This window comes from Gorilla gorilla, chromosome 2 (genome assembly GCF_029281585.2).
Source record: "Gorilla gorilla gorilla isolate KB3781 chromosome 2, NHGRI_mGorGor1-v2.1_pri, whole genome shotgun sequence".
NCBI classification, from domain to species: Eukaryota; Metazoa; Chordata; class Mammalia; order Primates; family Hominidae; genus Gorilla; species Gorilla gorilla.
In genome coordinates, this window is record NC_086017.1 from 48,229,303 (window position 1) to 48,447,656 (window position 218,354).

The 218,354-nt window shown below is 44.6% G+C and overlaps 3 protein-coding genes, 1 long non-coding RNA gene and 1 pseudogene across 10 annotated transcripts; 3 read left to right on the top strand and 2 right to left on the bottom strand.

Moving 5' to 3' along the window:
• The first annotated feature begins 17,362 nt into the window (after nucleotides 1-17,362).
• On the top strand, nucleotides 17,363-100,206 carry XYLB (xylulokinase). 5 transcript variants are annotated; one of them, XM_063703703.1, is made up of 20 exons: nucleotides 17,499-17,776; nucleotides 19,407-19,489; nucleotides 31,192-31,261; nucleotides 33,797-33,877; nucleotides 36,065-36,151; nucleotides 36,474-36,602; nucleotides 37,678-37,743; nucleotides 39,054-39,126; nucleotides 40,921-41,039; nucleotides 43,530-43,611; nucleotides 45,264-45,304; nucleotides 45,946-46,061; nucleotides 46,918-47,033; nucleotides 47,719-47,792; nucleotides 50,044-50,140; nucleotides 67,248-67,306; nucleotides 68,812-68,899; nucleotides 72,633-72,727; nucleotides 92,979-93,133; nucleotides 93,870-95,407. In XM_063703703.1, the coding sequence occupies exons 1-20, from the start codon at nucleotides 17,720-17,722 to the stop codon at nucleotides 94,651-94,653; spliced, it is 2,472 nt and encodes an 823-aa protein (XP_063559773.1). In that variant the 5' UTR covers nucleotides 17,499-17,719; the 3' UTR covers nucleotides 94,654-95,407. The 5 variants fall into 5 exon arrangements, with proteins under 5 accessions (XP_018880256.3, XP_063559773.1, XP_055237266.2 ...); XM_019024710.3 differs by lacking the exon at nucleotides 93,870-95,407 and adding an exon at nucleotides 97,458-100,206 and having other exon boundaries at nucleotides 17,622-17,776; XM_019024711.3 differs by lacking the exons at nucleotides 92,979-93,133; nucleotides 93,870-95,407 and adding an exon at nucleotides 84,680-86,324 and having other exon boundaries at nucleotides 17,363-17,776.
• A 20,653-nt stretch (nucleotides 100,207-120,859) lies between these two features.
• On the bottom strand, nucleotides 120,860-126,372 carry LOC134758041 (uncharacterized). Its single transcript, XR_010132788.1, has 2 exons — nucleotides 126,266-126,372; nucleotides 120,860-124,989 (listed from the first exon to the last, which is right to left on the bottom strand). It is a non-coding gene; the product is annotated as an uncharacterized lncRNA (long non-coding RNA).
• ACVR2B (activin A receptor type 2B) lies at nucleotides 125,771-164,849 on the top strand. 2 transcript variants are annotated; one of them, XM_031009875.3, is made up of 11 exons: nucleotides 125,771-126,137; nucleotides 149,031-149,238; nucleotides 149,605-149,714; nucleotides 149,886-150,037; nucleotides 150,120-150,263; nucleotides 150,873-151,016; nucleotides 151,423-151,571; nucleotides 153,096-153,210; nucleotides 153,943-154,081; nucleotides 154,175-154,305; nucleotides 154,883-164,849. In XM_031009875.3, the coding sequence occupies exons 1-11, from the start codon at nucleotides 126,086-126,088 to the stop codon at nucleotides 155,075-155,077; spliced, it is 1,539 nt and encodes a 512-aa protein (XP_030865735.1). In that variant the 5' UTR covers nucleotides 125,771-126,085; the 3' UTR covers nucleotides 155,078-164,849. The 2 variants fall into 2 exon arrangements, with proteins under 2 accessions (XP_030865735.1, XP_055237268.1); XM_055381293.2 differs by lacking the exon at nucleotides 125,771-126,137 and adding an exon at nucleotides 126,377-126,446.
• A 3,126-nt stretch (nucleotides 164,850-167,975) lies between these two features.
• Nucleotides 167,976-197,952, top strand: EXOG (exo/endonuclease G). Of its 2 annotated transcripts, XM_031009724.3 has the most exons (6): nucleotides 167,976-168,219; nucleotides 169,314-169,463; nucleotides 173,037-173,176; nucleotides 175,295-175,371; nucleotides 178,502-178,616; nucleotides 195,546-197,952. In XM_031009724.3, exons 1-6 carry the CDS (start codon nucleotides 168,057-168,059, stop codon nucleotides 196,005-196,007), a joined length of 1,107 nt encoding a protein of 368 aa, XP_030865584.1. In that variant the 5' UTR covers nucleotides 167,976-168,056; the 3' UTR covers nucleotides 196,008-197,952. The 2 variants fall into 2 exon arrangements, with proteins under 2 accessions (XP_030865584.1, XP_004033911.1); XM_004033863.5 differs by lacking the exon at nucleotides 169,314-169,463 and having other exon boundaries at nucleotides 168,029-168,219.
• Nucleotides 197,953-198,444: 492 nt separating this feature from the next.
• Nucleotides 198,445-199,001, bottom strand: LOC101149572 (large ribosomal subunit protein eL20-like; annotated as a pseudogene).
• Between the last annotated feature and the right edge of the window lie 19,353 nt (nucleotides 199,002-218,354).

Below are 218,354 nucleotides of genomic sequence, written 5' to 3' on the forward strand. Positions count from 1 at the left end.
ATGTCCACCCCAGGCAGCATCTGGTTGGCTGGGAGCTTCTGATAGGAGAGCAGCTCCAGGGAGAGCGAGAAGGATACGTTCACCTGAGCAGATGTGGACATGGTGTCAACTCTGGCTGCAGAGGGCAGGTGGTCGCTTCCTTACCTGGAGCTCCATCCTCCTTCCCTCCCAAGCTCAGCCTTGCCCAGCCAACAGCCCAGCAGCTCCCCAACCTGGTGCTTTCATTCCACAAGTGATGCTCGGCACCTACTCTGCCCAGCGCCCTGCTAGTGCCAGGGATGAGCAGCACATGCCCTCAGGGATCACAAACTAGAGGAGAAGGGACATGAACAAACCACACTACCATCTCGAATGCCCAGGGCTCTGGGTGGGCTCAGAGGTCCCCATGCTGAGGACAGCGAGGAGCCTCTGACTGGTTTTAAGTAGGTGCACATCCAAGTCAGCTTTGCCTTGTACTGTGGTCCCTGGCTCTGTGGAGAGGGGGGCTACAGAAGCACACATAGGTATGAGGTTGCCAGAATGGAGGCTAAGATTGTGATTGAGGCTGGACAGGATGGAGCTTGGACTCCTGGCTCCCAGACACAGGCCTGCAGATCTGGCTCAACAGTTTTACCCAAGGCACGTGTTGGAAATACAGGGTTAAGGGCAAGTCAGTTAAACCCTGTATTAAGACCTTAGATTTGACTGTGCCTCCAGGGCCCTTTCAACTAAACTGTGATAGTTTAATAGAAGCTTCTGTGGTATTGTTCTATATCAATGTTGTTTAATATGGTAGCCACTAGCCACATGTGGCTATTGAACACTTAAAATGTGGATAATATGACTGAGGAGTTGAATTTTAAAATTTATTTAGATTAAGTTTAATTTAAATGGCCACATGTGGCTAGTGGCTACTGTAATGCAGGGTCCCACCCGGACATAGTGAATCAGAAACTCTAGAGTGGGGCCTGGAAATCTGTGTTTTAACAAGGTGATCCTTATAAGGCCCAAGTTTGAGACTCACTAAGTTAGAGTTTAATAACAAGGAGATAAACGTAACACCTCCACAAGATTTGGAGATTTTGAAATATTTCTAAGCAATGCTGGGTCTAAGAGGAAATCGCTATAGAAATTAGAAAATAATTAGAACTGAATGATAACAAAATGATTGTGTACCAAATTTGTGGATTACAGCTAAAACAATACTAAGAAGGCAAACTTAGTCTTAATGATTATATTAACAAAGAAAAAAGCTGAAAATTAATGAGCTAGGTATTTTAGTTTAAGAAGTTAGAATAGCTAAATATGCTCATCAAACATGTAAAAAATGAAATGATAAAGATAAGTGCAGAGATCAGTGAAATAGAAAACAAAAATGTAATACAGGAGATAAAGAAGGCCAAAAGTTAATTACTTGAGAAGATTAATTATATGCACCTGCCAATATTAATTCTTTTTAAAAAGTGAGAAGGTACAAATGAATAATATTAGCAATTAAAAGGGAAAGTGGTTCCTCAAAATGTCAAACATAATTACTGTATGGTCCAGCAATTCCACTCCTAGGTATATACCCAAGAGAAATAAAAACCGATGTCCACACAAAAACTTGTACATGAATGTTCATAGCAGCATTATTCACAATAGCAAAAAATTAAAACATCTCAAATGTTCATCAACTGATGAATAGATAAATAAAATGTGCTATATCCATACAATAGAATATTTTTGGCAAAGAAAAGGAAACACATACTAACACATTCTGTAATATGGATGAATCTTGAAAGCATTATGTTAAGTTAAATGTACCAACCACAAAAGACCACATATTGTATGATTCCATTTATTTGAAATGCCCAGAATAGGCAAATCCATAGAGATAGAAAGTAGATTAATGGTTCCCAGGTACTGGGGTTTGGTAATAATAAGAATGACGCTATGGGGTATGGAGATTCTTTTGGGGGTGATGAATATGTTCTAAAATTGGTTGTGATGATAGTTGCACAATTCTGTGAATACACCAAAAATAATTGAATTGTATATGCTATAAATAGGTTAATTATGCGGCATGTGACATATGTCAATAAGGATATTAGTTTTGTTGTTTTGTTTTGTTTGTGAGACAGGGTCTTGCCCTAAAGTGCACTGGCATGATCACAGCTCACTGTAGCCTCAACCTCCTGGGTTCAGGCGAAGTCCTGTCTCCTCGGCCTCCCAAAGCTGGGACTACAGGCACACACCATCAGACCTAGTTAATTTAACATTTTTTTTTTCGGTAGAGACAGGGTTTCCCTATGGTGCCCAGGCTGGTCTCTAACTCCTGGACTCAAGTGGTTCTCCTGTTTTGGCCTCCTGAAGTGCTGGGATTATAGTCTTGAGCCACCACACCTGGCCTGGACGTTAGTTTTAAATAAAGAGTAGGAGTCAGAGGGTGGAGAAGCGGAGAGTAAGGTATTCTCTCTGCAATAGTGTAGGAGTGCAAATTGTGCAACATTTCTAGATAGGACTTTGGAAATATGTTTGAATAGTTAAGATTTGTTTACCCTTTGACCCATAATCCTCTTTTGACTATTTACCTGAATAATTACCCAAATATAAAAATATGCATGTACAAGGGTGTTCATTATTGCTTTGTTACAGTAAAAATAAAGAAAAATTGAAAGTAACTCTGTCATTGCTAGGAGGCACTATTGTTTAGATGATATAATCAGTATGATTTATGAGAAAGCTCCATATTTACTGACATGAAAAGATGTCCATGGCTGAGCACAGTGGCTCATGCCTGTAATCCCAGCACTTTGGGGGCTAAGGTGGAAGGATCGCTTGAACTTAGAAGTTCAAGGCTGCAGTGAGCTACGATTGCACCACTGCACTCTGGCCTGGGCAACAGAGTGAGACCCTATCTGTAAAAAAAGGAAAAAAAAAAAACAGAAAAAGAAAAAAGAAAAAAAAAAGGTGTCCATGACATAATGGAAGAAAGCAGTTTAGCTGAACCTCACATGTGATGTATGTATACCATTTATGTAAAATTCAGACATTTATTTTTACATAGAGGGATGTTCAGAATTATGTTCATCAAAATGTTGACTGATTTCTACCAGATAGTTTCATGAAAATATTTAAATGTGTTCTTACTTGTATTTTAAGGTAGCGTTGGGATTTTAAAAAATATGTATGCATCATGTTTACAAACACATTAAAGCTATTCCCAAAGAGGGGAAATAAAAAAAAAAATGAAAGAGGACAAGTCCCATCTACCTGAGAGACTGAGGCAGGAAGATCACTTGAGCCCACAAGTTCGAGGTTACAGTGAGCTATGATGGTGCCACTACACTCCAGCTTGGGTGACAGAACAAGACCGAAAAAAAAAAAAAGGGCAAAAGGGCAAGTTCTATATAATCCAACTTTACAGAGATTTTTCTGGAGCAAGACTCCATCTCCGAAAAAAAAAAAAGAGGAAGTACTTCTAATTTATAAGGCTTGCAAAGCCTTGAATAAAAGACACACACAGATTAGGTCAGTTTAATAAAGGAAAAATAGATGTTAATCTCACTCAAGAACATAATTATAAAAATCCTAAGCAACATATTATAAATCAAATCCAGAAAAATATTTAAAAATAAAAATACATTTTGACAGCCTGGCCAACATAGCAAAACTCTGTCTCTAGTAAAAGTACAAGGCTGGGCATGGTGGCTCATGCCTATAATCTCAGCACTTTGGGAGGCTGAGGCGGGTGGATCACTTGAGGCCAGGAGTTCCAGACCAGCCTGGCTAACATGGTGAAACACCATCTCTACTAAAAATACAAAAATTAGCCAGGTGTGGTGTCACAAGCCTGTAATCCCAGCTACTCGGGAGGCTGAGGCAGGAGAATAGCCTGAACCCAGGAGGCGGAGGTTGCAGTGAGCAGAGATCATGCCACTACACTCCAGCTTGGGCGACAGAGCGAGACTCTTTCTCAAACAACAACAACAACAACAACAACAAAATAGTGGACAGGCACGGTGGCTCACACCTGTAATCCCAGCACTTTGGGAGGCCAAGGCGGGTGGATCACCTAAGGTCAGGAGTTTGAGACCAGCCTGGCCAATATGGCGAAACCCCATCTCTACTAAAAATACAAAAAATTAGCCAGGCGTGGTGGTGGGTGCCTGTAATCCCAGCTACTCGGGAGGCTGAGGCAGGAGAATCACTTGAACCTGGGAGGTGGAGGTTGCAGCTAGTGTCACTGCCCTCCACCTGGGTGACACAGTGAGACCCGGTCTCAAAATAAATAAATAAATAAATAAATAAATAAATAAAAGTTATTCCTAAGCACTGGTAATGTGCAAAATATTTATTAAAAAAAATACATTTTGAAAGAAAAACACGTGTGACCAGATTGAGTTTCTTCTTGTAATACAAGGTTAGTTTAATGTTATAAAATAGATTAATATATTTAATCATATTAATACCTTTAAATTTATCATTTAAAATTCAACATACATTAATTTTTTCATGTCTTGGCAAAAACTCAAGATGGGAAAGAATTTCCTTAACCTAATAAAGGGCATCTATATAAAAATGATTACACTTAAAACAGCAAAGATTATACTTCATGTTAAGATGTTGAAAGCATTTCCTTTGAGATCAGGTACTGTTCCCTCACTACTTCTGTTCTGCAAGTAGTAGACATCGAAGCTGGTGGAGTAACACAAGAAAAAGAAATAAGAGAAATAGAGTATAAGGGTCAGGCAGGAAGTTAAAGTATAATTATAATTGCAGAAAACGTGATGGTCTCTGCAGAAAATATGTAAAACTCTATGCATAAATAAAATAAACGATAGACTTAGCTAGTCTCCAGGAAGGTTTTCAGTCTGAATTCACACACCACTTGTGAAGTTCGTTGGAGCATGTTAGCCAAGGCGGCAACACTCCTTTTTCATGTCCAGGCCTAACTGATGCCCAGACTAAGGAGCTGGTCTTTCACCCGGGGATAATACCAAGCAGTGTTCTTATTAGGAAATCTCCAGGAGAGCATGGAATGTAACAAGAGGTCCCCATATTTCAAGGCACAAAGTGAAGATCTTGTAAGGGTTACAAAACTTCACTGAGATGTTAAGAGCTCAACTTAAATAAAGCTGTTAAAGAGACATAAAAGGTCTTCAGTGAAGAAAGGTGGTCAGAGATGACTCCTGTGAAACACAGAACCCGGAGGACCCCTTGACCCCTGCAACTGGGAGGGTAGATGGGTGATGCCCAGTTTCGCATCTTCCTCTCCTTCATGTTTCCACATTCAGTCTCCAAGACCTGTCAAGTCTTCCTCCCAATATATCTGTTGGTTCTGATCTCTTCTTCTGTCACTGAACTCCCTGGTTCAGACCACTATCACCTCCCACCCACAACAGTTTCACAACTCCTGTCACTGCCTTGTTTCTGCCCCTTCTTCCCCCATTCAGAGTGATCTTCCAAAAACAAATCTGAACACTATAAACCATGAAGTGGCCTCGGGGAAAAAAAGCCAAAAAATGTTTTTTAATAAATAAGTTCCCAGTTACAAACAAACAAACATGACCTGACTGGTCACTCCCTAGCTCAAGTCTCTCAATAGCATCCTATTGTCCTCAGCTGCTGACACCCCATCTGAGGAAGGGGCGATGACTCTGCCATTCATCTCTCTAGCCCAGCCCTAGCACAGAAATTGGCACATAATTGGTTGCTGCATAATGTTTGTTGCATGCATAAATGTGGGTGAGTATTGATGCCCATAGGTTTGTTGTGAGGATGTGGGGAATTTGATGCCTTCCACATTTTTCTGAGAAGGAGGAGGCAATTCTGCTGAGTATGACCAGCAAGCATGTTGGACAGGAGCCTGAGGACTGTGGTGAAGGCTGGACAGAGCCGCAGTGGAGGAAGGGAGAAGCAGCTGAGCAGGGTGCACTAGCCCTAAGCCCTGGGTAGGACTGGAGGCCAGGAGTGTGTGCAATTTTCTTTAGCATTATCCACTAGTGTGGGCTACAAAAGGGAAACCTGGCTGAATTGATGCCAAGTTAGGGTTTTTCCACTGCCTGTAAAGCACCAGGAGTTGAGTGTGATGTTAAGAGGTGGTTAAAGTGACGGGCTGGTTAGAAAAGGAAGTAGCGCCAAAAGGAGTGAGGTGAGAAAACACAAAACAGGTCTTGATCGGGTCTCAGAGCTCATGCAGTAGGGTAGGGAGGTGGAAGGGTAGGCGCAGCATGGGGCAAAGGACGCTATGCTTCAGAGGTAGGGCAGTGATGGTAAGATCCAGGAGCGAAGGGCTAAAGTAGGGACAAGACAAAGGCAAATGAGCTGCTGACATCAAGGCGCTATATTTCCATGGATGGGATTATGAAGTTCCACATCTTGATGCTTCAGAACATATTCCAGATGAAGAGCTGAAGGAAGCATCCTCATGTCACATTGGATGCAGGGCCGTGTGGAGTGGATGGGAAGTGTGGAGCTGCCAGACTTCCCAGAGCCTTGGCAGGGCCTGGTGACCTGTGTCCTGGACACCTGAGGCCAGTGTCACTTTAGACTGGATTCTGCAACCCTGCAGGAGCCCGGCAGCTGTTTTTGCCTCCTCTAGAGACCTACATGGTAAAAGGGCCTAAGTGCCGTTAGGTCAGGGCTTGGGTTCAACATTGTGCATTACAGGTTTATTTTTATTAGTTTTTTTGTTATAGTTTTTGTTTTTGTTTCCTTCTAGAGGCTTGTATTTTTCTCTGGTTTCAAAGATCAGCTCTTGTAGTTATTTACTATTATTTCATTTTGGTGCTTTTACTGTTTTCTCATTGTTTCGCGTTTCTTGTCTTCTTCTTCTTTCTGCTTTCCTGCTTTTGTTTTTATTCCTCCTCCTCCTCCTCCTATTTCTCCTCCTCCTCCTCCTCCTTCTCCTCCTCTTCTTCTTCTTCGCTTTTTGATACAGGGTCTCAGGCTGGAGTGCAGTGGTGCAATCATAGCTCACTGCAGCTTCAACTTCCTGGACTCAAGCAATCCTCCTGCCTCAACCTCCCAAGTAGCTAGGACTACTGGCACATACTGCCACACCTAGTCAATTTTTGATTTTGGGTAGAGACAGGGTCTCATTGTGTTGCCCAGGTTGGTCTCAAACTCCTGGGTTCAAGAAATCCTCCCACCTTGGCCTCCCAAAGTGCTGGGATTACAAGCATGAGCCATCATGCTCAGTCTTGGTTTTGTTTTTTCTAACCTCCTGAATTATGGAGTGTATTAATTTCCTAGGTCTTCCATTTGAAAAGTACCACCAATTAGGTGGTTTAAAAAGGAAGTTGATTCTCTCATAGTTCTGGAGGTTAGAAGTCCCAAATCAGGCATCAGCAGGGCCATGCGCTCTCTGGAGGATCCTGGGGAAAGTCCTTCCTTGCCTCTTCCTGCTTCTGGTGGTTGCCAGCAATCCTTGGGGTTCCTTAGTTTGCAGATGCAAAACTCTAGTCTCTGCTTCCATCTTCACATGGCCTTCCCCCATGTGTCTGTGTCCAAATTTTCCTTTTCTTCTTTTTTTTTTTTTTTTTGTTTGAGACAGAGTTTCACTCTTGTTGCCCAGGCTGGAGTGCAATGGCAGGATCTCGGCTCACTGCAACCTCTGCCTCCCAGGTTCAAGCAATTCTCCTGTCTCAGCCTCCCGAGTAGCTGGGATTACAGGCGTGTGCCACCATGCTAATTTTGTATTTTTAGTAGAGGTGGGGTTTGTCCACGTTGGTGAGGCTGGTCTCAAACTCCCAACCTCAGGTGATCCACCCACCTCGGCCTCCCAAAGTGCTAGGGTTACAGGCGTGAGCCACCATGCCCAGCCAATTTTCCTCTTCTTATAAGGACACTGGTCATTGGATTGGAGCCCCCCAATCCAGTACGACATCATGTTAACTTGATTACATTTGCAAAGACCCTATTTCCAAGGAAGTCACACTCCCAGATACTGGGAGTTAGGACTTGAGCACATCTTTTTGGGATACACAGTTCTACTCACTACATGGGGTTAATTTACTTTCACTCTTTAATGAAAGCATTCAAGAATATATATTTACCTTTGAGGATATCTTAAAGGTTCTGATAAGGATGTTTTCATTTTCCTGCTTTCTAAGTAGTGTGTTGTATTATTATTGCCTCTTTGAGCCATTAATTATTTACGAGAATGATTTAAAGGCTCTAAGTAGCTTGAGATTCCTTCTATTATTATTATTTTGTTATTTTCTTTTTCTTTATTCTTTTAGTTCACAAAAATTCAATAATATAGAATACATTAAAATGCAAAAGTCATCCCCTAACCAATAGTTTCTAAATAGTGGATTTAGAAACTATTGGTTTCTAAATTTCTATTGTTATTGATAACTTGGAGTCTATCTTTGCAAACCATTCTTTCATGTATACAGAAGTACTTGGCTTAGGGACAGTGGGAGGGGGGTGAGGGATGAGGAATTACATAATGATAATGTACACTCTTCAGGTGATGATTACACTAAGAGCCCAGACTTGATCACCACTCAATACATTCATGTCACAAAACTGCACTTGTACACCTTCAATTTATTTTAAAAAACAAAACAAAACAAAAGAAGTGCTTGGCTGAATTATGTGCTTCAAATACTCATGGAGTGGGAGAAGAGCAGATCCCAAGAAGTGAATGCAGTAAAACCAGGAAAAAATGGAAGATAGTCACATCTAATTTTCCTAAACCAAATTTGCTCCTAAAATGAGTACAAATTAACAGCAGATATATTCACACTTTGGTGAAAATAAAAACTTTTCTCCTCAAAGCTCTTTGGAATCTGTTTGCTTAAATATCAAAGTCCATCAAACTTTTCTACAGATACAAATCCAAACTCAGCTTTTAAAAATTTTAACCTCAGCTGCATGAGTTACTTATTTAACTGGAGGTAGACCTACCCCCACCCTCAAACATTTGTCCTGCTATGGGTTGTATTTCGAAACATTTATTTTCACTTGTAAGAGCGTCCCACTGATCTTACAAAGAATTTTACTGACTCTGGTATAGAAAGGACAGAAGAAATATTCATTTCCAACATATCACAAAATGAAATCTTCTACATGTGTACATGTTATAGAATTTCAGATATATACAATCCATTAGTGAATCTGAATTATAATTGATTTGTCTAATTCATTCCCTAATTTCAGATTTTTTTATGATTTATTTTTATTTCATTTTTTAGAGGTGGGGTCTCACTATATTGTCCAGAGTGGCCTTGAACTCCTGGGTTCAAGCAATCCTCCCACATCTACCTCCCAAAGTACTGGGATTACAGGTATGAGCCACCATGCCTGCCCTCTGATTATTTTTAATTCAGTAATTTTATCTTTGTCTTGGAAGTAGAAGGGATAAAATTTAAGCTACTAATATACTGCCAACTTTTTACTTTTAAAATTACTCATTCTGGCCCGTCGTGGTGGCCCACGCCTGTTAACCCAGCACTTTGGGAGGCTGAAGTGGGTGGATCATTTGAGGTCAGGAGTTTGAGACCAGCCTGCCCAACATGGTGAAACTGCATCTCTACTAAAAATACAAAAATTAGCCGGGTGGTAGTGGTGTGCGCCTGTAATCCCAGCTACTCAGGAGGCTGAGGCAGGAGAATCACTTGAGCCTGGGAGGCGGAGGTTGCGGTGAGCCAAGATCATGCCACTGCACTCCAGTCTGGGCAATAGAGTGATGTCCTGTCTCAAAAAAATAAGTAAAAACAAATAAGATAAAATTACTCATTCTGAAAAATATATACAAGCCTGAGTGGTTTCAATAGTTATCAATATTAATGAATGCAGATTTAGGAATGTGTGAGCTAAAAACAACTAGCCTGCAATTAATAGAATAAAGCATAATAAAGAATTAACAGAATAAAGCATACTGGAATTTAAAAATAATGCATCTTTATGAAGAAAGCACATTTTCTTAAGGACCTTTGCCAATATAAAGTTCTTTGAGAAAAATTCATGTTTCACATGGCTACAAACCTCAAAGAAATGTTCTGATGTTGTTTCACTGGAGACCAGTGTATAAGAATTGGATTGATGTTTGTCCCTTTTTTCTTATTTTGCAATACGTTTTCATTATTATATTTACTAAATGAAAAGTTTTTTCTTTCTCTGAAAAGCTTACACCTAGTGCTTATCCTTGAATTCATTTTCACTGATTTCTGTTATGATGGTAATTTATTCAGCTGAAAAATGCCTAGATTCAAAGAAAATTCAATAATGCAAAATTCAAAGATCTTGCTAATAGAAAAAAATGTGGGCTAATGTCTTTGTAGAAAATATAGGATTATATATTTGTGGACTGAGGGTGGGGAAGCACTTCTTAAGATCAAATAACTTGGACAATAAGGCAAAAAATTGATGGATTTTATTATATTCAAATTAAAGATTTCCAGTCAACAAAAGGTTAGTTGGATCAAGTTAACAGATAAATGACATATTGGGAGAAGATAGTTGCAACATCTAAAATGAACAGGGGGTTTATATCTTGAAACATCCAGAAATTCCTACAAATCCACAAGAAAGAGACAAAAATATTCAACTGAGAAATGAGCAAAGGATAAGTATGGAATTTACTGAATGAGAAATCCTGAGTGGCCAATGAGTATATATGAAGAAATGCTCCAATTCATCAATAATGAGAAAAAACACAAATTACAACAGTAAGGGAAATCACTTCTCATCTATTAAACCGGCAAAAAATTAGAAGGATGGAAATGCCAAGTGCTAAATATAGGGGGTAGGGATGGGGTAGCCTCGTGCATTCCAGGCGGGAGCGTTGACTGGCACAGCCATTCTCAGGAGTACTCCAGCATTCTCTGGTCCAATCAGTCATGCACACATCATATAAATCCTACTCTCAGACATAAAGCCCAGAAACATTCTCTCACACAGGTCCATACGGCCATGGAGGAGGGGGATCCATGCAATGCTGTTTGCACTGAACTGGACTCCACCCAGGTGTCACTCACTGGGGGCCTGGATAATAAAATGTGGTGTTGGCTCACTAACGAATATGATCGAATATGATCAACTAGACCAGGGGTTCCCAAACACTCTCACTTCATGCACCAATGTCTTCACGGTGTTCCTAGGCCAAAAGAAATGGCTAACAGCTCTGGCTAGCCATTCTGTTCTGTTATTAAGTAGATGGTCCAAACAGCTTAATAGGTATTTATGTCCCAACACACTAGTACCTGTTTGAAGAAATTTATACACATACATTGGAGGAAAAAATAATATTTCATTCTTAACCAGAATTATTTACTGAGGGGATGTGATGTGTGTGCCTGTTGGGCACCGTGTGGCTTCTCAAATGTTGGGGTCAGATTGGACATGTGCCCTTATTTTGTTTCCCCTTGATTTTCATGCAGTATCTGCTTGTCACTATAACTGCTAAAAATACAGCTTCGCAAAAATAAGATGTCATGGAAAGGAATGTAGCAGTCTAATGCTGGAACTGTGAACTACCTCAAGTTAGTGGTTCACATGATGCCTGACAGATGTTTTGCATCACTGTGTTTCCCACCAAAATGGAAAGTATCCCAAAGCACCTCTATGGGTTCCCTGAAGCTACCCAGAGCACGTTGGTGCAGTTTGGGAACCACAGGATTAGATATATACGTGAATATTAACAAATCTTCAAAACGGTGCTGAATTTTAAAAGTACTTAAACTGTTAGGGGCTGAATGTTTGTGTCTCTCCAAAATTCACTGAAGTCCTAACCCCCAATGCGATGGTATTAGGAGATGGGGTCTTTGGGAGGTAATTAGATCTAGATTAGGTCAGGAGGGTGGGGACCTCATGATGAGATTATTAAATTTTAAGAAGAGGAAAAGATGAGAGAGCTTTCCCTCTCCCCACATGCATACTTGGAGATAAGGCTGTATGTGAGCATACATTAGGAAGGCTGCTGTCTACAAGCCAAGAAAAGAGCCCTCACCAGGAACTGAATTTGCTAGCCCCTTGATGTTAGAATTCCCAGCCTCCAGAACTGTGGGAAATAAATACCTGTCATTTAAGCCATCAATCTGTGGCAATTTGTGAAAGCAGCTCAGGCTAAAAAGCACAAAGTAAGGTCTATGGGCTTGCTCTTGCTGTTTCGATGACCTGCCCTCTTTACTGCTAAGCCTGAGGGAGAGGCTCCTAGGCAGCACTTCACCCTGTCAAAAGCCCTACCTCCCAGGAAGGTTCTAGTGCAGGAGTGTCCAATCTTTTCACTTCCCTGGGCCACACTGGGCCACACATAAAATACACCAATGATAGCTGATGAGCTAAAATAAAAATCCCCCCCAAAATCTTATTATTATTATTATTATTATACTTTAAGTTTTAGGGTACATGTGCACAATGTGCAGGTTAGTTACATATGTATACATGTGCCATGCTGGTGCGCTGACCCCACTAACTCGTCATCTAGCATTAGGTATATCTCCCAATGCTATCCCTCCCCCTTACCCCCACCCCACAACAGTCCCCAGAGTGTGATGTTCCCCTTCCTGTGTCCATGTGTTCTCATTGTTCAGTTCCCACCTATGAGTGAGAATATGCGGTGTTTGGTTTTTTGTTCTTGCCATAGTTTACTGAGAATGATGATTTCCAATTTCATCCATGTCCCTACAAAGGACATGAACTCATCATTTTTTATGGCTGCATAGTATTCCATGGTGTATATGTGCCACATTTTCTTAATCCAGTCTATCATTGTTGGACATTTGGGTTGGTTCCAAGTCTTTGCTATTGTGAATAATGCCGCAATAAACATACGTGTGCATGTGTCTTTATAGCAGCATGATTTATAGTCCTTTGGGTATATACCCAGTAATGGGATGGCTGGGTCAAATGGTATTTCTAGTTCTAGATCCCTGAGGAATCGCCACACTGACTTCCACAATGGTTGAACTAGTTTACAGTCCCACCAACAGTGTAAAAGTGTTCCTATTTCTCCACATCCTCTCCAGCACCTGTTGTTTCCTGACTTTTTAATGATTGCCATTCTAACTGGTGTGAGATGATATCTCATTGTGGTTTTGATTTGCATTTCTCTGATGACCAGTGATGGTAAGCATTTTTACATGTGTCTTTTGGCTGCATAAATGTCTTCTTTTGAGAAGTGTCTGTTCATGTCCTTTGCCCACTTTTTGATGGGGTTGTTTTTTTCTTGTAAATTTGTTTGAGTTCATTGTAGATTCTGGATATTAGCCCTTTGTCAGATGAGTAGGTTGCGAAAATTTTCTCCCATTTTGTAGGTTGCCCGTTCACTCTGATGGCAGTTTCTTTTGCTGTGCAGAAGCTCTTTAGTTTAATTAGATCCCATTTGTCAATTTTGGCTTTTGTTGCCATTGCTTTTGGTGTTTTAGACATGAAGTCCTTGCCCATGCCTATGTCCTGAATGGTAATGCCTAGGTTTTCTCCTAGGGTTTTTATGGTTTTAGGTCTAACGTTTAAGTCTTTAATCCATCTTGAATTAATTTTTGTATAAGGTATAAGGAAAGGATCCAGTTTCAGCTTTCTACATATGGCTAGCCAGTTTTCCCAGCACCATTTATTAAATAGGGAATCCTTTCCCCATTGCTTGTTTTTCTCAGGTTTGTCAAAGATCAGATAGTTGTAGATATGTGGCGTTATTTCTGAGCACTCTGTTCTGTTCCATTGATCTATATCTCTGTTTTGGTACCAGTACCATGCTGTTTTGGTTACTGTAGCCTTGTAGTATAGTTTGAAGTCAGGTAGTGTGATGCCTGCAGCTTTGTTCTTTTGGCTTAGGATTGACTTGGCGATGTGGGCTCTTTTTTGGTTCCATATGAACTTTAAAGTAGTATTTTCCAATTCTGTGAAGAAAGTCATTGGTAGCTTGATGGGGATGGCATTGAATCTATAAATTACCTTGGGTAGTATGGCCATTTTCACGATATTGATTCTTCCTACCCATGAGCATGGAATGTTCTTCCATTTGTTTGTATCCTCTTTTATTTCCTTGAGCAGTGGTTTGTAGTTCTCCTTGCAGAGGTCCTTCACGTCCCTTGTAAGTTGAATTCCTAGGTATTTTATTCTCTTTGAAGCAATTGTGAATGGGAGTTCACTCATGATTTGGCTCTCTGTCTGTTGTTGGTGTATAAGAATGCTTGTGATTTTTGTACATTGATTTTGTATCCTGAGACTTTGCCAAAGTTGCTTATCAGCTTAAGGAGATTTTGGGCTGAGACAATACTGGCAAACCGAATCCAGCAGCACATCAAAAAGCTTATCCACCATGATCAAGTGGGCTTCATCCCTGGGATGCAAGGCTGGTTCAATATACGCAAATCAATAAATGTAATCCAGCATATAAACAGAAGCAAAGACAAAAACCACGTGATTATCTCAATAGATGCAGAAAAGGCCTTTGACAAAATTCAACAACCCTTCATGCTAAAAACTCTCAATAAATTAGGTATTGATGGGACGTATTTCAAAATAATAAGAGCTATCTATGACAGACCCACAGCCAATATCATACTGAATGGGCAAATACTGGAAGCACTCCCTTTGAACACTGGCAGAAGACAGGGATGCCCTCTCTCACCACTCCTATTCAACATAGTGTTGGAAGTTCTGGCCAGGGCAATTAGGCAGGAGAAGGGTATTCAATTAGGAAAAGAGGAGGTCAAATTTTCCCTGTTTGCAGACGACATGATTGTATATCTAGAAAACCCCAAAATCTTATAATATTTTAAGAAAGTTTACTGATTTGTGTTGAGCTGTATTCAAAGCCATCCTGGGCCACATGCAGCCCATGGGCTGCAGGTTGGACAAGCTCGGTCTAGTGAATTCCACCATTACAGCTCTCTCATGATCTCTTTCTGTGTCTTTGATAGCCTTCACAGGTCCCTATGTGGGTTCATCTGTCCACTCTGAGCCCTTTCTGTGCAATCTAACCCACTCTTGTTGGGAGCTGACATCTGCTGTCAAAAGACAAAATTACAACAGATTTAGTTTAAAGATCCTAAATGGATTTTATCTGTGATTCTAGAATTGGGCAACACCTCATTCTGTACAAAAGAAGGAGTGTTCCAATGATCTGAGCAAAGGATGTATAACCGCCCGACAGGTTCACCTTGCCCACTGCCTAGACAGAGCCAATTTATCAAGACAGGGGGACTGCAATAGAGAATGAGTAATTCACACAGAGCCAGCTGTGTAGGAGACCAGAGTTTTATTATTACTCAAATCAGTCTCCCAGAGCATTTGGGAATCAGAGTTTTTAAGAATAATTTGGTGGGTGGGTGGAGGCCCGTGAGTTGGGAGTGCTGATTGGTTGGGTCAGAAATGAACTCATAGGAATTTGAAGCTATCTTCTTGTGCTGAGTCAGTTCCTGGGTGGGGGCCACAAAATCAGATGAGCCAGTTTATGGAGCTGGGTGGTACCAGCTGATCCATCAAGTGCAGGGTCTCTAAAATATCTCAAGCACTGATCTTAGGTTTTACAATAGTGATGTTATCCCCAGGAGCAATTTGGTGATGGTCAGAATCTTGTAGTCTCCAGCTGCATGACTCCTAAACCTTAACTTCTAATCTTGTGGCTAATTTGTTAGTCCTACAAAGGCAGTCTAGTCACAGGCAAGAAGGAGATTTGTTTTGGGAAAGGGCTGTTATCATCTTTGTTTTAAACTATAAAGTAAGTTCCTCCCAAAGTTAGTTCTGCCTACGCCCAGGAATAGGCAATGACAGCTTGGAGGCTAGAAGCAAGATGGAATTGGTTAAGTCAGATCTCTTTCGCTGTCTCAGTTATAATTTTGCAATGGCAGTTTCATTAGGCCACGTTAATTAACTTCTCTACACCTCAGTTTCTCACTCTGTAAAATGAAGATGGTAAGTTATACAAAGTTCAAAGTGAGTTTATACTGGTAGACATCAGAATAGTGATTGCCTTGGGAGTTTAGGAAGGGGTATATACATACATTTTTAAAAAGTCATTGGCCAGGCACGGTGACTCACGCCTGTAATCCCAGCACTTTGGGAGGCTGAGGCAGGTGGATCACATGAGGTCGGAGTTCAAGACCAGCCTGACCAACATGGTGAAACCCCATCTCTACTAAAAATACAAAATTAGAGCCGTACGCAGTGGCTCACGCTTGTAATCCCAGCACTTTGGGAGGACGAGGCAGGCGGAACACCTGAGGTTGGGAGTTCAAGAACAGCCTAACAAACATGGAGAAACCTCGTCTCTACTAAAAATACAAAATTAGCTGGGCGTGGTGGCGGATGCCTGTAATCTCAGCTACTCGGGAGGCTGAGGCAGGAGAATCACTTGAACCCAGAAGGCAGAGGTTTCGATGAGCCGAGATCACGCCATTGCACTCCAGACTGGGCAACAAGAGTGAAACTCCGTTTCAAAAAGAAAAAAAAATTAGCTGGGTGTGGTGGTGTGCGCCTGTAATCCCAGCTACATGGGAGGCTGAGGCAGAAGAATCAGTTGAACCAGGGAGGTGGAGGTTGCAGTGAGCGGAGATCACGCCACTGCACTCCAGCCTGGGTGACAGGAGTGAAACTCAAAAAAAAAAAAAAAAAAGTCATCAAGCAGTTAAGATTAGATTAAAATGCAGTAATCCAATCTTAATTAGATTAGATACTTAGATACCTTTATTTAAAATTTTTTAAAAGTGGAGATAATAGTACCTACTTCCCAGCATCATTGTGAGGATTAAATGTGCTCAGCAGGTCGCATAATTGTTTCTGATCTAGCTAGTATCCAGTATTTGTCTATTGTCACAGGTGGTGACTGCTGGAGGGGCTGAGTCCCCAATAAGCTGTGAATGTCTTGGAGGACAAGTATGTTGGCCCCTTCTTGTTCCAGCAGTGAAGAGGATCCCATGTAGACTCCAAGCAGCTCAAGTTCAGCAAGGAGACAGACCATTGCAAGTGCATGAAAAGGGCACTGGTGGGCTGGGAAGTTCGTAGGAGGAGCCTCTCACATGCTGGGTTTGGGGAGGAATTTTGGAAAGCAGTCAGTCTTAGGGACGGGAAGGATGTAGCTGGTGGGACAGGCGCCCTCAGCTCCATGAATAAAGGGAGTGGGTCTGACTCTGGTTCTCATTCCCCTTTACCATGCCTGGCACACATTAGACCATCAATACCAATTGACTCCAGGAATGAGTGTCTCCCCGTGGGGGCATCAGGAGCGCTGAGTTTAAATACACAGGTGGGATGTGACACACTGGGAACCATTCAGATTTGCTGGATCTGGACAGGGCTTGTCAGGACTCAGTGCTTCCAACCCCAGGGCCCATTTCCCTGTGGCCCCTGAGTCACCACCATGGGTGGACAGCTGCTCCAGTGCCAAGATACAGCCACAGAGGACTGCAGGCCCAGGGCCTCCAGAAGGACAGGCAGGCTCCCTCTGAAAGACAAGCCGGCTTATAGCTGAAACCTCTGGTCCAGGCGTCCTCTAAGGGAAGCCAGGCTGTGTCAGGGCACGGCCCATGAAGACATAAGATGAAGATGGGGAGGACCAGAGGGGGTGCGCTTCGAAGGAAAGCGGGCTGCGTGGGGGCACCGTCGATTGCACAGGACGCGGTCCCGGCTCGCGTAGCCCCGCAGGCGGCGCCAGAGCGCAAGCCCGCCTCGTGACTCCGGTCCACAGTCCGGGCGGGCGGAGCTAGGGGCGGGCCCCTGCGTCTCTGGGCGCCGGAGCGCGGCGACTATCACGCCGCGTGGCGGACGGACGGACTGACGGACGCGCAGCCTTACCCGAAGGGCCATGGCGGAGCACGCCCCTCGCCGCTGCTGCCTGGGCTGGGACTTCAGCACGCAGCAGGTACAGTCGCCTGGCCGCAGGGCCACGGGGCCGCCTCCTCCGCTTCGGTGGGGGTAGGGGGCGGGCTGTCACGCGGACGCGGGAAAACATGGGCCCGGCCGCGGGCGCGCCTACCTCTCGGGCTTCCCGGGGCCCCCGCGCCCCTGCCCTGCGCGCGGCCGTGGGGCGCCGGTGCCCTCGCCCGGAGATGCCCTGCCAATGCCACCCGCTCGCAAGATGCGGCCTCGACCCCGCCTGGACCCAGCTACCCCAGGAAACTGCAGGCGCTCCTCGGCAGGACCCCCGGTGCCCAGAGGGGCCGGAGGACTCGGCGGGTTCCTGCGCTGTTCTGGGCACCCAGTGACGGGGATCCGAAGGAAGTCAGCTACTGTAAGGCAGGGGAACAGACAGGCGGGTAGCCCTGCGCACATGCACAACCAGTGACCTGGAAGCAGATTATAGCCCAAAACCTTTTTTTAAAAATTGAAATGGGCCAGGCCTGGTGGCTCTTGCCTGTAATCCCAGCACTTTGGGAAGCCGAGGCGGGTGGATCGCTTGAGCCCAGGAGTTCGAGACCAGCCTGGGCAATATGGAGAAACCCCGGTCTCTACCAGAAAATACAAAAATTAGCCGAGCATGGTGGCGCACACCTGTAGTCCCAGTTTCTCTGGAGGCTGAAGCGGATCGCTTGAGCCCAGGAGGTGGAGATTGCAGTGAGCTAAGATGGCGTCACCGCTCTCCAGCCTGGGCGACAGAACGGGACTCTGTCTCAAAAAAAAAAAAAAAAAAAAAAAAAGTGAAATGCATAGTGTACAAATGGACTTTACCCTGTGACCGCCCTTCGTTGACACCAGCTTGCCTGGTCTGCGCACCCACGACTGCTGGCCAGAGGAGCAGTGTGCTGCTGCCAACGCCCCGCAGACAGGCAAGCAAATCAAAATTTGCCTTCAAAGAGGGCATGGGGTGACCGGGGGCACCTTTTCCTTTAAAGTACTTGGGAAATATACACAGTTGCAGTCAAACCCCTCTTCTCGAATGGGTCAAGGGAGGCAGGCCTCTGGCCAGTCCTTGGGGGGAAAGTCCTGTGGGACTCTGGATGACTCGAGTTGCCTTGCTGGACCTCAGTTTTCCCATCTGTCCAGGAAAGGAGTTATACTCCCAAGCTTGGAGATTGCTTCAGTGGGACATTAATGTCTCTGGACCACAATCATGGCCTGTGAGAATAGCCCATGGCCTTGCCTGGTCTCAGGCCTCTGCAGACATGGATCCCCAGAGATGCCTCCAAACCTTGCTTCCCATTCCTTCCTCTCTGGCACTTTCTCCCGCCTCCTTGTCAGGTGCACGAACCAACTCATCTGTGAACATCTTCCTCTAGAGGGTCTTGGCTTTGGCTATTTGGGGAACAAAGATTCCTTGAGACATGTGGGTGTTCCTACTTAGCCTCAGTTTCTTCATTTTACTAAATCTTTGAGTGTCACCCCAGATGAGTCCTCTGTTACCACGATTACGGTGAGGCAGCCCTGCCTTCAAGGAGGTCTCTCGGTTGAACTGCTCCTAGGGTGTGGGGCCTCATCTGGTGATGTTAGTACCCCCTGGACCAGTGTAGAAGCTGAGGAAAATTCTTCACTTCATTTTTTAAAATGCCTTTCAGGTAAAGGTTGTTGCTGTTGATGCAGAGTTGAATGTCTTCTATGAGGAAAGTGTGCATTTTGACAGAGATCTTCCAGAATTTGGGTATGTACTTGATGTGCATGTGTGTGTGATGGGGGTGTTGGTTTTGGGGTCCTCCCGCAAACTTTTGTATTCGCAGACCGCACTGTTCAGGCTTTGCCAAATACAGGAGTGGTGGTCTCGGCAGACCTTTGAAGCATCTTTTTTCCCTATACCTAGAGTGCCATCTCCCCCATTTCTCCCTAATTCCATTCATCCATTCATGAAGTAAGCATCAGTTGAGACCTACTTTGTGCCAGGTGCTAGGACTTGATGGCGAAACAAAAAGAGAAAGCTCTCCCAGAGCTTCCCACTGAGTAGTGGAGACTGGTATCAAACAAAGAATCTCACAAAAGAGTGTTTCATTATAAACTCTGAGAAGGCCTCTGAAAGAAAGGAACTCACTTCTCCAAGTGCTTATTGTAAAGGAATGTGACTCAGACTTGGGAGGGGAAGTCCCAGAGCGTCTCTAGGGAAGTGGTGCTTAAGCTAGAGATCAGAGTGAGTGAAGTTAGCCAAGCGATGGAAGGGAAGTTGGCCAGGTGATGGAAGAGCATTCCAGGCAGAAGGAACAACATGTGGGAGGGCCCTGTGGAAAGAAAGAGCATGGTTCATTCCTTCATGCAATTGAAGAAAGCCAATGATGCTGGGGAGCAGAGAGAGGCGGAGGCTGGTCAGAGCTCCATGGGCCATGGTATAGAGTTTGTCTTTATTCTAAAAGCTATGGTCAGCCACTAAGGGCCATAAGGGGTAGGGGTATGGGTGAGGTATGAATGACAGGTTGTATTTTTGTTTTGAAAAGATCTCCCTGGGGGCATTGGGAGAACAGATTCGGAGCATTGCTGGAATGGATGTGGGGAACTATTAAAGAGGTTTTTGCTGGTCATTCGGGTATGAAATGATGGATAGGAGAGAGCTGAGTAGTAAAATGGACAAGTCCTGTTACAAAATTGAATGTGAGATGTAAGGGTGGGATTTCTGGCTGTCCTTCAGAATGGATGTTGGACTGTGGGAAAGAATGAGTTTTGGAGAGAAAGATCATGAGTTCAGCTTGGGCTGCCATAACAAGGTACCATAGACTGGGTGGGTTAAAGAGCGGAAATTTATATTCTCACACATCTGGCCGTTAGGAGTCTAAAATCAAAGTGCTGGGAAGATTGGTCTCCTCTGGGACCTCTCTCCTTGGCTTGCAGGTGACCACTCTCTTGCTGTGTCTTCACATGGTGGTCACTCGGTGCAGGAGTGCTTGGTGTCTGTGTCATCTGTATCCTAATCTTCTTATAAGGACATGAGTCATACTGGATTAAGGCCCATTCTAATGACTTCATTTTAACTTAATTGCCTTTTTAAAGGCCCTGTCTCCAAATAATCACAATCCAAGGCCTCGGGGTTAGGATTTCAGCATATGAGTTTTGGGGGCAGAGGGGGCACAATTCAGTCCGTAACACTGTGGACTTGCTGGTTTTGAGGCACCCTCGTGAGGGCCTGGTAAAAGTGTCCTTCCCTGTCTGTTTTAGACACACTTCCTCTTTGAAGCCTTCCCAGCTGGCCCTTTGTGCACCTCTCATTACCCATCACATTGTGTTGCCAACTCTTTGCCCCCAGCTAATGCGGCCCCTTGGAGCCGAGGTTAGAAGCCATCTTGCTTTCTCACATTTTTTATTATTGCAGGCCTTGCATGTTTGCCTTTGGGTAGTTGGTATGTTTCAAGGAATTGGTCTTTTTAACTAAGCCATCAGATGTGTGGCCATAGTGTTGTTCATAATATTCCTTTATCCTCCTTATGACATCTGTGGGACCAGTAATGATGATCTCTTGCTGTTGGTCATTTCTGATATTGGTAATTTGTCTTCTCTCTTTTTTTCTTTGGTTATCCTGGCTAGAGGTTTATCAATTGTATTGATCTTTTCAAAGTTCAACTTTTGGTTTTGTTGATTTTCCCCTGTTGTTTTCTTCAAGCTGTGCTCTAATTTTTATTACTTAGTTTCTTCTGCTTGCTTTAGGTTTAAATTGCTCTTTTTCCCCTAGTTTCCTGAAGTGGAAACTTAGAGGATTGATTTAAGACCTTCTTTTCTAATATATGCATTTCATGCTATAAATTTCTCTGTAAGCACAAATGCTCTTTATGGGATGCCTTAGCAGCATCCCATACATTTTGATAAGTTATAGTTTCATTTTTTTCATTCAAAATATTTTTTAGTTCTCTTGAGACTTCTTTGACTCATAGGTTATTTAGAAGAATGTTTTTAGGCTGGGTACAGTGGCTCACACCTGTAATCCCAGCACTTTGGGAGGCTGAAGCAGGCAGAACACTTAAGGTCCCGAGTTTGAGACCAGCCCGGCCAACATGGTGAAACCCTGTTTCTACTAAAAATACAAAAAAATTAGCTGGACGTGGTGGCAGGCATGGTGACAGGCACCGTGTATGCTGCACGCCTGTAATCCTAGCTACCTGGGAGGCTGAGGCAGGAGAATTGCTTGAACTGTGGAGAGGGAGGTTTCGGTGAGCCAAGATCGCACCACTGCACTCCAGCCTGGACAACAGAGGGAGACCCTGTCTCAAAAAAAAAAAAAAAAAAAAAAGGAAGTATGGAAGTGTGTTGTTTAATCTCCAGATTTTCCAGTTTTCTGTTATTGATTTCTAGTTTAATTTCATTGTGGTCTGAGAACATACCCTATATGACTTCTAGTCTTTCAAAATTTTAAAATTTCCTCTCCCTCACTCTCTCTTCCATTTAATAAGTCAGTCCTCTCCACTGGACATTTAAAAAAAGGTGTCCATAACCAAAATATGGTATTGCTTTTTTCCATTATATTTTCAAGATATTTTAAACCAGATGCCTATAGATTTAGTTCATTCCTTCCCCATCACCTCAATTGCATTGTGGGTTTTCTTTTTACAACTTTATTAAGGTATAACTGATGTACAATACTGTGCATATTTGGAGTATACAGTTAAAAGCTTTAATATCTGTATTCTTTCATGAAACTATCACCAAAATAAGACAATGAGTATTTCCATGTCCTAAAAATTTCCTCCTGCCTCTTCGCAAGCCATGCCTCCTTCCCCATACCCCTACCCACTGGCAACCACTGGTGTGTTTTCTATCACTAGTTTGTGTTTTCTAGAATTTTGTATAGATGGAATCATAATTATGTATGCTTTTTTAAAACCTTTAAAATTTCACATCACAGTTTTGAGATTCATCCATGTTGCTACATGTGGCAATAGTTGGTTCCTATTATTGCCGAGTAGTATTTCATTGTATGATGTTGTATGGATGGACTACAATTGGTTTCACCTGATGAGGGATATTGGGGTTGTTTCTCTTTTCTGTTGTTATAAGCAAAGGGCTATGAGAGTCACATACAAGTCTTTTCGTGGACATATGATTTCATTTCTCTTGGAAATGACATACCAGGAGTACAGTGGCTGAGTTATATGGCAGGTATATGTTTAACTTCTTAAGGAATTCTCTTCCAAAGTGGTGATTTTAAGAAAAAATATTTTATATTGTTAACAGGCATTACATTGCACTTAATATGTAACTCAAATGAAAAGTATACAGTGAAAAGTCTTTTTTTTTCTTTTTTTCTTTCTTTTTTTGAGACAGAGTCTGGCTCTGTTGCCCAGGCTGGAGTGCAGTGGCGCGATCTCGGCTCACTGCAAGCTCTGCCTCCCAGGTTGTCCTCCATTAGGAAATGGTACATCTACACAATGGAATACTACACATCTGTAAAAAAGAACACAGAAGTTTTTATGTATTGACATGTAAACACAGCCACATTACTGTGGAGTAAAGCAAAGTACAGATCAGTGAGTATAGTATGCTTTCTCTTGTATGAAAGGAGGAAAATCAGAATATTCATACCTTCCTATATTTCCATGTAAAAACACTGGAAGGAGCCTGGCACAGTGGCTCAAGCCTGTAATCCTAGCACTTTGGGAGGCTGAAGCAGGTGGATTGCTTGAGTCCAGGAGTTCAAGACCAGCCTAGGCAATATGGTGATACCCTGTCTCTACCACAGAAGTGCAAAAATTAGCCATGTGTGGTGGCGTGCGCCTCTAGTCCCAGCTACACAGGAGGCTGAGGTGGGAGGATTGCTTGAGTCCAGAAGGTGGAGGATACAATGAGCCAAGATCATACCACTGTACTCCAGTTTGAGGGACAGAGCCATACCTTGTCTAAAAAGTAAAAAAAAAAAAACTAGAAGGATACACAACAAATTAAAGTCATCTGTAGAGAAGGGACGGAGAGGAGAGATGAGCTCACAGGTGGGATTAAGACTTTTCACTGTTATATGGGGTTTCACCATGTTAGCCAGGATGGTCTCGATCTCCCAACCTCGTGATCTGCCTGCCTTAGCCTCCCAAAGTGCTGAGATTACAGGCGTGAGCCACCACACCTGGCCAAGTTGTCGCTATTATTGCCACACACAGATATTTATGTCATTGAATTTCCCAGTCTCTTTTATTGCTTCGAGATTTTGAGTCATAGTTCAAAAGGCCTTCCTCACTCCAAAATTATGAAGGAACTCACCTATGTTTTTATCTAGTTCTTGTAAGATTTCAGCTTTCTTACCTAAAAATATTTGGAGTTTATCCAGGTACGTAGTATGACATTTGTATCCAACTTTAATTTTTCCCAGATGATTCTTCAGTTGTTGTAACACCAACCATGTTTTTATTTAATTTAATTTTTTTATTTGAGACAGGAGCTGGCTGTCACCCAAGCTGGAGTGCAGTGGTGTGATTCAGCTCACTGCGATCTATGCCTCCCGGGCTCAAGCAATCCTCCCTCCTTAGCCTCCCAAGTAGCTGGAACCACAGGTGCGCCCCTACCATGACCAGCTAATTTTTTTGTATTTTTTTTGTAGAGATGGGGTCTCACTCTGTTGCCCAGGCTGGTCTCGAACTCCTGGGCTCAAGCAGTCCACCCACCTCTGCCTCCTAAAGTGCTGAGATTACAGGCGTGAACCACCACACTCAGCCTCAACCGGGTTTTTAGAAGTCCATCTTTACCTTTAAGAGGCTGAGGTGGGCGGATTACCTGAGGTCAGGAGTTCAAGACCAGCCTGGCTAACATGGTGAAACCCTGTCTGTACTGAAAATACAAAAATTAGCTGAGCATGATGGTGGGTGCCTGTAGTCTCAGCTACTTGGGAGGCTGAGGCAGGAGAATCACTTGAACCTGGGAGGCAGAGGTTGCAGTGAGCTGAGATTGTGCCACTGCATTCCAGCCTGGGTGACAAAGCGAGACTCCATATCAAAAATAAAAAAGAAGTCCATCTTTACCTCCATGATTTGAGATGTGAGCCTTATCATGTGCTACTTTCTGTGTTCACTTAGGTCCATTTTTGGGCTTTTGTTTTTGTTCCATGGTTTGGTAGATCTGTTCATAAGCCAGTAACACATTGTTTCGATTATCCCAGCTCTGTAATATGTTTGTTTGTTTGTTTATTTACTTTTGAGTTGGAGTCTCGCTCTGTCGCCCAGGCTGGAGTGCAGTGGCATGATCTCGGCTCACTGCAACCTCTGCCTCCTGGGTTCAAGTGATTCTTCTGCCTCAGCCTCCTGAGTAATTGGGATTACAGGCGCCCGCCACTGGCTAATTTTTGTATTTTTAGTAGAGACAGGTTTTTGCCATGTTGGCCAGGTTGGTCTCTAACTCCTGACCTCAGGTGATCCGCCTGCCTTGGCCTCCTGAAGTGCTGGGATTACAGGTGTGAGCCATTGCACCTGGCCTGTAATACGTTTTAATGTCTAGAATTGTTGGTCCCCTCTGTTTGTTTTTTTTTCCAGAGTTTCCATGGCTATTCTTGTTCTTTTTCAATATGTACTTCAGATTCAGCTTTTCAGGTTCCAGAAAGCCAAATTGTTAATTTTTTTTTTTTTTTTTTTGGACATGGAGTCTAGCTCTGGAGCCCAGGTTGAAGTGCAGTGGTGTGTTCTCTGCTCACTGCAACCTCCACCTCCCGGGTTCAAGCAATTCTCCTGTCTCAGCCTCCCAAGTAGCTGGGACTACAGGCACATACCACTACACTTGGCTAATTTTTGTGTTTTTAGTGGAGACAGGGTTTCACCATAATTGGTCAGGCTGGTCTGGAACTTCTGACCTCAGGTGATCCACCCACCTCGGCCTCCCAAGGTGCTGGGATTACAGGCGTGAGCCACCGCACCCAGCCTGTTGTTAATATTTTTATTGAGATCATATTATCTTTATAAATTAACTTGGCAGAATTGACAACTTTATGAGATTAAGTCTTCCTGTCTAAGCACACGTTATGACTTTCCATTTGTTCAAGTCTTTTGAATACTTCACATGTGTTTTAATATGTTTAACATACGGCTTTTGCTCACTTTGGTAGATTGCAAAAATGACCACAATACTCCACCCATCCCTGTACCCACACCCTTTGCAATGTGACTGCAATTCCGCCCATCAAGGAGTCGTTTCCCTACCTGTTGATTTGCTTTATCCAATAGAACAGGGGAAGTGGCATTGTGCCAGTTCTAAGCCTAAGCCTCAAGCAGCCTTACGTGCTTCTGCTGTCATTCTTGGAACTCTGCCTAGCCACCAAATGAACAAGCTCAGGCTATACTGCTGGAGAGTTGGACATATGTGGCCTAGTTGCCCCAACTTCTTCACCTAAGAGCCAGCCAGCCCCTAGCTACTGTTAGCTACCTATGAAGCAGAGCCTTCTAGCTACCATTAACTGACTGCAGATGTATGAGTGAGCCCAGCTGAGCCCCATCCAATGATAGCAAGTAGAATTGTGAGCTTAATGGTTTTGAGCCACTAAGTTTTGAAGTGGTTTGTGACAATGCAGAAATTACCCAATGTAGATAATTATTTTTAAGTTTATTTCTAACTTTTTTATCCTTTTACTACTGTAAGTGGGGAAGGGAGGTTTCTAGCAGAAACTTACCAGCTGTCTTCCAAACTCATTTCCCTTTCTTCCTAGGCACTCTCCTGCCTTCCTTGTAGTTATGTTCAACCATGTGACTGAGTTCTAGCCAGTGGAATATAAGAAAATGTGATCAGGCCTCTAAAAGACCTTGTCCATCAAAACCTCCTTCTCTGACTTTTCTCCCATTTTCTGGCTGATGTGGGTGTCCAGAGCAACCTTGGAAGCACATGTGGAACATGATAGAGCCACCATCAACCTGGTTCCTGAATGACTGCGTGGAGCAGAACTCCCCACTCCCCACTCATGTTCCTAACCACCTACTGATTGTGCTTTACATGAGGAGAAAGAAACTTCAGCTATATCAAGCCATAGAAATGTGTTTTTCCTTAACTAATATAATTTTTTCCCTCATCTCCTTTTTTTAAAGAAAATACTGGGGCCAGGTGTGGTCGCTCACACCTGTAATCCCAGCACTTTGGGATTACAGAGGCGGGCACATCACGAGGTCAGGAGATCGAGACCATCCTGGCTAATGCAGTGAAACCCCGTCTCTACTAAAAATACAAAAATTTAGCCAGGCTTGGTGCTGGGTGCCTGTAGTCCCAGCTACTCGGGAGGCTGAGGCAGGAGAATGGCGTGAACCTGGGAGGCAGAGTTTGCAGTGAGCCGAGATAATGCCGCTGCACTCCAGCCTGGGTGACAGAGCAAGACTCTGTCTCAAAAAAAAAAAAAAAAAAAAGAAAGAGAAAATACTGTTTCTATTGAAATGTAATTCACATACCATAAAATTCACCTTTTAATAAATGTACAATTTGATGGTTTTAGTATATTCAAAGAACAATATCACTATCACCACTATGTAATCTTAGAACATTTTCACCACCTGGAAAGGAAACCCTGTATTAATTAGCATCCACTGTATAGTCCCCCTCCTGCCGGTAGTGGCAAACACAATCAACTCTCTATCTCTGGATTTGCTGATTCTGGACATTTCGTAGACATGAATATATATAATATGTGACAGCCTTCTTTTACTTAGCATAATGTTTTCTTTTTAAAAAATTTTCATAGCTTTTTGTTTATTTCAAATACCAACTTGAACCAGATACTTGGCATAATGTTTTCAAAGTTCATCCATGTCATAGCGTGTGTCAGTACTTCATTCCTTTTTGTGGTTCAGTAATATTCCATTGCATTGATATATCAGAGTTTGTTTTTCCATTCAACTTTTAGACATTTGAGTTGTTCTGCTTTTTTGCTATTGTGAGTTATTCTGCTATGAACATCCACATATGTTACGGATTGAATTGTGGCCCCCCAGAATTCATATATTGGAAGCCTACCCTCATCATGACAGTGTATTTGGAGGTGAGGCCTTTAGGTAGATAATTAAGATTAAATGAGGTTGTAAGGGTGGGGCTCTAATTTGATAGGACCGGTTTCCTTATAAGAAGGAGAGACACCAGTGCTATCCCACTTCATGCGCAGATGTACACAGGAAAGGCCTTGTGAGAAGGTGGCTGTCTGCAAGCTGGAAAGAGAGCCCTAACCAGAAACTGAATTTGCTGGCACCTTAATTGTGGACTTCTAGCCTCCAGAACTGTGAGAAAATAAATGCCTGTTGTTTAAACCATCTAGTTTATGGTATTTTGTTATAGCAACCTGAGCAAACTAATACAATGTATACATTTTTGTGTGGACATATATTTTCATTTCTATTGGGTATATTACCTAAAAGTGGAATTGCGGGGTCACATGGTAACTCTATGTTCAACATTTTGAAGAATTGCCAAACTGTTTTCCAAAGTGGCTGTACCATTTTCCATTCCCACCAGTGGTAGATGGTGCCTCTAGTTTCTCTACATCCTTTTTTTTTTTTTGAGATGGAGTCTCGCTCTGTCACCCAGGCTGGAGTGCAGTGGCGTGATCTCGGCTCACTGCAAGCTCCACCTCCCGGGTTCGTGTCATTCTCCTGTCTCAGCCTACCTAGTAGCTGGAACTACAGGCGCCCGCCACCACACCTGGCTAATTTTTTGTATTTTTAGTAGAGACGGGGTTTCACCGTGTTAGCCAGGATGGTCTCGATCTCCTGACCTTGTGATCCGCCTGCCTCGGCCTCCCAAAGTGCTGGGATTACAGGCGTGAGCCACCGCACCCGGCCTACATCCTTGCTTAACATTTATTATTGACTGTCTTTTTAATTACAGATGGCAGCCATCCTAGTGGATGTGAAATGCAATCTCACTGTGCTTTTGATTTGCATTTATCTAATGATAATGATGTTGAGTATCTTTGCCATTTGTGTATCTTCTTTAGAGAAATGTCTATTAAGATCTTTTGCTCTTTTTTAAAAAAAACTGTGTTATTTCTCTTTTATTATTGAGTTGTAAAAGTTTTTTTTAATATATATTCTGGATACAAGTCCCTTGTTAGATATGTGATCTCAAAATTTTTGTCCCATTCTGTGGGTTGTCTTTTCACTTTCTTGATGATCCTTTGAAGCAATGTTTTTAATTTTGATAAAGTCTAATTTTCCTACTTTTTTCCTTTTGCTATTTGTGCTTTGGTGCAGTATTTGTTAGGTTTTGGTATCAATTTTATATTTACTTCACTAAAATAATTGGAAAAATTTTCCTTCTTTTCAGGTGCTCTAGAACAATTTAAATAGTATTAGAAATATTTGCTATTTAAAGGTTTGGTATAATTTTTCTGTCAAACCATTTGGGCCTGGTGCTTTTGGGGCATGGGGTGGCTCTGGTCTTCCTTCTTAGCTGGAAATGCCAGTTTTGTTTTGTGTGTGTGTGTGTGTGTGTGTGTGTGTGTGTGTGTGTTTTTGAGACAGAGCCTTGCTCTGTTGCGCCCAGGCTGGAGTGCAGTGGCAAGATCTCAGCTCATTGCATCCTCTGCCTCCTGGGTTCAAGCAATTCTCCCACCTTAGTCTCCCAAGTAGCTGGGATTACAGGTGCCCTCCACCATGCCTGGCTAATTTTTGTATTTTTGTAGAGATGGGGTTTCACCATATTGGCCAGGTTGGTCTTGAACTCCCGACTTCAGGTGATCTGCCTGCCTTGGCCTCCCAAAGCACTGGGATTATAGGTGTGAGCCACCGTGCCCAGCCGAAATGCCAGTTTTAAGTTGTTAAATACACGGCAGAATGTCTGGTTACAGTTTTTATCTGTTTTGTGAAGGCAACATTTTTTGGTGAGCTTTTATTGTCTGTAGTAAAATTTTGTTGCTCTCTTCCTCTTTTTCCCTAGTAGTATCTTTTTTAAAAATCCATATTATTGAGTATAATTTATGTACAAAAAATGCCATCCATTAAAAATGTATAATTAAATGTACTTTGGCAGATATAGACCTATAGCTGTGAAACTACCACCACAATCAAGATACAGAATGTTTATATCACCCCCCCAAAAGATCGCTTTTTTCCCCGCTTACCGAGACAAGCTCAGTTGTGGAGACTCCAACGCACCGGCACTAGAGGAATGAAGACAAAGACCCAGAAATAAAGTGCAGTGTGGGAATCGGCTAAAAGCCTTTAGAGCTGAGAGCCACAAACAGAGTTTTGCCCACATATTTATTGACAGTAAGCCTGTGATAAACATTGTTTCTAAAGATTATAGATTAGCTGAAAGCATTCCTTATGGGAAACAAAGCATTCTTTTCAAGAAGCAGAGAAACAGGCTGTGGCTGATTATCTGCAGCAGGAACATGTCCGTAAGGTACAGATCGCTTATGCCATTGTTTGTGGTTTAGGAATGCCTTGAGTGGTTTTCCGCCCTGGGTGGGCCAGGTGTTCCTTGCCCTCATTCCGGTAAACCAGCAACCTCCAGTGTGAGTGTCATAGCCATCAGGAACATGTCACATTGCTGCAGAAATCCTGTTTATGGCCAGTTTCTTTAAGGCCTGTTTGTGACAGGCTTAGGGCCTGTTCCCAGCACCCACTAGACTTAGACAACCACTGATCTCCTTTTCTCAGTATAGATGAATTTGCATCTTCTAGTCTGTTCCTATATAAGTTATAATTGTGTACATATGAATAGTTCATATTTTTTCTTGCTCTGTAGTATGATATCACAAATATACACCACGATTTATCTGTTCACTTGTTTAGGGACACTGGGTTGACTCCAGTTAATTATTACAAATAAGTCTGCTATGAATATTTGTGTACAAATCTTTCTATGGGCTTAGACTTTCATTTCTCTTGGCTGGATACTTAGGAATTGAATGGCTAGATCACATGGTTATCTAATAGCATCTTGGTGTGGATTCTGAGCCTGGTTTTCTCTTTCCTAACACATAGTTAAAAGGGTTGGATTTTATCAGATCAGCTCTTTGCACTAGAGTCTTCTAGGGGTGAGGAGGGTGGGGAGAGGGTTCCAGTCAAACTTCCAAAGCCTGTAGTCCAAGGACTTGTTGGTCTGTTGTGATAGTAGAGACACTCTTCCCTCTGACGCAGCATCTCTGTGTGGCTGCCCCTCCTCTACCTCTCCAAACCTATGGAGCTTGAGAGGGATTTTATAATCCAACACTGCACTCCCCTAGGGTGAGCCTTTCTTATCTAGAAGGCTTCTTTAGAAGATGCTTCTGAGAATTGCCACATCTGGGCCACTCTGGGCAATTTGCCTGTCTTCTCTTTCCACCTTTGCAGCCCTCATGCCTGTTCAATCAACAGTTCCCACTTGGGGTTGGGGAAGGTTCTCCTTCATCTGGACATTTCCAGAGTCATCCACCATAGGGTTTCTCCTGGCTTTGCAATGGTCTGCCTGCCCTGAGGCTCTGGTCTACATTCTCTGTTGTTCTTGCAGGACTCAGGGCGGTGTTCATGTGCACAAGGATGGGCTGACGGTCACTTCTCCAGTACTAATGTGGGTCCAGGTAAGCGCAGGGATTCCTGTTCTCCTTCTATCCCCAGGCTGTCTCACTGGCAGACTCGGTGATTTGCTAGGAAGTCTAAAGGTGGCAGCCAATGAGAGCATCTGTTGACACCAGGTCCTCTTGGGAAAGTGGAGTTGGCATGACTCCTGGGATCAGGCTCAGCCTCAGCTGGTGTCAACACTCCCAGGCTCAGAGGACTTACAAAAAACTTCCAGGTACTGGAGCTACAGCAGATGGCAAGTCCTGCCATTAACCACCTTTAAAATACCACAGAGCAAATCTTTTCCAAACATCTGCAGTCAGGCCCTGTGGCCTCCCTTGTACCATGAAATATACAAACATAGACTGGGCATGGTGGCTCATGCCTGTAATCCCAGCACTTTGGGAGACTGAGGCAGGTGGATCACCTGAGGTCAGGAGTTCAAGACCAGCCTGGCCAACATGGTGAAACCTTGTCTCTACTAAAAATACAAAAAATTAGCTGGGCGTGGTGGCCCATGCCTGTAATCCCAGCTACTCAGGAGGCTGAGGTAGGAGAATCACTTGAACCTGGGAGGTGGAGGTTGCAGTGAGCTGAGACCGCACCATTGCACTCCAGCCTGGATAACAAGAGTGAAACTCCATCTCAAAAAAAAAAAGAAAAAAAAGAAATACAAACATAGCCCTTAGGGTCTTAGTGCTCAGCCTCTAAGATCCCTTAGCTCCCTAATCACCTAGAATGGCAAGTTATGGCCTGGCCAGTCAGACTCATATCAATGCCAAGCCAGGCCTGCCTGCTGAGGATCAACAGGAAAGGAGAATGCCTGTAGCAGGATCTGGTGACCTAGGGGGCCACAGGAGCAGGGATGTGGACAGCATAGACAGGCGTGGTAGCTCCAGGGGCTACCTCATCATATGCTGCAGGGTCCCCGAGTCCCTGAAACTGGAGGCCAGCTAAGTGTGTGTCTTCCAAAAGGTTTTTTCAGTCCTCCAATACCTATCTAACCAATTCCCTATATTAAATTATTTTTGTTAAAAATAACTGGTATGATTTATTTTTTATTGGTGTAACCCTGATTCATACACTGGAGAATTGGGGTAAAGGATGGATTTTATCCAGACAAACTGGCTAGAATGTACTTCAGAGGGGGCTGAGCCAGACCAAGGGGCAGAGTGGGAGGGTCGGGGGTTAGAGACATGGTCAGTGTCAGGAGGTCCCAGTGATGATGTCGAGGGCATCTCATAGGCCAAGGCCTTCACCTGGGGAGGTGAGCAGTGGGTGAGAGCCAGGCTTGGGGGCGGGGCCAGGGTGATTTCTGATCTGACGCAGCTTCCAGGACCAAACTTGATCCTAGCTCTGCCAGCCCCTGCTCCGGCTGCGCCCCGCTGCCTGCCCAAGGCTTGATGGGCACCCATAGAGATGGCAGCCACAGCCAGGGCTGAAAGAAGCCCTCCCAGCAAAGGCTGGGGGTGGTGGAGTCAGGCAAAAGTGAGAGAGTCTTCTCTGCCCTCAGGAAAACACAGGTCAGAGTGAATCTCTAATTCCTGCCCTGAGATCTTAGGAGGGCGGTGCCAAGCTCTGCTGGGCACCACCATCCATCCCACTCACTGGGTTTTGCTAGAAAGGAGGGTCCAACCAGACAGTGGAGGCTGGAATAGGGGCCTGGAACAGGTGGCCATCATCTCTATCCACTCCCTCCAGCCTCCGGCTCCTGGACACAGGGAGTCTGGGCCTGATGCTTTGCTCTCACGGGAGCTCTCTCCTTTGCTCTTCACTTCCCTGTTGCAGTGAAGTCAGATCACTAATATAGAGGGTTGAAAATGCGAATAAAAGAAGGCAAAAGTTGGCTGCCTTACTTTGTTAGTTTGTTTTTGAGACAAGGTCTCACTGTGTTGCCCAGGCTGGAGTGCAGTGGTGTGATCATAGCTCACTATAGCCTCAATCTCCTGGGCTCAGGTATCCTCCCTCCTCAGCCTCCTGAGTAGCTGGGATTACAGGCTCATGCCACCACACCCAGCTAAATTTTTCATTTTTTGTAGAGATGGGATCTCATTATGTTGCCCACACTTGTCTTGAACTCCTGAGCTCAAGTGATCCTCCTGCCTTGGCCTCCAAAAGTGCTGGGATTACAGGTGTGAGGTGATGGCATGCACCCGTAGTTCCAGCCACTCGGGAGGCTGAGATGGAAGGATCACTTGGGCCTGGGAGGTTGAGGCTGCAGTGAGCTGAGATTGCGCCACTGCATTTCAGTCTGGGAACCAGAGCGAGACCCTGTCTCGAAGAAAAAAAAAAATGGAGAAGTAAAATTTGAGGATTGGTGGTTTATGATTCCATTTATTTAAAATATTTTTAGCATAGTTGACCTTTTTATTTGATTGATGCCTACTTGTTTAATTAATGTACTCTAGTGCTTACAAATCCCAAGTCATGAGTTTCTTCATCATCTGCCCAGAGTACTCTGCTGTAATGGCAGGCACTTGCGTTTCAATTCTGAGGCTTGCGTGTCTGATTCAGTGGTTCTGTACAGTCATGGTGGGTTCTGTTTTTCTTCTTAGGCACTGGATATCATCTTGGAGAAGATGAAGGCTTCGGGCTTCGACTTCTCTCAAGTCCTAGCCTTGTCCGGGGCAGGCCAGGTTCGTTTGCAGCAGACTTTGTCTGCCATGTGAGGGTGACTGTCCTGGGCAATGGTGTGGGTGTTGAAGAGATGGCAACCCTTGGATGGGGAGCGGCTCATTCTTGACAGCCACTGCACAAATTTCACTGTGAATAAAAATCCCTACAACTATTTTACTTTGGAGACTGTATAACTTGTCTCGTTGCAAAAGGATCTGAGACAGTTCTTAGGAGTAAGTATTATATAAAATAGGACGCTTGGTGAGAGAACTGAGTTCCTCTGAAGGGGATGGAGGAAGCAATTGACATGAATTTATTATGACCGCTTGGGGGCACCACAATTGCTTTTCTATTTCCTGAAAGTAAAAACAAAGTCAAAAATGATCCTAATAATGATAGTAGTTTCAGTAGAAGGAAGAGTATTAATAATGATATCAGAGGACATTGACTGAGCACTTAGTGCATGCCAGATACAACTCTGAGGCCTTTCCAGATGTCATCCAACTTAATCCTTATGATTCTACAGGGTGGTGCTGTGAAGTGCTTGGTACACACTCAGGGCATACTGTCTGGGTTTGATCCCTGGCTCTGCCATTTACAGGCAGTGACCTGGGATACGTCATCTGGCTTTCTGGTGCCCCCGTATTCTCATCTGTCATAGGGTCATTGTGAGTGTAAGTACATAGCACAGTGCCTCCTATTAATACGCAGTAAACATTATTAAAGCTTGGGCTTCTGTTATTATCGTTGATATTTACATGAGGCACGGAGAGGTGATGTCACTTACCCAAGATTACACAGTGCTGGGAGTGGGAGTCAGGACCTGAGTCTATCTCATCCAGTCACTTGGCTATGCTGGGATCACTTTTCTCCATGCTGGATTACCGTATTTTCAAATCCTCACTAGGATGTAACTAATTTTTCTGAAGATGCTTCTTCCTCCATGACCTAACAGGAATTTATTGTTTTGGTTCTTGTTAAACACAACAGAGATTCCCTGGGTGATCTTGTCCACTTCTCTCTCCTGAATCCCAGGCCTGGACACCCATCTCCCTCCTAGCTAATCCCCGACCCCCATGGCTGGATATCCCACAGATGCCTCAGACTTAGCATGTCCCAGCATGAGTTCTGTCTCCCTTCAGACCTCCTCCTTTCTGGGTTCTCTTTCTCAGGGAATTCTCCCCATCCACCCAGGGCACAACTCAAGTGTCATCCCTGCCTCCTCCACCTTCCCACCCCACATCTAAGGGTCCTCACGTCCCACTGATTTGTCTGTGACTCTTGACTCTACCATCTCTTCTCCAGTGCTATCTGCTTGTCATTCTTCTCCAGGTCTCTACCGCAGCCTCCTTGCCTCCAGCCTACCTTCCCCGTGACTCCCACAAGCCCTTCATACATTCAGCTCTGTGCACGCCGCTCCCCCTGGTAATCCAGGGTTCCTACCACCTCCAAGATAAACCCCAGCCTCCTGAGCATAGTTTCAGGCTCTCAGTGCTCAGGCTGTCCCCTCTCTCTTCAGCCCATCACCCACCCCCGACCCAGCCTCAGGCCCACTGCTTAGAATGCCACTCATCCCGGGACTTGCCTGGCGCCCCTCACCTGCAGATTCTCTGCATGCAACACACACTAGGACCATTTCCTGATACTCATGACCACTTCCACTCATCTGTACCCGAGTTGGTTAGGTGCCTCTGTTCCCACGACCCCGTCACTGCAGCTCTATAGGGTTTTGTAGTTGTACATTTGTGTCCTTTTCCCTGACTCAACTCCAGTAGCCTGAAGAATAGGGACGAAAGTATCCTATTCATCTGTCGCAAGCCTGGCATGATCTATGTGCTTAATAAATGTTCATTGAATGAATGAATTGAATGAATGAATGAATGGGGTGAGTGAATAAATAAATGAATTTCAGGTAATATTACAAGCAATGTCTTTAAATGCAGTTTTGCAAAAGGCATCAAAATCCAGACCAATAATTAGTTCTTGGACCTTTTCTATAAGTTGTAGGGTAGACAGGGCAGAGTTCCTCCCCATTTTCTTGAAGTGGAAACCAAGTCCCAGGAGGGTGATGAGCTCTGTGACTAAGAAGTGGCGGGGCAGGTGTGGAGCCCAGTTCTTTGGCATGTGGTCTGGGGTCTTTCTGTGTCTTCAGGAGGCTGTGACACCGGTGTGTGGTCATGTGACCATGTGCTTGGGTTTCCCAACAGCAACACGGAAGTATATACTGGAAGGCTGGAGCCCAGCAGGCACTGACAAGCCTATCACCAGACCTCCGGCTACACCAGCAGCTGCAGGTAACTGTGGCTACGTTGTGTGAGTGTGAGAAACTTCTGCAGAGTCCCAAGTCCTGTGGGTCCTGAAGCCTGCTCATCTCAGTGTTGCAGCTGTGCTCACGCACCCTCACCAGAAGAGCTTTCAACCTCAGGCTTTTGGGGAGAGACCCCACTGGGCCAGTTCTAAGTTACAGCACAAAGGGCTGGCCCATGTGTCTCCAACCAAGGTCACCTGGGAAGAAGCGTCATGACTGCCGTGATGGGCAGTGTGACCGCCAGCCCTGGGGCAGATCTCCAAGTCAGCGCATGGAGTTTAAGCCTGTGCCTTTGCCCTCCTTCCCAGGACTGTTTCTCCATCAGCGACTGCCCGGTGTGGATGGACTCCAGCACCACAGCCCAGTGCCGCCAGCTGGAGGCTGCCGTGGGTGGTGCTCAGGCTCTCAGCTGCCTCACGGGGTCCCGTGCCTATGAGGTAGGCTGAGGATGCAGGGGGGTGCAGGGGGTGGTCTGGTTGCAAGCTCCGGAGGCATAGTGGGTGACCTGCCCCTGGGGGGATCACATGAGGTCATGGAGGTGTTGGCCCTGTGGAGCCAGCAACAGGCACTCTGGCCCCTGGGTCCTGATCCAGGCCACCTGCTGCCCTGTGTGTTCCCAGGCCAGGCTGGGTGTGCACATGGCTGTGCTCCTGACATGGAGGTGCTGTGCATGGGGGTGAGGGTACCCCCTCGATGAGAAGGCACCTCCTGTCATTGTTTGTAACCCGGGGATTACAACAGGACTTACGTTTTGGGTAGGTTTGAAGCTGAAAGAAGTCAGTGCATGTAAGGCACTTAGTGTAGTGCCTGGCAATGTTAAAAAAAAAAAAAAAAAAAGGAAAAAAAAAATAATGTCTCTGTTCCACTGGTTCAACCATGTCCCCAGGGGTGATTGTGATTAGGCCAGCTTGGGTCACATGACCTCGCTGGAGTAGAAGTTTTGGGGATAGGGCCAACTCTACTTGGGCCACCTGAAATAACAATATGTGGATGGGGAAAATACCCCGATCCCTCATCTGGTGCCTTGGTCAGAACAGTCACCGTGCTGTGTGAAGAGCAAGGGTTATTCACTCAGGGTTGTCCAGTCCTGTTGTGGGAGACGCCCTCCAGGAAGGCCCAGAAGTTACTCACTTCTCTATCCTGTGGGTGCAGAGCCATTGTTTACTGCCTGAGTATTTGATTACTAAGGACATTTTAAGGATTCAAAGGCCAAGATCACATTGTTCAGTAGATATCAAACAGATTTAATGCTTATTTTTAAAATATTTAATTATTAGAAATGAGATCTCACTGTGTTGCCCAGGCTGGACTCCTGGGCTCCAGAGCTCCTCCTGCTTCAGCCTCTTGAGTAGCTGGGATTACAAGCGCACACTACTGTGCCTGGTTGGGGCTTACTTTTAAAAGCTTTTATGGTACCTACTCCTATCCAGAGCATGCTACATTAAACTCACTGAGGTAATTATTCATTCTGTGTAGGATTTGGGTTCCTAAGAATTTATATTCCTTTTCCAGCGTTTTACAGGAAACCAAATTGCAAAAATTTACCAGCAGAACCCCGAGGCCTACTCACATACGGAGGTTGGTTAAATGTTCCTGTTTGATTGAAAGTCACAGTTGAATTCTTTTCATAATATGTTAGAATAGATACATCTTACGTGCAGTGACTGAAAACATTGATAAGCAGACATTAACAAATGATATATTTGATTTGCTTTTTTCTCATTGTCAGGACATTTCCAAAGAGGAGGGGAAGAATGGAATGTGGGAAAGAGAAGTCAGGGGTTCTCCTGACCAGAAGGGTGAGGGTGAGGGTCCAGGTGGGAGCACTGGGGACTGACGTGTTCCTGAGACCACCTGAATGGAAGATCTGGGTGTCTGAGCAGGCTGTGTCTGCTCACTTTCCTATGTGGTTAACGCAGGAGGGCTACCAGGCACATGATTGGCATAGAGTCAGTGTTTTCTTTGGAAATGTATAGGACTGGGCATTTGTGTCCCCAGCTGTGGCCCTTCAGCCAGAGCCTCTGTCACAGGAACCCAGGTTCATTCCTGGCTCCACAGTTGCTGAAGCCAGCACTTGTTGCTGCTTGAGAAACAGCCCCACGCCCTGGCTAGTGATTTTCATCTTGTGATAAGGAAACGATCAGCTCACATTAAACCAAAGCACCTTTTTAATCTTAGAAATTAACCTGTGGTTTATTATTTAATGATTTGAGGTTCCAGATTATTCTGCAGCATTAGCCATTAATGTAGGCTTTGGGTGGAGGGGTGAAAACCCTCCCTAAATTCTGTGTGTGGAACGAAGTTTGCCTGACAGAGGACAGGAGGTGATAACATTCTCTCCACAGTTCCAAAGGCCCATGATTCTCATGTGGAAGTACAGACCCTCAGGGTGGCATTGGAAATCCATCATCTGTTTCTCTGGCTAGTGCTCAGGGTCTGTGGCTTCTGAGGAGCCAGCTTTCCTGAAGCCCTGAGAGTGTCCTGGTTAGTTCTGAGGCCACACATCCACTTACCTTGTAACCAGAAGGAAATGCCAAGGAAATAGAGGAAGGAAATCAGGGCACACATTCCCCAGCATGTGGATTCCGGATGGAAACGCAGCTTCCCTAAGCCCTTTCTCACAGGGCTTTTGGTTTTTGTCTCTTTTGAACTTGGCAGTATTATGGCCCATCAGAAACTGTAGAGAATGAATGCTCCCCGAGGAGTCCGCTCATGGTATTCCAGCTGCTCCTATCTGAGATGCACAGTCTCCACCATTACTTGGGCCTTTTGTTCAAAGTTTCCACTTCCCTCTCCAGTTTTTTTTCATGCTGTGTGTGTGTCAGAAGCATTCAGTAGCGTAGGGTATGTGGAAGTGAGGCACCTCTCACTGTTTCTTTCCTTTACAGAGAATTTCTTTGGTCAGTAGCTTTGCTGCTTCCCTGTTCCTTGGCTCTTACTCCCCTATTGACTACAGCGATGGTGAGCCTCGGGGTATGGGGTGGGTGCCTGGGCAGTGTGCATGTGGCATGTGGGTGTGCAAGCGGTGGGAGCCCCACCTACCCTGAGTGGGTGCCAATCTTGTAGCCCTGTCATCTGTTGCCAGGAAGGAAGTGTATTCATTATCTTTTACCACATAACAAATGACCCCAACACTTAGCAGCTGAAGACCACCATGTTTATTTTCTCACCTAGTGTCTGAGAGTCAGGAATGTGGGGGCAGCTTAGCTGGGAGGTACTGGTTCAGGATCTCCCACAAGGTGGCAGTCAAGCTGGCAGCCGGGGCTGCAGTCATCTGAAGGGTTGACTGGGGCTGGAGGATCCATTTCCAGCATCATGCACATGACTACGGGCAAGAGGCTTCAGTTCCTCACATGTGGCTGTTAGTGACACTGCAGAGAGGGAGGGAGGAGACAGAGGCCAAGCAGAAGCTGAGGAGTCTTTTATACCCTAATCTTGAGGTGATGTGCCATCACTTTTGTCTCATCTTACTGGTCACACACTAGGTACGGTTGACCCAGTATAATGTTGGGGAGAACCTCACAAGGGGTGAACACCAGGAGGTGGGGATCAGTAGGGGCGATCATGGAGCCTGGCTCCTGCAAGGAGCTATTAAAGTTTTTGTTTCACATTTGGTGAACTCATGAGATTTGTGAGCTTCTAGAATCAAAACCCTGAAAAAAATGAATTGCAGTTGATGCCAGTGAGGAGGGAAAGCTGGGAGGAAGTTGCTGCAGGAACTCTTGGATGAGCCTAAGTGTGAGAAGAGTGTGGACAGAATGGGGGTAGAGAATGCAGGGCAGGAGCCCAGAGCCGTGGATATGGCTTCAGAATGGAGCCTGGGATGCTCTGAGCCTCGTGGGAGTTCATGGGAAGTTTTCAAGGGCTGTTGTATGCCAGGCTTTATTCTGGTTTCAGGAGAGAGAGTGACTAAGGAGTGCTGTTAAGCTTCCCTCACAATCTGGAGGAGGAAACAGGGTTCCCTACAGCTAGTTCTGTAGAACTCAGACAGGCAGAACAGTCAACTTGGAGTAGCCTGCATGTCCACCCGTTCTGCACATCTGCCACAGAGCTGATAACCGCAGCAGCTGTTCCGGGGGGCATTCCAGAGATTTACGTTCCTTAGCCACAGCTGGGCCCTCCACTTTGCCCCCCTTCACTCACCTGAGATGTCACCTCCTCATTTCACCTGGGCAGGTGACACCATCAGCATCCCAGCCCACCTCTGTCTGCCTCCACCTTGGCCCAGTGGAGGAGGAGGTCTCTCCACCCATGCTCTGGGTTCCCTGTCCTTTCCCATCCTCAGGGAAGCCTTGGGAGAAGGAGGATGTTTTAGGAAAGAGCTAGTAGGTTGATCTCAGTGACCAGAAGGAAGTTTAGAGGACTCTGAGACCTTTCCTTGAAAAGTTAGATGAGATTGAGAAATCCCTGGGGGCTGACCTGGAAACCTAAGGGACATGGAGAGTGGTTCCTGGTCAGTGTGTTGCTGCTAGTTCCAGGCCCCCTGGGAGGTCTTTGAGCAGCAGATTTCCAAGCTAACTGTAGTGTTTGAGTAGATGAGGAATATTTGGAGGAGGTGTGGTGCCGTGTGTTTCCAAGGGCCCCTCTTGTCTCTGGTTCTCTGGTTCTAGAACAACACAAGCATATATACCTTCCATGAAGAAAGAGCTCCAGGTACAAGTTGCGGCAAGAGAATTATCTCTGTGCCAGATTTGTGCATTTTCACAAAAGGTCCATTTTCAAGATTGTCTGTTGTTTGTTTCCTTCCTTCCTCAGGTTCTGGAATGAATTTGTTGGAGATACAGGATAAAGTCTGGTCCCAGGCTTGCCTTGGTGCCTGTGCACCTCATTTAGAGGAGAAGCTTGGCCCACCAGTGCCATCATGCTCAGTTGTGGTAGGTCTCCTTTCTGGTGATGTGGCTCATTTAAGAGCTGGCAGCTACCAGGGAAGCACTGTAGCACACACACACGCACGCACACACACACACACACACACACTGCACACACCCTTATTTGTTCACTCACCCACAGGCATACACATGCAGGGTCTTCAGTTTAGCCTAAGATGTAAGTCAGTGTCTGGATCAGTGCCTTGCACACAGTAGGTGCTCAGGTACATGCCTTATGGTCAGCGGGACTTTGGAAAATTCCACTAGAAATTTATTAGAATAGGGATAAAAATGGCAGGTGATTGCATAGCTAAAGAAAAAGTGCACAGAGTGCTGAAATTCTAGGGACTACTGATGAAGCTTGAAGGAGGCAGCCTTGGGGAAAATAGAAAGAAATACCAGCGGGGCTGGCACAGCACAGGCCCTGGCACTGGACAGCATGGGACTGAATTCTGGTTCTATCACCTTTGTGACTTTGTGTCTCGGTTTCCTCATCTGGAACAAGGGGAATGATGCTATTCATCTTACAGGGCTGTTGTGCAAATTAGATGAGTTAATACTTTTAAAGCACTTAAAAAATAGTGCCTGGTCCCACAGGTAATGGGAAAAACATTTACCCATCACAGCGGCCCCACACATTTGCAGTGGACACTGGCTGTGAATGCCCTGGGGTGTTCTACTTGGCCAGCCCTGTTCTCCATTGTCCTGTGGGGACAGTGGAGTAGAGAGAGAGAGAAAAAGATCTGGGTCCTGCCCCTGGGGCCCTTTGGTGGGAAATGCTTACCACAGAGCCAGAACAACCAGAAGGAACTCTGGGTGGGACAGAGTGCTGGTGTGAAGAAGGGACAAGGGCACCCTGAGGCCTGGAGGGAGTCGTGTAACTGGGAATCTTGGGCCATGTGGAGGAGGGGCTGCTGTGAGGACTTTGCGTTGGGAGTCTCAGCCACAGAAGCACTTTTGTTTTCTTTTCAGAGACAGAGTCTCACCTTGTCACCCAAGTTGGAGTGCAGTGGCATGATCATAGCTACTGCAGCCACCAACTCCTGGGCTCAAGTGATCCTCCTGCCTCAGCTTCCTGAGTAGCTGGGACCACAGGCTTGCTCCACCATGCACAGCTAATTTTTTTTTTTTTGAGACAGAGTCTCGCTTTTGTCACCCAGGCTGGAGTGCAGTGGTGCAATCTTGGCTCACTGCAAGCTCCGCCTCCTGGGTTCACGCCATTCTCCTGCCTCAGCCTCCCGAGTAGCTGGGACTACAGGTGCCCGCCACCACGCCTGGCTAATTTTTTTGTATTTTTAGTAGAGACGGGGTTTCACCGTGTTAGCCAGGATGGTCTCGATCTCCTGACCTCGTGATCTGCCCGCCTCGGCCTTCCAAAGTGCTGGGATTACAGGCGTGAGCCACCGCACCCGCCTAATTTTTTTTTATTTTGGTAGTGACAGGGTCTCACTATGTTGCTTAGATTGGGCAATTCTGCCTCAGTCTCCCAAAGTGCTGGAATTACAGGTGTGAACCACCATGCTCGGCCGTTTTTCTTGTATGATTCACACTGACATGCTGAAAACAGCCTCTGCCACCATGAGGCAGAATGTCAAAGCCAAACCATCAGCATCCAAAGTATGCCATGAGGCCAGTGCATGGAGCTGAAGGAAGAGCCATGTGGCCCTGTGGAAGCTGACAGCACAGCTTTCTGACCCGCTTTCTGACGCGGGTCAGAAAGGCAGAGAAAGGGCAGACAGAAAACAGCCAAGCCACCGGGACTGGTAATCCACACATGGCTTTTAGTTGGATGTGAAATTCAGAGCAGGCTTTGTTTGCCTTATGCGAGAACACATGCCTCCAAGAAGGAGCCTGTGCAGACAAGCAGCTTGAGGATCGGGAAAGAACTGACTCTGAAAAGGCATTTTCATTTGCCACATAGGTGTCACATGTGGGGGAACCACGCAAGACCCATGTTTTTCGTCATCCCTCTTTTTGCAGGTAGTGCTCAGATAGCCCTCCCTGCACTCTGTCTTTTTTGGATTACTTTCCTTAGAACATTGCTCTCTGCACGTTCACGTCCAATTATTGTTAATCCAGTCACTGGGGTGATAGAGCGAGTGTGTGAGGCGTTATCTGCTCCCATGAGTTTGCTTACTGGTGTCCTGTTACCTTTTTTTTTTTTAATGTTATATCCAGAATTTGGAGCTTATAAAGCAAGCACAAGTTAGGGGTTGGTTTGTTCTCTCTACCTTAAATCTCAAGATCAGCAGTTTTCGAAATGACCTCATGCTCGTGGTTTCCAAACCTGCACTGGACTTCTCTGGTGATTTGTGAACAGGAGGGACATGCCCAGTTTGTGACAGGAAGTGATGTGACTCCAGGCTCTGCAAAAGATTCCTTCAGCTCTGGTGACCTGGAGACTGTAGCATTTTCGTGGCCTGAAGGGTGGGTGGCTGTGCTGGGCAGGCGGGATTTACCTCAACAGAGCACCTTTGCTTTATCCCCGTCCCTCAGGGAGCCATTTCTTCCTACTACGTCCAGCGCTACGGATTTCCTCCAGGATGCAAAGTGGTGGCCTTCACTGGGGACAACCCAGGTGAGTATCTCAGGGAGTTTCACTCTCCAGTGAGCCTGACTGGGTCCATGCTGGATGTTTGAGAATTCCAGTCCAGCCTCTTGGTGAAGCCTTCTGTGGTCATTCCTCATCACTCCCACCCTGCGATCTGACTCCTTGTACCTGCCCCATCTTAGCTCCGACTCTGCCCTCAGGAGCTGATCAGTCTGCTCTCTCTGGATGAAAACTGCCCAGTGATTATGGAAGGCAGTCGTGCCCACCCCATCCCTAACCTGTCTTTTCTGTTTCAAGATGAATGGCTCAATTCCTCCAACCCTTCCTCTAGGACATGGTTTTAAGTCTCTGCCCTGTCATCTGATCTGCAGCAATGACTTGTTTCTCGTCCAGACACCTCATCTCCTTCCCTAGCCTCTTCTCTTCCTCCTCCTCTCCTCTGGGTAGCCCTGAAGCCACTCCTGGAGGGGCCCTCGGATCTCTGAAGGAAGGCCAGGTGGGCTACACTGAATAACACCCTAACTACTACCCCTCAACCCCACCCCAACCCCAGGAAAAGTAAGTCTTTTTCTAACGATCCACCAGATTAGGGTTACATTTAACAGTAACTAGAAAGGTTAATTTTAACCTTAATCAGAAAGATTAATTTCTGTCCTTTCAGTCTTCTTTCTGTGCTCATAAATAAGCATTGTTTCTTTTAATCAACCTGGGCAGTATCTTTCTCATTTTAACAGTTGTCTAGAGCTCAATTGTCCCAGCATTTATTTCACTGGTCCCTGATGGATGGAGGGTGGTGTTGCTTCAGTGTCTGGGCAGTGCAAACGATGTTGAGATGCACATTCGGTCTCATCTCTTTGTTGTTATAGGATAAGTTCTCAAAGGTGGGATTCCTAGATCCAAGGCTTCTGACACACACACTGCTGATTGAACCTCAGTGGCAGTGTTTGAGTGCACCTGTTCCTCACTCCCATTTTACCTTTATTCACATGTTGATTCACTCAGCATTTAGTGAGTGCCTATTATGTGCCAGGCCTTCCTTCAGCGCTGGGGCCCTTCAGCAATCAAGGCAGATAAAGATTGCTGTTGTGAGCCAGGTGTGGTAGTGTGCACCTGTAGTCTTAGCTACTTGGGAGGCTGAGGTGGGAGGATTGCTTGATCCCGGAGTTCTAGGCTGCCGTGAGCTATGATCATGCCACTGCACTCCAGCCTGGGTGACAGAGTGAGACCCCACCTATATATCTCTTAAAAAAAAAAAAAGATTGCTGTTGTGGGCTTTGTGTCTAAGGCAGGGCACAGAGAGTGAACATAACCTCACCCCCTTCTTTTCCATTACTGCCTTTGTCTTTCTTTGCTGTATATCCTTGGTGTCTTATCTTGGCCTCCTTGATTCTCTGCACTCTTGGAAGTGCCTGACAGTGGAGGGATGTTTGGACCCCTTCAGGGAAGAGACTTCACAGCTCAAATCAGCGGCCCTGCTAACAGAGACTTAACCCCGTGACCCCTATGACCTTCTCCTCTTAGGGCCTCCTGAGCGCTCAGCTCCCCTGCTCCTGCCTCCACCCTAGGGTGTGGGTGGGGGTTGGAGGTGGGGGCTCTGCCCCTGCCTGGAGAACCCTGTGGTTTGCTTTGTGGTTCCTACGTGGCCGCCAGCTAACCAGAAGCTCCCCTCCCATTCTCAGCGTCGCTGGCGGGCATGAGACTGGAGGAAGGTGACATTGCGGTAAGGCGACTTCCCACACCCATAGGCTGTTTCTGTTTCCACACTCACACCCACACTCTGATAAGTAGCAGAGATGCTGCTGGGACCCAGATCCCAGGGTCCCAGGGTCTGGGTCCCAGCAGGATCTCTGCTACTTATCAGAGTGTCTGCCAGTTCCAAAAGACAGTGGAGGGAGGGGATGGGGGCGCACATCTTTCTCAGAAAGTCATTGTTCTTTGCTAGATGGGCAGGACCCCTGCCTGCTTCACAGTGGCCAGTCTTAGTGCATGCAGTGGCAGAGGGTCAGATGTGGGGCCAAAGGGCTGTGAGCAGCGCAGATGAATAAGGAAGACATAACCCAGGCATTCCTACTTCTAGTGGGAAAGTCATGTGGGGAACCAGCCATCACCCAAACCATTATTTAGATGCAGTTGTGGGAAATCAGCACAGAAGATCCATGAGATCTGCATCTGGGGAGCTAACTCCTGGCTCATCTGGTATGGGAGGGTCAGAAGTGGCTCTTAGAAACTGGCCTTGCATCTGAGGTCTGCAGCATGAGTGAAGTGACAGGGTTAAGGTGGGTGGAGTACAGCGCGTCGCTGGCAGAGGGCAGCGTGTGTGGGCAAAGCCCAAGGTGCCCACCTCTGCCTATCTCTCCTCAGGTCAGCCTGGGCACCAGTGACACCCTATTTCTCTGGCTTCAAGAGCCCATGCCTGCCCTGGAAGGCCACATCTTCTGCAACCCGGTTGACTCCCAGCACTACATGGCACTCCTGTGGTGAGCTTGGGTGTTGGTTGGCACCATTCCCTGGGTGAGAAGGTGTGGGCAGGTCTGGCACCATCTTGAGGACCCCAAGTCATTCCACTAAGCTCTGGAATGACTCCCTCCACTTTCCCAGGCTCTGCTGGGCAACTGTGACCCCCAAGGACTCACCAGCTCTTGCTGACAGCAGAGCTGGGTGGGGAATAACCCAAGACCCTGTGTCCTTCAAGCCCAGGTTCAAATTCTGTCCTCACCAGCTATATCCTGTGTGACCTTGGGCAAACTCTGTAGTGTGGCATGTCTGAGCCACACTTTCCTCATGAGATGGGGAGGGTAAGAGCATTTACCTCACATTGTTACTGTGACCTGTCTGGCATGTGGTGGACCCTCAGCAAATGGCGGGAAGGACATCCTGCCTCCCGACGGCTCTTGTGGAAGGGACATGCTCTGTGCTCTGACCACAGGCCTTTGGAGACCTGTCCAAATCTCCTGAGGGAAATGGTTTCTGAGCTCCTAAGCCCTAAGAACCACTGGAGAATGTGGCTAGTTAATCTAGCCCTCCCTGCCTCATTGTGCCCATGGTAGAATGTGCAGAAACCCAAGCTCTCTGTCTCTACCTGGGGTCCTCTGTGTCAGCCTCCTGTGTAAACAGCCCAAGACAAGGGCGTTTCCGGCACCTCCCAGGGACATTCAGGGGCCTGAATCTGAGGAAGAGCCTCCGATACCTAAGTTTCAAAGCCTGCTTTTCACTGACTAGAGGTCGTGGTCCAGCCTGACCTGCAGTTCCTCTGCCTGAGTCTCTTCACTGAAACTCACGGGTCCAGTCAGCAAGCACCGGCTCCCTCCCTCAGAGCTATGCCCTCTTCTGCAGCTTTAAAAATGGCTCCCTCATGAGAGAGAAGATCCGCGACGAGTCTGTGTCCCATTCCTGGAGCGATTTCTCTAAGGCACTGCAGTCCACAGAGATGGGCAACGGTGGAAACCTGGGTAGGCCAGTTGGTGATGCCCAGGCCTGTGAAGGGTCAGCAGCTGCTGGCTGGAGGGGCAGGGCCTGGGGCCCCATGAGCTGGGGGAGAGGAGGGCCGTGGAGAAGTCCAGGGGAGTCCTGTCTGTCTGCACTTCTATTCCACATATCCTACAAGCTGGTGTGGAACCCTGTGTTCTGAGCGAGGGTGGGACTGTAAGGCTGTCCTTGGCTTCTGCTCTGAGCAGAACATCAGGCCATAGCTATGTCTTCTGTCCCCACCAAGCCCCTGGTGACAGCATCAGAGAGGGCAGCCTCTACCCTGGTGCATCCCCGTTCACAGCCTCTGCCGCAGGCACAAGGAAAAGTGCCCAGTGTCTGGGCAGGCCTGAGCAGGGAGGGTCTGTGCCTCCCTTGGTCAAACCTGTGTTGGTATTTTAGGATTGGCTGGGCAGCTGCTTCCTATTCCAGGCTGCCAAGTGAGAGCAGGAAGAGTTGTCTTTGAGAAAAGCTAGCTCAGGGCTCCCTGGTTCCCTTCTATCCTGTTGGAGAGAAGGAACTGAGAATATTCACAGGTCTCATCTGGGGGATGAAAGAGCCAGGGGACCCAGGGATATGGGGTCATTTTGTCCTGTTCTAAGTCTGTTAAGAAGCTGATCTTTTGTTTTTTGACTAATGACGGCTGATCTCTTCCTGGTTTTATTTCAGGTTTTTATTTTGATGTAATGGAGATCACCCCTGAAATTATTGGACGTCATAGGTTTAACACAGAAAACCACAAGGTACATGTGCTGTTGGTGTTGGAGTTACATTGGCTCCATTTGTGAGTGTAAAATTTAACAATTGCCTATCAAATTATGTTACTTTTAGGGACTTCATTCATTCACTCATCCATTAATATCATACAAACTTGTGGTGTGCCAGGGTGCATTCTAGATCCTGGGGAATCTGCAGGACCTAAGACAGACACGGTCCTTTCCCTCAGGGAGGAATGCAGAAAACCTGAGAGTTCTCTTCCTATTTAACAAATGCTAACACTATCATTGTGTATCACAGAACTTATTTCCTTGGCGAGTTTTATCCTATACCCATCAGGAACGCATGGATCTTGAGATCATGAATTTCCTCCTGGTTGAAAGAGCTGCTGAGCCCAGGAGGTACTAACGTTTATTGAGCCCATTTGGTGCCAGGCATTGTGCTCATGGTTTTCTATACCTTCCTCATTTACTTTTCTTTTTTTTTTTTTTTTAATTTTTTGAGATGGAGTCTCACTCTGTTGCCCAGGCTTGAGTGCAGCGGGACGATCTCAGCTCACTGCAACCCCCACCTTGCGGGTTCAAACGATCCTCCTGCCTCAGCCTCCTGAGTAGCTGGGATTACAGATGCAAGCCACCACGCCTGGCTAATTTTTGTATTTTTAGTAGACAGGGGTTTCTCCATGTTGGCCAGGCTGGTCTCGAATTCCTAACCTCAAGTGATACGCCCCCTCCCAAAATGCTGGGATTACAGGTTTGAGCCACCATGTCCGGCTATCATTTACTTTTCAAAGCAATAGGCACTATTGTTCCTCTTTCTAGATGGAGAGGCTGAGACTCAGAGGCTCAGGCTAAATAATCTGCCCAGAGTCGCAAGGTCAGATGGTGGAGGGGGCTCAAACCCATTCCTCTCTGGCTCTGAAGCTGCTGTTTTCTTTCTCCTCCAAAATGTGACCTTTCTCAGGAAGGATTTAGTTGGTTCTTGCTCCTCGAAATTGACATTGCTGCTAGAGAGTCACTGGAGAGTCATCACCACATTTTGGGTTGTACCTGAGAGATGTTTCTGACCCCAGTAAATGGGGGGTTTATGTAAGACACTCTGTCTGGAAACTGTAACTGTCAGAGTTGGCGTTGGATTCAGTGGCAGATGATGGCACTACATGTTGGATTATGAGTGGAAAGCTTTGTATAAAGTAGGAAGTTCATCTCAATCTTCTGATGGAGGATCAGTTTGGTTTCTTTTGTTAGAGTGAGAAGCTATGCCTGTTCTCTTTCATGCATATCAATCCTAGATTTGTCAAGGAGAAAGTAGTGTTCTTCATTCATTCATTCAACCAGCAGATATGTATGATTGGTGCCAGGCACCGGGGACACAAAGGAGAACAAAACATTGGTGGCCCTTGTTCTCCAGAGCCTGCTGTCTAGGAGGGAGAGGGACAGTAGACGACTGAATGAGCACGTACATGAATGCAGCAGGTGCTAAGGCTAGGTGGCAGAAGAACAGAGTGCCACAAAGGAAAGCAGCTGGTGGGCGGGTTGTAGACTTACCCTGGGTGGGGTGATCAGGCCTGGGCCTTGCTGAGAAGGTGGCCTTTAGGTTGAGACCTGAAAGTACTCAGGATCTCACCATGGAAAGAGTAGGATAGACTTTCAGGCAGAGGGAGCAGCTTGGGAACTAGAAGAAGGTCAGTAAGGTTAGAGTGTAGCTGTTTATGAGGGGGATGGCGGCAGGTTCTAGCATTGGTCTCAGGTGCCAGAGAAGCAGGAGTGAGCCTGGGGTTGATGCCCATCAGTGCTAGCTTGAAGGACATGCCACAGGGGTGGGATCTCAGTGTAAGCTCGTGGCTCTCACTTATCTAGTATGTACTGCATTTTCCAGGCTCTGTTGTCTAATCTGATCATTGCAACAACCCTAAAAAACAGGCGCCACTATTACCTCCGTTTTGTTAAGAAAAAGAATGATAGCAAGACTAATGTAACTTATTGAAGATTGCAGAGCTGAATGGTAGACAGAACTTGAACTCTCAGCTGCCTGAGACTAAGTTCTGTAATGTCTCTTGACTCTTCAAAGTGACATGCATGTGAGGCTGTGAGCTTGCGTGCTTGAGTAGTATGTTTGTGTGAGTGTGTGTGACAGGCAAAGATAGTGGTTAAAGAGCCCAGCTATGAGTTTCAAATCTGGGCTGTTGTTTAAAAAGATCACACACAGACACACACATACACACATGAATGGACAATGAGAGTTCCTTACTCTGTGCCCACCTTTTCCCGGAGACAGGTTGCAGCATTCCCTGGGGATGTGGAGGTTCGAGCACTAATTGAAGGACAATTCATGGCCAAGAGGATTCATGCAGAAGGCCTGGGCTATCGAGTCAGTAAGTGAGCCACTGGCAGCATGTGTCCCGGGGTGGGGGCTCAGGGCCAGCTCACTCCCGGGGGCCAGGGCTAGTGGGGCAATATCTACTAAAGTTTTCTTACAGGGGGACTTGTGCAGGGGGAGGTGGAGCCTGACCTCGGGGATGGGGTGAGAAAGTGTCAATTGGCACTTGTAGGCAAGCATAGAATAGCAGACAGGTTGTTCCCGCTTCTCAGCTGTGTCCACAATAGCCTGACCTTTTGGCCAGGACCTGTAAGACTTGGGAATGGTCTTTCTGAAACCCTAAGCTCCAAGCTGCAGATGAGCTGTCCTGAGCTCTGGACTGCAAAGACATAGGCAGTGCGAGGTCTGGGGACATGAATGGATCTTGGCCTTCTAGCCTGGCCAGGTCCCATTGCCTGTGGGACACAGTCTGGGTCTTTCAGCTTGGACAGGGAAGAGGGGGATGTAGTACCACTGTCAAAACTCGGAAGACTGATGTCTTAGTTCATTTTATGTTGCCTATAACAGAATACCTGTTCCTGGGTAATTTATAAGGAAAAGAAATTTATTTCTTATAATTATGGAGGCTGAGAAGTCCAAGGTTGAGGGGCCATATCTGATGAGGGCCTGCTTGCTAGTAGGGCTCTCTGCAGAGTCCTGAGGAGGTAGAGGGCATCACATGGTGAGGGAGCTGAGTGTGCTGGCTCAGGTCTCCCTTCCTCTTCTCAGAAAGGCACCAGTCCTGGTCCCACGATAACCCGTTAATCCATTAACCTGTTAATTTGTTAACCCATGAATGGATTAATCCACTCATAAAGCCCTCATGACCCAATCTCCTTAAAGGTCCCATCTTTCAATATGTCATGTTGGAGATAAAGCTTCAACATGAGTTTTGGAGGGGACACATATTCAAACCATAGCAACTGGCATGGAGAGGGCAGACCCAGGGCCGGGGGAGGCAAAAGGAGGAGAAAGGGATTTCTGAGAACTTGAGCTGTAGAATAATCAGCATTAGGATGTCAGTGAGTTCCCCTTACAGGTGGCGTTGGAATGGTCTAAGGGTCTGTAAGGAGGTTGGACTGGCCGCCTATAGAGTCCAGGTTTCTAAGATGTATTTGTCTCTCTGGGCTATAGCTGTTGTCACTAGAGAAGGTAGTGAAGCTGCTTTGCTTGAGGGCCTTCCTATGATACTTTATGGACAATCCAAGTTCTATGTAATATATATTTTATACCTTTGAATCAACTGAGTAAAAGGATACTATAAAAATACCCATTAGAGAAACCTCTTAGAAAACCTGTTAGACAGCATCTGCTAAAGCTGAATATACACCTACCCAGCAATCTCATTTCTAAGTAAAGGCACAACAGGAATTTGTGCATGTGTTTACTAAAGATGTACAGGAGAACATTCATTGCAGTACTATGCTGAATAGCCCCACAGTGGAAGTGGCCCAGTGCCCATTAATAGTAGACAGAAAAAATGCATTGTGGTGCATTTGTACAACAGGATACTACACACAAATGAAAATGAACCAGCCTCAGTGATACACAATGAAATGGGTGAATCTCACCAAATGTAACACTGAGCAAAAGAGGCCAAACACGGACATACATATGGCAGGGGTCTCTGTACATCAAATTCAAAAGCAGATGGCACTACAGGCCAGGCACAGTGGCTCACACCTGTAATCTCTGCATTTTGGGAGGCCGAGGCAGGTGGATTGCTTGAGTCCAGGAGTTTGAGACCAGACTGGGCAACATGGTGTGTTGCGGGAAGTCAGGGACCCCAAAGGGAGGGACTGGCTGAAGCCATGGCAGAAGAATGTGGATTGCGAAGATTTCATGGACATTTATTAGTTCCCCAAATTAATACTTTTATAATTTCTTACGCCTGTCTTTACTGCAGTCTCTAAACATAAATTGTAAAGATTTCATGGACACTTATCACTTCCCCAATCAATACCCTTGTGATTTCCTATGCCTGTCTTTACTTTAATCTCTTGATCCTGTCAGCTGAGGAGGATATATCGCCTCAGGACCCTGTAATAATTGCATTAACTGCACAAATTGTACAGCATGTGTGTTTGAGCAATGTGAAGTGTGGGCACCTTGAAAAAAGAACAGGATAACAGCAATTTTTCAGGGAATAAGAGAGATAACCTTAAACTCTGACTGCTGGTGAGCTGGGCAGAACAGAACCATATTTCTCTTCCTTCAAAAGCAAATGGGAGAAATATCGCTGAATTCTTTTTCTCAGCATGGAACATCCCTGAAAAAGAGAATGTGCACCTGCGGGTAGGTCTCTGAACTGGCCCCCCTGGGTGTAGCCTGTCTCTTATGGTCGAGGCTGCAGAGATGAAATAAACTCCAGTCTCCCATAGTGCTCCCAGGCTTATTAGGAAGAGGAAATTCCCACCTAATAAATTTTGGTCAGACTGGTTGATCTCAAAACCCTGTCTCCTGATAAGATGTTATCAATGGCAATGGTGCCCGAAACTTCATTAGCAATTTTAATTTCGCCTCGGTCCTGTGGTCCTGTGAACTCACCCTGCCTCCACTTGCCTTGTGATATTCTATTATCTTGTTAAGTACTTGATGTCTGTCACCCACAGCTATTCGCACACTCCCTCCCCTTTTGAAAATCCCTAATAAAAACTTGCTGGTTTTTGTGGCTTGTGGGGCATCACGGATCCTACCAACGTGGGATGTCTCCCCCAGACACCCAGCTTTAAAATTTCTCTCTTTTGTACTCTGTCCCTTTATTTCTCAAGCCAGCCGATGCTTAGGAAAAATGGAAAAGAACCTACGTGATTATCGGGGCAGGTTCCCTGATAATGGTGAAACCCCTTCTCTACAAAAAATACGAAAATTAGCCAGGCGTGGTGGCACATGCCTGTAGTCCCAGCTACTCAGGAGACTGAGGTGGGAGGATTGCTTAAGCCTAGGAGGTTGAGGCTGCAGTGAGCCATGAGACCCTGTCTCAAAAAAAAAATTAAAAAAGCAGACAAAACTATTTACTATTGTTGGAAGTCGGGATAATTAGTAGCTACCTTTCAGAAGGGGCCTGTGGGGTGCTGTCAATGTTCTGTTTCATGTTCCATGGGTGTGTTTAGTTTGTAAAAATTTATGAAGATTATAGGCTTATGATGTGTGCATTTTTCAGGATGTGTGTTCTAGGTCAATACAAGATTTTAACATGTGTAAAATGACCACCATGAGCATTCCAATTGCCCTCATCCCACCACCCTAAGTGTAAAAAGACGTTTCCCAAAGGTCTGCAAAGACTTCCAAGTTCCCTGAAAATGAGACTGGGTGAGCAGGGCAGGGTTGGTGCTGGAGTTGGTGGAGTGCCTGGCAGGGGTCCTCTGGCTGTCAGAAGAGAACCCCAGGGAACGGAACAGCCCAGCATACAGGGAGAAGCAGTTAGGGCAGAAGGCCCCCATGGGCTCAGGAGGAGCTGATGGGATTGTGGCATTATTCCCAGCCTCTAAGGCATTTCTTGTGCAAAACAGCATAGAGTTACTTATCCTCTTAGCAAGCTTAAATGCAGAATCAGACCTGTCTTGCCGCTCTGCTGAGTGATCACTTAAATAGACATACTTGGAACCAACAGAGGTTGCATGCACGTGAGGACTCATTCTCCAGGCTGCTGTGAGGACTCATTCTCCAGGCTGCTGTGTGGACTGGCCAGCTCTTTCGTTCTTGCCCAGACATCATCTCATTTGGCTTTAATAGTGTCTAAGGGCAATAAAGAGGCACTTTGAATAAAAATGATTATTGTGATACTAACAGCTGCCAGCATTTGTTGGGCACTGAGTGTGTGCCCGGCCCAGTTCCTTAGCAATTAATCTTTATTAACAACAGTACCTCTGAAGTAGGTACTGATATGATTCCCACTTCACAACCGAGGAAACCAAATCTTGCAGTGGTTAAATAACTTGGTCAGGGCTGGCAGAGCTGGGATCTAAACCAAGCCAGTCTGGCGCCAGACGCTGGATTCTCAATCACTGGCTGAACCTGCTTTTTTTAAGGCACAATCGCCCTCTTGATGTTTATAGACACCATCAGACATGATAGAAACCAGCTGGGCAGGGCTAATAAGCCATAGTTTTCAGTTTATATTTCAGTGTGTTTCATGTTGTTTAGGTTGATTGTAAAAACAGTCAAACCTTGTAATAGCAAGTTTGAAAAATAAAGAAAATGGGCCTGGTGCTCACGGTGGAGGCGGGAGGATCACTTGAGCCCAGGAGTTTGAGACTGGTAACAGAGAGACCATATCTTTACAAATAATAATAATTATAAATATCCCGGTATAGTGGCATGTGCTTATGGTCCCAGCTACTGGGGGTGGGGTGGCAGGGGTGGCAGGAGGCCGGGGGGATCGCTGGAGTCTGGGAGGTCAAGGCTGCAATGAGCTGTGATTGCACCACTTCACTCTAGCCTGGGCGACAAAGCGAGACCATGTCTCAAAAAAATAAAGGAAAATGACTCATAATCCCATCCCCTCTCTCCAACCACTGGTATCATTTAGGGGCATTTTCTCCCAGTCTCCTTTATGAGCTTATTTCCATACAGCCATAGTTTTGTTCCTTTGTACCTTATGTGCAAAGGGTGTATACAAGAACCAAAGTTTGTCAGAAGTCATCTTTGTGGTGCTGCGTATGATGGCCAGGTTACTTTTCCTGCATTTGGGTACTGAGGGTGTTCTTGTTTTTTCTGTTTGTTTGTTTTCTTTGTTTTGTTTTGTTTTGTTTTTTTGGAGACAGGGTTTCACTCCTGTTGCCCAGACTGGAGTGCAGTGGTGCGATCTCGGCTCACTACAACCTCCACCTCCCGGGTTCAAGTGATCCTCCTGCCTCAGTCTCCTGAGTAACTGGGACTACAGGTGCACACCACCACGCCCAGCTAGTTTTGTATTTTTAGTAGAGACGGGGTTTCACCGTGTTGGCCAGGCTGGTCTCGAACTTCTGACCTCAAATGATCCACCTGCCTCGGCCTCCCAAAGTGCTGGGATTGCAAGTGTGAGCCACCGTGCCTGGCCATTGTTCTTGGTTTTCCAACGTGGAATCACACTAGAGCATCTTCCATAGCTTGAATTATTTCCCCAGGAGGATGGCAGTCCTTCTCTCTTCCCAGACACTGTCTTCACGGCCAGCGATGAAGATGGGAGAAGCTGAGAGGTGGGGGCTGAATGTCTTCTCCTGGACAGAGCCAAGGGGCTGGATGGAAAGCAGCAGGTCTTAAAAACAACTGTTTGTTTTAAAATACATAACGAATGGATGTCTTTTTATCATAAAAGATTCATGCAAAACAGAAATATGGAATAAGAAGCAAATGCCCCCTTCATATGCCTCCCAGACTCCTTTCCTTCCTTCCAGACTGTGACTTCCTTCCTGTGAGTTTCTGTGTTAGACTGAATCATACGGAATTGCCAATATTGAAGAAGTTTTGATTTACAAAAATGGCAATTTCATATGGTTCGACCTGATATGTGTGTGTGTGTATATATTTAACAGAAATGCTATTACATTCTATGTGTTATTCTGAGACTTGCTTTCCATAACAGTATCTACAGGTCTACCTTTTTGTTTTCTAATGACTGGCATGAGGTCTGATAAATTATTTTATAGCCCTAGTTGAAGGACATTAAGATTATTTCTTGTTTTGTTTTGTTTTTGTTTTTGTTCTTGTTTTGAGACAGAGTCTCACTCTGTCACCCAGGCTGGAGTGCAGTGGTACAATCTCAGCTCACTGCAACCTTCGCCTCCCGGGTTCAAACGATTCTTGCACCTCAGCCACCTGAGTAGCTGGGATTACAGGTGCGCGCCATACCACCTGGCTAATTTTTGTATTTTTGTAGAGATGGGGTTTTGCCATGTTGCCTAGGCTGGTCTCAAACTCTTGACCTCAAGTGATCCACTCATCTTGGCCTCCAAAGTGCTGGGATTGTAATCTCCACTTTCACCATCTCATTCTATGCCCTATACCCTTGTCCCTAGTTCATTCTTGTTTGTGTATTTTTTTTCCCTTGAGCACGTTAGCTAAAGGTTGGTATATTTTATTAAGCAATGTTAATATTTTGTTTTGTGCTCCCTTTTATTAATTTCTAATTTTATCTTTTTAAATGCCTTCCTTCTACTTCATGAATTTTTTCTTTTTCTGTATTTTTAAGTTGAAATTTTAGCTCATTTATTCCCATCCTGTATTAACTTCTAATTTATGCATTTCAGAATGCTACATGTTAACTTTATTTACATAACATATCTTTCATTTCTAAAAAGATAGTAATTTTCATCTTTTTCTGCATCAATGGGTGGTCCTTCAAACTGGCCCCTCGTCCTTTTGACATATCTTCCATCATTCCTTGAGCATTTCCATAGCTTCTAGTATAAAAAAAGTTTCAGGCTCATCTTGTTTTTTCCTTGGATCAGCCCTGTAATCTTCCATTTATCCAAGGGGCCCTGACTTCTCTGAGTGGGAGAGATGTTTGGATGCTCTCTCTGGATGCTCATTTTTACTGGGATGATGCTGTTCCCAGCCCCTTTCAGTGGGCTGAGCTGGGAATATGTTAGGATATATAACAACCCCTTTCAGTGGGCTGAGCTGGGAAATATTAGGATATATATATATATCCAAATATATATATAAGTCTGTATCAATGCACACGTTACCTTTCTATTTTTCTGTCTGTCTACTTCTCCATGTGTTGAAAAACATGAGTTCAACCCTATGCACTCCACTTCCAGTCCAACACCATGGGGTTCATTCTGGCTTTCTTCCTTCCCATATTTGTATCTTATCCTAACAGTGACAAAGTTGATTCTTCTGACCCCTCCAGATTGCTGCCTCCTTGACATGCAAGCCCCATTTTGGCTTCTCTGCTTACCCTTACCTGTGTTGTCTCTGTGTCCTCTTTCCAGCAGCCTCTTGAATCTGCCCCACTCTGGTTATGTACTTACATGTGGCCCTTGAGCCACTTCTGTTTGCCTATTTAATGGCTTTTTAGAGAAGGAAGAAGAAAAAAGAAAGGTAGGAAGGTAGGCAGGCAATAAATATTTTTAAAGGGAAGGGTCCATTTACATTTAATGTAATTATTGAAATGATTGGATTTAATTGAATCTATCCATTTATTTTTTATTTTTTAATCCATCCATTTACAAAATGGATTACATATCAATTTTGCTTTTTCTTTTCTTTTGTTCTATATGTTCTTTTTTCTTTCTTATTCTTTTCCTGTCTTATTTTTGGATTAACTGAGCAATGTCTAGTATTCCATTTTATCTCCTCTGTTGGCTTTTTAAGGTATACACTTTTTAATTGATTTTTAAATTGAAATCCTTAATTTGAAAAGTCTGGTTTGCACTAATATTATACACTTGAATTTTTTACGAACATGCTTGCACTACAAGAATGACTAAAAGATGTCTTCCGGGCTAAAGGGAAAATCATACCAGATGGAAAGTCAGAGCTTCAGGAAGGAATGTAGAACATCTATAAAAAGTGGATTCTCTTAAGTTTTACTTTGTCTGAAAATGTATTTATTTTACTTCATATTAAAATAATGTTTTCTGTTGTGGAATTCTAGGTTGGCACTTTTTACTTTCAGCACTTTGAAAATGTCATTTCATTGTTTTCTTGACTTCTAATGTTTCAGATAAGAAATTAACTGTCATTCTTAATGTTATTCTCCTGAATGTAATGGGGTTTTCTTCTCTGGCTGATTTAAGATTTTTCTATTAATCTTTGATTTTCAGCAGTTTGATTATGATACACCTAAGTAAGGGTTTTTTAATTATTATTTTGTATGTATCCCCTTTGTGATTCACTGAGCTTCTTGGATCTGTGGGTTAATGTCTTCCATCAATTTTGGAAAATTCTTAGCCATTATTTCTTCAAATATTTATTTTTCCCTATTCCCTCTTTCCTTTCCTCTGGACTTCAGTTACACATCTGCTGTTGTCCCATAGGACTTTGATTTTCTATTCTTTTTTTTTTTTCTCTCTCCCTGCTTCAGTTGGACAAGTTCATTTTTTGTTTTGTTTTGTTATGTTTTGTTTTTTTGAGACAGAGTCTTGCTCTGTTGCCCAGGCTGGAGTGCAGTGGCATGATCTCGGCTCACTCCAACCTCCACCTGCTGGGCTCAAGTGCTTCTCCTGCCTCAGCCTCCTGAGTTGCTGGGACTACAGGCAAGCGCCACCACATCTGGCTAATTTTTTGTATTTTTAGTAGAGATGGGGTTTCACCATGTTAGGCAGGCTGGTCTTGAACTCCTGACCTCAGGTGATCCGCCTGCCTCAGCCTCCCAAAATGCTGGGATTACAGGCATGAGCCACTGCGCCCGGACTTCAGATGGACAATTTCTATCACACCTCTTTTTATTCATGTTTCTGCTGTAGACAGTCTGCTATTAAGTCCATCTAACAAATTCATTTTGGATATTATATTTTTTCTATTTCTAGAATTTCCATTTCATTCTCTTATACTTTCTTATGTCTCTGCTGAAATTTTTCATATTTTAACCATTTTGTCCATCTCTTCCTCTGACTTTATATCATCTTTATAATTATTATAAAGCTCCTATCTGCTAATTCATCTCAGAGTCTGCTTTTATTTACTATTTTACTGCCATTTCCTGCTTCTTAAAATGCTATTTAATTTTGTTTGAATGCTGTACGTTGTGTTTAAAAGTACAGTGTTGACTAAAGTGGCTAATTTTTAAACCTTTTACTTTTGAGATAATTGTAGATTCACATGCAGTTGTTAAATAAATAGCTAATGTTTACCTGCAGAAAAGGCTTGCCCTTCTATCAGGAAGTGCAGGTGAGGTGGTGGTTTTTTTTTGTTTAATCAGGGGTTGGATCAGTACTAGTTAGTTTTAGTTCACCAGTAGTTGCAGTGTCTTGGGATCAGGATCAGCAGGATCAGGCCCCTCCCTCCATCAAGTCTTTGGGACCTAACCACTGAGATTACAGAGCTCTTTCTCTGTTTACCAGCTCTTCCCCCACTTCCACATCACTGCTTCCATAGTAGTTCATTGGAGACATTTGGTGGGTAGGGAGGACTAGCTCTATATTGGAGACTCTTCCAGATTTCAGTCCTCCATACCAGCCCAAATGTAGTTGCTTTTCTTTTCTAGCAAAGTTTATCTGCCTGTAGAGTCTTACTTCTTCATGTCTCCCATGCTGCAGGTATGAATCAGCACTTAAGGGCTCATCTCATTCTGGAATTTATTTTATTTAGACTTCTTGAATTTACAATTTTTTGATAGCTTCAAACAAAAATATGATGCTGTGGTTGTTGTTGTTTATTCCATTCTGTCGCTGTTACAGCACAAATGTGTTCTTTCTTGACCATCATCATCTTAGCTGGAAGTGGAACTATATGTCTTTTATTAGATTAAGGTTTATTATTATTTTACTATTTATTTTTATTTATTTATTCTAAAATGGAGTTTCACTTGCTCTGTGGCCCAGGCTGGAGTGCAATGGTGCATTCTCGGCTCACTGCAACCTCTGCCTCCTGGGTTTAAGCAATTCTCCTACCTCAGCCTCCTGAGTAGCTGGGATTACAGGTGCCCACCACCACACCTGGCTAATTTTTGTATTTTTAGTAGAGATGGGGTTTCACCATATTGGCCAGGCTGGTCTCGAACTCCTGACCTCAGGTGGTCTTCCTGCCTCGGCCTCCCAAACTGTTGGCATTACAGGTATGAGCCACTGTGCCCAGCCTATTATATTTTTTTGGAGACAAAGTCTGGCTTTGTCAGGCAGGAATACACCCAGGCTGGAGTACAGTGGTGTGATCATGGCTCATTGCAGCCTTGAATTCCTGGGCTCAAGCAATCCTCCCACTTCAACCTCCCGAGTAGCTGGGACCACAGGCATGCATCACCATTCCCAGCTAATTTTTGTATTTTTTGTAGGGACAGGATCTTACTTTGTTGTCCAGGTTGGTCTCAAATTCCTGAGCTCAAGCAATCCTCCTCCTGCCTTGGCCTACTGAAGTGCTAGGATTAGTAGGCATAAGCCACTATGCTCAATCAGTTTATTGTGAAAAATATCATGTATACAGTAGAGTATATGTATCTTACAGAAAGTTATAAAACATATTAATCAAACATCTGATGATCAGCACTCGGGTTAAGAAATAGAACATCAGCCAGGCACAGACACTTACACCTGTAATCCCAGCACTTTGGGAGGCCGATACAGGCGGATCGCTTGAGGTCAGGATTTCAAGACCAGCTTGGCCAACATGGTGAAACCCCGTCTCTACTGAAAACAAAAAATTAGCCAGGCATGGTGGCAGACGCTTATAGCCTACTCGGGAGGCTGAGGCGGGAGAATCACTTGAACCCAGGAGGCGGAGGTTGCAGTGAGCCAAGATCACCCCATTGCACTCCAGCCTGGGAGACAGAGCGAGACTTCATCTCAAAAACAACAACAACAACAACAACAACAAAAGAAGAAATAGAACACTAGAACCTTAGAATCTTGCTGTGCTCCTCTTCCACTGTATCCTCATCTTCCCCTCATCCCTGCAGAGATCATTTCTATCCAGATTTTTGTATTATCATTTCCCTGGAATTCTTTATGGTTTTGCCAGCTGTGTATGCATTCCTTTAAATACATTGTGGCTTTTTGCCCTTTCTGAACTTCATGATACATGGAATTATACTACATGTGGTGTGATTTGCTGCTTTAGATCAACGTCATGTTTATGAATTCATCCATGTTAATGTGCATAGATAGCTATTAGCTGTTAATTTTCATTGTACTGTGATATTCCATCACATGATTATACAACCATTTATCCATTTGCTATGGCCTGACTGTGTCTCCCCAAATTCACATGTTAAAAACTTAATCCCCAATGTGACAGTGTTGGGAGATGGGCCTGATGGAAGGTGTTTAGGTCATGAGGGCTCTTGTGTATTAATGCCACTATAAAAGTGCTTTCAGGAGTGAGTTCACCATTTTCTGCTTTTCAGCCATGTGAGGACATAGCATTCTGGGGATTCTGCTAAACATTCTACAATATATGGGACGATCCCTCACAAAAAGAATTATCCAACCCAAAATAAGCAGGGTTTTATTCTGGTTGGAAGAGGAATCAAGCTTTTTTCTGTGATGAGTAGAGCTACTTTCCATGTTTGTCTCCATGCCTGCTGTGGGAGCTCAGTGTCATTTCAAGTTCCTCTTCACTCAGTCCCCCCATGCACCCTCCCCAGCTAGTAGCCCACTTTCACTAATGAGCACTTCTTTACTTTAGCTTGGGGACAAACACTGCTGCTGCTTCTGCTGCTGAGTGTAAGGGAGTGGAGGGAAGGGGCTTGAGACCCCTGCTGTCATGAGATCAGTTGTGTACTCTCAGCAGCAGTTTATGAGGGTTCTTATTTTCTCATATCCCCACCAACACTTAACAGCAACAACCTTTAAATCTGTTGCCAGTCTGATGGGTGCAAACTGGTATCTCAGTGTCAGTTCAATTTGTGTTTTCTTTTTTGCAATTTTTTTTTTTTCTTTATTGATCATTCTTGGGTGTTTCTCACAGAGGGGGATTTGGCAGGGTCATAGGACAATAGTGGAGGGAAGGTCAGCAGATAAACAAGTGAACAAAGGTCTCTGGTTTTCCTAGGCAGAGGGCCCTGCGGGCTTCCACAGTGTTTGTGTCCCTGGGTACTTGAGATTAGGGAGTGGTGATGACTCTTAACGAGCATGCTGCCTTCAAGCATCTGTTTAACAAAGCACATCTTGCACCGCCCTTAATCCATTCAACCCTGAGTGGATACAGCACATGTTTCAGAGAGCACAGGGTTGGGGGTAAGGTCACAGATCAACAGGATCCCAAGGCAGAAGAATTTTTCTTAGTACAGAACAAAATGAAAAGTCTCCCATGTCTACCTCTTTCTACACAGACACGGCAACCATCCGATTTCTCAATCTTTTCCCCACCTTTCCCCCCTTTCTATTCCACAAAACCGCCATTGTCATCATGGCCTGTTCTCAATGAGCTGTTGGGTACACCTCCCAGACGGGGTGGTGGCCGGGCAGAGGGGCTCCTCACTTCCCAGTAGGGGCAGCCGGGCAGAGGCGCCCCTCACCTCCCGGACGGGGCGGCTGGCCGGGCAGGGGGCTGACCCCGCCCCCACCTCCCTCCTGGACGGGGCGGCTGGCCGGGCAGAGGGGCTCCTCACTTCCCAGTAGGGGCGGCCGGGCAGAGGCGCCCCTCACCTCCCGGACGGGGCGGCTGGCCAGGCGGGGGGCTGACCCCCCACCTCCCTCCCGGACGGGGCAGCTGGCCGGGCGGGGGGCTGACCCCCCACCTCCCTCCCGGACGGGGCGGCTGGCCGGGCGGGGGGGCTCCTCACTTCCCAGTAGGGGCGGCCGGGCAGAGGCGCCCCTCACCTCCCGGACAGGGCGGCTGGCCGGATGGGGGGCTGACCCCCCCACCTCCCTTCCGGACGGGGCGGCTGGCCGGGCGGGGGGCTGACTCCCCCACCTCCCTCCGGGACGGAGCGGCTGGCCGGGCAGAGGGGCTCCTCACTTCCCAGTAGGGGCGGCCGGGCAGAGGCGCCCCTCACCTCCCGGATGGGGCGGCTGGCCAGGCGGGGGGCTAACCCCCCCACCTCCCTCCTGGACGGGGCGGCTGGCCGGGCGGGGGGCTGAACCCCCCACCTCCCTTCCGGACGGGGCGGCTAGCTGGGCGGGGGGCTGACCCCCCCACCTCCCTCCCGGACGGAGCGGCTGGCCGGGCAGAGGGGCTCCTCACTTCCCAGTAGGGGCGGCCGGGCAGAGGCGCCCCTCACCTCCCGGACGGGGCGGCTGGCCAGGCGGGGGGCTAACCCCCCCACCTCCCTCCTGGACGGGGCGGCTGGCCGGGCGGGGGGCTGATCCCCCCACCTCCCTCCCGGACGGGGCGGCTGGCCGGGCGGGGGGCTGACCCCCCCACCTCCCTCCCGGACGGGGCGGCTGGCCGGGCGGGGGGCTGACCCCCCCACCTCCCTCCCGGACGAGGTGGCTGCCGGGCGGAGACGCTCCTCACTTCCCAGACGGGGTGGCAGCCGGGCGGAGGGGCTCCTCACTTCTCAGACGGGGCGGCTGCCGGGTGGAGACGCTCCTCACTTCCCAGACGGGGCGGCTGCTGGGCGGAGGGGCTCCTCACTTCTCAGACGGGGCGGTTGCCAGGCAGAGGGTCTCCTCACTTCTCAGACGGGGCGGCTGGGCAGAGACGCTCCTCACATCCCGGACGGGGCGGCAGGGCAGAGGTGCTCCCCACATCTCAGACGATGGGCGGCCGGGCAGAGATGCTCCTCACTTCCAGGATGTGATGGTGGCCAGGAAGAGGCGCTCCTCACTTCCCAGGTGGGATGGCGGCCGGGCAGAGAGGCTCCTCACTTTCCAGACTGGGCAGCCAGGCAGAGACGCTCCTCACTTCCCAGACGGGGTGGCGGCCGGGCAGAGGCTGCAATCTCGGCACTTTGGGAGGCCAAGGCAGGCGGCTGGGAGGTGGTTGTAGCGAGCCGAGATCACGCCACTGCACTCCAGCCTGGGCGCCATTGAGCACTGAGTTAACGAGACTCTGTCTGCAATCCCGGCACCTCGGGAGGCCGAGGCTGGCAGATCACTCACGGTTAGGAGCTGGAGACCAGCCCCGCCGACACAGCGAAACCCCGTCTCCACCAAAAAAATACGAAAACCAGACAGGCGTGGCGGCGCGCGCCTGCAATCGCAGGCACTCGGCAGGCTGAGGCAGGAGAATCAGGCAGGGAGGTTGCAGTGAGCTGAGATGGCAGCAGTACCGTCCAGCTTCGGGTCGGCATCAGAGGGAGACGGTGGAAAGAGAGGGAGAGGGAGACCGTGGGGAGAGGGAGAGGGAGAGGGAGAGCGTGTTTTCTTAATTAACGATGATTTTGTTTTGTTTTGTTTTGTTTTGAGATGGAGTTTCCTTCTTTTTGCCCAGGCTGGAGTGCAATGGCACGATCTCGGCTCACTGCAACCTCCACGTCCCGGTTCAAGTGATTCTCCTGCCTCAGCCTCCCGAATAACTGGGATTACAGGTGCACACCACCATGCCCAGCTAATTTTGTATTTTTATTAGAGATGGGATTTCACCATGTTGGCCAGGCTGATCTCAAACTCCTGACCTCAGGTGATACACCTGCCTCGGTCTCCCAAAGTGCTGGGATTACAGGCGTGAGCCACCGTGCCTGGCCAATTAATAATGATTTTGAACAGCTGTTTGTAACTCTGGTTTCTTTCTCTGAATTGGCTATGTACATCCTTTCCCATTTTTCTATTTGATTTCCTATCTTTCTCTTATTGATTTGTAGGATTTTATTGTATACTTTGAATATTAGGTTTTTGACAGTTTTTTGTGTTGCAGATATCTCTCATCTGTTGCTTATTTATAGTGTCAGCAATTTAACAGAATTTTGATGAAATTCATCAATTTTTCATCTTCCATTTTATGCTTTTGAGGTATTTATTGATTAAGAGATTTTCCCCCTACTCCAGTATCACAGAAGTACTGTTTTATGTTTCTCCTGTTGATGTTACAATTTCACCTTCCACATTTAGGACTTTGATCCATCTGGAGTCTTTGCGAATGATGTAACTTGGGATCCAATTTGATTTTTTCCACATGTTGATCCAGTTTTCCAAACACTGTTTACTAAGTGGTCTGTTTTACCCCATTACTTGTAGTGCCCCCTTTATCATTTATCCAGTCCCTATATATACATGGGTCTTTCTCTTTACTCCCTTTCATTTTTTTTTTCCTTTTTTTGGAGACAGGGTCTCACTTTGCCGCACAGGCTGGAGTGCAGCGGCGCGATCTCAGCTGACTGCAACCTCCACCTCCTGGGTTCCTCCCACCTCAGCATCCCGAGTAGCTAGGACTACAGACACGTGCTACCATGCCTGGCTAATTTTTAAATATTTTTTATAGAGACAGGGTCTTGCCATGTTGCCCAGGCTGGTCTCAAAGTCCTGGGCTCAAACGATCTACCTGCCTTGGCCTCCCAAAGTGTTGGGATTACAGGCATGAACCATGGCACCTGACCTGCGCTCCTGTTTCTACTTCATGGGTTTATTGGTCTTGTTCTTGGGGCAGAAAAACTGTTGTATTATTGTGGCTTTGTAGTATGTCAGTATTAGTTGGCTAGGGCTGCCATAAGAATGTGCCACAGAATGGGTGGCTTAAGCAACAGAAATTTATTTTCTCACAGTTCTGGAGGCTAAAAGTCTGCGATCAAGGTGTCGGCAGGGTTAATTTCTTCTTAGGCCTCTTTCCTTAGCTTGTAGATGGTCACCTTCTTCGTGTGTCTCCACATGGTCTCCTCCTGTGTGTCCCTGTGTCTTCATTTTCTCTTCTCATAAGGACATCAGTCATACTGGATTAGGGCCCACCCCTAATGACTTCATTTTTAACTTAATTACCTCTTTAAAGAGGTAATATCTGTCTTTATCTTCAAATACACTCACATTCTGAGATACTGGGGTTTAGGACTTCCACATATAAATTTAGGGTAGACACACTTCAGCCCATAATAATGTTTTAATATGTAGTATAGCAATTATCCCCTCCTTGCTTTTCTTTTTAAAATATTGTCTGAGCTGTTTATAGGTCTTCATTTTTCCATAAATATTTTATAAGAAATTGGTCTAGTTCCTTAAAAGAGTCCAGTTGGAATTGTTATTTAGGTTGAATAGGATGTATACATTAATTGGAAAAGATTGACATATTTATAATGTTAATTTATATTCATTCAAGACCATGGAATATCTTTTAATTTATTTAGATATTCTTTTTTGTACTTTAACAACAATTTCAACTTTTTCTTAATAGAGACTTTTGAATTCTTTGTTAAGGTATTCCCTTACATGTAAGTCTACCTTACGTTTCTGGTTGCTGTTGTGAAAGTTAATTTATATATTTTCTATCGTATTTGATAGTTGATTATTATTAGAAATGCCATTGATTATTATAAGTTGATTTTGTATCTGGCAAACTTATTAAACTCTTGTTAGTTTTATTAGTTTGTTTATTCTTTATTTTTTCCAAGTAGATGGACTACTGTCTGCAAATGACAGTTTTCTTTTCCTTTATTTCAATACTTATACATTTTAGTTGTTTCTGTTATCTTATGGCATTGACTGGTAGATCTAATACTGTGTTAAACAGTGGACTGGATACTGTGAATCTTTGTTTTGTTTGTAGTTGTATTAGTTATCTATTGCCATGTAACAAATTATCTCAAAATTTAGCAGCTTAAAACAGTAATAAATGTTTATTCTCTTATACAGTTTCTTTGGGTCAAGAATTTGGTTTCAGCATGGTTGGGTGATTCTGATTGAGAATATCTCCTGAGGTTGCAGTCACAATGTCATCTGGGGCTGCAGTCATCTGAAGGCTTGACTGAGGCTGGAGGATCTGCCTCCAGGCTGGCTCACTCATGTGGCTGTTGGCAAGAGGCCTCAGTCCCCTGCCATGTAGACCTCTCTGTAGGGCTGCTTGAGTGTCTTCAGGATGTGGCACTTAGCTTTCCCCAAAGTGAGTGATCCAAGAGAGCATGATCTGTGTCAGAGTGAGATGGAAGCCTCAATGTCTTTTATCATCTAGTCTTGGACTTCATACTTCATCATTTACACAAGGTTCTATTGGGTATACAAGTCGGCCCTATTGAATGTGAGGGGGGACTACTTGAAGGTGTGAATATCAGGAGGGAGGGATTATGTGGAGGCCATTTTGGAATCTGGCTGACACACCAGTCTGAAAGAAAGTGCTTCTAAATCTCTGTTAAGAATGACATTTGTTATAAGTTGTGGATATATGACTTTTATCATTTAAGGAAGTTCCCTTCTCCTGTTTTGTTGAGATATTTAAAACAAAAAAAGTATTAAAGACAGTTAAGGTGGGTGGGGCAGCAACCTTACAAGCAAATGAATGTGACAGGCCTGCACACACAGAGCCAGCTTTGGATCTCTCCTGTAGTCCTGTGTGATAAGTGGGAGGCATTGGCCCATCATGAGCCCTCTGTAGCTGAAGAACTCTGCAAAAACAGCCCTTTCTGCCTTGGGAGAACTGGCATAGCTATTTTACTTTTTTCTTTTCCCTTGCAGTGTCCAAGACAAAGATTTTGGCCACAGGAGGAGCATCTCACAATAGAGACATCTTACAGGTAAGCATTAGTAGTGGGCCTTACACCATGGCCTTTCCCATATCTGTTATGTCTAAGAGCCAGAGACTCGATAGGAAGGACAGCCTCCATTCCCACTCCTGCAGGAATGGGGAGCTCTTAGCTCACACTCCAGGAAGCAGCTCTGTTGCCTTACAGTTCACACTGTGAGTGGGATCTGTCTCACATGCAGGTGAATTCTATGGCTGTGTACAATCCACTCTCTGATACCAGCACTGTCCTCTGGAGTCACATGGAAAGTGCCTGTTCTTCCACATGGCAAACCTTCTCACATCTAGTGCCAGTGTTCTTGTCTTCCTCAAGGCCTCTGCCTTCCAATGTAACCATCGCTGATTCTCCAACCAGTCCTCTTATAACACAGTTGCCAGACTGTTACTGTCCTTCTGGTCCTTCATTATGCCAGGAACATATGACCAAAAGTAGAATCAACCTGCAGATGTCTGACACTCAGACTGTCACCTGTGGGGCTGTCAAAGCCTGTTATGGAGACATTGTGCATTTTTGGGTGTAGCCTGGGGCTGCCTTAACTGTTAGAGTAACTGTACTAGCTGTTTGCTTGTGACTACCTATCTTAGGTAACATTTTTCTAGAAACAGAGCCTGAAATGGGAATTCTTCTATAAGCAGTTTGTTGAGAGAGTACTCCCAGGAAGAAGGAAGTGAGGGACTCAGGGCAGTGCAGAAGAAGGATAAGTGAGGATATGGTCTTATCTGGAGTCTACTTCAGCTCCATCCTGGTGGGGAGGTGGGGCTCTGGAACATGAATTATACCACAGAGCTGATTTTACCTTGGGACAAGGGGGCCAACAGGCCACCCTGGGGAGGTTAAATTTCCTGTGAGCGGTGGCCTATGCTCAGCCAAGGTCAGCTTTCTTGAGGAAGTAGTGCTGCAAGCCATTAGTAGCCAGTACTCACAGCAGCTGGGGCAGGATGCACAATGGTCCAGTGAGGGGGATCTGGGTAGGCATCAGTGGCATCTACTACAATATCTCTGGTCAACAAAGACCTCCCCCAAGTTCTTTCCATGTGAACTCCTCTTAGTACAGGTCCTCCATTTGAAATGTATGCAATTTATTTTTGAACCTAAATGGGAAACTTCACCATTATCCCCATGAAACATGCTCCTGTTAGCTTGGGTTTGTTTGGGCTTGTTAATGTTAGTCTAATACCCAGCTGTCTCCAGCCCTAGGTCAGCGCCATTTGCTAAACATACTTCCTAAATCTTCTGCCTTGTCTTTGGTGAAGTGGCTAAAAAGTACAGGGACAGCCTGGGGAGCTGTGGCTCTCCACTACGGACTTCCCCCAGCTCATCCTGACTCTGTTATCACCAGGGTAGCATGACCAAGCATACTCCTCTTAAGGCAGTCGAGGTGGAATGGAAGGGGTCAGAAGACATATGAGGGAGAGAGCCTGGAAAGTGCATCCCACAACGTCTGTGTTCCCTCTGAGGAATGGCTCACCACAGTAGAACCTCTGTGTCCTTTTCAGGTGCTTGCAGATGTGTTTGGTGCCCCGGTGTATGTTATAGACACTGCCAACTCGGCCTGTGTGGGTTCTGCATACCGAGCTTTTCATGGTAGGTTGATGGAGGGAGACAGCTATCTCTGGAAGTGGCCAGGACATGGGGTGGGCTGAGGAGGGTGGAAAGGGGAGAGTGAGGTGTACCCAGTCTTTGGGGACATTGGAGTCTTGGGGACTTCAGCTTCATTTTTCTAGCTCCCAGCAGGTGAGAACCAACCCATACTCTCTGTTCCTTTATTCTTTGCTTAAAGTGGAGAAAAAGAGGCTGGGTCCTAACTGAATGAGGTCTGGTCAGAGTTAAGGTCAGCACAGGGACACGGGAAAAGAACACAGGCATGGTTGAGAGCACGTGGGCATGAGTCTGGACAGCTAGAGGGCAGGAGAGGTGGACAAAGTCCAGAGCCGTCTTTTCAGCAAGAACAGAGTTGAAACAAAGGGGAAGGCTTCAGGCCCAAGCAGTCCAGGACCCTGGACAGCACCATGGAGCCCTGTTGCCCTGTTGGAGGCCTCGCTAAAACTCTGGGTATTAAGGGAAGCTCCACGATCTAGGCGAGTTCTGGCGGGAGCAGCACCTACCTGCAAGGGCAGTCCTTCAAGTTGGATCAATTTGCTCTGTCTCCTGCTTGCTCAGGGAGCTCCTGTAGCAGCCCAGGTGGTTCTATTCTTTTCATATTCTTAACATTTAACATACCTATTTCAGCTTATATTTTTCTTTTCTTTTTTTTTTTTTTTGAGACGGAGTCTTGCTCTGTCACCAGGCTGGAGTGCAGTGGTGCAATCTTGGTTCACTGCAAGCTCTGCCTCCCGGGTTCACACCATTCTCCTGCCTCAGCCTCCTGAGTAGGTGGGGCTACAGGTGCCTGCCACCATGCCCAGCTAATTTTTTGTATTTTTAGTAGAGGAGGGGTTTCACTGTGTTAGCTGGGATGGTCTCGATCTCCTGAGTTTGTGATGTGCCCACCTTGGCCTCCCAAAGTACTGGGATTACAGGCGTGAGCCACCGCACCCGGCCTAAGCTTATGTTTTTCTATCAACGTTGAGAATTAATCAGGCAACATATCCTTCTCTTAATAATTAACCTTGGCCGGGTGTGGTGGCTCATGCCTGTAATTCCAGCATTTTGGGAGGCCGAGGCGGGTGGATCACAAGGTCAGGAGTTCGAGACCAGCCTGGCCAATATGGTGAAACCCCATCTCTACTAAAAATACAAAAATTAGCTGGGCATAGTGGCACACACCTATAGTCCCAGCTACTTGGGAGGCTGAGGCAGGAGAATCGCTTGAACCTGGGAGGCAGAGGTTGCAGTGAGCCGAGATTGCGCCATTGTGCTCCAGCCTGGGTGACAAAGTGAGACTCCATCTCAAAAAACAAAAAAATAATAATTAACCTCTTATTCATTTATTCTCTCCCCACCCCATCTACCTCATCCTGCCTCATGCCATATCCTATATCAAGATCACTTGGGAATTTATTTCCAGATTCTTATATTAAGTACATTTAATATTATATTGGCTTTTATTCACACTTACCTATGAGTCTGCCTGCCTGCCTGCCTGCCTGCCTTCCTTCCTCTGTTTGTTACTTTGTCATTTTTTTTTTTTTTAACTTCCTGACATTTCGGTTGGGTGCAGTAGCTCACGCCTGTAATCCCAGCACTTTGGGAGGCCAAGGTAGGCGGATTATGAGGTCAGGAGATCGAGATCATCCTGGCCTAGAGGGTGAAACCCTGTCTCTACTAAAATACAAAAAAAAAAAAAAAAAAATAGCTGGGCATGGTGGCGTGCGCCTGTAGTCCCAGCTACTCGGGAGGCTGAGGCAGGGGAATAGCTTGAACTTGGGAGGCGGAGGTTGCAGTGAGCTGTTGCAGTGAGCCGAGATCGCACCACTGCACTCCAGCCTGGCAACAGAGCAAGACTCCATCTCAAAACAAAAAACAAAAAACAAAAAAACACAAACTTCTTCTTCTTTCTCCTTTATTTCTATGCTGAGGTTTTGTTTTGTTTTGTTTGAGACAAGGTCTCTGTTGTCCAGCCTGGAGTGCAGTGGCGTAGTCATGGCTCACTGCAGCCTCGACCTCCTAGACTCAGGTGATCTTCCCACCCCCACCTCAGCCTCCCGGATAGCTGGGACTACAGGCACACACCACCACACCTGGCTAATTTTTGTAGATATAGGGTTTCGCCATGTTGCCCAGGCTGAACTCGAACTCCTGGGCTCAAGTGATCCACCCACTTCACCCTCCCAAAGTGCTAGGATTACAGGCATGAATCCTAGTGCTAGGATTACCGCACCCAGGCTGTATGGTAGTTTTGTTGGAATATACAACCTAAATAAATATTTTAAGAGAGAATTCAATAGGTGATGGTTTTGAGGCCTGACATGTCCAACAAGGCCTTTGTTTCATCCTCCCAAATACTGGCTGGGTAAAAGACTCTATGTTCAAAATACTTTTCCTGAGAACTGTGAAGATACTCTTCCATAATCTTCTGGCCTTCAGGGTTGCTGATGAGAAGTATGGGGTCTGCTTCATAATTCTTTTGTGGAAGTGGGAAAGGAGTTTCCCTTTAGGGACTTCACTGCCATCCTGCACTGTGTTTTGTTTTATTCTTTTTCCCTTTCTGTGCTTGCCAAAGGGTACCTGGGCCACTGCCCTGCTCTGCCCTCCAAAACCAAAGCCTGAGCCAAATCTTAGCTCACCAGTCCCTACCCAGAGGGATACTAACCACTTCATTTGGAGATATCTTCTCCCCATCTGGGTCTGGGGATGACTGTCTTGTGTAGCCAGTCTGCGAGTATGAGTGGAGATGGAACCAGAGTCTTTTGATTAGTTTCTCTGCTGTCCACCCCACCACCATTCCAGTCCCTCATCCATTCTGCTCTGAGCTGGGATTTTCTAGCATTTGGTTAGGAAAACTGGTCCTCACATCTTCAGAGGGCCCTTCTTCACTCCTGGTGGTGGTGGTGTTTCTCTGTATATCTGACGCTGCTACCTACCTTCCCTAGAAATTGCTCATTGTTTCTTGCCCACCAATGGCAACCTTCCCCCTGCTACTCATTTGCTTGGTGAGTAATTATTGAGTGCCCCCTGTATGCCAGATGGTGTGCTAGGCACCACGGTTATAGTGGTGACCCGGAGAGACAGTGTCTGGCCTCGTGGACTTTACAGCTCAGCAAAAGAGGGATCTTAAACCAATAATCACTGAAATATATGGGCACAAGTTGGGAAAAGTGCTCTGAGGAAAAGCAGATGGTGCTGAGCGCTAAGGAGGGCCTCCTGAACAAGTGATGGTCTTAGGTGCATCTTAGCTGAGGAGAAGGGAACGGGCATGTGAAGAGTGGAAAGAACATTCCATACAGTGAAAAGGCTCTGAGGCAGAATGAGTGGAGAGAAGACCAGGCTGTCCAGAATGTGGTGAACGAGGGGAGAGAGGAGGGGCAGGCAGACCCTTCCCCATCATATGTCGAGGTTACCCGACCTATTCCATGAAAGGCACAACCACAAAGAGCAAGACAAGCTGGGTCCTGCTGGAGACAAGCCTGCACTTGGCATTTTTTTGTTTTGTTTTGTTTTGTTTTGTAATTTTATTGAGGTACAATCTATATGACATAAAAATCATCCATTTTAAGTGTCCAATTCATTGATTTTTCATAAATGTACTGAATTGTGCAACCATCACTATAATCCAGTTTTAGAACAGTTTGCCACCCCAGTGAGATCCTTTGTGGTGTTTTTGGTTAACGTCTTCACTTGCAACATGCACTAATGTGAAGTGACCTTTCCCTTCTAGGTCTTGCAGGTGGAACAGATGTGCCCTTTTCAGAGGTTGTGAAGTTAGCTCCAAATCCCAGACTAGCTGCTACCCCAAGCCCGGGAGCTTCTCAGGTGAGAGACCATCAGAATTTGTTTGTAGCATTTGCATTATGAAAGCCCGCTAGGGTTTTTTCCCCCACCAAAAGGTCACCTACATTGAACGTGATGTGCTCAACTAAAGGAGAAATTCTGCTTTATTGAAATTATCAAGAAAATGGAGCTAAAGAGCCAGGTTGTCAGCTGCAAGTCACAGATACTGCTGATTTTACAGCCAGGGTCAGATGGATTGCTGGGCATATTTGTATTGCTTCTTATGCCTCACGGTGGGCCCTTCCATGTCACTGGGCTATAAAAGCTACTGAAAGGATCCATCACTGAAATTCAAGACATGCTGGGTTTCTAGCACTGAAATCTCAAGTCTAGACCCAAGATAGCTGTGCAGTCACCCAGGCCAGGAAATCCCTGTGAAGGCAGACCTCACTTGTTGCAGGTTGGGTCCCTCAGAAAGCAGAGTCTGAGATGTCAACTAGGATATATGAGGTTTATGGGAGTCGGGGGAGTTGCTCTTGGAATCCACAACTGCAGAAAGGAAAGGGAGTAGACAGGATTGGACAGAGGGAGAAGGTGAGCAGCAATGCAATTTCTGGAGCCTAAGCTATTCGTACAGAAAGCTCCGAAGCTGAGATGACCTTTAGAGTTTTACCCAGTTGGTCTAAGGGGCTGGGCCTTTATACCCCATGTCAATCAGTCATCACATGTGGGCCACCCCAGGATGGGGTGAGGCAGCTCTTTATAGCTAAAGCAATCTCCAAAGTGGGCTGTCAGCTGAGGGCTCTCTGCCAACAGCACTCCCCTCAGTTGGGAGAATAAGTTCTTCATTCCCGAGGTGAATCTGGATGGCCCACCACAGCATCCGCCACACCACTGCACCTATTTGCAGAAGGGTCTGGCAGCCCAGCAGCAGGGGTGGGTGCATCTTGTAAGGAACTGTGAAGGGTCTGAGATTTACCTGACTTGCAAGCTAACAAGTGAGCCTGCCACCATTTTGTAGCGGCAGGCAGAAGACACGGGACTCCTGGATCAGAGACAAAGGGCTTTATTATGATGAACCATGATGAACTCATGGTTCATCAGGAAGCATGAGCTTCATGCTTGCCTCATTTTCCCTTGGCCCCCAAATTCCACAGGGTGATGCAAAGTGGGCCCAGGTGGATACTGGCACATAATAGTCTGTGATACAACTAAATGATCCCGAGCATAGAAAACTCCCAACCTTGTAAAGAAACTGCGAGCAAACCTGTCTAAACTTTGCCACCAAAGGAGACATTATCCTTTTTATTCTTGTCAGCAAACAGATAAATATTCTCTCCAGTGTCTCTGCCCTGGAGAGACACACTATCTGTATGTCTCTATACTTTACAAACATCCTTGAAAAGATGGCCTGAAACGAAAGCTGTCATAAGATATGTAGAAACACTATGGAGAATTGTCTCCTAGCATATCTTGGAAGCAGGAGCTCATGCTGTCTAGGAGACCAGACAAACCGCACACATAGGTGTGCCCAAGCATCTGTAATTTTTCTGTTGTGTGTGAGAGGCTATTTTTCTCTCATGTTCGAGAGGCCACTCGATACACTGGAAAGATTCAATGTCGAGATAAAGGACATTTAAGTTCTGATTCTTATTCTGCTTCTCCTTCACCATGAGACCTTAAGCAGCACTCCTTGTCTCCAGACCTCTGTTTGTTTATCTGTGAAGTGGGTACACCATCTGTCCTGCCTCCCTTTAACTTGCTAATTGTGTGGCTTAAAAAGAATCCTTGACCAAAATGGCTTTATAATCTAATAGGAAATCTGGAGGTAGAATTGGTTCAGTGGTTCAACCTGAGAACTCTGGTCATGTTCCCTGCAATTACTTAGGTCAGCAGTGGACAATGGGAACATAATGTGAGCCACATATGTCATTTAAAATATTCCGTTGCCTCATTTTTTAAAGTAAAAGTAAAAATAAAAATAAATGATTAAAATTCATTTTAATACATTTTATTTAATCCACTATATCTGAAATATTGTCATGTCAACATGTAATAAATTAGAAGTTATTAATGTGGGGCCGGATGCAGTGGCTCACACCTGTAATCCCAGCACTTTGGGAAGCCAAGGTGGGCAGATTGCTTGAGCCCAGGAGTTTGAGACCAGCCTGGGCAGCATGGCAAAAACCCTGTCTCTACAAAAAATTAAAAAATTAGCTGGGTGTGGTGGTATGTGCCTGTAATCCCAGCTACTCGGGAGGCTGAGGTGGGAGGATCACTTGAGCCCAGAAGGTGGAGGTTGCAGTAAGCCAAGATCACACCACTGCACTCCAGCCTGGGCGACAGAGACCCTGTCTCAAAAAAAAAAAAAAAAAAACAGTTACTAATATGATATTTTACATTTCCTTTTTTGCATGAAGCTTTTGAAATTTGGTGTGCATTTAACACTTATAGTTCTGGGCATGCTTCAAGTATGCAGAGGTATACATGGCTTGCAATTACTGTATTGGATAATGCAGCTCTGGATATACTCCACATGGTGACAGGACAGCTGTAGCTGCCCCAAACATCATGTCTTCACAGCTGTATTCGAAGGCAGGGATCAGAAGGTGACATTGGGCAGAGAGTCTCTCCTCACACACTTCTTGCTCATCAGGGAGAAAAATACTGGCCTATCCCTCCCCTATCCCACACACGCCCAACAGGCTACCACTTGGTCATATGGTCAATTCTAGTTGTAGGAAAGGCTAGGGTAGGGTCTGGCTCTTTCATTCTATCTAGAAGGAGGCCAGCAAGGAGGAAGATAATTGGGGAAAGTTTTAGGGCAGCACAGCAGCGTCTGCCTCATGTAGAGTACGGAGTGGCCAATCCTCTGAGCTGTATGTGCGTCATCACTCTCCCTGGCCTGCCCATGGCCGAAATCACTGACAGCTCATGGAACCCTTTACCATTGGATCCAAATGTAACCTCAAAAGCCCACCCAACAGCAGGTTGCAAGCAGTGACAGTCTATATGATTGTCAGCATATGTGACTTATATGCAGACTGAATTTGTGGACTAGAGTTAAACTTCTTGAGAGCAGGGCCACGTCCTTCATTCTCTCTGTGGCACCTACAGCACTGCTTGTGCTCAAGGGGAAACTTAAAGCAGTAAGAATGTTTTCTCCCTTAGCTCAGCTGAACGTTGCAGTTTCTCCATGAGGAGAAATCAAAGCCCCTTAGCTTTGTTCTCTGACTCCTTAATGTCCAATACAGGCTAGGACAACCTTAGGCCCCTCGCCTGTGGGCCTCTTTATAAAGGGTCACCTGTTATCTTTTGCTTTATTTTACTCATGGGGTCTATTCCCAAGTACTTCACAAACACATAATTCACAGGGTAGAACCAGAACATCAGCTGTGTCACCCTCATTTGGAAGAGCAAAGGAATTTATCTCCCTAAGCCCTTCTAGGCAGCACAGACTTATCATGGACTCAGAAGCCAGCAGGCTCCTTCTCTCTGGCTCTGACACCCTGTGTAACTGTCCCTGAGCCTTCTCAGACAGAGCTGCTCCAGCTGCACCAAGAGTAGGCCCCAGTTGCATAATCAGTTGTTAAAATACTTGGCTTCCAGCCGGGCGTGGTGACTCACGCCTGTAATCCCAGCACTTTCGGAGGCCGAGGCGGATGGATCACATGAGGTCAGGAGTTAGAGACCAGCCTGGCCAATATGGCGAAACCCCATCTCTACTAAAACAGAAAAAAACACAAAAATTAGCTGGGTGTGGTGGTGCACACCTGTAGTCCCAGCTACTCAAGAGGTTCAGGCATGAGAATCACTTGAACCCAGGAGGTGGAAGCTTCAGTTAATCAAGATTGCACCACTGCACCTCCAGCCTGGGTAACAGAGTGAGACCCTGTCTCAAAAAATAAAAAAACAAAACTTAACTTTGGAGCAAATTAAACCAAATTAAGAAGGAATGGGGTTGGCATGAGCTCCTACTTGTGTTTACTTGCGAGTCCCAGGAAAATCCGGGTCCTTGGTCTTGTTGTTTGTCTGTAAGACAGCGTGTGCTTGCCTGAAGTGCATCTGCATTTCTCAGATAAGATGGACAGCCACAGGGAAAACTGCTTAGGGGGATAAAAGAAGAGTAAGAATGTGGGGTTGTGTTTCTTTTTGGTCTTTTTTCTCTGTTGGGCTTTTTGTTTATTTATTTTGGCTTATAATGCAGCACATTGTATATATAATTTTGTAGCTTCTTTAAAATTTCTACATTACAAAATAAATATTTCATTCTTAAAAATGTATGTGCATACCATTTTTAATGACTGTATAATATTCTATCTGGGTAGACCAGGCACGGTGGCTCATACCTATAATCCCAGCACTTTGGGAGGCTGAGGCGGGAGGATCACTTGAGGCCAGGAGCTGGAGACCAGCCTGGGCAAACATGAGACCTCATCTCTTTAAAAAAAAAAAAAAAAAAAAAAAAGCTGGCAGCCAAGGTGGCCAAATAGGAACAGCTCCGGTCTACAGCTCCCAACGTGAGCAACGCAGAAGACGGGTGATTTCTGCATTTTCCATCTGAGGTACCGGGTTCATCTCACTAGGGAGTGCCAGACAGTGCGCACAGGACAGTGGGTGCAGCGCACCGTGCGCAAGCCAAAGCAGGGCGAGGCATTGCCTCACTCGAGAAGTGCAAGGGGTCAGGGAGTTCCCTTTCCTAGTCAAAGAAAGGGGTGACAGACGGCACCTGGAAAATCGGGTCACTCCCACCCTAATACTGTGCTTTTCCGACAGGCTTAAAAAACGGTGCACCAGGAGATTATATCCCGCACATGGCTCAGAGGGTCCTACGCCCACGGAGTCTTCCTGATTGCTAGCACAGCAGTCTGATATCAAACTGCAAGGCGGCAGCCAGGCTGGGGGAGGGGCGCCTGCCATTGCCCAGGCTTGCTTAGGTAAACAAAGCAGCCGGGAGGCTCGAACTGGGTGGAGCCCACCACAGCTCAAGGAGGCCTGCCTACCTCTGTAGGCTCCACCTCTGGGGGCAGGGCACAGACAAACAAAAAGACAGCAGTAACCTCTGCAGTCTTAAATGTCCCTGTCTGACAGCTTTGAAGAGAGCAGTGGTTCTCCCAGCACACAGCTGGAGATCTGAGAACGGGCAGACTGCCTCCTCAAGTGGGTCCCTGACCCCTGACCCCCGAGCAGCCTACCTCGGAGGCACCCCCCAGTAGGGGCAGATTGACAGCTCACACGGCCAGGTACTCCTCTGAGACAAAACTTCCAGAGAAATGATCAGACAGCAGCATTCGTGGTTCACGAAAATCTGCTGTTCTGCAGCCACCACCGCTGATACCCAGGCAAACAGGGTCTGGAGTGGACCGCTAGCAAACTCTAACAGACCTGCAGCTGAGGGTCCTGTCTGTTAGAAGGAAAACTAACAAACAGAAAGACATCCGCACCAAAAACCCATCTGTACGTCACCATCATCAGAGACCAAAAGTAGATAAAACCACAAAGATGGGGAAAAAACAGAGCAGAAAAACTGGAAACTCTAAAAAGCAGAGCACCTCTCCTCCTCCAAAGGAACGCAGTTCCTCACCAGCAACGGAACAAAGCTGGATGGAGAATGACTTTGACGAGTTGAGAGAAGGCTTCAGATGATCAAACTACTCTGAGCTACAGGAGGAAATTCAAACCAAAGGCAAAGAAGTTAAAAACTTTGAAAAAAATTTAGATGAATGTATAACTAGAATAACCAATACAGATAAGTGCTTAAAGGAGCTGATGGAGCTGAAAGCCAAGGCTCGAGAGCTACGTGAAGAATGCAGAAGCCTCAGGAGCCGATGCGATCAACTGGAAGAAAGGGTATCAGTGATGGAAGATGAAATGAATGAAATGAAGCGAGAAGGGAAGTTTAGAGAAAAAAGAATAAAAAGAAATGAACAAAGCCTCCCAGAAATATGGGACTATGTGAAAAGACCAAATCTACGTCTGATTGGTGTACCTGAAAGTGACGGGGAGAATGGAACCAAGTTGGAAAACACTCTGCAGGATATTATCCAGGAGAACTTCCCCAATCTAGCAAGGCAGGCCAACATTCAGATTCAGGAAATACAGAGAACGCCACAAAGATACTCCTCGAGAAGAGCAACTCCAAGACACATAATTGTCAGATTCACCAAAGTTGAAATGAAGGAAAAAATATTAAGGGCAGCCAGAGAGAAAGGTCGAGTTACCCACAAAGGGAAGCCCATCAGACTAACAGCGGACCTCTCGGCAGAAACTCTACAAGCCAGAAGAGAGTGGGGGCCAATATTCAACATTCTTAAAGAAAAGAATTTTCAACCCAGAATTTCATATCCAGCCAAACTAAGCTTCATAAGTGAAGGAGAAATAAAATACTTTACAGACAAGCAAATGCTGAGAGATTTTGTCACCACCAGGCCTGCCCTAAAAGAGCTCCTGAAGGAAGCACTAAACATGGAAAGGAACAACCAGTACCAGCCACTGCAAAATCATGCCAAATTGTAAAGACCATCGAGGCTAGGAAGAAACTGCATCAACTAACGAGCAAAATCACCAGCTAACATCATAATGACAGGATCAAATTCACACATAACAATATTAGCTTTAAATGTAAATGGACTAAATGCTCCAATTAAAAGACACAGACTGGCAAATTGGATAAAGAGTCAAGACTCATCAGTGTGCTGTATTCAGGAAACCCATCTCACGTGCACAGACACACATAGGCTCAAAATAAAAGGATGGAGGAAGATCTACCAAGCAAATGGAAAACAAAAAAAGGCAGGGGTTGCAATCCTAGTCTCTGATAAAACAGACTTTAAACCAACAAAGATCAAAAGAGACAAAGAAGGCCATTACATAATGGTAAAGGGATCAGTTCAACAAGAAGAGCTAACTATCCTAAATATATATGCACCCAATACAGGAGCACCCAGATTCATAAAGCAAGTCCTGAGTGACCTACAAAGACACTTAGACTCCCGCACAATAATAATGGGAGACTTTTAACACCCCACTGTCAACATTAGACAGATCAATGAGACAGAAAGTTAACAAGGATACCCAGAAATTGAACTCAGCTCTGCACCAAGCGGACCTAATAGACATCTACAGAACTCTCCACCCCAAATCAACAGAATATACATTTTTTTCAGCACCACACCACACGTATTCCAAAATTGACCACATACTTGGAAGTAAAGCTCTCCTCAGCAAATGTAAAAGAACAGAAATTATAACAAACTGTCTCTCAGACCACAGTGCAATCAAACTAGAACTCAGGATTAAGAAACTCACTCAAAACCACTCAACTACATGGAAACTGAACAGCCTGCTCCTGAATGACTACTGGGTACATAACGAAATGAAGGCAGAAATAAAGATGGTCTTTGAAACCAACAAGATCAAAGACACAACATACCAGAATCTCTGGGACACATTCAAAGCAGTGTGTAGAAGGAAATTTATAGCACTAAATGCCCACAAGAGAAAGCAGGAAAGATCCAAAATTGACACCCTAACATCACAATTAAAAGAACTAGAAAAGCAAGAGCAAACACATTCAAAAGCTAGCAGAAGGCAAGAAATAACTAAAATCAGAGCAGAACTGAAGGAAATAGAGACACAAAAAACCCTTCAAAAAATTAATCCAGGAGCTGGCTTTTTGAAAGGATCAACAAAATTGATAGACCACTAGCAAGACTAATAAAAAAAGAGAGAAGAATCAAATAGACGCAATAAAAAATGATAAAGGGGATATCACCACCGATCCCACAGAAATACAAACTGCCATCAGAGAATACTACAAACACCTCTACGCAAATAAACTAGAAAATCTAGAAGAAATGGATAAATTCCTTGACACATACACCCTCCCAAGACTAAGCCAGGAAGAAGTTGACTCTCTGAATAGACCAATAACAGGCTCTGAAATTGTGGCAATAACCAATAGCTTACCAACCAAAAAGAGTCCAGGACCAGATGGATTCACAGCCGAATTCTACCAGAGGTACAAGGAGGAACTGGTACCATTCCTTCTGAAACTATTCCAATCAATAGAAAAAGAGGGAATCCTCCCTAACTCATTTTATGAGGCCAGCAGCATCCTGATACCAAAGCCAGGCAGAGACACAAACAAAAAAGAGAATTTTAGACCAATATCCTTGATGAACATTGATGCAAAAACCCTCAATAAAATACTGGCAAACCAAATCCAGCAGCACATCCAAAAGCTTATCCACCATGATCAAGTGGGCCTCATCCCTGGGATGCAAGGCTGGTTCCGTATACGCAAATCAATAAATGTAATCCAGCATATAAACAGAACCAAAGACAAAAACCACATGATTATCTCAATAGATGCAGAAAAGGCCTTTGACAAAATTCAACAATGCTTCATGCTAAAAACTCTCAATAAATTAGGTATTGATGGGACGTATCTCAAAATAATAAGAGCTATCTATGACAAACCCACAGCCAATATCATACTGAATGGGCAAAAACTGGAACCATTCCCTTTGAAAACTGGCACAAGACAAGGATGCCCTCTCTCACCACTCCTATTCAACATAGTGTTGGGAGTTCTGGCCAGGGCAATTAGGCAGGAGAAGGAAATAAAGGGTATTCAATTAGGAAAAGAGGAAGTCAGATTGTCCCTGTTTACAGATGACATGATTGTATATCTAGAAAACCCCATTTTCTCAGCCCCAAATCTCCTAAAGCTGATAAGCAACTTCAGCAAAGTCTCAGGATACAAAATCAATGTACAAAAATCACAAGCATTCTTATACACCAAGAACAGAGAGCCAAATCATGAGTGAACTCCCATTCACAATTGCTTCAAAGAGAATAAAATACCTAGGAATCCAACTTACAAGGGACGTGAAGGACCTCTTCAAGGAGAACTACAAACCACTGCTCTATGAAATAAAAGAGGATACAAACAAATGGAAGAACATTCCATGCTCATGGATAGGAAGAATCAATATCATGAAAATGGCCATACTGTCCAAGGTAATTTATAGATTCAATGCCATCCCCATCAAGCTACCAATGACTTTCTTCACAGAATTGGAAAATACTACTTTAAAGTTCATATGGAACCAAAAAAGAGTCCGCATCGCCAAGTCAATCCTAAGCCAAAAGAACAAAGCTGGAGGCATCACGCTACCTGACTTCAAACTATACTACAAGGCTACAGTAATCAAAACAGCATGGTACTGGTACCAAAACAGAGATATAGATCAATGGAACAGAACAGAGCTCTCAGAAATAATGCCGCATATCTACAACTATCTGATCTTTGACAAACCTGAGAAAAACAAGAAATGGGGAAAGGATTCCCTATTTAATAAATGGTGCTGAGAAAACTGGCTAGCCATGTGTAGAAAGCTGAAACTGGATCCCTTCCTTACACCTTATACAAAAATCAATTCAAGATGGATTAAAGACTTAAACGTTAGACCTAAAACCATAAAAACCCTAGAAGAAAACCTAGGCATTACCATTCAGGACATAGGCATGGGCAAGGACTTCATGTCTAAAACACCAAAAGCAATGGCAACAGAAGCCAAAATTGACAAATGGGATCTAATTAAACTAAAGAGCTTCTGCACAGCAAAAGAAACTACCATCAGAGCGAACAGGTAACCTACAAAATGGGAGAAAATTTTCACAACCTACTCATCTGACAAAGGGCTAATATCCAGAATCTACAATGAACTCAAACAAATTTACAAGAAAAAAACAAACAACCCCATCAAAAAGTGGGCAAAGGACATGAACAGACACTTCTCAGAAGAAGACATTTATGCAGCCAAAAGACACATGAAAAAATCCTCACCATCACTGGCCATCAGAGAAATGCAAATCAAAACCAAAATGAGATACCATCTCACACCAGTTAGAATGGCAGTCATTAAAAAGTCAGGAAACAACAGGTGCTGGAGAGGGTGTGGAGAAATAGGAATGCTTTTACATTGTTGGTGGGACTGTAAACTAGTTCAACCATTGTGGAAGTCAGTGTGACGATTCCTCAAGGATCTAGAACTAGAAATACCATTTGACCCAGCCATCCCATTACTAGGTATATACCCAAAGGACTATAAATCATGCTGCTATAAAGACACATGCAGACATATGTTTATTGCGGCACTATTCACAATAGCAAAGACTTGGGACCAACCCAAATGTCTAACAATGATAGACTGGATTAAGCAAATGTGGCACGTATACACCATGGAATACTATGCAGCCATAAAAAATGATGAGTTCATGTCGTTTGTAGGGACATGGATGAAATTGGAAATCATTCTCTGTAAACTATCGCAAGGAGAAAAAACCAAATACCGCATGTTCTCACTCATAGGTGGGAATTGAACAATGAGAACACATGGACACAGGAAGGGGAACATCACACTCTGGGGACTGTTGTGGGGTGGGGGGAGAGGGGAGGGATAGCATTAGGAGATATACCTGATGCTAAATGACAAGTTAATGGGTGCAGCACACCAGCATGGCACATGTATACATATGTAACTAACCTGCACATTGTGCACATGTACCCTAAAACTTAAAGTTTAAAAAAAAAAATCTGGCAAATTTTTTGCCAGAACCGCAATTTCCTCGAGCATTTTCCTTGCCTTAGTACAGTCGCTTTTAGTTTTTCAATTATAATTAAGTCTTCTTAGATAAAGGATTTAAAAAAAAAAACCCTTTCCTATTCTACATGAGAATTTGACCTTTGGTTAACTTTCTAGCTCTGTTTTCCTTGAGATCTCATAAAAGTGGACTATCAACAGTTTTACTAGGCAACATTGCTTATGTAAAAATGGCCTTTGCTTGGGAAACTGCATGTGAACTAAGAAAACCATAACTACCTGGTGAGAAGTCTTCCTCAGGGCCTCCTTGAGGGCAGTGACTCCTGCTGGTCATGCCTCCTACCTACTAAGTTGTTACAGGAGATACTTTTGTAGGGCATATGAGGTTTTGAAGCCAGGGTCATTCTTTTGTCTGTATGATGTGGATCTCAACTCTTTTTTTTTTTTTCTTTTTTTTGAGACAGAGTCTTGCTCTGTCACCCAGGCTGGAGTGCAGTGGTGCAATCTTGGCTCACTGCAACCCCCGCCTCCCAGGTTCAAGTGATTCTCCTACCTCAGCCTCTCGAGTAGTTGGGATTACAGGCACCTGCCACCACACCCAGCTAATTTTTGTATTTTTAGTAGAGACGGGGTTTCACCAGGTTGGTCAGGCTGGTCTCGAACTCCTGGCCTCAGGTGATCCACCCGCCTTGGCCTCCCAAAGTGCTGGGATTACAGGCATGAGCTACCATGCCCGGCCAGATCTCAACTCTTTGTGCCTGGGCTGTAACCTGGTTGGGAGGCAAAGAGACCCTCTCCTGGACAGCTGTGTGAACTGCTGTATGGACTGCCACATGGTCTTCCATTGAGAGGAGCACCTCCTGCCACTGTGTTTCTCCAGGTTGTCTTCCCTTGGCTCATGGTGGTCTTATAAGTCTGAATGTTTAGTGGTATCAAAGAAGACCCTTGGTGGACTTGGCATCCTACATTTAGGATTATTTCGTTAGGAGAGCTTCACCAAAGTAGAATAACTGGGTCCCATACTATGGGCTCCTTAATACAGATATAAAGTCAAGTCTATTTCCCAAAGAGTTGTATCACCAGCTTTCACCAGCTGTGCAATGAGGCAGCCATTTCTAGGTACTCTCAGCAGAATTTTTTTTAAATTTTGTAGATTTGATCATAAAAATTGGTTTCGTCATAATTTACAGTTTTAAAAAATCTTAAACTGTAGGTTTGAGAACTGCTAGCATTTCCTCTTTTGTGAATTGATGCTTTCTTTTGCCCAGCAAAAAAGTTAAATTGCAAGTAAACGGGATTTAAAAATTTTAAATTGCAAAGTGCAACCAGATGTGAGAGGCATTTCCCCCCTCTCTGTTCTAAACTGCTTTTTCTGCCCTTCTAGGTCTACGAGGCCCTTCTCCCCCAGTACGCCAAACTCGAGCAGAGAATCTTGTCTCAGACCCGGGGGCCTCCGGAGTGAACAGGCATCCCTGTTGCCCCTGCCTGCCCAGATTTACTGACCCCACTTGTCGACATGGCCCCAGACAGCAGGGATCCACTTCTCTGTTCTGAACAGCTCTTCCTGCCCCTACTGACTCCTTGGAGTGTCCAGGACCATCTTAAAGCTGCCCTCAGCACATCTGCATGAAGATAGATAGGCACTCCTGTCCCTGTGCCCGTGTGCCCCAGGGCAGGAAAGCATCTCTCTTTTCCTGTCTTTTATCCCAGGAGGCAGGACAACACTGAGACTGGGATATGTCCAATAAAAACTATGACTTTTACCCTTGCAGAGGCAGAATTAAAGCTAATCTAGGGACTCAAATCAGCAGAATAGGGGAGACAAAGCCCTGTCTCACCCCCTAACCTCATCCTATCTCTTTCTCCAACCCTGACTGCCCACTCCTCCGCAAACCGTGACCCATAGCCGCCCCCACCCCATACCTTGATCTACCATCCATCCTCTTCCCCAATCCAAACCCCACAGTCTCTTGTCTCCCACACCCTGCCTTCCTTGTTTCAGCTGTCTGAGGTGCCTCGCAGGGCCTCTCTTACTTGCCCCATGCTCACCCTCTCCATGCTGTCCCCATTCTCTCCTTTCACCATCTCTCCTCTCCCCCTCCTTCATCTCTCCTCCCTCCCCAAACTCACTTGGCATAATTCACAACCTCCCACCCAAACAATGGGCCTGGTGGACGTGCTTCCTGTGCCCTCCTTTTAGCTATGCCCACAGATCACTGAGAGGGACCATCTCCCAAGTGGCGCAGTTTAGAACTTCTCTCCCTTTTTCTCCCTCATTCCCTCTCTCTTCTTGCAGTCCACTTGCTGAAGAACTTGTGTCATTTCTCTGGAAGAATTTCCAAAATTCTGGATTTCTTTTTTATTTTGGAGTATTTCATCAGCTGAAAAGTTGTGATTCTCACTTTGAGTTTTCTTCCTATATTTGTATAGTGAGTTCCTTTTTCCTTCCTCTTTATCCCTCCTGTTTTACTTTATACCTCTCTATTCCTTGCTCAAATTATTGCAAAAGCCTCTATAGAAAGTCCTCTGCGATCTGACTCCTGCAGACTCTTCCAGATTTTTCTTCTGCCCAAGGCCTTTACTGAGCTCAGGACTCCAGCTAAATCAAAATACTCATGTTCTCACCCAGAGTGACAAAATCCTGCAGATAGGTTTGAGACCTAGTGGATCAGAGCAGTAGCTACTGGGAAGTTAAAAGGAAGGGGCTTAGAAAATGAATGGGACCAAAGGCATCACTTCTGATGGAGATGAAGCCATCTTGAAAGTGAGTGGTGTCCTTTGGAGGCATGGTGGATGAAAGGGTGCAAAGGAAGCAAGAGGTTAAAGATAACGGCCCATTAGATACAACAGCAAGCCCAAGATTCCGAAGAAGACAGACAACTCCCCCTAGTACCACCTAGACATTACTTTTTAAAGACATTTTACATTATTGTCCAGCAGAAAAAGGCTGTCTTGGACCATGAAACAGTAAACTGTAACTAAACACTTCAACATGAATTTGAAAATAAATAATTGTGGATATAAAAGAACACCAGAGATCAGAAATTCAAAAACTCAGAATAAAAATGAAAAAGCTACAAGCATATATGAGAAGAGAACTGACTGAACTTGGGAAATAATTTGAACAAAAAGATAAATCTTCACAGATATGAATACTAAATTTTATCTTAATGAAAATAGATATGGTCACAAGTACATTAAGGCACGTAGAAGGTAGGAGTAAGAAAAGCTAAGAGAAGCAAAACAAACAAAGCAATATTAAAGGAAGAGCCAAAAAGACCCAGAAATAAAATGATAGATAAAGAAGATTGGCAAAGAAAAGATGATACAGGTAAGATTGGAACTTATGAAAACAAAAGATAAGACAGTGGCATAGAGTTAATATTTAAAATTCAAATATTAAAACTCAAATAAACCCCAAAGAACTTTTGGAAAACAAAAGAAAACCTGAAACTTTATCTTGAAAGGGTCTATCTTGTTACTTAGAATATTGACCCAGAATTATTAGCTCTGAGACATAGCCTACCAACTATACTTTGAAGCCAAAGAAAAAGAACTATGTAAGCCTCTAGGCCAAAAGACCTAGTCTCTTACAAAGGAAAGACCTGGTTGGCCTCAAATTTCTCAACAAAGCAAGATAGCAATGGGGTAACCTTTTCAAGAAACTCAAAGTATGAACTGAGGATTTCATATTTCACCAAGCTGTCCTTTAAGTATCAAGGATATAGGAAGAAATTTTAATTACACAAGAGCCCAGGGACTATTATACTCACAACTTCTTCCTTAAAATTCTACTAAAAGACAAGCTTCATCCAACTAGATGATTGGGGAAACTTGAGCAAAAGGACTGGACATGACTATTGAATATCTTTGATTGTAGATCTGAGGCCAAATGGAAGTGGGGATAAGGGTGGAAGAACAGTATTAGTCCCTTCTCACACTGCTATAAAGATAGTACCCGGCTGGGAATGGTGGCTCATGTCTGTAATCCCAGCACTTTGGGAGGCTGAGGCAGGAAGATCACCTGAGGTCAGGAGCTCGAGACCAGACTGGCTAACATGGTGAAACCCCATCTTTACTAAAAATACAAAAATTAGCTGGGTGTGGTGGTTCACGCCTGTAATCCCAGCTACTTGGGAGGCTGAGGCACGAGAATTGCTTGAACCCGGGGGCAGAGATTGCAGTGAGCCGAGATTGTGCCACTTCACTCCAGCCTGGGCAACAGTGAGACTCTGTCTCAAAAAAATTATAAAGATAGTACCCAAGACTGGGTAATTTATAAAGAAAAGAGGTTTAATTGACTCACAGTTCCACATGGCTGGGGAGGCCTCAGGAAACCTACAATCGTGGCAGAAGGTGAAGGTGAAGGGGAAGAAAGGACCTTCTTCACATGGTGGCAAGAAAGAGCATGGACGCACAAGAGAGCAAGCAGGGAAAACTGTCTTATAAAACCATCAGATCTCGTGAGAACTCTCTATCATGAGAACGGCTTGGGGGAAACCGCCCCCATGATCCAGTCACCTCCCACCAGGTCTCGCCCTCAACACCTGGGGATTACAATTCAAGATGAGATTTGGGTGGGGACAGAAAGCCTAATCACATGAAATAGTATCAAACTATATATGCTTTGACAAGACAGAAGTAACAAAACAAAAAAGAAGGGAGAGAGGAAGAGGAAAATACAAAGAACTCCTTGTTGCTTAGGCAATATGTAGATGTCAAATAGTATTATTTAAAGTTGACAAACCAAGTATATGAAGTGTAAGTAAGGAAAAAAGGGAGATTTAGAGCATTAAAGGTGTACTATACTATTAATAGTATAGAATACATAGTATAATTACTAGAATAAAAATGTAAATCATCAATGCTCAAAGAAGCAATAATAAAGATTACAGTGAAAAACATGCAGTAAATGTACCATCATACAGTAAATATATTAAGTCCAAGCATATAAGTTAAATCAGTACATGTGAAAGGACTTACCTATTAAAAGGAATATCAGATTGGCTTACAAACCAATGTCTTATTGTCTGTTATTTATAAGAGACACATCTAAAGTAAGTGATTCAGGAGAGGCTAAAAAAAAAAGAGATGGGCAAAAATAGACCAGACAAGTAGGACCACAAAAGGCAAAGATTACAGTATCCATATCTGAAAAGGCAGAATTCAGGAAAAAATAGACAAGACAATGAAGGATACATTAAAATGCTAAAAGCCACAATTCACAATGAGGATATACTATTTATGAGTGTTAGAGCTTCAGTTATCTGGTTTGTCAACTTTAAGTGATATTCTTTGGCTCCTGCCTATCCCCTGTACAACAAAGAGCTCTTTCTACTTTCCTCTTTCTCTCTCCCTCCTTTTTCATTGTTTCCGTTGTGTTACTTCTGCCTTGTCAAAGCACATAACATTTGCATGACAAATTATGCAAGGAAAAATGAATAGAAACCTAGAAATAGCAGAGAAATTTAAAACACCTCTCTCTCATCCAAGACTGAAGTTAAGGAGACAAAAAATACATATAACGATATAAGTGATCTAAGTAACAGTATCTATAAAGTAGATTTAATGAATATATGTTGAACTTTCTACCTTGATAATAGAGAATATTACTGTAGGGCAAGCGTGATGGCCCACACCTGTAATCCCAGCACTTTGGGAGGCTGAGGCAGGTGGATCGCTTGAGCTCAGGAGTTCGAGACCAGCTTGGGCAACGTGGTGAAACCCCATCTGTACAAAAAAAAAAAAATACAAAAATTAGCCAGGCATGGTGGCAGGAGCCTGTAGTCCCTAGGAATTTATGACTCTTCTAGGAATCAAGATTGTTGTCCCACAGCAGCCTCACACACCTGGCATAGCAGTGATTAAACTCATTGGGAGCTATCTCAAAAATAATTGTGAGTGAGGCTTTTGGTACATAGAGTAGACTCCAATCAGACACATAAAACCCACAGTACATTTTAGGAAGCTATACTAATGGCATTAACCTGGATTAAAAGGGACTAAATGTTAAAAGACCCTGGACCCCCAACTTTCTATGGGCAACAAGCAGGCATAGTTGCTCAAAAGACAGTTTCTAGGCCAGGCATAGTAGCTCATGCCTGTAATCGCAGCACTTTGAGAGGCCAAGGTGGGCAGATCATGAAGTCGGGAGTTCAAGACCAGCCCGGTCAAAATAGTGAAACCCCATCTCTACTAAAAATACAAAAATTAGCTGGGCATGGTGGTGCATGCCTGTAGTCCCAGCTACTTGGGAGGCTGAGGCAGGAGAATCGCTTGAACCCGGGACGTGGAGGTTGCAGCGAACTGAGATCTCGCCACTGCACTCCAGCTTGGGCAACAGAGTGAGACTTCATCTCAAAAAAAAAAAAAAAAGTATATGTATCAGGCCGGGCGTGGTGTCTCATGTCTGTAATCCTAGAACTTTGGGAAACCGAGGTGGGTGGATCACCTGAGGTCAGGAGTTCAAGATCAGCCTGGCCAACATGGTGAAACCCCGTCTCTACTAATAATACAAAAAAAATTAGGTGGGCGTGGTAGCAGATGCCTGTAATCCCAGCTACTCAGGAGGCTGACAGGAGAATCACTTGAACCTGCGAGGTGGAAGTTGCAGTAAGCTGAGATGGCAGCACTGTACTCCAGCCTGGGTGACAGAGCAAGACTCTGTCTCAAAAAAAAAAAAAATATATATATGTGTGTGTGTGTGTGTGTGTGTGTATGTATGTATGTATCAGAAAAAACGCAAGTACACTTTAAGCATATTTTAAAATGCTTACTGACAAAAATCAAAGAGTTTGATAAAATTCTGTGTTACCATGGCTGTGGAGAAACAGGCATTTGTATACATTTCTGGTAGGAGTGCAATTTTGTCAAACTCCTAAGGCGGGAAATTGGGCAACATCAACAAAACTAAATATGAGTATGATTTAACCATTCCGATAGGAATCTGCACAAAGACACAATTCCAACATACAAGACAACATATGTATAAGGTTATTGTGAAATTATTGATAACAGCAAAGTACTTGGGAAAAGGCACATATACATTAATATAGGACAGATTGAATAGATTATAATGCATCCACACAATAAAAAAGAATGAGGAAGATCTCTATGTACCAATGATGGGTAAATTCCATAAACAAAGGACAGTTCTCTACTTAGTTCTTTTTATTCCCCTTAAAGTTTTATAGTTTTTAGTGTATGTCTTACACATATTTTGTTAAATTATTTGATATTTCAAAAATGTTTTGTGATAAAATGTGTGACATTTATCACTTTAACCATGTTTTGTGATAAAATGTATGACATCATTTTAACCATGGAAAAGTGTTCATTTTTTCAACTGTTTTTACTAGCATTTAGGAATATTCCATGGTATGTTGAATTATTCATTGTGAACATATAAAGATCAAATTCAGTAGCATTAGGTATATTCACAATATTATGCAACCATCACCACCACACATTTCCAAAACCTTTTTATCATTCTAGACTGAAACTCTACTCACTAAACAATAACTCCTATTTTTCTCTCCCCAGCCCTTGATAACCGCTATCCTTTCTGTCTCTATGGATTTGCCTATTCTAGGTTTTTCATATAAGTGGTATCATACATGTTTCCTCTTGTTTCTGGCTTATTCCACTTTGTGTAATATTTTATTAAATTTTACATATGTAAAATAGTTAATATTTTAATGTTTTAAATTTAAAGGTTCATCACATTGTAGCAAGGCTGAATAATATTCCACTGTGTTTATATACCACATCCTGTTTATCCATTCATCCATCAGTGGACATTTAAGTTGTTTTCACCTGTTGGTGATTGTAAATAATGCTGCTATGAACATTGATGTACAAACATCTGAGTCCGTGCTTTCAGTTTTTTGGGTATATACCTAGAAGTGGAATTGCTGAATCATATAGTAATTCTGTTTAACTTTTTGAGGACCCACCACAGTTTTCCACAGTAGCTGCACCATTTTACATTCCCCAGCAGTAATGCACAGGGATCTAGTTTCTCTACATCCTTGTCAACACTTGTTATTTTTCTTTATATGTATATATAAAATAGCCATCGTTATGGATGTGAAGTGAAATTTCATTGTGGTTTTTATTTGTGTTTTCCTAATGACTAGTGATGTTAAGCACTTTTCATGTTCTTATTTGCTGTTTGTACACATTTAATTGTTTTGATGCTGTTGGAAGAGTGTTTCATTTTTTCAATTGTTTTTGCTAGCATGTAGAGATAGTCTATGGTATATGGAATTATTTGTTGCTAACATATAAAAATCATTTTTTTTTTAGATGGAGTCTTGCTCTGTCACCAGGCTGGAATGCAGTGGCACCATCTCGGCTCACTGTAATCTCTGCCTCCTGGGTTCAAGCGATTCTCCTGCCTTAGCCTCCCTAGTAACTGGGATTACTCGGGACCCCCCCACCATGCCCAGCTAATTTTTGTATTTTTAGTAGAGACGGGATTTCACCATGTTGGCCAGGATGGTCTCAATCCCCCAACCTTGTGATCCAACCGCCTCAGCCTCCCAAAGTGCTGGAATTAACAGGCGTGAGCCACCATGCCCAGCCATAAGAATCAATTTTTGTTTGATTTTGTGTCTTGCAACTTTATTAAATTCACTTACTAGTTATGGTAGTATTTTGTATTAGTAGGATATGTAGGGTTTCTATCCATCATGTCATGTCATCTATAAAAACAAAGACAGTTTTCTTCTCTTCAATCTGTAAGCATTTTATTTCATTTTCTTGCCTTTCTGCAATGGCTAGAATGTCTAGTATAGTGTTGAATAGAAGCAGGGAGAGCAATAATCCTTGCCTTGTTCCTGATCTTAGGGGACAGCATTTTATCACTAAGAGTGTGTGTGTGAATACGCCCTCCATCGGGCTAAGAAATTTCCCTTTCGTTTCTTGCTGGAGGTGGGGAGGAATATTTAAAAAGAATGTGTAGGTTTGTCTTGAGTTTTGTTAAATGTTTTGCATGTATGTGTTATGGTTTTGGTATTATGTGTTCCTTAAATATTTGATTGAATTCACCAGTGAAACCATCTTAGTTAGATGTTTTCTTTGTGGAACTTTTAAGTTAAAACTGAATTTACATAAAAATATATGGCCCTTCAGATTTTGTACTTCTTTTTGTGTCAATGTTAATAATACGTATCTTTCAAAGAATCTCCCCTTTTTTTTTTGGTAGAGATAGGGTTTTGCCATGTTGTTGGTAGCAAGCCCTAACCCTGTCATAGACAGGCCTTAAAGAAACTGGCCATAAACAGGATTTCTGCAGCAATGGGACATGCTCATGATGGCTGTCATGCACACTGCCAAAAGTTGTTGGTTTACTGGAGCAGGGCAAGGAACACCTGGCCCCGCCCGGAGCAAAAAACTGCTCAAACCACAAACGATAACAGGAAAGGCCTGTGCCTTGGCAGCATGTTTTTGCTGCAGATAATCAGCCAGAGCCTGTTTCTCTGCTCCTCGCTGAGATTGCTTTGTTTTCCATAAAGAATGCTTTTAGCTAATCTACAATCTATCGAAGCCATGCTTATATCACTGGCTTTCTGTCAATAAATGTGTGGGTCAAGCTCTGTTTGTGGCTCTCAGCTCTGAACGCTGTCAGCCCCCGATCCCCACTTTATACTGTATTCCTGTGTCTGTCTTAATTACTCTAGCGCCGCTGGGTTGGAGTCTCCACGACCGAGCTGGTCTCGGCAAGTGGTGCCCAACACGGGGGCTCGAACCTGGGTCGAAGAGTCGCCAGAACGATGGTTAGAAAATGTGGAACTACGCTGGAGGACACCCGAGTACTGTTAAAGCAATCCTCATGGTGAGTAAGAAGGGGAGCTCAGAAGCATCAGGGTAACAATGGGACAAGGGCTGAGCAGGCATGAGGCTTATTTGAGTCTGCTTCGCCATCTCCTCAGAAAAGGAGGAGTGAACGTTAGCACTGGCTGACTTACGCAGCTTTTTAGTGCAGTAGAGAAATATTGCCGCTGGTTTCCGGACCGAGGAACTATGAATGTAGAGGTCTGGGAAAAGGTAGGCAGCACACTGAAAAAGGCATATAAGGATGGTGCTGGGGATATTCCTATCACTGGACAGTGTGGGCTCTGGTTCATTCCACCTTGGAGCCTTTCCACACAGATGACGAGGAGGAGGAATCAGAGGAAGAAGGAGAGTCTAACGAAGTAACAGAAGAGGTGACAGAGCAAGTTTGCTTGCCAGCTAAAGCAGCAGAGTAGGGAGAGGTTTGTCCCTACCCCTCTACACCCCCTCATTATTCTGAAGAAAAGGAGTGGCCTGAGCCTCCAAATCTTTCTTTTCCAGAGGACACTGGGCGAAAAGTAGTTGCCCCAGTGACTGAGCAGCGCCTCGAGCAACCGCTCTCAGTTCTATTCAGGCAGGAATCCAGCAAGCTAGACAAGAGGGTGATATGGATGCTTGGCAGTTTCCTGTTAGAATACACCCACCTGATCAACAGGGAAATATTATGGCTACATTTGAGTCTTTTCCTTTTAAAATACTTAAAGAATTTAAACAATCTATTAATCAACATGGACCAGGTTTTCCTTTTGTAATGGGACTGTTAAAGAATGTTGCTGTCTCCAGTCAGATGATGCCAGCGGTATGGCAGGATCACTTCTAGGTAGGTCTAATTTACATTTAAAAGGAGTACAAGTACAAACAGGAGTCATTGATTCAGATTACAATGGGGAAATTCAAATTGTTATATCTACTTCTGTTCCCTGGAAAGCAGAGCCAGGAGAGTGTATAGCACAACTCCTGATTGTGCCATATGTGGAATTGGGGAGAAGTGAAACTAAACAGACAGGAGGATCTGGAAGTACAAATAAGCAAGGGAGAGCAGCTTACTGGGTAAATCAAATTACTGATAAACATCCTACCTGTGAAATAACTATTCAGGGAAAGAAATTCAAAGGGTTGGGAGATACAGGAGCAGACGTTTCAATCATTTCTCTACAGCACTGGCTGTCTGTGTGGCCAATTCAATCCGCTCAATTTAACATAGTTGGAGTTGGTAAAGCCCCTGAAGTATATCAAAGTATTTATATTTTGCATTGTGAAGGACCCCATGAACAATCTGGGACTATTCAGCCAATTGTAACTTCTGTACCTATAAATTTATGGGGGAGAGATTTATTACAGCAATGGGGAGCACAAGTTCCCCATTACATAGAACAATTATATAGCCCTCGAAGTCAGCATGTGATACAAGAGATGGGGTATGTGCCTGGCATGGGATTAGAAAAAAATTTACAAGGCTTAAAAAAACCACTTCAAGCGGAAGGAAAAAATTCTTGTCAGGGTTTAGGGTATCATTTTTGATGGTGGCCATTGTTAAGCCTTCGGAACCTATACCTTTAAAATGGTTAACAAGTAAGCCAATTTGGATAGAATAATGGTTGCTGAGTAAAGAAGAACTGGAGGCTTTAGAGGTCTTAGTTACTGAACAATTAGAAAAAGGACATATAGCTCTAACGTTTTCCCTCTGGAATTCTCCAGTCTTTGTTATTATTATTATTATTATTATTTTAAGATGGAGTCTCGCTCTGTTGCCCAGGCTGGAGTGCAGTGGTGCGATCTTGGCTTACTGCAAGCTCCGCCTCCTGGGTTCATGCCATTCTCCTGCCTCAGCCTCCCGAGTAGCTGGGACTATAGGCGCCCACCACCACGCCCGGCTAATTTTTTGTATTTTTAGTGGAGACGGGGTTTCACTGCGTTAGCCAGGATGGTCTTGATCTCCTGACCTTGTGATCCACCCACCTTGGCCTCCCAAAGTGCTGGGATTACAGGTGTGAGCCACCATGCCCAGCCCTCCAGTCTTTGTTATTAAGAAAAAATGTGATAAATGGAGAATGTTGACAGATCTTAGAGCCATTAATTCGGTTAGACAACCTATGGGAGCATTGCAGCCTGGACTGCCTTCTGCTGCTATGATTCCAAAAAATTGGCCTTTAATAGTCATAGATTTAAAAGACTGTTTCTTTATTATCCCCTTAGCTGAGCAAGACTGTGAATGGTTTGCATTTACAATTCCTGTGGTAAACAACCTGCAGCCTGCTTAGCGTTTTCATTGGAAAGTGTTGCCACAAGGCATGTTAAACAATCCAACGATTTGTGAGACTTATGTAGGACAAGCAATTGAACCTACTCGTAAAAAATTTTCACAGTGTTACATTATTCATTATATGGATGATATACTTTGTGCTGTCCCCACTCAGGAAATATTACTCCAATGTTATAATCACTTGCAAAACTCGATTTCTCGTGCTGATTTAATTATAGCTCCTGACAAAATTCAGACTACTACTCCTTACTCCTACTTGGGGACCTTAGTAAATGACACTACCATTGTGCCACAGAAAGTAACCATACATAGGGATCAATTGAAAACATTGAATGACTTTCAGAAATTACTGGGAAACATTAATTGGATATGACCTGCTCTAGGCATTCCTACCTCTGCCATGAGTAATCTCTTTTCTATCCTTAGAGGAGATCCCAGTCTCACAAACCCTTGGCAATTAACAAAGGAGGCTGAGGCAGAGTTACAGCTGATTGAAAAGCAAGTGCATAAAGCTCAAATAAATAGAATAGATCCAGAAAAGATCCAGAAAAGATTGATTTTTCCAACTCAGCATTCACCTAGTGGTGTTGTTGTTCAAGAGCAAGATCTTGTAGAATGGCTTTTTATTCCACATACTAATTCATGGACTCTTAACTCCTTGTTTGGATCAAATTGCTACTCTGATAGGAAATGGAAGAACTCAAATTGTTAAATTACAAGGATATGATCCTGGAAAAATTTTTGTTCCCCTTACAAAGGCACAAATACAAAAAGCCTTTATAAATAGTCTTAATTGCAAACCCATTTAGCTGATTTTGTAGGTGTTCTTGATAATCTCTTTCCAAAGACAAAATTATTTCAATTTTTGAAATTAACTAATTGGATTCTCCCTAGAATAACTAAATTTAAACGAATTGAAGGTGCTGAAAATGTTTTTACAGATGGGTGTAGTAATGGTGAAGCTTCTAACTCTGGATCAAAAAGTAAAGTTTTCCAGACACCCTATACTTCAGCTCAAAAAGCAGAGCTTGTAGTTGTAATTGAGGTGTTGATGGCTTTTGAGATGCCTGTCAATGTAATTTCTGATTCTTCATACGTGGTTCATTCCACACAATTAATTGAAAATGTTCAGTTACAATTTCATGCAGATAAACAACTGATGACTTTATTTACCCAATTGCAAACAGCAGTTAAGAGTAGAATGCAACCTTTTTACATAACTCGTATTAGAGCTCATACACCTCTTCCAGGACCTTTGACTGCAGGAAATCAAATTGCTGATTGCCTAGTTGCTATGGCATTATCTAATGCTAGACACTTTCATAATTTAACCCGTGTTAATGCCTCTGGTCTCAAACGCAGATACAGCATTACCTGGAAAGAAGCTAAAGCTATTACCCAGCAATGCCCAACTTGCCAAATGGTGCATTCCTCATCTTTTACAGGAGTAGTTAATACTTGAGGATTGGAACCTAATTCTCTTTGGCAAATGGATGTCACACATGTTCCCTCGTTTGGGAGACTAGCTTATGTACATGTATGTGTAGATACATTTTCTCACTTTGGGCTACATGCTAAACAGGGGAATCTTCTGCCTGTATTAAATGGCATCTTCTGCAGTGCTTCACAGTCATGGGCATTCCAGCTTCAGTTAAAACAGACAATGCTCCAGGCTATACTAGCCAAGCTCTAGCTATATTTTTCTCTATATGGAATATTAAACACATTACTGGCATCCCATATAATTCACAAGGACAAGCCATTGTGGAAAGAATGAGTCACTCCCTAAAACAACAATTACAAAAGCAGAAGAGGGGGATCAATGATTACAGGAATGGTGATTATAGGACTCTGCACATACAACTAAATCTAGCATTATTAACTTTAAATTTTTTGAGCCTGCCTAAATGCCGGATGCTACCAGCAGCTGAACAGCATCTACAGAAACCAGCTTCAAAGACAGAAGCAGAACAACTGGTTTTGTGCAGAGATCCAATAACAAAAAGTTGGGAAATAGGTAAAATAATAACATGGGGTAGAGGTTATGCTTGTGTTTCTCCAGGCCAAAACCAGCAGCCAATTTGGATATCATCAAGACACCTGAAACTTTATCATGAGCCAGATGCTGAGGAAGAGATTTTGGGAGGAACCCAAGGACCCCCCACTTGCAGCCATGTTGAGACTGACAATAAGTCCACCTTTCCTGCTTGTAGTGGGTGATTTAAAACTTGATCTCCCTAATCATCATGGGACTTGTCAAGAATGTAGATTGTTTTCTTGTGTGAATTCTTCCTTGTATAATACTGATCATTCTATTTTAGTGGTAAGAACCCAAGAAGGAGTATGGATACCTGTAAAGCTTTCCGGTCCTTGGGAAGCCTCTCCTTCTGTGCATATTATTACTGAAATTCTTCAAAACATTCTGAGATGCTCTCAGTGTTTCATTGCTACTTTAATTTTAATCATTATGGGATTGATTGCTGTCACAGCTACTGCCGCGGCAGCTGGAGTTGCTTTGCATTTCACAGTACAAACAGCAGACTATGTAAATAATTGGCAGAAAAATTCTACTTTGCTGTGGAATTCCCAAACTAATATAGACCAGAAACTAGCTAATCAAATCAATTATCTCCAACAAACTGTAATGTGGCTAGGAGATTGAGTAGTTAGTCTAGAATATAGAATGCAGTTACAATGTGATTGGAATACTTCTGATTTTTGCATTACTCCTCATCTGTATAATGAAAGACAGCATGAGTGGGAAAGAGTTAAGAAACATTTGAAAGGTCATACTGGAAATTTACTTTAGATATTACACAACTGAAGGAACAAATATTTCAATCTTCTCAGGCACATCTGACACTAATGCCAGGAACTGAAGTGCTTGAAGGCGCTTCAGATGGATTAGCAGCTATTAACCCATTAAAATGGATCAAGACACTTGGAGGCTCTGTAATTTGAATGATGACTGTGCTTTTAATTGGTGTTGTTTCTCTTTGTATATCAAATTGAAATACAAATGAAATTGGTCATTTGTACATCTGCAAATATAGACCCCGAATTCTGCGAGAAGTAGCCTACTGTGACAAAGCTGCCTATGCCTTTATCACTTTGCAAAAACAGAAAGGCGGGACATGTTGGTAGCAATCCCTAACCCTGTCATAAACAGACCTTAAAGAAACTGGCCATAAACAGGATTTCTGCAGCAATGGGACATGCTCATGATGGCTGTCATGCACACTGCTAAAAGTTGTTGGTTTACTGGAGCAGGGCAAGGAACACCTGGCCCCGCCCGGAGCAAAAAACTGCTCAAACCACAAACGATAGCAGGAAAGGCCTGTGCCTTGACAGCATGTTTTTTGCTACAGATAATCAGCCAGAGCCTGTTTCTCTGCTCCTCGCTGAGATTGCTTTGTTTCCCATAAAGAATGCTTTTAGCTAATCTACAATCTATAGAATCAATGCTTATCACTGGCTTTCTGTCAATAAATGTGTGGGTCAAGCTCTGTTTGTGGCTTTCAGCTCTGAAGGCTGTCAGCCCCCTAATCCCCACTTTGTACTGTATTCCTGTGTCTTTGTCTTAATTCCTCTAGTACCGCTTCGTTAGGTCTCCATGACTGAGCTGGTCTTGGCACCATGTTGTTCAGACTAGTCTTTAACTCCTGCAATCCTCCCACAAAGTGCTGGGATTACAGGCGTGAGCCACCGCACCTGGCCACAATCTTCCATTTTAACTTGTCAAATTTATTAGCATAAACTTGTTTAAATATTCCTTTATTATCCTTGCATGTCTGTAGTACTTGTAGTGAAAGAATTCCCTTTCATTTCTGAAACTGGTCATTTGTCTTTTTTCTGAATCAGACTAGCTAGAAGTTTATCAATTTTATTGATCATACTTTTTTCTATTTTATTGATTTCCATTCTTTATTGTTTACTTCAGGTTTAATTTGTTCTGCTTTTCCTAGCTTTTCTTTTCTTTTTTTTTTTGAGACAGAATCTCGTTCTGTAGTCCAGGTTGGAGTGCAGTGGCATGGTCTTGGCTTACTGCAACCTCCGCCTCCCAGTTCAAGCAATTCTTCTGCCTCAGCCTCCTGAGTAGCTGGGACTACAGGCGCCCACCACCACACCTGGCTAATTTTTGTATTTTTAGTAGAGACAGGTTTCATCATGTTGGGCAGGCTGGTCTAGAACTCCTGACTTCAAGTGATTCGTCCACCTTGGCCTCCCAAAGTTCTGGGATTACAGGTGTGAGCCACCATGCCTGGTCAATGTTTTTTAGCTTTTCAAGGTGGAAATCTACATAACTGATTTAAGACATTTCCTCTTTCCTAACATAAGCACTTAACATTATCAGCTTCATTGTATGCACTGCTTTAACTGCATCCCGTAAATTTTCATATGTTCTGTTTCCATTGTCATTCTGCTCAAAATGTTTTCTGATTTCCTTTGCTATTTTTCGTTAATTCTTAGGTTAATTCCAAAATATTAGGGGATTTTCCAGATAACTTTTTGCTAGAATTTGGTTTTGTTATTTAATGTCATCTGTGTGGTCTAAGAATATGCTCTGCATAAATTCAAGTTTTTAAAACTTACTGACATTTATTTTTTGGCCCAGCATATAGTTTAATTTTGGGGGATGTTACATGTGCATTTGAAAAAAATGTGTTTTCTCTCTTGTTGAGTGTTCTGTAAATGACAATAAGGTCGAATTAGATTGATGGTGTTGTTCAAGTCTTTTATGTCTTAACCGATTTTCTATATACTTGTTATACCAATTACTGAGAGAGCACTAGTAAAATCTCCAACCATAATTGTGTATTTCTTTATTTTTCCTTTTAGTTTTTTCCATTTTTCTTCATATACTTTGAGGTTCTATTACTTGGACATACATATTTGGGACTGTTATATCTTCATGATGATTTGACCCACTTATCATGAAATGTTCCTCTTTTTCCTTGTTAATATTCACTGTTCTGAATACCGTTTCCTGATATTACTATAGCCACTCCATCATTTGTTAGATTAGTATTTGCATGTTATATGTTTCTTTAAATCATTTAAATTTTAATCTTCTTGAACTGTAAACACTGTCTTTTGGTTGGAGTGTTTAGAGTCCATTTACATAATGTAATTATTGATGTGGTTTCTTTAAATCCCACATCTTACTATTTGTTTTCTATTTGTTCCAGCTGTTCATTGTCCTCTCCCCTTTAACTGCCTTCTTTTGAGTTATTTGAGTATTTTTTGTTATCTCATTTTATCTCCACTCCATATATTGGTTAGATCTCTGTGATGAATAATGTTAATTGCTGCTCAGGTTCCTCTTCAAGAAGTCATTATTGTTTCCCCTGCTGGGAGACCTGTTGACAGATAGCTTTCTGCTGACAGACCCTTCAGGGATTGCCACGATTGCAGAGAGCTACCTTGCTCAAGGTCATTCGCCTTCCCAAGATGGCTAACATCCAGTGCTGAATGCAAGAATATTAAGGTCTGACCATCTCAATCCAACTCAGCACAATTCTGAAGAGTCATTCTAGTTCTGTAGCTTCATGTGGGCTTGGCCAAGGCTATTATTGGACTAGCATAACAACCTGACTTCTCATCCTGCCCACCCCTGCTTGTGTCACCTTCCTTCTACAGGTATTTATCCCAAGAGCACTCCTTAATAAACATCCTTCACACTGAACTCCATCTCTGCTCATAGGAATCAACCTGCAACAGCTTCTTTGTTTTAGTTTTTAGTGGTTGCTGTAGGCATTGCCAATATGCATATTTTAAGCTATTACAGTTGTGTTAGTTTGCTAGGGCTGCCATAACAAAATACTACAGACTGGGTGGCTTAAACAACATTTATTTCCTCTTAGTTCTGGAGGCCAGAAGTCCAAGATCAAGGTGTTCACAGATTTGGCTTCTCCTGAGGCCTCTCTCTTTTTTGAATTTTTTATTATTATACTTTAAGTTCTAGGGTACATGTGCACAACGTGCAGGTTTGTTACATAAGTATACATGTATTTGGTTTGCTGCACCCATTAACTCATCATTTACATTGGGTATTTCTCCTAATGCTATCTCTCCCCCAGGCGCCCACCCCATGACAGGCCCTGGTGTGTGATGTTCCCCTCCCTGTGTCCAAGTGTTCCCATTGTTCAATTCCCACCTATGAGTGAGAACATGTGATGTTTGGTTTTCTGTCCTTGAGATAGTTTGCTCAGAATGATGGTTTCCAGCTTCATCCATGTCCCTGCAAAGGACATGAACTCATCCATTTTTATGGCTGCATAGTATTTCATGGTGTATATGTGCCACATTTTCTTAATCCAGTCTATCATTGATGGACATTTGGGTTGGTTCCAAGTCTTTGCTATTGTGAGTAGTGCTGCAGTAAACATGTGTTTGTGTGTCTTTATAGTAGCATGATTTATAATCCTTTGGGTATATACCCAGTAATAGGATCCCTGGGTCAAACAGTATTCCTAGCTCTAGATCTTTGAGGAATCACCACACTGTCTTCCACAATGGCTGAACTAATTTACACTCCCACCAACAATGTAAAAGCATTCCTATTTCTCTACATCCTCTCCAGCATCTGTTGTTTCCTGACTTTTTAATGATTGCCATTCTAACTGGCGTGAGACAGTATCTCACTGTGGTTTGATTTGCATTTATCTGATGACCAGTGATGATGAGCATTTTTTCATGGGTCTGTTGGCTGCATAAATGTCTTCTTTTGAGAAGTGTCTGTTCATATCCTTTGCCCACCTTTTGATAGGGTTGTTTGTTTTTTTCTTGTAAATTTGTTTAAGTTCTTTGTAGATTCTCGATATTAGCCCTTTGTCAGATGAGTAGATTGCAAAAATTTTCTCCCATTCTGTAGGTTGCCCTTCACTCTGTTGGTAGTTTCTTTTGCTGTGCAGAAGCTCTTCAGTTTAATTAGATCCCAAATCTCTATTTTGGCTTTTGTTGCCATTGCTTTTGGTGTTTTAGTCATGAAGTCCTTGCCCATGGCTATGTCCTGAATGGTATTGCCTAGGTTTTATTCTAGGGTTTTTATGGTTTTAGGTATAACATTTAAGTCTTTAATCCATCTTGAATTAATTTTTGTATGAGGTGTAAGGAAGGGATCCAGTTTCAGCTTTCTACATATGGCTAGCCAGTTTTCCCAGCACCATTTATTAAATAGGGAATCCTTTCCCCATTTCTTGTTTTTCTCAGGTTTGTCAAAGATCAGATAGTTGTAGATATGTGGTGCTATTTCTGAGGCCTCTGTTCTGTTCCATTGGTCTATATATCTGTTTTGGTACCAGTACCATCCTGTTTTGGCTACTGTAGCCTTGTAGTATAGTTTGAAGTCAGGTAGCGTGATGCCTCCAGCTTTGTTCTTTTGGCTTAGGATTGTCTTGGCAATGTGGGCTCCTTTTTGGTTCCATATGAACTTTAAAGTAGTTTTTTCCAATTCTGTGAAGAAAGTCATTGGTAGCTTGATGGGGATGGCATTGAATCTACAAATTACCTTGGGCAGTATGGCCATTTTCCAATATTGATTCTTCCTATCCATGAGCATGGAATGTTCTTCCATTTGTTTGTATCCTCTTTTATTTCATAGAGCAGTGGTTTGTAGTTCTCCTTGAAGAGGTCCTTCACGTCCCTTGTAAGGTGGATTCCTAGGTATTTTATTCTCTTTGAAGCAATTGTGAATGGGAGTTCACTCATGATTTGGCTCTCTGTTTGTCTGTTCTTGGTGTATAGGAATGCTTGTGATTTTTGCACATTGATTTTGCATCCTGAGACTTTGCTGAAGTTGCTTATCAGCTTAAGGAGATTTGGGGCTGAGAAAATGGGGTTTTCTAAACATACAGTCATGTCGCCTGCAAAGAGGGACAATTTGACTTCCTCTTTTCCTAATTGAATACCCTTTATTTCTTTCTCTTGCCTGATTGCCCTGGCCAGAACTGGCAACACTTTGTTGAATAGGAGTGGTGAGAGAGGGCATCCCTGTCTTGTGCCAGTTTTCAAAGGGTATGCTTCCAGTTTTTGCACATTCAGTATGATATTGGCTGTGGGTTTGTCATAAAGAAAAGAGGTTTAATTGACTCATGTTTCCCCTAAGGCTGGGGAGGCCTTAGGAAACTTAGAATCATGACAGAAGACACCTCTTCACTGGGCAGCAGGAGAGAGAATCAGCACTGAGTGAAGGGGAAGCCTCCTATAATACCATCAGACCTCATGAGAACTCACTGTCATTAGAACAGCATGGGGAAACTGCCCCCATGATTTAATTATCTCCACCTGGTCTTGCCCTTGACACATGAGGATTGTTATAACTCAAGATTGAAAAAAAAGATAGTTACTTCCTAGACACAATGGAGGTGCAGGCATTGGGTAAATATAACTGTTCCAAAGGGGAGACATTGGCCAAAACAAAGGGGCCACAGTCCCTGTGCAAGATTTGGGTGGCGACACAGCCAAGCCACATCATTCCACCCTGGCACCTCCCAAATCTCTTGTCCTCACATTTCAAAACACAATCATTCTCTTCCAGCAGTCCCCAAAAGTCTAAACTTAATTTCAGCATTAACCCAGAAGTCCAGGTCCAAAGTCTCATCTGAGACAAGGCAAGTCCCTTCCACCTAGCCTGTAAAATCAAAAGCAAGATAGTTACTTCTGGCCAGATGCAGTGGCTCACGCCAGTAATTCCAAGACTTTTGGAGGCCAAGGTGGGTGGATCTCGAGGTCAGGAGATCGAGACCATCCTGGTCACCATAGTGAAATCCCATCTCTACTAAAAATACAAAAATTAGCTGGGCATGGTGGTGTGTGCCTGTAATCCCAGCTACTCGGGAGGCTGAGGCAGGAGAATCGCTTGAACCCAGGAGGCAGAGGTTGCAGTGAGCTGAGATTGTGACTCTGCACTCCTGCCTGGTGACAGAGCTAGACTCCGTCAAAAAAAAAATTTACTTCCTAGATACAATAGAGGTACAGGCATTGGGTAAATATACCTGTTCTAAAGGGGAGACATTGGCCAAAACAAAGGCGCTACAGGCCTCATGCAAGTCCGAAATCCAACAAGGCAGCAATTAAATCTTAAAGCTCTGAAATAATCTCCTTTGACTCTATTTCTCACATCCAGGTCATGCTGATGCAAGAGTTGGGCCCCCATGGCTTTGGCCAGCTCCACCTCTGTGGCTTTGCAGGATACAGCCCCACTCTTGGCTTTCACAGGCTGGTGTTGAGTGTCTGCATTTTTTCCAGGCACATGGTGCAAGCTGTCAGTGAATCTACCACTCTGGGGTCTGGAGGATGGTGGCCCTCTTCTCACAGCTCCAGTAGACAGTGCCCCAGTGGGAACTCTCTGTGGGGGCTCCAACCCCACGTTTCCCTTCTGCACTGCCCTAGCAGAGTTTCATCCATGAGGGCTCCGTCCCCCAGCAAACTTCTGCCTGGACATCCATGCATTTCCTCTGAAACCTAGCCGGAGATTCCCAAACCTCAATTCTTGACTTCTCTGCACCTGCAGGCCCAACACCATGTGGAAGCTGCCAAGGCTCAGGGCTTGCACCCTCTGAAGCCACAGCCCAAGCTGTACCATGGCTGAAGCAGCTGGGATGTTAGGCACCAAGTGTCTAGGCTGCACACAACAGAGAGGGCCTGGGCCTGGCCCACAGAACCATTTTTTCCTCCTAGGCCTCCAGGCCTGTGATGGGGAAGTCTGCCCCGAAGTTCTCTGACATGCCCTGGAAACATTTTCCCCATTGTCTTGGTGATTAACATTTGGCTCCTCATTACTTATGTAAATTTCTGCAGCAGGCTTGAATTTCTCCTCAGAAAATGGGTTTTTCTTTCCTATTGCATCATCAGGCTGCAAATTTTCCAAACTTTTATGCTCTGCTTCCTTTGAACGCTTTGTCAATTAGAAATTTCTTCCACCAGATACCTTAAATTATCTCTCTCAAGTTCAAAGTTCCACAGATCTCTAGGGCAAGGGCAAAATGCTGCCAGTCTGTTTGCTAAAGCATAACAAGAGTCAACTTTATTCCAATCCCCAAAAAGTTCTTCATCTCCATCTGAAACAACCTCAGCCTGGACTCCATTGTCCATATCACTGTCAGCATTTTGGTCAAAGCCATTCAACAAGTCTCTAGGAAGTTCCAAACTTTCCCACATTTTCATGTCTGCAAACCATTCCGACCTCTGCCTCTTACCCAGTTCCAAAGTCGCTTCCACATTTTTAAGTATTCTTATAGCAGCACCCCCTTCCTGGTACCAATTTACTCTATTAGTCTGTTCTCAAGCTCCTATGAATAAATACCCGAGACTAGGTAATTTATAAAGAAAAGAATTTTAATTGACTCACAGTTCCACATGGCTGGAGAGGCCTCAGGAAACTTACAATCATGATAGAAGACACCTCTTTACAGGGCAGCAGGAGAGAGCCTGAGCACTGAGTGAAGGTGGGGAAGCCCCTTATAAGAACATCAGATCTTGTGAGAGCTCACTATCATGAGAACAGCATGGGGAAAACCATCTCCATGTTTCAATAATCTCCACCTGGTCCTGCCTTTGACATTTGGGGATTATTACAATTTAAGATGAGATTTGGGTGGGGACACAGCCAAACCATATCAGGTCTCTTTCACAGTACATTATAGTCTGATTTTCTAAAGTCCAAGATAATGAGTGATTCCTTAAAAATAGCAGGAGAAAAGCATCTATTACCTATAAAGGAAAGCCTATGAGACTAACAGTGGATTTCTCAGCAGAAACCTTACAGGTCAGAAGATAATTGGATGATATATTCAAAGTGCTGGAAGAAAAATATCAACAGCCAAAAATATTTTATTCAACAAAGTTACCCTTCATAAATGAAGGAGAAATGTCTTTCCCAAATAAGCAAATGCTGAGGGAATTTGTTACCACTAGACTGGTCCTACAAGAAATGCTCAAGGGAGCCCTAAACTCAGAAACAAAAGGACAACATTTACCATCATGAAAACACATGAAACAAAATTCATTGGTAAAGCAATCACACAAAGGAGGAAGAGAAAGAACTCAAATAGTACCACTACAGAAATCCACCAAGCCACAATGACAATAAGAGAAAAAGAAACAAAGAATATGCATAACAACCAGGAAACAACAATATGATAGGAACAAAGCCTCATATATCAATAATAACCTTGAATGAAAATGGTTTAAATTCTTCACTAAAAAGATATAGACTGATTGGAGCTAGGTGTGGTGGCTCATGCCTATAATTCCAACACTTTGGGAGGCAGAGGCAGGTGGATTGCTTGAGGCCAGGAGTTCAAGACCAGCCTGGCTAACATAGCAAAACCCCATCGCCATATCATAGCGAAACAAAAATTAGCTACGTGTGGTGGTACGTGCCTGTAATCCCAGCTACTCGGGTGGCTGAGGCTGAGAATCACTTGAATCCAGGAGGCAGAGATTGCAGTGAGCCGAGATCACACCACTTCACTCCAGCCTGGGTGACAGAGTGAGACAGACTGATCAAATAGATTTTTTTAAAAAGATGATCAAACTGTATGTTGCTTACAGGAAATTCATCTTATCAGTAAAGGCACACATAGACTGAAAGTAAAGAAATGGAAAAAGATATTCCATACAAACAGAAACCAAAAGTGAGCAGGAGTATCTATGCTTATTGTATTACATGAAACAGACTTTAAGTCAAGACCAGTAACACACACACACACACACACACACACACACACACACACACACACACACAGTCATTTTATAATGATAAAGGAATCAATCTAGCAAGAGGATATAACAGTTATAAACATATATGCACCCAATATTGGAGCACCCATATTCATAAAGCAAATATTATTAGATCTAAATAGAGAGATAGCCTGCAATACAATCATAGTGGGGGACTTCAACACCCCCCTTTCAGCATTAGACAGATCATCTAGACAGAAAATCAACAAATAAACATTGGACTTAAGCTGGACTTCAGACCAAATGAACCTTACAGGGATTTACAGAACTTTCTATCCAACGACTGCAGAATATAGATTCTTTTCATCAGCATACAACACATTCTCCAGGATAGACAATATGTTAGGCCACAAAACAAGCCTCAACAATTTTTTAGAAATCAAATTCATATCCAGTATCTCCTCTGACCACAATGGAATAAAACTAGAAATCAATACCAAGAGGAACTTTGGAAACTATACAAATATATGGAAATTAAACAACATGCTCCTGAACGACAGTTGAGTCAATGAAGAAATTGAGATGGAAATAAAAAAAATTCTTCAAGGAAATGAAATATACCAAAATCTGTGGGAGACAGCAAAAGTCGTGCAAAAAGGGAAGTTATAGCAGTAACTGCCTACATCAAAAAATAGAAAGATCACAAGTTAACAAGCTAACAATGTACCTCAAAGGACTGAAAAAGTAAGAACAAACCAAACCCCAAATTAGCAGAAAAAAGGAATAAAGATCAGAGCAGAACTAAATGAAAAACAGACCAAGGAAATACAAAGGATAAACAAAACAAAAAGTTTGCTCTTGAAACAGATAAACAACATTGATAAATCACTAGCCAGACTAACCAAGAAAAAAAGAGAGAAGACCCAAATAAAATCAGAAATGAAAAAGGAGACATTACAACTGGTAACACGAAAATACAAGAGATCATCAGGGACTACTATGAACAATTATACATAGACAAACTGGAAAAAACAGAAGAAATGGAAAAATTTCTGGACACATACAACCTACCAAGTTGGAACCAAGAAGAAATAGAAAACGCAAACAGACCAATAACAAGTAACAAGATTGAAACAGTAATAAAAATCTTCTTAACAAAGAAAAACGCTTTACTGGATAGAGTTACAGCTGAATTCTACCAAATGTAAAAGAACTAATACCAACCCTCCTAAAAACTATTCTGAAAAATCAAAGAAGAGAGAATTCTTCCTAACTCATTCTATGAGGCCAGCATCACCCTGATACCAAAACCAGAAAAGGCCACAGCAAAAAAGAAAACTACAGGGCAGTATATCTGATGAACATTAATACAACATTCCTCAACAAAATACTAGCAAACCAAATCCAACAGCACATCAAAAAGATAACACACCTGGGCTGGGTGTGGTGGCTCACACCTGTAATCCCAGCACTTTGGGAGGCCAAGGCGGGCAGATCACCTGAGGTCAGGAGTTCAAGACCAGCCTGGCCAACATGGTGAAAACCTATCTCTACTAAAAATACAAAAATTAGCCAGGTGTGATGGTGGGCGCCTGTAATCCCAGCTACTCGGGAGGCTGAGGCAGAAGAATTGCATGAAATCAGGAGATGGAGGTTGCAGTGAGCTGAGATCACACCACTGCACTCCAGCCTGGGCGACAGAGTGAGACTCCTTCTAAAAATAATAATAATAATAATAATAATAATAATAATAATAATAATAACAAAAACCAAAAAAACCCCACCATAATCAAGTGGGATTTATAAAAGGGGTGCAAGGATGGTTCAATATATGTAAATCAGTAAACATGATACACCATATCAACAGAATGAAGGACAAAAACTGTATGATGAATTCAATAGAAGTAGAAAAAGCATTTGATAAAATTCAACATCCCTTCATGATAGTCTCAAGAAATTAGGCAATGAAGGAACATACCTCAAATTAACAAAGGGCATATACAACAAATCCACAGCTAACATCATACTGCATGGAGAAAAATGGAAAGCCTTTCCTCTAAGAACTGGAACAAGACAAGTCACTTTTACCACTCCTATTCAACATAGTACTGGAAGTCCTAGCCAGAGCAATCAGGCAACAGAAAGAAAGAAAAGGCATCCGTATTGCAAAAGAGAAACTCAAATTATCGCTGTTTGTTGATGATATGATATATGATCCTATATCCAGAAAAACCTAAAGACTCTACTAAAAAACTCTTAGATTTGATGAATGAATTCACTAAAGTTACAGGATATAAAAAAATTGATGTACAAAAACCAGTCGTGTTGCTATACATGAATAATGATCTAGCTGAGAAATAAATCAAGAAGGCAATCCCAGCCAGGTGTAGTGGCTCATGCCTGTAATCCCAGCACTTTAGGAGGCTTTGGCAGTAGGATCACTTAAGGCCAGGAGTCCAAGACCAGCCTGGGCAACATAGTGAGACCCTGTATAAAAATAAAAATAGGCCGGGTGCAGTGGCTCATGCCTGTAATCCTAGCACTTTCGGAGGCTGAGGCAGGTGGATCATGAGGTCAGGAGATAGAGACCACCCTGGCCAATATGGTGAAACCCCATCTCTACTAAAAATACAAAAATTAGCCAGGTGTGGTGGTGTGCACCTGTAGTCCCAGCTACTCAGGAGGCTGAGGCAGGAGAATCGCTTGAACCCAGGAGGCAGAGGTTGCAGTGAGCCGAGATCCAGCACGGTGACAGAGCAAGATTCTGTCTCAAAAAAATAAAAAATAAAATAAAACGTTAGCCAAGTGTGGTGGCATGCACCTGTAGTCCCAGCTACTCAGAGGCTGAGGCAGAAGGATTGCTTGAACACAGGAATTCAAGGCTATAGTGAGTTGGTTGCACCACTGCACTTTGGCCTAGGTGACAGAGCAAGACCCTGTCTCCATTTTTTTTTTAAAGGCAATCCCATTTACAAAAGTTACAAAAAATAAAATAAAATACCCAGGAACCCATTTAACCAAGGAAGTGAAAGACCTGTACATGGAAAATTACAAGAAACCAATGAAAGAAATTGAAGAAGACACAAAGGAAAAACATCCCATGCTCTTGAAACAGAAGAATTATTACTGAAATTACCATATTGCCCAAGCAATCTACAGGTTCAACATAATATCTATCAAAATACTAACATCATTGTTCACAGAATTAGAAAAAACAATCTTAAAATTCATAAGGAACCAAAAAGAGCCTGAATAGCCATAGTGTTTCTGGAGTTGGTTCCTTCCTGTGGGTTCTTGGTCTTGCTGACTTTAAGAATGAAGCTGCGGACCTTTGTGGTGAGTGTTACAGCTCATAAAGCTGGCATGGACCCAAAGAGTGAGTAGCAGCAAGATTTATTGTGAAGAGCAAAAGAACAAAGCTTCCACAGTGTGGAAGGAGACCCGAGTGGGTTGCTGCTGCTGGCTGGGGTGGCCAGCTTTTATTCCCTTATTTGTCCCTGCCCATGTCCTGCTGACTGGTACATTTTACAGAGCACTGATTGGTCCATTTTACAGTGTGCTGATTGGTCCAATTTATAGAGCACTGATTGGTCCATTTTACAAACCTCTAGCTAGCCACAGAGAGCTGATTGGTGCATTTTTACAGAGTGCTGGTTGGTGCATTTTACAAACCTCTAGGTAGCCACAGAGCACTGATTGCTGCATTTTACAATCCTAGCTACAGAGTGCTGATTGGTACATTTTACAATCCTCTTGTAAGACAGAAAATTTCTTCAAGTCCCCACCCAACCCAGAAGTCCAACTGGCTTCACCTCTCAATCTCCCCTCTAAACAGGACACCCCAGCTGCTGTTGGGAATTGGGCGATGACCACTCTAGCTACTTCCTGCTGGATAGGGGCGAAGAGGGGCCCTGCAGTGGTAGTGTCCTCCAGAGGGGAAGTCTAGGCCAGCCAAAGGGTCAGTGGGTTGGTCCAGGGGTCCTCAGTAGAAGTTAATTGAGCTAATTTGGGATTCCATTTGTAAGGCCATCTGTAGCTTGACAGCCTCGATCCTACAGGAAACAAATTTGACAAGGATGTTAAAAATACAGGGCCCAAAGGCGAGTAATAGCAAGATGGCTGTCACAGGACCTAGAAAGGGGAGAAGCCATGTCACCCAACTCCAGAGGTTGGTATAAGAGTTTGAAAGGCAGCCAGGCATGGTGGCTCACGCCTGTAATCCCAGCACTTTGGGAGGCCGAGGCAGGCGGATCACAAGGTCAGGAGATCGAGACCAACCTAGCTAACATGGTGAAACCCTGTCTCTACTAAAAATACAAAAAATTAGCCAGGCGCAGTGGCGGGCACCTGTAGTCCCAGCTACTCGGGAGGCTGAGACAGGAGAATGGCGTGAACCCAGGAGGTGGAGCTTGCAGTGAGCCGAGATAGCGCCACTGCACTCTGGCCTGGGTGAAACAGCGAGACTCCGTCTCAAAAAAAAAAAAAAGTTTGAAAGGCATTGTCTGATTTCAGAAACCTTTTCCTGTAAATGCTGGGCGGCATCTCGTACTATCGCTGACTGGTTAGTGTAAAAGCAACAGTCTTCCCCTAAGAAGGTGCAGAGTCCTCGTTTCTCAGCAGTGAGGAGGTCTAGGCCTCAGAGGTTTTGGAGAGTCACTGCTACGAAAGAGTCTATCTGGGATTGTAGAGTAAGGATAGATTTTGTTATTTCTTGTAAACTGTCTGAGAAATCCTTTGAGAGTGTGTGGTAGTAGGATAGTGAAGTAGATAAACTGGCGATTCTGGTTCCTGTAGCAGTGGCCATTCCTAACCCTATAAGTAAGGTTATTAGTTGTATGGCCCTGCACTGACAGACTTCAGCTTTGAGGGGCACTAATATGGTCTGATTTCCTCAAGATTAGAAGTTAGGATAATACATGTTACACTGTTAACTTTTAGCAAACTTTACTTTTGTCAAAAACCTTATAAGTTTGGGATTTCAATTATTCTTTGCTATTAATAAGACCTCATTCAGTCCATATTAACTTAGAATTGGTATAGATGGCTCCTTTCTGATGCTGTAAGTACTTTAAGGTTTGGCTGAGTGCAAACAGCTCGCACGTTTGAGCAGACCAATTATTAAGCAACTTTCCTAACTCTGCTTCTACAAGAGTTTCCTTATCACTTACTGAATACCCATTGTGTCTTTTTCCCTTAATCGCTTGGGAGGAACCATCTATCGTCCTGTCCCAAAGGGGGTTCCTCCTAGGTCTGTTCAGATCTTTGTTTGGTAATTAATTAAGCTTTAGATCTCCTGTCAGGAAACCTGCTGGGTTAAGGATTTTTGATAGGAAGGCTATAGATTGTCAGTGGCCTCAATGCTTTTGGGCTACGCTCTTGGTTACACTGACAACAAGGTGGTATTGGAGTGTTACAGGGTTACAGAAAAGACCTTCAATTGTCAATTATAGGTTTTAAATTTACCCTGGTTTTTAAAGGAATAGGGTACACACTTTTTTCTTTACTACTTCTATCTGTCTCTCTTTCTCTCTCTTTCCTTCTCTGTCTCTTTCTTTCTTTTTCTCTTCCTCTCTCTCTCTCTGACTCCCTTTTTGTCTCTCTGTCTCTTCCCCTCCCTCTTTCCTTCTCTCTTTGACTTTGTCTTTCCCCTCTGTCTTTCCTTCTCTGACTTTCCGTCTTTCCCCCTCTCTCTCTCTTTCCTCTTTCTTTCTCTCTTTGACTTTCTGCTGGTCTTTCCCTGCCTCTGCCAGCCGCTTATGCTGCTATTCTCCCCTATCCTTCCTCATGGCTTTGGCAGTGTAAGACTGCCACCTCCTTGGGTTTTTGCACTGTAATAACGCCATGATTTCCTTGTGATATTTAATGGGGGTTCCCCCAGAGGTTAGGAACTCCCTTTCTTTCCATATTGCAGCATGGGCATGTAGGATTAGATAAGCATACTTGCTATCTATATACACATTTATTCTTTTTCCCTTTCCCAGTTCTAAGGCTCGCGTAAGTGCCACTAGTTCTGCTAACTGATCGCTGGTCCCTGGGGGAAGAGGCTTACTTTTAAGTACTGTTACATCACTAACTATGGCATAACCTGCCCTTTGTATCTTATTAGCCACAAATGAACTTCCAGCAGTATATAAGTTAAGGTCAGGATTAGCTAAGGGGACTTCTAAGAGATCCTCTCAGGCAACATAAATCTGGACTATAATTTGTTGGCAGTCATGCTTGAGTGGTTCTCCATCCTCTGGGAGAAAAGTAGCAGGGTTGAGGGCTGCACACATGCATATTTGAAGCACCAGTCCCTCAAGGAGTAGCTCCTGGTATCTAAGCCGGTGTTTGTCTGATAGCCATAAACTTCCTGTGGCACCTAGTATGCCATTTACACCATGAGTATTCCAGACAGTGAGATTCTTTTCTTGTATTATTTTGATAGCCTCTGATACTAAGATGGCCATTGCCGCAACTACCCATAAACAGTGAGTCCAGCTTCTTGCTACTACATCAATTTCCTTACTAGGTATGCCACTGGTTGTAGGGTTGTCCCATGAGTCTGAGTAAGGACTCCAAGAGCTAATCCTGCTCTCTCTGTGATATATAAAGAGAAGTTTTGTCCTGTGGGAAGGCTTAAGGCTGGAGCTTGTACTAGGGCCTGCTTTAAAGTTTTGAAGGCTGTTTCTGCTTCTGTTTCCCATTCTACTAGATGAGTATTTGCCCTCTGGGTCTCCGTGATTAGAGTATAGAGTGGTCTGGCCATCTGGCTGTATCTGGGGATCCATAGTCAGCAAAACCCAGTGATTCCAAGGAACCCCCGCAATTGTTTTAATGTCTTAGGGCAAGGACAAGCCAGTATAGGCTGTATTCATTCCTTGCTGAGGGCCCTGGTTCCTCTGGCTAAGACTAGGCCTAGCTATTTGACTTGTTGTAGGCAGAGTTGGGCCTTCGATTTAAATGCTTTGTACCCTTGATTAGCTAGAAAGTTTAAGAGACCTAGAGTAGCCTGCTGGCATGAGGCTTCTGAACTGGTAGCCAAAAGTAAATCATCCACATGCTAAAGGACCAGAGTGCCGGGACTTGAGAAGTGGCCTAGAACTTGGGCCAGTGCCTGACCAAACAGATGAGGGCTATCCCTAAACCCTTGGGGCAAGACCGTCCACATAAGTTGGGATGTGTGGTCTGTGGGATCCTCAAAGGCAAAGAGAAACTGGGAGTCACAGTGCAGGGGAATACAGAAGGCATCCTTGAGGTCTAGAACCATGAACCATTCTGCTTCCTCTGGTATTTGAGAGAGCAGGATATAGGGGTTGGGTACAACTGGATATAGAGGAATTACTGCCTCATTAATGCGTCTAAGATCTTCCACTAGTCTCCACTGACCGTTCTGTTTTTGTACTCCTAGAATTGGGGTGTTGCAGGGACTGCTGCATTTTTTTTTTTTTTAACTAAGACTTGAGCTTTTAAATGTCTAACAATATCCTGTAATCCTTTATGAACTTCAGGCCTTAAGGGATATTGCGTTTGATAGGGAAAAGTGGTGGGGTCTTTTAGCCTGATTTGGACTAGGTGGGCATTTTTGCCCTTCTGAATTGTCCTTCCAATGCCCAGACTTCAGTGTTGATTCCCTCCTTAAGCAGGGGACAACAAAAGGGTAACTTGTTCCCCATATTCGCGTAGATAATAGCTCCAGCTTTGGCTAATATGTCCCTCCCTAATAAGGATATGGGACTTTCAGGCATAACAAGAAAGGCATGTGAAAAGAGCAAAGTCTCCCAATTACAATTGAGGAGGTGGGAGAAATACCTGGTTACAGGCTGTCCCAGGATTCCTCAGATGGCAATGGACTTTGAGGACAGCCGACCAGGGCAGGAGATTAACACTGAGAAGGCTGCACCAGTATCCAGGAGGAAGTCAATTTCCTGTCCCTCAATAGTTAAATGTACCTGGGGCTCAGTGAGGGTGATGACATAAGCCAGTGCTTGTTCCAGGCACCCTCAGTCCTGTTGTTGGATCGGCTGGTTGGGGGATTCTGGCCTACAGAACATTTGTCCTTTGGGGCAGTGTGCCTTCCAGTGATTGCCTCGGCATAGTGGACATGGGCGAGGGGGAAGCTTGTTTCTCACTGGACAATCTTTTTTTAAAGTGTCCTTGCAAACCACACTGATAACAAGCCCTACCAGCTGATTGGCCTGCTCCATTTTCTGTCCTCTCTGAACCACCAGGGTTTGTTTGTCTGAGGGCCATGACTAAGGCTGTGCCCTTTCTCTGATTTCACTTTTTCTTCTCGGCCTGTTCCTCTTGGTCCCAATTATAGAACACTGAGGTTGCCATGTTTAATAATGCTTCCAGATTTTGTTCAGGGCCTAGGGCTTGCTTTTGGAGCTTTCTCCTGATATCTGTGACTGATTGGGAAATAAACTTATCTTTTAGGATAAACTGACCCTCGAGGGAGTCGGGTGACAGGGGAGTGTATTTTCTTAAGGCCTCCTGTAGACACTCAAGGAAGACAGAAGGATTTTCTTCCTTTCCTTGAGTTATGGTGGACATCATTGAATAATTCATGGGCTTTTTCCTAATTCTCCTTAGTCCTTCTAGAACACAGGTCAACAGATGTTTGCGACACCAGTCCCCATGATCTGAGTCTAGGTCCCAGTGGGGATCCATACTGGGGATCGCTTGCTGACCGGTAGGGAATTTGTCCCTTTCTTCAGCTGTCATTCTATCATTTACTTGACTAAAATACCAGGTATCTCCAAACTCTCGGGTTGCAGCTAAAGTCACATTCTTTTCATTAAAGGCCAGGGTTTGATCTCATAGCATGACATCTCTCCAAGTGGGGTCAGAGGTTTGCCCTAGACCCTGTAGGACATCTATATACCTATCAAGATCATCTGAAAACTTCCCCAGGTCTACCTTAATCTGCTTTAAATCAGAGAGGGAGAAGGGGACATGTACCTGGATTGGGCCAAATTCCCCTCCCCCTACAGTTTAAACGGGACATAACTGATAGCCTGGGGGTTTTTGTGGTCCTTTGGAGATTTCTTTGCTTGTTTCCTTCTGGGCAGGGAAGATTAGAGGAGGCTTATCATTAATAGGAAGAGGAGCTATAGGGAGGCTAGGATAATGGGGGTAAGCTGAGAGGTCCTCCTGTGGAATGTAAATTGCAAGCTTTGCATAGTTGTGGATTCTCCTTCAATGAAAAGAAAGCTTGGACATAAGGTATTTCACTCCATTTGCCTTCCCTCTTACAGAAAAGGTCAAGCTGCAGGATAGCATTGTAATTTACACTCCCCTCAGGTGGCCATTTTTCCCCATCAGAGAGAGAATATTGGGGCCAGGCCACAGTGCAGAAAAAAATGAGTCACCTCTTTTTCAGGGTTTGCGGGTCAAATTGGTCCCAATGGCTTAGGATGCATTTCAAGGATAAGCCTGTTGATGCCTGAGTGTTTCCCATCTGAAAGAAAAAACCACCCATGGTTTTGGTTTGTTTCTGCCCATGCCCCCCCACCCCTGGCCTGCCCAAGAATCTGCAATGGTCCCTGGACCCTGCTGATCAGAATAGTTGTACTCACCGATGCAGCAGCAGAAACACTAGTTTTCCTCCTAAACCACAAGGAGGACTGAGGAAGATCAGATTTAGTGGCCCTTACTGACACATTCTTGAAAACCTGCACCCTTGCCTTCCCTCTTAGACCACAAAGAGGACCAAGAAAAATCGGATTTAGTGGCCCTTAACAACACATTCTTGAAAACCTGTTAGAGTCCTAAGCATTGTCTCCTGTTAGTATTGGGACCTTACTCCTTTCCTATAAAGATGATATTCCCCAAAACTGGAGTGGAGGGCCATACCCTGAGGGAGGGAAGAGATCTCCAGGGTTGGAAGAGTAATGCCTTTTGTCCTCACTTCTCATCATATGGATAGGAAGGATATAATTTCTGAAGCTCCCCATATAGCCTTTGTTAGGCCTGCTTGTCTGAGGAGGGATCCTAAAAGGATAGTTGAACTCCCCCATGCGACGGGGCTTTGGGCAAAAATTATGTCTAATTGGTGAGCCTGGGTGCCTAAAGAAGGGAACAGAGTCATGAAATTTATACTAGAAATCATTCTTATAGGAGAAACTAGAAAAGCACCAGAAACAGGGAGCGCTTTCTAAAAGCGGGACTAGTCTCGGAGAAGAGAGGCAGGAGGAAGTTTGTCTGACAGGCATTAGGACCCAGGAGGCAAGGGTCAGGATAGATAGGATAGATGGGCAAGTCTTGCTTGGGCAATGTAACTTTGAGAGTTCTGCTCATGGCTACATGGTCAACCAACATTTTGTTGGGACCTTGGAGCTGAATGGCTTTCCTTTCTGTCAACCCTTGGGTCAGCCCAGATGTACAGGAAAAGTGGAAGCTGGTTCCAGGTAAACCAACGCTCCCAACTCCGAAGAGTCAGGGTTTGTTAGAGAGCCCTTTCCCAGAAAGCCTGACACCCATGTCTTTAGTCCAGTGGCCACGCTAGTCACTTTTAACTGGCTGACAGGTGCCTGGTGTTTAGTCCCTGAATCCTAAGGAAAAATAGGACAGAATAGCTAGCGAAAGGGGTCCAATGGTACTCACTGCTTGGCAATAGTCCCTTCTTGGTCACCAAGAAGTGTCTGAAATTGGTTCCTTCTGGTGGATTCTTGGTCTTGCTGACCTCAAGAATGAAGTCGTGGACCTCTGTGGTGAGTGTTACAGCTCTTAAAGGTGGCACGGACCCAAAGAGTGAGCAGCAGCAAGATTTATTGTGAAGAGTGAAAGAACAAAGCTTCCACAGCATGGAAGGAGACCCAAGTGGGTTGCTGCTGCTGGCTGTGGTGGCCAGCTTTTATTCTCTTATTGGTCCCCACCTATGTCCTGCTTATTGGTCCATTTTACAGTGTGCTGATTGCCAGATTAGAGTGCTGATTGGTCCATTTTACAAACGTCTAGCTAGCCACAGAGAGCTGATTGGTGCGTTTTTACAGAGTGCTGATTGGCACATTTTACAAACTTCTAGGTAACCACAGAATGCTGATTGGTGCATTTAAAAATCCTAGCTATAGAGCACTGATTGGTGCATTTTACAATCCTCTTGTAAGACAGAAAAGTTCTCCAAGTCCCCCCCCCATCCAGAGTCCAGCTGGTTTCACCTCTCAATAGCAACCCTGAGTGAAAAGAACAAAGCTGGAGGCATCACATTACCTTACTTCAAAATATATTACAGGGATGTATTAACAAAAATAGCATGGTACTGGTATAAAAATAGACACATAGACCAATGGAACAGAATAGAGAACCCAGAAATAAAGCCACATATTTATAGCCAACGAATCTTTAACAAAGCTGACAAGAACTTACATTGGGGAATGGAAACCCTCTTCAATAAATAGTGCTGGGAAAATTGGGTAGTCACATGCGGAAGAATGAAACCAGACCCCTATCTCTCACCATATACAAAAACCAAATCAAAATGGACTAAAGACTTAAATTCAAAATTTGAAACTATGAAAATACTAGAAGAAAACCTAGGGAAAACTCTCCTGGACATTGGTCTAGGCAAAGAATTTATGACTAAGACCTCAAAAGCACAGGCCATAAACACAAAAATAGACAAATGGGACTCTTAAACTAAAAGGCTTCTGCAAAGCAAAAGAAACAATCAACAGAATAAAGAAACAACCTGTTGAATGGGAGAAAATATTTGCTAAGTATTAATCCAACAGGGGACTAATATCCAGAATATACAAGGAACTCAAACAACTGAACAGGAACAAAATCCCAAATAATCCCATTAAAAAGTAGACAAAGGACATGCATAGATATTTTGAAAAGAAGACATATAAATGGATAACAGCATATGAAAAAATGCTCAATGTCACTTATCATCAGAGAAATACAAATCAAAGCCACAATGATATAATTGTCTTATCCCAGCTGGAATGGCTACTATTATAAAGACAAAAAATAACAATGTTGACGAGGAAGCAGAGAAAATGGAACTCTTTTTTATTTTATTTTATTTTTGGAGACAAGGTCTCACTCTGTTGCCCAGGTTGGAGTGCAGTGTCACGATCATGGCTCAGTGGAGCCTTCACCTCCTGGGCTCAAATGATCCTCCCACTTCAGCCTCCTGAAGAGCCGAGACCACAGGCACACACCACCACATCTGGCTAATTTTTTGATTTTTTTTTTTTTTTTGTAGATACAAGCGGGGGTCTCCCTATGTTGGTCCAGGATGGTCTCAAACTCCTGAACTCCAGCAATCCTCCCTCCTCGGCCTCCCATAATGCTGGGATTACAGGCATGTGTCACCACATCTGGCCAAAAAGGGAACTCTTAATACACTGTTGGTGGGAATGTAAACTAGCACAGTTATTATGGAAAACAACCGTATAGAGATTTCTCTAAAAACTAAAAACAGAATTACTATGTGATCCTGCAATCCCAGTATTGGATAGCTACCCAAAGGAAAAGGAATCAATATATTAAAAGAATACCTCCATTCTTGTTTATTACTGCACTATTCTTAAAAGAGAAGATATAGAATCAACCTAAACATTCATCAATGGATGAATAGATAAAGAAAATATAGTATATATACACAATGAAATACTATTCGGCCATTAAAAAGAATGAAATTGGCCAGGCATGGTGGCTCATGACTGTAATCCTAACACTTGGAGAAACTGAGGAGGAAGGATTGCTTGAGCCCAAGAGTTTGAGACCAGCCTGGACAACATAGTGAGACCTTGTCTCATAAATTTTAATTAAAAAAAAAAAGAAATCCTGTGATTGGCAGCATCGTGGATGGATCTGGATATATCTTAAGTGAACTAAGCCAGGCACAAGACAAATACATATTCTCACTTATATGTGGAAACTAAAATGTTTTATTTTATGGCAGTAGAGAGATAGATAACAGAGGCTGGGAAGGGTGAGTAGGGAGCTGGGGTGGGTGGGTGAAGAGAACTGAGTTAAAGGGTACAAACATACAGATAGAATAAACTCAATGTCTGATAGCTGAGTAGGGTGACTATATTTAAGAATAATGTATTGATCTTGGGTGATGGATACCTAAATGCCATTACTTGAACAATACACATTATATACATGCAACAAAATTTCTCATGTCCTCCATGAATTTGTACAAAAATAGCTGTAAAAATCAAATTAAACTAAAATCCTTGACTGATAATTCCATTATCTCTGTCACTTCTGTATCTGTTCCTATTAAATGATTTTTCTGCTTCTTTTGGGTCACATTTTCCTGCTTCTTCCTATGCTTAGTAATTCTTTTATTAGATGTGGGCATTTAAAATATTTTTTTACTGAGTGCCAGATTGATAGAATTTCTTTAAGAAGTGATGGTTCCTCTGGTGGGTAGTTAAATTAACTTATAGATCAGGTTGATCATGTCAAGGCTTGTTCCTTTAGCTTAGTATTGAGGTTTACAATAGCCTTTATTATCTAGGGCTGGTTTAGCTCCACTATGGAGTGACTCTCTGGGTCTCTACTGAATGTTCTGAGTTTTCCATGAAGACTCCAATTTTGCTGGGTGGAGCTAAACATTTCCCCATCCTGTGTGAATTCTTGGAGGTTCTCAGGTATGTCATATACCCTGTTGTATCCTGCTCCCTCTTGCACAGAGGCTGGCCCACACAGCTTTTGTTGCTATTAGTAGTTTGTCTCTATTTGCTTGTATTTTGATGTTTTGAGGGAAATCCTGTCACCTGGTTTTTCAGTGAGTGCACTTGGATGGTCTGTTTTTTTCCATACAGTTGCTCTGTGTTTTTTATTTTTATTTATTTATTTATTTATTTTAATTAATTAATTATTGTTATTTTTTGAGACATTCAAGTCTTGCTCTGTTGCCAGGCTGGAGTGCAGTGGCATGATTTTGGCTCACTGCAACCTCCACCTCCTGGGTTCAAGTGATTCTCCCACCTCAGCCTACTGAGTAGCTGGGACTACAGGTATGTGCCACCATGCCCAGCTAATTTTTGTATTTTTAGTAGAGACGGGGTTTCACCATGTTGGCCGGAATGGTCTCGATCTCTTGACATCGTGATCCACCCGCCTTGGCCTCCCAAAGTGCTCAGATTACAGGCGTGAGCCACCATGCCCAGCCTTATTTTTATTTATTTTTAACAAACGGGGGTCTCACTATGTTGTCCAGGCTAGTCTTGAACTCCTGGGCTCAAGTGATGCTCCTGCCTCAGCCTCCTGATGTGCTGGGATTACAGGCATAAGCCATCACACCCAGCTTACTCTGTGTTTTCATGTGAAGATTTTGAAAGATTCAAAAACAACGCAGCCAACAACCTAACCATCATCTTCCCAGTCTGGTAGAAGTTTTAAGGGCCAGCATTTACCATGCTCTCTTTCCCTTGTCTCTCCAATAGTAGAAGCATGTATTAAAAGGTAGCCCTCTTAGTCTGTGTCCCTGAGTTATTACAATGAGTAGAGCTTGTTTGTTGACCTCCAATGGATATGTATCACAAGAAAGATATAAATTTTGTTATTTTAAGCCATTAAGGTTTTGGGATTTTTCCATTAGCACAGCATAATCTAATCTCTCTTGAGAGATAGTGTTAGCTTTCTACCCAAGCCAATTCATTTTTTTGACCTCAAGTAACCACCATTAAGTTAAGAGAAAGGGGCGGGGAAAGTACGAGGTCTAAGAAGAAAATAAATAAGGCAAAGAAATAAAGCACTTTGAGAACTGTGTCTAGGAAATAACAGATAGCTTATTAAGTCTTGGGGGAACTGTATTACCAAAGAAAGTATACACTGCCCACCCCTCCCCCAACAATTATACACTGTGAATGGTACTCTCATAAAATTGTTTAATTTCGTATTGCTATGCCTAAATTACCCACTACAGTGAATGTCTAACCAGGGCCTCTCAGAAACTGAGAGAGGGTGAGGCCACTTATATTTTCTCAAATGAAGAAATTCCCAAATAACATTATAAAAACTGCGGTTACTTTCAAAGTTTATCTTGCTAAATGAATGTATTTAATCCCTTAATAGAATTCATTATAATTATATAGATGCCAAGTCTTATTACAATGCTATAGTTTTCCATCTTCTTCCATAGCTTGATACTAAAGAATGCCATGTTCAACTGATTCTTCTCAATTCCTTGGTTTCTGGTCTTGATTGTTGAAGGGTGGGGAAGCCAGGGAATAGTGGTCCTAATACACTGAATGCCTTAATGGCAGAACTCACTGCCATAAATTCTACAGCAGACATTTGGGGTTTTGGATTTTTTTTGCCTTTCAGTTTTTGGTCACCCCATGTCTGATACCAAATGTGATATTTAGCAATCTTGTAGTCGTTCAAAAGAACAGAAAACCCAAATAGAACTCGTTTTTCAAATATCCATTATCACCTTTCTCAACCAGCCTAGTATTTGCTTGATGAGCTCATGATCAAAATGATGGCAGGGAATGCACTTTGGTTACTATATGGAAGATTTATTTAAGGCAAGAATGAATTCAGAGGACCAGTTAAGCTCCCTTCTGGTTCACTGCTATTGCAACAGTCCAGATATAAGACAATGTTGCAGTAGTGTACGTGGAAAAAAGTAGTCGGATGGTGGATACGCTTTTGAGGCTATTTTGCTGATGGACTGTATATGGGAGGAATCAAGTATTGTTACCGAAACACCAGGGGTTTGGTCTAGGTCCTGCTGCTCGGTGCACAGAAAGCCAATCACTGAGATGACAAGTATTGCCAAGGAAGAAGGCTTTAATCAGGTGCTGCAGCCAAGGAGATGGGAGTGCAGTCTCAAATCCATCTCCTTGACTGACCAAAACCAAGGGTTTATATAGCAGGAAAGAAATGTAACAATATGTAAGAAAACAGGAACATGGGAGGGGCAAGGAAGCAATCATGGTGACTGAGGGGCCCAGCATCTAGTGCAGTGATCTGGTTTCAGTTCTTTTGATACTTTTTATGGCTTCAGTTCTTTGATACTTTTTGTGAGAGGCCTGAAGGTCCTCTCCTGAGGAAGGAACTCGGATAAAACAAATAAGTTTCCAGCTTTAACTGCAAAAGGGTCAACTTCTATAATCCCAGCACTTTGGGAGGCTGAGGCAGGCAGGTCACCTGAAGTTGGGAGTTCAAGACCAGCCTGGCCAACATGATGAAACCCTGTATCTACTAAAAATACAAAACTTACCTGGGCATGGTGGCGTGCCTGTAATTCCAGCTACTTAGGAGGCTGAGGCAGGAGAATCACTTGAACCCAGGAGGTGGAGGTCGCAGTGAGCCGAGATCGTGCCACTGCACTCCAGTGAGGGCAATAAGAGCCAAACTCTGTCTCAAAAACAAAAACAAAAACAACTGTCTATGGGACTCTTTGGCTGGTTTCAGTACGACTCATAAGGTTCTGATTTGAGCAATGATGTAGTTGCTTATGCCATTGATTCAGACAGGGAAAACTGGGGAGGAGATTTATGGGGAAAATGAGGACTTCTGCTTTGGCTAGGTCAAATTTGAGATGCCTGATAGGCTACCAACTACAGTTGTCAAGTAAGCAGTTGGATATAAATTTGGAGTTCCCAGACAGGTCAGAGTGGAAGACACAGATATTTGGGCAGCTTGGACCACTCTGAGCCCTTATTATGATACCTGACCTTGTATGGAGTAGAAGAGAGGAACCAGCCAATCTAATTTTTGGCACATGGATAAAAGTCGATACCTTTCAGTCCATATTGGAATGGAGATAACGATTTATACTCCCTAGAAAAGACGCTTAAACTGGATATGGAATTACTTCCGTTATCACAGTCTATCACTGTGGCCTCCTGTGTTATTACCAGATACCTTATACACAGCTAGGGTGTCCCATACAACACTGCTTCTTGCTTGGCACATAGTCGCATAGTATTCAATCCTGTGTTAAATGGCTTAGATAATAAGTCACCTGTAGGGATTATAGCAAGCAGGGACCATCATTTTCACATAGGATTTCCCAGAACTGGAAGGGACTTTTAAAGACCCAGAAATCTTTCTGGGCAGTGCCTCCAAAGTGTGGCCCCTGAGGTGTTCCTGCTGCTCTGGTGACCGGGGGTAGTTGACCCTATTTCAGTGTCAATCAGAACAATATACATTCTTTTATAAACTTATTTTTGAGAGAGAGTCTCACTCTGTCACCCAGGATGGAGTGCAGTGGTGCAATCTCAGCTCACTGCAACCTCCGCCTCCCTCCTGGGTTCAAGCGATTCTCCTGCCTCAGCCTCCTACCGAGTAGTTGGAATTACAGGTGTGTGTCACCATGCCCAGCTAATTTTTGTATTATTTAGTAGAGACAGGTTTTCGCCATGTTGGTCAGGCTGGTCTCGAACTCCTGACCTCAAGAGCCTCCTGGGCCTCTAAAAGTGCTGGAATTACAGGTTTGAGCCACCTCGCCCCGCCTATGGTGAACATTTACATAATATTTTGTTTGAATAGGTTTCTGCCATTAAGAAGATGCAAAACCCTGAGGGAGTCTTACCTCTTCACTTTGCATATGGGAAAACTGAGGCTCAGAGAAGTGAAATGACTGAGACCTCCAGGTGCCACCTCCCTTTCAGCTGCTCCTGCCCTGCTCCAAGCAAGGGTGTGCCAAGTCAAGAGAAGACAGAGGACAATTGATGTTATCTGAGGATCTCGGAGCCTCATCCCTGAGCTATGATGGTCTTTCCCTCCTTAGTTGGGAGCCCCATCACGTTCCTCCGAAGCTCTAGTTGTGTGATAAGGAGGGTGGAATCTGAGACAGAGAACGATGGCCCTCCAAGGAGGGAGTTCAGGGTGAGGAAAACAGCAAAACCATGTGCTACACAAGATCTTCAACTGCAGGGCTCTGGAGGCAACTGGGAAGTTTTGAAAGTGCAGATTGAAGCTCAGGGCCGCTGCGGGTGGCGCAGGAACTGCAGAAGACAAGATGGGATTAGAGAGGGCCAGCAGGTTGCCAGAGGCCCTTTTCCACCTGCTGGGCTTAGAGGGGCGGGACTCTGCCCGCTCCCTCACTTGGCTGGGTTTAAATGACCACTCCCCGCCCTAGCTGTGCCTTTGAGTGTGTGGCAAGGGATTGCAGACGGGAGACTGCTTGTCAGTTCAGGGAAGTCAGCCTCTTTCTGCCACTTAATTCGCCCATCAGTAGAGATCCGACTTTCCCACGGTTCACTGTCACCCCCATTGCACAGGTGGGGAATCCAAGGCACAGAGGCGTCTGGGCCAGAGTCCCGGGACTATCCACTCATTCCGGGGTTGTAGGGCAGCATGTGTCAGGAGCTTGGGCTCGAGCGTGCGGGGCACTAATTGCGAGTGCAGTGGCCACAGGCTCCCGGGCAAAGTGGTCAGGAGCCATTCCCGCCACCTCCGTCCGCGCGCCCCGCCCTGTCCTCCAGCAAGTTGGTGCACGCGCGTCCTCCCACAGGGCGCGGGATGGGGGCGGGGCCTCCGTGTTGTTGTTTCTCTGGGGCCCCGCCCCTCAGGGGGGCGCGGACCACGCGGCCGGAGGGCCCGCCTCCCCTCCCCCTCCCCGCCCAGCCCGCCCGCCTCTTTGTATCCAACATCCGGGTTTCCCCGCTGGCTCGGCTCCGTGGCCGCCGCTCAGGAGCCATTTTGGACTCGGTTCAGCTCCCCTCCCCCCCACCCCTCCCCCCGTTCATGGCCCCTCCGGACTCGGCCCCTGCGCCCGGGGCCCGGGCCCAGCCCCGCCGCGCTATGCCTGAGTCGGGCGCGCCCCGGCCCGTGCCCCGCCGCCGCCCCCCGGCCCCCGCGTCGCCCCGGAGCCCGGGCCGCAGCCTGCGCCGCCCGCAGCGGCCCTGAGCCCGGCCCCGCCGACCGGCCCTTGGAGCCCGAACGCTGCTCGGGGACGAAGGCGCAGGAAGCGCGCAGGGAACGAGACCGAAGGAAGGAGCGGGAAGGAGAGCGCAGCCGCCGCCTGGCCCTGCGCGCCCCGGGAGCGCCGTGCGGCCCTGCCCGCGGGCTCCGGGTGTGCGCGGGGCGGCGCCGCGGAACATGACGGCGCCCTGGGTGGCCCTCGCCCTCCTCTGGGGATCGCTGTGCGCCGGTAAGAACTGGGCGCGGCGCGGGGATGCCGAGAGGGCGCGCGGGGCTGGCCTCTGGCGCCGCGCGGTGTTTACCAACAAAGGGCGGGCCCAGGGCCTCGTCGGCGCACCACCTGTATTCAGCTCGCACCTCCCGGGGCGGGGGCTGGGGCGCGGTGGGCGCCCGGCTCGCCGATCTTGGGGGCACGATCTTGTCTGTGCAGTCATCTGCGGGATTCTGGTTCCTAGAGGCGCCCCTGCGATGGGGGCCGGGACGCGGAGCCTCAGGGTCGGAGTTCGGGCTACGCGGGCGCGTGGAACCCAGGGAAAGAGTGAGGAAAACCTGAGCGTGGGGAAGGCGGCCAAGAGGGGTGGGCAGATCTTATTGGGGGTGGCAGGATTGTAGGTGCAGCAGCAGCAGCAGTAGTAGCATACGGGGAGGGTTGCATGTCCCTCAGAGTCACTAAGTGTAGCGAAGCGAAGGGGGCGGCTTCACGCAGCCTAAAGTCCCCTGCATCTCTTGCCACCAGTCTGCGTCGCATTACCTGCCCGGCGGGCTGTTGGTGCTGGCTCCCACCTGCTCCCTTTTTCCCTGCCGTTGGCCCCGGGATGCGGAGTGTGGTCGCTTCGCGGGACCGCTTTGTTTGGGCACTTGGGAGGGGAGGGGGTGGGTAAGATAGAAAACCCAACAGGTCCCTCTTCGTTCGGGCCTCCGGGAGGCACGTGGCGGTGTGGGTGACCAGCGCTCAGCTCGCCCGCGGCTGCGGGCGTGTGGCTGGAGGTGTTCGGCCAGCGCATGTGTGTTTGGGGGTATGTGGGCGCGGGCGTAAACAAGCGGAGTTCCGCCTGGAAAGCTTGTTTCTCCTACGGCCCAAGCACCGATTTCCCTCTCTCAGTGGTGCCGGGGTGCGCCTAACCCCAGCGGGCGCGCCGGGACGTCCCCTGGCCAGTCCTGGGAAACGTGGGGAGCTGGGCATTGAAGCTCTGGCGAGAAGGTCGGGGCGGCTGGTACCCGGCCGCCGGGTCCTGCGCGTCTTTGTTCCCAGCCCCCATTACACATGCAGCGCGGGTCCCCCGCCGCCCACGGTGGCAGCCGCCTGGAGTCTGGGAAACCCTCGAGGGGCGGGGCCGGGCGTGCAGGGGCGGGGCCGGAGTCCCCACGCTGCTGCGGGGGTGGGGATTTGGGATCTCCGACCCATTCCCACCCTGGTTCTACCTTATCCTGTGCGTCGTCGTGAGGCTTAGTTTACACCGAAAGCGAGTGAGTTCTGTAGGGTAGTAGCGCGCGCGCGCAGCCTGAGTCCGGAAACCGAAGGGCAAAGACCAGCTGGCACCTGAGTACCGTATGGAAGAGGGCGTTGCAGCTCTCCTGGAGCCGCTTCCTGGAGGCGAAGTGGTGGTCGTGTTGGACTTTCTGCTCCTCTTTTTTGCCCCGCTCCCTTGGGATGCCTTTTCCCCAAGAAGGAGGGCTCGAAAGTGAAAGGTGAGGCATTGGTCTGCTAGAGGGAGGGCGGCAGCAAGCTGACTTGATAGGCAGACCGCAGCCCACCTGACTGCCTCCAGACCCGCTGGGTGCCTGATCCCTGGAAGTGCTGGGGCTCTTCCAAGCCCAGGCCTTTAGGAGAGCTTCCTCCCAAGACTGTCGGACAGCTTGAGACCTGGGATCTGGGGATCACACCAGTCTCACACCTCCCTCCTTAGGCAGGGCAGGGCGGCATCAGACCCCTGGAAGGACTGTATGTCCTTTTTCCTCTGCTTCAGTCACCTAGCTTGGGCAGTGCTGAGCAGTGTACCCTGCCAGGGGGCAGTCAGAGTCACACTATAAGGACCTGTATTCCTGCCCTGGGAGGAAGGTGGGGGTCACTGGGTATTTCTTGTAGTCACATCAACCAGTCCCTGACCTGTGGGGAACTGTGAAAAGAGCTGCCCCAGGTCCAGTTTGGAGCAGACCTGACCGTCATGTTGCTTTGGCTTCAGGGATGCCCTTTAATTTCAAGCTCCTGGCTTGCTGTTTGGAATAACCCCCATACTGTGCAGCACACAGTGCCTGCTAGAAGGAACATCTAGAAGAGTGCTGTGTGACAGAAATAGTGTATGAACTATGGATAGATATAAAACAACGTTTTCTAGTAGTCGTGTTAATAAAAGGAAGAAGAAACAGCTGTGTCTTAGCTGGGGCTGCCATAACAAAATACTGTAGACTGGTGGCTTAAACAGCAGAAATTTATATTGTCAAAGTTCTGGAAGCTCTAAGTCTGAGCCCAGGGTGCAGGGTGCTGGCATGGTTGGGTTCTGGTGAGGACCCTCTTCCTGGCTTGCACACATCTGCCTTCTTACTGCATTCTCACATGACAGGGGTGGGGTGGGGCAAGGGGGTGTTTTCCTCTTTTTGTAAGACTGTGACTCCTGTCCTCATTACCTAAGGGCCCCATCCTCATGACTTATTCTAACCCTCACTACCTCCCAAAGGTCCCATCTCCAAATACCATTACACTGGGGGTCAGAACTTCATTGTATGAATTTTGAGGGGACACATTCTTTCCATGAGATGGAATGAACTTCAATAGTATATTTTACTGGCCTGGCGCAGTGGCTCATGCCGGTAATCCCAGCACTTTGGGAGGCTGAGGTGGGAGGATCACGAGGTCAAGAGATCGAGACCATCCTGGCCAACATGGTGAAACGCATCTCTACTAAAAATACAAAAATTAGCTGGGTGTGGTGGCACACGCCTGTAGTCCCAGCTGCTCCAGAGGCTGAGGCAGGGGAATCGCATGAACCCGGGAGGTAGAGGTTGCAGTGAGCCGAGATCATGTCACTGCACTGCAGCCTGGTAACAGAGTGAGGCTCCGTCTCAAAAAAAAAGTATATTTCACTGAATTTGATATATACAAAGTAATTTCAGCCTGAAATCAGTATTAAAACGAGACATTTTGCATTCCATTTTTGTACTGTCATCAAAATCCAGTGTGTGCCTTACAGAAGATCCTCAACTCTAACTTTCCACATTTCCAGTGCTCTGCAGAACATTTGGTTAGTGGCTACCATATTAGACAATGGAATCTCAGAAGGGAAGGTAGAATTTATGGTGTAATAAATGTCACATGGTGCTTGTCACAAGATCAGTCAGTGGTTAGTTGGTTCTTTAATAATTCTTTAAGTCTTTTGTGGTCTCTGCATGGCCGAGTGTCCTTGGGAAACAAGCCATTTGGCTCTTGCATTTCAGTGGACATCCTGGACACTCAATGCTGTATCCTACAAGAACTCCTGACACCTGTCTCTGTACTCTGTACTTGGGGTTCAGATCAAAGGGCTTATGGGGGTGGGGTAAACAGTATTCTAAGTGAAGTGTCCAGAGCTCTTGGAGAGGGACCTGCCTCCTGTCCATCCCATCAGGAAGTGCAGGCCCTGATTACTCTGATAGGCTGACTCAAAGAAGTTTGACCCAAAGAAGTTTCTTGGCCACTTCCTTGGGGGAGGGCGGAGGGAGTGAGCTCATGAAGTGAAGTGACTTTCATCCCTCAGGCCTAGTGTAGTGGTAGCTGCCAAGGACATGGGCTACAGAGCCATGGGCCGTGGATGCCCCTCCCAGAGAAGAGTGTTTTCTGCTACCTGTCCTTGTATCTGCTGGGCACTCGAGGCTCTGCCCTGTCTGGGTGGGCTGCCTTTTGGGAGGAATGGGTATCCTCCCTAGCTTTTAGGGGCCCTTTCAAGGCAGATGATGTGAGAAACCTGCCCATCTTTCCAGGCCTTATAGCTGGGTAAAAACATAAGATCTAAACCCTATGGCCTCCCATCACTTGGGTGGGCCTCTATTGTGTACTACTCTGTGGGTCTTTCTGGGCATCAAGCATCTCCAGAAGCACCTGGACCTCCGCTGGCACTTCACCTAAGGAACTCCTGTTATAAGGAGCCAATGAAGAACCCACATTCTATACAGTGGTCCTTGATGTCATAGACCCCTCTGAGAATCTGATGAAAGCTGTGGACCCTTCCTCCAGGAAAATGTAAATCGGTATTTGTGTGCATGTGTGTGTACATTGTATGCACCCACTCTGTTTTGTACAGATACTGGGAACCTGCTGCCCCTGATTAGATTCCTTGAAGTTCTGGCTGCCCTGCACATATCCACTGTAGTGGTCCTAAGGGGCAGCTTGTTCTGCGGGGGAGGGGTGCTTTTTCCACCTTGGTACCTCACTTACTTTGCCTTTTGTGATCCTGCCGGATGTTCAGATTCTAGCCCTGGTCTCTCTTTCCAGAAAGCTGTCCTCTTGAGTGCCAGCCTATGCATTCAGCCCCTCTGCTTGGGAGCTCAGGGTAGTGCAAATGAGAACCAAGGAGTATCGGTTCAGGAGTTTAGATCCACTCACGGATACTGACCTGTCACCATGGATTGGGATCTGGAGGGTTGAGGACTGGGTCTGGATAATATTTTTGCTAGTGACTAGATAGACTCTAGATAGTCCTGAGGCAGGGTCCTGGTTGCATGGGCCTCACTCTAGAACAGGGTTTCTCAACCTTGACACTATTTACATTTTGAGCCTGATGATACTCTGTTGTGTATGGGTAGTGGTGGGTTGAGCTGTTCTGTGCATTGTAGGATATTTAGCAGTATCCCCGCCTCTACCCACAAATTCCAGTAGATCCTCTTTAATCATGTCAACCAAAAATGTTTCCAGATCTTGCTAAATGTCCCTGGCAGAGGTGAGAGCAAAATCATCTCAGATTGGGAACCACTGATCTAGAATGTTCTCATGCTTTCAAAGAGGTCTACAGTTGTAAGAAGTAGGGGTAACGGCTTTTGAGTGCATATCCATCCCCCCACTCTGGATGCAGGGTTGGAGGTGAGGTTCTCCTCAAAGCCTAGGAGATTCCTGCTTAGTGAAATCTGCTCAGCACGTGAGAGTTTGGTTCAAAATTAGTGGTTCTGGTGTACAGCTTACCACCGAGGAGAATCCTGGCGTCCTTGAGTTTTCCCAGAAGTGGTTCAGGTTTCAGGGAGGCGGAGGCTGTGGGTGGCTGGGCAGCCTGCCTGCCCGCACCCGCCCACTCGCCTCTGACCGTTGCCTTAAGGCTGGCACTCAGCCTCTTCCTCCCGTACACGCAGAAATGCCAGGAAGTGCCTGTTGCTGGGGACTCTCTGCCTGCCCAGCACCCCCTCTCTGCTCACCTGGGGGCCTCAGGAGCTAAGGCTAGCCCTGTCTGCCAAGCGGAGCACTGGGGTTGTAGCAGGCCGTGGGCATGCCCCTTCCCCTGAGTGGACCTGCCGTGTGGCGCTCCGGGGATCCGCAGAGGCTGTGGGCCTGGAGCCCCCAGGCCGGGGACACCAGGGCAGGTGGGCAGCCTCTCCCCAAAGGTATGGGTGCAAGTCTCTCCCTCAGGGTGTGGTGGCCAGATGGGAATCTGAGGGCAGGGCCAGGCTTCCTGCTGTGGACCTGGGGAGGTGTGGGCAGCACTGCCTTAGACAGGCAGCCGGCACTGGAGGCCCTGGTGGAGCGGTTGGTATCTGTGGAGCCTTGTCTATTGGGCTTGGCAGGCTGGCAGCCCCCTGTGGCTGCCCCCATGTTTATTTTCTACTCCTCCCCTGGCCTGCTTCAAGCTTGGCTAGGGAACACTTCTGTGGGACTCTGTCTGTCTCATCTTGAACTCAGTGAGACACAGTTTGCTGCACTGGGAAGTGATTACAAACTGGACTCTTAGGGTGGAGGAAGCATTTTTCAAAGACCCAGTTTCCAAGTGCTCCACATCACTGGTATGTGAAGTGCTTGCTGAGGTTCAGACTTCCTAGTTCCATCTGTTTTTGGGGTCTCTACAAAGGGGATTTATTTCCTTCTCAGAATTCTTTCTCTTCCTTCCCTCCGGTTCTATCACTAATTCTGTGTTCCAAAACAGACACCCACCCCCTTGTTCTGGGCTTTCTTTTTTGGTCTCTCATTCTCTACCAGACTTACGGGTCCATCCTAGCCCTAGAGATGCCTATTCCTTGTGGTCCTGGGGGTACTGCTACTGAATGCCCAGGTTTTCTGGTGGTGGAAATGCTGCTGCCTTCTTCTGACTCTATTACATTGCTCAGTGATGTCTCTGACTAAGACAGTGGTAGGTACTGGAAATCAATGGATAAAGCAGGCTGGGATTGTTCAAGGGTCAGCCATGTCTCTTCCCGGCCCAGGACCAATAATGGCTTCCCGCCTTCGGACAGCCCCATGCTTTCCCCTGGTTATTCTAGGCTTGCTGTACACATGCATGTGCCTTTTTCAGATTCTTTCTCGGACTGGCAGCTCCAACTGGGTGTTTTCATTCATGGACGCATGACCTCTGGAAGCGGGTGTGGAAAGGAAGCCTGTCCCACTGGGCAAATGTGAGGCCCTCTTCCCAGGGGAATGTTGTCTGGATTGGTCTGACCTGCTGGACAATGGGCCTTCTCCCTGGCCAGTTTCTGGGCTGGAGCTGAGGTGTTTTGTGAGGCGAGCTCATGCTCTTTGCATGTGTTCCTCTGCCGACTATTTCAGTTCCACTCTGACAACCAAGGAGGCTAAAATTAGTTCTGGAGAAGGAAAAGGAAGGCTGGTTGGAAACCCAAGCCCTTGGCTGGAGAATGGAGGAGGCTGCTTCCCAGGTTTGTGCCTGAGCATTTCGGAGGATGGGACGAGACCAGCTGTTATCCGTCCATCTGAGGAGAGGGAGGGGTCCCTGTGGCCTCCCAGACTTGAACCAATTAAAACAGGAGACTAACTTGGAAGCTGACTCTCTCGAGTGTTGATGCCAGGATATTTTTTCCTTCTGGCTTGTGCAGTGGCGCACAGTGTTTTCAGGTATGAGGACAATGCCTTTTAATGAACGTCCAGTGCCATTGACAACCCTCCTCCCCCTCCCCTCCAACTGGATTATGTGTCCGTTGATTTAGAAAGCACGCATGAGTTTTCCCAGCCTGGGCTGGCAACCATGGTTTAAGAACTCTTATTTTATGCACTTTTTGGGAATTTCCTTCTCACTGAGGTTTGATATTGGGTTAGAGGGGAGTCCTGTGGCCCAGGGCTCACACAAGAGGTCCCGCTTCTCTGTGTAGTGAGGGCATAGTGAATCAAGGCTCATCTGCTCTGGGGCTTAGAAACCAGAGGAGCAGAAGGGTTAGAGAGATGAATTCTGGTTTCTTTTCCCACCTGGCTGGCTCCTTCTGTGAACCTTCTGGCTGAGGGTGAGACCTACAGGGCTGTGTGGGAGTAGAAGGAGGGCCAGGGCAATGTAGTCCTATCTCCCCTGCCCTGAAACCTCGCATCCAAACCTCCCATCACTGAGAGGTTAGCCACCCTGGGGTATAGTTGGGGGAGTAGAAGACGCTTCAGCCATAACTAATTTTCCCATTTAAAAAAAATTTATTACTTTTTAAACAAGTAATATACCTACATTATATTGCAGAAATTTAGATGTTACAGATAATACTAGGGTCTCCTTTTATCACTTGTGTTCCCCATCGGAGGCCCCCTCCAAAGGTAATCCTTTTAAGATTGAGGTGTATTCTTCCAGACATTTTTACTTGTGCATCTATAGAAATACTTATAGAAATAGAGAGGCTTTTGGCCGGGCGTGGTGGCTCATGCCTGTAATCCCAGCACTTTGGGAGGCCAAGGCGGGCGGATCACCTGAGGTCAGGAGTTCAAGACCAGCCTGACCAACATGGAGAAACCCCGTCTCTACTAAAAATACAAAAAATCAGCCCGGCGTGGTGGTGGGTGCCTGTAGTCCCAGCTACTCGAGAGGCTGAGGCAGGAGAATGGCGTGAACCCGGGAGGCGGAGCTTGCAGTGAGCCAAGATAGCACCACTGCAGTCCAGCCTGGGCAACAGAGTGAGACTCCATCTCAAAATAAATAAATAAATAAACAAACAAATAAATAAATAAATAGGCTTTTTTCCACCTAAAATGGTATCCAAGCATTTAATTGAAGTATAAAACATATACAGAAGAATGTACAAGTAATTACCATAAGTAACAGCTAAGAAGCATTTTCACAAACTGAATACACTGGTTTAGTCAGCATCCAAGTCAAGAATCAGAAATTTTCCAGCCCCCCCATCCCCAGCAAGCCCTGTTTTGTTCCATTTCAGTCTCTGCCCACACCCACTAAGGTTAACTACTATTCTAACTTCTAACAGCATAAAATAGTTTCATCTGTTTCTGTGCTTCATATGAATAGAACCTTACAGAATAAACTGCTTTGTGTCCATCTTTTCCTCACCATGTTTGTGACTTTAAGCTATGTTGGATGTCATGGCTTTTTAAACTCGGAGATTTGCTTTGGCAAACTTTCTGATACATATGGATCTACTTTGATCTTTTTAATAATTACATAATATTCTAAAGTTTAAATATAGACTACGTTTTACCTAGTTTATTATTTATGGACTTTGTGATTGTATAGAATGTATGCAGACTGTTTCTCAAGAGTAGATGAGAAAATAACATCTGGATCATAAGCACGTATGTTATCGGTTTTAATAGATACTGAAAAATGGTTATACCATTTTATTTATTTATTTTTTGAGGCTACCCAAGTGATGGCAGTGGGGGTAGAAGCTGGGTGATATGGCAGTTGGCTCTCTGCGGTAATCTGTGAACATCCTTCCTACCTCCACACCCCTACCCCTGCTGAAATGCTAGGTTACAGAGTTTAGAAATAGCCTGGTTTCATGAAGGGTGCCCGGACATGGGAAGGGCTCACTTCCACTGGCTTAATGTATGAGGAGACCTGGAGATAACCTCTCGTGCCTGCGTCTCCTACCTTGTGCCTGAGTCTCCTGGGTATTGTGCTGATGAGGGAGGTAGCACTGGACTAGCCAGGATGTGCTGGTCTGGGTTTGGGATGGAAATGCATATGTATGTTCACTTACCAGGCTCCATGCTGCATGCAGACTCTGAAGAGACTAAGGCACTTGTTGAAGGTTGCTGAAGAGCTCTGGGTAACAGCACTACTGGCGAGCCCACTGCATTTGACAAAATCTGAGTGTGACAAATTCTGATTTCATATGTCGTGATAATGACGTTGAGGGTATTGGAGAAACCTGTAGAAAAACTATTTTAGAGTCTGGTGAGAAGCTTTTCATGACAGAAGGAGCTCTGGTGAGTTTCTGTTCCTGGCTGAGTGTATGCCTTGTTCCCTGTATAACCCTCTGCCACAGTTGGCAGAAGGCTTAGGGAAGATAGTTTGGGATGAATTGTTCTCCAAAGCTCTTGCTTCCCAGTCTTGTTCTTCAGCTTGCTGCCTACTCTTTACTGTTATGTTGGGATTCTTTATGTAAGTCCATTTGTCAGGCCCTGCTAATGGATTTAGATGACACTCAAGTTTGTGGAACTGTTTCTAGTACAAATGATACTCCAATCAGCTTTCCCACATTATACGTATGATGTGCACTGTTTGTGTCTTAGTCTGCTCAGGTTGCCATAATGGAATACCATAGACTGGGTGGCTTAAACAACAGAAATTTCTTTTCTTACAATTCTGGGGACTGGAAGTTAAAGATGAAGGTGCTGTCAGGATTGGTTTCCAGTGATTCCTCTCTCCTGGGTTGGCATATGGTAGCCTTCTTGCTATGTACTTTTTGCTGTGTGTATCCACTCCAGGTGTCTCTTCTTATAAGGATACCAGTCCTGTTGGACTGGAGGCCCACCTTTATCACCTCATTTAGCCTTAATTACCTCCTTAAAGTCCTTATCTGTAAATATATTAATGGCAAAACCTGCAATTACTTTTGCACCAACCCAATAGTCACATTGGAGGTTAGGGCCTCAACCTGTGAATTTTGGTGGGACTCAGTTCAGTCTATGACTGTCTGAAACAATAAAGTTTGGTTGAAAGTGAATTCTGTTTTCCTCTTGAGTGACATTTTGGAATGGAAGTTAATTTTTTCAGGGCTTTGCCCTGGTGTCTCTGTTGTTCTTGCGTAATACTGCCCATGGACAATCTTGTCTACACTGGTGGGCTTAATTTCCCTGTATGTGTGCAGGTTCCCTTGCCTTTGGGCATGTTACGATCCTCAAAGTACATCTAAAAGCTGGGTGAAAAGTAGATATGGAGATGTACTTTTCTGATGATCAGGACCAAATATCTTTCTAAAGGTAACTGGAGAAACTGGAAAAAATAAAACTTCTCTGGTTGAAGGCATTGTATATCTAAGAAGATACTGAAGACCTACCAGGCCAGTATCTGCATGAGAACAAAGGCCTAGGGTGATGATTTTGGTATTTGAGTCTGTTTTTAGTCATAGGGGCAACTGAGAGGCTGCATTTGATAGCTTTGTGGGGCTAGGAAGACAGGAATTGGAGTTCTAAGCAAAGGGTGGGCAGAGTCAATCACTTATTTGGGATTGAGATCCCAAAGATATAGAAGTTAGGGGGACCAAAATGTAGACAAACCCTAAAGTTAGATTGAAATATTCTGGGCTGCTGGGTTTGGTGGTGCACACCTGTAATCCCAGCTACTTGGGAGACTGAGGCGGGGAGGATCAGTTGAGCCCAGGAGTTCAAGACCAGCCTGGACAATATAGGAAGACCCCATCTCCAAAACAGAAAATATATTCTGGGATTAATGGTACCTTTAGACATGTTAATTCTTTCTAGAGGATTGATGTCATCCTAGGCCTCGAATTATCTCTATAATTTTGCAAATACAATGACTGGCTGGTAATTTTAAGTAAACAGCCAGCAGAAACATCACAGTTGAAGCCAACCTGGATGACCTCCAGGTTGGAGTTGCCATATACATATTTTAAAATAGAAGTGTTCGGGCTGGGCGCAGTGGCTCATGCCTGTAATCCTGGCACTTTGGGAGGCCGAGGTGGGTGGATCACGAGGACAGGAGTTCAAGACCAACCTGGCCAACATGGTGAAACCCTGTCTCTACTAAAAATAAAAAAAAATTAGCTGGGTGTGGTGGCAGGCACCTGTAATCCCAGCTACTTGGGGGGTTGAGGCAGGGAATTGCTTGAATCTGGGAGGCAGAGGTTGCAGTGAGCTGAAATCGCACCACTGCCCTCCAGCCTGGGTGACAGAATGAGATTCCATCTCAAAAAAAAAAAAAAAAAAAAAAGCAATGTTCACTGTGGTCAAGGAAATGAGAGTGGGAATTTCAGCAGATAGCTGAAAACTATAAACCAAAGGAAAAATCTCTTAAAGACTTGTTTTACATAATAACAGAAATTAATAAATCAGTGAATGCTTTTATCAGGGGATTAGGTGAAACTGTATAGAGCATTAGTGAATTGGATGATAGATCAGAAGAAGATATAAACTGAAGCATGGACAGGCAGAAAGATGGATAATAACAGAATAAAGAGAAACACATAGAGGATGAAATGAGAAGGTTTAAGAGTCATGAAATCACAGCCACAGAAGTAAAGGAGAGAGAATGAGGCAGAAAAGTTAATAGCTGAGAACTTTCTAAAATTAATTAAAGACATCAAGCCACAGATTCAAGAAGTCCTGTGAATCCCAGGTAAGACAATAAATTTGAAAAATCCACATCTATTTCCATCACAGTAAAAATTCCAGAAAACAAAGACAGAATGTTGAAAGCAGCTAGAGAAAAAAGGCATTACTATCAAAAGAGCTGTAGTTATACTGACAGCTAACTTCTCAATAGAAACAGTGGAAGCCAGAAGATAATAGAATGATAGCTTTAAGTGCTGAAAGAAATAGTTGTCAGCCTAAAATTCTGTATCAAGTGAAACTGTTGTTCCAGAATGAAGGCATCATCATGTTAAGTGAAATAAGCCAGACGTGGAAGGACAAATACCACATTATCTCACTTATATGTGGAATCTAAAAAGGTTGATCTCATAGAAATAGAGTGTAGAATAGTGGTTACCAGAGGCTAAGAAGGTAGGTAGGAGGTCAGATAGGGGAGAGGGTGGTCAAAGGGTACAAAAGTACATTTAAAGGAAAAAGTTCTGGTCTGTTGCACCGTAGGGTGCTTGTAGTTAGCAAGAATGTATAATATATTTCAAAATAGCTAGAAGAGAGGATTTTGAATGTTCCTACCACAAAGAAATGATAAATGGTAATGGATTTGCTAATTACCCTGATTTGATCATTACGCAGTGTATATATGTATCAAAACGTATTCTACCCCATAAATATGTACAGTTATTACGTGTCAATTTTTAAACCAAAACTTCTTTTTTTTTTTTTTTGAGATGGAGTCTTGCTCTGTCACCCAGGCTGGAGTGCAGTGGGGCGATCTTGGCTCACTGCAACCTCCGCCTCCTGGGTTCAAGTGATTGTCCTGCCTCAGCCTCCTGAGTAGCTGGGACTACAGGCACACGCCACCAAGCCTGGCTAATTTTTGTATTTTTTAGTAGAGACAGAGTTTCACCATGTTGGTCAGGCTGGTCTTGAACTCCTGACCTCGTGATCCACCCCCCCCTCAGCCTCCCAAAGTGCTGGGATTATAGGCATGAGCCACTACGCCCGGCCTACAAAACTTCTTAAAAAAGAATGAACATGTCAAGGAATGTGTTCTTCAGGCAGAAGGAAAATAAATCCAGATGGAATGTCAGAGATGAAGAGAGGAATGAAGAGCAATGAAAATAATAAATATTCAGGCATTTATTGTGAGAATGTGTTACTGAGTTTGAAATACCACAAAAGAAAATGCTTGGCAACAATGCTATCTGTGAGAGTGGAGTGAAAATCAATTTAAATTGTTCTAAAGATTCTTACAATGTCCAGGAAGAGAGTGGAACTACCAAATAATACTAAATTTTGATAAGGCATGCTATCATCTCTAGGGTAACCAAAGGATAGATTATAATTTTCAAGCTAAAAAAGAGACAAATGGGCTGGGTGCGGTGGCTCACGCCTGTAATCCAAACACTTCGGGAGGCTGAGGTGGGCGGATCACCTGAGGTGGGTTGTTCAAGACCAGCCTGACCAACATGGAGAAACCCCATCTCTCCTAAAAATACAAAATTAGCCAGGCATGGTGGCGCATGCCTGTAATCCCAGGAGGGAGGCTGAGGCAGGAGACTCACTCGAACATGGGAGGTGGAAGTTTCGGTGAGCTGAGATTGCGCCATTGCACTCCCGCCTGGGCAACAAGAGCGAAACTCTGTCTCAAAAAAACAAAAAAGGCAGACAAATGGGTTGAGTGCAGTGGCTCATGCCTGTAATCCCAGCACTTTGGTAGTTCAAGTGGGGAGGATCACTGGAGCCCAGAGTTTGAGACCATCTTAGGCAACGTAGTGAGACCCCATCTCTACAAAAAAATAAAAAAAATCAGCCGAGTGTGGTGGCATTGCACCTGTAAGTCCAAGCTACTTGGGAGGCTGAAGTGGGAGGATCGTTTGAGCTCAGGAGTTTGAGGCTGCAGTGAGCTGTGATTGAGTCACTGTACTCCAGCCTAGGTCACAGAACAAGACCCTGTGTCCAAAAAAAAAAAAAGGAGACATGGAATAATAGAGAATTCTTCAGTTGAGAAGAAAGCAATGAGAGACAAGGGAACATAGACCAAGTGAGATAAATATAGCTAATATTTCTAATAAATATATAATGTAAAAATTATTATTATTTTTAAGACAGGGTCTTGCTCTGTCACCCAGGCTGGAGTGCAGCGGTGCAATCTCAGCTCACTGCAACCACTGCCCCTCTAGGCTTAAGTGATCTTCCCACCTCAGCCTTTGAAGTAGCTAGGACCACAGGTGCAAACCACCACACCTGGCTAATTTTTTATATTTTTGGAAGAGATGGGGTCTCACCATGTTGCCCAGGCTTGTCTCGAACTCCTGAGTTCAAGCAGTCTGCCCGTGTCAGCCTCCCAAAGTGCTGGGATTATGGGCATGAGCCACCATGCCGGGCCTGATGTAAGAATTCTTAATAAATATGTAAGGATAGACCTGAATACTTACTAAAAGCTCTGAGGCCATGGGTGGAGTTGGCTTAATCTAGGGTGATCTGATTGGGCTGTTGTAGGAATTAGTTGGATTCCCCTGAGAAATACCTTCTGTTTTCTCTCTGGAGGGGGCAGGCTTGGATATCAACATCCTGGAAGTCAAGGGGGATGAGAACTAGGGGTTCCTGTATTTGGTATATTGTTCTGTATTCCTCCTGTTTCAGTGTGATACCTGTGTCCTCAGATTTGCCTGCTCCTCTTTGTCGAAGAGGCTCTCTGTTCATTTTCTTTAGAAAATAAACGTAATCTCCGCTGGGTTGGAGAGGGGCAACCATGATGAGTGGTGGTGGGATCTGAGGATCTGACTGTACCTTACTAACCAACTCTTCTGTCTTTAGACTCATTTTTACCCCATTCTTTCAAAGACATCTGGTGCCACAAATTCCCGAGTTTTGAAGGGTTCTGTGGGGGAAGTCACATTGCTTTTCTACTTTATCCAGAGCCAACTTAGGAGTCTGTGTGATCAGTTACCATGTGTGTAAGTGCTTTCCAGCCTTGAAATGTCATTTCTGTAGTTCTCTCCTGTTCTCTTTGTTCTTACAGGTTTATGCATTAAACTACTTTATTGTGGTTTTAGTGGGACTACAAGAGGGAGCAAAAAGGAAATGTTTGTGTATAATCCTTGGCCTTTACCTGGAAGCTCTCCTTCCAGTGTTGTCCAGGAATGATGGGGCCTGGAAAAAGGCATGTATTTCAGAGCTGTGGGAGGATGGTGCCAGGGCCTTGTTTACAAAGTCCAAGTTGGAAGTGACTTGAGGTCACCTGGCTTGGTTCCTTGTTTCTAGGCAGGACTTCTGAAGGCAGATGGAGCTCCTCCTGTCACCTTGGAAGGTGCTCCTGTATTTACATTTCTGGCATTTGTAGTGAACAAAACAGTGGAAAATCCTCATGCAAAATACATAGAAATGCTGGAAAAAGTATAATAAACACCCTTTTAAAATGCATATACATTGCTGCATGTATAAGAAGTAAGGGAAAAGCAAGAAGGAGCTGGAAACTAGAGCTGTATGCCTTCACTGACTGAAACTGCTGATTCCTTGGGGACTTTGCCTGTCTTTATAATTTAGAGATGTGGGTTTAAGTAGCAGTGTGGACAATAGGAGAGAAGATGTGGAATTGAGACTGAGGCCTTTGCATGGCCTCAGACTTCTGTTGCGTTATACCTTCAGTAAAAATGTGGGCCAGAAGAAACATGTCTTTGTTGACAAAGAGACTAAATAATGAAATTGTCTGAGACTGGGTAGGGTTGGGGTTGGGGTAGTTTCCCCGAGAATTTATAACCATAGGCCTATGCTCATGTGAGCTTGGCATTTATACCATCCTGTTCTCTGGTAAACTAAGTTGAGAAATTAAAGTGGTTCCAAATAGTTAATGTCCTAGGGAGATTGGCAGAAGGCAGAGATATAAGTTACCTTTGAAAGGTTGCCCGTTCAAACTTGGCCTCAAAGTAGTCCAACAGAAAAGGCCCCACTGAACATAAGCTCAGTATTCAAAATTCTAAAACCACATGAGGAAACAGTACCATGAATAAAGTCAGAAATAACAAATGTCAGAAGCAGACTTTCAAGAAGTTAGATTATAGAATTCTAAGAGAGATTTGGAAGTAGGCCAAAGTACAGAAGTATCAAAATTGACCAGGAAGTTTTTTTTTTTAATAGAACTTCTAGAAATGAAAAAATAGAATAATTGAATTTATAAATTGAGTAGAAGAACTAAACAACAGATTAGACATAGCTAAAGAGAGAATTTGTGAATTGGAAGTTGATCTTGAGGAATTACCTGTAATGGTGTTTAGACACAGAATTGGAAATTAGGAAAGGAGGGTTAAGAGACTGGGCAGAATGAGAAGGTCTAATATGCTTATAATAGGAATTTCAGAATCATAGAATATGGAGATGCAATATTCAAGTTGATAATAGCCAAGAATTTGTCAGAATTGACAAAAAACACAAATCATTAGACTAAAGGCATAGTGAACCCCAAATAGTATAAATTTAAATATATACTTAGACACATACCTTGTAGTGAAACTGCCAAGAGAGAAAGCAGCCAGAGAGAAAAAAACAGAATATCTGCAAAGTTAAATTAATAGCAGACTTTTCAGCAACAGTAGTGGAAGCTAGAAAATAGTGGAATAATATTTTCAGAGAGCTGAGGTAAAATAACAATCTAAAATTTTATGTTCATCTAAATTTCCATTCAGGAAGAAAGACAAAACATTTTGAGAAAAGCAACAAAGGCTCCTCTGCCAAGAGATCTCTACTGAAATATTTTTTTTCAGTAAGGACAGTGATCTCAGAAAGAAAGGCAGAGATGCAGGGAGAGATGACTGTATGGATGCTTACAAAATATAGACACAAATAATGTCTGATTTGGGAGCTGGGTAGTAAGAACAGTGACACTAAATACTGAACACAAGCAATATGTTAAATTAGATGTACACTGGAAGAGTCATTAGAGTTTAAAATATTTAAGTTCCAATGAGGGATGGTAGAGATGTTGATTTAGGCTTTTAGCATAAGTGTACCCATTAAAGTTTATAGGCCTAGCTTACAACGGAATAGGAATGAGATGTATAACTTTAAAAGTGGCTAAAATAGGAAATTTTAAAAGATAATCCAAATAGAGGTAACGGTAGAAAAGAAACAAATTTAAACATACCCAGTAATCATATATATAAACATACCCAGAAATCATAAATGTAATGAGACCGAACTCTAATTAAAAGACAGTGTTAGATTGAATTGGGGGGAGGGAAGAGAGAAGGATTTTTTGTTTAAGTTAGAAAAGACAATTTTCTCTAATACTAACACACGAAATGTCATATAGCTATGTTAACATCAGATAAAATGGACTTTTTGGCAAAGAGCATTCATTACAAATGAAGAGGGTTACTATATAGTAAGAAAAATTTTATTACCAAGAATATATAAAATAATTTCTGTAACTCAAAGGAAAAGTAATCCAGTAGAAAAATGAGAAAAGATACAAACAAACAGTTCTCAGAAGGAAATGTTAGTAATCACAAGAAGATGATCAGTCTCACAAGTAATCAGGGAAATGCAGATCCAAATTGTGTACCATTTCACACTCACCAGGTGAACCCCAGGTGGGGGCTGTCATCTGTTGGGAACTTGGATTGGCACATCCACTTTGGAGAACAGTTTAACAGTATTTAGTCAGTTGATGATGTTTAGACCCTATGACCTAGCCAAGAAACACCCACACATGAGCGCACACACACACACACACACACAAATGTAAAAAAGAAGTCATGATGGCATTGCTGAGATCAACAAACGTAAATAACCTGAGTCCAGTAGGTGAGTGGATACTTAAAGTTATGTGAGGTTATAAGCTTCTGAAATAAATGCACTTCAGAGCTGCAGGAGAGGCAGCAGTATATAAAGAACATGCACTCTAGAGACAGGCTGCCTGGGGTTTGAAGCCTGATTTTGACACTTAATAAATAACTTGGGTAGGTTACTTAATCTGTTTGTGCCTCAGTTTTTATAAAATGAGGACCTGCACAGGTTTATCATGAGGATTAAATAAGTTACTCTTTGCAGAATGCTTAGAATAGGACCTGGGATGTAGTGTGAGCTGTATAAGTGTTAAATTAATGCATATCAACCTGGATGGCTTACAAATATATGGATGAAGGACAAAAAGCATATGTATTAGAGATTGTATTTGGTTGCTAGAAACAGTCAAGAGTTATTCTCTTGGGTAAAAGAAATGCAAAGACACAATGTTGGAATATTTTGGGTTTTTTTCTCCCCTATTGTACATGCCGCTCCACAATGAGCATACACGTGTGTGCATGTGTCAGTGTCTTTATCTGTTGTACACTCCAGCCTTCCTTCCTGGCCCCATCTGTCTCTTCAGGTTCCCTCCATCTCTACACCCCAGCTGCCCTTACTCTGCTCCTGGGGAGGTGGTGGAGATGCTGCTTTGTGGAGCTGGGGGGTGTGGAATCATAACATGGATAAGTCACTGCTCTTGGCCCTCTCCTTGGCTCTTATGGAGGGACCTGCTAGGGCTATAAAGGCAGCTGAGCAGACTCAGGGCTGCCTTTCGAGGGGTGCTGTCTGTGGGGAGAGCTGCCTTTCCTCTCTGGGCAGATGTGAAGGCTGGACACCAGAGGGAGAACACTGGCCCTCCTGAGACGTTCTTGCTTGTCTTCCTCTTGGGCATGGAGGGTTCTGGGAGGGTGTGCCTCAGTGTGCTGGCAGAAGCAGACCTAGATAGATGTAGTGGTGAGTGGCACTCCTTCTCACCACTACAGTGCCCACAAGGGTGGGGCTGGGCACCTGCTCCCTGGGGTAGGTGGCTGCCAAGGGGCCTCCAGGAGCCAACTGAGCAGTGGTTCTGCTGGCTGCTGGGGTCACAGTTCCTCTAGGAGACACTGGCTGGACTGGGGACACCCAAGTGCAGAGCTCAGGGACTCCAGGGGAGGTGGGCATGGACACTCCACCTCTGAACCATCTCCTCTTCTTTCTCTCCCCATTGCACTTTGAGCCCCTCACAGATGGGACCTTGGTGAGATTTCTCCCTTTTCTCCTCAGGGCATAGTGGGTATGTCCAAGGCCTACTGGACTGAGCTGCTTCATAGGAGAAACGAACCTCCCAGTATTTGACCTCCCAGTGCGTGTCTTCGAGCATCCAAACTAGCCGGCTTAGGTTCTGCTACCAGGAATGTTGGTTCAGAGTGCAGTCTGCATGTACTGTGTGTGTGTACGTGCATGTACTGCGTGTTTGTTTGAGGGTCGGGGGTGGCGTATCTGGGAGTGGTCCTGCCAGGAGGGACGGTTTGGGGAGCACTGGGTACTTTCTCTCTACTGGCATTAGGCCCCTTGGAGCATAGGGACTGCCCCTTGGGGACACTGCCACTTTTATTTCAGCTTCCTTTGGAGGCCAGCAGTTGGTTTGGCTGTGACTCAGGGATGCAGCAAGCCCCTTGTCCTGGTATCTGGGGGCCATGCTCACTTACCTCAGGGCTATGAGGCAGCAGGCCTAAGGGGGGTACCCTAAGCACCCGCATCTTGGGAGCATGGCTTCTCCTCCTGCCAGGTTAGGCGAGTGGGCTGGGGGTCAAGGGGAGCCTCCTGTGCATGGATGCCCTGGCTTCCTGGGTGTGGGTGGGAATCTGTATCTATTAAAAGGCAGAGGTGGCCTGTGGTTGGAGTATTGCCAGAGGCTATAAATAGCTGAGTGTGTGAAGAAGGAGAGTCTGGGGAAGAGAGAGGAATGGCGGAGGCCCCTGGGTCTCCAGGTGGCAGCAGAGCCCTGTGGTGAGGGAGGGGCATGGGCTCTGAACGTAAAGCTCTTGTAGGCATGGTGTGACTTGATGGGCTGGGAGTCATACAGGGGACTTGTGTTATGAGGGATTGTCATAGGCAGTAGGGGATGGTTGTGGCTGTAATATAGCCAATGTGCCAGGCAGTGTTCTAACCACTCTTAAAGTGCATTAACTCAATTAGTTCCTACAACTACCCTAGCTGTGAAGTATTGGAGTAGGACTTGAAGTCTGGCCCGCTCACGGCTGCCATTTTTCGCTGGGTTGCCTGTAGGAGGATCTGGTCAGATGGGGGTCAGGTGACATCTTTTTGAAATGGAGTCTTGTTCTTGTTGCCCAGGCTGGAGTGCAATGGCACGACCTCAGCTCACTGCAACCTCCGCCTCCTGGGTTCAAGCGATTCTCCTGCCTCAGCCTTCTGAGTAGCTGGGATTACAGGTGTCCGCCGCCATGCCTGGCTCATTTTTGTATTTTTAGTAGAGACCAGGTTTCACCACATTGGCCAGGCTGGTCTCGAACTCCTGACCTCAGGTGATCTGCCCGTCTCGGCCTCCCAAAGTGCTGGCATTACAGGCGTGAGCCACCGTGCCTGGCCCAGCTGACATCTTGAACCCTTGGGTCCTCTGAGATTTGGAACTCCCAGCCTCTTCACTTGGGTCCTGCCCATGGTAGTGGCAAGAGGGTGGTCCCTGACTTATCAGTGGCCTGGAGAGAGGAGGTTACTCTGTTGGCCTCCCTTGTTTGGGCTCCTGCCTCAGCACAGAGGCTTGTTGCTTGTCAGAATGGAGATGGAAACTCTTTGAGGACCTAGGGCTTGGGCTGCAGGCTGAGGCCATCCTTGTTGTCCCCTCCTTTCGACATCTTGCTCTAGCCATGATACCTATACCCTTCTGTCCTTCTGTCTGTCCACCCATCCATCTATGATGTGTTTGGAATGATTCTGCCACTTAGGACGGCAAGGGTCCTGCCTTTGTCGGCTTTCCAGTCTTGTGGGGAAAGCCTGACATTTAGAAAGTAGTTGTCGAGTACATGTGTAATGTTTTATTTCTCATACAAGTGTTCATTGTGTTATTTCCTCTTGAGATTATTTTTGGTTATATTATTGGTACACTTTTTGGATGTCTGAAATAATCCTTTAAGCAACAACAGGCCATTAGTCAAGGGTGGTTAAGTTAGGTGGCAGGGGAAGCACAAGGACCAGTGGAAATAGAGAGTTTGCCTGGTCTCAGGGGAGAGGGAAGAGCCGAAATCAGAGGAAGGTGGGTAACCTTACGGCCAGAGGTGGTAACTTCCGACTTACGCTAAGCCTAGAAGCCAAGCACATTCAAGGGTGTGACATTATGGTGTGGCTGCAGTGAGGGGAGGAAGGTAGGGGAGTGCCCAGCTTCCCTGTCTGCAGTGCAGCTTCATGGCTGGCCCCACAAGTCTCAGGTCTCCACGGACCCCCACTAGAACTGCTGCCGTGGATGCAGTGGGGCCCAGCCTGGGGAGAGGAGGCCTTCGAATAACCCACTAATTGGGTGCTGCTGCAGGCAGACAGGGACAATGTAGGTGCAAGCCTCAGTCCTGGCCCTGGTGTGCTTGTTCAGCCTTTGGTCTACTACCCCCACCCCACCCTCTCAGGTTCTCCCTCTAAACCTTAAAGCCACATGCTTGATGAAGGGCCTGGCTGGGGAAGCTAGTGTGTACCCTTGTAAGCCTCTCTGTGGACCCTGAGGCCCTTCCTTTAGAAGAGGCTGAGTCCCAGCTGACTGACTGGTCAGGAGGCCATGCATTTTCCTTTCACAAGTGTCAGAGCCTAGGCCACCTGGTGCAGGATGACCAGAGCTGTGGCTGGGCACTGCCATTCTGATTGGGTGACATTTCGGACCCTTAGGTGCTACCTGGATCCTTGAGATTCGTTGCTTGCTCCTGCCCCTGGAAGAAGCATCCTATCACTTCAGGGAGATGCAGAAAGGGGTTGGGTTTGACAGGAGAATGGCCACTCCAGTGGTGGGGGGCTTCTTTCACCTGACAGCCAGTCAGTATCCTTCTCTCTGGGGTATACCCTGGGAAATCAAGCTCTTTCCTCATGAAGGCCAACAGTAGGGGTGGAGATGAGAGTGAGGATGTCCTTAGGCTACGCTAGTGTTCAGGGTACTTTGCCCTCCCCCAGGGTCAGGGCAGGGTTCGTGTTCTTTGCTACTCCAGTCAGCCTTTCAGGCTGATGGCGAAGTAGGGCTCTTGGCTGCTGGTGGGCTGGCTGTCTGGTGGGATTGACTCTGACCCCTCCCTCCTTCCTGGGACGGGAATAGTGGCAGAAGACCAGCCAGGAGTGGTGCCAGGTCACTGGCCTACGTGGGCCCAAAAAGTGTGGATAGGATGGCTGGATGCTTGGTGCAACTATCCTCTCGGGTGTCTGTGTGGGGTTCTGGCAGTGAGGTTGTAAATGCCACCACCTGCCTCCATTGTGGGTGGCCTATAATGGGGTGCTGGTAGAGCTCTCAGACAGAACCGAACCTCCTTTGGCATCTCCATACTCTTTCCTATGTCAGGGCTATGTGGTTCCTGCGGGTAGTGGGAGTAGACTGGGGCTGGGACTGGAGGTTGTTTTGTAGGGGATGGTGAGGAAGATGGATTTGGAGAATGTTTGAAATCAAGTTTGAAGGAAAGTGTTTGAATGGGCAGGTGGGGGTTGAAGTGGTTGTCCACCTGGATGGCACTTCCTGCAGCAGGTGGAAGGGGGTTCAGAAGTGATGGGGAGTGCCCTGGGGTCATCAGGAACCTAGCCAGGAGAATGATCTGTGATTGCAGGTTAAGCCACCAGCTAGCGCTCCTCTGCCTGAGGCACGTATTCCCCTTGGTGACTCTGGGAGGCTTACCCTGTACACGCAGGCCTCATTCCTTATGTTCTCCAGCCCTGCCGAGCACCAGGTGTGGTTGCTGGGTGTAGAAAGGACGCTTACAGGGTCCTTTCCATTCCATATGGGCAGGGAGTTGTGGAGGACCCACTGGCATGGTCTCGCTGGGGAACTGTTGTGAGAAGGGGGCTTGGGGGCAGAGACAGGAGCAGCAGGAAGCCACTCCCCTCTGCAGTTTTCCCAGGTGGTCCTTGAGATCTTTATCACAATCACCTGAGACAGACAGGGGTGATTAAAAGTACATATTCTGCCCCCATTCCCATTGGGATGGGTCTGGATTGGGCCTGGAAATACATATTTGAATGAACACTGCTCCCCTTTCCCACACCTGCAACATACAGTGATTCTGACGTGCACTGGGGTTTTAAGGGGGCCTCTTCATCGGTTTCTGCTGCAGCAGGGAAGTAGCCCCCACCCCCACCCAGGAGCCTCAGGTGTTGGTGCCCTTTCTGTGCATCTGGACTCTGCCTGTCTGGCTGTTTATCCATCCTTCTGTGGCATTAGGTTTCCTGCCTCCTCCCTTTTGCTTAGGCCTAGGGGCAGCTGTGATGGGCTGCAGAATGAGGTGGGGGCTGGTGCCAGCTGGCACACGTAAATTAAGAGGTGTTGGACGGATGGGTGGCCTACGTCCAGGGGTGAGTGCAGGAGGTTGGTGACCCCAACCCACCACCCGGCCTCCCTCCCTCAGGGTGGCCTGGCACCCAGGACTGGGAGTAGGGGTTTGGGTGGTGGTCCCAGGGGGCATGCTCAGTGGTTCTCTTTTCTCTGGGGCACAGGCTCTGGGCGTGGGGAGGCTGAGACACGGGAGTGCATCTACTACAACGCCAACTGGGAGCTGGAGCGCACCAACCAGAGCGGCCTGGAGCGCTGCGAAGGCGAGCAGGACAAGCGGCTGCACTGCTACGCCTCCTGGCGCAACAGCTCTGGCACCATCGAGCTCGTGAAGAAGGGCTGCTGGCTAGATGACTTCAACTGCTACGATAGGTACCCCAAGACTTGCCCTCCTTTCCTCTTGGACCCACCTGTGCTTATACTGCCCACTGGGCCATTTGGGTCTCAGGATGTCTGAGCGGGAGATAAAGGACCAAGAAGGGGCTCTTGAGATGGTAGCCAGGGCCCCACGCCCTTCCACACCCTATTTGTCCTACCTTAGCCCTGAGGAGGGGTCCCAGTGTCAACCCCTGGCTGTTCTTCCTTGGCTTTGGGTCTCCTGTAGGGGAGGTGAGTTCACACTGTCCCCCTGGTGTTGCCCATGAGGTGCTCTGTCTGTGAGGAGGGCTTGGCAGGTCAGGCCTGGGGGAGTCTTGCATCCCCCAGGTGAGGGGTATATGGAAAATTCTGTGCCTCCAGGCAGGAGTGCGTGGCCACTGAGGAGAACCCCCAGGTGTACTTCTGCTGCTGTGAAGGCAACTTCTGCAACGAGCGCTTCACTCATTTGCCAGAGGCTGGGGGCCCGGAAGGTAAGGGGGCAGTGTGGAAGTGGGGCCTTGAGTCAGCCGACCTGGGCTTCTTTGGCTTGGAGTGCTTGGCTCCTCAGTTGGGTGGGGGTGTGGCTACAGGGCCCTGTAGTCTGGCTCTGGAAGTGTGAGGGTGGGCAGACTGTTTGACACAGGGCTCTGTGTGTCCCCCAGTCACGTACGAGCCACCCCCGACAGCCCCCACCCTGCTCACGGTGCTGGCCTACTCACTGCTGCCCATCGGGGGCCTTTCCCTCATCGTCCTGCTGGCCTTTTGGATGTACCGGCATCGCAAGCCCCCCTACGGTCATGTGGACATCCATGAGGTGAGACAGTGCTGGCTTGGGGCAGGGCAGGATAGAGGTGGGGAGGACAGGCCAGACCTTTTTAAGCCTTGCTCTCCCCCAGGACCCTGGGCCTCCACCACCATCCCCTCTGGTGGGCCTGAAGCCACTGCAGCTGCTGGAGATCAAGGCTCGGGGGCGCTTTGGCTGTGTCTGGAAGGCCCAGCTCATGAATGACTTTGTAGCTGTCAAGATCTTCCCACTCCAGGTGAGTGTTTGAGGGGCTCCATCCAGGTCCTCTGCCTCCACTGTAGCTTGAACTGGAGGCTCTCCTGACCTGGGGCAATCCAAACCCCAAATAATATTGTGGTATGAGAGAAAAGTGAGCCTTATTGGGCCTAGTTACTCATGTTACACTTGGCTGGTCTGTAGATTTCATGCAACTATGGAATTTTATCATAGGACTAGGGTAGGGCTTTGCAAAACCTTGATTTGCCCTGGTTACCAGGGTTTTGTTTTTGACATTGGGTTCTTTCCAGCAGCCCTGGACACCAGGTCTGGCTCTGCCTCATTTGTTGGGTGATACGGCGTCACTCACACCCCATCCATGGACCTTAGTGGCCCCATTTGTAAATCGAAGTGCTAGCCTTAAGTGATCTCAGGGATCACTGTTGGCCTCCTGCTCCGGGGCCTAGCTTAATACAGGTCTTCTCCTGGTCCCCTTACAAATGCTGAAGCTGGGAGGCTGGGGGGTGGGGAATGGGCTGGGAGGCTTGAGGGTGGGGAATGGGGAATGGTTGTTCTGCTGTAGGGCAATGTGACTGCAGCAGGGCTAAGCCAGCCACTTGTCCCCCCAACCCCTCGCCCCCGGCCTCAGGACAAGCAGTCATGGCAGAGTGAACGGGAGATCTTCAGCACACCTGGCATGAAGCACGAGAACCTGCTACAGTTCATTGCTGCCGAGAAGCGAGGCTCCAACCTCGAAGTAGAGCTGTGGCTCATCACGGCCTTCCATGACAAGGTGAGCCACACCCATCAGAATGGACTCTGAGAGGAGATGGAATGTCCCCTTGGTGGCTCTCCATAATATGATGACCCCTTCCCTGTGGAGGTGTCCACCATGAAGTACTCTGCCCCGGTAGCACTATCCACGATGGGGTTACCCCTGCCATAGGTGTGGACATTGGTTCCCCTATGATAGGAACCTCTCACCGTGGGATAAGTTTTTATGGTAAGAGTAGTGACTCCATGATTCCCACCCCTAGCCCTCCCTGCCTCCTGGCCTCATCCATCTTCCATATCGATTGTAGTAGCCTTCCAGGAGAGCAGCCTAGCCATTGGCCCACTGAGACTTCTCTGCCAGGGCTGGGCTGGGTCCTGTCCTGTACCCAGAATCTGTGCTCAAGTTCTGTGCTGTCTTCTCTCAGGGCTCCCTCACGGATTACCTCAAGGGGAACATCATCACATGGAACGAACTGTGTCATGTAGCAGAGACGATGTCACGAGGCCTCTCATACCTGCATGAGGATGTGCCCTGGTGCCGTGGCGAGGGCCACAAGCCGTCTATTGCCCACAGGTACCTGGGTCAGCAGGTGCCTTTCCTGCACTTGACCTGGAGCTGTGGGAAGGGTTGGTGGGCGAGAGCAGTGTCTGGAGATGTCTCAACTTCCTAAACATACTTACTCTGCTTGCTGTGTGTCCGAGGCAGCTGGGCACAAAACCTGGCCTTCCCGCTGTGTCCTGGGGATGGCATGGCCTCCCAAGCTGGTTTTTGGTGCCCTCTAATGGCCACATGAAGTGCTGACTCCATTACTTTGGTTGGAGAGTTGGCTCAGTAGTTCTCAAATTTTCTAGTTTAGGACCCCTTTATACTCTTAAAAGGACTTTTGTGTAAGTGGATTATGACTATTGATATTTGCTGTATTTGAGCACACCCACACATCCCATTCGCTGTCAGAGTGAGGACATCACATCTCATGTAGCCTCTGGAAAACTCTATGCTCCTAAGAGAATGAGCCTTAAAAAAGCAAATAAATGAAAATAATTTTGACTTTATAGATTCCCTTGGAACAGTCTTAGAGATCTTCTGGGGTCCTCGAACCACCCTTTAAGAAACTCTGGATGAGCTCATCACTGTCATGCTTACTAAATGGCAGGCAGTGCTCTAAACACTTGAGAAGTATCAATTCATTTGACCTTCATTACCGCCCTTTGAGACAAGTACTGTATTTCTCAGCTCTGTCTTGCAGATGGAGGAACAGTAGTACAGAGAAGTTGAATGACTTAGCCAAGGTCTTGTAGCTAGTTGAGTCTGGTTCTGTGACTGTGAGGGAGGGGAATGAACCTCAAATTCCAGCGTTCAAAGCTGAAGGGTCCCTGATGGTAATAACAGTAATGACATAGAAGGTAGACTGTATGAAATTGCCGTTTTTATAGGTCAAAAGGTTGAATGTTGTCTCCGCTATATGGCTCAACTTAATAGGAATACCTAGTAAGTATGCCAGGTGTGGCCCTAAACATTTGCACTTACCACTCAGTCGAATCCTCACGAGGCTGAGACAGGCACTGGGGAAACTGAGTACCACAAGTAGCTTTGCTTAGTTAGAGGTGGAGCTGGGTGCATGCAATAGCACCCTTGCTTCACCCGGCCTTCATGGTGAGCTTGAGGCCCTAAGGGGTCTCTGCAGGATCCTAGGAAAGCTAATATTAAATTCCTATTCTCATTCACATTCCAAATGCTGTAAATTCTTCTCAGAAAACTTGCATCCCAGGCCAGTGTGCCTGTCCACAACCCCTCTGAGAATATATGGGCTGACCTTTGATAGTGTGGGGACTGGGAGAGGGTCTGCCCAGCCATTAGGGTAGGTGTTGCTTTGCCAACCCTGGGGGAAGCCTTCCATCTGAAGTGCACTGAGGGATTCTCACACCCATGTCGGCGCCTGCAGCTGCCTGCCTGTGCTGCTTCACCTCTGCACCCCAGGTAGGGTGGGATGGCCTGGTCTGGGGCCTGACTCTAGGGCACAGACTCTAGTATCTTGGGAACCAAGGTGGGAGTTGGATCATGATGTTAAGCTTTATCTCTGCCCACTTGTTTCCACAGGGACTTTAAAAGTAAGAATGTATTGCTGAAGAGCGACCTCACAGCCGTGCTGGCTGACTTTGGCTTGGCTGTTCGATTTGAGCCAGGGAAACCTCCAGGGGACACCCACGGACAGGTAACAGGCCTCACAGGGCAGGAAGAGAGGGACAGACCCAGGGTAGATACTTTGCCCTTTTTGTGCTCAGCTGGGGAGGTGCAGGGATGAGGGTGACTGCATGCGTTCTGAGCTGTCTGAGAACTTAGAACAATGCTCTTGTGTGACCAGTGGAGAAACCAAGACCAGGAAGGCAGTGTAGTTTAGCTTCCATAGGACAGTCAGCTGGGAAATGTAGAGATTCCCCACTGGGGTTTTGACCACTAGTCCTTGCAATCTTAGTCTTTCTCTCACTTTTTTAGTTTTAATTCCTAAGATAAAACAAAGAAATGTACTAAGGATCCAAACAAAGAACCTGGAACAAGTAACTAAAAATTAAACTTAGGAAATCATTCCTAAAACAATCACTGTTATTATTTTTTAAGTGTTCTCCTTCCCTCTTTGTTTTTGGTCTTAATCTCAGTCAAATACATATCATCTGTAGTTCCTTGTATTAATTTGGTAACAATTCCATTTTAGATTACTATTATCTCCAGGATATAGTATTTAAAAATTATTATCCAAGTATAATTGATGCTGTGACCTCTTGTAACTGCTGTGAATGTGGTGAATCGAGGTTTGCCATCATTGATAACCTGTCTGAATTGCTCTGTCTTGCCCGCCATCTGGTGCACAGAGGCTGTAACTCCCATGTCCCAGCTGTGTGTGTATGGCCAGTCACTGTAAATCCTGCCCTCCTCTGTCCTCACATAGGTAGGCACGAGACGGTACATGGCTCCTGAGGTGCTCGAGGGAGCCATCAACTTCCAGAGAGATGCCTTCCTGCGCATTGACATGTATGCCATGGGGTTGGTGCTGTGGGAGCTCGTGTCTCGCTGCAAGGCTGCAGACGGTAAGTAGGATGGCAGCCCTGGGCATCCTAGATTGAGTGATAGGGAGCAGTGGGACCTTAGAGTGATCCTGCCAGGCTGTCTCTTACTCCTAGGACCCGTGGATGAGTACATGCTGCCCTTTGAGGAAGAGATTGGCCAGCACCCTTCGTTGGAGGAGCTGCAGGAGGTGGTGGTGCACAAGAAGATGAGGCCCACCATTAAAGATCACTGGTTGAAACACCCGGTAAGGGGCCTGGTTCAGGCAACTTTGCAGGGGGGTGGAGAAGGGAAAACCCTTCATGTGTAGCAGGTAAGCTGAAATCAAGGGGGAATGGGCAAATAGAAAGTCTGTGACGTTCCCTGGACTCTAGGGATGTGTTCCAGGGGTTATGGGGAGTAAGGTAGGATGATGTCCTTCTCCTGATCCCCACTTTGACTGAACTGCTACATTTTGGGCACTTGCATGGTTTGGGCTTCGAATAAGATTTTGTTTGAATATCAGCGCTTCAAGGCAAGTAGTCGGGTCTGTCCTAGTAGGGGCCTTGGCATCTCCTTCTCCCTCCTGTGTATGTTGAGGTTCAATGAACCTTTCCTAGGGCTGTGGAGTGAGGCCAGTAAGCTCAGAAAGATGACTGCCATGAAGGCAGGCATGCTGATTCCTGAAGTTTTCCCCAGGCCTCTGCTGGTGGACCTGCTGCTGTGGTTGGGGCTGGTGGGCTCTGCCTGATCTTTGGGAATATCAAGTTTACTGTCCCCCAAAGCTTTTCCTCACTGAAGGGCCCTAACAAAGGTGTCTTCCCTGTCTGCCCTATGCTGCTTAGGGCCTGGCCCAGCTTTGTGTGACCATCGAGGAGTGCTGGGACCATGATGCAGAGGCTCGCTTGTCCGCGGGCTGTGTGGAGGAGCGGGTGTCCCTGATTCGGAGGTCGGTCAACGGCACTACCTCGGACTGTCTCGTTTCCCTGGTGACCTCTGTCACCAATGTGGACCTGCCCCCTAAAGAGTCAAGCATCTAAGCCCAGGACATGAGTGTCTGTCCAGACTCAGTGGATCTGAAGAAAAAAGGAAAAAAAGTTGTGTTTTGTTTTGGAAATCCCATAAAACCAACAAACACATAAAATGCAGCTGCTATTTTACCTTGACTTTTTATTATTATTATTATAATTATTATAATTATTATTATTAATATTATTTTTTGGATTGGATCAGTTTTTACCAGCATATTGCTCTACTGTATCACAAACAGCGGACACGTCAGCAGGCGTTGAGGTGCTGAGCTGTGAATGCAGAACCAGCGCCATGCTGAAGAGCCTCAGCCACCTCCTGTCCTTTGGGATTCGTTTTTCCCGCTTTCTCTTTGTTTGTCGTCTCAGAATCTGTGACACAAAGAAACCCATCTCCTGTCTTAGGAAACCTAATGCTGCAAACTCTACCTAGAGGAACCTTTGAAGACTGTTACATAAGAACATACCTTCCTCAGAAGAGGAGTTTCCTCTGCCCTCTGCCCTTCTCCCCTGCCTCCCTCCCTCCCCTCCTTTTATTTTGTTTTAGTGAGCTTAAGAAACAGCAGATGTGTCTTTCACGGATCTAACGGGTGTTGTCCTGACCGAGAAAAAAACTGGGATGAGAATGGTTTGGACTGGAGTTGGAAGGGGAGGACGGTACTGGGGGTAGGATTTGGAACAGAGCTACACTGGACTCGGGCACATTCGGAGCAGCATCCTTTAGTATGGAGGCTACTTCTCAGGTAACCAGGAATCGAGGGGAAGGACCTTGTGGAGGCCGAGCATTAACAGCAAGAGCGGGGTTTGGAGAAAGTCTGAGATTGGGTGCAGCCCTGACTTACCTGCTGGCCCTGACCAGTTTCTTTTCACTAACTTGGCCTTGGGCATAGGATGAAACATTTTTTCTGCCCTAATTTTAAAATTAGGTGAGGGTAGAGTCATCACAGGTTAGGAATACATTCTTCATAAGACACGATGCTGTAAATACCCTTAGTGGATGAAAAGTTGAAATACTTTTGTTTCCTCTTGGAGCAGTTCAGGGAAATGCCCACAGGGGATTGTCCTGCACAGATAGGGCAAGAGGATTTCCTGGGTGGAGTCTGCCAAGGCCTGCCTCGCTGGGGACCCCAGAGTCCTGCACCTCTGGTTCCGCCCCAGGTGGTGACATTACTGTCCCCTTTCTGTGGCTCGTGGACAAGACTTTCTCCAGACCCCTTAAAGTGGTACATATTCTAAAAAACTGTTTTTCTATTATGCCATAACCTTGCTCTAGTCAGTGAATGTTCCTAATGCTGCTGTTTCAACGTTTGAATTCTTTTTAATTTATGAAACATGCTAAATTTTTTTTTTCAAACAAAACACACACATCCACATATACACATGCTTCGCTATGTGGCTTCCAAGGTTTAAATTTTGAAAAGTAAAAGAATTAAAACTTCACGACCACAGATCACCTCAAACCAGAAATACCTCAGAATTTTCTACTTGTGTAAGGTTTATTATATATTTTGTTAGTTGTGTTGTCTTGTAGTAAGTATATTTTAATGTAAGTTGGCTTTTGTGACAAGGAAGTTTAAAAGAAATAGAGAAAAAGAAAAAAGTTTGCATCTTCTAGGGAGTGCTACCATTTTTGTTTGATAACGCGCCCTTGTAAATAATTGTCATCAACTGTAGGTTGGCTGTCTGGGCCAAGTCTGGGCATTTATCAGTCTTGTTTGTGAAGGCTTTTCCTTCTGGTTTCTTTAGATCATTTTATTTAAAAACAGTGCATCTCTTCATCGTGAGGGTAGGCAAGGCGGGGGCCGTGGGGAGAGTTTGACCTGGGTGAGAACTGAAGAGGCCGCCTCCTCTTGGGTTGTTTGGAGCTTCACATGTAATTCACATGTAACTTGATCGGTCAGTGTTCAGAATGACAAGTAACCCCCCTTAAACTTGGTAGAAGGATGGCCCTTAGACCTGAATGGGGTGATTTTACTTGGGATTTAACTTCTTCAGCAAATTAACCGCAACGTTGGAAGAGATCTGTGGCGCCTCTGTGAAGCACACCGTGACTCAGGCCAGTCTTTTAGTGCAACGTGTCTGGGAGTGAAGGGTTTTGCCCTTGCTGGTCTTGGAGTCCACAGTGTGAGGGGCACTGCACATGCCTGGGCATCTACCTGGTGTGCTATGTTCAGTGTCTGGGGCTTACTGCCCCGGGGTCCTTTCCTCTGGGGGTTGGGGCACAGGGTGCTATGGGAGGCCCATTTGCTTCCCTCTCAGAGCTCAGTTTTTGCTTCATGGGTCAAAATGTGGGCTGGCCAAGTGGTTACAGGAACAGGGTTTCGGTAAGCTATGTTGTCTTTTTTTTTTTAATGGTTTGATTTTGTGCTGTGGTATTTTTCTTCCCTTAGAATAATTTTTAATGGCAAAACAGGCCTTACAGCAGTTGCTTTTCTTTACCATTTATTTCTTTAAGAAGCTTTAAAATATTTATTGAAAAGTGCCATATCTAATTTCTTTAGCTTTCGCCTCAGGCAGTGCAGGCATCTTTACTTCTCATCCTCAGAAGAAACAAACAACTAACAAATGTAGCAAATTTACTGCAGGAATAGTTAGGTCATGATACTACCTGAACACTAAACCTCAGCCTCTTTGTTTGGTTTTAGTTCCTCTGGGTGGTTTTTCTTTTGTGTGCTGGCTTGATTCTTGTGAGAAGTTTTGACCTGGCCAAGGGAGGGTTGAGCCATGGTTCTGGTGTGGGACTTTGCGGTCAAGACACAGTACAGACAGGTCAGGCCTGCGTGCCTTTTCTCTGGGTGGCCTCCCCCTTAGGCCCACCGTACGCTCAGCCACTATAGTGTCCCTGTGGGGCCTTGCCATCAGATTGTGTGTCAGGAGATGGTACCTTTTTGGTGTGGCTGGGGAGGAGGGTGGTCCATGCCAGTTCTTTGGGCTTCAGGCCACTCTTCCCCTCATGCTGTGGTGTAAAGTGCACCCATCAGGTGGTATATCTGGTTCTGATAGCAAGAAGAAGGTGGGGGATCTCCTTATAGGGCATGAGTCTAGGAGCACAGGTGGGCCTTTTGCCCCGGGTAAAATGTTTGTCTGTTTGCTGTCATGTGTTCTTTGAGGAGTGAGCCATCTAGAGCCCTGCTTTGAATTTACTGGGTCATAGAGCCTCTGCCTGTGCTCTTTTCCATGACTTCATGTGACATGCACTTTTGGTGGGCTCAGATAATTGGTTTCTTTTTGTTTTTGACCTCAGGCTCTGTGGCAGACTGGGGAAAATGGGGCCTGGCATCATTTTCCCTGTCAATGGGAGGGGCTGTTCCATGCAGGGTGGGAGGGGACCAAGTTAGCAGAGAGTAGCCAAGGATCCTTGCTTCTTCCTTTCTAGTGTGCTGTCATCCAAGCAGGCTCCTGGCTGTAGGGATGGGCCTTGGGGAAGAATCTTCTTTGAAAGCATCTATGATAACTGAGAAGTCATCCCTAGTTGGAGAAATCCAGTAATGAGCAGAAGGAGGAAGCAAGTGAGGACAGAGGCCATTGTATTACAGTGTCACACAGAGGGCCCTCAATGATGGGGCATTGGGGAAGGCTGTAGACATAGTCATCAGAACATCCTGGCCTGGCATAAGCTGGGTTTTCTCCTGGGACCATTGGTCCTCAGCAGGAGTTCTTTGCATGAGTTGCTCAGGGGCAAGGGCTGCAAGTGGGCTGTTCTTAGGAGAAAGTGACACCTGGCTGCGAGGGAAGATGGTGAGCATTATTAGCCTTTGTTGTCCAGCATGGCCTTCTTGTCCTGTCTGCTCTGGAGAGGAGCCTGTGGGACCAGTCCTGCCTGGGGAGGGCATACCCACACGTGCCAGCTGATTCTGACTCTGAATACATCATGTCCGGAATTGGGGGTGTTTCTGCGGAACAAGGAGGTTGTTTTCCAGCCTTGAACATCTTCAGGAGGATAGAGACTCTTGCTCACATATTCTTAGGAAAGGGAAGGGTCTCTCATCTCCAGGCCATGGAGATAGTTCTTCCATTGCCCTAAGAGGCTAGGCTAACCCTCTTGACATAACTTAGACAGCAAAGCACTTCATCCTGTAGTTGGGCTCTGTCACCTTTCTCTTCAGTTGGCCACATTCTCGTTTCCTCCATCCTGCTATGCCTTGTGTGCTCGGGCTGTGTGTGGGGTTTTTCCCTGGTGGAAGGAAGCCCAGCTATGTATTGAATGTCCTTCATGTGTTGTGTGTGGCTCAGAAAGCTTGTCACTTGGCCCCTGTGCTCTGAGCCGTGAGGGTGGGGAGGTGGCTGTTCCATTAAAGTGGGAGTATTGGATGGCCCTCTTGAAACTAGAATTTTGCCTTTTTTAGTACGCAGTATAAAGTTTCCAGCATCTATTGGTAACACAAAGATTTGCTGGTTTTTAAAATAATACAGTAAGCATAAGTATGTAAGTTTTTAGAATTGGTACTAGAAGTTGGACAGCTAGTTATTCTCGAGAACTTTATTTCACTAGAAAAATATACTAATTGGAAAGCAGTTTCCAGGAGTTAACTCAGTTTAATTTTCAGTCTCAGTTATTTTAGCCTGTTGAGTTTTTGATGGCACACCTTTGGAGAGATGGCCAGTCCTGATTCCCATTTCAGGGGCATCAGACAATACCTTTTTAAGAAGCTCCGTGAATCTAGTCATCTACCCTTCATCCTGGGCGAACAGCCAAAAAGAGAAGGGGACAAGGTGTCTTTTTCTCCTTCTCACTGGGGTGACATGAATTCTTTTAGTTAATGGCTGTTTGCAAATTCTAAACTAATGAAATACTTAGCAGCTAACATGTTCAATCTAGTAATGATGAGTTTAAATCTCAATTGACAGTAATGTTTTAGATAAACAGGCCCAGTAATTCAGTTGATGAACTGTATATCTTCTCAGTCTAGATTTGTAAATGTTTAATGAATTCAGGGTTATAAGCATAGTTCTTTAAGTAAGATTCCAGATAGTTGATTTGTAACCAGCAGTCTACCTATGAATGTATCCCAAACCTTTAGAAGGTTGGAAAAGATTTTTGAAATAATGATTTAGTTTTGTAGGAAAAACACCCCCTTGAAAATTAATTCGGTTGACCCAGTAACATTTTTTAAAACAATTGGTGGCTCCAAAAGGCCTGCCAACAAAGAAAAGTCCAAATTATCTAGTGGGACATTTTGAATGTTTTATGTTTATTTTGGGTCCACTGTAAACTTTGGTTCAAAAAAGAATTTGAATTTAAAGAATTTACCATTATTTAAATTATTACCAAGTTTTTACATTTTCATGATGGTATTTTCCAGGTATGAATGAAACAAGACTTTTTGATTGTGGTACTTCCCGTATCCCCTGTAGTGCCAAAACCAGTGATACTTTATTTGCTCCTATGGCAGCTCATAGAGATAACCGAGGTGATTTTTCCTCAGTAATTGAAACACATATTCTCTAAATGCCAATGTGTGGTGATGGGCCCTGCACTGCCTTCATTTCTCTAGGGCAGTGTCTTTGGATTATCTAGGGCCTAGGTAATTCTGAGAACTACTGTAAACCAACCACAGGACACTAAAGCAATGTACACACCGCTCTTTGTGTGTATGGAATGGGTTATATAAACCTGGGCTATGCTGGACATCTACAGAAGAGTATTACATTCACTTGCAAAGTTTACATTTTTGAGCTCACAGTTATGAAAAATATGACCCACAAGTTTTTCAGGCAGGTGAGGATGGGTCTTCTTGCAAATGCATGAGTTCTGTCTTGAGTCCTGGGAACTTCTCTGTTGGTTGGGTGTGGGCTCATTCCCTGACTCTCCTAATCATGTTTGCGTCAGAATGTTAGCATTGTAAATAAAAGAATAGGTTGTATAATAGATACACAACACTTGAAACTTTACTTTAAAAAAATCGATAGTTCTACATATATATTTAGTTATATCACTTGACAGATTTCTTCTACACAGTGTGGAGATTGTTTTATACCACAGATTATTTTTATAAAGTTAGTGAATTTGAATGATTTTGTAATCAGAGCTAATGAGCTTTACCTTTCAAGAGAAACGTACACTGGAGCATGAGTGGTGTGGAACTTTTACTTAGTGTTTATATGGATTCTTGTGATACACTGGCAGACTGGAGTCAATTTGCGGGTCTTTTTTGGCCAAAACTCCACTTGTGGTTGTGTAGGACAGTGATATTCAGCTCAGCTTCTTGTGGATTGGGAGGAGAGAGGGCCTGCAATGTGTTTTACATTGGTGCTTCCTCCTGAGATTTCTGTTGAACAAAGGGTTCTGAGGTCAAAAATTAGTTTGTAAGCCTTTGCCATAGGACATAGTCATGTGAGAGTGTTTGGGGGAACAGAAATTGTATAGGGGTGCAGATTGGGGTGGGATGGGACTTGAATAAGATTCAGGTACAAAAACTTTGAAATGAGAATCTGGTGGTTTGTGTAATCCACCAGACTGAATTATCTAAGATCACATTATCCAGGTTGGGGGGCAGAATTACCCAGTTAAGTAATTGTTCAGAAAAGTGGGGAGGGTGGCATGTGGATGCAGTGATCCAATTAAATGGAGAGCTGCCAGGCACATTTTGTCCTCTCTGGTCAGTGCTCTTTTGGAGGTGAGAATGGTTGGGTTGGCTCGCTGCTTCAATCTGTGGAATCAGCCAGGAGCCCAGTGAGGAAGCTCAGAACCCCAGTAACAGCAGAGCGTCTTTCAGATAGCTCCAGAGTTTTCCTGCTTTTCTGAGGAAGCTCAGCATCACTGCCACAATACGGAAAGTGGTCTTCATTTTAGCCTATTTATTTTTAGGCAGAGAGTGGATGGTTATTTGTGTGGGACTTTTGGTGGTGATATATAATGAATAATTAAGTTAATTTCTGGTATGCATAATGGCCAGTCGTGAGGCCCAGCTGAAGACCTGTCCCCCAGACCCTGCCCGCTGGCTTCAGGCTGCTGCTTCCAGACAGAGGTGCACTGGATGGGATAGTTTTATCAAGAGAATCCCTAATGTGTCATTTTAAACCAGCTGTGCTTTTTATTCATTCTGGTTAAGCGTATAGGTTTACACTTTACCCTTTTTATACTTGGAATAAATTTAGTTCCAGCAGATCTAGTAGCACTCCAGAAACCAACCCCATCTGTTCCCCATAAAAAGAACATTTCTCTGCTCTCCAGCCACGTGTCTTGGAATGTAATTCTGTTGTGCCTTTGTTTTTATCACTCTCTTCGCCCCAAAAGCAACTGCTGTAAGCTTTTTTCTACTTGTCTTTTCTAGTCCCCAACCTCTACCTTTTTCCTTTTTCCCAGCTCTAATTTCTGGATGCACTTCTGTGATCCAGGTATTTTAAGAACCAGTTACCTCAGACCTCATGTTGAACAGTGTCGCCATCTGGGTCCTCTTGATACTGCAGACTTTTAACGTACACATGCAGGAACCCTGCTGAGCGTGGGCACTTGTTTTAAAGCAAAACTCTTCCCAAGGACTGAAGAAAGGGCTTCTGGCAAGCTCGTCATGGCATTGTGGTGGGATGGGTCTAGAGTGTCATCTGAATGGTGCTTCCTGTGTTCCTCTTTGAATTCTGCCATTTTCAGTATTCTCGTGTGTCTGAATAGGCAAAGCGATTTAATTGGCTGGTCTTGCACGCAAATTAGTTCGAAAGATAAGCTCTTTGTAACACATTTCCAGTCGCTAATGCTCAAATGTAGAACATTCCTTTAAATGGCAGGATAAAAAACCCACTATCCACCATAGTGCATTTTGGGAAGATGTCTGTAGCATATGTTGCTGTGAAATTAGGCCTTGTGGGATATGGCTGTTTGTCATTTTGATGTATTTTAAATAAATATATATATTTTTTAAAGAGCCTTTTTTTACCAGTTCAGAAAGTTTAATTAACCAGCAGGCACCGCATCTGAATTTTTGTCTCTGGGGCATAGATGGCAGACCAAGATTAAAAGTGGTAACTCAGCTATACGAGCATGGGCTACCTTCCTGGGCTCTCCTGCTGTCCTGCAGACCTGCTGTTCCGCAGACCATGGGACACAAGGTCAGTGTGTTCCCAGTGAGGGTCCCAAGTCAGTCATCTTAAGTGTTTGGTCTCTGCCCCATTCAGTGGACTGTTGACTTCAGTCCCTGCAAGTGCTTTAGCCCGAGTAGGGTTTTCTCAGAGCACTGCCACGAGTTAAGTGTGTGTTTAGCCAAATAATTTCTCCATAAGGGAAAAATGCAGTCACCCAAATTTTACCAACAATGACAGAGATGAGAGTAGGAAAGATTAGGCAACATCTGAGTTTTAATTTGAAAAGTGTCCAAGTCATCATGAAAGGCCGACTGGGAGCAAGTGATTATTAGAAGATTCTTCAGGAGACCTCATCTGAAAATGTTAAGACTGCCAGTGAGGGAAGGAATTGTTAAAATGCCAGCGGCTTTTTTTCCTCTTTTTTTCTGTAATTCTGTAAAAATGCAGAGAAAGTTGAGTGGTACTTCAGAATTGAGGGAGAGGGTTACCGCAGAGTAGAAATATATTTCTAGATTTCAGTTCCACACCACAAATCCACAACAATGCCATTTTTCAACTGTACAAAAATCTGCTTATGAACTGGACATATCTTAATGGTAGTGTCAAAGGCCAAGTTTTTCACCTGTTAATATTTTTCCACATTTGTCCTTGAATCTGAATAACTTTATACAGTACTGTAAATTTAACTTACATCGAGTTTGATGTCAATTCTTATGAAAAGAGCTTTCTGCATGTAACACATACGGTTAAAGAACACAGCAAAGGACAAAATTTGCAGGAACAGTTTTGGAACCAACAGAAAATGTCACCTTTTATTTGCCATCTTATATATATCTATCAGTTTTACCAGCTATTTCTAAATTTGTACATTATTTGTAAGGGAAAGAAGGAAAACCCTAAGACTTGTCTAACTTAGTGGAGAATGTGTGTGTTGGGCTTAGGATGGATAGCTAAGTCTTATTGAGCTGTGTTACCTAACTTGTATATAAAAATTGTAATTAAAAGTTTGGGTTCACCTGTTTCTCACAGTTTAAAATGATGAGTAATTGCAAACTCTGGAAATGTGACTAGTATATGATTTCAGGCTGTAGAAGCAAGGAAGCTCTTTCAAGTGCTAAAAATAAAGACTTCTAGTTTTTGGCTCAAATAAGTACTGTTTGTATACCAGGATATGTGAGATGTAAATGTAGTAGGTCACTTTTCACCCTTGTAGCTATAAAATAAAAATTTTGTAGAACAGAAATAGCTTGTACTACTGAATTAACAAAAGTTATACTAAAGTATCATGTTTTAAAAAAATATATATATATACAGAGTTAAGCTTGTTGCTGTTACCCTGTCTGGATTTGAAAAGTGTGCTGATTTATATATATATATTACACACACACACACACACACACACACATATACCTAAAATGGCCTAAAGCAGACATCCATGTAATTACAGTTGCAAAATGAAAACATTTTGGAAAGAACATTGTATCATAGTTCATTCATTTGCAGTGGATCTTTGTTCCTTTTTACTGTGGTAATTTTAGAAATGAGTGTCAAGTTTGAAATTAGATCTGCTAAGTTGGGGTTTTGCTGCTTGAACTCTGCACTGGGTCCTCAAATAAACCGATGTGAATGTAGTTTTTTCCCCCTGTGTGAAGAAGCAGTTACACCCCAACAATAGGAGGAAAAATCTAGAACTATTTCAAGTTTTATCTTTTTGTATATGAAAATAAAATAATAATAAAACAATCTTGTCTCTCTTAATTACGTAGCAGGGGATTGGAGTTTCCTTTCATGAGGATTAGAAATGAAATGGCGTTCCGCTGCTTAGAGGGCTGACTCAAGTCAGTTCCTGTTTGGTATGTGTAACATTAACAGATGTTAATGGCTGAATGCCTAGTCTGCCATGGTCCTATGGGGCTGGAGCTAAGCACAGGTCTCCATTTCTGCCATTCAGAAGTCCAGGGTCTAGTTGGGAACATTATGAATGGGGACCATTCTCCTGAAGGAACTGTTCTGGGATTTTGAGTTTCTGCAGGGTAGCGTATTTTCCAAATGTCCAAGACACTCCCCCATTCCCCCATCCTCTGCCACCAGTCCTGTACTTTGCAGACAACCCTGAGCAATATTGTTGTAAGTGGAGCAGAGAAGCCTTGAAAATAGTTGTATTCAGGACTATTGTAGATGACAAACTCTGCCATTCCCAAACGTTGCTGAGTACTGGAGTCATTTGCGGAGCTATTAAAAAATACAATTGTGGGTCCTTATCCCCAACCTGGAATTAGCAAACCAGGTCTCCAGTTTCAGAGATCCGGACTTAATCTCACTAAAGGAACTCATGGTTCCCCAATAATAAAATAATGATAGTCTTTAATACCTAACAAAACAGGAAGGCCCCAGAAATCACCTCACTGCTTTCTGCAGTAACAGGTTTTTTTGGTCCATGACTCTTTCTTGCCTAAGTGGAGAAACACCCTTTAAATTCACCCTTTATTATGAGAATTAAGCAACGGTTTGAAACTTTTGGAGAAAGTTTTTGATGACCCTTTATTCAGGGACCAGTTGCCCAATATTTGGCTGTTTTTGCTCTTTCACGTTTAGAAAGTTCACCTTTTATTAGTGAGTGCCTCTAATGAAGGAGGGAGAGCAAAGGGCTGACATTTTTGATACAGGATCTTGGAGCTGGAAAAGCTGAAAGGTTGGACCTTAGGAGTCATCTGGTCAAACTTTCCCTTTAGCAAAGGAATTCTTTGACCAAAGAAATTTCACACAGAAGTTGGTTTATAAAACCAGGCTTGTCTGAATGAGCAAGTAGAAGAGGGCCAAGGGACCATTTCACTTACCCTCCCATCCCTTCCTTCAAGTCTCAGGTATCCCTATGGAACACCTAGGAACCTTGATTAAAGTTTACAAATCACTGGCCCAATTCCAATTTTACAGGTGGGCAAACAGGCCCAGAGGGAGTTTTCCTACCCAGAGGCAGGCAGCCCTTCCAGTTCTTGACCTCTTGCGACCAAAAATGGGGTTACACTTGTTCAGAAGTAGAGGATCTGGATTAGGAAAAGCCATGTAATATTTATCTCTCTAGTATTTAGCACAGTGTCTGGCACTTACAAGGGCCTTAAGAAATACAGTACTTCAGTGATTGTGTATTTAGTAAATTCTGGGGAAAGCTGCTGAAGTAGCCTTGAAGCCTACACATACCAGTGTTGTCTGGTGGTATTTGTTAGGATTCTTGGTTGCAGGTGACAGAAGCCATTAGACAAAAAAGGGGGTTTCACTGAAAGGATTCTGGGGGAAATGACTAGCCAAGACTTCAGAAAGGCAGGATGTATGTGGGCTTCAGGAGCCTTGGGAGTTGGAGTCACAACATTGCAGGCCTTCTCCACCTGTGTCCTGGTATTTCTTCCATTATTGCTCAGAGCAAGACCAGATGCATCTGCTCCTTTGACTTCTTAGCAGGAAACAAGGCTGTAGACAGTGCCAGAGCTTTTTTTTTTTTTTTTTTTTTTTGAGACAGAGTCTTGCTCTATTGCCCAGATTGGAGTGCAGTGGCACGATCTCAGCTCACTGCAACCTCCGTCTCCTGGGTTCAAGCAATTCTGCCTCAGCCTTTCGAGTAGCTGGGATTACAGGCACGCGCCACCACACCTGGTTAATTTTTGTATTGTTAGTAGAGACGGGGTTTCACCATGTTGGCCAGGCTGGTCTCAAATTCCTGACCTCAGGTGATCCTCCAGTCTTGGCCTCCCAAAGTGCTGGCATTACAGGCATGAGCCACTGCGCCTGTGAGTTTCATGTCACAGCTTTGCTACCCAGAGAGAGTACTAGACCGAAAATCCCTAGGAAGGACTCTGGTTGATGTAGCTTAACCAGTCAGGGTCCTTCACAAGAGGTATTCCTGGCAAGGGGGTAGCCTCCCATTTGAGGCTGTCAAAATAATGTGCACACTTCAGTAGGTTGGAAGAAGTGGCCTCCTGGTCAGTGAATCATCAGTGGGATCAGATGAAAGTTATTCCTACCAGTTATCTAAGAAATAGGAAACTTGAAGTTTCTGCTAAGAACTAAGTCCACACGGAATGCTGGAGATCGTGCTGCAAAATGAAGACTCATTTATTTGTGAGTGGTAGTCCATGAAATCTATCCTTTCTTTGCCAGCAGGCGTTCAGCAATCTGGATTTTATGTTCTATCGAGACAAAGAGTAGAGATGACTCAAACATTTCTAACATTTATAGAGCACTTAGTGACATGCCCCTGGTACTTCCCTAAACATTTTACATGTGTCATCTCCTTTAATCCTCACAAGAACGCTATGGTCTAGGTATTATTATTCCAATTTAAAAGAGAAGGTTGGGGACAGTGACACACACCTGGACTTACAGCACTTTGGGAGGCCGAGGCGGGAAGATTGCTTGAGGCCAGAAGTTGGATACCAGCCTGGGCAACATAAGGAGACCCCCTTCTTTACCGCTCCCCCACTCCCGCCAAAAATTTAGCCGGGCAATGTGGCACGTGCCTGTAGTCCCAGCTACTCAGGAGGCTGAGGCAGGAGGATCGCTTGAGCCCACGAGTTCGAGATCGCAGTAAGCTATGATCATTCCACTGTACTGCAGCCTGGGTAACAGAGACCCTGTCGCTAAATAAATAAATAGACCTGAGTTGGAATATCGGCTCTGGAGACCTTAGTGTAACCATGTGCAAGTGTTTACTCACCTATTAAATGGGACTAAAGGCATTTTCTTCTCAAGACTATATATAGCACACCACTAAGCCCTCTAGACATCATATTCGCCCCATCCATCGCCCCGTCCAGTGGACCAGGGATGAAGCGGGGATGCGCTAGGCATCCCGGTTTGTCACCAGGGGGCGTGCGAGGCCCTCAGCTTGGCGGGCGGTGAGGCGTGGGGTGAGGGGGGGATGGCGGGGGCCGGCATGCGCGCGCTTGCGCCGTGGTAAAAGGCCGGTACCTCGGGCAAGATGGCTATCAAGAGTATCGCTTCCCGCCTCCGGGGTTCCCGTCGTTTTCTGAGCGGCTTCGTGGCTGGGGCTGTAGTGGGCGCTGCGGGAGCTGGGCTCGCGGCCCTGCAGTTCTTCCGGAGTCAGGGCGCTGAGGGAGCGTTGACAGGGAAGCAGCCGGATGGTAAGTCTGTGGGCCCGTCCTCCCTTCCCTGGCCCAGGTTTCGGGCTCCGACTCCTACCTGGAGTGTGAATGGCAGTCCTTGACGGACGGCCTTCACCGTTTGCTGGGCCCCTAGCCTGGCCCTTGGTTTCTGACCTTTATTCTCCCGGCTCGGCCTCCCTTCCCCACCTCGCGTCTCGCCAGCTTCCCTCATGTCCTTCCTTCCCCCGGGCATCTTCGTTTTCTGCACAGAACCACCCCCCCGCCCGACTTTCTTCCCCCCAGTTACTCATCGCGATATCTATGTTTTAATGTCTGTGTTCTCTACTAAGATTGTTAGCTCCATAAGATTTGAGACTATGTCTGTTTTGGTCTCCATCATCTAACCAGCACAGTACCTGGTACATAATTGGCATTCAGTAAGTATGAATGAAGGAATAAATTAATACATAATTTTAGTAGATTAGTTAACTGCCCTTCTTTCGTCATTGTTCAGTTGAAGAATACCTGCTATCCCTCCAAAGTGTATAAAAACTCATGTTGCAATGGGTGCCTTATATTTGACAAAAAAAAAAAAAATTAACACGAGCTCATTTCTTGTACTTTGCGGATGTGCTAATTTAACTTGCTCCTTTGGATACTTGGCATCTAGCAAGAGAACTACTCCCTTGGGGGGTTGAGGATTTGAGAAGGCATCAGGGGAGGATTATCTCGAAACTGACTCACTGTTGAATGTGTGCTTGATTTCTCCCACTAGGAAAAACAGTACCAGTTTTACTGTCATCTTGCAACAGCACACATATCAGTGCTTCAGAGATGATTTGGAAATTTGATGTGAAAGACTAATAAGATCAAGTCTTTATTCAAAAGTTAATGCAGTAGCTGCATTTTATTCACTGATTATAGGCAAATCAGTACTTTGCCTACTGTCTGTTTTCTTCATCTCATAAGTAATTGCAAAAATGAGATTTTCTGGTTGATTAGACTTCTGAGCCAGTCCTTTGTAAATCACACCACTCTCCTTTTCCTTATAATCTTTCATTATTAAGAGCCACTAATTATGTGTGTGTGTGTTTTTTGTCTCTGCCCCCCCCCTTTTTTTTTTTCATTTTTAGGATCTGCAGAAAAGGCTGTCTTGGAACAATTTGGATTCCCTTTAACTGGAACAGAGACAAGGTGTTACACTAATCACGCTTTGTCTTATGATCAGGCAAAGCGGGTGCCTAGATGGGTTCTTGAACATATTTCCAAAAGCAAGATAATGGGTAGGTGGTTGGATAAAAAAACTGTATTTATGAAAGATGTCTCCAAATTTAAAACAGGGATGATTATTAATATTCTCAACCTTTTTCATATCATAGCACATGTAGAAAATTATATTTATATAACTTACTGGTTAAATCAACCCTGCCTGGCAGCCAGAAAGCCAGACCCTTTCCAACTGTCTCAGGGCTGAAAATACCCATATCTTGACACACTAGTTGGGAGGCTCTGTCATAAATATTACAGCAATGAGCACCATTCAGTTTTACCTTAACAAATATTTATGTGCCTGCTATGTGTCTGGCACTGTGGTAACCCTTGGGGACCTATGTGTGACCAGAGTAGAGGATCTCTACCCCAATGACACTTTGAGTTGGGAGAGTGGGTTGACCCATCAAACAAATAATTTTGGATGTATAATTACAATAATTTTTCCAAAGGAAGTGATTGCAAGTTAGTGTAGTATAATTAAGGAACAGTAAAAAGTTTGATGAGAGGCTGGGCGTGGTGGCTCACACCTGTAATCCCAGTACTTTGGGAGGCTGAGGCGTTTGAGCTCAGGAGTTTGAGATGAGCCTGGCCAACATGGCAAAACCGCGTTTCTACAAAAAATACAAAAATTAACTGGGCGTGGTGGTGCACCTCTGTGGTTCCAGCTACTTGGGGGACTGAGATGGGAGGATCGCTTGAGCCCAGAAGGTGGGGGTTGCAGTGAGCCAAGACCGCAGCACCACACTCCAGCTTAGGCAACAGAGGGAGACTGTGTCTCAAAAAAAAAAAAAAAAGTGTGATGAGAGATTATAACACAAGAACCTGATTTTGATTAGTAAGGCTTCTCTGGAAAAGTGGACTGAAGAGTGAACGAAAATTACTTAGGCAAGGGGTTGAATGTGCCATAGGATGTGGAGAAGAGCATTCTAGGAAGAAAGGAACACTTGCATCTTCGGAGGCCCCCAATGTGGAGAGGAGTTTTGTTCTTTTAGGGAACTAAAAGAGTGCCAGTAGATGAATGAGGGAGAAGGTGATGTGAAATGATGCTGGAGAAGTAAGCAGGTGTGTCAGTTTATTCATGTGTCCTTATGTCTTGATAGGGTCCTGTAGAATTACCAGATCTTGATAATTAATGTCAAATTGGTTTCTAGGTAGATTCTTCAAGTTTACACTCCTAGCATCATTGTTTCTTCTCTCTCTCAACCTTCACCCATGGTGAGCATTACTGAGCTTTACCAATTTAATGCTCATTTTACTTGTGTTTATTGATTATCAGTGAGAGTTAACATGCTGTGAATTAGTCTTTTTTGGTAAGTTATTCTTTACCTATTTCAGTTGGGGTATTCTCTTTTGAATTTATTTGTATAAGTTCTTTTATTTATTAAGGATATTACCTTTTGTCACAGTTGTTTTGTTCCCTTTTGTTATTTGCTTTTTAATTTGCTGTGTGTTCCACATATTCTCCTTTGCTTTAAAATGTGTGCTATGGCTATGCATATTAAAATGCTGATATTAAAGTAGGTGTGTGCCATTCTAGAGTGCACAGCAACCAGCAGAATAACAGGAGGCTTGGAATGTACTTGCTGTTAGAGAGAAACTGATGTAAGTGAAAACTTTATCAAGCATATAAGAAAACCTGGGCATTTTATATTGTATAATAAGTCTTGTGAGCTGTGTACTTTTGAGGCAATAAAATAGAGCCAATTAATATTATTTGAAAATAGGGAGCAATGTACCTGTGTTTTACTTGATTTTAATGTAAAAGGTCTTCTGTTTTCAGTAATGATGGACTGAGTTATTCACATAGAATCTTCCTGCTGAAAACAGAAAATGTTAGTATATAAAAAGTATATATCCGTGTATTTTTTTTACCTTTTTTTTTGAGATGGATTTTTGCTATGTTGCCTAGGCTGGTCTTGAATTTCTGGGTTCAAGTGACCCTCCTGCCTCAGCCTCCTGAGTAGCTGGGATTACAGGTATGTGCCACTATGCCCAACTAAAAGTATATCTTTTAAAAAATGGCTTAAGAAAAATGAAGAGCCAGCAGCATAGTGGAGAATTGCTAGACTAGTGTTGGTGGGAGAAAGCAAGAATCCAAAGAGGTAAGCACAGTCTTGGCAAACCAAAACCACATTTGCCTTTGAATTCACAGCATTATGGGGTGAGGAGGATTGAAGGAAAGACCTAAGGCTCACCCAAGGTAGGTTGTCCTGTAGGTCTTGCAGTGTAGGAGACCCTTCCTGTGTTACCCTGGAACTCCAAAGGGCTACATCCTCAGGGAAGAGTGAACTAGAACTAACTTCCCTGCCCACTCTTAGGGACTACATGGAAGGTTGTCTTGGCACTGAACGGAGAAAGGTCAAAAGGAAGATAAAAAGTTTGTTCGAGAGAAGGTAAAGTCAAAAACTGGCTATCATGCAGACTTAACAGCCCAAATCTGTGCATCAAGAGGAGATCAGGGAACCTCAATCCCTGAGCATGGTTTAATATGGTTCTCCACTGGGAATACTGCTAGACACCTTACAGCAGTAAATTTATATCTTTTCTCAAGGAAGGTATCTTTTTAGGTCTTTGGAAATTCCTACAAATTGCTTTTCCAGGGCAGTAAGCACCAGCCAAAGATAACTAGCTGTAGAAGGAAGTGATTCCAATGGTAATGACACTTAGAAATTTACTAATGATAAATTTTTCTGTATTATTCTTTATAAAGTGATTCTAAAAAGCTACATATATGATACTTTACTGTAAACTTTGGGATCTGATACTAAATTTTTCTTGGCTGAATGAAATCACCTTGGAATCAGTGACTTCATTGTTCTCCATTTTACACTTCTTTGAATAACAGTCTGAGTATGTTTCATTTGTTGTCATAACTTTTGTAGTTTAAGAAAGTCTCACCTCACGATAGTGCAATAGGTGGTGTTAGGATTTGCTAATGTTCTCTGTGACAAACCATTCTGGAGGTGTCAGAAAATAAATAAAATCTGAGATTTCTTCTCTCCTATGTGGTACCCAGATATTCTGTTTTAGAAATTTCTGGGTGGAGCTCATAACTTAAATGTTTATTTTGTCATGGTTCAAGAGGCAGTAAGCAAGATATCAGAGACACTCCTCTCCCCAAGGCTGTGCCTGCCTAGAACAAATTGTTTTGTGTCTATATATATCCATTATTTCAGTACACATAAACTTGTCAAATGCAATCGTACAAAATACAATACATGGGAGTCTTTTTTAAAAAACAAGAGTTTATTTAGTAGCCAAGCTTTTTATATAGTTTAGTGTTTTGATTGGTGATTGTTTTTACTTAAAATACTATTCAGAGGAGTTTTTCTTTAACTGGAAAGGCCAGAGTCAAAATTATATGAGATAGCTACACTGTATGAAAAGCATTCTTTCCTAGACTAGTACTTTCTAAATTCAGATGAAGTATCTGAACTATCCCAGGAACTTGAGACATGCATGCAGTCCCTAATACTAGCTGCTTGGAGAGACACCAGCCAGTAGCAACCAGCTTGCCTTGCTTAGAGAATCTTGAGGGACATTTGTCTACTGATAACATATCCATTTTGTGCGTTTTTCTTCAGGTGATGCAGACAGAAAGCATTGTAAATTTAAGCCTGATCCCGATATCCCTCCAACCTTCAGTGCCTTCAATGAAGATTATGTTGGAAGTGGGTGGTCACGAGGACACATGGCTCCAGCAGGAAATAACAAATTTTCAAGTGTAGGCATACTTTGGGGGAGGGATGGGAATATGGGGCTGATGTCATGCATACAACAGGAATTAGAGATTTAAAAACCTAGGAGCCAAACCTTAAAACTTGAGAATTTCCATACTCTTATTTTTCTTCCTGACTTTATTTCTCTTCTTTCAATCACATACCGAGACATTTTTAAACAGGTTGAATGACGAAAACTAAGTGCTATGTGAAGGGAACTAGAAAGCCACTGGGAGCTGAAGCTACTCACTTTTATTTATTTATTTTTTTGAGACGGAGTCTCACTCACTCTGTTGCCCAGGTCGGAGCACAGTGGCTTGATCTCGGCGCACTGCAACCTCTGCCTCCCAGGTTCAAGCAATTCCTGTGCCTCAGCCTCTTGAGTGGTTGGGATTACAGGGGTGCGTCACCATGCTCAGCTAATGTTTGTTTGTTTGTTTATTTATATTTTGAGATGGAGTCTCTGTGTCACCCAGGCTGGAGTACAATGGCACGATCTTGGCTCACTGTAACCTCCGCCTCCCGGGTTCAAGTGATTCTCCTGCCTCAGCCTCCCAAGTAGCTGGGATTACAGGTTCCTGCCACCACACCCAGGTGTTTTGTATTTTTAGTAGAGATGGGGTTTCACCACGTTGGCCAGGCTGGTCTCAAACTCCTGACCTCAGGTGATCCACCTGCCTCGGCCTCCCAAAGTGCTGGGATTACAGGGGTGAGCCACTGTGCTCAGCCACTCACTTATTTTTAATTAGTTGATTAGAGACAGAGTCTCGCTTTGATGCCCAGGCTGGAGTACAGTGGTGGAATCATAGCTTACTGTAGTCTTGAACTCCTAGGCTTATACGGTCCTCTTTCCTCAGCTTCCCGACTAACTAGGACTATAGTCATGTTTCATCATGCCTGGCTAATTTATTTTGAAAAATTTTTTTAATTTGTAGAAATTTATAGAAAAGGTGAAAAAATAGTACAACAAACATTGATACATTTACTTTACATATACATATGTAAATTCTGCAACCATTGACAAAGTTGCAGACATGTTTTATTTCTAAATGGATTGCTCAGGAGTATGCATCATCTAAGAATGAGGATGTTTATATATATGAGTATATATAAATACAAGTATCACACCAAGAAGTGTATAGTAATACATTTTTATATATTTGTGCAGTAATATTATCTAAAATACAATGTATAGTCAGCTTTCCCACATGGTCCGAATTATGACCTTTATAGCTTTTTTGATTCAGTATTCAATCATGAATCACACATTACATTTAGTTATCATATTTTTTTAGTCTTCTTTAATCTAGAATGATTTCCCTGCCAAAAAGTGGGAGGAGTGTCTTTCATGATATTGACATTTGTTACGTGAACTATTGGTGATTATGTCATTAAGATAGTAATTCTCAACCTTGGACACTCATTGTAATCACCTGGAGAAGTTTTTGCAATCCTGATGCCCAGACCTCAACCTCATACTTACAAAACTGGAAACTCTCAGGGATGAGACCCAGGCATCAATGTCAATATTTTTAAAGCTCCCTAGATTATTCCAATGTGAACCCAAGATTGAGAGCGACTGCTTGAAGAGAAGGTACTTGTAGCATTGGCAGTTAGTATAGATCAGTGAGGAAATTACAGTGAGGTAGAGCCTTGTATATTTGGGTGAAAAATGTGAAGTGAATGAACACATAGTGGCCAGATATTCAGAAGAACAAGGACGTTTTCTCTGCCACTTTTGAACTAGTATGTTTGTACTGTACTAAAATAACTTTTGTGAAAATTGATCTCTATTGAGAAACTCTTTGCCAGAGGCTTAAAACCAAAATTTGCCCTTAAGCTTTGTGTTGGAAATATTTAGTTCTTAGAATTCACGTTATAGGTTTGGATTTTATAATTGATAAGCCTACCTGACTACTTACTTTATAGTCCTCATTTTGAATAATTATTGTAAGAGCTTTCTGTCCTGGAATAATTATGGCTTTCATTTATTGAAACAAGTAGTCAATAATTGCCTAGCACTAATGTTTAAATAAGAAAGTGTTTTTCTGTGTCTTTTTAATAAAATATCTTTTAAAGGGGAAAGCATTTCAGTGCGAGTTACTATGTTTCTTTCTTTACAGAAAGCCATGGCTGAAACCTTTTACCTTTCTAACATTGTGCCTCAGGATTTTGATAATAATTCTGGATATTGGAACAGGTGAGGGATGAGAGTTTTAAAAACATGATTCTATGGAAGATAAATGAAGTGACAGGAGAATGTACTGATGTGCCTATTAGCTGTTTCTGTCTTTGTTTTTCAAAAGCTAAGCCTCTGAAGGTAAGTACTTTGGTCCAGTTTTCTTTGCTGTGTTTTGGGAGTACAGTCTTCTACAGAAGATCAGACTTCAAAACGTAGCCTGCCTTTTTGATCATGTTTGCCACTGTTCAAAAGTCAAGTTTTGAAAGAAATGACTCAAAATAATAATCTTAATAATTGAGGCAGCATCTTTTTTGAGTGTGTTCAGTGAACACTATTATTTTCTCTTGTATTCTAATATTTCTTAGCTTTTTTTTAAAAAAAACAGTTTTGTATTTCAAGAGCTCCTGAGCTTTAGGCCAGGGTCAGTGGTTCATGTCTATAGTCTCAGCACTTGGAGAGGCCGAGGCAGGAGAATTGCTTGAGGCCAGAAGTTTGAGACTGGCCTGGGACATAGTGAAGCCTTGTCTCTACTAAAAATTTAAAAAATTAACCAAGTGTGGTGGTCCATGCCTGTATCCCAGCTACTCAGGAGGCTGAGGTGGGAGAATCACTTGAGCCCAGGAGTTTGAGGCTATAGTGAGTGGTGATTGTGCCACTGCATTCCAGCCTGGACAACAGAGCAAGACCCTATCTCAAAAAAAAAAAGTTCCTGAACTTAAAAAAAGTTGGGGTATAGTTTAATGTAACTATTAACCAGTTTTTTTGTTTGTTTTTTGTTTTTTTTGAGACAAAGTCTCCCACTGTCGCCCAGGCTGGTGTGCAGTGGCACAATCTCGGCTCACTACAACCTCCGCCTCCCGGGTTCAAGCGATTCTCCTACCTTAGCCTCCTGAGTAGCTGGGATTATAGGCACACGCCACCACACCTGGCTAATTTTTGTATTTTTAGTAGACATGGGGTTTCACTGTGTTGGCCAGGCTAGTCTTGAACTCCTGACCTTGTGATTTGCCCACCTTGGCCTCCCAAAGTGCTGGGATTATAGGCATGAGCCACCACGCACGGCCACTATTAACCAGTTTTTGATAGAACCTAACTATAAAATAATCTGGGCCTTCTACATTTTTCTGACACTGTCAGGTGGCTTCTTTATGCATCTAAAACTAACAGTTTGAGGTTCTTTCAGGCTATTGTGTTTTTCCCCATATAGTACTTTGTGGTTTAAAATAATGAAGAGAACACCCTGCACCAATGAGAGACTTCAGCAGTTATCAGTCATGGCGACATTTGTTTCATCTACATACCCTCACTTTGCCCCACTCAGATTATTTTTAGCAGATTGCAGATATTTTATCCATAAATGTTTCGTTATATATATTTAGAAGATAAGGATTCTTTTAAAATATAACCACAGTATTATTAATGCCCTTAAAGAATTTAACAATAATTCTTTATTACCAATTTTACAGTCAGTGTTCAAATTTTCCTGGTTGTCTTTAATTTTTTGTTGTTGTTGGTTGGTTTGAACCAGGATTCAAACAGGATAGACACAAAAATTTGGTTGATGTATCTCTTTAGTTCCTATTAATCTGTAGATTTTCCTTTCTTTTTTTTTTTCCTCCATTCAGATTATCTGTTGAAGATCTAGGATATTTGTCCTAGAGTTTCCTTTCCATATTCTGGATTTACTGATCGCATACCTGTGGAAGCATTTAACATTTTCTTTCCCCAAGAGAGAAATTTCTGGGAGGAAAACTTTACCTTGTAATTGGACATATATATGCATCCTATTAAAAATAATTAAAAAAAAATTTTTAAGGCCAGTCAAGTGAAGCAGTGGGAGTAGAGAAGGAACAAAGAAGTATGTAACTGGTTGTGAACAATTAGTTGTAAACACCACTGCACTTATACCAGCCTATAAAAATAATTGGATTTTACTTTTTAGATAAGAAACTGAGGAATGAGGACATGCATTGTTATCTCTCATTTAGAAATCTCTTCCAACTGGGCCGGGCTCAGTGGCTCATGCCTGTAATGCCAGCACTTTGGGAAGCCGAGGTGGGCAGATCGCTTGAGGTCAGGAGTTGGAGACCAGTCTGGGCAACGTGGCAAAACCGTGTGTCTACTAAAAATTAAAAAAAAATTAGCCGGGTGTGGTGGCACACACCTAAAATCCCAGCTACTCGGGAGGCTGAGGCAGGAGAATCGCTTAAACCCAGGAGATGGAGGTTGCAGTGAGCTGAACCTGGGTGACAGAGTGAGTGAGACTCCATCTCAAAAAAAAAAAAAAAAACCAAAAAACTTCCAACTGCAGTCATATACATACTTTCATATGTGTATGAAAGTACATATTACAACTACTTGCCATTTGGGCACCTGTAATCCCAGCTACTCGGGAGGTTGAGGCAGGAGAATCACTTGAACCCGGGAGGCGGAGGTTGCAGTGAGCTGAGATTGCACCATTGCACTCCAGCCTGGGTGACAGAGTGAGACTCCATCTAAAAAAAGAAAAAAAAAATACTTGCCATTTTTATCTGGTAAATTGACAAAAACAGATTTTAAATGATAAATCCCAGCATTATAAAGATTGTTGTGAAACTGCTGTGTTGTATTTTGGAGCTTATAGAGTAAATTGATATAACCCTATTAAAAATGTTAGTTTTACATATGATGACGAGTCTTTAAAATAAATTCATTCAGTAATTCTGGTCCTTGAAATTTATCCTAAGGAATTGATACAACATTGCATTATATAAGAAATGTTAACATAAGCCCAATTGTCCTGCAAGAGGAATGGTTAAATAAAGTATATCATCTTGTTGGAATGATACATAATTCTTGAAAGCTGGTTGGGAACTATGGCATAAAAAAAGTTTTAAGTTCATGAAATTTGAATTCCGGAATGTACTCTGAGTGCACATAAAGAAAAATGTAGATAGTTTTGTTAGTGTATGTGATTTTTAAGTTTTTTCTGTGCAGTAAGCAAACTGGGAAAATAATTGTTTATATGCTTATAATGTTTTGTGCCATGTTCTTGTTTAATTTCTCAAATGCAGTTTTTCTTGGTATCTTTCATAGGAATTGATATGATTTGCTGCTGTCTTACATGTATATATGTGAGAATATCATACTTTTTTTATTTGTTTTTCAGAATAGAAATGTACTGTCGAGAGCTGACAGAAAGGTTTGAAGATGTTTGGGTGGTATCTGGGCCTTTGACCTTACCTCAGACTAGAAGCGATGGAAAGAAAATAGTTAGTTACCAGGTAAGGATGTTTAATAGTCAGGTTTATGTTATCTGTATGAGATTATAATCTCACTTTGCATTCTGCTTTTTATTTTTATTTTTATCATTCAAAAAAATTTTCCATTCTACTTTTTAATTTCACTTATTCAACAATATTTATTGAACACCTATTAGGAATGATAGGCATAGAGAACATAGTGATGGATAAAAGCAACTATTGACTTCAAGGAACTCACGGTTTAGAGTGGAAAACAGATGTTAACAATTAATTACATTAAAGTGTGACATGCTGTAATAGAGGTAAACACACACAGTGTGGTCTTGTGAAAGGACTGATGGGCTCTACTCATATGAGTCAGGAACGCTTAAAAGAGGAAGTGATATTGAGCTATACCTTGACAGATAAGAGTCAGGAGTGGACCCTGAGGATTCCAGAGGATGGAGCAGGATGAGCACAGGACATTTGTGGTCAACATCAGGGTTTTGAGATTTATATATCATTCATAAAAATTGGAGCTTATGGTACAAAACAGTGTGGGTGGCTCAAGGGGTATGAAGAGTTCCATAACAACAGGTGGACGGGTGAGATAATATGTGACTTTCTATTCTATGATGAAGACTTGGGTTTTAATTTTTAGGCACTAAGAAGTCATAGGTTTGTTTTAAGCGTGGGAGAAATGTGATATTTGGGTTTTATAAAGAGTACTTTGGCAGCAGCGTGTAAAGAGATAGGTGGGAAAAGGGAGCATTTGAAGAAGAGATTAGAGGCAAGGAGATGAGTTAGGACATACAAGCAGTTGGAGTGAGGAATAATAGAGGAACACAGGAAAAAGTAACCACGAGTAAATAACTTGTTTGAGTGAGGAAGAGGGAGAAGTTCCAGGATAACAACTAGATTGCAGACCAAGCTCAGTGGCTCACGCCTGTAATCCCAGCACTTTGGGAGGCCGAGGCAGGCGATCACGAGGTCAGGAGTTCGAGACCAGCCTGGCCAATATGGTGAAACCCCGTCTCTGCTAAAAATACAAAAATTATCTGGGTGTGGTGGCGTGTGCCTGTAGTCCCAGCTACTTGGGAGTCTGAGGCAGAAGAATCGCTTGAACCCAGGAGGCGGAGGTTGCATTGAGCCGAGATCGCACCACTGCACTCCAGCCTGGGCGACAGAGCAAGACTCCATCTCAAAAAGAATAAAAATAAAAATAAAATAAAAACAACCAGATTACAGTGTTACAGTGAGTCGAATAAATGGGAAGAAAAGCTTTTCTTCTAGAAGCTTCTTTTTTTTAATATGCAAGATATGTGAGCACTTTTATAGACTGAAAGAGAGATTAAAGATAGGAGAGTGTAATTAGTGGTGTGAGAGCTTCAGACATCTAATGTTGCTGGGAAATTCTTAGCCTTTCATATTGGCAATTTACAAAGTGGTATACCTGAAGAGCAGGTGTTCTTAGAAAAAGTGTAACATTTAATCTTATCATGCAGAAATATCCTGAGGATTCTGCCAAGAGGGTGGCTGAAATGTTATACTATACTGTGAGGCTTACAGAGGGCAGGGAACAGGTGGGGTGAAGCAGAAGAGGTGGTAGAGTGAGTAAAAAGAAGCACTGAAGGACTTGCTAGTAAGGCCAAAGAGGAGGGGAGGGAACACCTAGCTCAGCTCTGGAAATAAAGTAGATATTTAATAAATGCTGGTTAGGTAAATGATTACTTAAGTCTGTGATAAAATTTAATAACCTGAGGAACAGATTGAGGAACCACCCCCCGCCCGCAAAAAAAACAAAACTTTTAGAGTATATTCTGTCCATTTGACTTGCTTATTATCAGCCTGTCTAGATCAGATGTGCAGTAATGTCCAAGCATCCAAGGATTTGTATAGGTCCATATGAATAGCCCACTTTCTCTTTTTCCACACAAAATTATGACCCAACTACTTCTTTTTGTTAAGTGGAAATGATAGAGTAGTTGTTTTCAAGGATTTGTACACCCTTGGAAAATCCCAGTAGATATGGGAGTGAAGGAAGTCAAAGAAATTAGTATTTTAAAATTAATTCATTTAATTTCTCTCCTCTGATTAACTTGCTAATTTAATTGTAGTATATTTTATAGTCTTAGGAGAAAAAAAGGCTTAAAGCCCTCTGTATTATTTTTCAAATATTAATTATTCTTGGTCTTTGTTAAATCCTGTTTATTTTATGTCAGAAAAGAGGCTCTTCTAGCTTTGACTTGTATATCTTAAATGGTTAAATTACAGTTTTATTTGTGCTTTGTTTTTATAAAATTGAAAAATTTATATCACTGGCCTACTGTGTAGTAGAACAAAAATTTGTACAATGTTTAAAAGGAAAAATTAACCAATAATTACAAGCATTTCACTATATAGATTTTTGTGTGGCTATTTCTGTAAAGTATGTGTTGCCCAAATGTCGTAGTGGAAAATGTATTGTTTTTCTTAAGTTGGATATAATTTTTAAAAATAGAACTGATAAAAATATATCTTCTAGTTCTTTCTGCTGAAAAGGCCCAGAAGAATTGGTATGTCATTAGCAATGAACACATCTTGAGACCCAGATATTGGTTTCTAAAAAGCATCTCCTTCTGAAAAGACTCAGCACTTAGAGAAATGACTGATTTAAGGGGTGGTACAGGGAGAGTACAAAATGGAACATCATATATCAGAAAGCCAAGGAAGTGCTCAGACAAATGGTGGGGATATGTCAGAAGGACATGTGAATCAGCTTGAAGGAGCTCCCACTTACTGTATCTGGTGCTATTGAATATCAAAATAAAATGGATTATAAACCTATTGAATTAAATAAGAATCCATACTCAATAAATATGTAAACACATAGGGTGTAAAGAAAAGCTTCTGCATACCATAGAATGTCAGTTAATAAATTTGCAAGAATGAAAGAGTTATACAAATCATTTTGCACACATCACCATAATTGATTCAGGCAAGAGTCGTCACTAGCTAAAACTAGTGAGTGAATGTTTTATGAGAAATAGGGTATTTACATAGTCTAAAAGTATCTCCTCATACATTAGTTATTAATCACAAAGTAAGAAATAACTTTACAGTGAAGAAACATCCCATTACCGAAGTGATCAAGTTTAGTATTGCTAGTAATGGGACTTAGTGATAGGCTGTACTCCTGGTGTGATGCACTGAGCAGGATAAAATATCAGGCATACCCCAATTGAGAGACATTCTGTGAAACAGCTGACTTCTACTTTACAAAAGTGTTAGTGTCATAAAAGACAAAGGCTGAGAAACTATCTGTTCCAGATTAATGGATTAAAGAGTCATGCAAACAAAATGTGTAGTATGATCTTAGATTAGATCCTAGACCAGAAAAAAGTTGCTAAAAAGGATGTTATTGGGAGAATTGGCAACATTCGAGGTCTGTTATCTAATATACAAATTAGATAATTGTGTATTTTCAGTATTAAATTTCCTGATTTTTAAAATTGTTCTGTGATTATGTAAGTAAATATCTTTGCTCTTAGGAAGTCATATCCTGAAGTGTTTAGGAGTAAAATGGTGTGCCTGTGACTTCTAAAAAGTTTAGGGAAAATAGAAGAGAGTGATAAAGCAAATAGAACAAAATGTTAACAATTGGTAAATCTGAGTGAAGGATATAAAGGAAGGAGTTCTTTGTGCTGTTCTTACAAATGCTAAGCTTTTAATTAATTCAGAATTTTAAAATTATATATTAAATATTATATAGATATTTAAATAAAATATTAAAAGATATATTAAAATAGTTTATCAGTGAAATGATACTCAAGCATGTTCAAGCTAGCCTTAAAGAGTTTCAAAAGAGACCTATCAGCTCTCCTCACCCTATTTAGTGTCATAATGATCAGTCATGTGAGGTCAGTCAAGATCAGCTTCCTGAAGAGTATACTTTGAGTAATAGTCTTGTTTCTTGTTTTTATTTTAAAGACTTGCTGGTCTTAGGTATTCTCTTTCAGATTCTGGGCTTCTAAGCTCATATCATTAGTTTTCCATGTCTCTATTAATTTATAGGACCTATCCATGTTCACACTGGCAAATCTTTAATTCAGTAAATCATCTGTTCAGCAAATTTTCAAGTACCTGTCATGTGGGAGGAAGGTATACAGAATTGTAAATGGCATGCTCCAAACTTATATTCTTGATTACTTTCTTCCTCTCCTGTATTTCACATCCTGGCAGTCATCTCTCACTCTTAATTACTTTGAACCAACAACTTTTATTAATTCTCTTTTTTTAAAATAACTTTTACTTAGACATACCGAAGCTCTGAACACCTGCAGTATTGCAGAGGCCTCTAATGGGTTTCTCTGCCTCCAATTGCGTTGGCTACCAGTCTATCTGGAGTACAGAAACCATGACAGAGAAAGTATACGTTGTTACTTTCCTAATCCTCGGAACCATAAAAAAAGAAATAACATTAAAAGAACAGAAAAGGAAACTTCATTTATACTGAAATTAGGGAATGTTCACAGTCCTGTATCAAGGAATTTTTCAAATAATATCTGCAAGATAAAGTGAAATTTGGACCAAATTATAAAGGATGTTAATTTGACATGTCTCCTCTTATCAAAGCATGGGACAGGGTACTAGAATTAGTAAGGAAGTTCATACCTACCGATAGTAGACCACAGGAGAAATTTCTGGTGTTTAACTTGGAGCTTATCCCTTTACCTTGCAATAGTAGGAAAGGCAGGGTGGTTATAGTTGTTAAAAGCACATACTTCATGTCAGATCTGGCCTTCGATCTTTGCTTTGATACTTACTTGCATGTGGTCCTGGGAAAATGACCTAACTTCTTTAAAGTTCAGTTTTATCTGTGATATTTGGATAGTAGTAGTGTTTACCTCACCGAGTTGCTAGTATCATCGTTAGCTTGGTAGTTAGCACATAGGAAATGTTCAGTAAATATTAGCTACTATTACTCCTTTGGAGGCTAACATTAAGAATGAAGACCAGTGTTTTTTGTATTCTTTGGTGCATGTACTCATAAACCTATGATTTCTAAGATTCTTTTTTATTTCTCCTTTCTTATCTACAGAAGCCCAAAAGTCAGGTGTCTCTTTATTAATTTTAAAGCACAATTTTTGTAGTCTTCTAAGTCGATGCTTTTGAGTTCATGAGTTCATGTTATGTTAGGAGTTGTGAAATTAGATACTTATATTAAACACGGTTTAGTCTTGATGCTTTTTTTTCGCTCATGGCATTAAAGTCATAACTGGCAAACTATCTTTCCTTGAAATTAAACTTGAAAAAATTTTAAATTATGCAATTATATGTGCATAATGATAAAAATGCTAAATCTTAAAACATGATTGTGGAAATATATGACATTGTAATGAAATTCAAACAGTACAAAGCAGCATGAAAAGGTAAAGTCTCACTTATACTCGTTATCCCACTGTCCAGTTTTTATTTGTTTTGGTACTTATTTCTATATCTCAGAATAATGAGCACTAAAATATATTTTTAACTTGTGACCTGTCACTTATTAACAGTTACTTTATCTCTATAAAATTATGAAATTTATTGTTTACTTCTTGCACTGCACCATACTCTGCTAGTCATATATACTTAATTTTAGTTCTTCCGTTGGTAAACTTTGCATCATATACTTTACATAATATACTTGAACCTCTAATCTTGATCTACCATTTATACTTGTCAAGGTTTGTAGCATTTACATTTATGTTTGCTAACGATAATGTAGTCTGAGTTTTGCTTGTAGCAGAGTTTGTAAACTGAGGCCTCTTATGGCAAGTCCAGCCCATAGAGGTATTTTATTTGGCTCACATGGTATATATATATATTTTTAAGTTTTTCATAGAGATAGGGTCTTGCTCTGTCTGCTAGGCTGGAGTGCAGTGACAAGATCGTAGCTCACTGTAACCTTTATCTTCTGGGCTTTCGAGATCTTCCCACTTCAGCCTACCAAGTAGCTATGACTACAGGCATGCACCACCATGCCCAGCTAATTTTTAAGTTTCTTTTTTGTAGAGGTGGGGGTCTCACTATGTTGCCCCGGCTGGCCTTAAATTCCTGGCCTCAAGTAATCCTCCCACCTCCACCCCTCAAAGGGCTGGAATTAAAGGCGTGAGCCACCACACCTGACTGTATGTTATTTTTTAATTAGTTTATAATGTTTAATAATTGGGAGATTTCACATAAATCCAGATTTTAGCTTCTCTTAAATCAGATGACTCCGTAACAATTGGCATATACTCCCATAGGCAGCCAGTTTACTAGACAAGAGTATCAACCTTCTCCTTAGATTGAACACACATCTTCAATTCACTGTAGTCTTTACCTGCCCCATTTTACTCATTTACATTTCCTGTCTAGCCCTTGTTGGTCTTTGAGTTTGTAATCCAAGATCTATTGGAAAATATTTAACCAGCATTTATATTATTATAAGTGTGTATGTAGTATGTTTGGACCTATAAGGAAATAGATATAATTCTATATCATTAAATCTGTGCCACTTGAGAGAGAAGTATTACCACAAACAACGGAAAAACTGAGAAGTGGAAGGTAAGGGTGGCAGTGTATTATAATTGCTCTTTTTAAAAATGGAATATGTTTTTACTTTCTAATTCAGATAATTTAGGTCATTTAAGCATATTATCATATGATTTTTTAAAAAGGTAAATTAGTTTTTTCGTGAAAATATATTCTTGGAGCCCTCTGACTTTCTGTTTTAATTTGGATTACTTGTTTCCTCCCTCCTTCCCTTTCTCCTTCATTCCCTTTCTTCTTTCCTTCCTTTTATTCAACAGAGACTTAACTAAGCTTTTACTAGGTACCTGGTGCTGTTCTGGGTGCTTCTGATACAGCATTAAACAAGGCAGAAAAGAGTACCCTCATGGAGCATGCATTATAGTGGAGGAGATACCTAGTAAGTAAAATGCCTCGTAGAAATATAAAGCACGGTAGAGGATTGTATTAGGGTGGGAAAGAAAGACAAGGGGAAGTGAGATAGGGCAGAAGCCTAAGTGAAGTGAGGGAGCAAGCCATATGAACAGTTTTTCAGCTAGAGCGAGTGCAAGACACGGGTGAAACTGAGGTTGGCACATTCAAGGAGCAGTGCTCTGCTCAGTGTGACTAGAGCAGCGTAAGCATGAGGAGGAGAAGAACGTAAATTATAGAGGGAGGCAATGGTAGGAAATGTGGATTGTATTAAGTGAGATGGGACACTTAAACAGCGTTTTGATCAGGTTAGTAGCATAATCTGGTTTACATTTTTAAAGCACACACTGGCTTCTTGTGAAGAACAGAAGAAAGTGTGGAACCTGGAAGGCCAGTTAAGAGACTAATGGAATTGTCTACATGAGAAATAATAACTTGAATAGGATGGTGGTGGTAGAAATGGTGAGAAGTGGTATGATTTAAGATGTGCTTGGAAGTGGTCAGCACACTGATGATGTTGAAAGCTATGATGAGATTATATAAGTGAATATAGACAGGAGAGAACAATCAATTGAATTCTGAACCCTGGAGCACTTGGACATTAGCGGTCAAGAAGAAGAAGATCCAGCGAAAGAGTCAGAGGAGCAGCCTTTAAGGTAGGAGAAATCTAGGGGAGAGTGATGTTCCAGAAGCTAAGTGAAGAAATCATTTCAAGGAGGGAATGATGAGTTGAGAACTGACTGTTTGCAATCCCAGTAAGCTTTTTTAGTTTTAAGTCATCTATATATCTGTCCTTCTGTTTCTCCTTATTATACTCCTAGCTTGGGTCCTTAAATTCCTCTTTCCCCTTAAATATTATCTTAAATCCCTCTTTTCCGCCCTCCCCCCGTCCCCCTGCTTTTTTTTTTTTAAGACGGAGTTTTACTGTGTCCCCCAGGCTGGAGTGCAGTGGTGCGATCTTGGTTCACTGCAGCCTCCACCTCCCAGGTTCAAGCAATTCTTCTGCCTCAGCCTCCTGAATAGCTGGTATTACAGGCACCTGCCACCACATTTGGCTAATTTTTTATATTTTTAGTAGAGACAGGGTTTCACCATGTTGGCCAGGCTGGTCTTGAACTCCTGACTGCAAGTGATCCGCCTGCCTTAGCCTCCCAAAGTGCTGGGATTACAGGCATGAGTCACTGCACCTGGCTACCCTTTTTTATAGATAACTTTTTTTTGCTTTGGTAGAGTATATCCTCAATTTTTTTCTGGAAGAGTCAATGGATGATAACCTTTCCGAGTCCTTGCATGTCTGAAAATGTCCTAAAACTCTGAAGATGCGCTCAGGAATCTTTATGTATGACAAGTTCTCTACAGTAGTTTTATGTATACCACCATTTTATTTTATTTTAATGAGGATAATCCCTTTATTTGACTTGAGGATGGAGAAGAAGAGGATTACGAGGTCACAGGAATGTCTCATGAGGAATTACCCAAAGCTGGTAACACCAGGTGCTCTGCCAGGAGGACTCTCTGGAAGGGGCAGCCAGCTCACAGATGCCCTGGATCCCTCGAGGCCAGTCACTAAAAAGTTATGACCATCCCCTTCTTGGCAGTCTGCCAGTGCTCCAGGGGGGAAAAGTGGAAAATTATCTGGTCCTGGCCCAGGGCCAGCTCCTCGGTGAGGAACTCGAAGAAGTGGGTGCTGTGGCTGCGGTTCTCCTCAGTGGTGTCCATCATGCTGGTGGAGGAGATGAACAGCTGCACCCAGGGCTCAGTGGACCTACTCAGCACCATGGTCCGGCCCGCCACACCCATCATGTTCACATGCTGCCCTTGTTCTGTGCTCCCTGGCCCATGCTCCCATCCTTGGGTTTGCCCAGGATGGAGGCTGTGGCGCAGAGCCATTTCTCCAGCCCTGCAGGCACTTGGTTGGCAGGCAAGTTCGTGTCTAGCTCTAGGAAGGGCATGGGCCGTAGAAAAAGAGACCCATTCTTTTAGAGAGTATTTTTCTAGCCTCATATGAAGGCAAAACAAAGGCCTGCTACTTTTGTGAGTTGTACGATAATTCTGCAGATGAATTTTTTTCAGTCACACACTTTGATTTTGATACCCTTTATTTGCTGGAGTACTACTTAAGGGGTGGTAAAAATATTAATATCAGCTTTGGCTTTTTCCTGTATATTTTATCTTAACAATGTCATCACATCCATCTTTCATCTTCCAGAAGTTCACGGTAGTTCTTAGTCCACTAATGCAGTACTCTGTCATTTTTCAGCACTTTTATACCTTTTTACTGCCATTCCATATATTTATGTGGAATATATATATGGATATCCATATATATATATATGTATTTTCCTTTTAATTTGCAGAGGAGAGGACCAAAAACCCGTGTTCAGTTTGCCTTTTTTAACTGGAAACCCTACTTTAATCTATATTTATTAGTGTTTTGCAAAGCAGGTTAATTTGTTTTTGTCTTTGCTTTTAGCAGGTTAATATTTCTTAATGTTTTATTTGGAAATAATTTCAAATTTATAGAAAGGTTATAAGAACAATAAAAAGAACTCCCCTGTATCTTTCACCTAGATTTACTAGTTGTTAACATTTTGCCACATTTATGCTCCCCCATATAGATAGGCATACACCTGTTTTTGTTTTCTGAACCGTTTGAGTTAGTTGCAGATATCTTGTTCCTTTCCTCCTAAGCGTTCTGTCATGTAACCACAGAATAATTATCAAATTCGTGAAACAACATATAGAAATACTAACTAATATTTAGTCCATATTGAAATTTTACAAATTACCCAATACTATCCTTTATACTGTTTTTCTCTTTTTTTTTTTTCTGATTCGGTATCCAACCAGGATTGAGCATTGCATTCAGTTGTCATGTCTCTGTAGTCTCCTTTAATCTGAACTAGCTTCTGACTCAGCCTTTTGTCTTGAATGACTTTGATATTTTTGAAGAGTATGGGCCAGTTGTTTTACAGTATGTCCCTCCTTTGGGTTTGTCTGTTGTTTGCTCATGATTCATTATGTTTTTGGCAGAATGTAGGAGCAGTGATCTTGTGTCCTTCTCAGTGCATTGCATCAGGAGGTGCATAATATCAGTTTGTCTGATTATTGATGATTTTAACTTTACTTGGTTAAGGTGGTGTCTACCAGGTTTTTTCACCATTTCCCCCTTTGGAATTTATAAGTAATCTGTGGAAATACTTTGAGGCGATGTAAGCATCTTTTTCGTCTTCAAACTTTCACTCAATAGTTTTAGCATCCATTGATATTTCCTGCCTGAATTAGTTATTACTATGATAGTTGCTAAATGATGACTTTCTAATTCTTACTCCTTAATTTATTAGTTGACATTCCACTGTTAGAGCTTTTCCTTGTTATCAATGTAGACTCACAGATTTATTTTTATTCAAAGAGTTTTAATGTTTACTGTGATTGTTCATTTTGATGCTCAAATTGCCCCAGATTTAGCCAGTGGGAGCTCCTTCCAGTGTCTCCTGTGTCCTTTTGATGCATCCTCATCATTTTTTAGCATTTCCTACTTTCTGGCATAAGGCTATGTTCCATGTTCATCTTGGCCATCGGCCATTTCTCCAAGGAGCACTGGATCCTTTTAGTGGGGATTGATGTTTAGAAACCAAGATCTGGACAGCAGTTCAGATTGATTCTTGAGTGCTTGCTCTGCTGTTTGGTTTGTCAGGTGTGTTCACCACATTTATTTTTAGCCTTTTGTAGTAGATGGAGAGAGCCCCAAAGCTCGTAGTATATGGATTCCATTGCCTTTAGTGGCTCACTGTTGAGAAGGCGTTTCTCCTCTGCTTTCTGTGTTCTTGTATTTCAAAACAGGGATTGACAGACACTGGTCATTAGGAAAGCAGTTCACTGTGTTTGTACATTGTGTATGTATATGTAAAGTTGAATATTGACTTCACGAATCCGTATTTCTGGAGAAGCATATGGTTTTTCAGTTTTCTCAGAAGCATATCAAACTGACACTACTTTTATATATTTATGTTTTTCACTAACAAATATCTCCATAATAATACTGCTTTTATTAGTTTTGGCATTATATTTCAAGTCAAACTTTATTTCAGGTAGAATTTTAAACCTAAAAATCTTTGGTGTATCTATTAGATGAAAGCAAAATATAGTTTGTTAGTAAAATAAATTGGAAAAATTATCTTGAAATTCTTGCCAAGAATTTAATTGGGCCCAAATTTTTATATATATGCACACACACGTATCTATAAACTTGGGAGAATTTGGTTAAGAAATAGAGATGTGTGAGGTCTACCTAGGCAAGGTGAAGAGATGAGAAGCGATAGGATATATGCTGAGAAAACAGTGAAGTTAGAGCGTTCATGTAGGGAAGGAGACAAAAATAAAAGGAAAGTTTGGGGCCTGGTGGCAGAAACTTCAAATGACCAGCTAAAAAGTTTAGGCAAGAACTTCAAGATAATTTTCTAGCAAGCAGGGCCTTTGAAAAATAGGCAATTAATTATAAAACAAATATGGATAAAATGATGTCCTTTAATTATTCTGGGAAAGGGGACACAGCATTGCCCAGTGCTGGAGACTGGTCTGTTTCTCTCAAGCAACGAATAATTTGAATCATGAATTCCCACTTTCAAGGCAATGTCTTGCAATTACGTACGGCAATTCAGAGTGCTTGGAAAGTGTTTTGTTTTCTCAGATCTAGCCATTTAATATTTACGCTTGCTTACAACTATACTCTGAACCTTATTTTAGGAAGTTGTACCCAATAAAAGGGTTTATTTAGTTTTCTATCCAGGCAATGAAGCATATATGTGTTTTTACTTCGGGGGAAGTAAAGCAAATGAACTGGCATTTCTTGAGGGCCAGGTATACCAGGCAGTATGTAAGTAGCTTTATATATGCATCTCATTCAATCTTCACTACACCCTTACAAAAAAAGTAGTGACCATTTTCTTTTATACACAAGAAAATCAAGGCTTTAAGGATCGAGTCTCAGGCATATAGCTTATAATTGTCAAAGAGGGTATCCAAACATGGGTCTGTCTGACAATTGCCAGTCATTCACAGTGTTACTCTTTGAAGCGCTCAAGTTTATAGTAAATGAATTGCTGTGCTGTTCATATACAAAAGCTTAAGGTTAGCAGATAATAAAAGATGGTGTGGATGGAGAAAGGAGTTACAAGTGATACTTGCTAGCATGCAAAAATAACAGAAAATGGGCCAAGAGGAGGATTCCTTATAGCCAGGCAGAAATGCCTGTTAGAATATGTAGGAAAGGATCACATCATCATAGAACTTGAGTGAATATGAGCCTAAGGGAAGATTCGTAGCAGTGATTTTATCAGAAGTGAGTCATCTGACAGTTCTAATCAGAATCACCCCCTTTATTATACAGCTGAGGTCATCCCTGTGCTTTCTCTGATGTTCCTGTTTCAAGAAGAGGTTGATTCCAGACAAGTGAAACATACCTGAAGGTTCTGGTTTGGACATTATAAATGGTCTGACAAGAAAGTGAGCTTCAGATTTTAGAACTCAGTGATGGTGGTAATGTTAGAAACATTTAACAATCTGTGTTCTTTTATAACAGCACTTTGCAAACTTCCATTATACTAACCCTAAAGGGGAGGAAATTGAAAATGCCCTCAGGAGTCTTGAGACATCATTTGAAGTGATATGGGAGTAATATTTTTTTTAAGTCTCTTGCTTTATATTTAGGGAAAGCTTTTGTTCATTTCCATATCTATTTGTTTTAATGAAAGTTAAATTATTTTACTGGTTGTCTCCCTACCCTCACCCTAAATTTTCAAGTACCATTGACAGCCTAGAAAGAGGGTGCTTGTTTTACTGTGACTTAGTAGGCTGCTACCCTTTGGCCTGGAACAGGTACTCCAGTGTGAGAAGTATCGTCTTCCAGGGTTTGTGCTGCCACAAAAGCATCTGCTGAGGCTTTATAGATAACACAGGGGGCCACCACATTCTTGTTGACTTTACCACACTTTGTGACTCCCTCACTTTTCATGTTCCTTCCCCCCCTCAGGTTCGGATTTCCTGTTTATCAAACTCCCATGGTTTCTTTCTTTCACTTGATCGGCATGACTTTTTAAGGGCTTGGTCTCTTGATCTGTCTCTCTAGTTTTATTTTTGGAGTTTCTTTTTTTGTCTTACCAGGGGAATGTAACCAAATATATCTATCTAATTCTAGCAGGTACATATTTTTTCCTCTTGATGCTGCTTAATATTTTATTGGAGGCACATTTACAGTATGTATGACCTTACAAATGGCAGGCTTAATATGGGTATTGTTTGTTTTGGGCCTCTTCTGGGTTTGGGTGGCACAGGTGGTGGTGGCAAATTGTCATTTCTGTCTCTTGGATGGAAGGAAACAAGCTCAGGCCATATGTATATAAGAAAACTAGCTTCAGGTTGTGAATGAGTGCCAGCTTATGTATTGTATTTTCTAGTTAACTCCCAGTTGACTTCCAATTTTTGCTACAGTCTTGAGTAGAGTTCAGTGCTTCTTGGGAATTTAACAGCAGCAAGGGTTTCCTTTGCAAAATATTTTTATACCTAAATCTTACATGAAAAGGGTTGTTTGCTGACTCACTGATTAACTAGACTTGGTTTATGTTAAGCCTTTGAGTCCTTTGTTACAGACATCATTTGTGCCCAAGTTGCTTTCTCCTCCTGAAACCCCATTGCTGACCTGTAACTAGTCTAATCTTGCTTGATTATACGTTTTCCCCACCCCCATCCCTCTGTAAAACCATCTTTTGTACCAAATGCCGTTGTATCTTTTGAATGATGTCCACTACAAAATAGCTTTTTACATAGATCTTGTAGATTTTGAAAAATTTTTAACTAACATGTCATTGTATCTTCATAACAATTCTATGAGAGAGGCATTTATAAAATACAAAATAGCAATCCACCCGTGGGGATGGCTGTTACGTATTTTATAAATGAAGAAACAAGAAATGGGTGGACGCGACTTGCAGCTTAGTGGCAAAGCCAGGTTTGACCAGGTCTCTGGGCTTCCAGTCCACCGAACCTCTAGTAGTGTTTAGAAACATTTCTGGAAGTCTCCCAATTTTTCCAAAAGTAGAAAAAATTTATTATGTAGATTGAGTTGTCTTTAAAGAGACAGCTCTAAAATATTTTACGATTGATGTTGTTTTAAAAAATTGTCTTAAATTCAAGGAAGAAACGGTGGGTTTTTCTGAATATCCAACTAGGACCTTTCCCTATATTAGACAGATTAAAGATGTTTGCTTCCTAAGAACAAAGCAGACTGAATCAGAAAAGAGATTAGTGAGTGGCTAAGTTTTTATTTTTCTCCTTAGTTCTAGGGATAGTATTTTACCCCCTTGAAATAGTGTGAGAAGGGCATGGGTAGAAGGATCACACCTGTGATTCCTAATAGGAATTTCTGTTTCCATGAGGTTTCTCAAAAGTAGAATCGAGGTCCTCTAGCAATTGTAAGAGTTTTTAAACACCTATAGAAATGGTACATTTGCATAAAGTAAAGCTGTAGAACTTAAAATGTCCAACGTCTTTACTTTTGGCTGGAATTTTACGAGCCTGATTAGCTCTGCATGGCAGCAATGGGCATGTTAATTATATTTGAAAATTGCCGTTTGTTTGTAGACAAGGAGTCCATGAGGAGAGAAAATCAAGTGAATGTTCTTGAACTGTACTGCAGTGATGGGGAATGTCCACAAGGTGGCACAAAGACTTTGTTTAACTGTTGGATTCCTAGCTAGCACCTGGAATACTTGAAGCCCCTTTCACCTTCTCCCTCTTTGCAAACTGTGGCTCAGCTGCATCTGTGCCCTCAGTTCTGGTCCCCAGCTTCCCCTGAATCCCCTTCGTGCTGTTATTTGGGCTTTGTATTGGTACCTAACCACATTCTACCTGTAGTGAAAGCTGTAGGTCTTGGTTCCCACTCTAGGTGGTAAGTTTCTTGAGTGGAGGCACCAGCTGCATATACTTTAAAGCATATTCTTTTCTGTATTTCCAGCAATGCCAGGCACAGGACCTCTGAGTTGCATTGTTGAATTAACATCTTTTGGTTATTTGTGAGTTAATTGTGGACTTCCATAGGGTTCTCCCTCAGTATATTTTTTGCTTTGAAGAGTATGTTTATCTTCCCAGCTGCATAAATGAATTTTTGGGGTGAAATGGGGATTTTATGTTTGTAGTACATAGTTTCATAGACTTTACACCACACCCTGACCAACCACTTTCAGTAACTTCGAAGACAGTTGGTTATGGAAATCATTCCCGTGCATGGGTCTTCCCTGAAGCTCTGCAATTGGTCTTGGCAGTGGGACCTTCATGTGTGACAGACAGCAGATGGCCATGGAGTTCCTAGGCTGTGTGCCATGTAGGTAGGAGCTTGAAAAAAGCAGAAAAGAAACCTCCTTTGTAGCTGTCGTGTCTCTGCCTTATTTGGGCTCACAAGAAGGAATCTTGCTGCAGGCAGAGCTGTCTGATCAGGAAAGAAAACTGACTCTTATCAGGGAAGGGCCTGGGAGGGGCAGTAATACCAATGAGCATATTTTAGTTGGATTATGTCAGTTATTGGGGACCATTAAGTAAATAGATGTTGAGTATTTTCTTTTTCAAAAAAGCCTTTTTGTTTTGTTTTGTTTTGAGATGGAGTTTCGCTCTTGTTGCCCAGGCTGGAGTGTAGTGTCACAATCTCGGCTAACTGCAACCTCCACCTCCCGGGTTCAAGTGATTCTTTTGCCTCAGCCTCCCGAGTAGCAGGGATTACAGGCATGCGCCACCACGCCCAGCTAATTTTGTATTTTTAGTAGAGATGGGGTTTCTCCATGTTGGTCAGGCTGGTCTCAAACTCCCAACCTCAGGGGATCTGCCTGCCTTGGCCTCCCAAAGTGCTGGGATTACAGGCATGAGCCACCACACCTGGCCCAGATGCCAATTGGAAGGAAATTTGAAAAGGTTTAGTAATAATGTTATTTCATTAATTTCAGCCAAACCACACAACTAATTTATGTTTTCTAGGCCTGACCCTGGCTCTGGCTTCTTCATTGTGTGGATACCTTTCCAAAATGTTTGATATGACAACATATTTAGAAGTTCTTTGATCACAAGCCCAAGGATGTGCAAAACTCAGAGCAAACAGCATTTACATTTATGTAATTTAATTTTAAAAATTAACCCTAATTGAGGTGATCCTGGAGATGGTAATGTTGACTTGACACCTGGCTGCTTCTCTAAGGGCTATCTGTTTAGTTCCCTAGTGAATTTCATAAACTAAGGCCATGTTTTTATTTCTAGAGCTGGGAGTACCCAAGCCTGCAGTTTTGACCTTTGAATGTTTGGAGCACCAGAAGTTCTGATTATGAGATGAAGAGAAAATGACAGCTTTTCTTGTCTATTAAAAAACCAGGACTCACTCATGGCATTCCTTTGTCCTTTGTCCTACAAACAGAACAGAGACTGTGACTCCTGATCTTTGGGTTGGCATTATTTTATTTTTATTTTTTGAGGTGGAGTCTTGCTCTGTCGGCCAGGCTGGAGTGCAGTGGTGCAATCTCGGCTCACTGCACCCTCCGCCTCCTGGGTTCAAGCAATTCTTCTGCTTCAGCCTCCCAAGTAGCTGGGATTACAGGCGCCTGCCACCACACCCAGCTAATTTTTGTATTTTTTTTTTAGTAGAGATGGGGTTTCACCATGTTGGCCAGGCTGATCTTGAACTCCTGACCTCAAGTGATCTGCCCGCCTTGGCGTCCCAAAGTGCTGGGATTACAGGTATGAGCTACCGTGCCTCACCTGGGGTTATATTATTTTAAAGAATGTGATCAGAATTGACCTGTTAAATACTCATCTTGTATGTGAATCTCTGAGTCAGTTTATTATTTTTGGCAGTTGAATTTAAATTCATTAGAACAGAGTGGGATGGCTTATAAGTACATTTCAGCAATGCATTAAATAAGTTTTTTTCAGAAAAAATTTGTGAACTGTTAGCACAAATTGGCATCACTAATATGGCTGCTTTGTTTTTAGGTGATTGGCGAGGACAACGTGGCAGTCCCCTCACACCTTTATAAGGTAATCCTGGCCCGCAGAAGCTCAGTATCTACCGAACCACTGGCACTAGGGGCCTTTGTGGTACCCAATGAAGCCATCGGCTTCCAGCCCCAGTTAACTGAATTCCAAGTGAGCCTCCAGGACCTAGAGAAGTTGTCAGGACTGGTGTTTTTTCCTCATTTGGATAGAACTAGTGATATCCGGAATATCTGCTCTGTGGACACCTGTAAGCTCCTGGATTTCCAGGAGTTCACCTTGTACTTGAGTACAAGAAAGATTGAAGGAGCCCGATCAGTGCTCAGACTGGAAAAGATCATGGAAAACTTGAAGAATGCAGAGATTGAACCAGATGATTACTTTATGAGTCGCTATGAGAAGAAGCTAGAAGAACTCAAAGCTAAGGAGCAGTCAGGAACCCAGACAAGAAAGCCATCCTAGTTTTTATCTCAAGATGTGTCATACCGTCTGTAATGAAGCAGGCATGCCCTCTTTAGGCTAACATATTTTAGTGGCTTTGCTTTTTGCTTTTTAAAAAGTTTTTCTCTTTAAGAGATGTGGTCTCGCCGTGTCATCCAGGCTGGAGTGCAGTGGTGGAATCATAGCTCACTATAGCCTCAAACTTCTGGGCTTAAGCAATCCTCCTGCCTCTGCCCCCTGAGCAGCTGGGACTACAGGCACACACCATCACCCTCAGCTACTAGTGGCTTTGCTTTAAAGAAACAGTGGAATCCTAAATTTATGACTAAAAATTACCCCAAAAGATGAAAGATCTACAATGTTTTTGTCAGTATTATATTTAACTCAGGAACTAATTATTAAGGGAGCTTTGACACCTGCAGATGGAGGGCTGATCTTGTGTCAAGTTAACAGGAAGACTGCCCACAGATGACACTGCATTTGTATCCCTGTGGATGTAGAGTATTGGGAAGGCATTTGTTTAGTTTCATGCCTCCAAACCATGCATTGTCTTTGATGTATCTGCCCAGCCTTCTCAGAACTCAGTGTTGTACATTTTTCCCCCTAGGACCTGAATTGGTATTGGAGGCAGCTTTTAGAAATCCTCTATGTAGTTCCTGTCCACATGCACTGTATATTTGTTTCTTCTTTCTCCTCTCATGAATCTGCTCTTTTCTCTACTTCTGTCTACGTAGAAGCACTCAGCAACTAGTTTCTGCTCATTAAATGTGTTCTATATACTAGGCTCAGTGCTTTACATGTGTTGTCTCACAATGACTCTCTGAGGTAAATACACTATCCCCATTTTACCTGTGAGAAAATTGAGGCTTAGAGAGCTTAGTGTCTTACCCGAGTTTCACTTTTCCAAAGTAGTCATCCACAAAGTATGAGGCAGACAGATCTAAGAGAAGAAAGACAGCTGAGGTAGATTCAAATCTTTTCTGACATGGATGGTGGCTTTTTACTCAGAAATATATACCTATTTCCATGGGTATTTGTGGGCCCGAGGCATGCTTGGCAAGAAGAGTCTGGTTTCTCGTCTGCTGTGCAAGCCAAAGGGAGTTTAATGTTCTTCGAATTGAACCCTCCTTAGCTCTGTGGAAAGAGACAGTCAGGAATATTTGGGAATTAGATGGCAATACTTTGTGGGGTTTATTAGAGCCCATGCTTGCCTCCAGAGATACAGTTCTTTTAGTGACCAGATACTGCCAAATTGATGTGTTCTTGCTTTCCAGGTGAGCTTCTTGTTCTTAAGATTAAGAAACCTATGAAGGATCTGCAGCCAGGCATGGTGGCTCAGGCCTGTAATCTCAGCACTTTGGGAAATCGAGGTGGGTGGATCGCTTGAGCCCAGGAGTTTGAGACCAGCCTGGGCAACATAATGAAACCCTATCTTTACAAAAAAATACAAAAATTAGCTGGGCGTGGTGGTGCACACCTGTAGTCCCAGCTACTCGGGAGGCTGAAATGGGAGGATTGCTTGAGCCTGGCAGGTCGAGGCTGTGATGGGACATGGTCATGCCGCTGGACGCCAGCCTGGGCCACAGAGGGAGACCCTGTCTCAAAAAAAGAAAAGAAAAAAGAAAAAGGTCTGCCCACAAAATCACTAGCTTATTATTTGCTTCCTGTGTGCCTGCTTGTCTACCTAGCATAGTGGGCCAAAGGTCCAAAGGCATTTAGCATTCCTGGGGGAAACTGTGGCTGTTTTTCTGAGCCAGATCTCTTGATTTGGGTTTACACGGAGTCCTTTCATGGACTATCCTGAGTATTGTCAGTAAAACGTCTTGGGGCATAAGAACTTGTCTGAATCTGTCATACATACCACTGCTGTCTTTTCCGAGTGGCATTACAAGAAAGATTTTTGTGGTGTGTTTGTTCTAAGAGAAATGCCAAGGCTTTAAGATAAAGATAAGATGATAATGATTGACATTGTTCTGCTCTTTTATTTGGGTAAAAAAGAAAAGTTGAGGGGTCAGAACACAGTAGCCTGATTAGTACCATTCTGTTTTATCACACTGTTCCCCATTAGCTTGTACCAGTTCTCCTCTTCTCGGGGATGTAGAGCCAAAATGTCACTGTGACCAAACAATCTGTTATTTTTTCTCCTCAATGGAGAGGTGATGGTGTGGCCTGGGTGTTTCTCCAGGAGTGTGAGTGGGCAGCTCTGTGGGATAAGTCCTAGGTACCTACTGCCCATCTCTAGAGGCGGGCCCCCAACTCCCTTCCCCTGTTGCTCTGTTCTGCCGACCTGCATTGCCAGCAGCCTTGGAGTTACTTCTTATGCTCTTCTTGCTCGTTCCTCTCCACCTAGATGGTAGAATCTCTTATTTTTAGATCAATAAAGTTTTTTGTTTTTTGTTTTTTTCCACTGGGGCATTCCTGAGTTTATTTGGGGCACACCCGGGTGAGGGCCCTGCCCCTAGAAGAAGCTGTTGGGCCTCTTGGTGAAGTGTGGCTTGTGCGGATAGTGCAGTACCTAGTGGGGCAGCAGGAACTTGATCTTGGAGTCATGGAACTGCTTGACGGCTGGCCGGCGGCACTTGCTGGCTGTGGTCTCCTCCACCTTCATGATCTGGATGGAGTGGGCCCGGGCGTGGTGCCAGGCGCCCATGTCTTGGTAGCACTGGGTGACAGCACCCGTGGTGGTCCGGTCCCCGTATTCCCGGCACATGTTGTGGGTGCTGCTCTGGGTGTCACAGTGCAGCCAGATGCCAAAGTTCTTCACCCGCAGGGGGCACTTCTCAAACACCTGCCCACAATAGCAATCTCTCCTGAAGACTTCTTCATCTTCTTTAACTGAGATACCAAGTACCAAAAGCAGGACTTGGCGACGACATGATTAGGTGCAAAGATTCGCATGTGGTAGAGGGGTAGTGTATGGCATTTGGGGGTGGGCAGGCAGCGACCCACCACCTTGTACTCTCATAGTGTGCCTGAGGCCTTCATGGTGTCCTGTCCGCCCTCACCGCCACCTGCAAAAGGACGGATCAATGAAGTTTCTTAGGTTTTTATTTCTTTTGAAAGATGCTGCCTGGTCATTGTGGAAAATGGAGATAAGAGCTTGTAATACAAAGTTGCAGTCTGCCAGTCCTCATTTTTATTTATATTTATTTATTTATTTATTTATATGATTTGCACATCAGACAACCTTTGAAAAAGTTTGTTAGTGTGTAACAGTGGTGTTTGAATTGTATCAACACTTTCATCAAGAGTTCCCCCAAACAAATTTGAAATGTAAATAATTGGTTAGAGGTTAGAATTTTCCCCCTGTCATACCGCTTCAGCCCTCAATGTGGCTGTTGATCATCCTGGACTCAGATGCAGTATAGGCTGAGCCTGAGATTCTGCCCTTCTGTTCTCTTTACCCTCAGACAGTCCCTGGTCTGAGGGAAAGGCAGCCGTGGAGGAAGTGCCGGTCTGGACAGGCTCTTCTGCTGGAAACCCACATCCCAAGTTTCTCTCTACCTTCAGTGATATCTTTATTGTGAAATTCCAAACTGTGGTCCCTGAATTGAGGCTGTTGCACCAATATTGTTGTGTGTAGCAATACAACAAATTGCAAAGGTTAGGGGACTGGATGTCAGCCCTTAATTAAATACCTGCAAATATTTCTGCCCCTTGCACCTTGACCTTCAAGCAATGGAAAACTTGTCTTTCCTTCAGACCTTTGATTAGAACTCTAGGCTGAGTTCTATACTTGGAATGACTCTGAATGTTACCATGTCACCTACCTGTGTCCCCTGGCCTCATCCTTGTGAGTACATAAGTGTCATTGATATCACCTCTGTGAATCGCAAACTTCCCATTAGCAGCCCATCCCTGAACCTAACCCTGCACCCAGGGTGCTGTTTGTTCCCTGCCCACCTCTTCATACCTTCACCCTGTGTGTCCTTCCCCGTCCTGGCACACTTCCAAGTGCCTTCTGTATCCTCACTATAGTTCATTCTGATGGATTTGGTCAGGGCTGGGCTCACATCAGGTGTGAAACTCCTGCTCCTGCCTGTCTCCATGCCTAGCCTCCATCTGGGATGCTTTCCTGGATGTCATCCTTCTTGGAGACTGTCTATCGGGGATCCAGTGTTCCTTTTTCCAGTCTAGCCCCACCTTCAGGGAGCAAACCTCAGGTCATTAGGGCCAAGCAAGATGGACTGCATTGACACAGGCCCCATGCAATTCAGGACAGTGGGGGTGCCGATGGGCTTTCCTACTCCTGAACATGCCAACTGTGGTCAAGGGGTGGACTGCCCCTGAGTGTGCCAAGTACCTCTAGGGGTCACTGTGGCCTAGTGTCACTGCAAGACTTAGTTTCAGCTGTGGCACCACCCCAGTATTGAACTTGCAGCTCTGTAAGCCACAAAGAACTCAGTCAGCCTCAGACATCAGGCACCAGGCACTCAGGCTGGATGGAATAGCAGAGGTTATCTTGTCCAGTGGGTCTCATGTTTGGCTCACATCAGAATAGCCTAACAGCTTAATAATGTTCCCCTAAACTTTGTTTTGAGAAATTTCAAGCCTACAGAAAAGTTGAAAGAAGAGTGCAATGATTGCCCCTCCCCCCAAATTTTGTCTTGTTTGCTTTCTCTTTTTTCCAAATTATTAAAAGCAATTTGCTGTTTTTTTAAAAAAAGTAAATTATAGGCATGACACTTCACCTTTTTAATACTTCAGCTTATATTACCTAAGAATAAGAACATTCCCCTATAATTTTAAAATATCACATCTAAGAAAATTACCAGAATTTGATATCATCTAATAAACAATTCCTATTAAAATTGGCCCAGGTGTTCCAAAATGTTGTTTATGCAATTTTTTCCCTAAATATAGGTTTCACTCAAAGTTCATGTTGTTATAACTAGTCTCAATCTAGAATAATCTGCCTCAAAAAATAGATTCTCTAACTCTTCTTGAGGTTTTGATTCTGTAGATTTGATGTGAGGTTGGAATCAGTATTCTCTTTTTTTGAGAGAGAGTCTTGCTCTGTCACCCAGGCTGGAGTGCAGTGGCGCGATCTCAGCATACTGCTGCCTGTGCCACCCGGGCTCAAGCGATTCTCCTGTCTCAGCCTCCTGAGTAGCTGGGACTACAGAAGTGTGCCACCACACCTGGCTAATTTATATATTTTTAGTAGAGATGGAGTTTCACCATGTTGGCTAGGCTGGTCTTGAACTGGCCTCAAGTGATCCGCCCACCTTGGCCTCCCAAAGTGCTGGGATTACAGGCGTGAGCCACCACGCCGGCCTGGAATTTGTGTTTTCTAAACAAGTAACACTGGTGATTCTGCTGATAAACCAGGGTTTCAAGCCAGACTGGCCCTCTACTATACCTCCACCCTCTCCCAATACATATAGCCACTAGACAGGAGTCCTTTGTCAGGTAAGTGGTCTTTGAGCTTCCGAATATCTCTAAGGGAGTATGTTCTCCTATCCCTTTGGGCCCCCAGCTATGCAATTTTCTTTATAGTAGATCTTCATAAGATGAAGTTGAAACCTTCCCTTGTAATTCCTACCCATCAATGACAGGCCCAAACTGCCATTCCAGGCCACACAGAACTGGCTGGCACCTCCTTTCACCTGATAGTCCTTTTGAGATATGCAGCTTATAAAGACATGTGGCATCTCATGTCACGCTCAGGTGCTCATGAATTTCAGGCCCTTCACCATCATGATTTTATATGCCTTCATGATGTGGCAGCCACATCTGAGCAAAGCATTCAGGACGCAGTGATAGCAGTGCTGAACTGAGTCCAGGGGATTGACCGCTCTTCTCAGGGATGCTCCACTTTTCACACTATATACCATTGCTTCCTGTGGAACTCGGTCCAACTAACTGCCTCAGGTCTTTTTCACATGATCAATCTGCTGTCAGATCACTTTCCCGTTATGCACTTACACAGCCAATTTTTGGAGCACAAATGTGAGATTTTATGTGTGCCCAACTGTTAGGATTTCATCGTGTTACAGTTTCTACCCATCTTCAAGTGAGTTCACATTCTTGATGATCCCGATTTGGCCATCTGACATGGTTAGCTATGCATCCGAGCTTTGAGATAGCGGATTGAATAAACAAGCCTTCAATGCGTTTGTTAAAAGCATTGAACAAGACAGAGCCATGGAAGATCCCTCTGGTAGAAAACTCACTTTACATGGCAACCCACTTCACATACCCAGCAAGTTTCATGTGATAATGTGCTCTGATATTTTCTATTAAGTTCATTCCTGTTTGTTTGTTTGTTTGTTTGTTTACTTATAGAGACAGGGTCTCACTTTCTCACCCAGGCTGGAGTGCAGTGGTGCAATTGCAGTTCACTCTAACCTTGAACTCCTGGGCTCAAGAAATCCTCCTGCCTCAGCCTTCTGAGTAGCTAGGACTACAGGCGTGTACCAGCATGCCTGGCTAATTAAAAACTTTTTTTTTCTGGAGATGAGTTCTCGCCATGATGCCCAGGCTGGTCTTGAACTCCTGGCCTCAAGCAATACTCTCACTTTGGCCTCCGTAAGTGCTGGGATTGTGGGATTGAGCCAAGTCACTGAGCCCATTTCTGTTTCTTTAGAAGGAAAAACACTGAATTGATTGCATTATGGAGAAATAGGTCTCCATCACAATTTGCCTGTGAGTCACTCTGGGATAGGGAGAGTGCCTGCCACATCTCTGGGTCTACATGGCATGGCTGGGCCAATGCTTTGGATGCCAGCAGTGGGCGGGGAGGCTGCTGGGGAGACTTGGGGTCCCACATAATCATCTTTCCACTTATCAGTGCGGGACAGTTGAGGACAACTGACTTCATCCTTCTGAATCAGGTTCCTCCCCTGCAAGCAGGTTGAGAAGGACCTGCAGGATTGGTTGAGGATTGAATAAGATAACATGTGCAGTTTGGTAAGCTCTTAATAAATGGTAGCCAGTTACTGTGAATTCTTGAGAATGATTATTGGTGTCTGATGAAGGTCATCCTGATCTGAGAGAGTGAAGGACAGAGCCAGGCCTCAGTATGGTGTTAACCTGAGGTGGTGGAAGTGGTTCAATCTCTTCTCAAATCCTAAGACTGTGATGTGTTGCAACCAGCCCTTTGAGCATATCCGTACTTTACAGTTTGCAGAGCGCTTTCCAGTTAGAGCTTATGCAGTCCACCATTTGAATCGGCGCGATTCATCCCATTTCACAAACGAAGCAACAAACTCTAGGAAATTACCAAGATTTTCCAGCTTCCAATCTAATGTTTACCCTCAACTCCCCCCTCAAGGTTGTTGCAGTTATTTTCATTTGCTTTCTTTTTATATATATATATATTTTTTTTTTTTATTATACTTTAAGTTCTAGGGTACATGTGCACAACGTGCAGGTTTGTTACATATGTATACATGTGCCATGTTGGTGTGCTGCACCCATTAACTTGTCATTTACATTAGGTGTATCTCCTAATGCTATCCCTCCCCCCTCCCCCCACCCCACAACAGGCCCTGGGGTGTGATGTTCCCCTTCCTGTGTCCAAGTGTTCTCACTGTTCGATTCCCACCTATGAGTGAGAACATGCGGTGTTTGGTTTTTTTGTCCTTGCGATAGTTTGCTGAGAATGATGGTTTCCAGCTTCATCCATGTTGCTTTCTAATTCGGTCATTCGTGCATTTACCCATTTTAGCCCTACAGTGCCCTGCTAACTCTTTAGAGGCAGGCACATAATGGAGTTGATTCTTTTCTGAGGCCCCTGCAGGATTTTGCAAATAGTGAGTGTTCAAGAGATGTTTTGGAGTTACGCAGCAAGTCAGAAACGTGGAGCTTATCCTGCTTGAGTCCTAATGTGCTCATTCACTTGGGCAGGGGGCGCAGGGACACAGAAGGGTGGAGACCTGGGTCCTGCTATGTGGCTGTGGGCAAGCCTGTGTCTTGAATAACACCCGGGTACTGAGCATTGCTGAACTCATGCCTGAACTCCCAGGGCACTTTCCCCGGGCACCCTATGTTAGGCTCTGCAGTCTCGTCTGTGGTCTGAGGCAGTCACCCTGGTGGGAAGATGGAAGCGTGGAGGTGGCAGTCAGAGTGCGCTGAGCAAGGGCTTTTGTGTGTTTGACCCTCGGAGAAGCAGAGCTAAAATTAGGTCTTCCAGCTGTGTGCAAGTGTGAAGCCCTACCCCCTTAACTACCCCCAACCAGGATCTCAGAATTATTCCCATCCTCTCCCTCCTCCAGCCCCAGTTACTCCACAGGCACAGGATGAAATATCCTACCTCTGGTGATGCCCGGATAGAAAGATCTACCCAAATGTCCTTCAAGGCTGCAGGGGTGGGGGCAGTGACAGGCAGTGACCTTAAGTTTGCTGAGCCTCCCTAGCACCTTTGAGGTCTTGGTGCAACTGGGGCCCAACTGGCTCCTTCTTAGACCACCAGACAGGATGATGTTTTGGTTCCCTCCCTGCACAGATGAAGGGACCCTGGCTTCTCCCACTAGCCTCTTGATTGATGTGCTCTGTGCCCCTACTCTGCCCACCACTTCAGAGAGAGCCTTTGACCCCTCGCCACCCATCACCATTCAGACACAGATGGAAGAGAGCTAGTCTGGGGGCAGAGATGGAAGAGCCCTGCCCTGGGGGGTCTTATCCAAGGCAGGTGGAGCCCAGGATGGTATGATTTGATTGTGCTCTCTCTCCCTGCATGAGGCTAGAATAGGAACAGACTGGCCCTCCTCAGGGATAAATGTGCCTCTCACTCCTCCTTCACTATGGCCCTTGGAACCCTGCTCTCAGGGGTCCCCCAGCTGAGGCTCAGACTCTTTCATGTTCTGGTCTGGGGTGAGAACCTGCCTTCTACTTCTGGCTCCTCGGTGTACTTGCGATAGGATCTTAGTTAAGTAGCCGCTCCTCACTCTTCAGTTCCTTTATCTGTAAAGTGAGGGGTTGGGGCTAGACAGTGTCCAGCATCCCTCCTCTTTGGTGTCTCTTAATTGTCCAGGGCAGAGCAATCCTTGGAGCAAGGCAGCCTGCTGCGGTGGTTTGCAGAAGAGGCACAGTGGGGCGGGCTGGAGGCCGCAGGGGCAAAGTGGGCCGAGGGCCTCTGAGGAGGTGTGAATGAGGGAGGCAGAGCAGGGCTGGTGTGGACAGCCCTGTCCCAGCCCTATCTCCCGTCTGCGACACCCTCTCCACACCCCAGTGCTGATAAGCGGGTGTGAGCCACGGCCGCCTTGTGACAGGCCCTTCGGCAGGGAGGGTGTTGGTGGGGGTCCACTCCACTTCTGAATTCAGACGTCAGCATCTTTTTCCCCCAACCCCCATTGCCCTGTCAGACTAGACAGGCCCTAGCAACCAGGCACCCTCCCTGACAGTCCCTGGCTTGCAGATTTGTTTCTACTCCATGTGGCCTCAGCCTTCTCAGAGATGGTAGGAGACAGACCTCCCTCAGTCCTTTCTGGCAAAGTGCCAAGGAGGATGACCACCTCCCACCCCCATCAGGCCCGTTCCTGCAGTGACTGCTGATGCTGGGGCCTGGCACACACAGTGCTTCTTATCACTGGGCAAACTTCAATGGCTGGTCCTCTTGTCTCCTCTCCTCACCCCATCTCCTCTATCACTGTGACCATCAGCTTCCAGTCTTCCCCCTCCAGCTCCCTAGCTTTTGGGCCATTTCTCTGTCTGGGCCCACCTCTTTCCTCTAAGGCCACTGTTCACCGGAAGGCCGTGCCAGAAACCTCTTATTTCTGGATTCATTGGGATGGGGTGGAGGGAACAGAAAAGTCTTGGAGAAAGAGAGACAGAAACTTGGAGCTCTAGGGAAGGGGAAGGAGAAGACAAATAGGACCAAGCCAGAGGCTATAGGAAACCCTTCAGGGTGGAGGGTCTTGGCCCAGGTGTCTAGCCCCTAGGCTCTATGGCACTGAACTCTGAACTTTCTTCCATGCTCTAAAAGGCTCTCTTCTGTGTTCAGATCTGAAGACTATTTTGATTAGCAGGCTGCATCCATACTTCTCCAGGCAGCCCCACTGTATGTGTCTGTGGGGAAGGGTGTGCCTGTTCTCCTGTGTGCATTCCTGTCTATGGGTTCCATTCTCAGCCTCTGCATAGCTTAGGAGGCATCAGAGCATCCTGAGAGCACAGACTTGAGCCAGGCTTATTAGCCTGGGGTCACATCTTTGCCATCTTAACCAGGTGGGGGAGCTACAGCAAGTAGCGTAACTGCCCTGTGCCTTGGTTTCCCCATCTGTAAAATGAAGATGACAACATGGATGATAGATAATACCATATACCTTGTAGAACTGTTGTAAGTACCAAATGAGCTAAAATAAGTAAAGTGTTTTAAACCGTATCGGGTACAATGTAATTATTGGCCATTAGTAATATTTTTGTAAATTTTATTTTAATATAATTTCAAACTTAGATACAGAAAAGTTGCAAGAAATTCCCATATGCCCTTTATGCAGATTCAGCAATTGTTTATATTTTGCACATTTATTTTATCATTCTCTCTTTCCTCATATATATGTGTGTGCTTATGATGTACGCTGTATCATGTATCTACTATATATAGTATATATACACATACGCATATGCACACACATATTTTTTTCAGAGTCACGTGAGAATAAGTTGAATACATCATGCTTTTTTTGCCCTAAATACTTGTGTGTTTTGGTAAGGACAAGGATAGTCTCTTACAAAACCATAGTATAGTTATCAAAATCAGAAAATCTAACATTGGTCTAATACTGTTATTGAATCCACAGTCCATGTGTATATTTCATCAGTTGTCTCATCATATCTTCTTTCTTTCTATTTCTTTCTTTCTTTTTTTTTTTGAGATGGAGTCTCACTCTGCTGCCCAGGCTGGAGTGCAGTGGTGTGATCCTGGCTCATTGCAACCTCTGCCTCCTGGGTTCAAACGATTCTCCTGCCTCAGCCTCCCAAGTAGCTGGGATTACAGGCATGCACCACCACAACCAGCTAATTTTTATATTTTTAGTGGAGATGGGGTTTCACCATGTTGGCCAGGCTGGTCTCGAACCCCTGGCCTCAGATGATTCACCCACCTCTGCCTCCCAAAGTACAGGCGTGAACTACCAAGCCTGGCCTATTTCTATTTCTTTTTCCTGTTCCAGGGCCACTCATTGTATTCAGTTTCCATGTCTCTTTCACCTCCTTTAATCTGGGAGAGTTCCTCAGCCTTTCTTTGTGTTTCTTGAATTTGACAATTTTGAAGCGTGCAGGCCAGTTATTTGAAGAATAATGTTGCTCAAATCCTGTTGGATGCGTCCTCATTATGACTTTCAGGTGATGTGTCTTTCTCAGAGTCTTACATCAGGAGGCACACTATGTCAACTTTTCCACTTGTTAGTGATATTATCTTTGATCACTTAGTTTAAGTGGTGTCTGTTCCCCCTCCTGTAGAATTACTATTTTCTCTTTCTAAGTAATAAGTAATTGTGGGGAGATAGTTTGAGACTATATTCCTCATCAAACTTCTACCCACTAGTTTTTGCCCACTAATAATTTTTTACACCATCATTACTTCTAAACTTACTAGTTGGCCCATTCGTACTGGCTCCTGTGTCTTTTGACATTTATCTTCATCCGTCTTTAAGCACTTTTTTGCTTTCTGGCACAATAAGATGTTCCAGGTTTTCTGGTGTTTTCCTGGCTCTAGCCCTGAATCAGCCATTTCATCAAGGAGCCCTGGTTCCTTTTAATGGAGAATGATATTTAGAAACCAAGATTTGGGTGCTGTAGGTGCTCATTCATATGGTGTATTATTTCTTCCAGTTGGTCCTTTTTATTATTCATTCACTCGGATACGATGGTGAGGGCGCCACTGAAGAAAGTGTGGCTTAGGGATGGAAAGAGGGAAAAGAGCCAGATGACCTAGGTAGAGACTCCCCTCTCCCCCTCTAGCTCTCCAGGTCTTCCCCACTTTCTCTTTCCTCCCTTTCCCTCTTCATCATGACCTCATTTCCCTTTTCTTGATCAAAATTCCTCTGGAGATTCCAGCTGTGGGAACCTCTGAAACCACTTCTGCAGCTACACGTGTGATACCAGAGGCAGACAACTATGTGGCCTTTGTGTGTGAAAAGCCAAAGGCAAAGATAATTTATGAGAAAGTTTTTGCTGAGAACAATCCGGTGACAGGGTGATTGGGGAAGACACATTTGGAAGATTTCCACCTGGACGTGTTCCTTTTCCCGGCCTGAAAAGCACTCAGAGCAGAGCCTGTGTGGAGGCTGGGATAGGGTACTGTGGAGGTCTGTTCTCCAGATAAGCCTCTTCAAGGCTCTGGGGACCAGCGAGGAGGATTTAAGTGCCTGGTGAAGTCCACTCTCTGTGTCCACAAGTCACAGGGACAGTTTAAAATGAAATAACTGGAGTTCAGTGGAAGCCACTTAAATAGCTTTCTTAGTTATGTAAACGTAGGGTGAAGAATGAGTGGCCTTGGTCCCCCACCTGGAGTTAGTTTATTGTTTTGAGACTAGATCCAAAGCCTCCTCTCCCTGAGATCTCTGGTATGCAAAGCTGGTCCCTGGAGGAAGCTCATCAGTTGACAGAGAGAGCCCAGAATCTCTGTGAGGGAAGAAAACACTATCCAACTGCTGCTCCTGAGATTTGAAGTGAAGAGAATTTGTTAGGATGAAGTGAGGTGGCCACAATAAAGGCGTTGGGCCATGGGGCTTCTGAAATGAGATTAATATGAGGAACACCTGAGTCTAGGGTGGTGCCCGGGGCTTACAACAAGGACCCACCTGTGTTTCCCGGGGTAAGGCTGTCCTTAGCATAGTGTGAGGCTAACTGCTGGGAGCTCTGGAGACTCTGCCATGCTGACATTGTGCCTGTGCTCCTGGCCAGGGACTGCCACCTAGATATGAGTCACAGTGGGGGGGCCCTGGGCTCCAGTTGACTTTGAGGAGTGATACTGTCCCTGTGAGGACGCTATGAGTGTCCTCAATAGTGATGTGGTAGTGCTGGTCAGACCCACAATCCCTATTTTCCTTGTTTTTTTTTTTTGTTTTTTTTTTTTTAAACACGAAAAAACAAAAAAACCCCTCAGAAAGTGAAAATCCCTAAAGGGAGGGACTGGACGTGTCATGTAAATTCTTGATTGGTTAACAGAAAAAATTAAAAGTGGATTGAGGGCACCTTTGTGCTCTGAGCCCAAGGGAAAGTTCAAACAGCTGCATTCACAGATACCAGAGACGCCAGTGTCTTCACCATCACCAGCGACGTGTGGGCGCTGCCTCAACAGGTATTGGGAACTTGCTCTTGTTTACAGCTTGGCTCTCCATGGTAGCTGTAGGAGGCAGGATCTGGGTGGATGGGACCTGGGATTCATTCTCAGAATAGGTCCCCAAATGGTCATCCATTTTGCTTGCCGAGGGCTCTGTGGGGCAGACGTAGGAGGCCTGAGGGGCTGCCTGGGAGGTGATCTGAGGAAGCCTCTTGTGGCACTTTCATGGCTCTCCTAGCCAGAGACCAGAGACACCTCCTCTCCCACTTCTGAGCGCTCCGTCTACCAATTTTGCATCCGAAATAGCTCCTAAGCTTCTCATTCTCTACTATCCCCATCCTGGTCCAAGCCACCCTCATCTCTCCCTATAGAGATCACCTGACTGGTTATTCTCCCTCATTGCACTTTGTACTCCCCTACCCTGCCATATAGTTTTGTAACTATAAACAGCCTTGTTTGTGGATTTGGAGGTGAATACCTGTTTTCCTAACTTGATTGTGAGCTACGTGAGGACAGGGACCTTGTCTGGTTTTATCTATAAGATGCTCAATATGTGGTTGCTAAACAAAGAGTGGACAGATGCCTCGGTTTCCCCAGCTGGTCCCTATGTAGGCTGATCTCACTTGATGGGAGTGAGTGAGTGAGGAAGGGGACCCTCTGGTTCTGGAGCCTCTCATCTGGCCCTGCTGCTCAGTATTCATTGATCCTTCAAATGTCAGTGTGTCCACAGGAGAGAAAGGGTGGCAGGTAGGGCTGGCAGAAGGCAGATGCGTGGCTTTATAGTGATCCTATGCTTGGGGCTGGGTGGGTTTTAGCTGGGGTGTGGGAGCAGAGAAATTGGCTTTGGGAGGCTCTGTGATGGGGGCCTTGCAGCAGGTGGGTGGTGAGGGCAGCATGGAGGTGGTGGCTGGCCTGGAAGGGAAGAGGACACTGGGTGGCTGGGGTGCCAAGAGAGTCCTGGTGGGGGCTGGTAGCTGGGAAGGCTGGGCAGGGCTGCCCACAATCAAGAGGGTGACAATGAGTATGAAGAGTATGCTTAGTGGAAGTGAAAGCCTGGGAGGCTGGGAGGACCAGAGGTTCGTCTCCCCCAACTGCACCCTTGCTCCTTGCTCTCATCTTCCTCACCCTTCCTGCACCCTGGCTGCTTGGGACCTCCTCTTCTCCCTGATTTGGTCTTTCAGAAATCTCTGGCCTCTAACCTCTATAACCGCTTGCTCTCCCAGCCTCCCAGCCCCGTCCGCTCCCCGAGTCACATCCCCACCAGCCCTCCTGCCCTGCCTGCAGCCTGGGCCCTGCTGAGCTGCCGTGCCCTTCTCTCATCACCTTCTCCTCGCTCCCTGTGGCACCCTGGCACCAGCCCCAGATCTGTGTGCACTGATTTCCCAACATTCCTGTCCTCCTTCCCACCCCACTGCCCCAAAGGGAGGGGCTCAAGGACTTGAGACGCTTCCCTTGGGGGGCCCAGCTTTCCCCCAGAGTTAGGGAGGGATGAAGGCAGGGCTGCTGGAGGGCTGGGCCCGCAGACCTGTGGAGCTTCCTAGTGGGAGGTAGAGGGCTGGAGTGGGAGAGCATGCAGAGCCACCGTGGGGGCAGGAGATGCAGCCCTGCAAGGCCACACTGCTCTCCCCAGCTTCCCACTGTCTATTGGTCTTGCCTGGTGTCACCTGCCCTTCCCAGCTCTGCCTCTGACTTCTGCATCTCCCCTGATCCTTTCAGTTTCTCATGGTCCTTCTTATGGGTGATTAAGGAGTTGGGCCCTAGGCCATTTCTGGAGGGCAGGAGTTGGAGGTGAGCTTCCTGTTGCCTTGTGTGTGTAACTCTAGAGTCCTGTAGGTGGGTGGCTGCTGGACGTGCCCTGGGAGGGGAAAGGGACCTGTAAAGGTGTGTCCATAAACAGAGCGATTCTAGAACTCAGGGATGCTACTGTGGACAGGACTTAGAGATTGTTCAGCCTCCACCCTCTCCCACAACCATTTATAGATGAAAACATTGGGCTTTAAGAGGGAAATAGGATTGACATGAACGAGTCACGTAGGGGTTAGTAATCATCATCACTGTCATCATACTAGACATTTATTAAGTGCTTACTATATTTGAGGGATCATTGTAAATTCTTTACAAATCTTAATTTTCATAGTCCTCACACTACCCTGGGAAGCAGCTGTTGTTATTTTCCCCATTTTACAGACAAGGGAACAGAGACTGGAACAGTGAGGTCAGTTTCCCCAGATCACACAGAAAGCCTGTGTCAGAGCAGTGGAAGTTTATCACACACAGGGAGGCTTGCTCCTTCCAATGATGATGTAAGCGTATAAGCATTGTTGAGAGCTCTTTAAAACAGTGGCAGACATTTCACCAAAGAAGATAGAGGAATAGCCAATAAGCACATGGAAAGATGCTCACATTATGGGCACGGTGGTGCATGCCTATAATCCTAGCACTTTGGGAGGCCGAGGCAGGAGGACTGCTTGAGCCCAGGAGTTTGAGACGAGCTTGGGCAACATAGCAACACCCCCATCTCTACAACATTTTTTTTTTTTAAATAGCTCGTGCCTGTAGTCCCAGCTACTCAGGAGCCTCAGGTGGGAGGATCGCTTGAGTCTGGGAGTTCAAGGTTACAGTGAGCTATGATTGTGCCACTGCACTCCAGCCTGGGTGACAGAGTGAGACCCCATCTCTTAAAGAAGAAAAAGACATGCTCAACATCATTAGTCATCAGGGAAACCCAAATTAAAATTACAGGATACACCTACTCAAATGGCTAAAGTTAAAGGAAAAATAAGGCTGGAAATAATAAATGCTGGCATGGATATACAGCAACTGGAACTCTCATTGCTGATTGAAAAGCAAACAAATGCTTTGGAAAACATTTTGACAATTTCATATAAAGTTAAACATACACTATTAATATAACTCTGAAATTCAATTCCTAGGTCTTTACCCAAGAGATAAAAACATAGCCAGGTGTGGTGGCTTACGCCTATAATCCCAGCATGCCTGGGAGGCTGAGGCAGGCAGATCACTTGAGCTCAGGGTTTCGAGACCAGCCTGCGCAACATGGTAAAACCCTGTCTCTACCAGAAATACAAAAAAATTATTTGGTATGTTGGTACATGTCTGTAGTCCCAGCTACTTGGGAGACTGAGGTGGGAGGATTGCTTGAGACTGGGAAGATGAGGTTGCAGTAAGTAGAGGTCACGCCAATGCACTCTAGTCTGAGTGACAGAGTGAGACTCTGTCTCAAACAAACAAACAAAATCCAAAACACATAAGCCCACACAAACATCTATATACAAATGTTCATGGCAGCTTTATTCACAATAGCAAAAAATGGTAAACAACTCAAATGTCCATCAACTATTGAATGGAAAACAAACTGTGGTATGCTCATATAATGGGATACTGTTCAACAATAAAAAGGAACAACTGATACAGACAATGACATGGATGGATTTCTAATGCATTATGCTAAGTGAAAGCAGCCAGGCACACAAGGCTACCTACAAAAATTCCTCCACTTATATGGACTCTCCAGAAAAGGCAAATCTATAGGAACAGAAAATCGATCAGTGATTGCCAGGAACAGCGGACTGACCATGAAGGAGATGAGACAACTTCTTGATGTGATGGAAATATTGTATATCTTAATTATGGTGGTGGCTTTACTGCTTAAACATTCGTCAAAACTCATCAAACTGTGCATTTAAGAAGGGTGCCTTTTATTGTATATAAGTTATACTTTCCTAAAACTGATTGAAAAATAAAAACAATGGGCTGGGAAAGGGAAGAAAATAGGATGGTCATGGTCGGCCTTATTGCAAAAGTGACCTCTAAGACTTGGAAGAGGAAGCAGGGGAGCTAGGGCTGATCCCTGGGGGAAGAGCATTCCAGGTGGGAGGGAACAGCCAGTGCTCCAGTGCCAGGCCAGGACATGCTTGGCCTGCTCAGGAACCTGTAAGGAGTCAGTGTTGCTGAAGTGGAGCAAGAGGCCGGCCGTAGCAGGGCTCAGACAGGCAAATGGGCAAGGGATGGATCAGGGCTGGGTAAGGGCTGGGTAAAGGCTTTTCCTCTGGGTGAGATGAGGCTGCTGGAGGGCTTTCGGTGAGCGTGATCTGACTTGATTTTAATAGGACCACGCTGGCTGCTGTGTTGAGAGCAGCTGGGGACAAGGACCAGTGAGGAGGCCGCTGCAAGAATCCAGGAGAGAGATGATGGTGGCTCAGACCAGCGCAGTGGCAGTGGAGATGTTAGAAGTGGTTGAACTTGGGATATATTTCGAAGGCAGAGCCAACAGGATTTCCGGCCGGATTGGATGTAGGGTGTGAGAAAAAGAGAGGAGGCAAGGATGACGTCAAGGGTTTTGGCCTGAGCAGCTGGAAATCCAGCCGGGCACCCCCGTGGGGGCTGTTGAGTGGTTTTAACTGTCTCCTGGGGCCTGTGGGTGAAGCTGAGACAGAAACCGAAGGGAGGGGCTGAGCCCTACCCCTGGCTCTGTGGCTCAGGGAATAGGCTGCACATACTGATTATTCCATTACCCTTTATTTATTGGCCTTATTGGCTTTTGTCATTTCCTTGTCTCCTGTCTGGAGTGACAGCTATAAATGTGATAGATTGATACAGGATACAGGAGCCCCAATTATCTCTCTTAAACTGGCTTCTCTTAAACAGGGAGGGCTCTCGGGCAAGCTGTCCCTGCCCTCTGCCTTCTTTGCCACAAGTCCTACAGTCTTCCTTACAGAAGTGGCCTGGTTCTGCCAGGGAGGGAGCGATGCCTGGGAGGATGAGTGGCAGACATGGGCCCCAAGGGGAGATGGCTCCCAGGACAAATACTGGAGGCAAGCTTGGCCCCCTGGCCAGTCGTACTGAGGATCCCAGCGCACACTCCCTGATGCTCTGCCTCACACAGAGGCCAGCACAGAGTGGGGCAGGCGGGAAGACAGGACATACTGCTGGCTGCTCAGCCCACATCCGGGGAAGGGGGCTCCACTCTGACCTTGCATGCCTTTCTGGAATCCGAGCCGGCCTGTCTGTCCACAAAGGCTGGGATGATGGGGCTTTTCTCTCCGGCAGCAGGTGCCTGGCAGCTGCCCGGGGATGCCAGCTCCGTGAGCTGGCATGGGAGGAAGTGCTTGTCAGGATGGTCATTACACGTGCTGGGCTCAGGCTGGCCTGGCCCCGACCCCTGCCACTCAGGCTGGCTTGGGATACCCACATGAGGATGGCGCTTCCTGAAGGGACCCTGGGGTCCCTCTGGGATGCCCTCAGATGGAGCTTGGCAACTGCCAGCCTTTAAGTATCATTTCTGAACTAAGTTCCTCACCCATCCTCTCTGCTTGACTCTTCTCTGGCCTGTCTGCCTACCTCTGTCCCTGGGAAAGTCCTGAGGGCCCTGGCCCAAGGAGGTTTGGGACAGGAAGCCTGACATTCATTCTTGGGATTTGAGGCATCTCCATGTGCCCTGGCCCAAGGAGGTTTGGGACAGGAAGCCTGACATTCATTCTTGGGATTTGAGGCATCTCCCTGTGCCCCTCCTCATCCTTGACAGACTGACTACAGCCTCTGTGCCTTGCATATGCACAAGTGCATGGTGAATCCACACGTGTTTCTCTATCTGGCAAGAATTTCAAATGGTCCTGTGTCTGACCTCCTTCCAGAAAAACAAAGAGTGGAAGGTGGGACTGCTGGTGAGAAAAGGGGCAGGAAACTTGAGGGGACAAGAAGGGTTCAAACGGAGGAGCAGGTCCAGGGGAACTCAGCAGAGAGTGAATTGGCTGATCAATCAGTTTGTTTCTTCTGCAAACATTCCCAGCTCCTTATCTGTGCCAGGTGCTGGGGCAGGGGCTGAAGACTGTGTTATGAACAAACAGGTCTGGCCTGGCCTTGCACAGCCCTTAGACTCACAGGTGGGCTGCACAGTAAGTGTGCTTAGAGCAATGGTGGGGTGCAAAGGCACCGTGCCAGCACACACAGACTCTCAGAAGCAGCCAGGGGCAGGAGACGCTAGTTCCTGCTGTTCCTCTGAGCCCATCAGTGGCTGCCCTTTGGCATCTTTGCCACCACACCCTTGACTCACTCTCAGTTGCTGTCCCCAGTTGCTGTCTCTGCCTGTAGGAGTGCCTGGGCTTCTGTCTCCCTGGCCCCTCCCAACCTCCTGGGCTTTGAGTCTCATGGCCATCAGGGCTGATGTCGGAGGAGCTCCTGGCACGGGGGTAGGGAAGCTGCCAACACTGCCGTGGCCCCCAGGGTGAGAGCTGACGTCTGTCCAGGAGCATCTCTCTCCCTGCCAAGGGCTGAGATCTCTGGGCTGCATGCTTTCCCGCTGACACAGGAGCCGGCATCCGTCACTTACAGGGCCACCCGCTGCCTGGACCCCAGCCTCACCCCAGAGTGACCCAGTGACAGCTGCAGCCTTGCTGCAAGCACAGGCCTCCTCTCCCGGCCTCAGCCACTTCCCAGGCTCACTCACTCCTTCCAGGTGAACCCACCCACATCCCAGGCCAGGTGAGGGCCCACCCAAGGGGCCGAGAAGCGTGGGCTCCAAGCCTTGGTTTCAAGAACAATGCGGGAAGCTGCCCGCTGGCCCAGACCAAGGCGGTAGTTAGGATCCCTGGAGCTTGTGAGAAAGACCTGACTCCCCTCACAGCCTCACAGCGGGGTCCCAGCCTCCAGCTTCCCTCCTTTCCTCACACATAATAGTCATTGAGTTACCACCATGCGCCAGCCACTGAGCTAGTCCCGGGATGCAGTGCTGAATAAAGCAGACATAGACTCTGTTCTTGTGCTGCTTTTAAGTTTTTTTCACTGAGATTCCTAGTAAGAAGTTTATTTTCTATCACTCACCAGGATACACACATGGGCACTCACCCATGTTTTATATAGAGCTGAATCAACAGTTTCTCCAAACAACACTCGCTATTACCACATGGGATACACTGCTATTTTAAATTCTGATATTCTTTTTAAAAACAAAAAAAAACAAAAAAAACTGGACATAGTCTGCCATTTGAAAAGCTCTCGTGTGGCTGGGGAAAGATGATTAGCCCAGTGGTGAATGGACTATCCCTGCCCCAGTGTGGACCAAGGAACCAATATCAGAGGTTTCAGGGCACCGAACCACATGCCTCTCCTATGAAGTTGGTTTACAAGGGAAATAAATGGCGCCACCCACTTGGGCCCCTAGTCACATCAAGGATATAAAAAGGGGTCTGAGAGAGTGGAGGGCTGCGGGACCCTGGGAGTCAGTTTCTTCGGAGAGAGCTGCTGCTGTGCTGTTTCCAGGACCCCAGCCTTCCCTTGCAGGAGGTTCTGGCAAGGCTTGTGGCAGGCACATACCACCTTCTAACTCTGGGCAGGCCAAGGGGGCTTCCAGAACTTCTCAGAGAGCTTTAAGATATTGGAGACACAGAGAACTGGGCCTCCAGGATCCAAGAAAGCTCAAGTGGATGAGCGAGTGTGATCTGACTCCCGCCCTGGGAACCCAGAGGAAGGGTTGCAGGCCAGCTGCACTGGGGGTGGCTGCAGAGGGCACTGCTGTCAGGGCATGACCCCACCCAGAGTAGGTGGGGCAAGTGCTCCAAGTGTTTCTTGTGGGCCAGAGGTGGGCAGGCGAAGAGAGAGTCAGTGTGCACCACTATGACAGGGCCACCTGGAGGGACAAGGGGCCTTGCCAGGAAGGGCTAGGCTCATGGTTCCCATGGGCAAAGGAAGACATCATAAGGGGGTACCCAGAAGAGAGATCCCACAAAAATGCCTTGTGTGAGAGCATCCCTAACCATCTGCCTGGCCTGGGGAGGAGAAGCCACCAGCCACCCTATCTCTGACAAGTAATGGGATCGAATGCTCTCCTGGCCTGGCTGAGTCCGTGTTTATAACACAAACTGACTGATTAGGTAAAATAACCTAAGACTGAGCTGCAAAGCTACCGGATCTGCCCGGGTTTTCTCCAGGGCCAGGGAAGATGATCACCACTGAATAAAGCTAAAGAGACAGGAAGGGACAGAGACAAAGGCTGGGTTATATTACATCAGGGATCGTGTTTGTTCACATAATGATTTTGCAGGTATTTGCAAGGAGTGTGGAGGGCTGTGGCAGGGAAGCATCAAGAGTGGGGCACACGGTGGGGAGGGGACCGGGCTGTGTCAGGGGAGGTTCCCAGAGGAAGGGGCATTCAGGGAGGTCTGAAGGCCGAGTGGAAAGGAGAAGAGTGTTCTGGCAAGGCTGGGAGGAGGAGGAGCCTGGAGCCTTTGAGGGATTGGAAGAGATGCTGTTACAGAGGTTGGCAGGACTGGGGAGACCTCTGAGGGGTTTGCCTTGATCCTGAGGCAATAGAAAGCCACTGTGCAGTCTTATCCAGAGGGTAATTATCTTGGATGAAAATATCACTCTGGTAGCTGAGTGGAGAAGAGTTTGGAATGGATGAGGTTAGAGGAAGGAGCTTCCCTGGTGGCCTCCATGAGGCGATATGCTGGCCTCACCCAAGGAAGGGACAATAAGATGGAGCCAAAAGGTGGGATTTGAAAGACACGAAGGAGGTGGAGCCAACGGGGCTTGGACCAGGTGAGGGGTGAGAGGTGAGGGCTGCATGTGGCTGAGGATGGATTTGTGGGACCACCTTCACAGATAGGCTCAGGGTGAGGCAGAGGAGCTCAGAGTTGGCTGGGCTGGGCCTGAAAGCTCTGGAGATGTCCAAAGTAAGCAGCTGAATCTGCCGGCCTGGGGGTCCAAGGAGAGACCTGGCCTCAGGAAAAGATCAAGACTCTTCAAAGCCATAGGAGGGGAAAAGAACGTGTTTTCCACTCTTTCTGGGAGAGAGCACAGGGCCTAAAGAACTTGAACATTAGTCAGACACCAGAGGATGTTCTGCCAAGGGAGGCTGAAAAGGCACAGTCAATAAGATGGGAGGAGACACAGGCAACAAAATAAAAAATAGACAATGGAGTTCATGAAAATTAAAGTTTTGTGCATCCCAAGACGTTATCAACAGAGTAAAAAGGCAACCCACAGAATGGGGAAAAATATGTGCAAATCATGTATCTGATAAAGAATTAATATCCAGAATATATAGAGAACTTCTAAAAGTCAACAATAACAAAGAAAACAACCAAATTCAAAGGACCTGAATAGACATTTCTCCAAAGAAG

Excerpts from the sequence above, each read along its gene's own strand:
- XYLB (XM_063703703.1), top strand. The coding sequence starts at position 17,720 with ATGGCGGAGCACGCCCCTCGCCGCTGCTGCCTGGGCTGGGACTTCAGC. Across the intron at positions 39,127-40,920 it reads CCCTATTGACTACAGCGATG|GTTCTGGAATGAATTTGTTG; the intron begins GTGAGCCTCGGG and ends TTCCTTCCTCAG. Across the intron at positions 47,034-47,718 it reads GGGCAACGGTGGAAACCTGG|GTTTTTATTTTGATGTAATG; the intron begins GTAGGCCAGTTG and ends GTTTTATTTCAG.
- ACVR2B (XM_055381293.2), top strand. The coding sequence starts at position 126,377 with ATGGGGGCCGGGACGCGGAGCCTCAGGGTCGGAGTTCGGGCTACGCGG. Across the intron at positions 150,038-150,119 it reads GTCATGTGGACATCCATGAG|GACCCTGGGCCTCCACCACC; the intron begins GTGAGACAGTGC and ends GCTCTCCCCCAG. Across the intron at positions 151,572-153,095 it reads AAGCCGTCTATTGCCCACAG|GGACTTTAAAAGTAAGAATG; the intron begins GTACCTGGGTCA and ends TTGTTTCCACAG.
- EXOG (XM_031009724.3), top strand. The coding sequence starts at position 168,057 with ATGGCTATCAAGAGTATCGCTTCCCGCCTCCGGGGTTCCCGTCGTTTT. Across the intron at positions 173,177-175,294 it reads GAAATAACAAATTTTCAAGT|AAAGCCATGGCTGAAACCTT; the intron begins GTAGGCATACTT and ends CTTTCTTTACAG. Across the intron at positions 175,372-178,501 it reads AATTCTGGATATTGGAACAG|AATAGAAATGTACTGTCGAG; the intron begins GTGAGGGATGAG and ends TTTGTTTTTCAG.